The sequence below is a fragment of the Thamnophis sirtalis genome, unplaced genomic scaffold, assembly GCF_051295495.1.
Source record: "Thamnophis sirtalis isolate CommonGarterSnake01/CBP01778 unplaced genomic scaffold, rThaSir2_p1.2 scaffold_8, whole genome shotgun sequence".
NCBI lineage: Eukaryota > Metazoa > Chordata > Lepidosauria > Squamata > Natricidae > Thamnophis > Thamnophis sirtalis.
Window position 1 is genome coordinate 67,634,940 of NW_028261388.1, and position 215,389 is coordinate 67,850,328.

Here is a 215,389-nt window from a genome sequence, read left to right on the forward strand (position 1 = left end):
GGTCCGAATACAATGATTAATAACATGTTTGGTGGCTTCGCCCCTTTGGGGGGATGCCATAATGTAGCCTGAATACGTGTCAATGGAAACATGTAAATATTTCCAAGGGGCAAATGAAAAATATTGGGTAATATCCATTTGCCAGATTTGGCAACACTCTGTCCCCCTGGGGTTTACCCCCATAGGGAGAGAGTTTGCATGCTGGCTACAAGAAGGGCACTGCTGAATAATAGCAGAAGCCTCATTTGCAGTAATGCCAAATTGTTTCATGAGCGCTTTCTTGTTCTGATGAAAGTAAGAATGACTCTCCCATGGCGTGGGAGCTGTCAAAGTTAAAAGAGAAGAAGAGTTGGCAGCAGCCGCTGCCGCAGTGTCGGCCACATCATTGCCTTCCTGGAGAGGCCCAGGGAAGGGCTGATGGCTTCGAATGTGGGAAACATGAAAAAAGTGGGTGCGGGCAGAAATTAACTTCTGCAAAGATAAAAAGAGCGAGAGTAATTGTGGTTCCAATGAGGGAGAAAGATAGGCCTCATAAATTGATTTCACAATCTGAGTTACATAGAGGCTATCCAAAATCAAGTTAAAGGGTGTATTTGGAAAAGTTGAAAAAGCCAAAATAGAGGCAGCAAGCTCCGCACGCTGAGCAGAAGTCTGCGGGGGGGGGGGTGATTTTTGTGCACCACTGACCATTCTCCTGCCAGGCACAAGCACCATAGGTTTTGCTTCCGTCAGCAAAAATAGTCATGGCCTGAGGAAGCGGGAGGGGGGAATATGGAGTGTGCCATTGCAAGGGAACAGTTTTCAAAAGAGCCAATCTTGGGTCAGGGGGTGCATGGCAAGAAATCTCACCTGGCCAGTCAGCGAGTGCAAATTGAAGGTTTTCCGAATTAACAAATAAGGTCTCCCAAGTTGATAAAGAACAAGGGACAAAAATCGTGGAAGGTTCAATTCCAGCCAACAATTTTGTTCTGACACGGGCTTTTGTAATTAGAGCTGCAAAAAGTGCAGGTTTCTGAGAAATTGTGGATTTTGGGGTGTGAGACAAATGTACCCATTCAATAATTAATAATTTTGAAGTTTTTTGTACCACGGCTCCTGTTGGGAGCCCAAGAGTGTTACATATAATAAAAGCTAAGGGAGTGTCATCCTGAAAACGATCCACCCAAATTTGAGAAAGGGCCTCATTTACCTCTTTTAAAACTTGCTGATGTGTTTCATCTAATTTAATAACATCTGCAGGGTTTTTGCCCATTGTTAATGCAGAAAACAATGGAGCCAATTGAGGGGTTGTGAGCCCCATATATGGGCGTGCCCAATTAATGGAGCCCAAATATTGCTGTAACTGTACTAATGTGGGAGTGTGTGGCAAGTCCAATTTTGGCATTGCAGGTGCAGCATGAGAGGCCAAAAGCTTATGACCCAGATACGAAAAAGGTTGTGCTGTTTGAACCTTTTCTGGAGCTATGTGCAGGCCATTTTTATGGAGAAGATTAGTCAAAAAAGGTAATGTTGCTAAAACCGTGCCTGGGGGCCCACATGCTGCTACCAAGATGTCATCCATATAGTGGTAAATTAAAAAGTGAGGATGTGCCGTCCGATACGGCTGCAAAGTTTTGTCTACAAAATATTGACACATGGTGGGGCTGTTGAGCATTCTCTGAGGCAGGACTGTCCATTGAAAGCGAGAAGCAGGTTTGGAGTTGTTAAATTCTGGGACAGTAAAAGCAAACAGTTTGCGATCTTTTTCATGGAGTGATATAGAAAAAAAGGCATCTTTTAAATCAATAATCATGAGATTTACCAGATTTCTTTTTTATAACAAACACTGGGGTAATGTAAGGGCTGTGGGATATCTCTTTCCTCTTCCTCTCTTCTCTCTCTGTCTCTCTCATACTCTTTCTCTTTGTCTCTTTCAGTCTCTGTCACTCTTTTTTCTTTCTTCCTCTCTCCCACTCTTTTATCACTTTCTCTTCACTCTCTTTTCCATTCTTCAGTCACTTTCTCTGTTACTCTCTACTGCCCAACTTGTCCCCATAATTTATCTACTTTCCTAGTTTCCTTACTGGAGCCCTTGCTCCCTCAAACAAACACACACACACACACTCATGCACGCACAAAAGCATTTTTCTCCATTCCAATTCAGATCCTATAAATCAATTGCTCTTTGAAGCATCTGTGAAAAAGATTCAGGTGCTCAGGCATGAAAATATCATCAAAGCAACAGAAAAGAAATCAGAAGAGTCAGTAAGAAAGGGAGAACTCCTTGAGACATGAAATTACGATGAGGAAAGACCAAAAGAGGCATTGTAGGGGGTAATGGAAGAGAGGTAGCCAGGATGACCGGAAGAAAGTAAGAAGATTGAAATAAGAAGGAAGATAAGAAGCAGCCTTTTTTGTGAGGCTGGCTTAGTTTCCTGACTATGAGTCAGGTTGGAAAGCAGGCAGAAGCTTCCTCTAAAGGGATGTAATGCCGGGGAGCTTCAAAGGCTGAGGGTGACAAAGGCATGCATATAAGGGAAGAGAAAGCCTTGGATTCAAAGTGTGAATTTAGTGAAGAGGTTTCCAAATATGGCAGGGGGGGGGTCCGGTCCCCCCATCATGGCCTTTTCATGAACTTTTAAGCATTCCATGACGATCTGCCAAGTGGAGAGTATTTTCGCTGGTGCCCTTGGAGGCTGGTGAAAATACTTCCCTAATTTTTCCCAAATGGTTGTTCGAATTGAGCCCTTCTCAGGATAGGTGGGACAAATTTGATAAATGTACCTGAGAAAATTAAGATCTTTTTTTGAAGGGATGGGGAGAAAGTTCCCATTGTTTTTTAAGATTAATATTGAGGATTTGGACAATTCTCTAAGTTCGAAAAGGTGTGCAACCTGAGGCTTAGAGAATCCTGCCCCCATTACTCACGAGTCTGGGAGGATGCTCCGTCTGCGACGGCCGGTCCTGGTATGCAAGAGGCGTTCCTTCGCCGGTGAGCAAGAGGACTCCAAATTGGGACGGATGCAGCGACGTGCTTGATCAGCAAGATCACGTCGGAGGTCACCAGTTGCGGCTTTTACACGCTTCTGATGGGCCGCTCATGCTTGTAGTCGAATGAGAAGAAAAAACACCGGACAAATCCTTCTTGTGATAAGCTCTGGCCCCGAGCAATGCCCGGGAGGCTTTTTTATTAGTCCCAAACAAAGAAAAGGTGTATACAAAATTACATCAACAGGCACATGACTAAATAGTCCAATGATAATATGCAGCGTGGCAAAAAGCTTCGTCTCTGGGCAAAAGAGTGAGGTGAGTGGCAAGGGGGGCTGCTTCTTCCCTGGGCAGGAGAAGAGAGATAAGGAATAGGGAGGGGGGAGTGAGGAAAGTGAGCAGCTCGCATTCCTGCCTTTGAAATGCTAACTGCTAGATAGATGCTGGTACAGAAAGGCACACTAATTAATAGGAAGACTTACGTATTGCTAACAAGAATGTTTTTGTTAGCATCCATCTCTGGGCCTGTGTTTTCCAGACAGCCTTAGCCGTCCTATACACAGAAGTGGTAATGGATCTCAACATACAACTCTTTCTTAAAATTTACAATGGAAGACTCTGAAAGAGACTGTTAATTTGGGCCAAAAATTTGGGATATAACATTGAATTAGAACATTGGGAAAAATTATGGGAGTAAAATTATAAATTAACGATGTTGGCAGCCTATCAGGAAAACATGTACAAAATGTCTTATCATTGGCAAAATGATTGGCCAAAATGTTTCCAAATAGATCGGCAAACTGTTGAAGATGCAATCATGAACAAGGGACATTCTACCATATGTGGTGAACCTGCCCAAAAACTAAGAAATATTGGATGAAAATTAAAAAATGGTTAGAAGAAATTACGGAACAAAAAATAGAGATGAAACCAAAACTGTTTCTACTGGGGATTATAAAGGGAAACCTAAGCAAAGAAATTCAATATATCATACTCCATAACCGCAGCTAGAATTACTTTTGCTCAGAATTGGAAACAAGAAAACGTTCCTTCGAACACAATGATAATATAAAAGGTGCAGAAATAGAGAAATTAAACTTGGAATTAAAAGATAAAGAGGAAACAGAATACTATAAGATCTGGAATAGGTGGTATAATTGGCTAGAAACTAGATACAAAATTAATACATAAAGAATACCTAGGAACAATAGTAAAGTGAAAAACTATATATACCTGTAAACATAGCAAATAACGTTAAAAGTTAAAGGTGTGTGTGTGCGCGCGCGTACACACAGACATATGTAATGTATAATATGTAATGTATAAAAGACCAGAAAACTGAAAAAACTGTAAATAAAATGGATATCAATATTGGAACACTGCAAAGATTGGAAATGTTGTTTTAAAGTTTAAAAAAGTTGAATAAAAATATTTAAAACAATAATAATAAAAACAATGAGCTTTCTGCTAAAAAAAATAAGTCTGCCAAAGTCTTTCATGATAAGGCTGATAAGCACCCACCTTTATCTCCCTTGAAACACTGCCAAAGACCTAATTGCCAATTAGCTTTGCAAGGCCACATGGAGCACAGAGTCAAAACGGAGCTTCAGAATTAAATTAAATTGAACAGAACAAAGTTGCTTCCTGCAACAGTTCATATGCCTTTGCTCCTCCTTTATGTCTTATGGGATGGGCCAATCATCTCTAAGCCTTACTCCTGAGTTGCCCCTTTTGTCTTAACTGTTCTTGCCTTCTGGCAGCTCTGTGCATGCGCACATGGGGAATAGGCTCCCCCTTTTTCTCTTCTTCGCTAATGTCCAACTCTGGAGGCTCCAGTGGCAGCACATAATTCCCAGGTGGCCCTGGCCCCTTCTGCCTCTGATGCAGAGCCCTCGTCCAAACCTTCACCAATCTCCAGGACTGGCCCATGATCCTCCCCAACCTCCTCACTGTCCGACTCTGCTGCCAGGTCCTCAGGATGCCAGCGGACCACAACATAGAAAAGGTGGAAGAACTAAATATTTTAAGACAGAGCCTTGATAAGGTATGTGTAATAAAGTTAACTGCTGCCATTGGTTTTATTTAATTTTATTAAGGTGCATTTTCAGAGATAAACTGATAAGGATGAGACAAAGGAGGAAGTGACGTTTATGGACTATAGACTGTAAAACTCTTAAAAAGACCTCTTTTTGGATTGTCAGATGTCAAAACATAGTAAAAGTGTGGAAAGTGTCTGGCAAAGACCCAAAGTAGGCCTTAGACCTTCAGAGTTATTCCTGATTCAAGTGGAAAAAGCCTTAGAGATGGAAGCAAGGAAAAAAATCGCCTGAGAAATCACTGACAAATTTGATATTGTCTTACAAGAGTTAAGAGAAATGAAGAAAAATATAAAGGAGGATTTGAAGCAAATAAATGACAAAAAGGATAGTATGGATGTAAGATTTGGTGAAACTAAGTCAGGATATGATACAAAATATTATAGAAGTGAAGACTCAGATTGGAGAACATGATAGGTGTTAAAAAGCCAGATGACTATGATGTGTCAGGTGAAAAAGGATTTGACCAAGATATAGGACTGTCAACGCCACTCAAATTTACAGATATGTGGATATCTGGAGAAAAGTGAAGAAAATGAAGCAAAGTTGATCCAACAAGTATTGGACTGGGCTACCTTGATCCTCCCAGATGTCCCCTTTACAAGATATGATATTTGATGTAATACATAGAGTTGGCCCAAAAATAAGGTGACCAGATTTTAACATTGGTAAAGCGGGACACCTGGACTGGGGGGGGGGGGGGTCTTGTTTAAAAATTTAAAAAAAATTGGGACTTTTTAAAAACGCCGCAGGACACGGGACAAATTGTTAAAAATCGGGACTGTTCCACCAAAAGCAGGGCATCTGGTCATCTTACCCAAAAAGGTTGGGAAGAAAATTGCCAAGAGACATTGTGATATGATTCTGATCTTATGCAAGAAAAGAACAATTGATGCATAAATTGCAAAATATGACGTTGATAGTGTTTGGGGGGTCAGATACAAGTTTTTCCAGATTTAGGTAGCAAGACTTTACAATGGAGGAGAGAGATGCATATAAAAATATAATTGCTATATATGTATACTTTTTTCTTTCAAAAAAAGGAGGAGGAGGATATATGTTAAAATTAAAGATGTTTATTGAAATGAAATTATAAATACTATCAACATAAAATGGAGCCCACTCAAAGACTGAAATACACCTTGTAAATGAGATGAAGAATGTGAAAGAGAGGAGAGAGGGAAGAGAAAGAAGAGAGGGTTAGGAGAGAGGGAAGAGGGAGGAAGTGGAGGAGAGAAAGAAGGAGTGGAAAGAGGAGAAGGAGAGAGGAAGGGGATGTAAAGAAAAGAAGGATGACAGAGGGAAGAAAGGAGGTAGAGAGGAGGAGAGAGGGAGAAGAAAGTGATTGATAGGGTACAAATATGGTGTATGAAGAGCAGAAGAGCTAATAATAGTGTCAGTGTTCCAAGTATCATGTAGAATTAAATCAGAGTCCAAGGCAAAACGATCCTTAAAGTTCCAATTTAATAAATCAGACATTTTAGCACATCTGTGTAATCCCAATTCTAAAGAGCTTCCTGGGATTCACCCAGTTAAAAGTTCATGATCTTGTCCCCACGCCCACAAATCCATCACATGGTCCAATCTTCTTCTTCCATGCTGTCATCTCCACCCAGCTGCTTCCGGTCAGGTGTAAAAGTGCGGAGACAAAAGATGACCGTGGTCTTCTAGAAAAGAATGACAACAACACATTCCACAATCCTACTCCTGTCTATTCCCCCCTCCCATCAACTATACTAATGAAACAGCTGGCAACCCCCTCGTACCTGCAGACAGCTACAAAGCTTCCTAGGGTTTTCAAACTTCTATAGGCAATTCATCCCCTCCTTCGTGAAGATTGCCAAACCCATGACACACCTCTTAAAGACAGGGAACCCAGGAACAAAACCCTGCCTGGGACAACCTCTACAATGGGACCTAACATGCCAAAAGGCATTCAAGACACTAAAAGAAATGTTTGCAAAGGAACCGGTGCTGAAGCATCCTGACCCAGATCAACCGTTCGTGATCCAAGCAGATGCCAGTGACATAGCATTGGGAGCGGTGCTACTCCAAAGAAACAACCAAAGAAACTTACAACCCTGTGTCTACACCTCCCGCAAGCTCACAGACACAGAGAGATTATGGGCCGCATGGGAAAAGGAGGCTTTTGCAGTGAGATGGGGATTGCTAACCTGGAGACACCTGTTGGAAGGGAGCCAGAAACCGTTCAAAGTCTGGACTGACCACAAAAATCTGGAAGCTCTCAGGACCCCGTGAAAACTATCACCCAAACAAGTCAAGGGCTTAATATTTCAACTGCTTTGACTTCGTACTAAAGCACATTCCAGGGTAGAGGAACTTTCTAGCTGACACCCTCTTCCACATACCCCAGTGCAAATGTGAATGGGAACAGGTGGGGGATGCCATCATTCCCTCTACCCAAATAGCTGGCCAAATGACCACCAGACGACAACACTGTGACCGGCATGACCAACCAGCAGGCAACCTAATCACGAGACTCAAAACTGAACTGCTAGCAGTTCCGAAACAACCAACACATCTTGACAAAAAGAGATGACCTTGTATGGAAGAGGATGAAACTCTACATCCTGGAATCCCTACGCACCCTAATTTTCCAGAGGAGCTATCACACCAAATTGGCAGGCCACTTTGGATTCCTAAAGATGTTACACTTAGCCCGGAGGCCATTCTGGTGGCCTGAAATAAAGAAACATGTGGACAGTTATGTGAAAAATTGCACCATCTGCGCCACAATGAAGAGACGACTGGGAAACCTCCCTGGACTGCTGAAACCAGTAACAGAGCCAATGAGGCCATGGTAGGAAATCACAATGGACTTTATAGTAGAGTTGCCAAAAAGTGGGGGAAACACAATGATTTGGACTGTAATAGACCTGTTTTCCAAAGACTTCATACCCTGCAGTGGACTACTTTCAGCTCACAAGCCAGCCAAACTGTTCCTGAAGCACATCTACCTCCTGCATGGAGTACCTCAAAGAATTATCTTGGACAGAGGGGTCCAGTTCACAGCTAAGTTCTGGAGGGAGTTCCTGTGGTCCATTGGGTCATCCTAGGGCCTTAGCTTGGCTTTTCACCTGAGCACCAATGTGGGGGGCAGAGAGATTGAACGTTATGGTGCTATGTGAACTATCAGCAGCCAAATTGGGCAGACCCTCTCTTTTGCTGAGGTCGCGTACTATAATGCTGTTCACAGCAGCACAGGACTAACACCATTCAAGTTAGTGAGCGGCATAGACTTCATCCCAATGCCTGAGTATCCAAGGGATCCCCCTTCCTCAGTCAGCTTGACTGACTGGATGTCAATGCTAAAAGCAACCTAGGAGACTATAAAAAAAGTGCTAGCTAAAGCAGTGCAAACCTATAAGAAACAGGCAGCTAAACACTGAGCTCCACAATGACCATTCTTGGTGGGAGAGAAGGTTTACCTCTCCACGAAATATTTGAAGTTAAGACTCCTTAGCAAGAGACTTCCTGCAGTGACATCACTTTGGAGCGGGCGAAGGAATGGTGGCTCCACTAGCTTTGCTTGAGTTTCTGTGGTGAAGATCCTGAAAAAGGACAAAGTTGAACCTGGAGGGATCAACAGGAGAGAGGGGGAGCTCCGGTGACGGAGAGGAGGCAAACAACTTCCCTACCAGATGAGAGAAAACCGCTTGGAATCACTGGAGAAGAAATTGGTGTCCATGGCCGATTCTTGGTGGTGACAGCTGCATGTGAGGGAGAGAAACTAGCAACACAGCAGCATTGGTGTGAATATTTAAAACAACTAGAATTTGAGCTAGAATTTCAAAGCTTTGAATTGAGCTGGATACAGCTCAATATCGGCAGCTATAAGGAAGAAGGAAAAGCATGTGGTTTCCTGTAGCAATAGAATGGCTTGGAGTGACTTGAGAACATAACAGAATAAGGAGAGGAGGAGAGGACTGTTGGAGCAATTTGGGCAATAAACAGAAATTGGAGCCAGACAAGACAGTGACAACAGTGAAGAAAAAACAGCTAAATCTTTTTTCAATGACTCTACATCATGTTGGATGGCAATTAATTGTTCAAATATTGAAACCACCGTTTGCGCTGTGAGAAGGCATTGCTTTGCCATAAACTCGGTTGAATTTTCCCAGGGTAAACTCTCCATACTCTGAATTATCTGGTTGTTCTTTGCCTTTTTAGTCTTTAACTTAGACTCCATAAAGGAAGTTGTTGGTCTAGTTGTTTGTGATAAGAGCTGGCATTCATTTTGTTCCCCCTCCACCAGATCGGAGAAGTCTAGTAAATGCTGATTTGCCATATCTTTTTGCCGGTCCTGTTCTAATCTCTCCAGATTGTTGGAGATGGGGGGGTGGGTTAGTTTTACTTACAGATATCTTGCCAACAAAGAGCTCCTCAATTCTTGGCTGTTTTGCTGTCTTCACTGGAGGGAAAGATCCTGGGCTGGTGCCATGGCGTTTCTTTCTTTTTCCCATGCTTATTTAATTCTTCAGCAGCAATAAAAGTTTTTGTTTGTATTATGTTCTACGCTGTTATCTCCACCAAAAAATGTTAATTAAATAAAAAAGAATTGAGTAGGAGTATTAAAAATTGATAAAATAAAATAAAACCGGGAGGCACTACTGCAAATATGCTCCAGCTGCACCGGCTGCAGCTCCGCCCCCCTCCCCCCAAACAGTGAAGAAGAAGAGATAATTATTTTGGATCACTTGAGAGAAAGCTGGGGATAGAAAAGCAAACATCGGACTTCTGACGAGGGAAAAAAAGCCTATACGAAAGAAGAGTAACACTGCCATCTAGTGGAGAGAGAAATAAGAACTGAATAACAAAACTGGACAATCTGGTTGATGCAATTTATGAAAAATTGATAAAACAATTTTGTGGTCTCTGAAATCGGATTTAAAAAAATTAAAGGAGAACATTGAAAGAAGAAATATAAATGTAAACTGATCTGTGGTGAAATAAAATATTGTTGAATTGTATTGAACCATATTATATTTGGAAGAGAGAGTATAGAGGATATATGAACTATTGGTGATACTTTGAAATTATTAATGTTATAAATAGATGACATAATATTATATAAGAATTAAAATTAAAGATTTATTAGCCTAAACATATTGCATACCTTGAGAATATAAAGAAAAAAATAGTAATATAGTGTTTAAGTGGGGGTGATATTTTGTAGCTATTAAAGAGATGATATACTGAATCAAATCAAGAACGTGTTAGGTTAAATATATTGAATATTGCATGAATATTGTGTGGATTGACTTGCATACAAACTTGAATATATAGAAATTAAGTTGTTAGATTGTAGGATTGAATTTTGTTGAATTGAATTGAAATGTACATGGAACAGAGAAAGTTCAAAGATTGAAGGGGCTGGTAAGAGAGTGGAAACAAGTAGTGGCTAGAGAGAAGTATGTTATTGTGGGAAAAAATTGTAAGGAAATTAAAATAAAAAATGACAAGTACAACAACAACAATTAGTAAAATGAATAGGAAGGCAGCATCCAACCCAGCATCAGCAACATCTTCATCCTCAAACCAGCGCACAGTTGAGAGCACACTGGGTCTAGAAAGAGCAAGCTCAACAACAAACCCTCAATGTATGCAAAGACGCATTAGCAATGATAGAAGAAACAATGTTGAAAACACAAGAAACAATTACAAAAAATCATGAAGAAACTAGGAAAAATAATGAAGGAATTAAGCTAGAAATGGGAGAAATGAAGAGTGAGATTAGAAGAATAGATGACAGAATAGGGAAAATACAAAGTGAAATACCAAAAAATGAACAAAAAATTCAAAAAGTAGAAACAAGGGTAGAAAAAACGGAGAAGAGAATAGAGATGGTAGATGAGAAGCTGACTACACTAAACAGACAATTAGGGAGAAAATAGTATTTTTGGAATTAGAAAAATCTGGCTTCTTTCTGAGCTTTCAAAATATACTGGAAGAAAAGGAGGAGGATTTAGGGGAAACAGTTACAGAGATTGTTGTGAACATATTACAAAAAAAAAACAAGAAATGAGAAGGGACATAGTCGAGGTATACCGAATCCACACAAATTACGCCTGGAGACACAGAGTCCAAAAGAAATCCACATACACTTTACTAGAAAATTGGTAAGAGATGAAGTATATAAAAAGTGAGAGAAGAACAAATAACATATAAAGGAAGAGAGATACAAATTCTGAGACAAATTCTGAAAATAGTGAGAAATAGTAACAAAAGAAATAAGAAAAAAAGAATACTACCATTTACCTTTTTTGAAATGGTACAGGAACTGATCCTGAAAGATATATGGAGAGAAAGGAACAAAGGAAACAAACAATTTACATATTACTCAAATCCCCACAAATCATGGTCAAGGATAGATATGATTTGGTCAACCCAAGAATTCAGAAGAGATACAGAAGAGATTGAAATAATGATAAACACCTGGGCAGATCACAACCCAATAAAAATAATATAAATAATAGGACGAAAAAAGAAAAAGAAATGGAGAATGAATCAAAAAATATTGAAAGATAAAGAATATGTAAAAATGATAGAAAGGGAATTGAAACTTTTCTACAAGTAAATAAGAAAGAAGAAACATAGTTACAAAACCTAAAGGACACTACAAAAGTTTTTACTAGAGGGTTGACAATAGCATATTTGGCAAGGAAAAACAAAAAAAGAGACAAAAACAAGAAATATTAGAAAAAGAACTTAAAAAATTGGAAATTGACCTGTAAAAAAATCCGTAAGAAGCAAAAATAAAGAAGAAAAAGGAACTAATAAAACACAAATTAAATTTGATGACACAAGAAGAGATGGCCCAAAAAATCAAAATTTCAAAACAAAACTATTTTGAAAATGCGAATAAACTGGGAAGATGGTTAGTGCACAAATTGAAAAAAGAAAAAGAAAAAATAATAATACATCACTTACAAGATGAAAGAGAAAACAGAATACCAGAAAGAGGAAAAAAATATAGTACAGAAATTTTTCAAGAAACTACACAGCAACGAAAACATATTACAAGACAAAATCGAACAATACTTAAATAAAACGAATCTACATTGAAATTGAGGAAGAGAGAAGAGAAATGCTAAACAAAAAATTCACAGTGATGGAATTAAAGGAAGTATTGAAGAGACAAAAAAATAATAAAACACCGGGCCCAGATGGTATACCTGTAGAATTTTATAAAGCCACACAAGAGCAGACAGAAACAGTGATTTTAGACTTATTTAATGAAGCATTTATAGAAATGAAGCTACCAAAATCATGGAGGGAAGCATATATAACATTGATACCCAAAGAAGATTCGAACCATTGAGAAATAAAAAAATTATAGACCAATTTCTTTATTAAATGCAGACTATAAATTTTTTACATCAATAATGGCAGAGTGAATTAAAAAAATATTAAATGAAATCATTCACACAGATCAAAATGGCTTCTTACCAAAATGCCAGTTAAAAAACAACATGAGGATAATTATAAACACACTAGAATATTATGAAGAGAATCCAGGAAAGTAAGTTGCGCTGATCTTTTTAGACACCGAAAAGGCCTTTGATAATTTGAATTGGCATTTCATTATCACACAGTTAAAAATGATGAGATTTGGAGAAAAATTTATAAAAATGATAGAATCAATATATTTGGCTCAGACAGCAAAAGTAATAATAAATAGTGACACTACAGAAGAAATTAAAATATGGAAAGGAGTGAGACAAGGATGTCCATTATCACCTTTATTATTTATATTAACACTGGAAGTTCAATTAACAGAAATTAGAAACAATCAAGAAATAAAGGAATTTAAACCACAGGCATTTGTGGATGATATGGTATTCATATTAGAGGATTTATTAAAATCAGAAATTAAATTAATACAAAAAATAGAGGAATTCGGTAAGGTAGCGGGACTTAAAATTAATAAGAACAAAACAAAGATCATTACGAAGAATTTCACCAAAAAACAAGAGCAAGAATTAGAGGAAAACATGGGAGTGCAAATAGTAAAAAAAGTAAAATATTTAGGAATTTGGCTGACAGGGAAATGCTCAACAATTAAGGAAGATAATTATGATAAAATGATTCAGAAAATTAAGAAAGATTTGGAAAATTGGAGAAAACTACAAATATCACTAATGGGAAGAATAGCCATCGTTAAATGAATATACTACTAAATTTTTTATTTCTATTTAAAGTGGTACCGATTAGCCTAGCGAAAAACTTTTTCATAGATTTAAACAAATTAATTACACATTTTATTTGGTCAGGGAAAAACCCATGAATTAAATTAAAATTGTTACAGGATAGTAGAGAAAGAGGATTTGGACTTCCTGATTGGGAGCTTTATTATCAAGCAGCAGCTCTCACCTAGATAAGGGACTGGATGGATCTAAAAAACAACTGGGCTACTGCAATGCGCTCTACATGGGGCAGCCCTTGAAGAGCATTCGGAGACTTCAGTTCGTCCAGAATGCAGCCGCGCGAGCGATCGTGGGTGCACCTCGGTACACCCACGTTACACCTATCCTCCGCGAGCTGCACTGGTTACCGATTGGTCTTTCTTTTTGAGTCTTTCTGCCAATATTGAGGCAAATATTTTATAATCTGAATTTAGCAGGGAAATTGGTCTATAATTCTTAATTTGCTGTGGGTCAGTGTCCTCCTTTGGCACCAGTGTTATATAAGCTTCTGACCAAATTTTGGGTATCTTCATCTTTAACATGGCATCATTCATAACTTCTAACAATGGGAGATACAACGATTCCTGTAAAGTCTTATAAAATTCCACTGATAGTCCATCTGGACCTGGAACTTTTCCATTGTTTTGTTTTATAAGGACTTCAACTAATTCCATCATCGTTATATTACCTTCTAGCATCATTTCAGTTTCTTTAGTTATCTGGGGTAAATTTGCTTTTTGCACATATTGTTTAACTCTTTCCTCCTCTATCTTCTCTTGTTCATATAATTCTTGTATAATTTTTTCTTCTCTCTGTTTCCATAACACATTTTCCCTTGGTCATCTATTAGTTGCATTATTTTTTTGATTCTCTCTCTTTTTTCAATTTGTACGCTAGCCATATCCCTGGTTTATTTGTATTTTCAAAATAATTCTGTTTAGCATTTCTATTTTTTTGTGCTAATTCCTCCTTTTCCATTAGCCCCATTTTATGTTTAGTTGTGTCCATTCTTACTTTAATATCCTTTTTGTGTGGGGCCTTCTGTAGCTTTTTTTCAAGTCTCTTGTAGTCATCATCCAGTATTTTAAAAGCTTGTCTTTTCTTAATATTTCTTTTTCTTGTATAGTCTATTATCAAGCCTCTGGCATAGGCCTTCATTGTATCCCAGAGATTTTGCATTGATGTGTCCTCTTTTTTCTTTGAAGAAAAATGCCAATTCTTTCTCCATTTTCTGTACAAAATCTTTTCCTTTAATAAAGAGATCTAGATCTTCTCCTTTGTCCTTTCCACTTAATTGTCATTGGATTGTGATCTGCCCAGGTACTTGTTTCTATGTCAATTTCCTGTATATCCCAAATCAATTCCATTGAGATCCATATCATATCTAATCTGGACCATGATAAATGTCTATTTGAGTATAGAAGGTATATTGTCTATTTGTGGGGTTTCTTTCTCTCCATATATCTTTAGTCTATTTCATCAGTCATTTAAAAAAAGGATTTAGGAAGAGTCTTTCTATTTAGTTTTTTGTTTTTTGTGTTTTATTGTCCATATTCTGATCTACAATTCCATTAAAGTCTCCCATCATACAAATATTAACAGTCCAATTCAATTATTTCCATATGTAAATTTTTTTATAAAATTCCTCCTGGCTATCATTAGGAGCATAAATTGCTATTAAAAGTATTTTCTTGTTATTGTCCATAATTTCCACCATTAAGATTCTTCCATCGTCATCTGTGTAGATTTGCTCTGCTGAAATTGTATCCTTAATATACAGAACCACTCCTCTTTTTTTGCATTGTGGCAATGTAGTAAATATTTTCCCTAGTTTAGGTTGTATCAATAATTGTTCCTGTTGTTTTTTAATGTGTACTTCTTGAAGACAAATTATGTCCACTTTTAATTTCTCTAATTTATGAAATGTTTCCCTTCTTTTAATAGCTGAGTTAAGTCCATTTATATTTATTGAAATTAATTTTTTCTCCTCCATGTTTATGTTTTATAGGTAGGGTTTACTGCTCTAGTAGATCTCGGTTCCCATTGTTCTTTAGTATCCCCAGTGCCGCCTACTGCTCCTTCTTCTTTTCCAGTCACAGCCTGGCCATTATCTTGTAGTTCAATTAATGATTCTTCTTTTCCTGTCTCTCTCTCTCTTTCCCTCTAAAGTATTCTGCATAGAATAGTTTTGCTTTATCAATTGAATCTATTCTATGTCTTTGTCCTTGCCATAGAAACATCAAACCTTCTGGGATAAGCCATCTATAATTAACTCCTTTTTTCTGCAGAATTTTAGTCAAAAATTGATATTCTCTTCTTATCTCTCTGTCTTCTTGGTACTTGTTTCAGAATCACAATCTCTTTGTCTTTGTATTTTAATGTTTTGTCTCTTGCCATCTGTAGTATTTGTGTCCTAATTGTTTTCTTAGTAAATCTTATGTGGACTTCTCTTGGGAGCTTTCTCTTCTTCTATGTTTTGGAATCTGAGGTAGGATTCGGATCTGTCAATCTCCCTTCCTAATACTCCACTTTTCTCTTTTTTGACCACACTTAATCTATTATCAATATCACCAATTTTCTTGTCTCTTTGTTCATCTTTTTCTTCATTTTTCTGGAATCTATCTTCAAATTTCATCACATTTGGTGGATGTTCTCAGCTTTTTCATCTGTTTTTTCTGTTCGCTTTTCAATATTTTCTGTTCTTAATTCTATCTTTTGGATCCCTTGCAAAATCATTTGTAGTGTCCCTTCTTTGTCTTTTTCCTGCTGCAACATCGTCTGGATTGATCTTTGCCCTCCAGATGGTGAAGAAGAGGAAGTTGGTATTGACGGGCTGGCTGACAGGATTGGCACTCAATCCTGACAAGACCGAGTGGCTGGTGTGTTTCCCTCCCAAAAATTGGCCGTGTATTCCATCTCTCAGGCTGGGGGTGTGTGAAATTTTACACCCCTCAGACAGGGTTCACAATTTGGGAGTCCTCCTGGACCCACAGCTGACTTTAGAACATCATCTGTCGGCTGTGACCAGGGGGGCATTTGCCCAGGTTCGCCTGGTGCACCAATTGCATCCCTACCTGAACCAGGAGGCTCTCGCAACAGTCACTCATGCCCTTGTGACCTCAAGACTGGACTACTGCAATGCGTTGAAGAGCATTTGGAGACTCCATCTTGTCCAGAATGCAGCTGCGCGGGCGATTGTGGGTGCACCTCGGTACACCCACATTACTATCCTCCGCGAGCTGCACTGGCTGCCTATTGGTCTCCGGATACGCTTCAAGGTGCTAGTCGTCACTTATAAAGCCCTTCATGGTATTGGATCTGGGTACTTGAGAGACCGCCTGCTGCCAATCACCTCCCAAAGACCCATCAGATCCCACAGACTTGGCCTCCTCCGAATTCCATCTGCCGGCCAATGCCGGTTGTCGACCACCCGGAGGAGGGCCTTCTCTGTGGCTGCTCCGGCCCTTTGGAACGAGCTCCCCGCGGAGATCCGGACCCTCACCACCCTCCAGGCTTTCCGTAAAGCCGTTAAAACCTGGCTGTTCTGACAGGCCTAGGGTTGACGAGTTCCCTTCCCCGCTCGAATTGGGTGACTGTTGATCATTTTTAAACCCTCTCTGTATCTTGTCTGTTGGTTGCTTTGTGTTTTGTATTACTCCCTCCCTTGGGTTTGTTAGCCACCCTGAGTCCCTCCGGGGAATAGGGCGGCATATAAATGTAATAAACCTATAACCTATAACCTTTTACTCATTTCCACCAAGTTAATGGGCTTTATTGGCTGGGAAGTACAAAATCTTTGGGTTCTTCTATTCCTTAATCTGTTTATGTGGAGGGGTATTTGTAATCCAAAATGATCCTAAAATAAAAACACCCCCCCCCCAAATGGAGAGAAAAACAGAAATAGGAGAAAAAGGGGGGGAAAAACTTCAGGCTCTTATGAGCCCTAATCCAATTGGTTCCAGATGTTTGCAAAAAGAAAAAAAGAAAAAAGGGAGGGAGGCAAAATTTTTTAGCAGATCAGTCACAATAAAAATAGGAAGAGTAAGAGGGAAAAAAGGGCAGTTATGATCTTCAGATTCTTCTTTAACTTAATCCAATTCAGTATCGTATGAAAACAGAATCAAAAATCCAAAATGAAAAAGGAAGAAAAAAGAGAAAAGAAAAGGAGAGGGGAAAAAAGTTATATCTATCAAAAAGGAAAAAGGAAAGGAGAAGAAACATGGTTGCTGCAAGAAAAATAAAAGGATTGAGCTAAGAGAGAGAAGAAAGAAAAAAAGCAAAAAGCAAAAATACTCTAGGCTTCTGCTGTCAAAAGCCTCTAATTGGCTAAAAATAACTAGATCTGAGGGGGAAGCAATGAAGTGGGAAAAATAAAAAATAAAGGCAAATAGAAAAATCACAGCCATTACTGAGGTTCTCATGCTAAGTTCCAGACAAAGTTGTCAGTTCTCTTTTTCCAAGGTCACAACAAACTTATAGCTTTAAACTGCCAAGCTCCCTTTCAGTCCAGTCTCCATTCACTGATAATATCCCAGGAAAGCACCTGAATAAACAATCTTCACTGCTTTCCCCATTATCAGCTGGCTCAAGGACTTTTTCTCAAAACACACATGCAGAGAAAAGAAAACAATGCTTCAAAGCCTCTAGGTGGAAGTGTTACTTATTTTTAGCACTAGACGCTTCCTCTCCCCCCCCTAAAAAAATCCATAAAGAAAAGGAAAACAATAAAACATTAGAAAAGGAGAGAGAGAGAGAGAGAGAGAGAGAGAGAGAGAGAGAGAGAGAGAGAGAGAGAGAGAGAGAGAGAGAGAGAGGTCTTAGTCAATAAGAAAATGTTTATGCCAGCATTTAAAAGAAAAAAAAAGAAGAGGGAAAAAAAACCCAATTCAGTTTAAAAAATAACAGGCATTATAAAAATCAACAAAAATTCCCACTTTTAAAAGAAAGAAAATAAAAACAATTCGTTTGACTTTCTGGCCAAATCTCACCACTTATCCACTTCAACTTTAACTTTATTTTTAATCTTTTAGGGTGTTCTCTCAGAAGTTAATGAAAAAAAATTCTCACCAAAATGACACACTTCTCTTCTGTTTCTCCCCTGTTTGGGAACTGTCCTGATTTCAGCAGCTATATGGCTGCTTCGCTGTTGCCAGCAAGAAACGTCTACTCCTGGGACAAACAGGGACTTTGTGATATCCCTGAGATCAACAGGATATGCCCCTCTCTATCACCGTCTCTTCGGGACGGTTTAGGTTCAAAAGAACTGTCCAGCGGCAGAGATATCAACATCATGTTGTCTCTGGACGTCAGCTCTGCCCTCCTCTCTACATAACATTCTTAAATTCCCTCTTCCTCCTCTTATTTTACATTAAAATAGTTCCACATATAAAATCTTTTAAAGATATATTTGTATATTAATACTGTTCTATTTCTCCCTTTTTCCCCTCCTTCCTTTAACAGTGTGTCGTCTGGATTATTTAACCTGTGTTCTTTTATTCATATTCCTTTTCTAACCAATGTAAAGTCACCCCAAGTCTTGAAATACACCAATTCCTCTTTATCTTTTATTCTCAGTGTTAACCTATTGATTTCTGTACAGTCTAAAATTTTCTTTATTATCTCTCCTTCTGATGGGATTTTATCTGCTTTCCGGTTTTGTGCAAATATAATTCTAGCTGCTGTTATAACGTGTATAATCAAATATGCATCTTCTTTACCATATTTTTTCTGATAAGATACCCAATTGAAATAACTCTGGTCTCAATTCTATATGTCGGTGTAACATTTTCTCTAACCATGTTTGTATTTTAACCCAATAATTCTTAGCTTCCATGCATGTCCACTACATATGATAATATGATCTCGGTAAGTGATGACATTTCCAACATTTAACAGATTTATCTTTAAACATTTTCGCTAGCTTTTCAGGTGGCATGTGCCATCTGTACAACATTTTATACAAATTTTCCTTATATGCCGTTGCCATTGTTAATTTATAATTTCTTTCCCATAATTGTTGCCATTTTTCTAACTCAATTGTATAACAAAAATTCTTTGCCCATGCTATCATTGTTTCTTTTACTTCTTCATCCTCTAGTCTAATTCTTAGTAACTATATAATTTCTTAATCATTTTCTCATCTGTTCCCATGAGTATCTTATCCAATTCTGAACTTCCCAAGTTAAAACCATACTCTCTAAGATCTTTTTCATATCTTGATTGTGTAATTTGTGCATTTGTGTAAACAACCTATATCAATCCTTTTTTTTCTAGTTTTTTTTCTGTTGTAGTTCTCCCCTTTCTGAAAGAATATCTTTATATCTTATAATATTTCTCATGTTAATAATAGTTGGATGTTTCAAAGTTCCATTGTTGAAAGCCACATTGGAATTTCCAGGTAATGTTTTTCTTTTACCTTTTTCCACACTGTAAATAAACTATTTCTTACGTAATGTCTCTGAAAATAGCCATGTATCCTATTTTCCCCTACGATAAAAATGTGTGCCACCCTAGTTGTATATCATGTCCCTGCAAAGTCAATAACCTTATATTTCTTAATAAAACCCATTCTTTTATCCAAGTTAGCACTGTCACTTGGTAATACAGTTCCCAATTTGGTACTCTAAACCCCCCTCTACTTCTTGCATCTTGTAACATTTTTATATTGGTTCTTGCTTTTTTCCCTTTCCAAATATATTTCCATATTATTTTGTTCAAACTGTCAAAATACTTTTTTTCAAGTTTTATTGGTATTGTTTGGAATAGAAACAAAATTCTTGGTAATATGTTCATCTGAATTACCGCTATTCTTCCCATTAAAGATAACTGTAGATTTCTCCATTTCTCCATGTCTATTTCAATTTGCTTCCTCAATTTATATTAATCTTCCTTAATCATTACAAATCTTGATGTCAATTGTATCCCCTAATATTTCACTTTTTTCACTATCTGGATCTCCAATTTCCCTGTTATTTCCCTTTTCTGTTTTTCTGTTATATTTTTCACCAAGAGTTTTGTTTTATTTTTATTGATTTTTCAATCCTGCTACCTATCCATATTCCTCTATTTATTCCAATAGCTTTGGGCCCGTTTCTACCAGGTCTTCCATAATAAACACTAGGTCATCCACAAAGGCTTGTAAGTTATATTCTTTTTTTAAAATTCTCATTCCTTTTATTTCTTTGTTCTGTCTTATTTTTCTATTCAAAATCTCTAGTGTCAATATGAATAATAATGGGACCCTTGTCTAGTTCCCTTACTGATGGCCACTTTTTCTGTCATATCACCATTTACCATCACTTTTGCCAATTGATCATTGTGAATAGTTTTAACCATATTTGTGGACCCCTCCTCAAAGTCCATCATTTGTAATTGCATTACCATATATTTCCAATTCACATTATCAAAGGCCTTCTGTGCATCCAAAAATAACAATGCCATTTGCTTCCCTGGGTGTGCTTCATAATATTCTAACCGTTATTCTCAACACTCTATTTACCAAGTCTGTAAACATTGCTCAAGGTCATTCCATTCCATTCCTTATCTTCTTCTTTGTTCTTTGGCTTAATATATCTCCTCTAATGCCACTAGATGGCACTCTATGCTTCCATTAATCACACAAGCATTCCATTGACAAAAATCAGCAGTTCCAAAAGCAAATCTCAGAGTGTCAAAATTCAAAATAAAACCATATCAAAATTCAAAGAAAAATTGCTCTATCCAATCTGCTTTCTAATTATCTTCCAATCAATTCACAAATTCATCCAGCAATGCCAAAAATGTACTGGGATCTGGCAGGGGTTTTCATTGAGGAAGATTGTAAGTATCTCCCCTTCTCATCAGCCCTCCGACTGTGCAGCAGTAGAGTTTGTACCTGGAGCCACCCTACCGAAACCAAAAATATACTCCATGACTCCTAAAGAGATGGTAGAATTAAGGAAGTATATTTCCTTTAATTTGAAGCAGGGCTTTATCCAACCAGCTGCCAAAAATAGCGGGCCCCATGCTCTTCAAAGAGAAGAAAGATGTGGGGTGAGGTTAGGTATGACCTATGAGGGATAAACGGGATATGCGTAAAAAACACCTCACCCCTCCCCCTCATGAAGGATATGTTGAAACACGTGGCCAAAGGCAAGATGTTGACCAAACTAGACTTGAGAGAAGCATATTACCATATACATATCAGAGAGGGAGATGAATGGAAGATTGCCTTTAACTGCCCCCTTGGCAGTTTCCAATTCAGAGTCATGCCATTTGGGCTACAAGAGCCCCCTGCAGTCTTCATGCAATATATTAATGAGGTGCTACATGTGCACCTATACAAACAGGGGTTTGTTTACCTTGATGACATCCTCGTATTTTCTGAAACCCTAGAAGAGCATGTAAAGCTGGTACGACAGGTCTTGGAAAAAGTTCTTAGCCGCCAAGCTGTACGCTAAATTATCAAAGTGTGAATTCCACAAAACCTCACTAGATTTCCTTGGCTATTGTATTTCCAGTGAAGGGATACAGATGGACCCCAGGAAAGTGAAAGTGGTGTTAGACTGGCAACCTCCTCGAACCCGCAAACAGCTACAAAGCTTCCTTGAATGTGCTAACTTCTATAGACAATTCATCCCGGCTTTTGCAGAAGTTGCCCTGCCATTGAACAGTTAAAAACAGGGCCTTCCCTGACAAAGCCAAAAGCTAACCAACCCCTTGGGTGGACAATGGACTGTCAAAAAGCATTTGAAAGGTTAAAATGGCTCTTAGCCCAAGAGCCCATACTGCAACACCCTGACCCAGGACATGCAATTAATAATCCAGACAGATCCCAGTGATGTGGCTGTAGTGGCAGTGCTGTTGCAAAAGAACAAAGGAGGGCACCTCTTGCCATGTACTTATGTCTCTAAAAAAATTCACTGCTACTGAAAGAAAGTGGGCCATTTGGGAGAAAGAAACATATGCAGTCAGGTGGGTCCTACTCACTTGGAGACATTTTCCGGAAGGGTGGAATGTGCCATCGAGGTCTGGACTGACCATAAAAACCCCAAAGCCCTCAAAAGCCCCTAAAAACTGTTCCCAAAGCAAGTTTACTGGGCACAATACTTCCAAAGTTTCAAATTGAAGCACATCCCTGCAGGGAAGAATTTTCTGGCAGATGCCTTATCAAGATGTCTTATCAAGAAAATCACAACATGACAGTAAGAGGGAAGAAGTGGTTCACCCCATCCTTCCCCTTACCACCAAAAGGTGGCACAAGTCACCTCCAGAGACCAGAATAACTGGCCGCCTATCCTCAGCCAGGACCACAGCAAGGAAATCGGTGCTGCTGGCAGACCCCTGGCTCAATGACAACAAGGACATCCTGACGATGAAAGATGACTTAGTCTGGAAAGGATCCAAACTGTACATTCCCATGAACTTGAGGCTGGAAGTACTACAACGAAGCCACAACATGAAGTTAGGAGGCTACTTTGGATTCCTAAAAATGCTCCACTTCACCAGACTTCAATTTTGGTGGCCAAAAACGAAAGCTGAAGTAGAAAACTACATAAAAGCTGTGCCACTTGTGCAATCATGAAAATATGGCCAGGCAAGCCCCCTGGATTACTGCAATGGATGGCCAACCCTAGATGACCATGGGAAGAGATCGCAATGGACTTCATTGTCGAACTCCCAGACAGCGGCAGTAATAAAGTAATTTGGACAGTCATCGACTTATTTTCCAAGCAAGTCCATTTCATTGCTTGCTCAGGACTACCATCTGCAAAGAAGCTAGTGAAAATGTTTATTAAACACATTTACCGCCTGCAAGGAGCACCCAGGAGGATCATCTCAGACCACAGAGTTCAGTTCACATACTAAAAAGCAGAGACATCACCCTGCCAACAAAAGTCAAGGCTATGGTTTTCTCAATGTATGACCATAAGAAAGGCTGAGCACCAAAGAATTGAGGCCTTTGAACTATGGTGCTGGAGAAGACTCCTGCGAGTCCCTTGGATTGCAAGACTATCAAACAGGTCAGTCCTAGAGAAGATCAAACCTGACTGCTCTTTAGAAGGCAAGATCCAGAAGATGAAACTTAAATACTTTGGTCACCTAATGAGAAGGAAGGACTCACTGGAGAAGAGCCTAACGCTGGGAAAGATTGGGGGCAAAAGAAGAAAGGGACGACAAAGAATGAGGTGGCTGGATGGAGTCACCGAAGCAGTAGGCATGAGCTTAAATGGACTCCAGAGGATGATAGAGGACAGGAAGACCTGAAGGAACGTTGTCCATGGGTTCACGATGGGTCAGACACGACTTTGCAACTAACAACAAAGTGCTTTGAAAGGATTTTTTTTTCATCAAAAAGCAATTGGCCCACAAATTGGTGTATTTTATTTAAAATCTATTTTTCATTATTACTTGACCTTTGTAGAAACTAAAAAATTATGAAGTGTATATAAAATGTAAGTTGTGATGATATTACAAAACATACCGGTACTTCTCATATTTTTGTGTAGTCTTTACAGGTGGGAAAGCTTAGCAAAACATATTATTCTGATGCTTTGTATCTTGTCATTGTCCTGAATATTCCATGTAAATTCATAAGCATTATATCGTAAGTACTATATCTTCATAACATTCTTCTGCCTATTTTGAATAATTTTATATTTTGCAGTGGATTGTACAACATCTCTGCTGGCATAGCAGGTACTGCCATCCTGGTATTATCAGAAAATGCAACATTTTTAAAAAAGCATTTTATAATCAAGAAGAAAAAAGCTTTCAATCTAATCTCTTTTCTCTTATGTTCCCTTGTAGGTATTCCAGAGGTGATATTCAGCAGGTTCTGACCAGTTATAGAGAACCAGTAGCGGAAATTTTGAGTAGTTCGGAGAACTGGTAAATACCACCTCTGACTAGGGTGACCAGACGTACCGATTTCAGCGTGACAAGCACTCTTTATAACAATTTTCCCCGCGTCCCTCCGCCTTTTAAAAAAGTCCCGATTTTCTGGCTTCATGTTGAAAGCCCAGTGGATTTGCTTAAGAAATCCTAACCGGGGCAAGACAAAAGACACCCTGTCTAATTCCTCTCTCTGTCTCAGTACTTTCATTGAAGATATTAAAACGTTAAAGCAACAAAACGGACCTCCCCCCCCCCCCGTGCCGGTCAGGTTTATCTCATTTTATAAGAAAAAAAATGATCTAGTACCATAGAGCTGCAGGAAATGGCTAGAGAGGTCACCAGTATTACTTCCTGGATTTTCTGGAGGGGAGGGGCACGGAGGTTGGAGGACTCCAAAATGGTGGGAAAGTTTCTTTGAAAGATATTGACTTGGAGTTTCTGCCTGCTGGTAAGTGTGCTGGGTTTTTTTCTTTTATTTTTTAATGCATTTTAAAATAATGTAGGTTTTTAAAAATGTGCAGCTGCTGTTTTTTTATTCAAAACAATATGTGATGTGCCATGGAAAAATCATAAAAAAAAAAACCTGAAAGAACAAAAGGTTTTTTTTTAGGGTATTTTCCTGATCAAAACTATAATTGTTTCTGCATGACACCCTTAATCACAAATAGCCAACTACACTTCATTCTAAATAGTTTTATTTCCTTTATTGTATGTGATTACTCAAGTCCAAAAACTGAGTTAATTGGATAAACTCAGCTCCACAATTTACTAAATATACAGTTACAGGAATTTCATGTATAGTATGCTGTCTCTTAGGGTTTATTGAACATAGGAGAATAATATGAGAGGGATTTGATGTAAAATAAGCTCTTTTAATGAATTCAAAATCAACGCAGCAGACAAGACATGGGAGTGAACATAATACACACTTTAACAATTTTTTTTTCTTTTAGCCATCAAATACTGCAGCAAGTGTGTCAGTAATAATAGCAAGACAGGCACAGGATTTTCCAGCCAGGTTAATTTTACTTTTTTATGGTTTTGATGTTGTATTTAATTTTATCTGTATTAGAAACTTATGAAGGCTGTGCAACATTTTGAGGTGATATAGAGTATGTAAAGGCATGAATACAGTAGAACCTCTGGTCACAACCATAATTCGTTCCATAACATTGGTCACAAACTGATTTGGTCATGAATCAAACCTAATTTTGGAAATTTGGCGCTTACAAAAAAAATGGTGCAGAAGGGGAAATCAGCAGCGGGGGGGGGAGGGGGGAGAATATGAATATTTTGCTCATAAGCATTCATGACCAGAGGTTCTACTGTATAACATCTTCACTTAAGACTTAAGATTCACTTAAGATATAACATCTTCACTTAAGATTCACTTAAGAACTGTGGCAAGAAAGGTGTATAGTGACCAAATTTACAATGGCATTGAAAAAAGTGACTGATGACCATTTTTCACACTTAGCGACCATTTTCACACTTAGCGACCATTGCAGCATCCTCATGGTCACGCGATCAAAATTTTGATGTTTGGCAACAGATTCGTATTTATGATGGTTTCAGTGTCCTGGGGTCATATAATCACCTTTTGACAAAGTCAAATGGGGAAACCAGATTCACTTATGTTACTAACTTATCAGCTGCATTTATTCACTTAAGAACTGTGGCAAGAAAGGTGATATAGTGACCAAAGTTACAATGGCATTGAAAAAAGTGACTGATGACTATTTTTCACACTTAATGACCATTTTCACACTTAGCGACCATTGCAGCATCCTCATGGTGACGTGATCAAAATATGGATGTTTGGCAACAGTTACAATTTATATTTGTAAATTGTAGTTATGTTGAAATAAAAAAAACATTACAATACTATTTTTGCGTTGTATGAAAATTTTTGTTGCTCCGTATAAAATTTTTAATCAACACCCCCCCTCCCCCGGTCAAAGGTGTCCCTTTTTACCAATTTGAAAATCTGGTCATTTTACCTCTGACCCCCATCTATTCTCTGTCTCCTGAGTCCCAGTTGATCGGGAGGAAATGGGGTTTTTGCAATAACTTTCCCCTGGAGTGGGGAGGGAATGGAAATTTTACAGTATCCTTCCCCTGCCACATCACCAAACCATGCCCACCAAGCCATGCCATGCTATGCTGCCATGCCCACAAAACCAGTAGTAAAAAAATTTGAATCCTACCACTGAGTTATTCCCATTTCAAAGTAGTCCCTGCGGGAAGTTGTTTTTAACAATTTATAGTTCCATTTCCCACATTTTGTATCCAGCCTTTCTACCACTTCTTTAATCTTTAAACGTTTGAGTAGTTTCTAAAAAGACCATTCACTTCAGCTTCTTAATTTATCTAACAGTATTGCTGGAGGGTCTTATCATTCTGTTAACGTTTAGGGGAGCCAATGGCTATAATCATTCAGGGTGAGGGGGGGGGGGCCCACATACTGTATTCTCAAATGAAATTTTACTGTTCTTTTTTACATTTCACATTTGTGAAACTCAACGATTCTTTTGAAATGGAGTGCAGTGTAGTGGTTAAAGACACAAGGACTGAAACTGGGAGACTACTGAGTTCTAGTCCTGGCATAGGCAGAAAGCCATCTGGGTGACCTTGGGCCAGTAACTCTTTCTCAGCCCTAGGGAAAAGGCAATGACAAAAAGCTCTGCAAATCTTGGCGAGAAAGCTGCAGGAACTTCTCTATGCAATTGGCAGAAGTCAAGACTGACTCGATGGCACGAAGAAAAACCTCCCTTGATTTTAAATTTACACATATGTGAACCTAACAAATCTAGTTTTATGAAAACTTGTAGGATATGTTGTTGTCTTTCAAGTACTGTAACTAGTAATTATATTTAAAGGAGCAGGAGAACTACTAGTATGACATATCATTAACCTAGACCCCAATATCTGTGCTTTCAATATCAATCATGAATGCTATGCCCCATGAATATTGTAGGGCTGAACATGCACCCAAACAGAAGTCCAGCTTCCGTGGGGTCTTTATATATGTAGACTGTCCTATATCTGATGTCCATATCTGACATGAATGGCTTTTTATGTGAACACCATGTGGAAGAGGGTTTCAAAAGAGACCATATAAGAAAGGCTCACTAGAAAAATGAGAAATAAGAACACACATAAGTCTGGTGATTGGTTTTATAATGGAGATGATAAATTTATTTCTTAGCCCCATAGTTATCCATAGTGGTTCCTCTAGAAACCTTCCAGCTATTGCCCTCTCAGACCAGGGGAGTCTTTGTAGGCTTTTCTTGAGATATTGCTAAAACTTCAAAGATATTTCTTAGATGCTGGATGACTATTGCTATTCCTGCAAAAAAAAAAAAAACCTTGGTAGCCCCTGAGGTGGATATTGCTATTACTCTTCATCTTTGTGCCCATAATGAAATGGTGAGACTAAAAGGTGCTTAGAATAATATCTGGCAGCGCAAGATGCAGAGTTGCTAGGAGACAGATGAAGGTGGATAGATTTACCAAAGCAGAGTCCTTCAGGTATATCACAAGCTGCAGCATTCAGGGTACTGCACCTTAAAGCAGGAGTGCACAATACTGATGACAGAAGGGGGCAGTGCCTCATGGACAGGGGTATTCTGAGGGGAGAGGAGATTTTTGTGATGGGACATACCTCAGAAGGACAACGAAGCAGATGCAGAGATCAGTGCTGAGTCTGGCAGGCAGTTCTGGAAATAGGTAAATGGTGGGGCTGGTAGGGCTGTCGCAGTCTTAAAAAGTGACTTGTTTATATTCTGGCTTTTGCAGCCTTGCTGCAGTCCTATTGCTCGCCTTGGATTCCTACATTCGCAGCTGAACGCTGCCTTCTTTTTTGTGAGTACAGTACCTGGGATAGAGAATAATAAGAGACCGGGGTGGGGGGCATCAGCAGAGCCAGTGACGGGGGCAGTTTGCGTTTCCAATGTAGAAGCGTTGCAGCAAAGAGAAGCGCGAAAGCAGCCTACGCTCTGCCCTTGGGAAGAATCCGCGTCCCGGAAAAGGACAGGGCTGAAGCTAGAGGGAGGTCGCGCCAAGGAATCTAGATGAGAGGTATTAGTAAATATTAACCCCATCTACCCACCCACCATAGCTCTTGCTCCAAGTAGGAAAAGCGGTTGGGGTCCTCCGAGAGGCGATCACAACGCAGGAAATTATTACATATTGCAAACGCAGCAGCGACCTTGGGAAATGTCATTAAGGAAGAGGCAATGAGTGCGAAGGGGCGGCGGGAAAGTGCGCGGGCGCGCGAGCCAGCAAGCGATCTGGAATTGACTAGAAAAAGTAAATATGGGAATTGGAGGAAAGAAGGGTCGCAGTTTTCAAAATCTCTTAAATCGGAAAACCAAATACCTCGAGAGGAGGAGTTTTCTAAGTGTAGCTGAGAAGCAGGATGTTTTGGGAAGAGCCTTCTTTTCTCGTTTGTATATCTCACTTTCTGGATGGATAATCGCTCAATTAAGATCAAAATGTTGCTTTTAGGATATGTTTGTGAAGTGATGGATAGCAATAATAATAGTAGCAGTCACCACCACAATAATAGCTTCAGCAGGAACAACAAAAGTGAATCTCAAAGAACTCTGAGTCTTACCATCCGTTTTGTAGCTCCGGATGTCAGAGCACAGCAGCACCACAGATGGGGATGTGGACCCCCAACATGGCTTATATATGCTGGTCCTGCTGGTCTTGGTCTTCTTTGTCATGGGTCTTGTGGGCTTTTTCATTTGCCATGTCCTAAAGAAAAAGGGATACCGCTGTCGGACGTTCAGTGATGAATTTGACTCTGACAACAAGGAATCTCTGACACAACTCCAAGATGGTAAGTAACTGGAAGGTGGGGTGGGGAGAGAGAAACTAAATTTCTTGGCAGCATCTTGTGATGAGGAGTTCAGTCAAGCCAGAAACTGCTCCTTAATTCTGAAGTTGCAAACATGGTGCTTTAAAACAGTATATTCTATGGGGTAAATCAGACAGGATGATATGCAAGAAGGAATCAAGCTTATATAGTTGGATTAGTAGAGGGCTCAGAGATTTCAGATCAGCCATATCAAGTTTGGCATTTCCCACCCATCTACCCTTGTCTAGCACCTCTGTGAGTGGTATTATTTCTAAAATGTAGAAACACAGCTCCTAGTCTAATGCGTGTTGGGTTATAGCTGCTACCACTTTTGATAATTTGAGGTAAATTGACACAGAACTAAAGTAAACTTATATCAAAGCAGAATGTACATAGTTGTCTTTTCTGTTCTCCTGATTTTGCAGCTCATTTAGTTTTATTGTGCAAATATACTGACAATCACGTCTGAGAAATCTCCCCAACCAGATGGGTTTCAGAACCAAACTGTGGGAGGGGTAGGACTGGAGCAGTGAATATAGGCAATCCTATAAGAGCTGTTTCTATTAATGGAGATGATTCAAGCTGATGTGAGCTGCCAAAGGAGTTGTGGTATCAGCATAGGTAGTAATAACTGAAGAAGCCAAAATAGAGAGGCCTGTTAGGATGCAATTAATCTTCATATTTTAAATGGAAAACCTTTTAATGAGACTAACAATTGTCTAGATTTAGAGGTAAAAATAGTTTCCCCAAAATCACAAGTATTGTTTGCGCTACTTCCATTTTTCATTTTCTTTGAAGAAATGACTCCATTTGTCTTGAAATTGACTGATACGAAGATTTTAAAATGTGATCTTATTAACCTAGGTTTCAGTATTCATATTATGCATGCATCAACAATTTAATGACAGGAAATTGCGTTTCAATTTTTCTAATTTCTAACATGCATTTACAATTGTGTATAAAATGCTACTTTGTGCAATGACATGTGGTACATGTTGTAAGAGGCATACTTCTCTTGCTTCATAGGTACATTGTTTCTTGGAATAAGTCACCAGAGAAATAAACTGGCTATAAAACAGGGTTTTTCTTACTATCTTTCATGTACAAACATTTAGATTCATTTCTTTATATGATGATATCAGGTACTAAAATAAGGAGATTAAATTGCTTTGTACAGTTTTTCCCTGAAAATAAGATCTATCCAGAAAATAAGCCCTAGCTTGATTTTTACACATGTGTCCAATATAATCCCTACCTCCAAAATAAGCCCTACTTAAGACCCTGCCCACCTGGTTGCACAACATGAGGCAAGGTGCACAGGTAAAAATCAAGCTGGGGGGGGGTGGAGCTTCCACACATGCCCTGCAACCACTTACATTAGAACAGTTGCAGCCAGACCTCCCATATCCCGACACCTGCCTTGCCTTGCTGGCCCACTTCTGCGACCACTTGCTACTGCTTGCATGTGTTGCCCTCGGCTTCTGTTTCACCATCAGAGGCCTTCAGGAAAGGCCTCTGCAGCTGAGAAACGAACTCCGGATTGATATGTGTAGTGCCCCTGGCTTCTATTTCACCATCAGTGGTGGTGGAGGAGGGGATGGCCATGAGCTGGGTAACCAGCTGGGCCCCGAATAGTAGGACGATGGGGGATACACATGCCATCCAGGAGGAGGCTGAGGTTGCCCCAATGGACTTGCTACTGGTTGTTGCCTTGAGGGTGGGTGGGTGGGTGGGGGGGTCTACCTTCGGCCTGGACTCGCTGCCCTGGCTGGTTGGGGAGGCAGGCTGGCTGCTTGCGCCACTGAGGTTGGGCTCTGGCCCTGGTGGGTCAGCAGTGGCTGAGCTGGCCAGGCCACTGTCACCATGGACAACCCAATTCTGTGCATCAGTTCCACTTCTTGGATCTCCATGTGATTGACCCTCTCCCTCAGCAGTTCTACCGATGGGGTGTGAAGGGCAGTCAGGTTCTTCCATTCCCTGTGCTCATCCAACTTGGTGGTCCTCTTCGCTTTCCATCTTGGGATGAAAGCAACCAGCAATCGAGGGGATCTCAGGGAAAATTCTACTTCAGTGGCTTTTGGCACACACTTGTACCTGACACCCACCTCTGCTTGTTAAAAGTCCTCAGTGGCTGGAGCTTTCTTCCACGTCACTGGCTTCTTGGTCTTTTCCACATGGATTTGGCCTGGCCACCAGTGGGGGGGCTGCCTCACTGGAGCAACTTCCCCGCGGTGCAACCCCGACCAGGGCAGCACTAGGTTTAGTGGTCACTTCCCCTGTATTCTCTATCTCTGATCTTCCCTGAGTCTTTCCCACCCCTGCAGTATTGTCAGAAAGATGGTCAGGATTCAGGACCCCGGAGTAGGTTTATGAGATTTGGTTTAATGTCAAGGCTCCGACTAATGAACCCAAGCAAATTGGAACTCTGAGACTTGGCTCCTTCTCAAAGGTCTTCTTTAATGAGTACATCATATCAGCACAGCTTCAATGGAAAATCAAATCTAAATCTTTTCCTCAGTTTCAGTGTAATTAAACTAGGAAATAACTGTATCCCCAAGTGTCATAGGTCATATTGGCAAATTGGATTAATTGGCAGGCTCTTCAGGCACTCCTTTCCCACCCTTATCTGTTGCCAGTAGAGATGACCTTGGTTCTCATGAGAAATCTCTTTGTTGTGTGCATTCCAACCACCTTCTCCGCTTCACCCTCTATGTGGCAACTGAGGAATAGAAAGATGGCTGCGGCCAGGTTCAGCTCGAAGTTGACAGGAACCAGTGATATAGTACAGGTTCCATTTTACATTACTTAGCAGATCACAAGTTGAGCATGCAGTTGGAGAAGGAAGGGTGGGAGGAAGGAAGGAAGGAACGAAGGAAGGAAGGACGGACATCCTAAATTGGATCAAGAAAAGTAAAGTGTCAGGATTAACAAAAGTCATTCCTGCCATTTCTTCGTTAGAACCAGATTTTAAGACAGAGTTTTGTCACTGACAAATTAGAGTATGTGCAAAGAATAGGGAACATGGAACAAAAAAAATATGAGAAATTGGAGGCATTGGGTGTCTTTAAGCTGGAAAAAAAATGGTATTGAGACGCCAAAAATATCTTCCAAGTATTTGAAAAGCTGTTATGTATAAGACTAGGCAAAATTCTTTCAACTTATCTCAGAAGACAGGGGAAAAACAATGAATTTAAAATGGCAAGTAGCTATACATCAAGAAAAAAAATCTTAATGGTAAAATCAGTTTTAGAATTGAATGGTTCACCCTAGATGTTGGTTGGATACTCTTTCATTGAATACATCTAAACATAAACTGGATGGATAGATGTCAAAGCTGAAAGTGGCAAAGCAAATCTTTGATGGATATTATAATAAAATATTATAAGGGAATAGAAGGGGAACTCATCAAATTTGCAGCTGATACTAAATTGGCAGGAATAGCCACCACCCCAGAAGACAAGCTCAGAATCCAAAAAGATCTTGACAAAACTGAACAAAACTGAAGGATCAGGGGAGACATGATAGCAGTGTTCCAATATCTGAGGGGCTACCACAGAGAGGAAGGGGTCAAGCTATTTTCCAAGGCATCCGAAGGCTAGACAAGGAATAATGGATGGAAACTGATCAAGGAGAGATTCAACCTAGAAATAAGGACAGTGAAAACAATCAACCAATGGAACATCTTGCATTCGGAAGTTGTGGGAGCTTCATCACTGGAGGCTTTGAAGTAGAGATTGGACTGCCATTTGTCAGAAATGGTGTAGGGTCTCATACTTGGACAGAGGTTGGACTAGATGACCTACAAGATCTCTTCCAATTCTGTTAATCTGTAGCTGTATCTGTAAGTACAGATAAGGTCAGTGGTGAAATTCAATTTTTTAAAACTACCAGTTCTATGGGCATGACTTGGTGGTGGTGTCCTGTGACTGATTGGGCATGGCCAACTCAATGTCACTCATATCCATGCCCAGCCAGTCACATGCCCCCACCGCCACCCAGCCACACCCACAGAACCCGCTAGGAAAAATGTGTGTATGAGTCCATTCACGGTGGAGCTGCTGCTCCCTTTATGGTCCCCCCTGACCCCCTCCCTCCTTAAAGGGACAGGCTGCAGCAGCTCCTCTATGAACAGAGGGAAAACGTTTGGATTATCTCTGCTACATTTAACGTTGAAACCAAATGGTTTGTTAGGTAAGCTCCCCATTGGGAGAGCGAGTGCATTCAAAGAAGCGTTGTGAGAGTGGTGTTGGAGAATACACAAACCAGCACACAGAGACACTGCAGTTTAAATAGGCTTTTACTTTCATGGAAATAGAGGTATCAGAGTCCATTAAACAATCCAAGTCATACACGGTTAAGACAGTCAGTCATCAATGTCTTTCAGTTAAGGGATAATCCAAATAACATAGTCCATAATCATACAAACAGTCCGGTACAAAAAGTTTGCTAGCCGTTACAATAGCTCACGCTGATCACTATACGGCACTTCTAACAGCCAGCTTCCAAACACTGAGATTAGATCAGCATCTAACAGTGATTCTGGCTCCATCTTATGGCCGATTGAGGAAACAGCAACCAATCACATTTACACCATGATTTAAAGAAACAGGTTGCAGCTAATCCCTGGCCTTGCCTAGAGTGCAGGACTGCGTGGCACTCGGTGGCGAGAAGCTAGCTGCAGCACCCTGCACTCTAGGCAAGCCCGGGGATCGGCTGTGACCTTCGTTGCATCTGATCCCTGGCCTTGCCTAGAGCACAGGACTGCTTGGCACTCAGCTGGCAAGCTTGGCGCTCAGTGTGGGGAGGTAGGGGAGATTTGAGAAGCTAGCTGAAGCACCCTGTGCTGTAGGCAAGGCCAGGAATTGGCTGTGGCCTTAGTTGAAGCCGATCCCCGGCCTTGCCTAGAATGCAGGACCATGTGGCGCTCGGCTGGTGACTTTTGCGTGGGGGAGCAGGGGCAGAGGGAAGGTAGCTGCAGCACCCTGCACTCTAGGGAAGGTTGGTGATCGGCTGTGGCCTTAATTGCAGCCGATCCCTGGCCTTGCCTAGAGTGCAGGACCGCATGACGCTCAGTGGCGAGAAGCTACCTGCAGCACCCTGCATTCTAGGTAAGGTTGGGGATCAGCTGTGGCCTTTGTTGCAGCCAATCCCCGGGCTTGCCTAGAGCACAGGACTGAATGGCGCTCAGCCGGTGACTTTGTGGGGTGGTGGCAGGAAGCTAGCTGCAGCGCCTTGTATTCTAGGCAAGGCTGGGGATCGGCTGCAGCCTTTGTTGCAGCCAATCCCTGGTTTTGTGTAGAACGCAGGACCACTTGGAGCTCGGCTGGCAACTTCACGTTGGAGTGGCAGGGGTGGCGGGACGCTAGCTGCAGCACCCTATGCTCTAGACAAGGCTGAGGATTGGCTCCAACGAAGACCGCAGCTGATCCCCGGGCTTGCCTAGAGTGCAGGACCACGTGGCGCTCGGTGGCGAGAAGTTAGCTGCAGCACCCTGTGCTCTAGGTAAGGCCGGGGATTGGCTGTGGCCTTCATTGCAGCCAATCCCCGGCCTTGCCTAGAGCACAGGACTGCATGGTGCTCAGCCGGCAACTTTGTGGGGGGGAAGCTAGCTGCAGTGCCCTGTGCTCTAGGCAAGGCTGGGGATCGGCTGTGGCCTTCATTGCAGCCAATCCCCGGGCTTGCCTAGAACATAGGACTGCATGGCGCTCAGCCGGTGACTTTGTGGGGGGGGAAGCTAGCTGCAGTGCCCTGCGCTCTAGGCAAGGCTGGGGATCAGCTCTGGCCTTTGTTGCAGCCAATCCCCAGTCTTGCGTAGAACGCAGGACCGCTTGGTGCTCGGCCAGCAACTTTGCATGGGGGTAGCGGGGGTGGTGGGAAGCTAGCTGCAGCACCCTGTGCTCTAGGCAGGGCTGGAGATCTGTTGTAATGAAGGCCGCAGCTGATCTCCGGCCTTGCCTAGAGCACAGGACCGCTTGGCGCTTGGGTGGCGACTTCATGTGGGGGTGGCGGGAAGCTAGATGCAGCACCCTGTGCTCTAGGCAAGGCCGGGGTTCGACTGCCACCTTCATTTCAGCCGATCTCTGGCCTTGCTAGAGCACACAACTTCCTGGTGCTCAGCTGGTGACTTTTGCGTGGGGGGGGGGCAGATTAAAGCTAGCTGCAGTGCCCTGCACTCTAGGCAAGGCCAGGGATCGGCTGCGGCCTGCAACGAAGGCCGCAGCCAATCCTCAGCCTTGCCAGAGCACAGGACCATTTGGCACTCGGCCAGTGACTTCGTGTGTGTCTGGGGCAGGGATGGTGGGAAGCTAGCTGCAGCACCCTGCGCTCTAGTCATGCCCGGGGTTCGACTGCGGCCTTTGTTTCAGCTGATCTCTAGCCTTGCCTAGAGCACACAACCTCGTGGTGCTCAGCTGGTGACTTTTGCGTGGGGGAGTGGGGCAGATGGAAGCTAGCTGCAGCGCCCTGCGCTCTAGGCAAGGCCGGGGATTGGCTGCGGCCTGCAACGAAGGCCGCAGCCGATCCCCAGCCTTGCCAGAGCACAGGACCATTTGACGCTCAGCCAGTGACTTCGTGTATGTCTGGGGCAGGGACGGCAGGAAGCTAGCTGCAGCGCCCTGCGCTCTAGGCACGCCTGGGGATTGAAGGCTGCAACCGATCCCTGGCCTTGCCTAGAGCGCAGGACTGCTTGGCGCTCAGCCAGAAACTTTGCCTGGGGAGGGTTGGGGGCAGCAGGAAGCTAGCTGCAGCACCGTGTGCTCTAGGCAAAGCCAGGGTTTGGCTGTGGCCTTCGTTGCAGCTGATCCCTGGGCTTGCCTAGAGTGCAGGACCATGTGGTGATCGGCTGGTGACCGTCACGTGGTGGGGGAAGGGTGGAGGGAAGCTAGCTACAGCTCCCTGTTTTATGTGACTCTATAGCTGTTTTCATATGTTGAGTTGTGTGCTGCTTTGTGAGCTTCTGCAACTTTATGGGTTTTGATGGTTTCTGATTGCCCTGCTTTTGTTTTCCTGTTTTCCTGGGTTAATCTTGGTCCCAGCTCTTTTGTCTTTTCTATCCTGGGGGTTAGTTCTGACAGGAAACCGGAAAAGTGGAGTTCTAGGTGAGCTACTTTTAGTCATTGTCTTAATGGGTGTACTTAAAATTTACCTTTTCAGTGGTGTTTTTGTCTAGTGTTTTCTTCAAGGGAGAAACCACTGTTTTCTGTGGTTTCTGGTTCTGTGAGCTTTCTGGCACTGTTCTTCATATCTTCCCACAATACCTTGATGGTTTTTATTCCAGTGGCTTTGTCTTTCCTGTCCTTAGGGTTAGGGGGAAAACTGGTTTCATCTGTAGTCTTTTGGGGGGAAACCTATTCTTTTGGTGTTTTCCTGGTTTGTTTGGGTGTGTGTGTGTAATGTCCCGCAGCAGTTATCTACATATTAATAATGATCAAGTACTAATAATATTTCCTTATACATTTTAGTGACCTTTCCTTACATAATTGGTCTTTTCTTTCATGCTTTTAGATTTCTAACTTCTGTTTCTGTTAGTTAGCCATTGATAAAACAAATCCCACGTGAAAAAGTATTTAAGGCCTTCTTGATTTCAATTGTCAATTTATTCATTCCTGCACATTCTAATATTTATTCATTTTCATATCTTTGTTTTTCCACTGTTGTACAAGCACAATTCCAGCAGCTGTTAACATGTGTAAAATTAAATATGTATTGTATTCCCTTTCAAATACCCAACAAAATATTTCTGATTTTAAATCCACATCTTGCTTTACCATTACTTCTAACCATGACACCAGTAACTCTTGAACAGCTACTTGGACTGACCTAAGTACTGGACCTAATTCATATATTCCTGTTTTTTTGAACTGAGGAATAAATTTCAGAAAAAGACATCTGTATTACTCTGTGAATCTACCTATGACATTCATTCTATTTGATCTAACTTCTTAGATGAATTATATCTTTCCTGTTTGTTGGGGGACATCCTTCCTGAAAAGACTGTACATTGTTGGGTGAAAACAGAGGTCCCTTCTGTTAACTGTAGTCCTCAGCTTACAACCACAATCAAATCCAATATTGTTGTATTTTTTTGCAGTTAGTATTATTTAACAGGATGAAGAAGAGGCAACAGAATATGACCACTTTCTTCTCCACAAAAACAAGAGAGAAGCAATCAGCTGATCCACAACAGTTACCAGCACCAACATCACCAGCACCAACACCACCACCATCAGAACCAACACCACTTGAAGTTGGAGAAAGCAGCAAGTCCATCTCCTCCACTGAAGTTCCACAACTTCCTGACTGCTGGAATTTGCAGCAATATAGACACTTCAGAGATAAGTATGATGGACTGGCAGTATCCGACAAGAAGTTAGGTTGTGAGTACTGTGCAAAACCCATGTTCTCATTAGAGAAAGGTATTCATGTTTCTAGAGAGTGGAAACATTTCCAGGTTGTGCCAGCAGGGAAAACTAAGGAGACAGAACAAGCATTGCTCAGAAAAAAAATTAAAGGAACATTTTCAATCAAAAGCAAACTTTATTTGCTTGGAGAGCAGTAAACAACGGGAGCAGGATGTTTTAACCAAATCCATAGATAACTCAACTGACAAACATTTATCCAGTACTTGCAAAATATTTGTTACTGTTTACGATCGGGCACAAAGATGTAATTCATTCTCAGACATTGAAGCACAAGTAAATTTGCTAACTACAGTTGGAGTAGATGTGGGAGTTGGCTTGCATTCATGGAGATCCATGGTGAAAATAGTTGAATTCATTGCAAACGAAATTAAAACCACCATGTTTTCCAGGATTATTGCAAAGAATCTAAAGGCGTGCCTAATAATCGATGAAGCCTCAATGCTTTCAATGAAAACAGTTCTGATAGTTTTTTTTTTAGAGTTGAGGATCCAGAATGCCCAGCAATCATTTTCGTTGAGCTGTTGGAATTAGAGAAACAAGATACAGAGACCATATGTTCTGCAGCGATGGGAAGCTTACATAAAGTTGGGTTTACCACCAAATATCTGCAGAAGAATTTAATAGCTTTCTGCTCTGATGGTGCCAATGTTATGCTTGGGAGAAAATCTGGAGTCGCCACCAGAATAGCTCAAGATTTTCCAAACATCATAATCTGGCACTGCTTGAACCAGTGGATGATGCAATAAAAGAAATAAAACAACTCAATGACTTCAAGATCTTCCTTGATAAAATACACACCACTTTCCAGAAATCCTGCAAGAGCCAGAATGAGCTTTTCCAAATCTCTGAACAACTGCGCATTGAAATTGGAAGAGTTTTGGGATCAAGATGGGCTGCCTGTAGTTTAAGGGCAGCCATAGCTGTGTGGCGTGCTTATCCAGCGCTACATCCATTTTATCTGGGTGATGAAAGATTCCCAGGCATGGCTTCCCGTTTTGAAATTTTAAATTTTTTGAATGATTTGGCCCTCGTGATTGATATTCTAAATGAGATTTCTCTTCTGTCAAATGCCCTGCAGGGGAGAAACGCAGATATCATCAAGGCCGAAAAATTGGTATTGTGATCAATTAAAGCATTTGAAATGCTTAGACGGGGAAAGGGCCCATATGAAAAAAATGTTGATGGAATGCTAGCTTCAGAAGCCTTTAAAAACATAAAATTAGTTTCAAATCAATGATTAGTTGCCCTTCCTAGTGAAAACCTTTTGGCAAGCATCATTACCAATTTGAAGACAAGGCTGATGGATTGTGACCATCTAAAAACAGGTAGCCAATTGCCAAATGCAAACAAATTACAATTTCTCACATATTTGGAGCCAGATTACTGGAACATTGAAGATGTAGTCATCCCATGGGCAGAAGCACAGGCAGGATTGATTGAATTTGGCGAAATGTTTAATCATGAAATTGATTTGAACAACTACAGAGATTTTTTTGGGAAATGTGATCAAAGATCCAAACACCTACAAAATTCCTGACTATCAAAAAATCTAGAGAGCAAAGAACTTGCCTAACTGTTCCAAATATTAGTAATCAGATGACAATAAATGTTGTTGGCATGCCTGATAAGAGATGGGATCCAATTCCTATAGTCAAAAAGTGGCTCAGAGCACACTATCACACGGCTGATGATCCACGAGTGAAGACCAAGAAAAGTGCAACTGAGGAATCTGGGAGTCTTCCTTTCTGTGTCTCTTCTTTGTGCAGGTTATTGGAGCAAAGTAGTGAGGTGGTGGTGTAGAAAACCGGCAAGGACAGTCATCTTTTCTCTGTAAGTAGCTGTTTTATTGTTTTGTATGCTTGTTTCATCCTGATGCAGTGCATGCAATTGAAGAGTTCATTTCTGTGTCTCTTCTTTGTGCAGGCCATTCATTGGAGCAAGTGTGGTCAGTGATGTTGAAGACCAGCAAGGACAGTCATCTTTCCTCTGTAAGTAACTGTTTTATTGTTTTGTGTGCTGGTTTCATCCTAATGCAGTGCATGCAATTGAAGAGTTCATTTCTGTGTCTCTTGTTTGTGCAGGTCATTGGAGCAAGGTGGTCAGTGATATTGAAGACCGGCAGGGACAATCATCTTCCTTCTATAAGTAGCTCTTTTATTGTTTTGTGTACTTATTTTATTCTTATTTAAGTAGTAAGTGCACAAAATAATAAATTTCCTTTTTTTATATCTTCTTTTTGTAGGTCATTCATTGAGGCAAAGAATTCCATGACATTGACTTGGCCACTCCCACCCAGTCACATGACTGCCAAGCCACTCCCACTCAGTCACATGACTGTCGAGCCACTCCCACCTGGTCATATGACCATCGAGCCACTCCCACCTGGTCATATGACTGTCGAGCCACTCCCAGAAAACAGGCCACACCTACAGAATAGGTTCCAAAAAAATTTAAACCCACCACTGGGACAGATATAAACACCCTGCGGGGCTTGAGTTTGACACCTATGGCATAGGGAGTCACTTATCTGAAATGTTATGGGTTCTCCTTCTTGAGCAGGGGGCTGGACTAGAAGACCTCCAAAGTCCCTTCCAGCTCATTCTGTCCTGCCCTGTCCTAATTATTTTATAATAACAATGTATGATTAAATGTAGAAGAATATGATTCAGCATTTATATCATTCAATGGACAATGTAGAAGAAGCAATTTTCAGGAGAACTGAAATGTTATTGTTGTTGACCTATTGCATAGTCATTCTGCTTTCATGTTTTGTGTGTTTTTTCAAAATAAACTGCATTCATTAGCATAGAAATGAAAAATTACTATTGAAACCGTTCCCTGCCAGAGGTTTTTTCCATCTTTTTGGTTTGGTGTCCTTTATTAAATAGTTCCTTTGGTAAATCAGCCCTTACAACTGACTTTTTTTGCAAGAAAAATTAACCATTCATTCATTATTCATTCAATTTTTTGCTGCAAATAATCAACCAATTGTTCTCAAGTAATGATGGGAAAAAAATAAACAAATAATAAGCATCCGTAATTCAAAAGATTAAAGCATTACCTACAATTTTGAAACTGCACAAGGGAAATAACAAACAGAAGGGTTGAGGGGCTATATTGAAAGAAAAGGACAAAACAAAAATAATTAAGGGTTTGTAACTGGTCAGTAAAAGGGACATGGTGGCTCAGTGGCTAAGACGCTGAGCTTGTTCATCAGAACAGTGTTCCATGTGCCTTTGGCATTTAGTCACGACGGCCATATGACCATGGAGATGTCTTTGGACAGTGCTATCTCTTTGGCTTTGAAACAGAGATGAGCACCGCCCCCTAGAGTTGGGAATGACTAGCACATATATGTGAGGGAAACCTTTACCTTTTACCGGGGCAGTATTTGGGAGTTTTCAGGATTCTTCAAAGGTTGCACTAATTGCTGGATACAATTACTCTTTTTTCACTTCTATATTTCCTTTTGTTTCAGATGATGATGATGAGGATCTGAATGAGGATACTGTAGAAAAAATAGTGAAATGTATCATTCAAAATGAAGGTGGGCATAACTTTGTCTTAGTTAAGTAAAGCCATAGCACCCGGGGCCTTGTTTGATACATTTTTACTTTCTTCCCTTTTTAGCAAATGTAGAAGTTCTAAAAGAAATGCTGGGTGAAAGTGATGCTGATGTCCCACTGCCAGTGCCTGTACCCAGGTGAGGTTTGTCAGCATTCCGGAAAACCCAAACTCCAATGAAAAACTCAGAGACAGGCATTTCTCAAAGCTCCCATTTATTAGAGTAGATATATAGGCACATCTGGGAAAACCCGAATCTGAGATTTCTGGGCTTTCCCTCAGTAAGTCAAAAGTCCAAACACATCCCCTACACCCACCAGTCCATCACATGGTCTAATCCTAATTCAACCCAACTTGAGACATCACTTCAACCACTCCTCCTCCAGGTGCAGGAATACCATGACCTTGACTGAAAATGCTATTATATCTAACTACATTCCCTCTACTAAATCCCCCTTCCTAATTTCCTAAGGACAAAAATATGGCAGCGTGGAAGCTTACGTTGTTAATATGGCTTCCAAAGCATCCCGCCCCCGAAGAAAAAAGCATGTCCTGAAAAATGAAATAGACAAATCACAAAACAGGGGTTAATGTAATGTCTATCAAAACACTTAACCCCATATTCCCCCACCCCACCCAGGAGGACCTTTGTCAGAAAATTTATCATGGAATTGTTTCACTAGTCTATCAGCCTTCATATCCCAACTCTTTACCAGTTAGCTTCTGACAAAGCATATCTTTTCCAGAGTACTAAATACTGTAACCGACCCCAATGCAGTCTAAAGTCAAGAATCTTCTTAACTTCATAATGAGTTTCACCCTGCACTATCATAGGTTGGGGAGGGGCAGCTGGTATGGGTAGATTCTATCTCTGGTTTCAATAAGCTGCTGTGAAACACTGGCTGTATTTTCCCTAGTATCCAAGGGACGCTAAGTTGGACAGTCACAGGGTTTATCACTTTCACTATAGGAAAAGGACCAATGAATTTAGGTCTGAATTTCTTGCTTGGTAACCTCAATCTTAGGTATTTGGTTGGGCAGTGCCTTTCCTATCCGAAAAGGTGGTTGGAGAGACCTGTACTTGTCTGCCTGTTTTTTATATTTCTCAACTGCTTCCGCTAAAGCTTTTTTTGTATTCTCCCATCCTTTTTGTAATGAGACTATTCATTCTGTTAGAGACATGGAGATGGAGGGGGTTGTTTCTAAGCAATTCAGGCATAGGCACAAAATCCATGCCAGTAGTTATTTGAAAAGGAGTCAGCCCTGTACTACTATGTACTGCATTATTATAAGCCACTTCTGCGAATGATAATAAATCTGCCCAGTTTTTTGGTTGATAATTTACATAACATCTAATGTATTGTTCCACCATTGCTTTGGATTGTTCCACTGATCTGTTATTCGGGGGATGAAAAGCCGAGCTAAGCCCCTGGGACGATCCAATGGACCTCAGGAATTCCCTCCAGAAGTTAGCAGTAAGTTGGACTGGTATTACTCACTGTGGAACACCATGAAGCCTGTAAATGTGCTTCGCAAAAAGTTTTGCCAGCTTTTTGGCAGAAGGCAGTCCATGCAGGCTGTGAAGTGGGCTTGTTTGGAGAATAAATCAATGACAGTCCAATTTACCATATTTCCTCCACTTTCTGGAAGTTTGACAATAAAGTCCATTGCAATCTCCTCCCAGGGTTTTGTGGGAGGATCATTGGGGCATATTGGGCCCATAGTGATCCCGAAAAAGGTGGAGCAAATGGTGCTGGTGTCCACTGGCACTGGACCCACCCATGGCTGGGATAGAATCCCCAGCCTGGGGGGATACATTCCGCAGGGGGAAGCATGAAAGCAGGTTGGTAGCAGGGGGGAAACTGGCGGTTATATCATTCCTAATGCCACCTGCATCTGCTGTCTCCCTCCTGCTGCTTGACCCTGTTGGACCGAACTGATCCCTCGGTTATCTCTGGCTGAGTGGAAAGGTGTTGATGCCATGCTGGTTCCACCACCAGGTCCTGGATCAGGAAAAGTGAGCATGGGTTGCGTTAAACTCCATCTCACTTGAGGAGGTTGGGACTGCAGTGCATAACTTCCCACTTCAAGTCACTCAAAACACTCCAGGAGCCCTGTCAATGATTGACTTTGAGACGGAGGCAACAGATTCCAGTCCCAGGAGTTTTCAGATCCCAAAATTCTCACATTCCTCCATTCAGGCTCATGGGTTGTCTTCATTGGGCTGGAGTAGAAACAATATTCCAGTGGTCTTTCTTCTAGTCCCATCTCTAGAGTTGGATCGGACTGGCAACTTTTCCAGGAATCTGTCTCCTTGGGCCTAGCCTTCGTGTCATCTCTGCAGCTTCAAGCGTTCATACCACATCTTCAGAAGGAGAATACTGGGTCTTGATAAGTTCTCCGGTATCCATTCCCATGGCTCCTTCTGCGATCTCCTCTCTCCCCTTCATCTTTGCTGAGTCTTTGCACTGCCCAAGTTTTAGGTTGGTGCTGGGGCTCAGCACCCTGGACAGCACTCTTTCAGGGTGCTGTTTGACTACTTAGGGATTCAAGTTAATGTCAGCATTCCTTAAAACCCAAACTCCATTGAAAAACTCCGAGACAGGCATTTCTCAAAGCTCCCATTTATTAGAGTAGATATACAGGCACGTCTGGGAAAACCCATCCCCTGCACCCATTAGTCCATCACATGGTCCAATCCCAATCTGTCCCAACTCGAGACATCACTTCAACCACTCCTCCAGGTGCAGGAATACCATGACCTTGACCAAGAAGAAGAATGCTATTATGTCTAACTACATTCTGAAGGAGGGCACATCTATTAAACCCCCCTTCCTAATTTCTCAAGCACAAGAATGTGGCAGCATGGAAGCCTCCGTTGTTAATATGGCTTCCAAAGCTGACAAGGAGATTGTATAGGTTCAACTTGGTATCAATCACATCTTGAGAATGTCTCATGTTTTCCTTCTTCCTTCCCTCAGTCATGCTCAGGACTAAATCACATGATATAGTAGGGAGTGTACATAGGCATGTATGTGTATGATATACATTCTGCCTTATTATTCATTTTCAACATAACATGTGTAATGGAGATTACCAGCCATAGGTGGGGAAGTTTAAAAGATATTCTCAGCCATCTGTCTTGCAATCCCTCCACAATGCCACTAAGTGCTAATTGAGGATTTTCTTCCTGATTGTTTCAAATCCCAGAGGCAGGGAAAGAATGTGGTTGGAGAGAAAATATTTAGAGGTCTGCCCTAGCATAGCCTATGGAGTCTACAAGGATAGAGAAGAGTGGTAAGAACAGCTGCATATTGAATGCACGTGTGTACTTTTCACTCTATTTGAATGACTGTTAGATGTCTGTCATTCAGAGGGGCTAAAGAAGGTCAGGTTCAGATAGCCCTAGTTAATTGTTGATGCAGGATGTTAATTGTGTTGATGCAAGATGTTATATTGTTATGTAGCAATTGGGTAATGTTCTTGTACAGCTCCTATTTATTTGATTTGGGCCTCAGTAGATGTACTTTGTAGAAAATGGAGTTTCATGGATTATATCGTACTATCCCTGGGTTTGGAAATAGTCTGAGTGGAAGTCTGATTTTGCCTTCAAGTGCAGGTTTCTCTATGCTAGCTTTGTGTTATATGTGCTGATGGGGTTTGCTTTAGAATCCCATTTATCTAGCTGCTAATCTTTAAACATAATGGCCCAGCTGATTGCCTTTGTCTTTTCTTTTCTCCAGTGCTCTATGTCCACATCGCAGCAGCCAAGATGGTGGCATTCCTCATCACCACACAGTGCACTTAGTTTCAACACAAGCACCTTGCATTCATTGCAGCAAGAAAAAGAGACCTCCCTTACATCGTCAGGGCCGGTCAAAAGAGAGCAAAAGCAAGATGCACCCTGGGGAAACAACAGTTTTTTCAGTTGGCAGGTAGGTGTTAGTTTGCTTTATATAGAGGTATTTTGGATTAACTCACAATAAGTATCTAATGAAATACAAGCAGAGTAATAGGTTCTAAGGCATAAGAAAGCCCATTTGATGTACTAATTAATACTAGAAATTGGGAGAGTGTGAGTTCTAGTCCCAATTTAGCCACAAAGTCACTCTTTTTAGCCCTAGGAAGGAGCCGATGCAAACCATTCTTGAAATCTTATCAGAAAATTAAAGGAACTCAATGAGTGGAACTCCAACCTGGAGTGAAGGAGAAATTTCCTGACAGATTGTTTCCAAGGGTTGTGGATGCTCCCATCACTGGAGATTTTTTTAAAAATGGACAGCCATTTGTCTGGGATGGTATAAGGTCTCCTACCTTGGGCTGGAGTTTGGACTTGAAGATTTGTCCCTGGAGCACCGGGGATGTACCTGAGGATTTGAAAAGGTTCCCCTCTTCAAGAAAGGAACAAAAACAGACGCAGGAAACTACAGACCAATCAGTCTAACATCAGTACATGGGAAAATCCTAGAAAAGATAAAAAACCAGATCTGCAACCAACTAGAAGCAAATAAAGTTATAACTAGTAGCCAGCACAGGTTTGTTAAAACAGATCATGCCAAACCAATCTTATTTTATTCTTTAATAAATTGTGAGATTCAAACCCCCTCAGAGAAACATCAGGACACTCAATTGAATAATAAAAAGAGCTCTTGTTACCACTTGCAAAGAGATTCCTAAACCCTTCTACTGCATCTCAACACACATCACCATCATCCATTCAAGGAGTTAGACCACCCAGTGAGACACCCCTTAAGTACACTATACTTAATTACTCACCTGGGCGGATGCATCGGTGTTGCCTGATCTCTCTGCTTAGCCTGCTCCTTGTTCAGTTCTCCATCAGTTCATTTTGGTGAAGAGCAATCCTCTCCTGGAAAAGGAGGTACCCCTTCCCAAATGCCAAAATTGTGGCATGGCATCCTCAGGTATCTCCTCATCCAGCAGACGATTGTCTTCAAGTCTGTTCCGCACCATTTGTGAGATTCAAATCCCCTCAGAGAAGCATCAGGAGACTCAATTGAACAATAAAAAAGCTGTTTATTCTTATTTCTTTTGCAAAAGGGTTCTCCCCCACTCTATTACAAGAGACAGGAGAGAGCAAAGTATGAACATGAATACATGATTTAAGAACATTTTCAGCAAAGGAGGAAAACAACCAAATGGCCCTCATTCTCATTGGCCAGTTTGTGTTAGATAAAGTTTTGGCTATTTTGCAGCAGTTTCCAGGACAAGAAATCCCCCTAATAGTTGCTACATTTCTTCATAACATACTATCAATCTTAGCATGAGAGCTGCTTTTCTGCCAATGTTACCCTGACCTGACCTGGAATGTACTAATCAATTTATAGCTGTGTTTTTCCTAAGTTTCCTACACCTCCTTATCTTAATGTCTTTAAAATGGTTAGGTTATAATAGAGTTTAAATATGGAGTTTCTATGGCTCTTTTCTTTATAGACTCACTTGAAGGCACGTAAAATGCCATAGCAGCAATATTTTAAATAATAGAACATTTCCAATTTATCCAAATGTACAAGGGAATCCTTTGTACACATAAAACCATCAGTTTTTTTTAAAAAGTTGTTCTACAATGAATCAGAAGCCTTAAAGATGCATATAAGTGGTTGGGGGTCTAGGAGTCAATGCAAATACTGTTTCCCTGAAAATATGACCTATCCCACAAATAAGCCCCAGCCTGGTTTTTTTTACACATGCACCTAATATAAACCCTACTCCTAAAATAAGCCATAGTGAGGTGGGGTAGGCATGGTCAGCATAGGAGGCGTCTGGCAGCAGCTGTAGCTTGCACAGCACAGGGGAATTGAGTACCTATGTGCAAGCAGCACAGGGATGGGTTCTGGAAGTCACTACTGTTGGTTTGCTCATGGGCGCACGTACACACTTAACATGCTTGATGCGCACTGCGAGCACATGCACAATGCAATAAAAATTCCTACGCGCATGCGCAGAAGCAAAAAACAAGAAGGAAGCACCATAGGCACCGCCCAGAGAACCAGTTTGGGGGCATTGCAGGCCTGGGTTTCTGCCAGTTCCAGCGACCCAGTCACCAAACCACTACCGGTTCTGCTGAATCTGTCCAAACCGGTAGGAACCCACCACTGGAAGCAGCAGGTGGAAGGAAAGGTGGGGGAAGGCAAACAATCCAAATGTACAGGCTACAGGAAAGCCGAGCAGAAGTGAGCCGGAGTGGTGAGCAGCCACAGGAGGTTCGTCTTCATGTCTCTCAGCTTGTCTGCAGCCCACTTGGTGTGTTGGGATCACCTATCTTCTGCTCTGCGCCTTTTGCTCTGCGCAGCCCCAGAGTTCACTGATCAAGCGACTGCAGCTGCTGCCAGATACAATTGGTTCTTGTGCACTTGCCAGATCTTGTGCGTGTGCTGGGAGCTGGGGCACCTAGCCAGGCTGATCACCCTGAAATCATGTTTCCGCTAAAACAGATCCTTGTGTTTATTTCGGAGGTAAAAGTAAACAAGACTGGGTCTTATTTTTGGGAAAACATGGTATATAGAATATTCCATAGCATTTATATGCATGTGAATACATCATTGTTACCATTGAATGACGTACCTAAGTGGCATCATGGCATTCCTCATAATATAGAGTTATAGAGTTACCTACTTTATTATTTGATTATTTTGTACCATGTTTTCCCAAAAATAGCCTGATTTTCAGGCCTGCACCTAATATAGGCCTTATATCAAATAGCAACTCTAGTTAAGACCTTCCCACTTCGTCCCACCGCTTGGTTGCTTGGCACACTGGTGCTGCCATCATGAAGTCAGGTGAAGCAGGTGGCAGTAGATGGAACTGCACCCTGTATCTGTGCTCCTCAGGAGCCCTGCAGCCAAGGTACCCATACTCCAACTGTCAGCATTCCAAATATCATCCAGAATTAAATCAGAGTCCAAGGCAGAGCTTTCCTCAAAGTTCCAATTTAATACAAGAGACATGTTGCTACATCTGTGGGAAACCCGAATCTGAATGTTTCCTGGGTTTCCAACTCACTTGAAAGTTCATCCTCTTGCCCCACACCCACAAGTCCATCACATGGTCCAATCTTGAACTGCTACACTGGCATTTCTATCCATTTAGTTCCGGTCAGGTGCAGAGGTGTGGAGACAAAGAATGACCTTGGGCTTCTAGAAAGGAATGTTTTTTTTTTGACAACAACACATTCTACAATTCTACTCTTTACTATTCCCCCTCCCAATTACCCCACTAATGAAACAGCATAGTAAAGAAAGAGAGTGTGTGTGGCAGGCCAAAGATCCTAAAAGGAATATGACTGCAGGCCTGACACCAACACTTTTACCAAGCAGGAGGCCTCTGGCTTGGGGCCACAACTGAGCAGGAGGCATGCACACAAAGAGGTTGGATTGGATTGCTCTCTCTGTGTCTCTGTCTCTGTTTCTGTCTCTATCTCTTCCTCTCTGTATCTCTCCCTCTCTCTCTTTCTCTCTCTCCCTCCCTCTCTCTCACACACACGACATACATACAGAGGTTGGATCGGATCTCTCTCCCCCCTCCATCCCTCCCCTCTCTGTCTCTGGCAGTGGTGGTACTTTGGTGCCTGGCCCCACTTCTCACTCAGCCACTTTCCCTCTTCTCCCCACTCCTTCTCCTGTCCTTGCTCTGCTTTCCATCTCTCCATTGCATTGCAGCACCCAGGATCCACTTTGACAGTGGTGGGGTTTGGGGGATGGTCATTCCCCATTTGTAGTGTGGCCACAGACCACAGTGGCAGGAAAGGCAGAAGTCAATCCCACCCATCAGATCAGCCTGGCAGGGGTGGGATGGGGTGAGAAATTGAGCGGTGCTGAAAACAGCTGAAAGTGTGGTGTTCTGGAAGATTGTTTGAAAGGGGCAGCATTGCCTGCAATTCTTGTTACTGGGAGAGACTGTGCATTGTAGCACACACTTCCCACAATACTTCCCACAATATTTCAGGGCTTGATTACAGAGAGGCAATTTGCTCTGGAAGGGAAGCGGGGAAGAAGTTTGTCAGGAGAGATCCTGCCCAGCAGTCAAAATTTCAATACCACACAGGTTGCCCTGGGGTGATGGGGGTTAGGCTTGTATTAGGCATTGTGGGTTAGGGTTAGGGGTGGATGTTCTGATTGAGGGGGCCCTTAGGTAAGCCACGTGTGCAAGTGTGGCAACTCCACCCCCTCCCCACCTGCCTTGCCTCGTCTTCCACCCACCATCTGCCTCGCCTTGTCCTCCATTCCCTCCCCACCTCACCTCGTGGCCGCAGCACCAGCACATTATTCAGCCTCCTGCAGTGCTGCACCGATGCCGGAATAAGTGGGTCACCACCAAGAGGCAAGGCAATTGTCGGGATATGGATGGCCTGGCTGCATTACTTGACCTCCTGCTTTGGTGCTGTGACAGTGCCAGAAGAAGTGGGCTGCTGCATTTGGATGCTGATACAAGGCAATTGTTGGGGTGTGGAGTCATGGGGACCCTGAGCTAAGCCACTGTGCCCATTGGGTAGCTCCACCCACCTGTCTCGTGGTGGTGGTACTCAAAAGAAATAAGAAACCCACCAAAAAAAGCCCAAGTGCTTATTTCAAAGCCTAAAAGAAAATAAGACTGGGTCTTATTTTTGGGGAAACACAATATCTTTTTAATTGGTCACATTTACCACTTTCACAAAAAATCAACATCAAAGAAAATCAACATAACCAAAATATTAATTGCATTTATTATTTGAATTTAAGTACATTTATTGTTTGAGTTGTCAGTTGTAATAAATAAACACAGGGAATCAGATGTAATACTCAAGCTAAAGCATCACCACATTAATACCTAACCTGAATCTGAATATCAGTTCCCAAGAAATTTAAAATAATTTCTGTATATTTTCTCATTATTACTGATAATTTTAAAAATCTCCACAATGGAAACAATTCTTGATGTTTTCTGACTGGTCAAGGATAAAGAATATCAATATTCCTTCACTTAGATATATTGATATAAAAATTGCAAAGAAGGAAGACTATCGGAATTCAAATTACATAATAGCTGCTTTTAATCTGAGAAGGAACATAATTCTTAATTTGAAAGAAAAACTATATTTAATACATATTTTAGTTTTGATTTCATAGGCATATTCAGACACTGGATACTTTCACCTCTGTGACATGCTCTATGCCACTATGAAAACAGGCCTGGATCTTTGAACCATTTTTTTAAAAAAAATTGTTAAAAGCATTAAAAGTAAATAATAATACAAACTAAAAAGAAGAGAAAGAAAAAGGTACAAGAAAAAATTCCAAGAGAAAGAAAAAAAATTGAAGAAAGCAACTTCTCATCTCATTATGAGAAGTATAAACAATTTCATCCCATAACTCATCTGTTAACAAAATGACACAGCTGAAAAACCTTGGACGTCTTTTAGTCCAACCCCCTGCTCAATATGTAGTCCTCAACAGAATTACATCCACATGGAGGGAAGTAAGTAGTGGGATGCCCCAAGATTCAGTTTTAGGCCTAGTACTCTTCAATATCTTTATAAACAATATAGATGAGGGAATAGAAGAGGAACTCATCAAACTTGCAGATGACAATAAGCTGGCAGGAATACCCAATAATCCAGAAGATAGGCTCAAAATCCAAAAGAATATTGACAGACTTGAACACTTGGCTCTATCTAATAAAATGAAATTCAAGGTAAATATAATTAAGATTTTACACTTAGGTAAGAAAAACCAACTGTTCAGATGTCATGGTCAGCTCACTATGCAAACCTTGCTCACAACCAGACCTCAGCAATGGGAGGGAAGGCGTTGAAATGCAAGGTGGTATTGGGGAGGGTAAAGGAATACAAATGTGCCAACTTGAAGCCTGAGACAGATCCATCTCCTCAAGGTCACTGGCTGGGAAAGTCCAAGATGGAGAGAACGTTCCCAAACCAACATAAGTGTAACCAATTGGCTAGACAATGGACACTGGATGGACCAGGGGAAAGGGGACAGTTTTCCTATGCTGTTTGTGCATGAAAACGTTTCGCTTTTCCACTTCTGTATTGACATGGAATTTTCTGTGAAGTTATACTCTTGGTAAAAGATATCACAGGAGTCTCCTTTGCTCTCTCAACCAGTAGGTACAGACTACGTCAAACTTGGCTCAATGCCAGTAACTGTGAGAGGGATCTTGGAGTCCTAGTGGACAATCACTTAAATATGAGCCAACAGTGGATTCGACAGGAAGTTCTCCAGCTGGACAGACGTGAGGGATGTGAGCTCTGAAGAGCCTCACATGAACCCTGTCTGACAAATAAACTCTGTGGATCCTTTTTTGAATCAGAACCCCCCTGGAGTGGGGGTGAAGAAGGGGCACCTTCTCATCAGACCCAGGGGGAGGCAACAGGTCCCTTACAGGCAGGGGTGGGTTCCTCCCGGTTCGCACGAACCAGATCATCGGTGAACCCGGAAGTAATTAACTTCCGGAACGCCAGTACCACTCCTGGCCCCTGTCGCTGGGTGCCTGCAGGGTTTTTCTTTTTAAAAAACGCCTCTCCGGATGACCTTGAAAACCTGCAAGGTTGCTTTGGAAGGGGACAGATGGGTAGCATTTCCCCCTGCCCCCCTCCCTGGGTGCCTGCAGCCAAGGAGCCTGCAGCCTTAAAGCAAGCCTTTGCACAGTAAACAAAATCTCACGAGCGAGAGAAGTTTGGGTTTGTAAAACTCTGCACCCCCTGAAATGACAATTTTGGTGGCCATCCCTTAAAAAGGACATTGAAACAGTTATGTTGCTGGCTGCCCTGCCTGCACAGCAGAGAAGTGCAGGCAACAAAAAATTCCTTATTTCCTGCATCTGGTAGCCGATCCTTCAGTACCCTGGATAGAGATTTCTATAGATTTTATCCTAGAACTCCTAGAGAGCTCCAGAAACACAGTAATTTGGGTAGCATGGACCTTTTTTTCAAAACAGGTCCCCTTGGTCCCATGCCAGAAAATCCCAATGGCCAAAACTCTAGCAAAACTATTCTTACTTCATATCTACCACTTACATGGCACTCCATGCCAAATTATATCAGATTGGGGGAGGTCCAGTTTCTGGGTTCTCCAAATTCTGGAAAGTTTTTTTTGGACTTTCTGGGAAGCAGCTAGGGCCTCAGTTCTAATCACCAACCTCAAACAAATGGGGCGATGGAACGAGTTAACTTGGTTCTGGAACAATACCTCCAATGCTTTATTAACTACCAACAGGATGACTGGACCGACTGTTAACATTTGTGGAGGTAGCATACAACAATTCAGTGTGCACCAGCAAGGGTTTTACCCCATTCCAAATAGTCACAGGCCAAGAATTTAACCTGATGCCTGAACTACTCACTACTGAACCAACAATCCCCTCCCTAAAGGAGTGGATCAACCAGCTAAAGACCACCTGGCCCATTGTCTGCAAAGCCCAAGATGAAGCAAAAGCAGCCTATAAGGCTTAGGCAGAAAAACAGAGAGTGGATCCTAAACCATTTCAAGTTGGGGATCTGCACTAATCTTCCATTGCAGCCTATTAAAATCCAAAGTGACCTCAGTCTTATGACCCATGCCACGCACCCCCCCGCTTTACTACAACCCATTATGGTAGAGGGCAAACAACACTTTGAGGTTAAACAGATCCTTGATACGGCACCATGGGTCTACCCAGTATTTAGTGGCCTGGAAAGACCTCCCCACATCTCAAAATGAGTGGGTTCACAAAAAACACAGAGCCACTAGATTAATCAAGCACTTCCACCAACTCTACCCTGACAAACCTAACTAATTGTTCTTATTATTGTCTTCCCCTTTATTATTTTCTTTGTCTCCAGGTGGATGTCTTCTTTTCTTAGGGGGGCAGTATGTCAAATCCCATTGATCTCTATCAGGATCTTGTCTTTCCAGAGGGAGGGGGAGGATTCGGGCTACGCTTGCATGGGATTTTCCTTTGTTCTTGTTCTCTGCTTTGATGTCGCTTTGGGATGTTGGGGGGGGGGCAGAGAATATTCCTTGGGCCATCTGTTTTGTCTCACCACTGGAGGAGCAAGGTTGTAGTGCCTGGGAAGTGCCTGTTATCACCTTCTCAGCCTGAAGTTCTCACAACATCTTCACATTTTGGGATTGGCACAAAGATGAACTGGACATTGGGAGCGGCCCTGGAAGCAGCCGTTTAACCTAACACTCCAGTGCACGAAATTCAGATTCTGCCTGCACCCTCTCTGCTATCACTGTCTTCCAATAAAAGTTCCTTTTGAAATGCTATTCATTTCAAGAGTTCTGCTTTCTTGAGAAGGCTGGCAAGGCAGGACCTTACAATTCTGTTTCATTATTTCATTTTCACTCATTCCTCTAATATATTGATAACATACTGAATTTTATTTCTGTATTTTGGGATGTTATCTATCTCATCCAATATTGGGTAACCTACAAATTTGGCAGCATAATCACCCCTATTCTTCAAATTCATTCATAAGAATACTGAAAAAAGAGGACCCAAAACATTTCTTTGTGGAACCCCACACAGAATCTCTCTCCAATGTGATAAGGAACCACTGGCAAATACTGTTTATGCATTTTGAGACAGCTATGTATATATTTTAATTATCCTGTCATCCAGCCTGAATTGTATGTCATTAAGTTTTTTCCAGTTGATTTGCTGATGTCAATAAGTGTACAACAACACCCCCTAAACCTATTCAAGACATTATCCAATCAAAAAGTGAGGCAAGACTAGTCTAGCAAGATTGATTGGCAGATCTATGATGGTTTCTAATTTTAATCTTTGCCAAATTTCAGCATAAGATTTATCATCTGCAGTTTGTTTGGTCTTTCCTTTTATTTATTTTTACATACACACACAAACACAAACACACACACACACACACACACACCTCCATTAAGCTACAGTTAGATTCTGCTCCTTTAACCTGCCCTGCTAAAGTGCATACTTTTTTGTTAGAGAAAACTGAACCAAAATAGGAATTGAATAGCATACTATTTCTCTGTTAGCATTATGGTAATTTAGCAGCTGAAAATTAAGAATTCCAGCATTACATTCCCCTCAGTTGCTGTATTAGTCACTCCCTCAACTAAATTTTCCAATGGATGGAAATGAATGCATTTTGGATAGAACTATTAATAAAAGGTCAAGGTTTGAAATAAACGATAAGAGCAGATGTTTGAGAAGGTGCTATTGAAAAACAGCTTAGATAGACAAATGGGAATGAAGAAGCATCAGTAGTGAAGTTTAGCATACCAATGCAGCAAGAGTATTGAGATGTTCAGATTTCAGTGTTCCAATTGGCTAATTCTTTGGAAATTTAAAGAACAAGCTAAGAAATAAATAGAAGAGATAGATAGGAATTAGGTAAATTTCCACACAAGGCCCATTCCCTGACTTCTGCCCAAGTCAAAATAAATCAATCAAAAAACACATGAGGAAAATGTAATAATAATTCTTCTGCAAGTTAAGCAAAAGGGACTAACAAAACCCATCATATTTTGACACTTAGATTCTGCCTCTGGATCTTAAAATCTGATCTTCACTGACCAGGCAACAAAAATGATGTAGGTTTTTTCTGAATAATTTGCTGATGCTGAATGATCTATCTTTTTCCACCCCTAGATTTCATGTCACTCATATTGAGAAAAAAATCAACCAATCCCAGGAGGAATCTTTTCATGAGAAGATGCCGGACGTAGCTGATACAGACCAGGAGACTTATAGCAATGAGAAACTTCAATGGACTGGGTCACAGAATGGAATTGTTCATACAAACGGAGTACAGGAAAGAAAATTAGTTCAGCCAGATTCTGAAAGACCACCAAAGGAGACTACTGCAGATGACTTAATTCAATCAGAGTCTCGTTTAAATATAACAGCCAATGCAAATATAGCCATAAATGAAACAGAGGGAGGATACCCTAAGACACGTTCTTCACAAGAAGCAATAAACTCTGCTGTTAGTTATGCAACTGAGACTAACTCCACTTCAGGACCCAAAGACCTTTCATCACAAGAGCTAGAGGAGGATAAAAAAGCTGAAAAGGTGGGCCATCAGAGAGTAGCTTATGAAGTATTAGACCACAAACAAGGACAAGTTCTTTCAATAGGACCCAAACTGGAAATGGGCCCAGTAGAGCAAGTGGCATAAAGCATCAGGTAGTTACTTCTAATTTCTTTCTTGTTTTCTCCTATATGCATCTAGAAATTCATAATCTGAATTTTGTTCTTTCAGTATATAAAGCTGCTAGAAAAATATAAATCAAAGTTCTAAAGGTATAGAGTGTGCTGAGGCTATTGAAAGAGCTGGAATAGTGTTGCAAAAATTCCCTTGTGAAAATGGTGAAATAAGGGCAATATCTTTAGGGAAATTGAAATGCCAAATAAATATACATTTTTAAGAATTCCAAATACACAATTTTCAGTGAATGCTGGCTGTGTGTAATGATAATACTTTCCTGATATGGAACTCTCTTGTTGTCTTGTGACTGATGATTTCTTGAGATGAATGATACGACAAAAAGAGACTACTATAGGCAGGGAAGCCAAAAAGAGCACAGATGATATTCTTATCTGTATTTCTGATGGAAAGTCAACCACTGGCTCAAGGGTGGTGCCATAGAAAGAACTTTGGATTGGGGGGCCATGCTTTACAGTATCTGCAGAAAGGGCTTCTGGCAGGGGATGGACGACAACTAACAAGAGCTGGGAAGAATGTGTTTGGAATGTGTTTCTAGTTTTAGTTTAAAGCCCAATTAGCTTAGCTTATCCAAAGGCTTTAAACTAAAACTGGAAGGGAGGGGAAGGAGTGAAATCTTCAGGAAACATAAACCTCAAACATAAATCCCACAATAACCAATCAGACAACAAGGAGAGAAGCGACAAGAAGGAAGAGAAAATAGGAGAAATAAGAAGCAAATAAAAAATCAGCCATAAAGGACTCAGATGCCTATACACTATTGCTCAAAGTGTGGGGAACAGAGGGAACCTGAAGTCCTAGTACACGAGATCAGGTATGATATTGTTGCAATTACTGAAACCTATTTATATTTCAAATTTATGAAATGCCCATCTGTATGCAGATGATTTCGGCATAGAGAGGCGATCCGTCATTTGCTGCTTTCCCCTTGGGCCATTCCTCCATCTTTGCTGAGATTTTGCACTGCCCATGGTCAGGTCAGTGCTGGGAGTCAGCGCTCTACACAGCACCCCAATTTCAGGGGTATCTGGTGAAGTATTTTCAGAGAGATTCGGGTTAATGTCAGCATTCCAGATAGCATCCAAAACTAAATTACAGTTCAAGGCAACGTGCTGCTCAAAGTTCCAATTTATTAAGAGAGCCATGTTGGCACATCTGGGGAAAAACCCGAATCTGAAGCCTCTTCCATTCCCCCCCCCAAGTTAAACTTCATGATCTTGCCCCCACATCCACAAGTCCATCACATGGTCCATGGGCTTCCACTGCCATGCTGGCAGTCCCTCCTATCCAGTTCCTGTGAGGTGCAGAGGTGCCAAGGCAAAGGATGACCTTGGCAATCTAGGAAGGAATTTTATTTTGGCTACATAACATTCTACTCTGTGCCATCCTCCCTCCCATTTCCCCACTATAGAAACAGCATAATAGAATAGAAGTGTGGCAGACCAAAGATCCAAAAGGAACATGGCTACAGACCTGACATCTGGGAGTTAAGCTACCATAGCTGAATTCTACTTCATGACACCTTGGGAACTAGATGAGCTGCATATTTCATAGACAGACAATGCACACAATTTCATAGACAAAAACTTAGAATCTGGTTTGCCAGTTTGCCAGACCTAAAGTAATTCCGTTGGTACTGTTCTGGGAAAAGAAAGATGGCTCATTTCATTTATGCGTTGATTATAGAGGTCTAAATGCAGTATACATGGAAAATGTATGCCCCCTACCCCTCATGAAGGATATACTGGCCCACCTTTATTTATTTATTTATAATTAAATTTATATTGCCGCCTATTCGCCCATAGGTGACTCAAGGCAGCTTACAAACTATAAAACTCAATTTAAAACAGTAAAACTAATAAAAAGACTAAAATAAATTAATATAATAAAATCACCCCCCCTCATCTCCCACCCCAGTGACAGCAGATCACACGAGCCATTTAATGGGCTCCATCCCACTCTGGATTCCCCAGGCCTGCGGGCAGAACCAGATCTTCAACGCCTTCCGGAAGAGAATTGGGGTAGTGCCATTCCATCCAAGACCAAAGATGGCAATTCACCCTGAGCCAACGAATCCCAAACCCAGAGCCACTCGGTCTTACCAGGGTTTAGTTTCAACCCATTGCTCCCCATCCAACACTTAACAGCCTTCAGGCACTGTGAGAGGGAGGACATGGCATCACTTAACTCACCACAGGCTGAGACATACAGCTGAGAATCATCCGTATATTGATGATACCTCAGTCCATGGGGATAGATAATCTCACCTAGTGGCTTCATATAAATGTTGAACAGGAATGGAGAGAGTACTGATGCCTGTGGCACCCTGCAAAGCAGTGAATGAGGGCTGGATCTCTCCCCTCCTATCAACACTGATTGAGAGCGGATGCAGAGGAAGGACATGAACCAGGATAGCACAAGGCCTCCCACTCCCATCCCCCGAAGTCGCTCCAGGAGAATACCATGGTTGATGGTATCGAAAGCCACTGAGAGGTCAAGTAGAGCAAGAATGGATGCACTACCCCCACCCGCTCTCTCCAGAAATCATCCAAAAGTGTGACAAATGCTGTTTCTGCCCAAACCCAGGCCTGAATCCTGACTGGCAGGGGTTGAGATAATCCATTTCATCCAGGAACCTCTGGAGCTGCTGCACAACCACCTTCTCAACAACTTACCCACAAAAGGGGAGATTGGAGACAGGTCAAAAATTGGTTGCAGGCCAGCGTGCCACACCCATAATGCTATGGCGCATGCGCAACCAGCTTCCCCCTCTCCCTACTTTCCACATGTTTTTTTCACCCTTCCCAGGCTCCAGAGGCTTTCTAGGAGCCTGGGGAGGGCGAAAACAGATCCCCCCAATGCCCTCCGGATGCTTCATGAGCTTCCCTGAAGCCTCCGGAGGGCCAGAAATGGACCTGCGGGGAACCCGGAGGTTCGGGAGTGGTGACTTTCGGTTTGTCCGTGGGGCCGCTTTTCGACCTCCGGAGCCTTCAGAGAAGCCTCCTGAGGGCTCTGGAGGGTGAAAGGCGGTCCTGTGCGCAGGCCGGAAGTCACCGTTCCTGAGCTTCCGGTTTGCCCGTAGGGCCGGTTTTTCATGAAAAATGGGCTCAAAGGAAGGCCGAAGTCAGTTGACAGGGCAACGCCTCGCGTGCCCTAACAAACGGCTCCGTGTGCCACCTGTAGCATGCATGCCATAGGTTCGCCATCATGGGTATAGAATATGAAGGATGTGGGTTTTGTTTTGTTTTTATAGTTTTCTTATGTGTGGTGTACACTGAGGATGGCATCTAACTTCGCTTTATGAGGTGCAATGGCAATAAAGTAAACTTAAATGGCTGCAAATGTGGATGGAGTTAAGCAAAAAAAAATTGGTTGCAGGCAATAACAAAGTAGAATGGAAACCTGAAGTTTTTTTTTATTAGGAATAATATCTGCGAAATACAAAAAAGAAATCCAGTATTTAATACTATTATAATTACGGTGGTAAGGATTGCCTTTGCCCAGAAATGGAAAAACAAATTAACTCCAAGCGAAGATGAAATAATAAGAAAGGTTATGGATTATGCTGAAATGGACAAACTAACTAAAGAAATCCAGGGAAAAGAAGAATCAAAATTCTACCAGATATGGGATAAATGGTATAGGTGGATGGAGGAAAAAAACAAGAATCAATGAAGGAATATAACTATATATATTTGTGGATTTTCTGGAAGACAAAATCACTCAACTTCATTCCCAGTTAGGCGCCAGCAGGGTTGCTGGTCCAGCAGAAGCCCCTATTATTAAAAATAATAGTTATGAGTAAAATAAGAGGGTTAAGAATGGTGAAATCTGAATGAAATACAATAGAAGGGGAAATAATATAAGGTGAGCGGTATCGATTGATAATTGCTATTAGAAAGAACAGGAAGCCCCTGTTCATATTGTATTGTGTAAATGTGGTGTACATCTAAGTTTTGTGTGTGTGTATTTTACATGTTTGTAAATAAATAAATAAATAAATAAATAAATAAATAAATAAATAAATAAATAAGGAATTATCCAACTGAATAGAGTCCAGTGATGGTGTCTTAAGAAGAGGACGGACCACAGCCTCCTTAAAGTGCTGTGGCAATGCCCCCTCCTATAGAGAAGCATTAATTACCATCAGAGTTCACCCATCTGTCACCTGCTGGGAAGCTTTCACAAGCCAGGAGGGCCATGGGTCTAAGACACAGGTGCTTGCACGCATACTTCCTAGGATCCTGTCCACTTCCTTGGGAGCAACAGGGTCAAACTGCTTCCAGATAACAGGGCAAGAACCTGCTTCAGGGGCTTCTGCTGGACCAGGAAACCTGCTGGAGCCTAACTGGGAATGAAGTCGAGTGATTTTGTCTTCCAGAAAATCCACAAATTCCTCAGCGCATCCTTTCAGATGAACTTCAATCTCCTCCTTCCCCAGGAAGAGGTGGCTCACCTTAAAGAGGGTCGCTGGGCAATGATCTGCAAACACAATTAGTGTGGAGAAGTATTTATACTTTGCTGCATGAATCACCAAAAGGTAGACCTTAACAGCAGCTCTTGCCTGTGTTCGATCGAGTTCATGCCTTGTCTTCTGCCAGCGGTGCACTAGACGTCTCCTGATGCATTTCATCCCTCTCAGTTCCTCTGTACACATCAAGGTTGCATTTCCTGTGCCAGCCCCTCCCACCTCCCATATATCCCATTACCTGACACCACTGAGATAGGTCACCCTCCCCTGCCTTCCCTGAGAACCCTTTCATCCCCAAGTTCCAACACTCTTCCTTAAAAGGGGGAAAACCTCCTCCTACTGACACAGTCGGGGGCAAGGCAAGCCTTATAGGCCTTATAGTAATTGTTCTCAGTGCCCTCAAACTCATACCACTTCTTCCTCATTGCCGTAGAGGGATCACATCCAGCACCCCCTTATCTCCCAACACACTCAAAATGCACCCACTCAATGCACAAATGGCACCCTGCTAGGTCGCTCAATCCCACCAAGCAGGGAGCCATTCCTCCCCCCGCCCAACTCTCACCTGTGGAAGAGGGACCAACACAATTGCCTCACTCACTTTCCCTTCCAGCCCCAGGATTTCCCAAGCGGCCTTCCCAGGTCCAGTTACAGAACATTCAGAGGATTGCAGATACAAGATTGCAGAAGGTAGTCCAAAAAGAAGCCAAAAGGCCTGCTATGCTACACTGAAAATTTAGCAGCTGGGTAGTCCTGTAATGTCTCATGAAGTTCACAATTCCAAGTTCCCACTTGCCAGTTAGTCTCCAGAGATCCCAATGGCAGCCTGACACTCTCCACAGCATTGTCACCCACATGAGTAGGCCTGGCTCCCAACAAAGGCTAGTGAAGCTTGTCTCTTCAGCCAGTTCTGCCTCCATTAGATGACCCATGCCATTAATCAAGCTGCTGCTGACTCATGGATTCTCAGACTGGAGTTTAGCAACAGCCTGGGGAATCCAGGGGGAGTCCGGAGGAGACCAGGAAAACTAAACAATCATAAATCAGCCACCCCCTCTTCTCTGTCTCTCCATCTCACCTTCCAACTACCCCTTCCAACTCTTGGCGCTTCTGTTTTTTAAAATAATCTTTTATTTTTTATTCTCTTACATACCATTTTAAGAATACATTCACATAATTGTTATTCTTCTTTACATTTGTCATTCTTATTCATTTATTATTTCATTTAATAGGCTGTAATATACAGTTTGGGTTGCTTTATTTATCATCCCTTCTTCCCGTTGTAATACCACCTTATTTTCCCTTTCTTTCTCCCTCCCTCCCTTCTCTGCTTCCTTCCTTCCTCCTCTCCTTCCCCTTCCTTCTTCCCTTCCCTTTCTCCTACTCCTTCTCTTCCTCGCCCTTCCATCCTCCTCTCCCTATCTCTTTCTTTCCCCCCCATCTTCCTCTCATTTTCTCCTCCTATCTCCCTTTCTTTTTCTATTGTTGTAGGTGTCTCTTTCAAATCTCAGTTTATGTTTCCGTGGGATGGTATTTCCGCAAATCCAGATATAGTTTAGTATCATTTCTTATTCCCTTACCTTTGCTAATCTACCTTAGTTATGTCCTCCCCCTTTATATCTCGCTCTTGAATATATACATATATTTAATATTTTCTTTTCTGTTTTCCCCTTCTTCCCTCCTTTTTCATTCAATAGTGCGTAGTCTGGGTTCTTTATGTTCTCCCAACTTTCTTTTCTAGCTTCCTTTCACTAGCCAATCATAAAAATCTTCCCCATGTCTTGAAGTACTCCAATTCCTCTTTATCCTTTATTTTCATTGCCAACCTATTCATCTCTTGTCAGGGCTGCTTCCCTCAGTAACCAAGAAAGAAACACTCAACTCCATTTTGCAGAATTAAGAGTACTTTTACTGGTCATGAGTAGATAGTAGCTAGGCAAAGCAAGATCTGAGGCAAAAGCGTGCGTAATCAGAGATATCAATATGTGACCCAACACCCTCCCCCTTGGTAAACCCATCCCATAGTCCAATCCATGCACCCCACAGGTGTCATATGGGAGACATCTTCAAAAATCATCATCAGGTTGGTATGTCAGACAGTTGGCCTTGGCGGCAACTCCTCTATCAGCAGCATGCATAGTAGATGGCAAGAACAACTCCCTTTTCACAGTCACTCCAGCACTGACACTCCCCCACCCAAATACCATGCCCCCCTCCCCATTTCAATGGCAGCCGAAAGCAAGCAGCAAAACAGAGGCTGACATCCGGCGCTCCGTCAGGAAAGGAAATCATCCCTGCAGAAAAAGAACAAACAAACACACAAACAACATAAAACAGGAACAAGGAAAAGGTGGAAACGTCCAAGTCAATTTGGGTCATGGCTTGTCGGGGTAGGTAGAGTAGAATCTTCGTAAAAGTCGAGGAGCCCTCACATGGGACTTATCGACCCATTCAGCATGGGGGGGGGGGGAAATGTTTCCAGGATATCAGATACTGAATCCGATTTCTATGTTTCCGAGAGTCCAAAATCTCCTTAATCTCAAAATGTTGCTCTATCTCAATGAGGTACAGGTAGAGGAACTCACAGAGAGGAAGTGTGTTCCGGATTCAAAAGGTTGACATGAAACACTGGGTAAACACAGTTAAGGTATTTAGGCAGTTCCAGTCGCACCGACACAGGGTTAATAATCTTTACAATAGGAAATGGACCAATGTACTTAGGACCCAGTTTCTTAGACTTCTGGGTGGTTTGGAGAAACTTGGTAGACAAGGTTGGACCATCTCCAACCTTGTATTCTCTTTGTTTAGTTCTCTTCTTGTCAGCCTGTTTCTTGTGTGCTCGATGAGCAGCATCCAATGTCCTGTATGCCAAAGGCCAGATTTTGCAGAGCTGGTCACTCCAGTCGGAGAGGGACAGAACTTGAGGCTTTTCTTGTGGCACCTCTGGAATAGGCACAAAATCAAAATCAAACACTACTTTAAATGGGGTAAACCCCATGCTGCTGTGCACCGAGTTGTTGTAGGCCACATCAGCATGAGGTAACAACTCAACCGAATTATCTTGCTGATAATTAATGAAACATCGGAGGTACTGTTCCAAAACAGAATTAGTCCTTTCACAAACTCTGTTAGTTTGAGGATGGTGGGCGGAGATTAGCCCCTGGGTGGAGCCAATCAACTTCAAAAACTCCTTCCAAAATAAGGAGGTGAATTGGACCCCTCTATCGGAGATAATGCGGTCCGGTACACCATGTAGACAATATACATGTGTAATGAACAATTTAGCCAAGGATTTAGCTGATGGGGTTTTGGAACAAGGAACAAAATGAACCTGTTTGGAAAACAAATCCGTAACAACCCAAATCACAGTATTCCCTTGACTCTCTGGTAATTCAACAATGAAATCCATAGATATTTCCTTCCACGGAGCCTCCAGACGGGCCACGCCTTGGAGCAGGCCTTGGGGCTTCCCTGGTGGGCGTTTCGCAGCAGCACATGTGGGGCAACTGGCCACATAAGACTCAATGTCCTTCTTCAATGACGGCCACCAAAATTGCCTTTTAATGAGATGTAGAGTTTTCACAAATCCAAAATGGCCTGCCATGCGTGAATCGTGGGCCCGTTGTAGGACCAAGGTCCTAATGGTAGCAGGAACATACACTTTAGCTCCTATCCAAGGTAGACCATCTTTCATGGTACACTCATTTGAATGTTGTTTAAACCAGTCATCGGACTCAAGGCCTTCCTTGAGTTTGGAGATGAGGTCCTTTGTGACCTCAAAATTAGAGCTGCTCTGGCTTCTGGTGACCACCGGAGCAGCGAGACTCTTTGCTGGGATGACTGGGTGAACCACGCTAAGCTTTGAGCTGTTGTATTGAGGGAGTCTGGATAAAGCATCAGCCATAAAGTTCTTCCCCCCTGGGATATACTTTAAAGTGAAGTTGAACCTGTTGAAATGTTGTGCCCATCTCATCTGTTTAGGAGATAACTTCTGAGGGGTCTTTAACACCTCTAAATTCTTGTGATCAGTCCATATCTCAAAAGTGTGTTTAGCTCCCTCTAGGAAATGTCACCAGGTCATCAAAGCCCACCTGACTGCAAAAGCCTCCTTTTCCCATATAGCCCATCGTCTCTCTGTCTCAGTTAGCGGAAGGCACGTCGGCACTTTAAAGTGCATGCCACTGTGCCCCGCCATAGAGCGAAACACATCCTGCTTTATGGCCGGGAGGTGCGCTGCCACTTTAAAATGCATGCCGCCACCCTGGCCATACAATGGGACCCGCTGTATGGCGGCATGGCTTTAAAAAATAAAATGTGCCAGCCCGTGCGCCAGCAGAGGCGGGTAAAATACACATAAACACATAAAGAGCCGAGGTGGCGCAGTGGCTAAATGCAGCACTGCAGGCTACTTCAGCTGACTGCAGTTCAGCAGTTTGGCTGTTCAAATCCCACCAGGCTCAGGGTTGACTCAGCCTTCCATCCTTCCGAGGTGGGTAAAATGAGGACCCAGATTGTTATTGGGGGCAATATGCTGACTCTGTAAACCGCTTAGAGAGGGCTGAAAGCCCTATGAAGCGGTATATAAGCCTAACTATTGCTATTGCTATAAACACACACACAAACACACACAAATTACTGATAATAAAACAAATTACAATTACTTACAAATAATTTTGAATTCCTCCCCCCTGCCCCCATTTATCTCCAACATACATTAAAGAGGATGATAATGGGCATAAAAATCAAGGAGGGTGATTTTTGCTGATGACTTAGTTATATTCTTGCAAATCCCCAAACTGATATACAATACGATGAAGAAGCTAAATGGCTTTGGATCAGAGGTGGGTTCCTACCGGTTCAGACTGGTTCGACCAAACCGGGCATAGTTTGTTGGCCCGGGTTGCTGGAACCAGCAGTGACCCAGGCCTGCCTGCCTCCGAACCAGTTCCCCAGTTGGCGCAGCATGTTTTTTTCCCCATTTTTTAATGTAGATCTATTTATGGATAACTGCACCCGCACATGTGAGCAAAGCACACAAAATTGTGCGTGCACCGAACTAGCAGTAATGCTGGTAGCAACCCAACCCTGCTTTGGAGTTTTAGCAGCCTTTGGAATAAATAAAATGCTTGTTAAGAACATGACTTCTCAAAGTAATGAAATATTGATAAGAAAGTTAGCTTTTAAGGTGATGAAAGGAGTTAAATATCTTGGGGTTACATTGACAAATACAGATTCCAAACTCTTTCAAAAGAATTTTGTACCTATATGAAATGACAATAAAAAAGGTGAATTAAGAAAATTATTACAATTGTCTCAATTGGGTAGAATCTCTGCAATTAAGATGAATGACTTACCAAAGAAGTTATTTTTATTTCAGGCTTTACTAATATTGACAACCAACACCTCATTGAATCAATGGCAAAAGGATATTTCTAAATTCATATGGCAAGGGACAAAACCCCAAGAATTAGATGGAAATTACTGCAAGATGCCAAAGAAAGAGGATATTTAGGTCTACTAGATTTGTACTTTGATGCTTACTGCTTGGTGTGGATGAAAGAGTGGGTGACTCTCCAAAACAAGAGATAATTCAAACTAAAGGGCCATGAACTAAGATTCGGATTGCATACCTACATATGGCATGACAAGGTTAAGGTGAATGCTGACTGTTGAATAATAATTTTGTTAGAAGTGCTGCCCTAATGGAATAAATATACAATAAGATTCTCTATGAAGGTACATGCTGTCATGCCGATGGAGGAAAGGGGAGGAAGCAATCCAGGTTGCATTCTCCGCATGCTTTTGCTTTTGCTGTAACAGCATGGAATTTAAAGGGGGGTTATCTTGAAGACAGATGGGCTTCCTCCCAGCTGATTCCACCTCCTGCTTCAAATGTGGAATGCAGAACCAACCATCCAGTCAATAAAATAGATCAAGCGCCTTCATGGAAAACCTCAAAGTTGCATGAAAGAGATAGCACTGAAAGGAGTGGTGGTCATGGAGTTCACTCCCTCACCCGAAAAGATGGAGGGAGCCCCAACCCCACCAAAGGCTAACCGATACCAACTCTGACCCTTTGCTAAGTGGCCTGATCACCCCTGTGACTGTCCCCATAGAACTCCATTTCTCAGGGTCAGGATTGTCAACCTCAGAGCCTTATAGACTCAGGCTGCACCAGGTGCTTGGTGAACCTGGACTAGTGGAAAAGCTAGGCATTCGGCTGAGGAGGCTAAAAGTCCCAGTTGCTTTCTGCCAATTAGATGACTCAGTCGCAGGAGTTTTTAAAAAAAAATATTTTTAAAATTATTTTTCAATTACAAAAATAAACATTCCATCCTTCTTCATGCAGTTCATCGTCTGGGTACAAACATCTCTGTGCAATATCGTTCCTCTTTTGCCACATCTTTCACATTCATATGAACATTATTTCCCTAAGTTTAGTATTATAATATATTGAACATTTAAACTTTATAAAACTCTCCATTTTCTTTCTTAATATCTTCTAGTAATAATATCATATTAATATTAAACATCATTATTCTTGTCATACACATATTAACAGTTTTCATCTTATTTATATCTCTAAGTATATTGTCTACTTATTTTTTAGCTTTCTTCATTTCCAAACTCCTTTTTTATTCTCCAACCATTGGTAAAATACTTCCCAAATCATATAAGATTCAACTTGTTCTTTCTCCTTAATTGCTAATGTTAATCTGTTCATTTCTGCACATTCTAATATTTTCCTTATCACCTTCTCATCAATAGGAATCTGTACACTTTTCCAATGTTGTGCAAATGCAATTCTAGCTGCAGTTAATATATGAATGATTAAATATACATTCTCTTTATTATAAATTTCAGGTAGAATTCCTAGCAGAAATGTTTCTGGCTTCAGCTCAATACGTTGTTGTACCATCTCTTCCAACTATGTCTTATTTTTTGTCCAATACTTTTTTGCCTCTCCACATGTCCACCACATATGATAATAAGATCCAGGTATTTGGTGGCACTTCCAATATTTAGCTGAGTTGTCTTTAAACATCTTTGCCAACTCGCTGATGGTAGATGTCATCTGTAAAACATCTTATACAAATTCTCTTTATATGCAGTTGACATTGTTAATTTGTAATTCCTCTTGCACAATTTCTGCCATTTATCCAATTCTATTGTATAGCCAAAAATTTTCATCCATGCTATCATTGTCTCTTTTACTTGTTCTTCCTCCAATTTTATGCCCAATAAGTAATTACACATTTTCTTTATTAATCTTTCTTCTGTTCCTGTTAGAATTTTATCTAACTCCGTTAATTCTTTGTAAAAACCCTGTAATTTAGCATCTTTCTTATATCTAGACTGTATCCGCACATGCAAATATCACATTATATTGATCCCTTGCTCACTTATTTCTTCTTTCGTTTTAACTCTCCCTTCTTCATTTGAAGTATCTTTATATCTGACAATGTTCCCCATATTAATAATATTTGGGTGGATCTATGCTTCCATTGTTCAAAGCCAAACTGGTATCCTCAAATAATGTTGTTCTTTAATTTTCTCCCACACCAATAATAATGCATTCCTTATATAATGTCTCTGAAAATGTATCTTATTTTTCCCATACCATAAGAATGCACACCAGCTCAATTGCAAATCATGCCCTTCTAAAGTTAATAATCTTATATTCCTCAGTACAATCCACCCCACAGGAGGCATTCCTCTAATTTTTGTGACTGAACCCATAGAAATGTGAATGGGGACCCTTTCAGAAGTCTTGAGCAGCATAGTGGCACCAGGGATGGAGAGACCCTTTGTTTTAGGGCTTGCCTGGCTAAAAAAGTGAAATCCATATGTGAATTGGAGGAGGGGATTACTGAAACTCAAAATGGGCAGCCAGCCTCCAAGCCAAAGGGGAACCCTAGGGAACCCCTGCCCATGTTGTGAACTTGGTGTGGCAATGCAAGGAAGCCTCTTCCCACATTCCTAAGGAATACAGAGATCTGAAGGATGTGTTTAGCAAAAAGGGGTCAAACTTCCTCCCCACCAGCCCACAGACTGTGCCATTGAAATCTTGCTGGGAGCAAAGCTACCAAAAATGAAATTATGAGTGGTGGCCTTAGTTTTATTCAGGGAGAAAAAAGATGGGACTTTGCATCTCTGCATTGACTATTATGGCCTGAACCCAGTATGCATGGAAAATATGTAAACACTCCCTCTGATGAAGGACATGCTAGCCCATTTAACAAATGAGAATTTTTTTCACCAAGATGGGTTTGCAGGAAGTGTATTACCACATTAGAATTAGGAAGTGGGATTAATGGAAGACCACCTTCAATTGCCTGCTAAGTTTTTTCCAGTTCAAAGTGCTTCCTTTTGAATTATAAGGAGCCTCTGCAGTATTCATGCAACTCATTAATAAAGCACTGTATGAGCACTTATATAAAGGGGTCCTGGTCTATTTGAATGACATTTTAATTTACACTGAAACCCAAGTGGAACACTTGAGGTTGGTTCGAGTGTTCCTTAAGAAACTTCATGCCTCCAAACTTTATGCCAAACTTTCCAAGTGCAAATTCCACCAGGCAAGATTATTAAAATTACTTAGGCTACTAAATCTTCCACAGGGGATCAAAATGGACCCTGAAAATGTTAGGGTGGTAATAGACTGGTCTCTGCCTCATATGAGGAAGCAGTTACAAAGCTTCCTAGGGTTCATAAACTTTTACAGCCAATTTATCCCATGTTTTGCCCAAACAGCCCTGTGTATCACAAATTTGCTAAAAACGAAAGAGGGAAACAGCCTAAACCCAGCCAACCTTTGAAATGTCAATGGAATGTCAAGCCATGTTTGAAAAACTTAAGCAGTTTTTGTGGCCAAGCCAGTGGTGAAGCATTCAAATCCCGACAAACCTTTCATCACACAAGCTGATGCCAGTGATGTCACAGTGAGGGTGGTGCTAATGCAGGAGAATGAGAACAGGCAGTTACAACCATCTGCATATACCTCTAAGAAACTGTCAGAAACTGAGCAATGCTGGGCCGTCTGGGAGAAGAAGGCTTATACTGTAAAATGGGCACCCCTGGAAGCAAAATCACTTTTCAGGTATGGATTGATCACAAAAATCTGGAAGCACTGAAAACCCCTCATAAATTTTCCCCTAAACATTGGGCACAACATTTTTAGCAGTAAGATTTCACTTTGTGCTACATCCCAGGGAATTTCCTGCTTGATGCCCTATCACAAGTGCCACAGTATTGCTCCAAAGCAGAAATAATCAAACCAGTGCTCCCATTGCATCAGCTGGCAACCCAAGTGATGATCAGAACACAGCAGAAAGAAAAGCTGCTCACCACCCTGAAAAAGGCACTAACAGATGATGAATGGTTCTATAACCACAATAATGTGTGCTCCATCCAGGATGAACTGGCTTGGGTGGGAGCAAAACTGTACATGCCAACTGGCGAAAAAACTTCTGATTATAAAGGCATGCCATGATTTGAAAGCAGCAGGACACTTTAGATTTGTAAAGACATTGCATTTAATAAAATGACAATTCTGGTGGTGGTCTTAAAAAATGCATTGAAAGCGATGTATCCATTTGCCCTGTTGTGCATCTGCTAAGCAGAGACAGGATAGAACACCAGGACTATGGTGTTCTACCATAGTACCAGATTGTGGCATAGTCATTAGCACCCTGGAGAGAGCTGGACTTTATTGTAGAACTCCCTGAAAGATTGGGGAATAAAGTGATCGGGGTGTTGACAGACCTATTTTCAAAATAATAGGACTTCCAGTTGATGTCACAGCAATAACAGACACAGGGAACTGAATTCTCCCTGCCTTGTAGGGGCAGTGAAGCCAAGAGGGGTGCCCTGTGAGGTTGAGGAGAGTCACAGCTCTCCTGTCTGACTTGGGGTACTTTTTCCCTCTCAGCCACAGCAAGGAGAAGAGACAGCCTAAAGATGGCTGCAACAAAGCTGGGACAACCGAAGAACAACTAAGACTGGTGCTGGAGCAAAGATGGTGAACAGTGACTGGAACTGGGGGAGAGGATTCTTTTTTGCCTTAAACTTAACCCCAAGGAATAATTCAGAACTATTTGCTGAGAACTATTTGTTAAAGCAGTGTCTGAGCATTCTGAGAAAATACTTGATTTACAACCAAAATAATGATTGACTAGTGACAACACTAAAATTTAAGTCGAGTGCCATCTGCTGACAAAAGGGAAAATTACACATCTGGGAATACTTACACGAAGGACTGTGAAAATATCTACTGGATTATTCCCAACTACCCCATAATCACTGGAGTTTCAAATACGAAATAAGGAAGCTGTTCAATGAAAGGGACCTCTAAATGTTATGCTAAAAGATTGAACCTAAAGAGGATATAAAGAGGCTTTTGATAACATCTGGGACTATTTAAATGGAATTGATTGTTTACCTATGGAATACAAAGCACTGTGATCAGTGCACCCCTTGAAGGGCAACTTAAGAATTGAATAAATAGTTCTTGGACTGCTGGATGAAAGTTGAACTTTTGAAAATAAAATACGATACTTCATGAGGAAGAAATGAGCGGAAACTTGAAGGAGATGGCGTTAATCTTTCAAAACACAAAGGACATCATGGAGAAAGGATTTAAGGAGATTATGGAAAAAATGGAAACTACTCTACGAGGGATGGTAAGTAAAGACCAAGATGCCCAGGAAAGGGAGAAGCCAACAGTAGAAATGGAGGAAAAGACTGAGTCGAAGAACAACACAATAACAGTGACTGATGAATTAAATCAGGGGAAAAATATATTAAGAGAGTTGAAGAGAATTGGAAATACAGGAAGATACTTTCAAAAAGGAGACAGGGGTCTGGGCAAATTTTTTTGAAACTAGGCAGCGGAAGAGGGTAGAGACGGGGAAAATACCTAGATTGAATAGTGAAAAAATAGATGCAGACAGAGACAAAGGTCTAAGAGAGGAATATGGGAGGCAAGTCAAAAAAAGCATAGCAATTAAAGGTGGGCAAGAGACGGTAGATGGATGATTTCTTTTTATGGTTATTGTTCTGCTTTTCTTTTTCTCTCTCTCCTTTCCTTTTTTAGGTAGGTGACATGGTTAGAAGTTAGGTAGGACAGAAAGAAAATGTCTTTTAATAAAGGGTGATACAATTAAAAGTTAGAGTAAGACATAGAAATAAGAGAAAGGGGGAATATAAATGTATATAATTTTATATAATAAAATAAGAGCAATAACAAGAGAAAACATGGAATAATTGAATAATGATAGACTGCAACTTAATATAATTATGCATTACTATTAGAAATATATGTTGGTTGAATGTAATAATTATGATTAATTTTATTAGTTTTATTTGTATTAGAATGTATGACACCCAGGTGTCACACTGTTCACGCATTGATATGTTTGTTAAAAAAACATTTTTAAAAAGTGCATTTTGTCATGTGCCAAAAAATATGGTACAGGGACTTGCTAAACTGTTTTGCATGTACTAGCTACATGGAGCACTCCAGTGCATTATATCAGATAGGGGAGTTCAATTCACCTCTAAATTCTGGAGAGCCTTTTTGGATTTATTAAATATGACCAGGGTCTTCGTTCTAGTCACCATCTGTAAACGAACAGGGGGATGTGAATTAGTGAATTCAGTAAAAGTAAGGTACTGGAACAGTACCTTATGTGTTTCATCAACTATCAATAAGAGAACTGGACAGGCCATTTACCATTTGAGGAAGTGGCTTATAAGAATTCTATATGTAGCAGTATTGGTTTTACTCCTTTTCGAGTTGCAACTGGTCAAGATTTCAAGCCTATGTCTGAATTATACACCAAGGACCCAGTGATCCCTCACTGAAAGCCAGTTCAATGATTGGCCAATTAGAGAATACTTGGCTAGTTGTACATAAAGTACTCACTGAGGCTAGAGAGGCTTATAAATGTCAAGTGGACAAAAAAAAAAAAAATTGAGCCAAAGAAGATTAATGTAGGGGATCATGTGTACCTTTCCACGTGATACAGTCATTGCAACCTTTTAACAAGCTGATACTCAACCCAGACAAGACCGAGTGGCTGTTGTGTTTTCCTCCCAAAAATTTGACCAACGTACCATCACTCAGGCTGGGGGGACAAAATTTATACCCCTCAGACAGGGCCCGCAACTTGGGAGTCCTCCTGGATCCACAGCTGAGTTTCGACCACCATCTTTCAGCTGTGACCAGGGGGGCATTTGCCCAGGTTCGCCTGGTGTGCCAGTTGCGGCCCTACCTGAATCGGGAGGCCCTCACAACAGTCACTTGAGCCCTTGTGATCTCTAGGCTGGAATACTGCAACGTGCTCTACATGGGGCTGCCCTTGAAGAGCACCCGGAGACTTCAGCTAGTCCAGAATGCGGCCGCGCGAGTGATCGTGGGCGCACCACGGTTCGCCCACATAACACCGATCCTCCGTGAGCTGCGCTGGCTACCTGTCAATCTCCGGGTGCACTTCAAGGTCCTACTCACCACCCATAAAGCGCTCCATGGTAGTGGATCTGGCTATCTGAGAGACCGCCTTCTGCCAATTACCTCCCTGTGTCCCATCAGATCGCATAGAGCTGGCCTCCTCTGTATTCCATCCGCCAGTCAGTGCCGACTGGCGACTACTCGGAGGAGAGCCTTCTCTGTTGCGGCTCCGACGCTATGGAATAATCTCCCCGTGGAGATCCGCACCCTCACCACCATCCAGGCCTTCCGCACAGCCCTCAAGATCTGGCTAGCCCGTCAGGCCTGGGGATAAGTTTTTACTTTCGCCCCTCCCGAATGTCGAGTGAATGTTGTGTTTTATTGTTTAATTTATTCTTGCTCACATTTCTTTTTGTATTTGTCCTACACTCCCTTTCCCCTTTTATTGTAAGCCGCCCTGAGTCCCCTCAGGGAAAAGGGCGGCCTATAAATGCACAATAAATACAAATACAAATACAAATTAGGATGCAAATGTGTTGGATCTTTCCTGATTAAATGCATCATTAGCCCTGTTACAGTATACCGGTAGTTAGACCTACTCAAGTCCCTTTGTAATGTCCACCCCATTTTTCACTGTAGTCTGTTGAAACCTGAGGTGTCCTCTCCCTTGAGGCCAGCTCCTCTACCTGTTCCCGAAGGTGGAAGGTGAATAAAATTTTGAAGTTGATAATTTTGAACTCCCATAAACATTGAGGAACTCTCCAATATCTGGTGGCATGGGAAGATTTTTCCACTGCCCAAAACAAATGGGTTAACCATTGCCAGTTAGAGCCCCTAAATTAATCAAATGTATTCACAACGAATACCCTGATAAACCTAAATGAAACTAAATGTTTTCTTTTTCTTTCCTATTTATTATGTTATGTGCTACAGGTATAAGCCATCCTTTTGAGAGGCCAGCATGTCAGGTCCCCTCCTGGGACATGATGGAGGAGGGAGAAAGGCTATCAGGATTGCATTCTTTGCATGCTTTTGCTGTAACCATATGGGATTTAGGGAAGGAGGGATATCTTGAAGACAGATGGACTACCTCCCAGCCAGTTCCAACCTGACACTAAGGTCGCTGCACTCGGGGATGAACTGATATCAAGCTAACACCTCAGAGTTCTCAAAACACCTATGCAGAATTGTATTGGCTTTTGGTGAATTGGTGATTTGAATTGTATTGGCTATTGGTGAATGGAGTTTGAATTGGGAAGAATAGCTTAACACTTTGTACAGGAACTTCACATTCCACCTGACTCCTCTGCAATCACTTTCTTTCAGTAAAACTTCCTTTTGGTAACTAATTCTTTCAAGAGTCATGCTTTCCTGAGGGGATAGCAGAGGCAGGTCCTTACAACATCTTTAGATGTCACCTCAGAAAGCTTTTTTCAGAAAAGAAACATAATGGTAGATGTATGGCTAAATAATAACTTTCATTCAAAATGAATATACTCTTAAATCTAAAGACAAGTTGGAGTCAGAAGGATGTGTCTGTCACAGATTTACATATATACAATTGAAAGGTTTAAACTAGACAAAACAATTATGGGTCTGGGCTTGGAAAAAATGAATTTGAAATTGTATTGTGTGGTAATGATGAACATTGCTGAGGTTTATAAACTATTATTGAAATTGAATTTGGAGAATGAATATGTGAAACAAAACATGATTCAATGGACAAAGAATTTTGAGTGTAATATATAATGTTTGAACTATGGAACACATGTGAACAAAGGGTTTAAAATTTGCACTGAACTGGAAGATTTTTGAAAGATTTTTTTAAATAAAATGATATGCCATTAACACTGAATAAATTGTTAAGGTTTTTATAATTGTATAAAGGTCTTAGCAGATCCCAAATGGCAGAAAAGGCTACATAGGTATGTAATGCAGTGGAAATAGCTCTATAGGCTGAAATTCTAGAAAACAAAACTGAAATTGTCACTTTAGATTGAACATATGATGAGCAGTTTAATCTATTAAAGAAGCAAATGTGCAGTCTGCAAAATTTTAAATTGAACAAATAGCGTCCTTCCATCAGACACAGGTTCATGAACTTGAAAAATAGTGCTGTAAGGACCTGCCTCAGCTATCTTCTCAGGAAAGCATGACTCTTGAAATGGTAGCAGTTAAAAAGGAAACTTTTGCTGAGAGAAAGTGATTGCACAGAAGTCGGTGAATCTACAAAGCCTGCACAAAGCATCAAGCTATTTTTTCCTCTTCAAACCCCACCCAATTCCCAGTCCCCCAATAACCAATAATATGTCACAAAGGTGTTTTGAAAAACTCCGAGACATTAATTTGATAGTAGTTCATTCTCAGGGCATTGCGACCTTTCAAATGCGGCTTTGCATTCCATTGACCACTTTAATGATTGGCTAGGTTTAGGCTTGTCTGCTCCTTTAGTTTTTAAAGGATTAGTCATGGGGATCCAAGCAAATGAGGGGATGAATTGCAAGTAAAATCCCAGGAAGTTACCATAATTTTCGAAGTATAAGACACACCGGAGTATAAGCCGCACCAAGATTTTGAAGAGGCATTTTTTTAAAAAAGTAGGTAGGTAGATAGAGGGATAGAGAGGGAGAGAAAGAGAGAGAAATACAGTAGGTAGGTAGGGAGAGGGAGAGAGTAGTTAGTTAGGTAGGTAGGTAGATAAAGGGGGGGAGAGAGAGAGAGAAAGAGAGAGAGAGATACATTAGGTAGATAGGGAGAGAGAGTGTGTGTAGGTAGGTAGAGAGAGGGGTAGAGAGAGAGAAATAGAAAGAGAGAGAGAAATACAGTAGATAGGTAGGGAGAGAGAGAGTAGGTAAGTTCGTAGGTAGAGGGGGAGAGAGAAATAGAGATAGATAGAGAAATACAGTAGGTAGGGAGGGAGAGAGAGTAGGTAGGTTGGTAGGTAGAGGGATAGATAGAGAGAAATAGAGAGAGAGAGGGAGAGAAATACAGTAGATAGGTAGGGAGAAAGAGAGTAGGTAGGTTGGTAGGTAGATGTTTCCAGGTGTATTTATCCATGTGCTGAAGAAGGAAATAGCTGACAATCTGCAGCACCCAAGACTTTGTTTCTGCTGGCATAGCATTTGATCAATCTAATCAGGGGTGGGTTTCTCGCCCCGTTCCAACCGGATCGGTTGGAACGAGGCCGGCGGCGTCCTCACGCACGCACGCGGCACGCGCGTGCACGCACGCACGCGGCATGCGCGTGCACGCACGCACGCATGCGGCGTCCTCGTGCACGCACGTGGCGCGCGCGTGCATGCTAGCATCTGTGCGATGCTCCAGCTGCTCCTGGAGGATCGCGCAGGCATTCTGCGCATGCGTGGAAAGCGCAAAATTCGGAAAAACCGGGTAAGGAGCGGGCGCGGGTGTGCGGGCGCGCGCGGGCGCGGGGGGGGGGGCTTCGCCGTTCCCGGAAGTTACTTACTTCCGGGTTCGGCGACCAACCGGATCGCAGGGACTGGTGCGAACCGGTCGAAACCCAGCCCTGAATCTAATTCTCATCAATCAGTCTAAGTAAAGAGCTTTCCGAAAGGGGAAAAAAGTTTTTGCACTCTGCAAACCTCCCCAAAACGGCCCATTTTTCACAAAAATGGGCCAATTTTTTTTTGGAAAAAAGGCATGAATAGCCTTGGGGGGAGGGCTTGCAGAGTGCTCCTGGCAGGGTGGGGGACCAAAAACAAAAGCAAAAATGGCCCGTTTTTGTCAAAAAATGCATACATAGCCTTATGGAGGCTTATAGAGTGCTGCTGGGGGGGGGGGCAAAAACAGGCTTTTTTGCTCATTTCTGTCCTCCCCAGCTCCCAGGAGCTCTCTGAAAGCCTCCTAAAGGCTATGCACCCATTTGGTGAAGGGGCGGGGCTTTGGGAGTCAAAATATGCTATATTCGATGTATAAGACAGACTCAGATTTTCAGCCTCTTTTTTGAGGAAAAAAGGTGCGTCTTCTACTTTGAAAAATACAGTATGTAGTTGTTTTTTGCTCCTGTGAGGCAGAGCCCACTCTAACAGACTTTCTCTGGGTCCATTTCAAATGGGAAATCCGGTACCCCATGTAATTTATTTTATCTTGATAGAATTTGCATTTGGAAAGTTTGGCGTAAAGTTTAGCAACACAGAGTTTCTTCAGAACAGCCCTAACCAGCTTCACATGCCCCACCATCATTTCAGTGTAGATTAAGATGTCACCAAGTAGACAAGCACCCCTTTATACAAGTGTTCATGTAGCACTTCATTTATCAGCTGCATTAAGACTGCAGGTGCCACCTGTACTCCAAAGGGAAGCACTCTAAATTGAAAGCAACTGAGTGGGCAATTATAAATGATCTTCCTTTCATCCCCTTCCCTGATCCTGACATGATAGAACCTCACTCATAAATCCAGTTTAGTAAAAACAAAAACAAAAAAACAAAAAAAAACTCCTCCTTTGCCAAATGGGTCAGCATGTCCTTCATCAGAGGAAGGGGGTACACATTTTCCACACATACTGTGTTCGGACCACAATAATCCATGCAGAGATGAAGATACCCATTTTTTTCTCTCTGAATGGAACTGGGACCGCTCCCTGGGGTCATGCTGGTTGGATGAACTCCTGAGCCAGTTTTTTAAATCAATAAACAATCCCTGGGGTGTGTGTGTGTGTGTGTGTGTGATTGAATACAGTTTCGGTTTCAGTAACTTAGCCCCAGGCAAAATTTCAATGGCACAGTCCATGGGTCAGTGAGGGGGAAGCTTATCCGTCCCCTTCTTACTAAATACACCCTTCAGTCTCTGTACTGTAGGAATGACAGGATGGACTTTCCCTTGCATGGATGCTCTGAGCTCACAGCAGGGGAGATTTTGTCTATATATCTCTTTCCTTTTTGGGGCCGGCTGCCTTTACTGAATTTCTGCAGTCATTTCTGCCAATCCATGTATAGGTTCTATTTTTTGAGCCGGGTAGCCTCAACACGAGTGGTCTTTCCATCCCCAGGGCCATTATGAAGCTTAGGGTTTCTGAATGGGGCCCCATCTAAATCTCTAAGGGTTCAGTGGCAAAGGTTGCTGGGATGCCCCCTGTGATAAAACCATCCAGCTGACATACTGCAATTGAGACTTTTAATCATCTTAGCTAGAGGCCTAGCTTCTGGGTTTACTAGGCATCTGGTGCAACCCAAGACTAAGAGAGCCCTCAGGGTTGCTTTCTGCTCTGATCCTGAGGGGAGGTGTTCTATGGGAATGGTCACAGGGGTGAATTGGGCCACTTACCAAGGGGCCATCATCAGAATCAGTGTTGGTGAGACCCTGGTTAGAGTTCCTCTCTCTTGGGCAAGGGGACAAACTCTACGACCTGAACTCGTTTCAGTGCCATTTCTTTCATGCGACATGATGGCTTCATGGGTTCTCCCCTTGGCCTTGGCCTGCTGTCTTTGCTAGGTGGTTGGTACAGTACTCTGCATCTTGGTGACCTTCTCTACTGCACTTGAAACAGTGTGCTGGTGGGTTTGCATTTTGATTGTCTCTCTCTTCCTCTCTGGGGATGATTTCTTTCAAACTTTGCCTGAACAATACTGTTTTGGGTTGGGTCGATTTCCACTTCCTCAGCCAGCATACACCAGTTGTTAGAGGCGACCCGGCCCTCCCCATCATGACACATGTGGTGTACAGGTCATCATTAAGCCCATCTTTGAAATAGCTCACAAGGATGTTTTCTGGCCAGTCAAGATGGCACCCCAGGTCATGCAATTCCTCTTATATTCAGCCACCAGTCTGTTCCTTTACTGGACAGTCTTTATGTGGTCTCTGGCTTTGCAATTGACTAGGGGATCTTCAAATGCCATTGGAGCACTGTCATAAACCAATTGAAGTTTCTCAACTCAGAGGTATCTGAGTTGTGGAGAGTTACCATCCATTGGGCTGCAGTCCCTTCTAGTGCCAGCATGATAACTTTTATCTTGGCTCCCTCAGTAAGGACCTCGTGGCCATATTCCTGCATGTAGGTCAGGACATAGGCCAGGAAAAATCCCATTTGTTGAGAGTTCCCATCAACTTTCATGCCAAGAGGGGGGGGGAATCTCCATGGCCCTGCTGCCTCTCCCCTTTGAACATTGGGGTACCTGAAATCTCTTGGCTGAGTTCTCATAGCTGCAGCAGCTCCTTCTGGGATGGCCGTTACCACGGCTGTGGAAATCCCACTTCTGAAGAATGGAAAGCCTAAGCCAGTATTCCTTAACCTTTCCGGCTTTGTCAACCAGTATGGAAGGGAGGAGAGAGGATGGTTCTATGTATGTGTGTGCAACTCCATTTGCATGAGCGGCAGGCACCAGAGGTGGCTCCTACCAGTTCGCACTTATTTGGTAGAACCGGTTCATCAAATCTACCGAACCGGTTAGAAGAGGTTCCACCAGTGGACCTGGAAAGCAGGCCACACCTACAGAAGAGGTTCCAAAATTTTTTGAAACCCACCACTGGTCCTTGGATATGATTATTCTACACTATCATGCTCATATTTATAAAACTCAGTGCCTCTGTGAAAGGTAAGGATGACTACTGCGTTTGTGGTGCAATCAGAACATTGTGTGTGTTGAAGTTGTTTTAACGCAAACCAAAGATGCCTTTTAAAAAACAAGTTTACATCATATTCTTAAAGCTTCTAGCATTAACAATAGAAAAAGCAACTAACAAATTATTCTAGCTCATGGTAGTTGGCATTCATCTCTCGCACAAATGTTTCCCTAGCAGCTCTGTGTGGCATCTGAAGCAGCATGGTCTTGTTTCTTTCAAAAGGCAAACCATACCCTTCAGATCCCAAGAGCCATGTAGGGGAAATGAATATGATAAAAAGGTTCTGGGTTCTTTGCATATATATTGACTCAGATAAGACATAGCTAAATTATTTAGATTTGTGCCCATTTTAACTTTGAAACACACTGCCTCTGGGGTCTTTATTAAAGTGGTATTTGACTTGTAAATGCTGTATACCTAGGACCAATGGAGTTATATCTCACATTGCCAAGCATTGAACAAATCTTGCTACTGGGGAACTGCATTTTTTCATTGTGGTGTTCAGTGCAAACGGTCTGAACATGTACACATGACAGATAGCTTTGCTCAGTAAAAAACCTTGAAGGTTCACATTAAAATTCTGGATAGAATTTTGTTTCTAGGAACAAAGACTTGAATCTGAATTTTAGGATCAACTAAATCTTTTAGAACTTTCCTATCATGCTCTTCTGTAAATGTTAATTTAAAAAGTCATGATATAAATCCTACTTCATTTGTGAAATCAAAATAATACTAACACATTTAATTGCAGTAAATATGGAAAAATATAATGGTTCAACATCTATTGCTTTTCAAAAACAGAACACACAAACTGCTGCTCTGAAGAAAGCAGTAAAAGAATGAAAAAAAGAATGAGGATAGAAAAAAATGGACAGATGGCTATAAAATAAATTTGTTGGAATTTAATCTACAGAGACTCTCCTGCCATCTTGGGAAGCTCCTGGGCCCAATGCAGATTTTCTCACTAGGTTGGCAAGTTCAGTTTAAAAACAGTTGTTGACCGATGGATGGGTGTGCTATTCTGATTCATCTGCCAAGCACTAACACTGTAACTGTCACTAGGACAGCAATTCAAAGTTGCTTGCTTTGGAAAAGGAAACAAGACAGAAGGATTTGCCTTTCTCAAGAATCATATACTGTATGTAGTCTTTAAATAGCATACTTTCTGAATAAACCATTTAGCAACTGAGAAGGCACAATTTTCTGTAGGGCTAAACAATATGGGAGTGCACAGTGTGGCGCAAGGTAGCCAATAGGAGCTGAGCAGAAGCAGCCCCTGCTGGCATTATTACTTCAATCACCACTTCTGAGGTATTACAAATTATGCATACAGCAACACTTGTGTTTGGAGAAGGTGGGAAACACTTCCGGGTCAGCTCAGCTTAATATACAATTAAACACATGGCTATAGACTACAGATGAATTAAAATAAAGCATCTTGAGGTCATTTTAAGGAACAGCAATTCTTAGGGAGAATTGTTAGGGAGATCTGTGAGTGAGTGCTACATTCACAAGTTAAGGGAATTATTTTCTCCGAAATTATTTTCTTCATTTAATAAACTCACCACGATAGAACTGTGCACAGATTGGTCTTTTTCAAGTATGACAACTATTTACAGAAAAAATAGCACAATTTTTAATGGAAATCTGGAATATGAGTATATTGTATAAATTGGGGGGGGGGGGCGGACGCAAGCAAGCCCTCTCATCTAGTAGTTACACATTTTGAACCTGAAATGAGGCTATCATCTCTTCAACAGACCGCCAGTCTGTTGCATCTGGATACATTTTTTTATTATTTAGACCAATTTGGAAAGGGCAGTTGGGTTCATACATTTTACAAACCTCATTCAAAGCACATGAAACAATTTTAGGCCATCTGTAGCTTCTTCTGGGGTTACTCAGGTGTTCTGGAGGCAATCTGAAGTCTCTCCACAATACTATTACGCTAGCACAATAAAGGTTGTTCATATGATTATAAAAACAATTTTACAAATCTGTATTTTTGAAGAAAATATTTTAAAGAAACATTTTATTGATTTACACAAGCAAGGTTACAAACATTCCCCCCGCCGCCCCCAATTCTGGAAAATTTAGCTAGGATTAGAAATACATAATGTGCACTTGCTGTACAAGTATACCAAAACCAAAAATTGGACATTCTAATGCAAAAAAGAAGCTTGTGAAAAATGAAAGTATTACCTGTAATTATATATAATTATATTTGTTCATGAATCATACAAGAATGAATATATATATATATATATATATATATATATATATATATATATATATATATATATATATATATATATATATATATATATACACATACATACACACACACACACACACACACACACACACACATATAATTTTTCTGAGAAAAAATGTCATCATTGTGCTCAGGAAAAAAATTGGGGAAGGGCACCTTCACCTACCCTTTTCAAGACTTTCAGACTCATAGAAAGTCCTAGCAGAACACTTAAAGGAAGCTTTTCCAAGGGCCAAAAAAATATGTATTCCTATTATTTCCTCCACTGGATAAATACAAAATGTTCAAGGAATGAAGCAATAGAAGACTTTATAGGATACAAGTTTTGGCTATTGGCTTCTGCTGATTATAGTTTGCTGAATGGTATCACTGAAATTCCAAATATTTTAAATGAGATAAGATCAGTCCTTTCTTCTTCAGCTCATGAGTCTACTCCAATTAGAAAACATGAGGAGTGTTGTAAAAATAGTACGTATCATGTCACTTAAAATCAAAGACAATTTGTATTACTCTTACTTCTTACATTGAATGCAACAGATTCTCTTTAACTTCTTTAAAATGTGAGAAAATGACTTGGGATATGAACTTGATGAATCAGCTTTGAAGTGTGCATGATGTAACTATTAAACTGATTCTGAAATTTTATCAAGAATTAGTTACAAGCTATACTATAGCCTTCAAATATACTAAGCAAACATTTTTCTAAATTTGTTGGAGAAGATAATTAAATTAATACATATTCCCATCTGTTAGCAATGGCCATTTACCATATTTTTCAGAGTATACAACACACCTTTTTCCCTCAAAAGAGGCTGAAAATCTGGGTGCATCTTATACACTGAATGCAGCATTTTTTGCCTTCTGAAACCCTGCCCCTTCACCAAAATGGTGGCGCATAGCTTTTAGGAGACTTTCAGAGTGCTCCTGGGGGCTAGGGAGGGCAGAAATGAGGAAAAATGGGCTGTTTTTTGCTCACTTTTGCCCCCCCCCAGCCCTCAGGAGCACTCTACAAGCCTCCTAAAGGCTATTCATGCCCTTTTTTTGAAAAAAAAAACAGGCCGGTTTTATGGAAAAAGGGAGATTTGCAGAATGCAAAAACTTTTTTAAAAATTTGCCTCTTCAAAACCTTGGTGCATCTTATACTCTGGTGCATCTTATACTCAGAAAAATATGGTACTTGTTTATTTTGGTTGAAAAAAAATTTTTTTAAGGGAAAACATGCCACTACTATATTGGGCAATTAATGCTAATACAGTTTTATTGTCCAGTTTTGTCAAATTATGTGAAATAGGACAAAGAATGCCGTAGTGGCCTAGAAGTGAAGATCCTCACTCAGAAGGTTGAGAGTTCAATAGGCCGCAAAGAGAAAATGTCTTCTGCGAACTCCATTTAGGCATCAGGAAAGGCATCCACCCAGTAAACACTCAACTCCATTCAGTCCCCCTGATTCCATCCCAATAAAGAAATTACAGTGTCATTAAAAATAAAGTAAAATATAACAATAGAAGAAAATAATTTTTGTTTCTAGTGATGAGCAGTATTACTGGAAAACACTGGGAAATTGCATTGTTCTACTCTACAGTTACATTTGAAGGTATAGAAAATAATATTGGTTGACAAATTAAAGCAGCACCAAATACAATTGGACAGTTCTTTAATTAAAGATAATTTTAATTTCATTTGATCTCTATCTTTTAATTCATATTAGCAAACTTTTAATATAGGTAGTCCTTACATCTATTTGTTTAGTAAAGTTACAAGAGCATTGAAAAAAGTGACTTATGTGTGACTTTTTCACACTTAAAACCATTGCAGTATGTCATGTGATAAAAATTTGCAGGCTTGGCAACTGGCATGTATTTATGATGGTTGCCATGTCCCATGGTCATGTGATCAGCTTTTGCAACCTAACAAAGTCAATGGGAAAGCTAGATTAACTTAACAACTGTGTTACTAATTTAACAACTACATGTGATTCATTTAACAACTGTGATAAGAAAGACTGTAGCATGGGGTAAAACTCATTTAACAACTCTCTTGCTTAATAACAGGTTTTGGGATCAATCGGGTTGTAAGTCAAGGACTAACAATTGTGCTACATAAAACTTCTGGTCTAGATAGAAGAAAAATGAATTTTTTAAAATTGAATTTTTGGTTTTGTAAAATTTCTTTTACTTTGTTCTTTTATATTTTCTATTTGAACATTTTATATTTATATTTTAAAAACATTTTCAATTATTTTTAAATAAAATTTAATAGTAAAATAAAATAATAAAATAAAATGTTTCACTTCCCCTTTCCCACACTTGACTTCTAAAAGTTGTCCTGTTCTGTCTGAACTGCTGCCTACCTAGATGGTAGCTTCCATTTTGATCTTATCTTCCTTCTTTCTCCCCTTCCCTTACAAGCACAAAGTACAGAGATGATTGACAGTTTCTGAATGTAAGGGAAGAGTAGGATGCTTATCCTTTTGATTGTAATGGTATCTCATCAACAGAAGAAAATAATGTTCAGATGGGGATAGAGACTATAACAGTGAGCAGGAAGTTGTTCAGAGGAGAGAACAAAAAGGGAAAATAATGTAAAAATGGAAGCATAACCTCTCACCACATTATGAATTAAAACAGCTGTCTAAAAGCAAGAGAAAATGAGGATGAATTTCTAATACTGCATTTTTAGGAAGGACAATTTTACTTTACAAGCCTCATTCTCCAACACGAATTCTTGCTTTTCTAATGTGATATGAATCTGGTATTATTTTTTTTCTTTTGGAAGAGATATATTCAGGTCTTGTGACTCATGTTTGGAAGGTTTTCTTTGTTTCACTGATCCGAATCTCCACTTCAGTTGGATTTTCCCGATGGAGGGTTGGAAGTGCAGTGTGTTGGCTCTCTTCCTTGTCCAGTGCAAACAGTGCTTGAGGCAGCCCAGTCTGCTGCTCTATAGAAACAGTTGGAATTACTTTGTGTTCTGATATTCTGTTCGTGAGATTCTGTTTATTTGGTTCCACCTGAAAGGTCCTCTCAAAGCATGGTTTTGTTAAGTCAGTTCCAGATGCTCTGGGAACCCAACAAGGGGGCAGGACGCTGGATGTCACCTGATCTGAAAAACCGATTGATTTCTTAGCCTGATCCATAGGAGGCAGTAGGGAATGATTGGATTCCAGAACATCTATGCCTGTAAAGCTGCCCACCTCTTCATAGACAGGCTCTGACTCAGCTGGCTCCTGCTGTTCTGCATCTTGATGCATTTTCATTGGCTGTAAGGAGTCAAGATAGAAAGTGTGAAATTTGTTCTTTGGGCTTGAGGGGAAAAAGATTCTGTGTTCATGATAGGCTGCTTTGATTTTGGGCTTCAGTTGAGGATCTTATTGTCCAGAGTTAAGCCAAACAAACCACTCAGAGATCTAAAGCATAGGCTTGAGTTAGACAGTATGAACACTTGGGATCAACAAAAACTAATAAAAATGTTTGCCTGGCCTTGTGTTTTGGAGATCAACTAATAATTACTTTTTTTACTAAAGGCCTCAGTGCTTTTTGAAAGATTTTTGAGTTGAAGGCAAGTCAGAATGTTCTTGGGCAAGTGGGGAACTTCAAGTTAGTCTTGGTTTTTAGTGACTGCCTAGGGCAGTGGTTCCCAAACTTGGCAACTTTAAGACTTGTGGACTTCAACTCCCAGAATTCTCCAGCCAGCTGGAGAATTCTGGGAGTTGAAGTCCACAAGTCTTAAAGTTGCCAAGTTTGGGAACCACTGGCCTAGGGATATACCTGCAGATTTCTTGGCAAGTTTTCAGGAGTGGTTTGTTTGTGCAATTATTCTCCATTTAAATGTTTTCATCTTAAGTCATATTAAAAAAAATACAATTTTGTAGTCATTTTTTTAGATGCTCTAGGAATTGCAACCAAAATGTCTGCCTACAATTGTTTGCAGCTCAGGGAAATCCAGTTGTGCAGTTCTGCTTTAAGAGCTGCCTTCATAGCCCCAACATTTCATGTAAGAATTTATATGGAATTTCAAATATACTGAACTATGGCTTAACAAATCAACGATTACTTACAAAGAACATGGACAATATCCTTCGAGTGTGTAAGCGATGCTGAATGCAAAAGAAAAAAAAGTAGATGAAGCTGTAACAATTTATCCACAGAAAAGCAGGAAAATAAAAATTAGGACATAATCTGGAGAGTTTGTGCATATACTTCTTGCAAGAAAGATAGGTAATCTATCCTTTGTGAAGAAGTCAGCCAGCCATCTTGGCTAAAGATTAAAATCTACGTCACATCTATTGGTCAGAAAGGGCCTGCTTTAGGAATAAATTAAACGCTTATTATCAACTATAGGTTTTTGCTTCATGGGCAGTGGATGGTGAGTGTGCTGATGGATAAGGATTATTTATTATGTATTAAGGTGGAACATAAAAATGTAGTGTTCCTGCCAATGATTATTAGGACAACAGTTGCATACGGACTTAATATATGAATTTTGTATTATGTCGTTCAATAAAATGATGCTCCTCGAGGCCATATAAACTCAAAATGACTGCATGATATAAATAAAATGTGTGCCCTGTGTGCTTTTTAATTTGCTCTTGTTTCAAAAGTTTGGCTTCCAAATAGAACCTTACCAAGGTTTGATTAGCAGAGAGCATGACTGGATTACTGCTGTCTCCATGTAGGGAAATCAGGGGCATGGTGCCAAATTTAGTCTTAGTCAAGTCAGAAGAAGAGCGTCGACGTAGATGAACTGGGCGGATTCTGTCATGCTACATGAAAGGCAGGAAATAATTATTTCTTGTTAGTAACATTAACAGCATGACTTGTTTATCCATTTCCTCTTCTCATGCACATACAGTATTTATAGTGTTAGTGTATGGAGATTGCCCACTTGAGTTCAGGATTTTATAAATAATCCTTAAATCATTTTAAACATCAACCAATGTCATCCATCAATTCCGGGTGCAGTATCATCAGTATCACTATCAAATACATAATAACATACATTTGAAGTACAGTATACATTACATTTTTTCTTCAATCATAAAAAACCTGTTATAATATAATGTAATTTTGAATTAACTATGTATTTCTCAATAATCAATACGTTATATCAAAACAACTTCAGCAACTGCAACTGAAGGAAAAAGAAATTTACCACCATTGTATATTCTTACATTAACTATTAAAATGTGTGTGTGTGTGAGCGTGTCTATACATACTTGCACATTATATACGCACGTGTGCGCGCGCGCACACACACACACATACACAGAGTGGTACCTTGGTACTCATTGTTGATTGGTTCTGGGAGGCATGATGAACACCAAAAATAAGTATCAAACAATTTTTTCTCATAAGAAACAATGTAAATAAATGTAATGCATTCCTAAACCGAAAATGCACATTTTAAGGCAATAAGTAAAAAATAGGATTGTATATCATTACTTTACATGAGAAATAAGCCTAAAAATTAATAAACACTGTACTTAGCTTGAATAAAATAAAAACTTCATTTTATCTGTATTGAGAAGAGGCCATGTCCTAATGAGATTGTCCTGTTCCATTCCACATTCACAAACTCATGGGGAGGTTTATTAAGACATGTCACACTTGCACCAACTGCAAAGTACCCCTGAGTCCGAGTCTGCTCAGCCTAGGTGCAGGCTTATAAAGTCTACAGGCAAAGGCACAAATCTGCAAGTCCACACACACACAGGCATAATCCAGAGTCTACACATGATATATCCAAATCAAGGTACAAGTCCAAAGTCCGAAAGACAAATCCAAAGTCCAAATATGCAGCCAAATGAAGCACAGGTATGAAGTCACAAAAATTGGAGCCACAGAGTTGGAGCACATGCAAGGCAGAGAATACAGAAAATTGTTTAGACATCACATTGCTCCATGTGTTGGCTAAACAGGTGTGCACTAGGAAGGACAAGGCTGCTGCCTCATGAGTAGCCTTGCTGACTCCCTTGTGCCTCTTTCTGCTCAGCCTGTTCTAGGATCTGGGGGGGGGGAGGCAGTTCCTTCTCATCCCTGTTGACTTTCAACCCTGTGCTTCTGACTGGATCTTTGAGCTTTTAGTACAGTTGCATCTCTCCCCTATCCAGCCAGGCACTCATCTGGTCATACCTCTGATGGTTCCTCCAAGGTTCCTGGCCTCTCTTCTTCCTCTGACCCATTCACTCCCTGCTCAAAGTGAATATTCCCCCGAACTCTACTCTGAAGTCTCTGGAGTTGACATTTCATCTGGGGAAGCCATTACAGGGATGGTAGGAGAAGAGCTGTGAGGAGGAGAGGTTGCATGTAGGGTTGTTTGGAAGATGATTCCCCGTCCAATAGACTATTGGGCACTTGCACTTCAGGTATTCTTTCTCTTTTCTGCCTTTTTTCAACTTGCATCACAGGCTCTGACACACTCTTTGTCGCCTTAAAGCTTATCCAATGAGGCCTGTTTCTGTCTTCTTTTCAGAATTCCTCAAAAGTGTGAAATTGTTTGATCATTGAATAAATTCACATTTTTACTTGTCAGAGTTTTGTCCAGATGGTACTCTTCCATAGTTTTGAACTTTTGCCCATTTTCCACATACTTCTTAAATCAAGGAAATAGGAACATCCTCTCTTATCTCCTTCTCCCCTGTAGAAATTTCTTTAGCCACCTCTTGTTGCTTCTCCTGTAATTCCTGCAGATTCTCAGTGCTTCATGGATGAATTCATCAACAGCCTTTTTATTACTACTTGCTGCCTTGCCATGCCTCACAACACTATGGATGCCAGTTTTTTTTTTTAAATCAAACAACCATGCTTGGCTTTAAAAACTTCAACACTCACCACTCCATCGCCATTTGTTTTCAAAAGACTAACATACAACAGTTTTGCTTTTTCACATATCATGCCTTTTGACACACTATCTCTCATTCACCCAAATTAACATCACTTTTTCGATGTCCTTGAATGTTTGAGAATGCTCTTTTGATACTCCTTTAATTCCTTTACTAATATCAGCCTTTTTAATTGCTTCTTTATGGTTAATAATGGTGGAGACTGTTATTCTAGGAATACAGTATTCCCTAGCAAGATCACTAATGTGAATATCACTAATTATTTTGCCTATTATTAATTTTTTCTTTTTTTGCTCATTGGTGATGCAAAGTAATTTTTTATGCTCAGTGCTATCTGTGTCATTTTTTTAGGACCCATAATTAGAAAAAAAGCACAAAAATACACAAAATGATTAAAGAAGTTAAGATAAGATTGCTAGGGGATGTGCATAGGGCAAGAGCTGTTGTGTGATTAACATGTGACCCTTTGTTTCAGCTGGAAAGGGCAGTGAGTCGTGAGACAACGAATACCAACAAGTTCTAGCTTGTACATTGAGTACCAAATGACAAGTACCCAGTCAAATTTTTCATCTCAAAATGTATTACGTACCAAATTCAATGACTTTCAAAGCAGTTGAGTACCAAGATACCACTGTATATAATTAATTTTTTTCTATGCATTTTTTGTCTTTTTCTCTTCTTCATTCTGAGGATTTTTTTCTATACTAGCCATAATAGGCACTGAGAAGTAACATTTACTTTTAAATATTAATTCAGAATTAACTGCAAGGGTTTAATATCCTCCATAAACCCAAGCGTCATAAAAATAACTTATATTAATTAAACTTTTAAAATAAAAAGTTAGGTTTTAAATTTTAATTGTAATTTAATTATAATTGGCTAAATTTATAATTTAAAATTATAATATTTAAAATCTTGTTCCAGGTATATATTCATACCCACAGAAGATTCAAATTATATCTGTGCTAAATACAAACTAATTGAAACACTTGAGGAAAAAAATTAAGCACCTGGAAGAAAAAGTGAAGTGTCTAGAGATAAGTCTAAACACTTATCTCAACAACATCAAACAACAATTATATCAAACAACAAATGAGAAACTCCAACTAAAAGAAGATTGCAACCAAACTGAACATAGTAAGGAACAATTAACTAATAGAGAAAATGAACCTCTTTTCCTTCCATGTCACACATGGAAGGAAAAGGAATCTATTCCTGCTAGACCTAAACAATCAAACTTCATAATCTTCCCTTGGAAGAAAGAGGAAAGACATCAAGAGAAGGGATATCATCAAGGATACCAATGATAGGAAAAAGTATATCAATGGGAAGAAAATATGTTAGGAAAAAAGTAAATCAGATTTCCACAAGAAAAAAAGGCATGTATTAGTAATAGAAGGCTCACTGCTCAGGGAAACTAACCCAGCAATTTGTACACTGAACAATCTTCCTAGGGAGGTTTTCTGTCTCTCAGGAGCAAAAATCAAAGATGTAATTGAGAGGCTTACTAAAATAATTAACTAAATAGATTGTTACCCCCGTCCCTTTTTTCATATGTGGACAAAGATCCTGAAAACAATATCAAGAGATAATGAGCAACTAAGCATGAAATCCAAAGATATGGCAGAACAGGTGGTAATTTCTTCTGTACTCTCAATGAAAGGTAGGCAACCAATCAGGGAATGCAAAACTTTTGAAGCAAACTACTGGCTTAGGAAATGGGCTGTAAAGATTGGTGATATTTAGCAGTGACAAACAACCCAGGAAAGAGGAGATAGATTGCGAAGCTGGTGGAGCTGGTGAAGCGGAAAGAGAAAGACTCTTCAGAGAAGACTGCTTACAGTCTGAATCGGCGGCGAAGAAAGCGGTGCGAGCGGAAGCAAAGGGCGGAAAGTGACAGCGTGAGTAAATACAAGAAAAAGTGAAATGCATAAGGGAAACCCGACAGGAGATTGAAGAAAAACTGGACTGAGATAGTGCCTGGCAATGAGATTGGGAGATAGTGACTGCAGACAAGAATAGTTTGATTACAGCCAGGACTAATATTAACTGAAAATGTTAAGAAATTGGGATAAAGTGCTCTCTTGAGAACAGGGGGACACTGAACTGAGTAACAGTCACAAGCAACAAATATCGGTACAAATAACTTAATTTTTGGGACTAATTACATAATTATACAAATATTACTGGGGGTTGAATTGGCTTGGTGACATGTGGAACAGCACTTTTGGAATAATTTGAGAAATGTTTCATTTCTTATGTTGGATATACAGACAGTGATTTTGAGGAGAAGGTGCCATCTAGTGGATTATAATTTTGAATTTTAAAGGCTGATGCAAAAAGAATTGACACTGACATAAGGGGGAAAATTCTGGGGAAAAACAGAAGAAGAAGTAAAAGAAGAATCTTGGTCGACAAATATATAATTGAACTCTGAACAAAATTGGGATTATCATTATCATTAAAATTATATAATAGTGCATAAGAGCATATAAGAACAATACAGACAAAGGGGAAAAACTGAAATCATAAGTAAAAATAAAAAAGTATAACTAAATGAATGGTAGGAAGGAGTGAGATTTAGAAACTTGAAATTGGGAGTAATACATAGATAGTAATACAGCGAGAAAAACTACATAGAGTTAAATTAATAGAATTGTGTATTTATATAATTATATGTGTGTGTATGTATATGTATATGTATATATATTTAACACTTAAAAACAGTTAGACTTTGGATATTCTCTGGATATAAGTAACTATTGATATTAACTGACAGATAGAATTAAGGGTGAAGAACACAATGGGAAGGAGATAGGAGATAATCTAAAGAAAAGGAAATTTGGAAGTTAGGGAGGATTGGAGATTGAGCTTGAATAAGTGAACTATTGAATTATATGATACAGGGTAGCATTGTCTCTGAATTTGTGAATTTGTATGCAATTGTGGAGAAGTATTAATAGAGGGATAAGGATGGCGACCATTACTACCTTAACTAAAACAACATTAAAATCCCACATCAGCATTGTTGTCACCATCAAACCAAAGAACAATCAAGAGTGCACTGGGGTTGGAGAAAGGCGGAGCAACGGCAGGATCATCTGGCTTGGCCCAAATTATACAAAATATTCGAGGAATGCTACTGATGATTCAAGAGGCGATGACAAAGATGCAAGAAGCAATACCTACCAACCATGAAGAGGTGAGAAGGCACCATGAGGAAATAAAAAAAATGAAATGGGAGAATTAAAGGATGATATTAAAAATATGGATGGTAAATTTGAAAACATACAGTATGCTACAACAGTTAGCGAACAGAAAATAAAGACTATTGAAACAAAAATAGAACATATGGATCAGAAGATGGAAAAATTAGGCCTGAAATATATGCAAGCAAACAGAGAATTGGAAGAATTTATAATTTTTTGGGAGATGGAAAGAGCCTCATTTTACTTAAAATTTCAAAATATAACTGAAGAAAAGGAGGAAAATTTGAAAGGAAAAAATGATGGAAATCATCATGGAAATGTTACAGAGAAACAAGCAAGAGATAAGAGGAGATATCAATGAGGTATACCGGGTACACATTAACTATGTAAGAAGACATAGATTGCCTAAGGAAGTTCATGTAAGATTCGCAAAAAGAACAACCAGAGATGAGGTATATAAGAAAACCAGAGAGGGGATGATAACATACAAGGGAAAAGAGTTAATCACACTTAAACAGATACCATGGAGAGTCAGAGAACAACGAAGGCAATACCAATTTCTAACTAATCAATTAAACAAAAATAGAGTAATGTACAGATGGCTGGTACCGGAAGGGATACTTTTCACATGGCAAGAAAAAAAAATACAAAATTGACAACATAGAGAAAGCCCAATAATTCTTCGAAAAATATTTTGTTACGGAAGAAGAACAAGGAAGTAGAGAAGAGCTAGAAAACAGAAGCCAAGAAGAAGAGACAACCAAGGAAAAAGAAAGAAATAGAGAAGAGGAACATAAGCAAGAGAGAGAGAGAGAGTGGGAAAGGGAAGGCGTGAGAGGAAAAAAATCAGACACAAACTAGAAGTAACAATAAGCAACTCAACTAGCCATGGAACAGGAAGCAACAATCATTTTGATAAATATCAATGGACTTAATGCACCAAAGGAAAGAACACAGATTTTCACCAAACTCTGGAAATTGAAAGCAGATATAATATGCCTACAGGAAGTACACATTAAAAAGGAACATATTAACTTACTCGAAAATCCAAAACTAGGAAAATTATGTACATCATTAGCAAATAAGAAAAAAAGAGGAATAGCAACATATATCAAAGAAAGAATAAACTCCAAATTAATTTGCCGATGAAGAGGGTAGGATTCTAATGATCAATTTAGAAACAACACAAAAACTGATCCTGTTAATAGTAATATATGCACCAAACAGAACTAATATGAATTCTTCAGAAAAGTACATAACAAAATAAATGAATTAGATTATGAAGACATTTGTTTAATTTTGGGACTACAATGCAATAGTGGATGTAAAAAAGGACTATGAAAGCAATAAAAAAAATAAGACCAAGAAGAATATATTACCAAAGTCCTTCTTTGATATGACAACGGAGTATAAATTACATGATATATGGAGGGAACGCATGAATCATGAAAACAATATACATTTTATTTGAACCCCCACCAATCCTGGTCGAGAATAGATAAGGCTTGGACATCATTGGGCTTATTAAATGAATTAGAAGAAATCGAAACAGAAACTAATGAATGGGCAGATCACAATCCAATAAAATTAAAATGGAAAGGCCAAAAAAGGAAAAAGAGATGGATGATGAACCAAAATTTTGTAAAAGAGATAGAATAAACTCAAATGTTAGAAAAAGAATTAAAACTATTCTTTAGGGTGAGCAAAAAAGAAGACACATCGCTGCAAAATCTCTGAGACACCATGAAAGCGTACATAAGAGGACTCACAATTGCCTATGCAGCAAGAAAGAACAAAAAACAACAAGAACAACAAGAGAGCATGCAAAGGAAACTCAGCGAAGTGTAGTTAGAGCTACAGAAAGATCCAAAAAACAGATCCAAAAAAGAAAAAAGAGACAATAAAACATAAGTTCAACTTAATAACCCAAAAAGAATTAGCCCAGAAAATTAAAGCAGCCAAACAAAATTATTTTGAACATGCCAATAAACCCAGACAATGGCTTGCATATAGATTGAAAAATGAAAGAGAAAAAAGAATGATATATCAGTTAAAAGATAAAGAAGGAGTTATTCAACATAGATTGGAAGAAAAGAAGAAAATTATACAAAGCTACTTTACAAAACTATACTCGCAGGATGTCATAGCAGAAACTAAAATAAAACAGCACTTAAACCCAGGAAAGATGAATCCAATTTCAGAAGAACAGAGAGCCATGCTGGAACTTCTTCATCCTCCGCGACACTGGAAGAATCGATGGACTCTCTGAGAGGCATATGGGTTACAGTGTGCAAGGCACTTGGAAAAGCAAGGAAGGTCCAGAAAAAGCAAGCAGACTGAAAGAAAGCCCCTCAAAGAGAGTTCAAGGTGGGCGATAAAGTGTACCTGTCCACAAAGTAATGGGAGCTCACTCCATTACTTGGTACTAGGGATTTGAACCGCCGAACTGCCGAACTGCCGAACTGCCAACCTTTCTGATTGATAAGCTCAGCGCCTTAAGCCAGTTACAGTTACAGTTACAGTTACATGAGTTCTACAATGAATAAGAAGCAATCCTTCGTAATTAGAAGCTACTAAGAGAATGTCCTAATCCCTATTCTTTATTTCTGAACACAATTCCTAAGAACATACTGCTTTTCTTGTTACCCCCTTTTATTCGTTGCCTCTTCTTTCTGTTGAATTTTATTGGTAAACTGCTTTTGGCTCTCCCTATTTACTTAGTTAGTGAGCCAGCATAACTAGCACTATATTGTTATTTAAAGGAACAAACATAAATCTGACCTCTTGCAATTTTTCACACTCTTTGATTAATCTTCAAATTGGCCATTTTTTGATTAAAAAATGTCAAATGATGATTTCACTGCAAAACATCCAATTAGAATCCATAGAGAGATGCAGTTACATGCAACAATTTATATGTACAAGGACAAAAGTATATGTGTAAGGTGAAAGGGAAGTATTTATTTCTGAGCCTTTTATTTTCATACTTGAAATCTGTTGATGTATGACTACGATTCATTTTGTCCACGGATCTCCTTTTCTGCCAGCAATTAAAGTATATTTCATTTAAAAAAGTATAACAATAGTTGATGGAGTTGGCTGAAACAGCAAAATTGACAATCGATTAAAGTAAAGAACTTAAGTACTTTTGTTTCCACATGCAGACTGCTTCTGAACTTTGTGCTTGATGTGGAAAAGAATGAAACTCTGGCTTTGGGTTTTACCAATTAGATTAATAGATCTTTATAAAAATGGCTTGTTCATATTATTATGAAAAAGCAAAAATGTTGTTAATGCCTTATTTTACTATAAGAGAGAGTTGGACGTCAATGTTTCTGTTTCTTTTATCTTTCCTCTCTTCTCCTTTCTTTTCCTCCCCACCCCCCGATTTCTATTTACTTTGTATTTTGCATTTTATGATACTTTATAATTCAATAAAAATGTTGACTACGAAGAAAAGTGTAATAATAACCTTTATCCAGCAAATAAGGAGATGAACCAGCATATTCAAGCTATCACTATCATATTATCTTCATAATCAATTATGCATATCTTATTAATAGAGCATGACTAATGATGTATATTCCTTTTTTTCATTACTTACCTGAGCTTTCAGAATGCTGGTGACCCAGTCCCATAGCTCCGATTTCCCTGTGCATGTTAAATACCTACAGAATAAACACTTGACAATTACTGTCAGTTCTGGTGATCTTTGTCTCATCAACTTCTCTAACTCAACAAATACCGTAGTTTTGGAGTATAAGACACACTGAAATATAAGACACAACTTAGTTTTTTTGGGAGGAAAATAGGAAAAAAATTCTGCCTACCAGGTATCATCTGACTAGCATCCTTAATCTGGTCAGCTTCAGCACATACGTTTGCTGGTTTTGCGTGTGCATGCTTTTTATCCCTTGGACTATGTATTCCAAGAGAGGCCACACTGATTAACCCTACATGGTCGATGCTATTTCTACTCTGGAAACTTGGAGCAGTAATACTAGCAAATTATCTACTTCACAGAAAAGTTGAAGGGCATACTTAAATGAGAAAATTCAAAGAAGATAGCCACAATTTGCAAAAGAATGTGTTGCATTGGAGAGAAGTAGATTTTTGAGAAATTGTTTTTGAAGCACAGACTCCAATTTGTTTGTCTCTACTCTTCCAAGTATCACTTAGATGTACTGGTATCCAAAGGGATGAGTATGCTGCAGTAAAAATATTCGAAGTTTTCTTCAGCCCTAATGAGGCATTAATGTCGGAGGGAGCAGCAATGAGAAAATCAGGCAAAGCACGGAAGATCGCTTTACTCGTTAGTGTCTCAATAGGACTGAAAAAAAGCTTGGAAAAAGCTACATTCAGAGTATAAGATGCATCCAAATTTTCAGCCTCTTTTAGGGGGGAGGCGTCTTATACTCCGAAAAATACAGTAGTAAAGCAGCTAAAAAAGTCCGAGTTTTTCCAGAGAAAGAACTCACTAATGGAACATGAGAAGTGTCCAGCATTTTCTAAAAGCAGCTAAGAAAATAACTATTGTTATTGCTGATCTTTATGAACTCATGAATAGTATTCTATTTTTTTTGAACCTGTAGTTAAAACTTTTTTTTATTAAGAATTACAGGAAACTTACCCTTCAAAGCTGTCAAACTTCTTGATCCAAAGGTTTCTAATAGGTAAAACTAATTAATGAGCTATTTCCTTAAGTGATTAGAAGGAAGTTATGTGAACTTAGTGTCCTTTTAAAGCTGCAACTGTTGTTTGAACAAGATGGCTATTTCTATGTCTCCAAATCCACTAAAGCCTACTATTTTGCAGTCTGGAACACTTGTATAAAGGTATGTAGGAAAGATGCTGCCTACAGAATGGTCAGATAAGAGACAGCATAGTTCACAATTGGCTAATGGGTGGGGCAGGAAGCTTAAAAAGGATCCTTCCTAATTTCTCGGCTGTAAAGATGACAGCAAGAAATTGTAGTTTCAGACTTGCAAGATTCTATTCATGTAGCTTTACAATAAATTAGAATTAGTTTATCTGGTTGTATTTTTTGTCTGGACTACCTGGTAAGGTTGAAATCAATTTGCAGATCTCCTTTATAGCTTGAAAAACTAGGGAGGGTTCCTTCTGAGCCTTTACCCTGTCCATCATCCAGCTCAGGCTATGCTGTCCCTTCTCTGACTGTGACCTAGGCAGCATCTCTTTGCCCTCTCTCCCAAGGTCCTTCCCACATACCATTAAAACTTGTGGGAAATTAAACTTTGATTTTAGAAAATTACGGACAGACTAAGGGACATGATAAATTTGAAATAAGATTGTGGAATTAATTATTAAGAATCTTTCCTGTGGAAACATGTTTTTGTTTTGAATTTAAAAAAACATAAAATAAGATTTTAAAAATTGGACACTAGAGGGAACTAGAGGGTATTAAAGATTACAATTAATGGAACACCTGCACTTGATGTACAATTACAGAAAACAAAATATTCTAATATTGAAAGATATTTTTGAACAATTGATTCAGAAGTTAATAATGTCAACAGAGATATCTGCCTCTATGGCTATGAAGTTGATCTAGCTAATAAGATCCAGAATTGAACATAGATTTACAAATGACAGGCTGCAAGAATGATATGGGAAAAAATGTTACATTCGACAAAAAAAGTAATCAGCTGATGAGTTAATAATTAAAAGAGATATAGAAACAATAAGCCAAGGACCACAACCTGGGTAATTTTTCTATTTTGAAGGATCTTTTGAGAAGGGACAAAGAAAAATGAAAAATCAAATCAAATTGTACAAAAGTATTTGAACAAACTAAAGATTAAGATTGTTAGAAGTAAAAATAAGGAATATAACTCTGGTTTATTTGACCAAAGTTAAAATAAATATGTCATTATCTCTGGTAATTTTTAGAATAGAATAGAATTCTTTGTAGAATTGGTCAAGTGTGATTGGACACACAAGGAATTTGTCTCTGGTATAAAAACTCACAATGTACATATAAAGAGTAAGTAATAGGTCATAGATCATAAATCATAGTTACAATCATTAAAGTTGTAAACAACAATTGATAAATTATAAGAAACCAGTAGGAGGTGATAGCAGGCAAGATGAAAAAATGAGAAATGAGACAGTGCTGTGGCGAATTAACTGTTCTGCAGAATGATGGCACAGGGGAAAAATCTTTGTATGTAGTTGTTTGGCATGTAATGCTCTATTAGAAGTCTCCTAAGGGGAGAAATTGAAATAGATCATGTCCAGAATGTGAGGGATCCATAGTTATTTTCTCAGCCCTCTTTCTGATTCATGCAGTATATAGGTCCTCAATGGAAGGCAGGCTGGTTGCAATTTTGTTTTTTCTGAAGTCCTAACTTTCTGTTGAAATCTGTGTCTGTCCTGTTTCGTTGCTGTGCCAAACCAGACAGTTATTAAGATACAAATGGCAGACTCAATAATTCTTCTGTAGAACGGTATCAGCAGATCCTTGGGCAATCTGAGCTTTCTGAATTGATGCAGGAAGAACATTTTTTGTTGTACCTTTTTAATGATGATTCTAATATTAGGCCTCTATTTCAGGTTCTTGGAGATAATAGAATCTAGAACCTTGAAGGGCTCTACTGTTGATACTGTGATGCCTAATATTGTAAGAGAAGATAGAATAGGAGAACTTTTTCTAAAATCTACTATCATCTCTAAAGTTTTAAGAGTGTTCAATTCCAGATTGTTTTATTGTTTCACAGAAAATAAGTCCCGGTCTTATATTTTTCAGGCTCCAAAATAAGCACTAGGCCTTATTTTTTTACTGGGGGGTGGGGGAATCTTATTTTTTCCATGTACAGGAGGCAGTGAGTGTGGGGGTTGACAGGAGTGGGAGTGCTGGGGGAGGAGCCGAAGTCGCGACGACAAGACGTGCGATGTCAATATTCTGCAATCGCAGTCGACACTTTTGTCTCTGGGTGGTCCAAACGGACCTAAACCGACCCGTAGAGATGGTGAACCGGAAGAATACATCTTGCTGATCACAGGGACATCGCAAAGTCTCTGATTGATCCGAGAGAAGCTCTTCAAGCCAGTGTCAAAAAATCCAGCCAAATGGCTGATGAAGTCGGGGTGGCTCCAAAATGGAAGGATATGGAAAGAGAAAGTGTTTTCAGCTGGTGAGGAATTTTTACTGTTTAAAAAGTGACTGCCTATAAAAAAACCCTTAAAATTAATTTAAATTGGAGAACAGAAGAAATTAGCGGCAGAATTAAATTTGGATTGGTTTTGAACAGTGGGTTATCTTACTTTTGAAATGCTATTTTTACGGATGGAATTTATGCAAGCCTTTTAAAATGAACGGATTAACATTCCTTCTTCTATTTTTTTTCTTTGACTATTCTCCGTAATCTATGGACTAAAACTCACCTCTTTCATTACTGTGGGTGTTTTTCTAACTCATTTAAGAATTGGACCTTTTTTTAAAAACTTGAAATACAAAAAGATGCAAAGAGAAACAAAGAAATGGTAACTTTGTAACATTGTAACGCTGCTACTCGGAAGCTAGATGTTTGTGTATTGGAAACGAAATATTTTTTTTCACTGATTATCCTGGCTTGGCATTTCAAGGACTCACAGCTTGTTTATAGAGAGTGATAAGAAGAAGAAGAAAAACACACAGATGTTCCTTTGAAGTAGATTCTTAACCAGAGAAAGGTGAAATGTTATTGTGATGCTTAATTCTGCTAAAACCGTCAAAGCTCGAGTAGCAGTGTTTGTCAGCTGGAAATCATGGTGCAATTTCAGCACCAGAAAGAAGTTTTAAATCTGCAAAAGATATTCTCAGAAATACAGAAATTATCAAATACAAGTGAGATGATAGAGAAGAAGTTGGATTACTTAGTGCATCTAACAGTAAAATATGATGGAGAAGTTGGAGATGTTCATCAAATGGAAAAAGTGGCAGTTAAAATCCAAAAAATCGAAGAGGAAAATGAATATAAAGAAATTAAAATTGCTGATATTTATGGTGATTGATTTGTTTCTGAAAATGGAAGGAGTGGAATACTGAAAGAGGAATTAAATGGAGGGGAAACTTACCCCAGATAGGAAGATACAGAAGAGGAAAAAATAAAAGAATTTATGGACTTAGAGCTTATTTTGGGGGTAGGTGCATACTTAAAAACCAAGCTATGGTTTATTTTCAGGATAGGTCTTATTTTGGGGAAACATGGTAGCTGCACCACACGGCCAGTTTATCTACCTCTCGTCTATATGCAGATTCATCATCATTTCAAATGAAATCAATGACTGTTTTATTATCTGCAAACTTCAGTATTTTAACAGAGGGATCCTTTGGGATGCAGTCATTGGTATATATAGAGAAGAATAATGGAGGGAACACATAGTTCTAGGAGTCTTCTATGCTAATTGAACAGATATTCGATGTGATTTTCCCTAGCTTCACCTGCTGTTTCTATTCATGCTGTTTCTAAGCTTCTTAAAAAGCTTATAATCCATCTATGTGTGATCAAGCACAGCTAGCTAAGACAGGTTAGAGTGAAGGATTTCAGGAATGGTGGTGTTGAATGTCAAGCTGAAGTCTACATAAATGACCCTTACATAGTTCTTTGGGGATTCAAGATGTTGTAAAATGTAGTGCAGTGCCATATTGACAACATCATCTGCCGATCTATTTGCACTGTAGGCAAATTGCAATGGGTCTAGCAGCAGATCTGTGATGGCTTTCAGGAGGGCCAATACTAACATTTTGAAGGTTTTCATAACTACGGATATCAAAGCCACTGGTCTATAGTCATTCAACTCCTTGGGAACCAGAATGGTAGTAGAACATTTGAAGCAAGAAGAGATATAGCACATTTCCACTTATTTATTTAAAATGTGGGTGAAGATGGTGTCCAATCAAGGAAGGGGGAATTACTGTGTCTGGTCCTGGTGCTTTTCCATCTTTTCGTCTGTGAAATAGACATTGCACATCTTTTTCTCTGATAACCAGAGAGAGAGGGTCCAGAGGGATGGAGTCGGATGTAGGAGCTGTTGTTGGTGTACCTGAGATGGAGAGGGTAGTGATAGTTGACAGTGGTCTCCTCTTAAACCTATAGTAAAAAACATTCAGGTAATCTGCCAGTTGCTGATTCTCTTCTACATGAGAGGGAGGTTTGTAGTGATATTTTTCAGGCTTTTTCACACATTTGCTGGTTCATTGTGGAGAATTGATTCCTCAGTTTTTCAGAATTGCCTATCTTTGCTGCCCTGATCTCCTCCATTAATACATTTTTCGCCTGATTGTACAGTATTCTAGCCTCTTTCCTATAGGCTTACTCTTTGGCACAGCGTAGATGTTTGAGCTTAGCTGTGAACCAAGGTTTATTATTACTGTAGATGCGTAAAGTTTTGGTCAACACCCATAAGTTTCCACAAAAGTTAACATATGTTACAATGTCAGTGACTTCATCCAAAACTCACTGAGGCAGCTTTAAAAACGTTCCAGTCTGTGCAGCTGAGGCAAGCCTGTAGTTTTAACTTTACCTCTTCAGTCCAAGACTTCACTGTTTTACCTATTTGTTTTATGATTTTAAGCCTTTTTCTATAAACAGGTAGAAGGTGAATCATACAGTGATGAGAGTGTTCAACAGCATTTCTTGGCAGAGAGCGATTTGCATCTTTTATTTTAGTGGTCTATAATATTCTTGTCTCTAGTGAGATAGTTGACATGCTGAATGTATCTTGATAGCTCTTGGTTTAGGTTAGTACTATTAAAATCTAATACAATGAGTAGGGAGTCTGAAGATCTCTGTTCAGCCCACAGGATTTGGTCAATTAAGGTTTGCAATGCCTTGTTTATGCAAGTTTGGGGTGGTATGTAGACCCCAAATAGGATGAATGGAGAAAACTCTTGGGAGGAATAACAGGGTATGCAATTGATGAATAGTGTCTCTAAGTTCACATCACAAAATTTATTTCGCATAGTGATATTTTTACACCATCAGTTCTTAATATAAAAACAGATAACTTATACCCTTCTTGTTATGGGATGTTTCTGCAATTCTATCTGCTCTTCGAATCTGAAATCCTAAGATTTGCAAGCAGCTATCATTAACTGAATCATCCAGCCAGGTTTCAATGAAACAGAGAGCTGCTGAGTTGGAAAGGTCTGAGTTGTTCTTATTTAAAAGGAGCAGTTCATCTATCTTATTTACGAGTGAGCGAAGATTAGTTAAATAAAATCGTAAATTGCATTAACAGAGGGATTGAATTAAAGTCATGTGAAGTACTAGTACCGCTCTATAAAACTTTAGTAAGACCACACCTAGAATACTGCATCCAGTTTTGGTCACCACACTATGAAAAAGATGTTGAGACTCTAGAAAGAGCGCAGAGAAGAGCAACAAAGATGATTAGGCAACTGGAGGCTAAAACATATAGCGAATGGTTGCAAGAACTGGGCATGGCTAGTCTAGTGAAGAAGGAACAGGGCTGACATGATAGCAGTGTTCCAAAATTTGAAGAGCTGTCACAGAGAGGAAGGGGACGATCTATTTTCCAAAGCACCTGAAGGCCAGACAAGGTATAATGGATGGATATTGATCAAGGAGAGATTCAAACTAGAAATAATAAAAAGAAATTATCTGACAGTGAGAATAATCAATCAATGGAACTGCTTGCCTTCAGAAGTTGTGGGTACTTCATCACTGGAGGCCTTCAAGAAGAGACTGGAAAACCATTTGTCAAATTCAGCGAGGGGAAGGGAGATTTTCTTACCCAATGATTCCTGAGTCTCTGAAAAATGCTTGCTTCTCCTTTTTCTCTTGCTTCTCCTCTGCCCTTTTCTAACTGCCATGTTGAGAGAGATAACTGCTATTCCCTCAGTCAGAATTTCCTCCACATTTGAAAAGAAGGGAGGAATAAACCCAGAAAGCTGCTCGTTATTAAAAGTCCACTATCTGATAGTCAAAAGTTCATCTCTTGAGTATGAAATTTGCAAAAGTCACAGAAAGTAATAGAAAAAAATTAGTACTACTACTGATAGATTTTTGCTGATGTCAGGATTGAAATAAATATGCTTTATGGATTTGTTTATAGATAAAAAAATGGGATTAGGAAGAAGCATCTGTTATTTTAAGAAAAGGTGATGTTACTAAAATTGTTTATACATGTAGGTAGGAAACCACTTCTTTATATATTACTTATCTTTTTATTATATTTTTACTTTTCTTTCTTTTCGAATTGTATTTGTCCCTGTTTCTTTCTTTTCTATACATTATTTTAAAATTTGTATTAGTTTTTATTGTTGTTTTTATTTATTTGAATTCTATAGCCACCCATCTCAACAAGTGACTAGGTGGCATACATCATAAAAATGAAAACAAAATGAAAATAATATAAAATAAATATATGAACATAAATATGAATATTGCATCTGATAATTTTATACATTATAATATTTAGTATTTTTTTTAAAAAAAGCAAGTAATGAATGGTCATCATCCTGGAGATGTTGCAGTTCTCCAACATTTAGCTTATCAAAGAAACTACGTATTTAAACTCTTTAAACTCTTCTATCACAGAATAATAAACTACATCTCTGAAAGTAGAAAATAGTATACCGTCATTGTTTCCATCTCTAAGTTGAATATTTACTATTTATACTGCCTACATCTCCAGCATAACCAGGAGCATTACTTCACCAAGGTTTTTCATCAATAATAGAAACTGTGCATTAAATTTTGAATGGTGACATTTGTAGATTGAAATGCAGCCAATCTAAATATTTTTAGGACATTATCTACAATTGTATAAATGATATGAAACAATATTTGTGAGTTCTACCGTCATTCCTTCCTCAACTTCTCTGTGCTTGATATTAGAAAAGCACTAAGAAGAAAGAACAAACTGAATGGTAGAAATAAGCATGGTCAGTGCTTGAGTAGGAGATTGGACTAGAAGACCTCCAAAATCACTTCCAATTCTGTTATTCTGTATTCTTATAATGGACAATCTTGGATATGCATTGTATGATTCAAGTGCCAAACTACCCAATCTTAGAATTTTTTCCAGATAATATTGTAGCTAATATGCACTGTATTTTATGTTTATGTATATGTTTCATTTTAGATGCAGAATTATATAACTTTAGATTTTTATTCACTTCACTGATCATATTTTTGTGAAAGATACTCACAATTGTTGTTTTTGAAGAATTAGAGTAAAGCCCCATCTGTAATAGTGAAAAATAGGACATGATTATAATTTAAACAAACTAACGAGCTGAAACTGGGGCTACTCTGTAGGCACTTAAACCACATCCCTAAAACCTGTAGTCCCTAAGTTCTTTATAGAAAACTTTGTTAATAGTAATGCTTTTCTTTCTTTTTTGCGGATGGAAAGGTTGGAGCTATAAAAGGTACCCTGAGCCTTGCAGGTAATTAAGACAATTCACTCCTTAAAACTTCTCTCTGTTCCCAAATCAGGTTGCTTTTTCCTGTTTTGGACATACTTTAAGGTGCTTAATCATCTTCTGTACCACATATAAAGCACAAAGGCAAAGGATGATTCTAGGGAACAGAAAAAGTTGCCCAAACACAAAGAAGCTAAGAATGTATCTTCACAGAGAAATGCAAAAACTTTCCACATGTCTTGTCCCTTCATTATTATTATTTTTTTGCTGTTGTTTCATTTCATTTATTAAATTATGGCAAATGGGTGGAGAGAAGAGAATAGGAGAGAAATTTAGTTCCTGAGAGACTAAGAGAAAATGGTTGAAAGGAGGAAAGAAATAAAAGGATTTATTAGTAGAACACAATGAAATTTAGTAAATATAGCTAATGGTATATATTCAGTAAAATGTGTGGGATATAGATTAAAATTAATACTTGTGGATAATTAATTAAATAAAACATTTACTATATAAAATTAAATTTGAGGATATGTATTATTAATAGTAAAAAAGAATAATAGATGGAAATGATATGTTAAATTTGATTAACTTTGAGAGGCAAAATGATATTGTTCATATATTAAGAAAAAAATAAATTAAGTGGGATAATATGGAATAAAAATAAGATGACTGAAATGTAAAATGGGAATATGATGTAAAATGTAATATGCATAATAGAAGATGTAAAATGGGGGGGGGGGGGACCAGGACAACACTTTGTTCATAAAAGAAGTCAAAATATGTAACAAAAAATAAATGAATAAAACTTTGTTAAAAAAAAAATGTGAAAAGAAAGGTCATAAAATGGGACAATATTCACTTAACAACAGAAATTTTGGGTTCAATTGTGGTTATAAATTGAGGACCACCTGTATAAAGAATAGTAATCAGTTTTGACATTTAGATATCTACCAAGCTGAAAAAATTGCATCTGATAGTCACTTGCCGTGAAGGTGGTTTCAGTTTTTTTCGGATCCCCAGGTAAACCTTGGCCATATCCAGTAGCCATTCTCTCTCTGGCTTGACACTCTAGAGGTGTACAATAGAAAGACAATCCTCAATTCACAGATATAAAGAAAGTGTTACAGTGTAAATCAGGATTATTTTGTCCATCTTTATTTAACTACATCCAGGACATTTGACTAGACAATTACTATTAAAGCTTAATGAAGTGGAAATAGGTTTTCTCTGTATAAGCATACTTGAAATAGATTTAGTCACTTGCATATGTAAACTATTATGCCAATTCAGCAAAAACCCAAGACTACTTCCTGGGTTCTTGAGAAAGACAACATTCAACTTAGGGACTTAACTTTTCTATTTCCTTACTTTTATTGAAAATGCTCTTGTTCAATTACTTAAGACTGCTTTTTGTCATAGGATTCATTTCCATAGGATGCTTCAGCCAAGACTTGTGAATTAAATTTGTAGTGCCATATAAAAGAAGAGACCCCAGACTATCTTGCACTATCTTGCAGCACTGTAGCCAGGAGTTGCAACAGCCTGCCAATTAAGCCCCACACAGGTGTACAGGTGAAACTTGAAAAATTAGAATATTGTGCAAAAGTTCATTTATTTCAGTAATGCAACTTAAAAGGTGAAACTAATATATGAGATAGACTCATTACATGCAAAGCAAGATAGTTCAAGCTGTGATTTGTCACAATTGTGATGATTATGGCTTACAGCTCATGAAAACCCCAAATCCACAATCTCAGAAAATTAGAATATTGTGAAAAGGTGTAATATTCTAGGCTCAAAGTGCCCCACTCTAATCAGCTAATTAAGCCATAACACCTGCAAAGGGTTCCTGAGCCTTTAAATGGTCTCTCAGTCTGGTTCAGTAGGAATCACAATCATAGGAAAGACTGCTGACCTGACAGTTGTGCAGAAAACCATCATTGACACCCTCCAGAAGGAGGGAAAGCCTCAAAAGGTAATTGCAAAAGAAGTTGGATGTTCCCAAAGTGCTGTATCAAAGCACATTAATAGAAAGTTATGTGGAAGGAAAAAGTGTGGAAGAAAAAGGTGCACAAGCAGCAGGGATGACCGCAGCCTGGAGAGGATTGTCAGGAAAAGGCCATTCAAAAGTGTTGGGGACTTTCACAAGGATTGGACTGAGGCTGGAGTCAGTGCATCAAGAGCCACCACATACAGACGAATCCTGGACATGGGCTTCAAATGTCGTATTTCTGTTGTCAAGCCACTCCTGAACAACAAACAATGTCAGAAGTGTCTTACCTGGGCTAAAGAAAAACAGACCTGGTCTGTTGCTCAGTGATCCAAAGTCCTCTTTTCTGATGAGAGCAACTTTTGCATCTCATTTGGAAACCAAGGACCCAGAGTATGGAGGAAGAATGGAGAGGCACACACTGCAAGATGCTTGAAGTCCAGTGTGAAGTTTCCATAGTCTGTGTTGATTTGGGGAGTCATGTCATCAGCTGGTGTTGGTCCACTGTGCTTCATTAAGTCCAGGGTCAACGCAGCCATCTACCAGGAGATTTTGGAGCACTTCATGCTTCCTTCCACAGACGAGCTTTATGGGGATGCTGACTTCATTTTCCAGCAGGACTTGGCACCTGCCCATACTGCCAAAAGCACCAAAACCTGGTTCAATGACCGTGGGATTACTGTGCTTGATTGGCCAGCAAACTCATCTGACCTGAACCCCATAGAGAATCTATGGGGCATTGCCAAGAGAAAGATGAGAGACATGAGACCGAACAATGCAGAAGAGCTGAAGGCCACTATTGAAGCATCCTGGTCTTCCATAACACCTCAGCAGTGCCACAAGCTGATAGCTTCGATGCCACGCCGCATTGAGGCAGTAATTGCTGTAAAAGGGACCTAAACCAAGTACTGAGTACATATGCATACACATGCTTATACTTTTCAGAGGTCTGATATTGTTCTAAGTATAATCCTTGTTTTATTGAATGCATGTAATATTCTAATTTTCTGAGATTGTGGATTTGGGGTTTTCATGAGCTGTAAACCATAATCATCACAATTATGACAAATCATGGCTTGAACTATCTTGTTTTGCATGTAATGAGTCTATCTCATATATTAGTATCACATTTTAAGTTGCATTACTGAAATAATTGAACTTTTCCATGATATTCTAAATTTTCGAGTTTCACCTGTAGGTCTGAGTGAAACTGGACTCCCCATTCATGGGAAATCCCATGAATACCTATACCACTGTCTTTTTGACCAATAGGGAACAACTGGGATGACTTCAGATACATGTTCAGTAGAAAGACATAGAGGAGCTCTTGGGACAATTCATTTTTAGGGCAGTCTCATCTGAGACTTTGTCTGTGGGGACCTAGGATATGTATTGACCCAGGTTATGGTTGGCAACAATGTATAGCTGCCTATTGGAAAGTGACAAATCTTGCAGTGATTTTGTAAGTTCACAGCAAACAGGTGGGGACAAAGCTGGACTGCAAATTCCATCAAAAAGGAGCCCATTGATTGGGGAAATCGCTGGATCGTCCTATCTTTCTCTTTGGGCTCCTAGTAAACGTTAAATAATGACAGTGTAACAGGCAAGAGAAAATAACTTCTGAGACTGAGACCTCACAGAACAAGGAATTCCCCCCCCCCAAAATAAAAGCAACTAGCAGGAAATGGGCTCCCCTGATTTCTGCAAACCAATTTCTTGCAGCTCTCATTGTTTCCAGCAGTTCTTTGCTCAGTCATGCGTAAGCTGATGCTATACATGTATAACCAGATCTGTACTATGTGTCCTCGGATTGTTTCTGACTTCTTCTTATATTTCTTCATCTTCATCTTAGTTAGCCTCTTTTCATGTAATTCTGTTTGACTGATATTTTATCTGGCTCTTTAAGAGGTTCATTACTACGGGGATCAGAGAAAAGTGCTTGTCAATGACTACTTATTTGATTCAGTGAATGCTCTAGATTGAGAATGGACTATGTCAGTGATGGCTAACCTTTTCTGGCTCCCATGCCAAAAGCGAGAGGAGCACGGGAGGTGGTGCTCATGTGCGGGCATGCCACACCCAAAATGCTATGCGCTCGTGACACCACACACACACACACACACATGTTCGTGCGACCAGTGCCCCCCACTTTTGGCATGGTTTTTCTGCCCTCCCCAGGGTCCAGAGGCTTTCTTTTTATCTCTGATTATGGAGTGCAATTCACCTCTCAATTCTGGCAAGTGTTCTTGAAATTACTAGGGACTACCCAAGGTCTTAGCTCCTCCCGTCATCTTCAGAGTAACCGTGCCTATGAATATGCCAATGGTGTATTGATACAGTACTTGACGTGTTATGTCAATTATCAGCAGGATAATTGGGCAGACTTGCTCTCATTTGCAGAGGTGGCATATGCAGTACATAGCAGCACTGGCTTTGTCCCTTTCCGAGTTGCAAATGACAGAGACTTTGTTGCCATGCCAGAACTCCCAGTGGAGGCACCTAAGTGCAGAGTACTGAACAGAGTAGGAGAAACAATTGCAAATTACATAACCAGTGATTTGCCAGGCATTGGCTGAGGTCGGAGAAATATGTTGAAAACAAAAACAACAGAAAAAAATTGAAGTAGGGAATGGAATTTATTTGTCTACTAAGTATTGGCAGTCTGTTCTGACCGCCTTCACAGAAGCAAGAAACAGACTCCCCACAAAGAAAAAAATTCTCTCTAATTGCACATTGGGAACTAACTGCATTCACCAACAGAAAGTCCAGGAAAGAGTCTGACAAAGAGTTAACTAAAGCTCATCAGAGTTAACCTTATCAGCTCATTAAGATAAATGCAAGGTTATAAGCTCCCAGCTGGAAGGCTGCAAATTAAGTCAACAAAATAGACAAATCTCTGTTCTGGCAAGGTAGTCTCGGTCGCAAGAAACACACATGAAGCAAACTTTCTAGAAATGCAAACTGTTTTCTGCTACAACAACTCCTCCATTTTCCTCCTGTTTATTCCCCAGTCAGGGAGAGGCCATTCAGCATCCCCATTTGTTTTGCTTTCTGAGCTGACTCATTGTACTCCATTGTTCACCTCCCATATCTGCTCTGTACATCTGGAACAGGCCCCAGCTGTTCCTCCTCCACACTCATCTCTGACTCCAAAGGCAGCTGCTTCTCTGGTGGCTGGGAAATGCCAGATGGCCCTGACTCTATCTCTCTATCCAATACTGAGCATCCATCAGAGCCTTCCCCAGGCTCCAGAACCAGCCCAAGTTCTTCTCCAACCTCCTCATCATCCAAGTCTGCTGCCAGCTCTGCTCGCAACTGGTGGGCCACAACACAATCTAGAGAACCTTTCTAAAACCTTGGATCAAAATGTATAGGTCCTTTCCCCATTGTAAAAATTATTAACCCAGTGACTGTTGAACTTAAATTACCAAATTACCAGCTATTTGTTTGAAAAGGTGTAGGGCAGTGGTGGTCAACCTGGTCCCTACCGCCCACTAGTGGGTGTTCCAGCTTTCCTGGTGGGCGATAGGGGTTTTGTCTGATACTGAAACAGTTTCCCTTTTTTATTTAATTGACTTAAAAAAAAAATCATAGCATTATTTAAAAACATTTTCATTAGGTTTTCATAAAATACCCTATGACAATTTAAATTTCTAAAAATATACTATTTGTATCGTCCACGCATAAGTTTAGCTCATGTTACGTAAGTTAAACTAAATGGCGCTATAGTGTGACTGCAAACAAAAGAGCCTCATCCCAGAATAGCTCGCACATCTCCCCCCACACCACCCAGCTGTAACAGACAAGCAGAGCTGGTAGCCAGCGCTCCCCCCCCCCCAAACCCAATCCACGATGCATGAGAGACATGCGCAGACGATGATACATGCCACAGGCTCTTTTGTTTGCAGTCGTACTGGTCAGTACACAGTTAGATTTGTGAGAGTGAGCACATGCCTACAGCTTCAAACAAAATATTGTGAAATATTGTGAGCCCATGTCTCAAAAAAAGAAATATGCTCGTGGCTATTTGCCAGAGTATTTGAAGATGGGTTTCAAAGAATCTGTTGTAAATAAACAACATCCAATGTGTTTATTGTGTCGTAAAACATTATCCAATGAGGCAATGAAGCCAAGTCGATTGCGAGAACATCTTTCTATTGTAGGAAGTTATCACCCAGCCTTCTCCCAGAAAAATGAAATATCCTAGGAAATATGGAAAAGGCACAATATTTTTTGTCTGGATGTGAAAAGGAAGAAACATGTTTTAAAAGACAGAATAGCTTCCTGCCCATCCCCATTTGTCAATGAGCTAGTCCACTTTACATAATAAAGAGTTCTCCCCTTCAGCTCCAGAGTGATGGGATTAAGGCATAACTAGCCTTCACCCACTCACCACATGGCATCTGAGAACTCAACCAAACCTAGATTCAAAACACAGCCTAGAGAATTTCCCCTGCATGGCCCCATGGGAGTCTGACAACCAATCAGAATACAAGATCAAGATCAAAGGCCAGAGAGGGCATAAGACCAGGGACTCAGCATCTCAGTCTTCCCTTCTCTTTTTCTCCACCAACATTGAAGCATGTGATCACCTTTTCTGTTCAGGACTCAAGCCATGTGGTCTTGTCCACCATTAAAACCATCTTTTCAAGCAGCCTCCATGTCTCCAGTGCCTTTTTCCCTACTTGGAGCCGAACCCAGAAGGACATTTCTTTCAACAATTGGCGACCCAGATGGGACTGGCTAGCCTAACCAATGGATATGGCCCAGGTAAGCCTCCCATGCCGGCACATTGTCTGCCTTCTGAAATAATGTTTGGATTTCCACACTTGGACAGAATGGAGGAAATTCCACAACATAAAACTAAAGATATGTCTGTAAAGGACTGTATACTTGGCCTCTTTTTTTACCTCAGAAACAAAGGACTGCTAGCTCAAACCATAACTCTCAAATTGGCTGCTGGTGATTGTGTCCTGATAAAACCTGACATGAGAAAAAACTTAGCCAAGCCTGGGACAGACTCTACCAAGCCTGACTGACCACTCTTGCCAGCAAGCTAAGCCTAGTACCATCCACAAGATATGAAAGAAAGGACCCTGAGATGGACAAGTAAAGACCTAAAGACTCTCTTCTATCCCCAGAAGACAACTGTAAAGACTATGGGGTGGGGGTGGGAGTGGAAATGGATTGTAAAGTTTTCTTTCTTTGCTTCCTTCACAGAAATTCATTGTAAGGTTCAAGCCATGTGGTCCTGCCCACCATTAAAACCATCTTTCCAAGCAGCCTCCATGTCTCAAGTGACTTTTTCCCCACTTGGAGCCGAACCCAGAAGGACATTTCTTTCAACACTACAAAGCATCCAAATGATAAGGACAAGCCCACTGAATATTTTCAGGAAATATATAAAAAAATTCAAAATCGTTCAACAATCGTTGCATCATTTAAAAAACAACATGCAGCGAACAAAGATAGATTAATTGCCGCTTATCACATTTCACAATTAATTGCAAATAGTGGTAAAAGCTATAATATTGGAGAAACTGTAATAATACCCTCTATAAAAGAATTTATCTCAACAGTAATGCATCAGGATATACTTGAAATTTTAAAAATGTTGCCCCTAAGCGATAGCACAGTAAAGTGACGAACTGAAGAAATGGCAGTTAATGTTGAAAAAAATCTTATAAGTATTCTCCAAAACTCTTCATTTTCCATGCAATTGGACAAGTCTACCATTGCAGATAATAATGCTTTATTGATGGCATATGTACGTTATTTTGATGAAAACAATACATTACGAGAAGAAATGCTATTCACAATAAATCTCATTACAAATACAAGAGGATTATCTATATTTAATACTGTGAAATCATACTTTACAAAAAATAATATTCCTTTGAATAATATTGTTGCATGCGCTACTGATGGAGCACCATCAATGATACGCCGCTATCGTGGATTTGTTGCTTATTTGAAGGAAGAAGTGCCAAATGTTTTATGTATTCATTGTGTGGTACACAGACATCTTGTAGGAAAACATCTAAGTACAAGTCTCCATTCATCATTAACTATAATAATTTGAGCCGTAAACAAGATCAAATTCAATGCAAAAAATGATAGAATGTTTCGACAGTTTTGCCAGGACAATAATGAAGATTTTATTACATTACTTTTGCATACAGAGGTTTGGTGGCTGTCAAAGGGTACATCTTTGGCTCATTTTGTAGCATTATATGATAGTGTCATACAATTTTTTGAAAGTAATAATGAGACCAATCTGTGTCAACAGTTAAAAACAGTAAAGAATTTTATTTGGCAGATATTTTCAAGAGATTTAATGATGTCAATTTGCAGCGTCAAGGAGCTAATAAAACTCTCATAGATTGCCAAAGTATTGTGTCATTATTTATTGACAAACTTGAACTACTTCGTTATAATCTATTGAAGAAAGAATTTCATCAGTTTCCTGAATTATCATCTATAAAAGATGATGTAACTCCAGAGGATATTGACAGGTTCAGTAGCCACCTCAACGAATTTAAATTGGACATGGAAAAAGGATTTGAAGATATTTTGAAATTGAAGGTGTATGACTGGATAAAAAATCCTTTTACCACAAATATTGAAGAGGCTGATACAACTTGCCAAGAAGAACTGTTAGAAATTAGATATGATGAAGAAAGTAAACATAAATTTGATAGTGGTGGATATGACAACTTATGGCAAAATAAAAACATACCTATCTTATATCCAAATATGTGGAAAATGATATTCAGTTTATTGATACCTTTCCCTACCTCATATCTTGTGGAATCAGGCTTTAGTGCTGTTAATCATATTATGACCAAAGAAAGAAACTGCCTGAATATTTCCGAAAGAGGAGATCTTCGTTTATTACTTACAAAAATTGAGCCAGATAACCAGTATTTAGTTTCGCAGCATCAGCCTCATGGATCTCATTAATAATTTAATTAATTAAATGTAATTTCATCGGACTTCATGCTTCTATGTATGCAAAGTATAAATAAAAAGATTTAACTACAGTAAGTTGTTTTATAAAGATTTATTCTGCCAAACTTAGCGAAAGTCCAACATAAAGTATTTGGTAAGTAATTATTATTATATGCTTTAACTTGCTGTTTATAAATTTTATAAAGTAAAGTTACTTCCCTACTTTATAAATCACCTTTACTATGGAACCGGTGGGTGGTTAGAAAATTTTACTACTAACAGAGATACAAAAGTGGGCAGTAGGTATAAAAAGGTTGACTACCCCTGGTGTAGGGCCTCCTCCTTGAGAGAGGCGGGGTGGGAGTGGACTAGAAAACCTCCAAGATCCCTTCCAACTTTGTTATTCTCTAATCTTGCATTAATTTGTCAGATTACTATACCTGTTTCTCTTTGAGTAGAAGCAACTTTTGATCCTTGATGACAAAATAACGTTCCTGAAATTTGTTCCCCAGAAGCTTGGCCAATTCCTCGCGGCATTTCAAAAGACCATATTTTGGGCTCTCACGTTTAGTATCTACAGCAAAACAGAGACATTGGAAATAAGTTTTACAAAGAGAAGTTATATTTCAAATACATATACCAGCAAAATAGTTATTGAATAATTCTTTAGTAGTTATGTGAGAGACATGTGACATCTTTTTAATTTAATAATTCTTTGCTGAATCTGAATATCTTTTTCTAAGAAAAGATGGCAATGGGAATAGACACATCCTGTGGCACTCCTGAAGATGGCTGTTAAAGGATTTGCATGCCTGCTTGTTGCTATCTGCTATAGGGCTTCTTTCCTAGACCAGAGGAGTGATTGGCCAGCCATGGAGTTCTGCTGTTAAACGATTACACCCTGGTGAAACACTGAAGGGTCACCCAGTGCCAAGTGATTTTAATCACAATATGCAAAGAAATATAAACCAAATTGTATGAAAGAAATCCCGCAGCCTCCAATCTTGGTGCCTCTTCTCCATTTCAGGAGCAATGCAAAGCAAAATGTTTTGAAATGGAAGCTTATCAAAGAGAGATCCAATCTAGAATTGAGGAGATTTCCTGTCAGAACAATTAATTAATGGAACAGCTTGTCTCTCTGAGTTGTGGGTGCTCCATTGCTGGAGATTTCAAAAAAAGATGGGACTATCATTTGTCTGGAATGGAATAGCTTCTCCTGCTTGATCAAGGGGTTGGACTAGAAGACTTCAAAGTCCGTTCCACTCTGTTCTTCTGTTATTGTGTCAATTCTGGTGTAAATACAATCATCAACATCAAAAGCATTTAAAGGGATGGGGCTGGCGTCGCGATGGTATGACACATGATCTTGAAGCTCTAAGATTGCTGTCGATATCTCTGCTGCTGGATGGTCCTTTTGGACCTAAACCGTCCTGTAGAGATGGTGATAGAGAAGGGCACATCCTGCTGATCCCAGGGACACTGCAAAGTCCCCGGTAGATCAAGGAAAAGCCCTTTTTTCCGGTGGCAGAGAGGCAGCCATTAAAGCTGCTGAAGTTGGGACAGCTCCGAAATGGAAGAAAAGCTGGAGAGAACAGTTTGTCGATCTGGTGAGATAATTTTTATTCATTATTATTTGAGAGAATACCCTAAAAGACTAAAAGTAAAATTAAATTTGAAGTCAGAAGAGGTCAAGCGGCAAGATTAAGCCTGAGTCAAACAGTGTTTTTTTTAAAAAAACTCTTTTTATTGCTGGAACTATTATAAATGCTTTTTTAATTTTTAAACTGGATTGGGTTTTTTTTTCTCTTCCTTCCTTTTTTAAATACTCACATAATAATTTTTATTGTTTAAGACTTTCTTTCTTTTTCTTTTTTAATGCCCATTTATATCTTTTTTTAAGTTCCCTTTAAAAAAATTTCTTATTTTGAATACAAGGAGGGAAGTGAAGGTAGAGGAAAATAAGTAACACTGCCACCCAGAGGCTTGGAAACATTGTTTTCTTTTTCTCGCTTGAGTGTTTGATAACTTGGAGAGAAGCAAGAGCTGGTGTTTTATCTTAAGGACTCTAAGCCTGTTTATCGATAACAATAGTGGGATGAGCATGAAAGATTGTTTATATAGATGCTCCTCTGGGATACTATCAGTGGTTGGAGTCTGGAGTTGAAAGAAAGCTTGGAGTTGAAAGAAAGAAGATAGCAGTGACCTTGGAAAGAGAATTGTTAATTTTGTTTGGAATTTAACAAAAGAGCCTTGGATTCTACAGTGGCAGTTTCTTTTTTCTTTTCTTTTTTTGACAGAAAGCTTGTTTTTTTACTCTTGTTTTTTCTTTGATGTTACTTCTCTACTTTCCCCTCAATTAGCTATTCCTAGCTGAACTGAGGCTTTTTGGAGAAGAAGTCTCTTTTTTCTCTTTCTTCTCTTTCTTTAAGAAAGGTGTATTTATTTTCTGTTGGATGCATTAACAGATATATACTTTTTTCTTTTTTTTCTACTGGAGCTTGTTATTCCATTCTACTTAATTGGATTAAAGCATATAAGAGCCTTTTTTTCTTTTTTTCTTTTTATGATTATTTGGGATTATATTTGCCCCCCGTATAAGCGGATTAAGGTATAGAAGAACCTGAAGACCTTGTATCACTGAACTATCATATAGTATATCAATTGTTTGGAAATGAGTAAAAAGATAATGGCCATTGGCAACTTCTTCCTCTTCACCATCAGGAGGGCAAAGATCAATACAGATGATGTTGCAGCAGGAAAAAGAAAAGGAAGTGACATTGCAGATGATTATGCAAGGAATTCAAAAAATACAAGTAAGAACAAAGAATATTGAAAAGAGAACAGAGAATATGGAACAAAGAACAGAAAAACAGATGAAAAAATGGAGAATATTCACCAAATGATGAAATATGAGGATAGATTTTAAAAAAAATGAAGAAAAAGATGAACAAAGAGACAAGAAAATTGGAGATATTGACAGCAGATTGAGCATGGTTGAAAAAGATAAGAGTGGAATATTGAGATGGGAGATCGACAGATCAGAATTTTATCTCAGATTTCAAAATATAGAAGAGGAAAAGGGAGAAAATTTGCCAGAAATAATGATAGAAATTCTGGCAGAAGCATTGAAGATAACCAAAGAGAAGATGATGAATGGAATAGACAAGGTGTTTCAAGTTTTCACAAGATATACAGTGAGAAATAAGCTGTCAAGAGAAGTTCATATAAGATTTACTAAGAAAGCAATCAAAACACAAATACTACAGATGGCAAAAGATAAAACATTGAAATATAAAGATAAGGAGATTATGGTTCTGAAACAAGTACCAAGAAGAGTGAGAGCGATAAGAAGAAAATATCAATTTCTGACTAAAATTTTACTTTAAAAATACATTAATTACAGACAGCTGATAGCAGAAGGTCTCATGTTTGTATGGCAAGGACAAAGACACAGAATAGATTCAATTGAGAAAGAAGAACTATTTTATGCAGAATATTTTAGAGGGAAAGAGGAGGAAACAGGAAAAGAAGAATCATTAATTGAATTTCAAGAGGAATGTCTATTAGTGACTGAAAAAGAAGAAGGCGTGGTAGGCGGCATTGTGGAGCCTAGAGAACAATGAAAACTGAGCTCTATTAGAGCAGCAAATTCTTCTTATAAAGTATAAATATGGAAGAGAAAAATTGATTACAATTAATATAAATGGACTTAATTCAGCTATCAAAAGAAGAAAAACATTTCATAAATTAGAGAAATTAAATTTTGATATCATCTGCCTACAAGAAGTACATATTAAAAAGCAACATGAACATTGATACAGCCAAAATTAGAGAAAATATTTACTGCATTGACACAATGTAAGAAAAGAGGAGTGGTTTTATATATTCCAGCAGAACAAATTTATACAGATGATGATGGAAGAATCTTGGTGGTGGAAATTATGGACAATAATATGAAAACACTCTTAATAGCAATTTACACTCCAAATGACAATCAAGAAGAATTTTATAGAAAATTACACATGAAAATAATTGATTGGACTATGTTAATATCTGCATGACGGGAGATTTCAATGGAATAGTAGATGAGAAATTGGACTATAAAACACAAAAAACAATAAAACAAAGTAGACTCTTCCAAAATCCTTTTTTAAAATGACAGATCAAATAGATTTAAAAGATGCATGGAGAGAAAAAAAATGCTAAAAATAGACAATATACTTTCTACTCAAAAAGACATTCATCATGGTCTAGAGTAGATATGATATGGATGTCAATGGAATTGATTCTCAACATACAGGAAATTGATATACAAATAAATACTTGGGCAGACCACAATCCAATGACAATTAAATGGAAAGGACAAAGGAGAAGATCTAGATGGACTTTAAACAGTATCATATTAAAAGAAAAGGATAGAAAATGGAGAAAGAATGGCTTTCTTTTTTAAAGAAAACAGAAAAGAGGACATCAATGCAGAAACTTTGGGATACGATGAAGGCCTATAATAGACTATACAAAGCAAAGAAATACTAAGAAAAGACAAGCTTTTAAAACATTAGAGGATGATTACAAGAGTCTTGAAAAAGAGCTACAGAAACTTCCACAAAAAAGGACATTAAAATAAAAATGGATACAATTAAACATAAAATGCGGCTAATGGAAAAGGAAGAACTAGCATAAAAACTTAGAGGTCCTAAACAGAATTATTTTGAAAATGCAAATAAACCAGGTAGATGGTTAGTGTATAAACTGAAAAAAGAGAGAGAATCAAGAAAAATAATGCAATTAATAGACAAGGGCAAATTTGCAATGGAAATAGAGAGAAGAAAAAAATTATACAAGATTACTATGGAAAATTGTATGAACAAGAGAACATAGAGGAGGGAAGAGTTAAACAATACCTGCAGAAAGCAAATCTACCCCAGATATCTAAAGAAACTGAAACGATGCTAGAAGGGAATATAACGATGATGGAGTTAACTGAAGCACTTAAAAAACAAAATAATGGAAAGGCTCAAAGTTCGGATGGACTGCCAGTGGAATTTTATAAGACATTACAGGAATCATTGAATCTTCCACTGCTAGAAGTTATGAATGAAGTCATGTTTAAGATGAGGATACCCAAATCGTGGTCAGAAGCATATATTACACTTGTGCCAAAGTGTAACCCACACTTAATTTGTTGTGGGTTGTGCTGACCTACAACAAATTAAGAACTATAGACCTATCTCCCTGCTAAATTCAGACTGTAAAATCTTCGCTTCAATATTGGCAGAAAGACTTAAAAGATATCTAAATTATTTTATCCACCCTGATCAAAATGGGTTTCTGCCAAAGAGACAAATTAAAGATAACGTGAGAATAATTCTGGACACTTTGGAATATTATGAGGCACACCGTGAAAAACAAATGGCCTTGATATTTTTAGATGCACAGAAAGCCTTCGACAACATGAATTGGCGATTTATGTTATTACAGTTGGAGCAGATGGGCTTTGGTAAGAAATTCATTCAAGCCATAGAAGCTATATATTATAAACCAACAGCAAAGATAATGATAAATGGAGAATTGACAAATTCTATTGATATAAGGAAAGGGACAAGACAAGGTTGCCCAGTGTCACCTCTGTTGTTTGTGTTAATATTAGAAGTTTTAAATAGAAATATTAGAGAAGAAAAAGATATAAAAAAAATGAAAGTTAAAAAGGAAGAATACAAACTGCAAGCATTCACAGATGATCCTATTTTCATCTTAGAGGACCCATTAGAAACAGCACTTAAATTGATAGAAAAGATAGAGGAATATGGAATAGTAGAAGGTCTGAAAATAAATAAAGATAAAACAAAGATTTTGACGAAGAATATGTTAGTAAGACAAAAGGAAGAACGGCGGAAGCTTTGAAGATACAGATCACGGATAAGGTTAAGTATTTGGGGATATATTTGACAGCAAGATGCAGTTCATTTAAAGAGAATAACTTTAAAAACAGATAAGTGACAGATCTGGCAAAATGGCAAAATTTACAACTATCACTAATAGAGAGAATTTCAACAATTAAGATTAATATACTACCTAGGATTTTATATTTGTTCCAGACAATTCCAATTAGATTAGGGAAAGATTATTTTGAAGCTCTAAATAAAATAGTGTTGCGATATATTTGGCAGAGAAAGAAAGCGAGAATAAAATTAAAAGTTTTGAAAGATGCTAGAACAAGAGGAGGATTTGGTTTGCCTAACTGGGAGTTATACTACCAGGCAACAAGCTTGATGTGGGCTAAGGAATTGATAATGCTAAGAAATTCTAGATTACTTACATTAGAAGGACATCATTTGTTGTTGGGATGGCACGCTTTCTTATGGTACAAGGGAATTAAAACACAAGGGTATTTCAGAAGACATTATATATGCGAGGCTTTTTTATTAAACTGGGAGAAGATTAAAAAGCATCATTATTTAAAAATTTCAGTATGGTTATCAACGATTGAAGCATTTTCATATCCAATAACATATAAAAAGGAACAAACAGTTAGATATGGTGAAATACTAAATACAAAGGATGAACTTAAATCTATGCAAGAACTGGAAGAACAAGGTATAAGGATGAATTGGTTTTCATATGTGCAAATACATTCTAGATATGATAAAGATTTTAAAATAGAAGGCTTTTATGACAAATGGACTTATTTAGATAAAATTCTGACAGGTACTGATGAAAAGGTGATTAAAAAACTATATGGATATTTATTAGAAGTTAAACTAGAAGAAGAACAGGTTAAAGAAACAATGATTGCTTGGGGGGGCGGAATTTTGGATATGGGCTTGATTTAAAGAAATGTATTGTGATCTCAAAATTACAAAATGACAATGTCAACAGCATATAAAGAAAATTTGTATAGGATGTTTTACAGGTGGCACTTACCCCCAATGAGAATAGCAAGAATGATTAAGAATAAACCCAAAAAATGTTGGAAATGTCATCAGATACCGGGTTCATATTGCCATATGTGGTGGACGTGTGCAGAAGCTAAAAAATACTGGACTAAAATCCACACATGGTTGGAAAAAAATGATAGAAAAACATATTGACTTTAAACCAGAGATATTTTTATTGGGGATTTTACCGGAAACATGTAGTAGAGAATTGAAATATTTGATTGTAAATGTGTTAACAGTGTCTAGAATTGTATTTGCTAAAAACTGGAAAAATGAGAAAATACCAACGCAGGAGGAAGTTAGTCATAAAATAATGGAATGTGCTGAAATGAGTAAATTGACATTTGAAACTAGAGAACAATAAGATAAAACAGTTTTATAAGATATGGGATTTATTTTACCAATGGTTAGACAAAAATAAATATGGAAATGAAATATGACTGAGAATTTTACAAGGACAATGGAATGACACAGAATATAATATAAAGATGTACTATTATTGGATGGATTTAGGAGGATGTAATGAATTATTATAATATAAATTAATTCAAAATTTAGAATATCTCGTATAAAATGAAGGAATAATAGTTATAGTTAAATAACAGATTAATAATGATAATAATGTATGTGTGTCTGTGTGTACAAGATATACAAGATATTCTAAATTAGATTGATAATATGAGACTTTATATAAACTGTATGGAGAGGATGCACAAAAGTTTTGTAACCAACCGACATGCTAGATGTAACTGGAAGATGTTTTTATGTTTTATATTTTGTTTGTGTAAGTTTATTTAAAAAAAATAAAATACAAATTATTAAAAAAACATCAAAAGGATTTCCCATTGCTGTTTTAGTGGGAGATGATAGATACTGGAAAACATGCATTGTACTACTTATTCCTCCTCCATAAGATACTTTTGAACATACTCTTTTATATTATCAGGCCAGCTAAGCAAATACTATTTTCATTATAGCATCTTTCTAGATTTTTAGGCAGAAATCATCTTGGCCTTATATGCAAGGAATAAAGTTCAAATCTATTTCTGTACAGACAATAATGCTATAGAAAAATATTTTGATGGTTTTAAAAACAGTAACAAGTATATTTGTCTCTTAAATAATAGCCTCACTCACCTGTGAAAAGGCAGCTTCCTTCCTCGATTGACAACTTTTTCACAAGTAAATATGCAGAGCTGGGTTTTGGTAACTTGCACCACTGTAGGGCCTGCTCTAGAACTTTCTCCTTGGGATGCAAAGGACGCTCTGAAAAATGATATTCAAAAAAAGAAGTTTAGTTTATGCGGGTATCAGGTGGCATCCAGGAAACTAAACATCAGAAGTATGTTAAGGGTATGGTGTATTATATACACTGCTCAAAAAAATAAAGGGAACACAAAAATAAGACATACTAGATCTGAATGAATGAAATATTCTTATTAAATACTTTGTTCATTACATAGTTGAATGTGCTGACAACAAAATCACAGAAAAATTATCAATGGAAATCAAATTTAGCAACCCATGGAGGTCTGGATTTGGAGTTACACTCAAAATTAAAGTGAAAAAACAACAACAACAAGCTGATCCAACTTTGATGTAATGTCCTTAAAACAAGTCAAAATGAGGCTCAGTAGTGTGTGTGGCCACCATGTGCCTGTATGACCTCCATGTGCCTGTATGACCTCCCTACAACACCTGGGCATGCTTCTGATGAGGTGGCGGATGGTCTCCTAAACGATCTCCTCCCACACCTGGACTAAAGCATCCTCCAACTCCTGGACAGTCTGTGGTGCAATTGGCGTTGGTGGATGGAGCGAGACATGATGTCCCAGATGTACTCAATTGGATTCAGGTCTGGGGAATGACCGGGCGGGTCCATAGCATCAATGCCTTCGTCTTGCAGGAACTGCTGACACATTCCAGCCACATGAGGTCTAGCATTGTCTTGCATTAGGAGGAACCAGGGCCAACCGCACCAGCATATGGTCTCACAAGGGGTCTGAGGATCTCATCTCGGTACCTAATGGCAGTCAGACTACCTCTGGCGAGCACATGGAGGGCTGTGCAACTAATTGCAAAGATGCTGCAGTGTGCCCACCCACCTAGTTCCTGCCCATTCTGCCCTGCCAGATCCCCACAGGCACAGGGCCTGCTTTTCCACCTGGCAGGGTTCCACAGGCCTCTTCCCACAACCCCCTCACAATTGCATACTTACCTTCCAAAGATTTCCACAGCCTAAGAGGTGGGGGAAGAGAAGGAGAACAAGCTATTCTGTTGCTAGGCCACATGGCTCAATCCCACAAGCTGCATCTTTTTCTGAGCTGCAAATTGCTTCAACCCAGCCACCTGTGCAGTCTAGCAATGAAGCAGTTTGCAGCTGAATAGGTTTGGAAAATAATGGCCGCTTGTGGAATCCAAGCAATGGACACCTGTACTTTGTGAAGAAAAGCTTAATTCACCAGCAAAGGGAGCTCATTTTCTTCCTTGCTGGTAACCTTAGCTCAGATTTCAAACCAGCAGAGCTACTTCCCCTCCCTCAGTGCTAGCTAGCCTGGTGCAGGGTGGAAAGGGAAAAGGGCTGCCTTTAAAATAAAATATGGGATAATCATACAGCCTTGATTTTATACAGAGGAAAAAGAAACAAAGTATTTTTACTCACCTAGCTCTCCATTTTCTAAAATTTCAAAGGTCAGCCAAAGATCTCGACTAGCTGTTACATTTCTCATCTTAAGCACTTGATTTGTTAGTTCTTCTGCTCTCATCTTGGGAGAAACCTGTAGGGTAGTTAAGAAATAGAATTCTAATTTTCAGTCAATCCATTGTACAGTGTATATGTTAATACCCTTTTATCATAAAAATAAGTGATGCCTTAGTGATATTGTGAACCTCTTTTCTTCATCCAAAAATACCCCTGGGCAATTTACACAAAGATACTCTATTGCTTACCTTGAGAGTAACACAATAGTCAGGATTCTTCTGCTCCAGATATACTTCCAAGATGATATCACCAGCCTGTGAGAGCTGTAGAGAGAAAACTGAAGTTTGTGTGCCAATGCCATGCGGATGCTACCGGGTCCCAGAGAGAGAGAGAGGACAACCAGATCAGAAACCACCCGGCTGTTGGGATGCCTCAGTAACCCAACTGGCCCCAAGACCAAGCCTCCCCCAAGCCAGTTGAAATGCTACATGCGGAGGGAGTTGCATCAGCTTGTGCAACTCCATCTCTGAAACCCAGGCCATAGCCACCCTCTAGAGTGTGACCTGAACGAGACCCCAGGCATGCCACTAACAAGTCCCCAAAAGCCTCCAGACTGTAGAGGTCCCTCCCTAACCAGCCAAAGGGGGGGGACTCCAGCTGATGACCAATCACTGGAATCCTATGACAGTGAGGACGAGGGGGAAAATGACCCAATGGTGAGTGAACCTATCCACCCGTTTGTCTCACATCTCACAGCCCCCAAAACTGACCCAGGGCCCTTTTGAAGTCCTAAAAGACTCAGGCTACACTAGATGTTTGATTAACTTACCCATGGTCCTGAAGGTATCAGAGCAAAAAAATTGTCCCACCCAATTAAATTTGAGGAGGTCAACGGGTCCCTATTGGGATGCCACTCACCTGACCAAACCAGTGAGGCTAGAGCTAGCGGACCACTGGGAATCAATTTGATTCATAATAACTCCAAAAATGACAGAGACTGTCATACTGGGGCTCTCTTGGCTAGACAAGTGGGGACCATCTGGTGGCAAGGGGCAACTGGAGGCTGAGCAATAGACTTATATACCGCTTCATAGGGCTTTCAGCCCTCTCTAAGCGGTTTACAGAGTCAGCATATTGCCCCCAACAATCCGGGTCCTCATTTTACCCACCTCGGAAGGATGGAAGGCTGAGTCAACCTTGAGCTGGTGAGATTTGAACAGCCAAACTTCAGAACTGCAGTCAGCTGAAGTAGCCTGCAATGCTGCATTTAACCACTGCGCCACCTCGGCTGAGGTTAGCAAGAGGCCACAAACCCCTTCACTCCAGCAAATAGAGTAATGGCTCTATTTGGTTAGCAAGAGGCCACAAACCCCTTCACTCCAGCAAATAGAGTAATGGCCCCTTCACAGATCTGACACCTGGCTAAAGACATGGAACCTGAGGGTGGATTGGACCAAGGGGACCCTCTGATTCCCTAATGGTGAACTGGCCCAGAGGGAGGAGCCTTACAAGGCAGGAATGTCACACTGCAAGGATATAGCTGCTGCCACAACAAACGGACCCCTACTGGGCATTCCCAGGGAGTACCAAGACTTAGCAGATATGTTTAGTGAAGCAGCTTTGGAAGAACTCCCCCCTTATAGACTCACAGACTGCCATTGAGATTCTACTGGAGGCTAAATTACCCAAGCCAAAAATGTACTCAATGACACTTCAGGAGCTGGATGAATTGCACCAATTCATAGACAAAGATCTCAAACGCGGCTTCATCAAACCTGCCAGACCCAAGGTGGCTGCCCCAGTACTGTTCCAAGGAAAAAGGACAGCTCATTATGTCTATGTGTGGACTATAGAAATTTGAATGCTATTTGCAAGGAAAATGTGTACCCCTACCCCAATGGAGGACATGCTGGCCCATTTGGCAAAGGGCAGGATTTTTTCCAAATTATATTTAAGGGACGATTATTACCAGATCTGAATTTGGGAGAGGCTTGAATGGAAAACAGCATTTAACTTCCTGTTATGGTGTTTTCAGTTCAAAGTTTTGCTGTTTGGACGCCAGGGTGCTCCAGGGTGCTCTGTTTTCATGCAACTGATTAACAAAGCGCTACATGAGCTCTTGTACAAGGGTTTTTTGATTTTTCTTTATGACATATTGATTTACATTGAAACTAAGGCTGAACATGTTCAATTAGTATGGGAGGTCTTAAAGCTAAAATCAGCTAAGTTGTTTGCCAAATTAGCCAAGTGTGAATTCCACCAAGAACAAAATAGATTACTTGGGATATTGACTCCCCCACAAAGGAGTGGAAATGGATCTTGCAAAAGTCAGAGCAATGCTGGAGTGGGAGTTGCAGAGCTTCCTGGACTTTACAAACTTCTATCGACAATTCATCTTCTCTTTTGCCCTGATAGCGCTTCCAGTTACTAATATATTGAAAACCAAAGGGAGAGATAAGCTGAAACCCAGCCAGCTACTAAAATGGTCTATGGAATGCCAAGCAGCATTCAAAAAACTGAAAAGACTTTTTTTGTCCAAATCGGAGTTAAAACACCGGATCTGGAGCTTGTAATTCAAGCCAATGCCAGTGACATGGAGTTGGAGCAGTCCTACACCAAGAAAATGAAGAAGGCAAATTGCAACCATGCATGTACACCTCTAAAAAAATAACTGAAACTGAACAAAGGTGGATGATATGGGAGAAAGAGGCTTTTGCAGTCAGGCACTCCTGATTTAGAGACATTTCCTGGAGGAGAATAAAATATCCTTCCAGGTGTGGACCCACCATAAAAACTTAGAAGGTCTCAAAATCCCAAGGAAAATGTCCCCAAAACAGGTCCATGGGCACAGTATTCCCAACTATTTGATTTTACTTTAAGGTATCTACCAGGGGGGGAAACTTTCTGGCTGATGCCTTGTCCAGACTACCCCAATACAGCAGTGCTAAAGCAGAAGTAATTAAAACTATGCTTCTAGCTTCCCAGCTGGCAGCCAAAGTTGTCACACACACCCAGGCAAAAAAAGACCCCTCCTCCTTAGACAATGCCATTATCATGGAGTTCAAAAAAGGATTGGAAACAGACGAGTGGTTTTGCGCCCATAAACAGCAGAATAAAGGATGGGTTAGCTTGGGTGGGATACAAACTGGCAAAGGAAAGATTGAAAGCTATGCAAGCCTGTCACGAGTCTGGATTAGCTGGTCACTTTGGTTTGTGAAGTCTTTACCTTACTAAAGTGGCAACTCTGATGGCCTTCATTGAAGAAGGATGTAGAAATCTATGTACCAAGCTGTCCCATTTGCACTGCTGCTAAATGCAGAAAGGGAAAGACCCCTGGTCTACTCCAGCGAGCAGATGCGACTTAGAGGAAAGCAGCAGCTCACAGCTGCTAAATTGCACAAGAGATGCTCTCTCTCAGCAGCGGAGAGAAGCAGCTGCTGACCCAGAGACCATATGGAGCATCTCTGTGAGCAACTGAGCTTCGGCAAGGGATGGCTGCAAGATCTTCGCTGCAGTGGTTTAGGTAAGAAGAACTGTCCGGTAGTTTGAGGCCCGGGGTGGTGGTGTAAGCATTGCGGCAGAGGCCTGGGGCAAGCCTGGAGCCAGGGAATGGTGCATTCCCTGACCTGGCCAAGGCAGGCGGTGAGCAGGTGGAGCTTCTGGGACAAGGCTGGAGCCAGGGAATGGTGTGTCCCTAGGCCAGTGATGGCTAAACTTTTTCATATCTCATGCCAAAAGTGGGGGGAGCATGGGGGGGCGTGCACAGGCATGCCCACACCCATAATGCTATGCGTGCAACTCCCTGTGTGCATGTGTGTGTGACCCCCGCTCTCCCCCCGCTTTTGGCATGCGATGGACCGTTTTTTGCCCCCCCCCCCCCAGGCTCCAGAGGCTTTCTAGGAGCTTGGGAAGGGTGAAAACAGCCTCCTTGCCCCCTGGAGGCCCTCAGGAGCCCTTCAGAGCCTCCAGACTGCAAAAAGCCATTGGCCATTAGGGCCATTTTTCACCCTCTGGAGGCTTCGGGAGGCTTCCCTGAAGGCTCTGGAGGGCAAAAAAACGGCAAAAAAAAAAAAAAAGAGGCCGAAGTTAGCTGGCCAGCGCGTGCATGCCTGCTGGAGCTGACAGGGCAATGCCTCGCATGCCATAACAAATGGCTCCGCATGCCACCGCGTGCCTCTGCGTGCCACCGCGTGCCTCCGCGTGCTTCCATGTGCCACCGCATACCACGCATGCCATAGGTTCATCATCATGGCCCTAGGCCCTGACCCGAGCCAAAGAGTGAGCAGGGGGCATTCTTACCTTTGGTGAGCAGAGCAGGTGAGGAGATTAGCTGGACCTTGTGGCAAAGGAAAGATAATATAAAGGGCAGGGTGGACAGGGGCAGGCTAGGCGGGGTGGGTGGTCTATCCGGTGGTAGATTTTACTGGTTCTCTGAACTGTGCAAAATCATAACAGATTCACCTGAGCTGGTCTGAACTGGTTGAATCCCACCCCTGCTACAAGGTCCTTTCCATCTCTGTTAATCTATTACTCTGATGTTGTCAACATATCTGCTAAGCAATACACAAAAGGGAAGGATAGTAGGCACTAGAGTACCTTCACATCCTGCCAGGTAGTAATCAAACTGTTCTCCAAGTCCATCTGTAACAACTGGTCTTCATCAATCTAGAGTAAAAGAAAAGCTACAGTAAAATACACATAAAACAAATGTTTAATGATACAGGGGGAAGGAGACCCAGACTCACATTAAAAATATGAACATAGTTGTCAATCAAATCTTCTATCACCTTGACTTCTTGTTCCCCTTTTCCATTTGTCTGGAAGAGACTGGGAGCAAATAGTAAAGCTAGGTTCTTGGTGCTCATGTGATTGAGGTTGACACATTTCTGTACCCTACAGTGGAGAGCAAAAGAGACCCAATTAAAAGTTGTGTCCAATGAGGGAGGCAGTGATGAGAGGGAAAACTGCAGGGTCTGGCACACTTGCAAATAGAAGTCTAGGTATAACTATCAACAAGAAAGGATGGAGAGTCAGTTTATATGGTGCTCTTGAATAAGTAGGCTATCTACATTCATTTCAGTCTGGATTCAGTATCAATCATGGGATGGAAACATGCTTTTTTTTGAGACCTGGATGGGAGGATACATCTTTATAGTCCTTTTAGACTTCTCAGGAGTGTTTGATAACACAATATCATTCAGCATCAACTGAAAGAGTTTGATCTTAGAATGAAACAGAAGCACTGAAGCAAAAGTATCTCTAAGCCGATGGTATCAGTAATTAGTAATGAGGAAGGATAGATCAGTCAGTAACCTCATATTTGTGGGGTCTCATGGAGCTCAATGCTTTCCCCCTTGCTGTTTTAACATTACATAAAACATCTGTATGTGTTAATCAATCTGTTTGGGTTGAGCTGATGATAGGCAGCTTTATATTCTCAACTTGGGCCAAGCCAGAAATATTTTGAACAACTTTTTAGAGACGGTTGAGGCCTGGAAGTTGAATACTAGCAAGATGAAGTAATTATCTATACAAATCTTCATCTGCTTCAGACATAATTCTGAAGCATTGGACTTGCTCTTGAAAGAGGAGTTATGTGATATGGAGGTTTCCTTAAATTTACAGCTCCTGATAGATTAGAAGATGAAAGCTTTAGCAGGGGGCACTTTCTTCATCTCTATGTATCTTCCCTATGACAGGAGACACTTACTACCATATGGTTGGATTAGTTCAATGTGATATACTGTATATTGGGCTGCCTTTGAGGATTACTTGAATATGGCATTTGGTCCAAAAAGTCATAGTTTTGGCAAATGTAACTACTGTTATCATATATCTTACAATTGCTACACTGGCTAACAGTAAGTGTCAAGATACAATTCAAAGTGGTGGTTTTAACCAATAAAGTCCTATAGCTCTCCTTTCAAGTAATGGTAGCATTACTGTTGGCCTTCTGGAAATGTTTGAAAACTGGAAGCGTTTGGGAGTAAGACCTGTCACCACTGTACATATTGCCATTAGATATTGTAGATTTGATTATTTTAATCTGGTTGAATTTATTTATGACTGCTAACAATTCAATTGTTGATTGCAGCAGCGGAGGGGGGGGGAAATCTTTTAGAAACAAACATGAAGGGCTTTGGGAAACAGATTTGGGTCTTAGAAAATAAAAATGGACCTGGGAAACAGATTCAAATCTAAGGTTCAAAAGACCAAGCATAGCAACAACTACACTATAAAAGTATTAGTTTTTTGTTTTTGCTGTTTATTGTCCTTGATTTCTTTCTTTTTACAGAGCTCAAATTTCACATTCTGAGGTCTTAGTCTTTGAAACAAATGTATCAGTATATCTAAGGGGCACTTTAAAAAAGAATATGCCATGAGAGTTCTGACAGGAACAAGTGAGGGAAAACAGACTAACCGATACAAGTGGCTAATCAAAGCAGCCAAAGTTCTGCGGTTGAGATGGGGCAAGCAGTTCATTAGCTCCTTGTATCTCTCCAGGCGCTGGGGCTTCTGGGAAATTTCTAAGAAAGAGAAACATAGAATTAAATTTTAGTGAATATAGTTTGCATAAAATCAAAACATGTCCTACATTGATCAGAAATTTGAGGTACGTTCACCATATAGTTTGTGTTTTTTCTCTTTCTGCAAGATATATTGGTTCAAGTGTAGTGACCAAGAGACAAATAAAATGGGTTTCAGAAAACAAGGTTTCTATGTGTGCATTGTTTAGAAGTGGACTGTGGAAGACACATACAGTTCCCCAGAATTTTCTTCTGTGTTATCTGTTGATGATTCAGGTTACTTCTTAAGACAAAGTATACACAGTAGTTCTATTTTTTCTTTCTTTCCTATTTCTCTTTTGTCAGTGAATAATCTTGCCCACCTAGCCCTCACTTTTTTATTGAAGATTTTATTGAAGATTTATAAGCCCTCAAGATATTTTACTTAAAGCAAGCATTGGCAACTTTAATTAAGACTGTGTACATATTTTTTTCCCTGACAGGGAAGATAGAATAATAAGGTTGGGCGGGACTTTGGAGATCTTCAAACCCCTACTCCAGCAGGAAACCATATACCATTCTGAACAAATGGCTGTCTGATCTCTTCTTGGAAACCTTCAGTGATAGAACATGAACAACTTCCAGAGGAAAGCCATTCCACAATTAATTATTCTGTCAGAAAATTTATCCTTAGTTTTAGGTTGGACCTCTGTTTGATAATTTTTCCACCCATTACTTTTTGTCCTGCCTCAGGTGCTAAGTTTACTCCCTCTTCTCTGTGACAACCCCTCAAATACTGGAAGACTGCAGAATGAAGGGGTGGAGCCTCTCATCATCTCCAGTCACAGAGAATGGTCATCTCCATTCCTGTGCTGATTTTCTCCTGTTGTGGGCTCCAAGGGAGCCAAAAAGCCGCTCTGTAGGATCGGTGAAGCTAAGGAGTAATGCTCTGTGAGATTGAAGGAGAGATTGCAGTCTCCTGATGAACACCAAAGCTGTTTCTCTATGCCATGACAGGAAGAAGAGACAGTCTAAGATGGCTGACACAAAGATGAGACAGAGAATGACCGTTTAAGCACGGTGCTGGAGTGAAGTTGATGGAAAGCGTGGGACTGGGTGAGAAGAACTTTATTTATTTGAATTCTCAAATCCAAAAAAGAATTTGGAAAAGGGCCCACAATTATTTAATACAGCAGTGGCCAGGCACTTTGAAAAAATACTAATATTAAAATTGAAGGGGGAAAAAAGAAGATAACAAAATTTGCTAAAAATATTGAAAATTGGACTTTTAAACTGAACAGGCATTTTATTGGAATGGCACTTTGAAATGCTGTAATTATTTACTCAAAAATTAACACTATTGGAAGGAGGAGCCAACATCACAACAACACATCGTGCGGTCTCAACAGTCAGAGACTGCCATTAACACTTTTGCCACTGGACGGTCCAGCAGGACCTAAACCGTCCCGTAGAGACGGTGAACAGGAAGACAAAGCCTTGCTGGTCTCAGGGACATCGCAAAGTCCCTGATCGACCCAAGGGAAGCGCTTCAAGCTGGCAGCAAACAGGCAGCCTCCAGGCTGATGAAGTCGGAGACTATCGACTAAAGACACTATCTTTGCATCATGGAAAATTTGAAAAACCAGCTTAATATTGAAATTTAATTAAGGTGTGCTACCTACTGATGGAAAGAAGAACAACACATTTCCAAAATTTTGTTTGTTAGAGGGATTTAAGGAGGTGCTGGAAGATCTAAGGGACACTCCAGAGGAACAGGCAGATTAAGCTTGGAATATAAAGAAACAAGAACATTGAATATTTTGAGAAGTGTTTGTAAGCTCGAACATATGGTCTTTGGATTATTGGACAAACAAAAGAATTCAATAAAACCTAATGAGATGCTTCATCAAGAAGAAAGGAGTGGAACTTGGGAATAGGTGGTGTTGGCATTTCAAAGTATAAAGGAGACACTGACAAGACATGGAAGATCATGGAAAAAATTGAGAGCATAGATGAAATGCTGAGAAATATAAAATAAGAGACAGTGAGTATTCAAGAGACCCAGGAAGAGGAGGAGCCAACTGGAAGAGGGGACAGAAAAAGGAGACAGACAAAACAAATGGAACGGGGGGGGGGGAAGAGATAATAGTAAAACAATATGGATTGATGACATAAGCCAAGAGGAGAGTGCTCTAAGGAAATTAAAACAATGGGGAAACAGAAACATAGAAAGATAGGGGCAAGAGTAGATATTTTGGAAACTAGACAATGGAAAAAGATAGAAAAGGGAAGAAAGTTTAAAATAAGTAGGCAAGATGAGGAAACAGATAAAAATAAATATCCAAGAGCAGAATATGGAAGACAAGCTAAGAAAAGAATAATCAAAGTTTTAAGGCAGGTAAGAGATGATGATTAGGAAAGGGAATATGTTTAATATAGTAGTGGCATAACAAAATAGAACAAAAAAATTGGAGGGGATTTGAAGAAAGGGGGATTAATAAAATACACATTTTTACATAATAAGGAGAAGCTATAAATAAGGGGAAATTAGAATTTGAAGGATGGTATTACTAAATTATAATTTAATATGAATGTCGGTAGGTTTGTTAAATGTAATAAATATGATTAACAATACTTTATTTGTATTAAAACCTATGATATGCAGATGAAGATTGAGACAAAAATAAAATACTGAAATATTGAATAATTAAAAATGAAGGATTATAAATTGAATAAGCAAATAATAAAAGAGCTTAATTTAAATATATACGTTTATTAAGTGTAATAAATATGATGGACAATATTTTATGAAAGATGATATTAATATGTGTATTTAAATAACACGGAGACTGGCATTAAAACCAAACATAGAATTACTGACTAAATAAAAAATTAAGAATGAAAATTCATTATGAATATGCATATATATGCTAAATTTAATATATGATTAATAATATTTTAGTTGTATTATGATAGAATATCTTTTTGTATCATGGTGACCAGAACTGGACACAGTATTCCAAGTGTGGCCTCATCAGTTCATTATAAAGCAGTACTATCAATTTACATGATCTTGAAACTATCTTCTCTTGATGCAACCCAGGACTGCACTGACTTTCTTGACAACCATTGAATCACATACAACCTATTCTATATTTGTGCATTTGGTTTTTCTTGTTAAGTGTAGGGCCACCACTGAGTTGTGTTTTGTTGGATAAGGCCCAGTATTTGCCATTGAATTTCAGTGATATCATCTAGGATGGTCTGGAGGAACTGTAGGAAAAATTCTGGATGGGTTGCATGTGCACTGCAAAGCATAGCTGACCTCTCCTGTTTTGAAATATAGATAAAAATATGTTAGTTAAGTTTAAAAATAGTTTCCCAGGGATTTACATGGATGGTGGGAGATGGGCATTTCAAAAATGCAAAAAATAAAAGAAATAAAGAATTGGGATAATATATAGAATATTAACTGAATTACAAGAGCAGGCAAAAGGTTTAAAATTAATTTGGGAATCAGATTTGGGAGAAATAAATGATAATGATTGGAAACATATTTGGAATAGAAGAGTATATAAGAATATGTCAGTTAGAGTTAAGGAAAATGGCTATAAAATGATATTTAGGTGGTACCTAATACCACGTATATTAAATCAAATAGATGGCAAATATACAAATATTTGATGGAGGTGCAAGAAATAGGTTGGAATATATAAACATATGTGATGGGATTGTGATAGTGCACAAAAAATATGGGACATGGTATTTAGAGAAATTAAAGCACTTTTGAATGTAAATCTAGAGATGTCACTGAGGATTGTATTATTGTTGCTGGTGGAAAAACGGGATACAAATGAAACAAAAAAGGAATTGATTGTAAATTTGATAATGGCAGTTAGATTAGTGATAGCTAAATATTGGTAAAGAAATTGGGATATTCAAAGAAATGAGTGGTATAATGAAATTTGGAGTATGGCAACAAATGATAAATTAACAACAGAACTAAATTTAAAAGAGCAAAAGCAAATAATTATAATGAAATATTGGGGGAATTTATAAAATCAGTGTTGGTGGAAGCAAAGGGAATAAACCTAGTCAAGAATATATGTTGTTTTGGAGGGGATAAGGGCACAATTGGAATATATTGTATATCTTTTAGATGTTATAGATGAAGAAATATAAGGGGGTGAAAGGTCTCTGTGGGGGAGTGCACTGTAATATTTTTTCCTTTTTCTTTCTTTCATTTACTATGTTTGTATTATTTGTATTTAAAATATTTTTTTTAAATGCAAAAAATAAATAAAATGATAAATTGTATAATTTTTGGAGGCTCAAGACAATGATTCAAGAGAATGGCAGTTTCACAATGAACTAAGTAATACAGTCAATCAAATAAGAGATCCAAAAGGCTTGATAAAGTAGGGCAGTATAAGAAAGAAGGATGAAACCTGTGGCTCTATTCCACTGCGGATGTAAAGATGTAGTGAAGATAGTATCCTCAAGCTCCCGAAAAAATCTCTTCAACACATCTGTCACATCTTCAACGAAATTGTTACTGATATGCAATTTGACATTTCTTGCATCTCGTCGGAACTCCTCCATCAAAATGTGGATACGAGATTTTGCTCCATTCTTCCGATAAATACCTTCATGCTGTAACCCTGATGGAGAAGAAAGGGAAACAGGCTTTATAATAATATGAAATGTATGTAGATTTCTCAGTCAACCAGGTCGTGATTGTCCCAAAAGTGCTTTTTGGAGTTTTTTTCTAGCTGAAGATGTTTCTTGGATGAGAAGCAAATGTCTTCAAAGAAAAAAACAAAGTCCAGTTGCCTTTTGAAAATGCACTTTTGGGACAATATGAAATGTAATATTTAATATTATATCTTAATATACATATAATATAATACCTTAATTAATCTTCACCAGTGTAGAAAAAACAAACAAACGAGAGTCGGTCTGAAGTTCTCAAGCTGGACAGATGAGGGGGATGTGAGCTCTGAAGAGTCTCACATGAATCCTGTCTGACAAACTGTCTCTGAAACTATTTTTGGATCAGAAAAACCCCCCTGTGGGGGCGGGGGGAAGAAGGGGCAGTATCTCATCAAACCCAGAGGGAGTACAACAGGTCCTTCATAGGTCAGAAGGTCTGAATCGGAGCTGGGGCGGCAGCATGGCAACATGGTTGCACAAGAGCTGGCTCCAGGTCAAAGCAGCTGAATAGGAGCATGCAGAGGCGAGATGAAAGACTAGTAAGATCTATTAACCCACAGTTATAAACCAGAATTTGGAAAAGGCAAAGAATCTTGAGCACATAAATAATATTGATGAACAGATCAGGATTTTTGCAAAAAGAAAGAAAATGGAGGAAAAATGGAGGGTTGAATGACTACCTCCAAAGAGAGCCATTTGCTTGAAATAATTTGGACAGAAAGGAGAAAGAAGAGAAGTGACAAATCCACTTAAACACAACCCACTTAAACACAAACTCTAAATTTGGTTTTGGACTTGAAAAGATTGTGTGTGTGTTTTTGCCAGAACATTTTTTTTATTCTCTTAGATACCATTTTAAGTATACATTCACAAAATTATTTTTCTTCTTTACATTTATCATTCTTATACATTTGTTATTCCATTTTATAGGTTATAATATAGGTATACAGTTTGGGTTGCTTTGTTTACCATCCCTTTCTCCTGCTGTAACACCATCTTATTTTCCCTTTCTTTTCTCCCTCCCTCCCTTGTCTACTTTCCTCCTTCCTCCTCTCCTCTCCCTTCCTCCTTCCCTTCTTCCTTCCCTTCCCTTTCTCCTATTCCTACTCTTTCTCTTCCCCTAACTATCATCTCTCCTTCTCTTCCTCTCCCTACCATCCTCCTCTCCCTACCTCTTTCTTCTTTCCCCATCTTCCTTTCATTGTCTCCTCCTCTTTCTTTTCTATTATTATAGGTGTCTCTTTTGGGTCTCAGTTTATATTTCTTTGGGATGGTATTTCGGCAAACCCAAATATAATTGGTATCTTTTCTTGTTTCCTTACCTTCACTAATCTATCCTAATTATATTTCCCCCCCTTTTTGTATTTCTCTATTATATATACTTATATTTAATCTTTTCTTTTCTGTTTTCCCCTTCTCCCCCCCTTTTTCCATAACAGTGCATCAATTGAGTTCTATATCTTCTTCCTACTTTCTTTTCTAGTTTGTTTTCTCTAGCCAATCATAAAATCTTCCCCAGGTTTTGAAGTACTCCGATCCCTCTTTATCCTTTATTTTCATTGTCAGCCTGTTCATCTCTGCACAATCTAATATCTTTTTTACTATCTCTTCATTTGTTCGTAGTTTATTTAATTTCCAATGTTGGGCAAATACAATTCTTGCTGCTGTAGTTACACGTATAATCAAATAGGTATCCTCTTTCTTAAATTTCTCTGGGATAATACCTAGTAAAAATATATCTGGTCTAAATTCTATTTCTTGTTGTAACATTTTCTTTAGCCATACTCTTATCTTAGTCCAGTATTTCCTTGCTTCTGCACATGCAGAAGCACCACATATGATAATAGGAACCTATTGCTTGTTGACACTTCCAACATTTCACTGATTTATCTTTAAACATCTTTGTTAGTTTTTCCGGTGACATGTGCCATCTATAAAACATTTTGTATAAGTTTTCTTTGTAAGCTGTTGACATGGTTAATTTATAGTTCTTTTCCTATAGCTATTGCCACTTTTCTAACTCAATCGTGTAACCAAAATTCCTTGCCCAGGTTACCATTGTCTCTTCAACCACTTGTTCTTCTAACCTAGTTCTTAGTAGGTAGCTATATAGTTTCTTAATTATTTTTTCTTCCATTCCCATAAGTATCTTATCCAACTCAGAACTTCCTAAGTTAAAACTGTATTCCCTTTTATCTTTTTCATATCTTGATTGTATTTGCAATTGTGCAAATCATCCTATACATCCCTTGTTTTTCTAATTCTTTAATCTTATTGTAGTTCATCCATTGGGGCAAAGAATTCAGTGACATCGCCTTGGCCACTCCCACCAGGTCACATGGATGGCAGGCGACTCCCATCCGGTCATCCATTGGGGCAAAGAATTCAGTGACATCATCTTGGCCACTCCCACCAGATCACAAGGATGGCAGGCCGCTCCCATCTGGTCACATGGGTGGCAAGCCACTCCCACAAAGGAGGCCACACCCACAGAGTAGGTTCCAACAATTTTTGAAACCCACCACTGGACCATACACATGAGTGGTGTCGACATAAATAGTTGTGTTTCTTTTTTCTGTATTGATCAGATTACACCTAAAAGATTGTGTCCAGGTTTGAGAACACATAGTGGAGCTTGTCCAGAGAAGAGGAAGCAAGGTGAGATATAGCTGGAAGGAAAAACTGAAAAAGAACACCCGAAGGTGCTGAGGATAATTTGCCCGAAGACGGCTGTGGTCGCACATGATAGCAATCTTCAAGTACATGAAAGCCATTGTTCATATTTGTTTGCAGAAGATAGAAGAAGCGGATAAAGAAATAGATTTCAGTGGAGCATCACACACACAAAATCCAAATGATAAGACCCATTTAACAAATGAATCAAATATTCAGAGGTAGTTGACTTTTCAGTGGCATAAATGGCATTTGTCAGGGATACTGAAATAGTGGATTCCTGTCCCACACAAAAGTTTGGACTAAATGATCTCCAAGGTCACTTCCAATTCTTACATTCTACGGTTCTATCAGTTTATTGAAAGTGCTGGTTAAGAAACTGGCTCAGTTTTCCAACAATGCATACACTGATAAAGAATTACTGTAGAAAAGTTATTAAGATATTATAAAAGAACTCTAGCAACTGTTGTATATCAAATACAGGCCTTCTTATAGTGAAATCAAGGTTCACATTCTTATGCTTTATTTTCTTGCCCATGCAGGATAATTGTTGGATCCCTAAATGCGATACTGCGATATTCAATTGGGAGGAGGGGGGCCTTGGAGTCAATTTATTGGCAATGCCTGGGACAACTGATATTTTACAACTGGTTTCCTGCTGCCGAAAGGCCGGAGATCCCACCACCTTTTGGGGAATGTTTATGATGGCTGTGTGGGGTGTTTTACTTTAATGCCTAATGGAAGATAGCCATGGGAATGTATGTTTATTCGGCTCTCAGGGCAGTTGATAAAGGAAACATCTTCACACTTGTGTATTGGTTATAATTTGTATGGGAGGGGTCACTACTGCTTTAATTCTACCTGCATTGCTAATGGTTTCCATTCTTCTTAATTAAAGGTTCCTTTTGAAATAATCCATTTCAAGAGTCTTTACTTTCTTCAATTAGGGGAGGAGCCCTTACATAAAGCAACATCTGCAAAACGGTCAACCAGGAAAGACAACATTTGCTCTACCGAGGGGACCCTGCAAACCATGTCTGAGCACAACAGCAAACAAGGGGAAGCTGACTTCAGGTGGGAGGGATGGTTTGGTTTGCTTTGCTTTAATCACAATAAGGTATAAATTATTTTTGGTTGATTGAAGGAACCTCTGAGTAACTTACCATATTGAGTGATAAATGAAATACAACTGCACACAATAATGGGGATGCCATTTTTGCTGAGCTGCTGGTCTTGCAAGGCATTCCCTTGACTTCCTGCTGAACTCTGAATAGCTGTGCACCATGAAGAAAAATCTAGTTGTGATGATCCTTGAAGACAGAATGTCCTAAAATGGAAGCATGAATAAATGTGATTACAGCAGTCAGAAATCATGTGTTACTTTTTGTTTCCTGGAGTATTGGCCTTATTCTTTTACCATAACATTACCCTCTTAATCTAGGATGTCCTCTCCTTTCCCAAGCATTCCACTATCTTGTCATAGTCAACATTAACTGCTCCCTGTGATTCTGTATTTCCAGCAGTCATTCCGCCCCAATAATCAGTATGTCTTTAATATGGCCTTCTGCAATAGTATGTTCTACATTTTACATTCTGCAATTTGTATGTTCTGCATATAAATTATTCTCTAAAGTTATATCTGTTTTTACACAATGAATAAATGCATAGTGCTTTCAGTTACATTAACAGGTCACATTGTACTTGTTAATGTAACTGAAAGCACTATGCAGGTTTATATATTATGTAAAAACAGGTAAATTGTTGGAAGTCAAATAAAGTCTGTGTGGGCAAAATATAACATTTACCTGTTGTGAGAGGATAACCAATCTTTAGCACCTTTAGAACATAAACCTCAACAACCAATCAAACAAGGAGGTAGAAAGTGATTAGAAGGAAGAAAAACTCAGATACAAACTAGATGTAGGAAGCATAACTAGATGTAGGAAGCATACCTAGAGTCAGCCATAAAGGACTCAAATACCTATAGGCTAATGCTGAAAAATTACGGAACAGGGAGAACTTGAAGTAGTAGTACATGAAGGCAAGTATGATATGCTTTAGATTACTGAATCTATAGTTTAGATATAGATTACTGAAACCTGATGGGATGAAATTCATGACTGGAAACTACTGATGGAAGGATATAAACTGTTCAAAAGAAACAGAGCTAACAAAAGAGGAGGTGGGATTGCATTATATAAGAGATCATGAAATCTCTACAAAAATGCATAAAAACAAGGATGAAAGCCTTCTTGAATGCATAGGTCAATATAAAAGGAAAAAAGAGTAACTGTCAGCATTTTGAGTAATGCGCCCATTGAAAGTAGAACTCAGAGGCAGGTAGATTCCTCAAAGAACAGGTTTATTGGATACATCGTATTGGTACAACTGGTGAAAATTGACTTTAAAAGTTCCCACAGTTTTCATCTAATTAAAAGTGAAAGTTCTTCCCTTCTCCAGGTCATCAATCACATGGTCCAATGAGGTGCTGGCTGGTCACTTGGTTACTCCACTCCTCCTCTTTCAGTCACCTGTTGTAATGACCTTGGATCCCACAGGAAACTTTTTGTTTTAATGGCCAAGCCAGGCTATCTACTTCCCCCTCTTTTTCCCCCTTCTGTCTTGTGGCAACCATGAAGCAGTAAAGGATGGCTCCAGCTAGGTTCGCTTCAGGGTTGACAGCGACATTGCCGTAGATATATACTACAGGCCATCCAACCAAGCAGAAGAAATAGATGAGCTTTTTGCTAATCAGTTAACTAATATATGTAGGAAACACAATGCAATAGTATTGGGTGACTTTAACTCCCCTGACATCAACTGGGGAATACACTATGCATCAGGTGGGAGATCAAACAGATTCCCGACCAACTTAACAGATAACTTTGTCATCCAAAAGGTAGAGAAAGAAACTAGAGATATAATTATACTGGACCTAATTCTTACTAATAGAGAAGAAATGATAGAGGGGGTTAAAATTGCAGGAACTTTGGGGAAAGTGACCATGTTACATTAGATTTCAACAAAATGCAGACACGAGCAATATAACATAATCAAACCATTGTCTTAGACTTTAAAAGAGCTGATTTTGACAAACTTAGAAAGAGTTTGAGAAGGATGAAAATCTCAAAGGAGAAAACAACTCAAGAAGCTTTGGAAAGTCTGAAAAATATGATTATAAAAGTACAGTACAGTACAACATTGTTGAAAAAGAAAACTAAGAAATACCAGATGGTTGCTCAAAGACGTCTCTGATAAACTGAAAGACAAAAAAGGTAAGTATAAAAAAATGGAAAGGGGAAATATAACAAAGGCAGAATATTAACATATAGCCCAAGTCTGTAAAGTTGAAATCATGAAAACTATAGCTCAGAATGAAATAAGACAAATGTCAAAAATAATTAAAAATTGTTGCTTTAATATATAAAAGTAAGAAAAAGTCAAAGAAGCAATCAGTTCACTAATGGGAGAATATGACAAGGAAGTGAAGGGCAGCAGGAAAAAAGCAGAGCTGTTTAATTCCTTCTTTGCATCTGTCTTAACCAGTGGTGGGTTACTAATGGTTTACTACCAGTTCGCTCATGCTTGTTCATGCCCAGAAGCATCCAGGTGGGTGGGCGGAGCCTCCCGCTGCCATCACTACCAGTTTGGCCAAACTGGGTCAAACTGGGAGCAACCCACCTCTGGTTTTTACACAAAAAGAAGCCCAAGCTACCAAAGACAGAACTGTAAAAATCCAACTAGAAATTCAAATTAAGATAGGCAAGAAAATGGTAAGAGAATATCTGTCTGATCTTGATCGGTGCAAATCACCAGAATGAAATGGATTACATCCGAGAGTACAGAAGGAGCTGGGAGACATGATCATGGAAGCATTGAACCATATCTTTCAAAGAATCCTGGAGCACTGAGGAAGGTGTAGGACCTTTAAAACCTCTTGCCCTTCAAGAAGTTCAAGATGGCGGCAGTGGAGGAAGCATGTTTACATCATGGGCAGAAAAGTTACTACTAAAATAAAATAGGAGGAGGAGAGGTGGAGAGGAAAATATAAATCATAGAAAAAGAAAAAAGATTGGAGAAAGGAAAAAGAGAAGAAGATTGGAGAAATTAAAAGAGAAAAGCCAGAGACTTCCTGGGTGACGTCTCTTTGGAGCAGTTGCAGGGGAGCAAGTCTCTGTTCTCTGTATCTGATTTTTCATGTCTGGAGGCTGTCAGCAGCTGAGCTTTGGAGAGGATAGTGATAGTGAGGGGAATATTCAGTGGTGACGAGGAGAAGAGCGATCTCCCTGTTGTGAAGGGTAGAATCCTTGAAATCCGACACGGAAGAAACCAGCTGTTATGGCCTGGTCCTGTGACAGCCTGATTAATGATGGAGATAGTAAAAAAAGTGAGAAGCGGCAGAAGTACCGCTTCTGAAAGGAGAACACTACCAAATGCATTCTTTGAAATGGCCCAAGAATTAAATCTAAAAGATGTCTGGAGAGAAATCAACCCACAGAAGAGTCAATACACATTCTTTTCAAACCCCCATAATTCATGGTCCAGACATGGTGTGGATGGACCCGGAAATGGAGAAGGATGTAGAGGAAGTAGAAATAACACCAAACATGTGGGCAGTCCATAACCCATTAACAATCAAATGGAAAGGAGAGACAAAAAGAAAAAAGAGATGGAGCATGAATCAGAGGGTTGTGAAAGAAAAGAACTATGTTCAATATGTGGAATAAGAGTTAGCATTTTTCCTAAAGGAACAAACAACCATCCAAAACCTATGGGATACAACCAAAGCCTATGTGTGTGGCATTACGATAGCAAATACAATAAGTAGAAACAAAGATAAAAAGAAACGATATACAGAGCTCCAGGAGAAACTGAGGAAATTAGAACTTCAAAACCAGGAAGTTATAGAAGAAAAATAAATAATTAAACATAGATTAAATTTAATTACACAAGAAGTAGTGGCCCAGAAAATTAGATCAAGCAGACAAAATTATTTTGAAAATGCCAACAAACCAGGGAGATGGCTAGCCTATAAGCTAAAAAAAGAAAAAGAAAAGAAATTAATACAGCAACTAGAGGATGGAGAAGGGGTGATAAACTACCAAAAGGAAGAAAAAAAAGCATAGCAGTAAGATACTTTCAAACACTGTATAGTCGAGAGAAAATAGAAGAGGAGGATATTAAAAGATACCTACAGAAGAGAAATCTTCCAACCTTACCGGAAGCCACAAAGGAAACACTAAATGAGGGAATAACGAGGCTAGAATTAAAAAGGGCAATCCAAAAACAAAAAAATAACAAAACCCCGGGCCCGGATGGAATTCCAGCAGAATTTTATTTAAAAAATTGCAAAAATCATTAGAGAACATATTATTATTAGTTCCCTCATATTATTAGAAATGTATTAGAAATGTATAATGAACAAAATCCTGGATGGAGGCACTAATAACATCAATTCCCAAAGACAACACTAAAAAACAAAAGATCCAAAATTACAGACCAATCTCGCTGCTAAATGCTGATGTTTATAATAATGGCGGAAAGAATTAAAAATGTTCTAAACGGAATCATACACCCAGACCAAAATGGATTTCTACCCAACAGACATATAAAAAACAATATACGGACAATAATGGACATATTAGAATATTATGAGATACGCTCAGGAAAACAAGCAGCATTGATATTTATTGATGCACAAAAAGCATTTGATAACCTGAAATGGGATTTTCTTATAAATCAACTAGCAGTAATGAACTTTGGAGAGAAATTTATTGGGATGATTAGAATAATATATTTTAGTCAGAGGGCAAAAATAATACTAAATGGGGAAGCAACAGAAGGTTTTAGCATAACCAAAGGGGTAAGACAGGGATGCCCTCTATCCACCCTGTTATTTATCCTCTCAATAGAGACATTGATGTTACAAATTAGACAGAACAAGGACATAAAGGGATTGAAAATGCAAAGAGCAGGCCTTTGCAGATGATCTAGCATTTATCAGAGGAACCCCTAGAATAAGGTGACCAGACGTCCTGCTTTTGGCGGGACACCCCCGCTTTTTGATACATTTTCCCACGTCCCGCCCGCTTTTTCAAAAGGCACGCTTTTTTTGGCGCTGGCAGCTCCCGCCCATCAGCTGCTGGGCTGGCTCATCGTTCTGTTCTATGCTACCTACAAATTTAAGCCAGCCCAGCCTGCCGCTCACTGATTTAATTGGCCTGGACTCCAGCCAATCAGTGAGCTGGCCAACCAGCTCACTGATTGGCTGGAGTCCACTTAGCTTAGCACGCCTGCGCGAGTCTCCATTTCATTTCGTCTTTTGGTTGCAGCTGCACTTACTCACTGGTGAGTAATCATGTTATAGATTGGTACCAGTGGGAATCGGGAGGCGCTATGGGGAGGAGACAGGCCTCCTCTCTTCCTTCTCCCCGTTTGCGGAGTTCATTTCATCTCCTCGCGTCACAGCCAGCCCCTGTGCGCTGCACCGCCACGGGCGGCAGAAGCTCTGGAACTGAGCGGTTCTCTGCGCGAGCCGCTGCCGCCCTCCCCCACCCATCAGCTGCTAGCTCGCTGGGCTGGCTACTGTAGCATGTGAGCGGGCAGATGAGTGGGGAACGAATGAGCCGCCCATTCGTTCCCCTGTCCAGACACTGCTGGCTTCCATGGGCTGGCTACTGTAGCGTGTGAGCGGGCAGATGAGTGGGGAACGAATGAGCCGCCCATTCGTTCCCCTGTCCAGACGCTGCTGGCTTGCATGGGCTGGCTACTGTAGCGTGTGAGCGGGCAGATGAGTGGGGAACGAATGAGCCGCCCATTCGTTCCCCTGTCCATACGCTGCTGGCTTGCACGGGCTGGCTACTGTAGCGTGTGAGCAGGCAGATGAGTGCAGAACGAATGAGCCGCCCATTCGTTCCCCTGTCCATACGCTGCTGGCTTGCACGGGCTGGCTACTGTAGCGTGTGAGCAGGCAGATGAGTGGGGAACGAATGAGCCGCCCATTCGTTCCCCTGTCCATACGCTGCTGGCTTCCATGGGCTGGCTACTGTAGCGTGTGAGCAGGCAGATGAGTGGGGAACGAATGAGCCGCCCATTCGTTCCCCTGTCCATACGCTGCTGGCTTGCATGGGCTGGCTACTGTAGCGTGTGAGCGGGCAGATGAGTGGGGAACGAATGAGCCGGCCATTCGTTCCCCTGTCCAGACGCTGCTGGCTTGCACGGGCTGGCTATTGTAGCGTGTGAGCGGGCAGATGAGTGGGGAACGAATGGGCTCATTCGTTCCCCTGTCCATACGCTGCTGGCTTCCATGGGCTGGGTAACCTAGTTAGAACTTATTTGGAGTCTGGCAGCGCGTGGCTGTATCGTAAAAGGTCTGAGGGAGAGCTCATTGTCCATGGGAAAAACGTCGGGGCAAATTCTGTTTACGCGGTGGTTTCGAGATGCGCAGAAGTAGGGAAGGGAGGGAGGTCAGCGCTAATGGATGTTCTTTCTCCGTCGCGATCTCCTCTTTTGATCTGTGACCACGAGCCGTTCCTATTGGCCGTTTCCGTATCTAAGTTAAGAGAGACCGGAGATCGCGGGGTTTCTTATATGCTGCTAGGAGAGGCAGAAGCCAAGAAGAGCCGGGCCTGCCTTCTCGCTATCCCCGCTCTGCCCTGGTCATCGGTGATGGGGACAGCCCTCCGCTAGACTTGTTGCCAAACTGGACGGGGAAAGGGGAAAGCTGTTCCCACCAGCCGAAGTCAGAAACATTTTCTAAAAATCCCATTGAATCCAGAGGAGGGGAGAGAGAAAGAAAGAGGAGTGTGTGCACAGGAGTGTGGATTTTCTAAAAATCCCATTGAATCCAGAGGAGGGGAGAGAGAAAGAAAGAGGAGTGTGTGCACAGGAGTGTGGATTTTCTAAAAATCCCATTGAATCCAGAGGAGGAGAGAGAGAAAGAAAGAGGAGTGTGTGCACAGGAGTGTGGATTTTCTAAAAATCCCATTGAATCCAGAGGAGGAGAGAGAGAAAGAAAGAGGAGTGTGTGCACAGGAGTGTGGATTTTCTAAAAATCCCATTGAATCCAGAGGAGGGGAGAGAGAAAGAAAGAGGGAGTCTGTGAGGTGGGGGGATTTCCTAAACCCCATTGAATCCAGAGGAGGAGTGTGTGTGTATTTGTGTGTGTGTGTGTGTGTGTGTATGTGTGTGTGTGTGTGTGTGTGTGTGTGTGTGTGTGTGTGTGTGTGAGAGAGAGAGAGAGAGAGAGAGAGAGAGACTATCACTGTGTTGTAGCTTATGATTCTTGATGAATGTATTGTATTTTATTTTATTTATGTACACCGAAGACAAATTCCTTGTGCGTCCAATCACACTTGGGTAATAAACTATTGTACTCTACTCTACTCTACTCTACTCTACTCTACTCATTTCTATTTCAATTCTAATAAGGAGTTTAGCTTCTCTCTCTTGAAAATGTAAGCTAGCATAATGCAAGCTAGCTTTAGCTTTCAAACAGTTCATTTAGTGACCAAAGTTACAACGCCCATGACCATTTTTCACACAGTGACCATTTTTCACACTTAGCGACCGTTGAAGCATCCTCATGGTCACGTGATCCAAATTTTGATGTTTGGCAACAGATTCATATTTATGATGCTTTCAGTATCCTGGGGTCATATAATCGCCTTGTGTGACCTTTTGACAAAATATAAAATTTTTAATCACCCCCCCCCCCCGTCAATGGTGTCCCTCTTTACCAATCTGAAAATCTGGTCACCTTACCCTAGAAACTGGACTAATATTATTACAAGACATAAAACAATTCGGTAAAGTGGCAGGGTTTAAAATAAATAAAGAGAAAACCAAAATATTAACTAAGAATTTAACCAAAGACAAAATGAAGAACTGGAGGAAAACCTGGGAAATTTGAGGGCCAAGAAAATTAAATATTTGGGAATATGGTTATCGGCATAATGTATTATAATAAAAGACAATAAAATAAGACTATATTAGAAGAAGAATGTAAAAGATTGGAATTAGAATTACAGCGAGAACCACAAAAAAAAAAAGGAATTGAAAAACCGAATAGACATAATAAAACATAAAATGAATTTACTGGAAAAAGAACTGGCACACAAAATTAAAAGTGTAAAACAATTTTTTTTTGAAAATGCTAATAAGCCTGGAAGATGGTTGATATATATGTTGAAAAAAGAGACGAGAAAAAAACTGATACATCGACTAATCAATGAGAAAGGGATCTTCATTAACAGAAGAAGAAAAAAAGCTTTTATAAAAGAGTACTATGATAAACTATATTATAAGGAGGAAACTATATTATAAGGAGGAAATTTTGGAAAATAAAGTAGAACAATACTTGGAATAATCTAAACTTCCTAAAGTACTTGATATAGTTAAGGACATCTTGAATGAATGGATAACCATTATGGAAGTGACGGAAGTGATCAATAGACAAAAAAAAAAACAACAAGAAAACACCAGGGATGGGCTACTGGCAGAATTCTATAAATAACTAGAAGAGGTATTAACCCCAGTGATAGTGGAAGTTTACAATGAAGTATTATTAGAAGCAGAAGTACCAAACTCATGGATGGAAGCAAATATTACTCTCATATCGAAAGATGATTCAGACTTAACACACATAGGCATACATATTGAATGCAGATTACAAAATATATGCTTCAATAACAGAAGAGAGATTAAAAAGATACTTGAAAGAATTTATGCATCCAGATTAGAATGGATTTTTGCTAAAGAGACAGATCAAAACAAACATGAGAATGATTCTAAATACACTGGAGTACTATGAGATACATCCTGGAAAACAAATGGCAATGATGTTTTTAGATGCACAAAAAGCATTTGACAACGTTAAATGGCAATTTTAGGTTAGCACAACTAAAATACATGGATTTTGGGAAGAGATTTATTAATATGATTAAAGCAATATATTGTAAATAATCAGTTAAGGTGATAGTAAAGGGAGACATGACAGAGAACTTTGATATCGAAAGGCACTAGACAGGGATGACCACTGTCTCCAGTGCTATTTATATTGACTTTGGAAGTTTTAACTAGGAATATTTGGCAAGATAAAGAAATAAAAAGAATGGAAATAAACGAAAGAAATACAAATTACAGGCATTTGCCGATGATCTGATCTTCATACTAGAAGATCCCCTAGAAACTGGAAGCTAATCAGAAAAATAGAAAAATATGGGGAAGTAGAATGATTGAAAATAAATAGGGATAAGATAAAGATTTTAGTTAAGAATCTTACAGATGCACAAAAAAGAATGTTAATGAAATAATTAATATACAGATAGTTAAAAAGTGAAGTATTTAGGTATTCAACTAACAGCGAAATGTGCAATAATTAAAGAGGATAGGGTGTTTGTCCACCACTTTTTTACCGCTTTAGAGAGTCTATCTTTTCCAAGTTTCTTTTCTTTGGGGTTTAATCTCTAGTATAGAAGTTAAAAATCACCTCACCCAGTTCCAGTCCACTGTTCACACAACGCTGCAGCACATTTCTTTCTTTGGTTATCCAAGCTTCACGGCAGCCATAATGGCCGCCTCTCCTCTACGTTGTTGGATGGGAGGGTAAGCCTTAGATCAAGCAGGAGAGTTGCCACTCTCTGTGACCTGCAAGGTGCCCCTCCTTTCTTTGTCACTCCTTCAGGGTAACTCTAGCCCTTTAAGGGGCCTCCAACAGGAGGTCCCCCAGCCTAGTTTTATGGAGCCCCTCTCCCTATGACTGCCCTGTAGCAGCGCCAAACCAGAAGTCAAGACAAGTAATGTAAGAATTACTGCACCTCTACATAAATATACAAAAAATGTAGTCCTCAACTTACAATAGTTCATTTAGTGACTGGTCAACAGCAGTGCCTCAGGGTCATGTGATCACCTTTCAGTGATGTGTGGTTAGGTTTTTGGCTGGTGAGGCAGTCCTCTCCCCCCGACACCCCACTGACTAAAGCACTTTCTTTCACCTCCCTGTGCTTGCGGCAACCCACCTGAGCTCTGCCGCGGGCACAGGCAGGCAAAAGAAAGTAACTTTCGCTCGCCTGAGCTGGCAGGCTGCTGCAGATACAGGCAGGCAAAAGAAAGGAGGATTAAATTTGAATTCCTCCCCCTCCCTGTGACCCACCTGTACCTTTTCCAGCTATTTCAGAGTGGATTTCAACTCTGCCATCATGAAAAGAAAAAAAATGTAAAAGGAAAAAAGCAAGAGCTGAGGTCAGTCTGGGATAGTTGCTGCCAGAGTCACCATGTGGATGACTCTGATTAACTGTTTAAAAAAGCCTCTAAAAACGCCCTCTACAGAAGGAGACAGGAGAACCACGTGCCTCATCTACCTCAGGAATTTTTCGGCTTTTAACCCTTGCTTAACTCTGCTCGAGTAATCATAAAGTCAGACTAGATGAGGTACGTGGTTCTCCTGCCTCTTCCTGTAGAGGGCACTTTTTAGAGGCTTTTTTAAACAGTTAAGCACTAAGCAGAGTCATCCACTGTGACTCTGACAACAACTAGCTCAGCCTTTTTCCTTTTACATTTTTTTTTCTTTTCATGATGACAGTGGTGAGGCCCTGCCTCCCCTGCCTCCCCTGACTGCACGTCCCTGTCACCTTTTGTGACCATCTGACAAGCTAAGTCAATGGGGAAGCCAGATCCACTTAACAACTATGTTACTAACTTAACAACTGCAGTGATTCATTTAACAAATGTGGAAGAAAAGTAATAAAATGGGGCAGATAAATAAATTTAACAAATTTTTCACTTAGCAACATAAATTTTGAGCTCAATAGTGTTTGTAAGTCAAGGACTACCTGTACCAAGGATGAAAGCCTTCTTGAAAGTATTTGGGTGAAAAAAATGACATTACTATGGGTATGGACTACAGGCCACACAATCAAGCAAGCATATAGATGAACTATATCCTATAGATTTGCTAATCAGTCAGCTGAGGTGTGCAGGAAAAATACCACTATGATAATGGCAGACTTTAACTACCCTGATATCAACTGGGGAACAAACACTGCATCAAGTATATACCATCCTAATGGCGGTAAGGTATGAAGGTCATCCAAGCTGCCAGCTAAACAATCAAGCTGGAGCAATATAGGAAGTTCCTGAAGATGAATGATCACATTAGCAACAACAAGGGAATCATTTCATACTAAATATAACTCCTCATAGAATAGTAGAAACTTTGCTGCTCTTCTCTGCACATTTTCCAGGGCATCAGCATCTTTTTTGTATCATGGTAACAAGAACTGGAAAAAGTATTCCAAGTGTGACCTCACTAGTGTAGTATGACGTGGCACTATCATTTCCCACAACTCACCACATCCAATATGCCACAGCTAACTCACCACAGCCAACTCATTGTGGTCAAATCACCGCGGGACTTCATCATTTCATTAAGTTACTTTTATTATTGGTGATCATGTTTTCATCAAAATTATTGTAATTCTTGTATTTCTGGATTGACTTTCTTTACTTTATTATTATTGACTATGGTTCTGTTGAAATTAACTTTTGTATTTGTTGAAGTGTCCTGCAGCGAGTCGTCTTGAGGCTATGGCAAGTTCTCCCATGGTGAGTTGGCTGTGGTGAATTGGATATGGTGAGTTTTCCCATTACATCATCAAGAGAGGGATGACTATGGTAAACAATAGTGTCACTCCACGCTGCACTAGTGAGGCCACAATTGGAATACCACTTCCAGTTCTGGTTAGCATGGTTCAAAAAAGATACTGATGCCCTGGAAAAAGTGCAGAGAAAGAGCAGCAAAGATTCTACTATTCTATCAGGAGTAATATTAGTTTACTACACATAGTATGAAATGATTCATTTACTGTTGTCGCTAAGCAATAATCCATCTTCAGAATCTTCCTATATTGCTCGAGCTTGCCTGGTTAGCTGGCAGCTTGATGACCTTTATACCTTGTTGCCATTAGGATGCTATATATGTTCAGCATTCTTTGCTCATTATCACCCATCATGATGAGATAGCATCATAGATTGGAGGGGACTTGCCATCCTAATTACTAACAAATCTTTAAAGTTTTGCTACTGCTACAATCAGATAGTTTTTAAGTGCTGGATTTGTAGAGTGATCAAGATTCCATAGTTTAGGAAATACTGCACCTTAGGGAACTGTAGGATAATCAGTGGAGTTATATTAAAATCCAATGGAACTTAAGAATGCAAAAAGATGCAGGTTTGTTTATTTAAAGACCCTCCTGCTTACATAGCTCACCTGCCCATTTCTACCAAGACCAGCATCTGTTTTTTCTCTGGATCCTCCGCAAGAGGAACAATACCTATGGTAGGAAGCAGTACATGGAAAAAGAAGGAAACACAGGAATGTGTGAAGCATTCATTTTTAGCCAAGTCAAAATGAGACTGTATTAAGAGGCAGCTTTTTCTTAAGTTTGTAATGTACAATCTGTAATTTCAATCATCAGTAAAAGTACAAAATAAACCTTTGACATAGATTCCAGTAGAACGTATAGTGCAACACAACTCGCTACATTGTTTCAATGTATACTCATTTAATGGGCTTTTAGAATCTCTACTCTGCAAAAGTACAGACGGGAGGACGGTATGGTACTATGAGAGTAATGGAATGTTTAATGCCTGAAAGAAACGGCTTAACATAAAACTAATCTGTTTTACCAGAATAATAGCATGGGAGAGACAAAATATTACCCTTATGGAAACTCAATCAAACTTGCAATATGCTATATAACTGCTGAACCAAGAAAATGTCTATTAATGTATGCATTTTTAAGTTTTTCTGATAAGACTCTTATGGATACTAAGTCAAAGACAATCAATCAACTAAAAACAATGATTAATATCTAGTATTTCTAGGTATAGGTGGTTGGTGCTGTCCTTTTTTCATTTGTCAGAGAAAGACCTGGACTCACTGAGTTCTTGAAGCTGCCTGAGATTGATGCTGTCCTCAATTGCTCCCTCTTCTTCTGGACAAATGAAGAGGTGAAACTTCTGGAGGATGAAGAAACCTTGCAACCACTGATTGGGTTTTATCATTGATTTGTAGCAGAGTTTACCTACCCTTTGGAATTCATAGCCCAGCAGACAGTGACAACTGAGAGGGGTGAACCACTGCAAAAGAAGATGATACCAGTTCTGAAAAGTTTATGTTGAACAAAACATGCAAACTGATTACGACTACTTATTTATATATGGATAATTTATTATTTATTATCACGTCATCCTATCAGTTGTAGACAAAGTCAAAACAAGCTAATTCTCACAAAAAATTAAAATACAAATACAATTTAATGTGAGTGTGTGTGTGATAGCACACACATGCCACCACTCATAATGCAAAGTGCTCCGCCCGCATGTGCATGCGTGCACAACCCCCCCAACTCCTCCCTGCACGCCACACTGAGCTGAGATGGTATTTCCTCCAGGGGGCCAGGAGAGGCCATTTTTGCCCTCCCCAGTCTCCAAGAAAGCCTCTGGAGCCTGGGGAGGGCAGAAAATGGGCCCAATGGGGGTCCACTGAAAGTTGAGAAATGATACTTTTCCAGCTTTCAGAGGGCCTCCGAGGGGCCAGGGAAGGCTGTTTTCACCCTCCCCAGGCTCCAGGAAAGCCTCTGGAACCTGGGGAGGGTGAAAACAGGCCCAGCGAACTTTCCCCAGTCTTTCCAAAGGCTGAAAATCAGCTGGCCGGCACGTGCTGAAGCTGACAGCTTGCATGCTGGCAGGTATGGCTCCATGTTCCACCTGTGGCACGTGTACCATAGGTTCGCCATCATGGGCATAGTAAGTCAACCATCCAATTTAAAAACAGAGGCAGCAGCATTGTAAGATCCCTTATGTGATACTGCCATTCAATTGGGAGGAGGGGGGCCTTGGAGTTAAATTACTAGCAGTACCTGTAAAAACTGAGATTTACAACTGGTTTCCTGTCGCCAGAAAGCTGGAGGTCCCAACACCTCTGGAGGGATGTTTATGATGGCCATGTGGGATATCTTACTTTAATGTCAAACTAGAGATAGCCATGGGAACGTGTGTTTTATTCGACTCTCAGGGCAGAAGAGTTAAGGAAACATCTTCACACTTGTGTATTGGCCAGAATCTGCATTCTGATAAAGGGGAGGGGTCATTATCAGTTTAATCCCACTTGCATTGCCTAAAGGATTTCAGATGCTGCTTTGCCTCTAATGGTTTCCATTCTGCTTGATTAAAGGTTCCTTTTGAAATAATCCGTTTCATCCTTTACTTTCTTAAGTTAGGAGAGGAGCCATTACATAAAGCAGCATCTGCAAATTGGTCAACCAGGAGAGATGACATTTGCTCTACCGAGGGGACCCTGCAAACCATGTCTGAGCACAACAGCAAAAAAGGAGAAGCTGATTGCTGGAGGGAGATGACAACCCCTTCCCAACCAGAGATCTGTTCTATATACCCTGTCCGAGAGGATGAGGTGAGCCTAGAGGACCACAAAAAAACCTGCTAGTCAATCAGCATTGGGACAAAAGATCGCTGAGATGGGAGATCCAGGGAAGTCATTCTTACCCGAGGGAACCAAAACCCAGGGTGGAAAGTGGAGCTAGAATCCCCCTCTGACCATAGGGAATAAAATGAAGCCTCACTGAGAGAGGATCGTCTGAAGAGACATGTAACCCAGTTGGTGATGGAGATTTTGGAAAATCTCAACATCCGGGCGAGCCATAACGGCAACCAAGAGGTGTGGAAAGGTCAGCAACTGTGGAGGAGGCCAGGGGAGCTAACCCCCATCTGGGTCCTACTGATCAAGCAGATGACACTACAGCAACAGCTAGTAACCCAGTGAACCCTCCCTCCAGGTGGCGCATGGATTGGGGGGCATCCCCCAACGAACCCCAAAACCTGCAATTAGAAAGGAAAACTCCTTCCCTTGGGGTGAAGTTTGATGGAAACCCGAAAAAATTGGGATTCTTTGTGGCATACATGCTCACCTACATGCAAGAATACGGACGGGATTTTCGAACCCAAAGATCCTGAGTAAGAGTAATTACCCTAGCCCTGGAAGGAGCCACTGCCCGATGGATGGTGACACTACACGATGCCAATACGCCAGAACTGTGGGACTTTGACAGTTTCATGATGGCACTGCGATGTTTCAAAGACCCCCTCACAGACCGCAAAGCACGTGACTGCATTAAAGTTGTGAAGCAGAGACGCCGACCAGTGGCAGAGTTTACCGAAGAATTCCGAGACTTGACGTGTCGTGTGAACTGGCCAGAAGATATCCTGATAAGCTGGTTCAAAGATGGGCTGAGTGATGACCTCTACAATGCCTGCGTGGCCCAAGGGGTACCGAACCACCTACAGGAGTGGTATCTCACTGCTGAAGAGGCAGAGATCGACATGGTCAGGAACCAGTACCAATCGGGGCAAATGTGAAAGAAATCCCGACCCCAATGGAAGCAACACCCTTCCCTCATGCAAATGGCATTTTCTCTGAAACCCTCAGCCTGTTTCAAGTGTGGAAAAGAGGGGCACTGAGCTGCAGAATTCTATTCTCAAGCACTGGCTAGGAAACCAGAGCACCCATTAGGAGGGGAAATCTACAAAACCAGGCCAATGTGGAAAGGAAATGGCCCTGAAGAGCAGGGAGATCGTAAAATCTCCACCCCCTCCCCTCTTTGAGGAGGATACCCTGGCCTCTCGGGAAGAGGAACTATACTCATCCGGGAGCAATCCAGAGGATGAACAACTGATAAGCAAACCAATTAAACTGTTTACACTCCCCTAAGACTGTTTATCCCCAACTGGGAGAGGGAGATAAAAAATCTCTGCTTTAGTGGACTCAGGGTGCACCCCTTGTTTGATCACCCCAACCCTGGTAAGGGAGTTTAGGATTAATGTAAGGAAGCTGAAGAGCCCCATAGCTTTTTGCCAACTAGATGGGTCAATAGCAGGGGGGGGGGAACCAGCTTCATTTGCCATTGAGTCCCTACAGATTGGCATTGGAAGCGACAAAGAAATACTTACATTTATAATGGCACCAGGCATGGAATGGCCACTAGTATCAGGCAGTTATATCCCTTTTAGGATCTTTGGCTTGCCACACTCTCTCTTATTTCATTATGCTGTTTCATTAGTGTAGTAGTTGGGAGGGGGGAATAGAAAGGAGTAGAATTGTGGAATGTGTTGTTGTCATTCTTTTCTAGAAGCCCAAGGTCATCTTTTGTCCAGACCAGAAGCAGCTGGGTGAAGATGCCAGCATGGGCGAAGAAGATTGGCCCATGTGATGGATTTATGGGTGTGGGGATAAGATCATGAACTTTCAACTTGGTGGAATCCCAGGAAGCTTTTAGATTTGGGATTCCAGTTTGTGCCAACATGTCTGTCTTATTAAATTGGAACTTTAAGGATAGCTCTGCCTTGGATTCTGATTTAATTCTGCATGATATTTGGAACACTGACATTATCCCAAATCTCTCTTCAAAATAAATCACCAGCACCCCAGAACGGGGGCTGGTGAGGGGTGCTGATTCCCAATGCTGACTGACCCGGTCAGCGTAAAATATCAACGAAGAAAATGAGCTGGACAAGATGCTTTTCTGCAAAACTTCAGAGTGCAAAGGAAATTCCGTTTGAAGCTTCTTTGTGAAGCCTTGGAGTGCATAGGAGTTTCTGTTTGAAGATTTATAGCATCTGGAGGAATGCAGTGGGGGAAAGATTCTGCACACAGCTGGAAGCAACAAGATGTTTGAAAGTCCCAGATCAACTTGAGCAACTAAACATGAGTGCATGATCCCCCTCCTTCCCCCCAGCCAAGGCTTGGGGGAAAAAACTGGAGTGGAGATTTTGACTCCTTCCAAACAGCGATAAATGAAATGACCCATTACCCTGCAACTGAGTTGAAGACAGATTGCCTATCAAAATGGGAAATTCCATCCAGCCAACAAGAAGGGATTTGGCTAGCATCTTTCACTTGCCAGCCACCGGAAATTGGGCTGCAGCTTGTGAATGAAGCACCACCAAATTGGGCTTTCTTTCCAGAGTATGGGCACCTGCTTTGCCATCAACATGGGAAAATCCTCCAAGCCAGCAGATGAGGCCTTGGCCCATAACTCCTCCAAGCCAGCAGAGGGGGCCTTGGCCCATAACACCCCCTAGCCAGCCATCGTTGGTTGAACTGTAACCTGTGAATTAGGCAACCCCGGGATGGATCTTAACCCCAGGTCATTGATGGAAGGGATGCCAGTGGGCACCGGCTCTCCCTCAGCAGATGGCACCGTGGCAGATAACTGGGCAGTGGTCAACCCAGGGATTGACCTCCCCACCGATTTCAGTCTCCCCTGCAGTGCCCCAACAGGTTCTTACTCCACCTTCCTACAGAGAAGAGTTCTCAACAATGGAAGAAGGGATTACCAAGGGTGAAGCTACAGGATGGATAGCGGAACAATGTGGATGAGGCAGTTATTAAGTTTAGAGATGTAACTAGGTTCCTTTCCTTGTGGGGGCCAATAAAATGCCACCGTTGCTGTCAACTTGGCCACAGAGCATCAGAGTGCTTGGCTCCAGCCCCAATGCCACAAACGTGTGCACCAACCACCACGGCAATAAATAGAAGGCACCAGATGCCACCACAGAAGAGTCATCTGGGCCAACAACCTCTGGAAGAGGATCCCCAACTTAAGGTGATGAAGAGTCCTACCAAGGAGGAGGCCTCGGAGGAGGAAAAGGGGAAACAACCTCTGGAAGAGGATCCCCAACCTATGGTGACGAAGTATCCTACCAATGGGGAGGCCTCGGAGGAGGAAAATGCTGAAGATGACCCAATGGTGAATGCACCCATCTGCCCTTTTGCCTTCCAAGTCAACCTCCAAGTATCTGAGACTGGGGTAGAAGGGGAAATTGAAGCAGTTGTGGACACTGGTTGCACTCGATGCTTAATCAGCATGTCGATTGTCAAGCAACTAGGCATACACACAAGACCTCTAGTCTGTCCCATTCGGGTTGAGCACGTAGATTGGACACTAATTGGAGGGGCCCCAGCCACACTAATAACTGAACTGGTGAAGTTACAAGTGGCCACCACTATGAGCTTCTCAGATTCATTGTGGCTCCAGAGATGCTGGAAAAATTAATCTTGGGGCTTGCATGGCTTGACAAGTGGAAGCCTACGATAAAGTGGGAAGATGATGGTAAGAAATTTATGATTGTGGTTGAGCCGCTACTACCGGTGGAGGAAAAGGGCCAGCCAGGGATGATTGAATCCAAGAGCCCAGAACCTGCAGCACTTGCAGCAGAGAAAAAAACTCTAGGGGTCCAACAAGTACCCAAAAAAAACCTTGTTGGGGGATGCTTTGTCGAGCAAAACGCAGTATGACAGTAATGGAAGCCAGTATAAGCTGGTGACAGCTATGAAATTGGCGCTCCCAACAGATCAGTGGCTCAACAATAACCAGGAAATCCTAAAGATGGAAAATGGATTAGTCTGCAAGGGATCAAAACTGAACATCCCCGTGGGGTTGAGGCTGGAAGTTCTACAGCAAAGCCATGAGGCAGAACTAGGAGGCCACTTTGGATTCCTAAAAATGCTCCACCTTGCCAGGCGTCAATTTTGGTGGCCAAAGATGGAATCGGAGGTGGAAGATTACGTAAAAAGCTGTGCTACTTGCACAACGATGAAACCACTTCCGGATAAGTCCCCTGGACTACTACAATGAGTGGCCAGCCCTAACCGACCATAAGAAGAGATTGCAATGGACTTCATCATGGAACTCCCAGACAGCAGTGGGAACAGAGAAATCTGGATAGTTATTGACTTGGTTTCCAAGCAGGCGCACTTCATCGCTTGCTCAGGGTTGCCATCTGCAAAGAAATTATCGAAAATGTTTGTGAAACACATTTAGTGCCTGCACAGATTGCCCAAGAGGATCATTTTAGACTGCGGAGTCCAGTTCACAGCCAAATTCTGGAGAGAGGTCCTGAGATCCATTGGGTCCATACAAGAACTAGCTCAGAGGTTCATCCAAGCATGAACTGCGCAGCAGAGAGAACCAATGTGGTGGTGGAAGAATACATCCGGTGTTAGGTGGACTATCAGCAAGACAACTGGTCAGACTTGCTACCCTTAGCTGAAGGGGCGTACAAAGATGCGGACTACAGCACCATGGGATTAATGGTTTTCCAGATTACCAGTGGCATGGAATTTGTTGCCATGCCTGAGTTGCCTAGAGAACCTCCCTCCTCCATGACTTTGAATGAAGGGATGGACACACTAAAGAAATGATGGAAGAATACAAAGAAGGCTCTAGCAGATGCAGCAGAAGCCTACAAGAAGCAAGACGATAAACATCGCTCGCTCCAAAACCCCTTCCGTGTGGGGGACAAAGTTTTTGTCTACCAAATACATAAGATTAAGAATGCCTAGCAAGGCATTTGGTCCAAAATCTCTAGGTCCATTCCCAATAGTGAAGATAGTTAACCCAGTTACAGTTCAATTCAGTTTACTCAGAAGTCTAAGGAAAATTGGCCCATAATTTCATTGTAGCTTGTTGAAACCAGTAATTGGGTCTAGCATAAGACCATCCACCCAAGCTTTCTTTCCTCCTGTAGTGATAGAAGGAGAAACACAATCTGAGGTGGAAAAGATTGTTGACTCCAGGCTGAATAGGAGTCGCTTACAGTATTTAGTGCAATGGAAGGGTTACCCTTTGTCTGAAGTCACTTGGGTGAAAAGCTGGAACTTAAAAGTGGAGAAGTTAGTAGAACAATTCCACTAAAAGTTTCCTGATAAGCCAAAGATATGTTAACTTTTATGTTATTCTCTTTTCAGGAAACATTTTTCTTCTGAGGAAAGGCCGCCTGTCAGGCCTGCAGTTATATCCCTTTTAGGATCTTTGGCTTGCCACACTCTCTCTTATTTCATTATGCTGTTTCATTAGTGTAGTAGTTGGGAGGGGGGAATAGAAAGGAGTAGAATTGTGGAATGTGTTGTTGTCATTCTTTTCTAGAAGCCCAGGGTCATTTTTTGTCTCCCCACCTCTGCACCTGACCAGAAGCAGCTGGATGGAGATGCCAGCGTGGGCGAAGAAGATTGGACCATGTGATGGATTTATGGGTGTGGGGATAAGATCATGAACTTTCAACTGGGTAGAATCCCAGGAAGTTTCAGATTTGGGATTCCACAGCCGTTGTCAACATGCCTGTCTTATTAAATTTGAACTTTAAGAATAGCTCTGCCTTGGACTCTGATTTAATTCTGCATGATGTTTGCAATGCTGACAACTAGCTTTGGGTCTTGCATGGTTGAAAAAATGGAACCCCAAAATTAATTGGAAGCAAGACACCATAAGAGTGTAGATGCATGTAACCTCTGCTGAGAATCCAAAACAAGAAACTGAGGGGGCAGAGCACCAAGAAACAGCAATGCCCATTTACACTATGCCAACCCAGGGCATACCCAAAGAATACAAGGACTTGGCTGAGGTTTTAGCAAAAAAGCCTCTGACAATCCCGCCCCCCGCTCCACTGATTGTGCGATAGAAATTCTACCCGGGGCCAAACTCCCTAAACCCAAGATGTACAGCATGTCTCCAAGGGAGCTGGAAGAACTGAGGACATTCATTGAGAAAAACCTAGCAAGGGGTTTCATTGAACCAGCCCAGCTGAAAATTGCAGCCCCAGTGTTGTTTAAAAGATGGCTCCAAACGCCTCTGCATTGATTTTAGAAACCTAAATTCTATCAGTGTGGAGAATATATATCCGCTCCCTCTCATGAAGGATATGCCAACATACCTCGCGAAAGGGAGAATTTTTACAAAGCTGGATTTAAAGGAGGCTTGCTACCGTATCAGAATTAAGGAGGGAGATGAATGGAAAACGGCATTTAACACCTCTCTGGGATGCTATCAATTCAAAGTGCTACCATTTGGACTACAAGGGGCCCCTGCAGTGTTTATGCAATTAATAAATGAAGTGTTGCAGGAACATTTATATAAGGGCTGCATAGTCTACATTGATGACATCTTGCTTTTATTCTGATACCAAGGCAGAACATGTAAAATTAGTCCAGGCAGTTCTGAACAAACTTCGCTCTGCCAAACTTTATGCTAAACTCTCCAAATGTGAATTCAACCAAGAAAAAATCGATTACTTAGGATACCGCATTTCACACCAGGGCATAGAAATGGATCCTTTGAAGGTACAGGCAGTACTTGACTAAGACCCACCCAGAACACATAAACAGCAACAAAGCTTCTTCGGATTTGCCAACTTTTACCGCCAGTTTATCCCCACTTTCGCTAGTAATTTAACTCCGAGGCCCCCCTCCTCCCAATTGAATGGCAATATCACGTAAGGGATCTGGCAAGCATGCTTTATGTCATACTAAGTATTCCAAGTGTTGCCTGTACTGAAAATACAGTACTGACAAAAATAACACTTGCACAAGCTGTGATTTTATTAGGAATGGCAAATAAATGCAGCTATGTAGGAAGATGGTTTTAATGTAAAGCCATGTGGAACTTACATTTATAGTGAACCTTGCTTGGAAGGATTTTCCACAAAAGAAACTTGGGAATATTTGAGGATAAAGAAAAATGACCTCACCTATTGATTGCTGAGTTTATAATGCACTGATAGCTAATGGAATGATCTGATAAAGTAGAAGAGGGGGTACACTCTCCCCTGAATTTCTAGTGAACATTATTTCTCACCATTACCTTGCCAATAGCACTGGCCCAAGACTGTAGATTACTGGAATCATCACCTACCCACTGCTGCATTCGTTCATTGCTCAGATACAGTTCTAGCATGAAGCAAAACCTGTTTGTAGCAAACAAAATATCATTATTAATAGATATCCAGTAAAATAATTTGTTCATTTAGATATTAAAAGGATTTTTAAAAAACCATCACATAATGGGGCAATTAATCTATTAATCTTAATTTTGAAATTTATTTTATGTATTATAATGGACTGTCATCAATGATTTGTCTTAATGCTGCTTATTATTATGATTTGTCACACAATCAGCCAGATGTTCAGACTGGATTTGACATTTTGTCTACCTATCAAGTCCTTTCCAAGAATCTGGGATAAGCAGATGTGGATGTTTGATGGTGTTACAGATATTGTTGCAGGGTATAAGCTGTTCTTTTTTAAACAGTTTTTAAAATATATTTTCACATTACATACATAAGTGCTTAGTGAACAGTGTATTGTCTGGATCAATTTATTTTAATACAATCATACTCCTAATTTCTACCTCTATTTTCCAACCATTCATAAAACAAGTCCCATGTCTGAAAATACTCTGCATCTTCTTTTTCTTTTAATGTCAATCTATCCATTTCTACACAATCTATTTTTTTTAATTACACCATCCTCTATGGATGTTTCCTCATTTTTCCAGTACTGTGCATATACAATTCTTGTTGCTGTCAAGACATGTAATATTAAAATATAGATTCCCTTTGTCATACTTTGCAGATATTATGCCTAGCAAGAATATTTCTGGCTTATAATGTATGTGTTGTTTTAACATTTTCTCCAACCATGTATGTATTTTGTCCAATATTTCTTTGCTTTTACAAATGTCCACCACATATGATATACGTCCCCAGTATCTGGTTACATTTCCAACATTTGGCAGACATACTTTTAAACTTCTTTGCTAATCTTGCCAGTGGTAAATGCCATCTATAGTTGTATAGTCCTAGTTGTTCTTATTGTCTCTCTTCTTTTGCCCTTGCTCCTTCTTGTTCTGCTCTATTTTTTTCTTTTTCTTGTTGTGTTCTCTTTTTTCCTGTTGTTTCTTCTTGTCCTTGGTAGTCTAACTCTCCTCTTATTTCTTGTCCCTCATTTGCAACCAAGTAAGTTTCATAGAATTCTAATGCTTAATCTATTGAACCTAGTGTCAGCCTCTCCTTTACTTGCTTGCTATCAGCTGCCATAGTAACGGGGAGGATGGGGACTCGTGGTATTTGGGGGGAATTGCTACATGCTGGAGAAATTATCATGAAGGGAGTTTTGTTCTCACCATCTTCTGTGCATGCTGATGGCTCGTGTTTGGCCTTGATCAAGGTCAACTGTCTTTACATACCAGCTGAATGAGGCCACTTGAAGATGCACCCCACATGACACCTTTGGGAGTTGCAGTTAGGACATTGGTTTGGGATAACTGGGGGGAGGGTCCTGGGTAAACGTTTGATATGTACATGTTTGTGCTTTTTTGCTTCAGTTCTTGCTTTACTTTAGCTGTTTTCATTTCATGTCCAGTAAGGAGGCCTGACAGTACCTTTATCTTTATTCAAATGGAGTTGGGGGTTTTCTTTCTTGGATACTGAATGAGGCACGCCTGACATCTAGTCTGTATCTTTTCCCCTCCCAGTTTACTAGTATTCCTTCTGGTACCAACCATCTAAAGTTTGCCTCTCTTTTGTTCAGCTTTACAGTCAGGAATTGAAACTGCTTATGTTATGTCCCTTACCCTCCTAGGAATCTGCTTCAAAACCACAATTTCTTTCCCTCTGTAGTTTAATGAATCCTTTCTTTTTAGTATTTCAGCTCTTATTGATTTTTTAACAAATCTCACATGTACTTCCCTTGGGACCTTGTGTCACCTTGCATAACATATTTATTCTAAATATTTCAACAATTTCTCCTTCCAGCTCTTTCTTGTCTATCCTTAGAGCATTTGCCAATAGCTCTGTCATCACTTTAGGGAGGTCTTCTTCTTCGGCCTTCTCTATGTTTTGGAATCTTAGGAAATGGGCTGCCTTCTCCATTCCTAAAATGATAACTGTCTCCTCTTATTTACTTGTGTCAGTTCCTCCATTCTTTTTTCTGTTTCGTCTGATTTATCCTTTATTTTCTGGATCCTTTGTTCGGTTTTTGTAATTATTTGTTGAAAATTTTCTAATCTCCCATCCATATCCTGAATCTGTTCTTTCATTTCTCCCAAGTCACCTTTCACCTTACTATGGTTCATCCTTATTTCTTCTTTCTGTGCAGCAATAGTTTCTTGAATAGATAGGAACATTGTCTGTACTTCTTTTTGGAAGGTATTCATTTTCTCTTGTTGCATCATTATATCTATTGAGCTCTGATTTGATGGGCTGGCTGTTGCAGATGTCAGGGTAAAAGATGCTTTCTTTCCAGTTTTAGTTAGATTTGGAGCACTCATTTTTTCTCTGTTCCCCTCACTTTCTTTTTTGTCTACAATACCAATCTAAACCTAATTACTCCATCAAAACCTTTTTACAATAAATTTTGCAATAAATTCAGTGTATATCAATACCAATACTAATATACTGAGTCTATTAGGGGGAGAAAGTTGAGGTTTATGGTCCAATTTTCCCTGTCAGCCTCTTGTCCAAGTCTATATCTATTGTTTCACTTTTTTCTTTCACCTTCCACAATGTCCATCAAATGATGTTTGTAATCCAAAAAGACCCACCAAATTCCCCACTGTCTCAATAAACCAAATAAGCCATGAAAGCCAAGAAAAGCCTCTTCATTCCAACTCCAGCTAAATTCAAAACAGTTCCATAAGGTCAATAATATTTATAATTCACAAAAATTTCAAAGAGTTTGCTGTCTATCCCCAAACCACCATTAATCTTACAGTTCTTCTTCTTCTTTATCTGTTTCAAAACATTCCAAGATTCAAGGCTATTTTCAAGGCTGTTTATTTTTCAGTGTAATGTCCTTTTCCACCAGTAGATGCCATCCCAGTTCTATTTTTCAGCTTCCAGCAAAAGCATAATTTCATTTATTGGGAATTTCATTTTCCCTTATATTCCAGTAGGAGAAAGGGTATTTCCAATTTCTAATTTCAGGTTGCTTTTCAGTTTATTTTAACTCCTAGTCTAGTCCTTTGTTTGTAATTTACTTTAAAAGTGTCCCATTAATTCTAATTCTTTTCTGGTTTTCCTTCTGTCTTTTTAAATAGCAGCTTGCTGCTTCTTTTAAAGGTGGGGGGTTACATTTATATTTGGATGGGCTTTTTCTAGTTCTATGATTGGTTAAGGCCCTGTGGGCCTAGAATATAAATCACAAGCATTTGCCTGCAGTTCCTCAGTTCCATTTTTGAGTCAATAAATGCTGTTGCAGCTTTGCTGCACACAATAGTGATGATGAAGGTGGGATGCTGCAGGGGAGAGAGCTGCTGCTAACCAAGAGACTGAAGTCACTGGGTGATAGGCCAGATAACAAAGCCCCAGTAGGACTAGTCCTCACCCCCGCCTGCCAGTAAGCCACACTGGAGGCACACTGAAATCACTGGGTGTCAGACAAGGTAAAAAGCCCTGGTGGGATCACGTTCCCCACCCTGCCTGCCAGGACACAGTGGAGACACAGACGCACCTGAGGGATCTGTCCTTGGGATTCCTAAGTGCAGCCCAGTTCCACCCACAGTAGGACAGGCATTAACCAGCACCACAGGGGCCTTCTCAAAATGGCTAAACTGGGAAGACTCAATGAATTCAACATTACTCACCCGGAATAATGGAGCACATGCATGTGCCGAGTAGATATCTATTTCCAGGCTAACCAGATCACGGATAATGGCCTGAAGGCAGCAACCCTGATATGTGTCTGTGGACAAGCCACATTTGATATAGCTGAAAATTTGGTAGCATAGGCAAGCATAGACCTCAAGAAAAAATTAAAGGAACATTTTGAGCCTAGACTCTTGGTCATCGCCTGATGCCATGCATTCAAGCAATGAGAACATACATGCCTATTCACCATGGAGAAACTGAGTTTCCAAAATGTGTTGAAGGAAGTCATGGCAGATGAAGCTGCCAGAGGGGCCATGAAGACTCTCTGGCCACCATAAATCACACATCAGTCCCTCAGTGATCCACCAAGAGACTACAGAAGGCTTGCAGGAGGTCAGTGAGTGTGACAAAATCAATTGCTTACATAGAGAGCCACCCAGATGGCCACACTCCACAGAGCAAGCAACTCCCACACAGAGCTGCACAAGCTGTGGGTACAACATGAAAGGGCAGAGTGCAGGTTCTGCACAGCTGTATGCCGTGTCTGTGGAAAACAAGGGGACATTGCCAGAGTTTGCAGAGGTCATCAGTGGGAAACTAAACCTGTGACACAGCAGCACAAGTGGCCCCCAGGACAGAACTGAGGTGAATACTGCTCGGGAAGGCATAGCATCAAACGTACAGGAGCCCAACGCTCCATCAAAGAAAAAATAAGACTCCAACTAAATCTTCAAGGGGTCCCATGCTTTAGGGAGCTTGATACTGGATCAGCCCTGTCCATTATATTGTCTGTGATGTTCGACCACATTTGGAAACCTAGCCGATGTCAAGTCCTGCTCAAACCATCAAGTTTAGTGCTAATGGACTTCCAGAGTCACCGTGTTCTTGTAATGGCAAAACTACCATTAGGGTACAATTTAGAGAGTTCAAGGGTGCCCTCAGCATGGTGGCTGCACACCAACCTCATAGGACTGGACTGGTTCAAGGCCCTGGGCATCAGAGTAATGGGTGTTCATTGAACCCAAATAACTGATCTAGAAGAGGTATACCAACAATACATTGACGTATTCAGCACTGAGCTGGGACAATACAAAGGGGCACCCATTTCACTCAACCTCTATCCAGCAGTAACTCCAATCTGATTAAAACCATGCAGGGTTCATTTTGCATCACAGCCTAAAATTGATGCGGAACTAGACACATTGGTATGGGAGGGGGCGCTCCAACCTGTGGACTGTAGCCATAGTGACTGCAGTTAAGCTTAATGGGGATGTCCGCATCTGCACAGACTACAAATGCACCGTAAACAAGGCATTACAGCAGCATGCTTAACCACTTCCTGTGGTGATGTCACTTCCATGAGGGCGAAGGAATGGTAGCTCTACTAGCTTTGCTCGAGTTTCTGTTTTGAAAATCCTTAAAAGGACTAGTTGAACCTGGGGGGGATCAAGAAGAGAGAGAGGAAGCCCGGGTGCCAAAGGAGGATGCAAGCAACTTCCCTATCGGATGAGGGAAAACCTCTTGAAATCACCGGAGAAGAAATCGGCGTCCATGGCCGATTTTAGGTGGTGACTACTGCAGTTAAGCCTAATGGGGATGTTCGCATCTGCATAGACTACAAATGCACCATAAACAAGGCACTACAGCAGCATGCTTAACCTGTACCAGTGGTAAGCCCCATCCTCATCTCACTCCAGGGAGGCTGAATCTTCACTAAGCTAGACCTCACCCAGGTTTACCAGCAGTTGCCAGTGGATGATACTACTGCAGAGGCACAGACAATAGTCATACACAGAGGTGCATTCCAAGTGCACCACTTGCAGTTTGGGATAAGCATAGCGCCAGGGTTATTCCAAAGTATTATGGAACGAACACTGAAGAATATTCCCAACATCTGCCCATACTTTGATGATGTCCTAGTCATGGGGGAATCAGCAGCAGTCCTGGGGTAACGTTTCCATGAGGCAGGCCAAAAACTCAAGACGGAAAAGTTTTAGTCTCCAATCCCCTAATCATCCTGTTTGCTCTTCTCTTCACTTTTTCTAGAGTCTCAACATCATTTTTATAGTGTGATGACCAAAACGTGATGCAATATTCTAGGTGTGGTCTTACTAGGGCTTTATAGAGTGGTATTAGCACCTCACTTGATCTTGATTGTATCCCTCTGTTAATGCAATTTAGGATTGCATTGTCTTTTTTTGGCTGCTGCTGCACACTGCTGGCTCTTATTTAGTTGGTTGTCCACTAAGATTCCAAGATCCCTCTCACAGTCACTGCTATTAAACCTGGTTTCACCCAGTTTATATGTGTACTTTTGGTTTTTCTTACCTAAGTGTAGGACTTTACTTTTCTCTACATTGAATTTCATTTTGTTAGATAGGGCCCGGTGTACAAGTCTGAAGCCTGGGGAGGGTGAAAAACAAGTCCATCGCATGTCAAAAGCAGGGGGGCGAGGGTCACACGTGCATGCACATGGGGGGTGTCATGTACATAGTATTATGGGTGTGGTCACACCCGCAGATGACTCCCCTGCACTCCCCCACTTTGGCATGCGATGGGAAAAAGATTAGCCATCACTGTTCTAGGGTGTTAGCTATTCCTGCCAGCTTAGTATCATCTGCAAATTTGGTAAGTTCCCCTTCTATTCCCTCATCTAAGTTGTTTATAAAGATATTGAAGAGTACTGGGCCTAAGACGGAACCTTGTGGTACCCCACTGCTTAGTTCTTCCATGTAGATTTAGACCCATTAAGGACTACTCATTGAGTATGGTTTGTCAGCCAGTTGCAAATCCATCTGGTGGTGAGGCTACTTTTTTCTAGCTTACGAAGAAATAGGTATGGTCTACTTTGTCAAATGTCTTGCTGAAATCTAAGTATATTATATCCACAGTATTTCACTGGTCTACTAATTTAGTCACTATGTTGAAGAATGAAATAAGTTTGGTTTGGCATGATCTGTTTTAACAAACTGTGCTAGCTGCTAATTATTACTTTACTCATTTCTAGGTGTTGGCTGATCTGTTTTGTATTATCTTTTCCAATATCTTCCCGGGTATTGATGTTAGGCTGTTTGGTCTGTAGTTTCCTGGGTCTGTTTTTTCCCCTTTTTTGAAGATGGGAACCACATCAGCTCTTTTCCAATCTTTTGGTAGTTCCCCCAGTGTTCCAGAATTTTTGAACGATGTGGTGCAGTGGTTCTGATATGACATCTGCCAGCTCCTTTAGACCTCCAGAATGTAATCCATCAGGTCCTGGTGATTTGTATTCATCATGATTAGACAGGTGTTCCCTTAGGTTGTTGTTTTTTTTTGTTGCTTATTTTAACTTTTATTTCCAGTCTGTTATTTATAGTTATGTTTCTGGTAGGTTGGGCTATAGTTTCAAGTATAGAGCAACTAAAAGAAACTATGATATCATGGGCTAAAAATTTGGGTATTCTATAGAATTGGACAAATGGCAAAAATTGTAGGGCAGACATTATAAATTGATAACATCCAATGCATATATAAAGAATGTTTTATAGATGGCACTTCCTCCAGCAAGATTTGCTAGAATGTTTAAGAATATGTCTGCCAAGTGTTGGAGATGCAACCAAATCCTGGGCTTGTATTATCACATGTGATGGACATGTCTGAAAGCAAAAAAAAAAAAAATACTGGACCAAAATACATACCTGGCTAGAAAAAATGATAAAAATGATAGATTTAAATCTGGGGACATTTCTGTTGGGCATCATACCAGATAAATACAGTAAAAGAAAAGCATACTTAATAATACATGTGTTAACAGCGGCCAGAATCGTGTTCGTACAACATTGGAAGGGTGAAGAGATCCCCACAGAAGAAAAGATAACAAAAATTTTAGAATGTGCACAAATGAATAAAGTAACATTTGAAATTAAAGAAAAGGAAGACACTATATTTTGAGATATGGGATCTGTTTTATCGATGGTTAAATAAGAGAAACAGGAGTTAGAACTTCAAGAATTATAAGAGGAAGATTAATTTTATTATTAGGTAGTTTACTGTAACTTATTAATTTTGATTAGTATTAACAATGAATATATATTAGCTTTTGGCTGTGCTTCCAGTGGGGTTGGAGGCAAGGACTGTGAGTTCTGTGGCCCCACCCTGAGTTCTCTCCATTGGAGGACTCTGAAAAGAGCCATAGCCACCCTGGAGGAGTGGTGAAGTAAAGGAGGGCGCCTTGCAGGTAGAAGAGAGTCATATCTTTCCCCCCCCCCCCGACTTGGAAAATCCCCCTCATCTGAAAACAAGGAGCAGCAGCAGTCAACATGGCTGCCACGAAGCTGGGGACAGCCAGAACACCTAATAAAGTGCATCTGAGGTGAGTGGCTGGGAGCGGCAAGGGGTGTAGCCTGGTGTGGTGCTATTCAGCCAGTTCGCCAAACTGCTCAAAAAGTTAGCTGCTGGTGCAGCCGAACTGGTGCAAACCAGCTGAATCCCACCACTGATTTTAATTTAACATAGGGTGTTGGAGATGGCAGCAACATGCTACAGACCTTGTACTATGACAAATGGTAATACTGGGGAGTGATGAATAGGGACAGATGAATGCTTCTATTGAAGCCCCAAACAGATCCTTAACCTCAAACATAACAATCTGCTCTTTTTGACAGATATCAATCCAATGTTACTTCATTGTTTGTTTGGTACCATAGTGAAGCACATGAACATAGTTAGCAGAACTAAGAAGTAGAAAAACTGAATGAATCAACTTCCCACAAACCTGTCTGTGTAGCTAGGAATATCCAACATGTCTGTTTTGTTCACTGCTAAGGAAATCATATCTGCCACTTCAATCTTTCCTGTTGGTTCAGGATTTCTTTCAGTCTCATAGAAGAGGAAACATTTTTCCAGTGAGCACCAGATGCTCTGAAACTCTACATAAGCAAAACAGTTAGTGAAAGGCACTTTTCAAATAGCCATTAGTTATGGATTCCTCCATACTCAGACTTACCATCTCTGCTTCTCTTGATTGCTTTGCTGGTGGTTGGGACTTTGTATAAGTAGCCACAATGGACAACTGGTTGTATGATCTCATTGTAGATTCCTTCTACAGACAAGGAAGGAATATACAGAAACAGATAAATGGTTTAAAAATAAATTGCCTTTGTTCAAAGCCACCAAACACTTAAGCTTCATTTTATGTTTTTAAAAGATAATTTTTCATAGTAGTATAGAACATGTAACTTTGATGTAAAATTGTGAATAAAATTTAAATCATATATGATTATTTGGCATTTAAAGAATGAATTGCCAAGCCTGACCAGTAATAGGAAGATAATACATAGTTTGGTCAAGGAAAAACTACAATTATTTTTATAAGAAATTGAAAACAATTTATAGACTTTTTGGAGAAAAGTAAATTGCTGATTTCAGGAAAGTGATTATTATGTTTGTAACTGCTGCAAACAATATCATAAGTTGCTTTGTTAGATATCTTTTTTTTCTTGTTTTTTGTTATTTACCTTTTTTACCCTTTTATATTTTTCCTTTTCTATGTCTTCTTCTATGTTTCTATAGTTTTTAACATCATTGCAAAAATCTTATTTTAATAAAAATCTGTTTTTAAAGAAGATAATAATACATATCATTTAGTGAAGAAAAATTGGCTTTAATTATATGCCCAATCAAATAGATTGTATCCTGTTTTCTACATATAGGGAATCCTTGACATGAAAATTGGGATTGGAAGCTCTGTTGCTAAGCAGTGTGGTCATTAAGTGAATTTGCCTGATGTTATGTCCTTTTTTTGCAGTAGTTGTTAAGCAAATCTGCCTTCTCCCATTTACATTGTTTGTTGGAAATCCCTGGCAAGATCACAAATGATCTCAGAATGGCTACAACTGTTGCAATATTGTGATAATGGCAATGTCAACTTGCCATGACTACTATCAAGTGGCATAGAGAAGGGAGGAGAATTCCATGCATACTTTTGGCTAGAGTCAGGTCTTATTTTCTTGTAACTAGCATGTGAATGTGCATGTCCATAACCTGCCGTAGCATCTTGTTGGTGAATGTGAGTTATGACCAAGGCAGAGGGGAGGGGACACAGGGGTAAAGTTCAGACACCATTAAGTGTAAATCAGTTTTGGCTCTGCAGGAGTACATGCCAGAATGTTGATCCTAATAAATGAATGGATTTCTTTTGAACTTTGTCTCGAGGCTCGTAAATTAATTAGATCATCTTCTGGGAACTTCACAGACAAGTTCTGTTGTAATAGATGCCAGTTATCAAGTGCCTCAATTTTGATCACATGAACACAGGAACATTGCAAAGTTGCAAGTGTGAGTCACTTTTTTCAGTGCCATTTAACAGTTATTAAACAAATGGTCATAAGTTGAGGACTACTTGTATAGCATAGAATAAGATGGTTACCTGAATGATGAGTATGCACACTGCTGGACCAGGGCTCAGTTTTCCAAATAACACAGCTACCTCCCATTTCAACTTCCATGGTACTTGCAAAAAAATTCACCATTTTTTTAAGTAATCCTGGCCCAGACACAGCTGCACATAGAGCCTATGAAAAGAAAAGAAAATCAAATAATTACTCAAAATAATCAAGTTCCTATAAGAATATCACAAATTGCAAATCAAAACTGTAAGGAAAGATATTTCATAACTGTTCAGGTAATAATGGCAACATGATTGATCACTGCATTAGAATTTGTACATGTGAATTTAGTTAATATTATTTAGCTAACACTGTGACATTACCAGAGGTGTATACTACAGACCCCACAAACCAAACAGTGGAAACAGATTAACTTTTTGTTAATCAGTTATCTAAGGTGTGCAGGAACCACACTACAATAGTAATGGGGGACTCAATGGCCTTGATATAAACTGGGAAACAAACTCTGCACCTTGTTGGAGATGTTATAACCAGTGGTGGGATTCAATTTTTTTTACCATTGGTTCTGTGGGCGTGGCTTGGTGGGCATGGCTTGGTGGGCATGGCTGGGTGGTCATGTGAATGGGTGGGCATGGCCAACTCAATGTCACTCCTAACCAGTCACATGATCCCCTCCCCAGCCACACCTACCCAGGTTTTGTGGCTCCCTGTGTTTTCTGTGAGAAATGGGTTGTGTGACTGTGTGGGCATGGCCAACTTGATTAGTCTCACCATTAGGAAATTTCTCCTTAGTCCAACTCACAATAAAATAGCACAATAAAATAGCACTGTTCCAATATTTAGAATAGAACAGAATAACAGAGTTGGAAAGGACCATGGAGGTCATCTAGTCCAACCCCCTGCTTAGGCAAGAAACCCTACACCACTTCAGACAAATGATTGTCCAATCACTTCTTTAAAACTTCCAGTGTTGGAGCCTTTACAACTTCTGTAGGCAAGTTGTTCCACTGACTAATTGTTGTCAGGAAATTTGAGGGGCTCCTACAAAAATGAGGGAGTCAATCTATTTTCCAAAGCACCAAAAGGCACAACAAGATACAATGGATGGAAATTAACCAAAGAGAGAAGCAACCTAGGACTAAGGAGAAATTTCTTAAAGGTGAGATCAATCAACCAATGGAACAGCTGGCCTTCAGAAGTGTGGGTACTCCATAACTAGAGACTTTCAAAAAGAGTGAGGGAAGTACACCCCAAAAGGACAGTGTCAGGCACCACTAAAACAATGCAGAAAACTTAAAACAGCCATTCCCCCTTTAAAAAAAGTCAACCCCAAAGCAAACTCAGCAGCTGAAAGGAAAAGAGCAGCTGCTCAAGCTGATTGAAAGCCTGGGGGTGCTGCCAAAAACCATTAACCCTTCCAACTCTATTATTCTATGTTCTCTATGTTCTAAATTGGGGGTTTCACAGCAGAAGCAATACAGCTGGCTGGACCACCCATGCATTAAATTCACAGCCTGTATGATCAAGCTGCATCATTGTCCCCTCCTGTATCTTTCCCCCCAGGAAGAAACAAAAAGTAGCCAACATTGCAGCAGCTATAAAAGGTATTGGGAAACTCGGGGAGTATCATCTGATCACAGAAGTGTTACTTAATACTCTTTGTAATGAAAATTATGGGAAGAGGTTAATCCCATTCCTAGATGGGTGATTGATGGGTTTCCCTGCCCTAATCCTGTCAGTTTCTATTGTTTATTGACTTGATTCAGCATGTATTGGCTGCATTCCAGTTGCAACTGTTAAATGGATCTATTAACTGAAGTAAGAGAGAGGACCCCCCCCCCCTTGCACTTTATTTTTAACCAGTTCTCTGAACTCATAAGCAATTACTAACGGTTTGGGCAAACCAGTAAGAACTGGTTGAATCCCATCTCCACCTGTGGTTATGACCCAGTTCACCACAGAGGCAGGCATAATAGAATCTTTTATTGTTCTGTTAAATGCCACAACAAATGGCCTTACAATGCCTGGTAAGCCTGCACTCCACACTTCCCTGAAGGTAGCCACCTTCAGTTCCACAAACAAAAGCCAGGAAATGACAAAATCAATTCACAAAGATAGAGAGGAAGTCCAAGGAGAAAGCTCCCAGGGTCAGGGTGCAAAGGGCAAGGGAAGTCCACAGGGTAAAGCAAGTCCATGAGGCAAAAGGCAAATTCACGAAGCAAAAGGCAGGTTTACAAGGCAAAAGGCAGTCCACAAGACAAAGGCAAAGCACAGGCAGAAACATAAGTCAAGACTAAGTTTTTCCAAACCCAGGAGAGCATAAATCAAAGCAAACAATTGTTCCTGACAAAGACAAATCCCCCCCAACTTCTCCTTAAATCAGAGGGGTGGACCGACCTTCTCCTGAGCAGTCTTGCAGACCTACTTTGAGTTTGCCTCTGTTCCACTCTCCATGTCTTTGAATCAAGTGGTGGAGGCATCTGTTCTTCATCAGAACAGATCTACTGCCTCTTAGCACCACTGCCTGTGGGCAGCCAATCCTTCCCTGTGTCTGTGAGGGAAGGCAAGTCTCTGTCCAGTCAACCACCTCCCCCCAATACCATTGGCCTCAGCTCTGGGACTCTCCAGACATTCCAGGGGAGCCATGCCATTCCCATCAGATGGTCTTGGATCCTCCTCCTCCTCCTCCTCCAAACTGGGATCCAATGGGGCCATGACAGGAGATCAAAAAAGTCCCTGATGAACCTAGAAGACAACTTTGTCACCCCAAAGATAGAGAAGGGAACTAGTGGTTCAGTTACACTGGACTTAATTCTCATTAACATAGATGAAATTACACAGGGGGTTGAAGCTCCAGGAACCTTGGGGAAGAGTGGTCATGTCATACTGTAATTCAATATAATGCAGGCATATGCAATAGAGCAGCGATGGCGAAACTTTTTTGGCTCGCATGCCATAATGGGGGGGAGCGCAGATGGGTCGTGCGTGGGTGTGTCACACTCATAATGCAATGTGTGGCATCCCCCCAGTACGCATGCGCGCATGAGAGGCACTCTCCCCCATTTTTTGCATGTTTTTTTGCCCTCCCGAGGCTCCAGAGGCTTTATAAGAGCCTGGGGAGGGTGACAACAGCCTCCCCCGCCCCCCAGAGGCCCTCTGGAAGCTTCAGGGACCTTCAGGAGGCTTCCCTGAAGCCTTCAGAGGGCAAAAAAGGACCCTACAAGCAAACCAGATGTCACTTCCGGTTTGCTCATGGGGTCGTTTTTAGTCCTCCAGAGGCTTCAGGAGCCTTCGGAGGGCTTAAACTGACCCTATGAGCAAATCGGAAGTCCATTCCCAAACTTCCGGTTTCCCTATAGGGCCAGGTTTTTGCGCTCTGGAGACTTCAGGGAAGCTCACTGTTAAAGTGAATAAACTGGAAGATGTGAAAATAACAAAAGAAATGGTGCAAAGATAGTCAAGAAAAGTGAAGAACTGTAATGTACCTGGACCAGATGAGCTACATGGCTTCTGGTTAAAGGCACTTACAAGTGTGCACAAAAGATTAGCAACCCAAATGAACCAGATATTAAAAACACCTGAAAATGATGAATGGATGACAACTGGAAGGACATATTTGATCCAAAAAGATAAAGAAAGAGGCCAATCACCTACTTGCCAACAACATACAAGCTCATTACTGGCATCATTGCAAATCAAATTTATGGATATTTGAAAAGAAATGACAGAAAGGATGCTGTAAAAATTCAAGTGGAACAAAGGGCCAACTGCTGATTGACAAACTAATATTAAAGAATCTAAAGAAAAGACGAACCAACCTGTTCATGGCTTGGATTGACTATAAGAAAGTGTTTGATTCAGTTTCCCACAGCTGGATCAAGAAATGCATGAAAATCATTGGCATCAGCAGCAACATACAAAAATTAATGGAAACTTCAATGAACCTCTGGAAAACGAAGCTTATGGCTAATGGAGAAGAACTGGGTGAAGTTGAAATTAAGGTATTTTTCAGGGTGATTCTCTTTCACCCCTACTTTTTATACTGTCAATGCTACCACTGACAACCATTTTGAAGAAGGTGAACTATGGATATGAACTTGCAAAAAAAGGACTGAAAATTTCGCACTTGGTGTACATGGATGATTTGAAGCTGTTTGGCAAAACAAAAGCTGAACTGAATTTATTAATTGAAAGCACAAAAGTATTTAGCCAAGACATTGGTATGCAGTTTGGAATTGACAAATGTCCAATAATGGCAACCAAAGCAGGCAAGGTCATAGAAGATGATGGAATAGAACTTGAGAATGAAGAAATGATAAAGGCAGTAAAACCAGAAGAAGGCTACAATTTCTTGGGGATTTTAGAGGCCTATGACTTAATGCATAATAAAGTCAAGGAATTAAATTCAGCCAAGTACATTCGATGAATTTGCAAGATATAAAAGTCCAAATTGAGTGGAGGAAACATCATAAAAGCCATAAATACCTGGACTATACCTGTAATTCGATCCTCTGCAGGAATAATTGGCTAGACCCAGATGGAGTTGGACAATTTGGACAGAAAAACAAGGAAGCTTATGACAATGAATCATGCTTTGCACCCTAAAAGTGATGTTGACCGATTATATCTACCAAGAACAGAGGGTGGTCAAGGACTCCCACAAGAAAAACAGACTGTGGAAGAAGAAAAACACAGCTTGAATGATTACATCCAGAAAAGTGAAGAACCAGTGATTAAGGAAGTAAATAAAGGAGGCTTTTTAAAGACAACTAAGTCAAAAGCTGGATATAAGAAAGAGGTAATTGAGAAGCGAGCTGAAAATTGGAAAAACAAAGCTAGGCATAGCCAATACTTGAAAAATATTGAAGGCAAAGCTGACCAAAAGCTAACTTGAAACTGGTTATGATTAGGAGCACTGAAAAAAGAAACAGAAGGCTTTATTTTGGCAGCTCAAGAACAAGCCTTAGCCACAAACTGCATGAAGGCAAAAATTCAACATGTTACCACCAACAGCAAATGTTGCCTCTGTAATGAGAAAGACGAGACAGTCGACCCGTTGATCAGCGGGTGCAGCAAAATTTCACAAACTGACTACCTACAACACCATGACCGCGTTGCTAAGATCATTCACTGGAAATTGTGCCAAAAGTTTGGATTTGAGTACAGCAAAAACCACTGGGACCAACAGGTTGAGAAGGTTCTAGAGAATGAATACCTCAAGATCTTGTGGGATTTCAGAATTCAGATCACCTGACTCACCTGACATGTGCTCCACTCCCACTCATGTGTACACGACCTCTATGCATGCATGCACATCTCCCACATGCCCCTCTGTGCATGTGTGGCAGAGGCCCCAAAATCAGCTGGTTGACAGGAAGCACATGTGCATATGCGGCAGAACTGAGCTGGGGTGATGGCTCGCATACCCGTAGAGACGGCCATAGGTTCGCCATCACGGGTATAGGGTCTCCTGCCTGAGCAGGAGGTTGGACAAAAAGAGCTTCAAGGTTCCTTCCAAATCTGTTATTTTGTTATTCTGTAATAATTTCTAATTCCATCAGATGTTGGAGAAAGATGCATAAATACATACCTGCAGAATGCTTTCTTGACTGTTATATTGAGGGTGCGGCATGCGGAAGTATCCATAGCAATATTTATACATGATGAAATCTCGTCTTTGTTCAGTGTTAGAATCAGGATACAAGGCTTCAGAAGCTGGGAGGTGTGCAGCCCAAAATTTGTTTGCTTGCCTATTGCCTAGCATGATGAACAGCTTTAGAAGAGAGCAATAAAATTTCACTAGAGGACTATGACACTGGATGAACAAAAGCATTCTATTTTCAGGGATATTAAAGAAATATATCTAATCCTAGATCAGAGATCCCCAACCTGTGGACCATGGCCCATTACTGGGCCATGGCCTATTTGCAACTGGGCCATGTGAGTGGAGGGCCAGTGTGCACATGCATGTATGCAAAGACTGACTCATGCAAATGGCAAATACCAACACTCACAACACTACTCACATTAGAACAGGCGCCAGTGCCTGCTATTCACACAAATGAAGTTGGTATGCATGCACGTATCTGCCCTTCACACAAAACCACTGCCACCACTCCCATGCACCAGGCCACCAACCCAGAATGATTGGGGGAACTCTTCCTGGATAAATCCCAGTGTATATCTTTTCAATCCAACTTATCCACACCTGGGCAATTCTAAAATATCAGATTGATTGTACCACTTCCCAATGCTAGATCTTTGGAAAAACTTCATACCTGGACCATCTCATTGCTCCAAATACTCGTGTCCAGCTTCAGACTTTGCACCTTAGAAATCCTAGAACCCAGGCTCCGATGCAAACCTGTAAATATAATGAAAGAGACATATGAATTTCCAAAGGGCATGCATACATCTCATTGCAATTTTCATCAGATTCAAATTCAGATTCAGACCAAAAGGAAGTTCTTATAAATCTCCTTCTACATGAACTTATATATCATCTTACTATGTGGGAATATCACTTTTGTAAATGGGTTTTTTTATAATCATGTTCTGGACAAATACAAGTCCCAAAATAATAAAGTATGAGATGCAGATGCAATTGTTTTTCTTCTGTAGATAATTTAAAGCCGAGGTGGCGCAGTGGTTAAATGCAGCACTGCAGGCTACTTCAGCTGACTGCAGTTCAGCAGTTCGGCTGTTCAAATCCCACTAGGCTCAAGGTTGACTCAGCCTTCCATCCTTCCGAGGTGGGTAAAATGAGGACCCAGATTGTTGTTGGGGGCAATATATGCTGACTCTGTAAACCGCTTAGAGAGGGCTGAAAGCCCTATGAAGCGGTATATAAGTCTAACTATTGCTATTGCTATTAAATGGGTTTCCCACAGAATAGAATAATTTATTGGCCAAGTGTGATTGGATACAAAGGGAATTTGGCTCTGGTGCATAAGCTCTCAGTGTACATACAAAAAACAACGTATACAATGATAAGATACCAATGGAGAAGATAGTAGAAAAGATGAGAAGGTTAACAGTAATACAGCCATACTACATGAGTGAATAGAATAGAATAGAATAGAATAGAATAGAATAGAAAATACAACACATTCATCAAGAATCATAAGATACAACACTTAGTGATAGTCATAGGTTATTAATAAGCAACCAAATTATACTAGGAAACAAAACAATATAAATTTTAAAGATACAAGCAACATGATTATAGTCATATGTGGAAAGAGATAGATACTAGGAAGGAAGAGAAGAATAATAGTAATAGTCTTAATAGGTAATATGACAGTGTTGTGGGAATTGCCATCTTTTTCGGAGTATAAAACACCCCCCCCTAAAAGAGGCTGAAAATTTGGGTGCATCTTATACTCCAAATGTAGCTTTATGGAAGCTTTTTTTCAGCCCTAATGGGATATTAACGAGTGAAGCGATCTTCCATTTCAGGCAAAGCATGGGAAAGCAGAATATTGCGTCACTTGTTAACATCTCATTAGGGCTGAAAAAAAGCTTAGAATATTTTTACTGCAGCATACTGCTGGAAAAATTTCCCGGTTCGTTCTAGCTGGGAGAAGTTGACAATGAAAGATTTGAAGACTGCCTTAAGAGGTACTTCTTTTGTACAGTTTCTGTTTTTGGGAGATAATCCTCCTAAGGTCAAGGCAGAGAGTTCCTGTCACTATGTGATTTCTATTATTTTGGGGATAATCCCTTTAAGGGCAAGGCAGGGATTTTTTTGTATCAGCGCTGGGCTGGCTTTCTTGACTCAGCTGTGTCAGCCAGGGAGCAACAGTTGCCTCACAGGCAGTATGGAATAAAGAGTGCAAGATCGTTGTTCCACAGGTAGAGTTCCTCAGCTACCTTATTGATGTCTCTGAGTTACACCCTACACAAGGAAAGGTCTAAAACATCCAGGAAGCTCTCACATCCAAGAACAAGACCAAACTCCAGGCATTCTTGGGACTTCTAAACTTCTACAGCATCTTCTTGCCACACAAAGCTTCCGTAGCTGAACCTCTCCATTCTCTTGCTTGACAAGATGATGTCTTGGTCCTGGATAGTGGTGAAATCTAATTTTTTTTACTATGGGTTCTGTGGGGGTGGCTTGATGGGCATGGCTTGGTGGGCATGGCTTGGTGGGGACATGTGACTATGTAGTCATGTAACTGGGGGATCAAAAGATAGAAACTCACTTTAACAATGTCCTGCTGGAGCAGGGTTGGACTAGATAGCAATAGCAATAGCAGTAGACTTATATACCGCTTCATAGGCCTTTCAGGCCTCTCTAAGCGGTTTACAGAGAGTCAGCATATTGCCCCCAACAATCTGGGTCCTCATTTTACCCACCTCGGAAGGATGGAAGGCTGAGTCAACCCTGAGCCGGTGGGATTTGAACCGCTGAACTGCTGATCTAGCAGTAGCCTGCAGTGCTGCATTTAACCACTGCGCCACCTTGGCTCAGATGACCTCCAGGTGGTTCCACCACAAAACCGCGGAGTACAAAATCGTGCTCGACGAAAGCGCGCATTTGACGTCATCACAGCGCAACGAAAACATCGCGCTGTGATCGAAAAATGTAAAAATAAAGCGAAAACCTTACCCTAACCCCCCCAAACCTAACCCTAAACCTAACCCTAAACCTAACCCTTAACCTAACCCTAAATCTAATCCTAAACCTAACCGTTAACGTAACGCTAAACCTAACGCTAACCCTTAACCTAACGCTAAACGTAACCCTAACGCTCTAAACCTAACCCTTAACCTAACCCTAACCCTAACCCTAACCCTAACCCTAACCCTTACCTTTATGTGAATCGGCTTGGTTTAATTTTAATTTTATTTCAATTTTTAATTTTTTTCGTCGCGCTGTGATGACGTCACATGCGCGCTTTCGTCAAGCGCGATTTTGTCCTCCGTGCTTTTGACGGGTCACGCTTTCTACAGCATATAAAGAAGGATGTTGCATTTGTTTTAAATAAAAAATAAAAAAAATTATTTAAAAAAAACCTCTGAATGGACTCTGCCAGAGACAATCCCGGATAAGGACACGCCAGCTTAACCACCACAAACAACAGTACTGACAAGGGACTGTGGTGATTCATAGATGCTTGCTGACTCGGTTTCTCTGGTGATAGAAGCACCAGTTACTGACCCCTTGCTGCTACCGCAAGCTGCACCTGAAATAGCATCCTCCACTTCACCTAGTTAAGGGCCTGGAGCTTCTGGTCTTGAGATGGAACCTTGTAGATCAGGATGGACACATCGCCATCCTGCCTACCTAAAAGACTACATATATTAAATTGTTATTTTGATCACCATAATGCTCTGTCTTGTTGGGGATATATATCTATATATGTATTGTATATAGTTATCAGTTGAAGTTCTCAGTCTGGTCCTCTGTTGCAGCGGGAAAATACTCTCTCCTGATTGGTTGTGGGCTGACCAGCTTCCCTATAAAAGGAGCTTTGTCAGCTAGAGAGCAACAGTTACCTCATAGGCAGTATTGGATAAAGAGCTCTTAGAAATCACTCTGGCCTCACCCACATTCTTCACCCAGAACATAACAATACCTGTCCTGTTTTGTTGCTGTACCAAATCAGACATTTAGAGAAGCACAAATGGCAGACTCAATAATTCTTCTGTAGAACTACCATATTTTTCAGAGTATAAGACGCACCAGAGTATAAGACACACCTTAATTTTTTGGGGAGGAAAACAGGAAAAAAAGTTTCTGTCTACCAGCATCCATCAGTATTAATTTGACCAGTGTCCTTGCAGCAAACAGTCTGGTCAGCTTCAGCAAGTTATTGCAGCCTGATTCAGCAGGAGCAGCTGATTGGCGGGTGGAATGCCCTCAATCAGCTGTTCCAGGCTGCGAGGATTGCCACAGACCATTGCTGCCTCTGTGTCTCACATTTTCAGGTGGTTCCAGGCAGCGGGGATCCTCACTTCCACTCAGATTTTGAGAACAAATTTTTTATCCAATGAAAACAAACCCTATCTCGATATGCATATTTAACTGGAGGGGGTGAGATGGGGTATGATTTTCATGGAGGCAGAAGAGGGACTTGGCACTGAAGGCTTCACTCCCGAGACACCATGTCTTCCTACCTATAATCATAGGCATTGAAAGCCTGACTTTCTCACAGCAAGACCCGATAGAGACACAGCACTTCAGTCCTTCTGCGTGCTGTCATCTCATAAACACATTGACAGACTGAAGCAGCAAAGGCTCAGATGTTGCCAGACTGAAGCAGCAAAGTCTCAGAAGGCTTGCTGGGAACAGCAAGCCCACTGAGCCTTTGCTGCTTCAGTCAGAGCCTGATTCCCGAAGCAGCCCTGGGAAGTGCAAGGGTTGGGACTCTGTTGGCGAAGTGGGCACTGTGCAGGAGGTGTAAGGCAGTTGCCATAATCTCTGTCACCTGGAACGCCTTCATTTCAGATCCGCCACCTTCCACATGCCTGGTTGAAGACCCTCCACCCTCTTCACTACATATTCATACAACAGGACAGCTTTATCATGACAGCCATTCGAATGGACAGTGAATTGCCTCAGCTTCCAATCGTGCTCCACCTGGATGGGGAAGCCGCTACCGCCAGGCTTCAGTAGGTTGAGTGGAGCCATCTGTGCCATGGAGGAACCCCCCACCTCATGCCTTCCACCCCCTCTTCGCCGCCACCAGCTGCTTCGCCTTTGTCCACTTGTGGTGGGGAAGGGCTCGGAGGGGACCCTGGGTAGGGGGAAAGAGAGCATGGAATATGGGGGTCCATCACCCCCAATCTTGATCAAGCAGTCGTTGCAGGCCAGCTGCCAGGAGAGCGATCTGTTCAGTTATCCAGCCAGGAAACTTCATAATGGGAAGAGTAGAGTGGGAAACCCTTGCAGCTGTGAAGTTCGCACTCAGCGACAGGAGCCAAAGCAACCTTCCACACACCAGATTTTTGGAATTTGGAAAGAAAGCATTTTTGGGTGGCAGTGCCACAATTCCCTCCCCTTCGTTTCAGAGCCGCTGCCTTCTGCACGCCCCATTTTTAAAATCGGGGAGGGAATCACTGCTCAGCCTCCCGCTTCTCCAGATGACCCAGATGGAGGTTGGTCAGCTTCTGCTCCTGGCCTGACGGATCTGGCCAGGAGGAAAGAGAAGAAGGAGCTTTTTTCCCTTTCCATTCCAAAAATGTGGCATGCAGAATCAGCCTCCGACTGAGGCAGCAAAGGTGCAGGGGCTTGCTGGGAACGGGAGATGGATCTGGCCAGGAGGAACGCATACCCTGTTTTTGCAATTGAGGAGGAAAAAGAGTGTTTCAAGCGACAGGCGGTTCCAGGCTGTAGGGATTGCGGTGCAGCCTGGAACAGCCCACTGCCTGAAACACTCTTTTTCCTCCCAGATTGCAAAAATGGGCCATGTGTTCCTCCTGGCCAGAGCCATCTCTTGGGTCAGGAGAAGAAGCCGACTGCCCTCTGCCTGGGTCATCTGGAGGAGTGGCAGGTGAAGCAGATGCTGTGTGAAAGGTTTAAGGCAAGGCGGCTCGCCGTTCTGCCTACCCCTTCTCCAGATGAATCTTCTGCTCCTTCTCTAGATGATGCTTCTGCTCCTGGCCCAGGAGATGGATCTGTGATCTTCACAGCTTGGAACCACCCATCTTCTGAAACTCTTTTTCCTCCAACTGCCCTTCATCTCGGTCATCTGGAAAAGGGGCAGATGAAGCAGGTGCTGCACAGGAGGCATAAGGCCCACCACTTGGCCTTCCACTTCTCCAGACAACCCAGGCGGAGGGCAGTCAGCTTCTGCTCCTGGCCTGGGAGACAGATTTGTCCAGGAGGAACACACGCCCCATTTTTGCATTCAGAGTATAAGACACGGTTGTACCACAAAACCGCGGACGACAAAATCGCGGTCGACGAAAGCGCGTATGTGACGTCATCACAGCGCGACGAAAAAGATCGAAAAATGTAAAAATAAAGCGAAAACCTTACCCTAACCCCCCCAAACCTAACCCTAAACCTAAACCTAACCCTAAACCTAACCCTTAACCTAACCCTAAACCTAACCCTAAACCTAACCCTTAACCTAACGAAAAACCTAACGCTAACCCTTAACCTAACGCTAAACGTAACGCTAACGCTCTAAACGTAACCCTAACCCTTAACCTAACCCTAACCCTAAACCTAAACCTAACCCTTACCTTTATGTGAATCGGCTTGCTGTAATTTAATTTTTATTTCAATTTTTCGATCTTTTTCGTCGCGTTGTGATGACGTCACATACACGATTTCGTCGACCGCGCTTTTGTGGAACGCGGTTTTGACGGGTCACGTAAGACACACCCAGATTTTCACCCTCTTTTTTGGGGGGAAAGGTGTATCTTATGCTCTGAAAAATATGGTACATCACCAGCTCCTTTCTGAGTTAACGCAAGAAGAACATTTTTGTTTTGCCCTTTTAATGATGATTCTAATGGCCCTTTTCAAATCCTGGGAGATTATAAAACCCAGAAACTTGAAGGTCCCTACTGTTGATACTGTGTTGTTTAATACTGTAAGAGTTAGAAAACTGCAACCTGCTACCTTTATTTTCTGCACTTCTCTCAAAACATTGCATGCTATCTATTCTGATGTTTGCCTTTTTTTTTCAGAACATGATATTCAGCATCCATAATTTTTAGGGGGTACATAGGCATTCTTGGGAACAAATATGTTGGCAATTGCTTATTTTCCATGCTGAGTAAAACATGGGATGGGGGAGAGAAAAATTACAAAGGGGTATCTTCAAAAATAACCCACCAATTTGCAATTATCCTTAAATGTACAACCTCCACTAATATGGAGGTTATGTAATTTTCAATTGCCATTGTAACATCTTGTAGGAAGGATTAGCATTTCTCCTTCAAAGTAGCAATTGCTGATCATAAATGTTCTGTTAAATAACTGGGGAGAAGTATTGACATTTTGCCACCAAAAGTGCCACATACACAAATATACTTACCTGCACAGTGCTTGCAGATCACCACACACAAATTGATGGAAGCCCAGTCAGGGTTTAGTGCATGGCAGTCAGCACAGAATCTGTTAGCTTTGTTAGACCAGATCTTCTCGGCTACCTCATAATCATACAAAGTCTCAGCAATAGAGTTCTGAAGCACTTCCATCCATTCTTGCTTCTCTTGGTCAGACTTGGCTCCAAAACTAAGGAAATGCATGAAATTATGTAAGGCCTAATCAAAAAGCAAGACTATTATAAATACTCTTCTTGCAGCATCACAAAACATTTCAAGGTTGATACTGGTGATGTAATAATTTAACAAATTGTCCATTAGTATACAAAGAAACTACCTTTGTATTTGTGTTTACACGCTAAATGTCTGAAATGCTTTGTCATTCCAACCAAGGTGATGAATTTCTACAATGTGCATTAATTCCCTGTCTCAGGTTGGAGAGAATAAAACCCAATTCAGACAGAGAGCATTCAGCTCTCCTGATGCCATTCAAATGGTGTTAGATATACCTAAACATATGCATCTGCAGGAAGAAAATATGGAAACCAACACAAGTACTGTATGAATCTATGCATGAAGATGTTCCTCCTGGATGCAGTTGCACAGAACATGAAGATGTTCGCATGAATCTGACTATATATATATATATATATATATATATATATATATATATATATATGTATGTATGTATGTATGTATGTATGTATGTATGTATGTATGATGTATGTACGTACGTACGCACACATACATATATATATACACACACACACACACATTCACACACATACACATACATACATACATTACATACATGCATACATACATACATGCATACATATTCATATAAAGCAAAAAATAGACTACAGCCTACTTCTTGATAAAATAGAACAATGTGCAATAGACAGTACCACCATCAGATGGATTTGCTGTTGACTGACCAACCATACTCAGTGGATAGTCTTCAATATAACTACATCTACATGGAGGGAATCATGAAGTAGGGTACCTCAGGGCTCTGCAATGGGGGCAATGCTCTTCAACATCTTCATTAATGATGTAGATGAGGAGATAGAAGGGAAGCTCGTCAAATTTACAGATGACACCAAGTTGGGGAGAATAGTTACCACTTTGAATGATAGACTCAAGATTCAAAAGAATATTGACAGACTCCAGCATTTGGCCCTATCCAATTAAATGCAGCTCAGTGATGAGAAAAGCTTCTGCATTTAGGCAAAAAAACGAAATGAAGAGATATAGAATAGGCAATACCTGGCTCAACAATAGAAACTGTGACAAGGATCTAGTTATGCTGCAGCTGCCAAAAAAAGTATTGTTGTTGTAGGTTGCATCAACAGAGGAATAGTTTTAAGATCACAAGAAATGATAGTATCACTTTAAACTGCACTAGTGTAGCCACACTTAGAATACTGCATCCAGTTCTGGTCAACATGATATACAAAAGAAGGTGAGACTCTAAAAAGTGTGACAAGAAGAGCAGTAAAGAAGACATGGAGTCCAGACCCTAAACTGTATGTTGAACAGTTAAGGGAACTAGATTGTCTAGCTGTGCTCCCCTGCTCCCCACACATACATATAGCAAGACTTCTACAGGTGGTTTATTCAACCCCCACCTCCAAACAGGTCCTCAGAAAGCACATCTGTTGTGCAAGTCCAGATTCCAAGCTCAGTACTGCAAGAATCACTGAGTAGCAGAGTCCAAGGGACACACACAAAGTCCAAGAAAACAGTCCAGGAGTCAAACAGGCTAGGATACAAAGTGCCAGGATACAAGGCACCAGGACACAAGGCGCCAGGACTGGGCACATTGCTTCAGCAACACTCAAGTCCTCAGGTGGGGTTAAGTAGGCAATGCCGGTGCAGCCCTTCATAAGGCAAGGTTGCCTCCTCATTAGTAGTCTAGCTGACCAACATTGTGCCCACCTCCTTTCTGTTCTTTGTGTCCTTGGATCAGGAGGAGGTGTACATTCCACTTCTTTCTCATTGCTAAGCTGCAGCAGTTGCTCCCAGTCCTTGGCTGGAGGCTCCTAGCCAACTTGCTGCAGCTGTGGCTCACTTCACTCAGCCTCAGCCTGTTGCTAGTCCAATTGACTCATCTGAGGCTGCTTTATCAGACTAACATTTTCTGAGCCCCAATCCTGATCAATACTCGCTCTGTGCTTTCCTATGCAGACTCAAACTTACCCTTCTCCACTGAATTTGCATCTGGAGTGGAGTCTGGGGATAGATCCATGACACTAGCTTTTCAAAAAGAAGGATTAGGGGTGGCATGATAGGGGGTCAACAAATAGCAATAAATTTAGGAATAGTATTTATAGACTTACATACCACCCCATAGTGCTTTACAGCACTCTCAAGTTTTAACATTTTTATTGAGTTATAAAATACAATAAGATACAAAATACGAAAGTAAATAGGAAAACATTGGGGAGGAATTGGGAGAAGAAAAACGAGTAAGGATTAGGAAAAGGAAAAAGAAACATTGACTTCCATCTCTCTCTGTTGCAATAAAATAAGGTATTAACATCAAATCACAGCCTTTTGTTTTTTCATAATAATATGAGCTAGCCATTTCTATAAGGATCTATCAGTCTAATTAGTAAAACCCAAAATTAAAGTTTTAATCTGTTCCACTTCAAGCACAAAATTCAGAAGCAGTCTCCATGTGGAAACATAGGTACACATATTCTTTTCTTTAATCAAAATAGTCAATTTTGCCATTTCAGTCAACTCCATCAGCTTCTGCAACCAGTCGTCCATGTTAAGAATTGAAGCATCCTTTCATGTTTGTGTGTACAATAGTTTTGCTGCTGTCAACATATCTATAACAAAGTTCCAAAAAAAATTTCCAAGTCTTTTTCCCTTAGGTCCAAATGGAAAATTTCTGGTTTCATCTTTATCTCCATTTTCAATATTTTCTGTATTAAAATATGAATGATACTCTGAAATTTCTTTGCTTTATCACACTACAGCTCTCTCTGAGCAGTTTGCAAAATCAGCATATTGTCTCCAACAATCTTGGTCCTCATTTTACTAACCTCAGAAGGATGGAAGGCTGAATTAATCTCAAACCCATCAGGATTGAACCCTTCTGTAGGCAGAATAAATCTACAATACTGCATTCTAACCACTGTACCATCATGGCTCCAAAACCCCTGAGGGCAGGACAAGATGCAACAGAAGAAAGCTTGTTAAAGAGAAAACCAACTTAGAATTAAAGAGTCATTTCCTGGTGAAAATGATTAATCAATGGAATAGCTTGCCTCCAGAGTTTTGAATGCTCCATCACTGTAGCTCCTTGCCTGGAGCAGGAGGTTGGAGTAAAAGACCTCCAAGGTCCCTCTCAGCCTTATGATTCCATGACTTTTATTCTGCAGAACCACTGACTATCAAAGCAGAAACAGTTTTGGAGATTTGCTTTTTGCAGGAAGTGTAGATCAAAATCACTGGAGAGCTTCAAGAAAAGATTGGGGAGCCATTTTTCCAGGATGGAATAAGATCTCAGAACTGCCCAGGTTTTGGTCATGGTAGCACCTCCACAGTAAACTGAACAAAATTTGTGTCCTTGGCAATCTCCTTGTCAACCAACCACAGGTACACTTCACTAGTCCTCCCATACATCTTCTTCCATCCTGCCCCGCTGGTTCCCTGCAGACTCCCTTACAGTATGGGGTTCCCATGGCACTGTGTTAGAACTGGGTGCTATTTCAAAGTAGCGCCAATGAATTGTGGTTTCTCCCAATGTGATGCCTGCTTCCAGGAAGGCATCATACAATCTCTATAGAGAAAGGCTGTGCAGTGGATCAGGTGCTCCCTGAAGGAGATCTACAAAGAAGGTAAATAGATTGAGCTGTAATAGGGGTTATGGAGAAGGGCATGGGACCAGTAGGGTGGGAAGCAGGCCCAAGACTTGGGAGATTCTGTGCAGGAGAGAAGTGGAGCATGGGATGCTTCAGGGGGTAAGAAGGTATTGGGAGGCCCAGAGCAGCATGTTGAGGAATTGCTATACTGCAGGCCTAGGGCTAGGGCTCCCAGGTTCACTTCTGAGATAGCCATGCTCCATTTAATGATCACAGCAGGGAGAACAGGGATTGTGGTCATGAAGCAAGGTGATCACATGGCTCCTTGCTTAATGATCACTATGACGTATGACCATAATAGGCAGGGTCTATCACAATCGTAAGTCAAGGACTTCCTGTACATTGCTATTCTTCTTTTCTATTTCTTTTTCCTTCTTAATTTCTTTCCATTTCTCTTTCTTCCCCATCCCCTGTCAAATAAACAATTCTGCCAGAGGGAACAGCCCATGGAATTATATTCTCTTAAGGATTTTCCTATGATGAGGCAAGGAATTTGGAGCAAGCTTTTTTCCCTCTTGAGGAAAAATATGTAGAATGAATAAGGCAATAATTCTACTGGTTCCTAGAAGATAAGAACATTGTTGATTTATCCTTTTGAGAATCACCAAAGAATTTCCCTACTGGCTTCTGAAATGACCTAATAGTCTCTGGAACAATACCTCATTTCTCACTGAGATAGGTATATGGATCAGAATCTCTGCATTTCAAAAAAAAATATCTAGAGGCTTGCAGCTCTTTTCTCTTCAAATAATATCTCTATTCACTGTCCAAGAAACCATTATATCAGTGCAAGGCTTCTAGAGGTATTTCACTTTAAAAAAATAGAGAAAGGCCTAACCGGAGCACATCTCTCAAAGCACCCAAAGAAGCACAAAAATTGATGTGCTTTCTGCTCATGTGATGTTAGTGAGAGTACACTTGACTTACAACCATTTTGTTTAGTGACTGTTCAAAGTTACAAAGACAATGAAAAAAGTGACTTGTGACCATTTCTCATATATCTCACATGATATTGCAGCATCATGTGATCAAAATTCAGTGGCTTGGCAACTAATTCATGTGATCATCTTATGTGACCTGACACACAAAGTCAATAGGGAAGCCAGGCTCCTTTAACAACCATTTGACTAACTTAACAACTGCAGTGATTCACTTAACAACTGGGGCAAGAAAGGTCATAAAAAGGGGAAAAATCACTTAAATGTTTCACTTAACAACAGAAAATTGGGGATCAGTTATGGTAGTAAGTTGAGGACTAGCTGTAATAGTCTACTGTTTAATAGAAGATGGGTACTTCATTTTTTAAATTTCTGTTGTTGGTAAGCAATATAAAAGATGGGGTCCCGAGTGAAATTCTTGGGTGGATAGAGGGTTTCCCTAATGCCCAGTTATACCAACCCTCAATGATAGCCCTGCTATAGCAGTTGAATGTTCTTTTTTGCAGGACCAGTTTGTGTTACCTGAAAATCTTGCATGGAGTGATGAGTTCAAAATTACGGCCTTTAGCATCTCGGATAGAAGAGTGGTGCATGTCAATCAGACAGATGGCAACGCCCATTTTAAAGAACTGTGGATAAAATATGGACAGGAACTGCTTTATATGTATAGCAGAAGAATGTGATCTGAAATTTACAAGATTAATTTTAAAAATGCCCTCTCTTTTTGATGAAGAAAATAACAATAGAATAAATATTGATATTGTGAACTGTGATCCTGCAACTTTTACTACCAACAGCTTCAACTGTTCATAGAGACTATTTTTGTCCTAGTCTGACATTATTGCTTGGTCCCACTTAAAGAAACATTCATCTGTCAATGTAGGGGGAAAAACTACAATATATGAAATGTATTTATAAAGAAATCATTAAAATCATTAAAAAAAAAACTTCAATCAGTTTCCTAAAACTGAAAGCCTTAGATGCTTACTTCCTCTCTTTTGTACAGCCACATCTCACTCAGGATGAGAATTACAAACAGTTTGGATTTATAGCCTTTGAGTTCTAAATAACCACGCTTTTGGAGATGTGTGCTGCTGCATGTTGGGGAACAAAGATTTTGCTTGTCGATGACTTTCTGCTGAAGAGTGCTGCACCATTCATTCCGCTGGGCTATAGAAATTATAACAAAAGATAAGAAGATTACAAGTATTTCTCAGAATGACTTCTGATATGCAAACCTTCAGGAAAAAATCAGGTCTTTCTACATTTTCTCATTTCCAATGAAGATGGAAAAATAAAAAGGAGTAATGAGAAACAAAAGTGCTGCCTGAAAAAAGAGAATAGTGATCAAGAAGTAGCAAGAAGAGAAGAAAGGCACTTTGGGATCAGGATGAGATTTCTCACCTTCACTTTCAGCTCGGAAGACAAAAATTCTGTGTTTAGTGATGACTTGGAATTTGTTGTCCTTAGTGGAGCGCACCATGTCAATAATATAGAGAGGAATCAATCCTTTCGGATACGGTTCCTGCAACAGCCCAGGTGGTTAGTGATTTCTACTTTCACATTCTCCTCATAGAACTTTCTTCCTACTCAAAGTTAACCCAGTTTTTAAAAATATTTTTTCAATGAATATTTTAACATTATATATATTTCAAGACATGACTTTAGATATTGAAGCATATTGTCACAATCCAACTTAATATCCATTCCATACTTGGTAAATAGAATGAGTAATAAAAAGAGGAAGACTTCAGAAAAGAAGCACACATCTAAGAAAATATGACATGTTGTAAAAGATAGCAGAACTGTAACTCACAACCTTGATTTAGATCAACTTTCCACTATAATTTCTCCAATCTACATAAGTTAGGATCAATCTTCTTTTTTCAGTAACCAGAATCTAATTATCTCCCACCTGCTCCATGGAACACATGTAGTGGCTTAATATTAATTTATGTTATACTGTTCGCACCTTCTCATTGTTAAAATACATGAGGTTTTTTCCATCAAATCTGACAAAACGTCGTTGGAAGACATAATTCCTATGGAGAATGAAAGGAAAATGCCTTAAAAGCAGAACTGTTCACTAGGGACATGACAATGTTTATTAAAGGGCTGATGGGGAGCTCAGCTATAAAGGTAGTCCTTGACTTACAACCTTAATTGAACCCAAAATATCTGTTGCTATGTGATACATTTGTTAAGTGAGTTTTGCCCAGTTTTGATTACCTTTCTTGTCATAGTTGTTAATGAGTCACTGCCGTTGTTAAGTTAATCACATGGTTGTTAAGTGAATCTGACTTGCCCATTGATTTTGCTTGTCAGAAGGTCACAAAAGGGGGGTCACATGACTCCGGGGCACTGCAACCATCATAAATATCAACCAGTTGTTAAGTGTTCAAATTTTGATAATGTGACCATGAGGATGTTGCAATGGTCGTAAGTGTGAAAAACTAAGTCATTTTTTTCAGTGCTTTTGTAACTTTGAATGGTCACTAAATGAACTGTTGTAAGTCAAGGACTGCCTGTATTTGCTTTTAAAACTATAGGTGAAGAAGGTCTACAAATAGTATTTGTTTAATCACATGCAAATATATTAGTTTATTAAAAAGAATGTTATTAATATCTCTGTTTTTTTAATAAACCTTACAATGATATCTTTATTACCCTTAGATCAGAATTACTAACTTTATAATATGATGTATAATGTACACATAGCAATGGCTAATTTTCTTACAAAAAGCAAATTTAGGTGGGACTAACTGAAAATAAGAAGTTGGGAAGAAATAAAAGATAGGGTCCCTTCAGTCAGTCACCTACCCCTGTGGAGAGAGCTTGTCCAGCCAGCCACTGATAACAAACAGCGGCTGCTCTGACAAAGAGGTGTAGCTGGCATAGGGAGAGATGGTCAAATCATCATAATTTTCAACAGAACATATAGGATCAGAGAGCCTGAATGGGGAACTGTTGAAGCTTTTGAAGTCTGTTGAAGCTTCCACGGTAGAGTCTCCCTCAGTCTCATTCTGAGCAATGCAGCTGATGATACCAGCTTCCCTCTTAGCAGATGGACTCTTATCTTCTCTCCTGGGATTTCTGTCACTGAAAGATGAATGTCAGATTTATTTAATCATCAGAAACTGGTAGAAACAGGAATCCCTCTCCTGTTGTAACTTGAGGCCAGTAAAAGCACTCCCAGCAAAAAAGGTAATTCCTAACTCTGAAGATACATACTTCTTAGAGTAGAAATGAGAAAAATGAGAACCATTAGAAGTATACTAACTCCTTAGTGAATTGATGCTTTCCGTAAATTGACAGTTACAGCTGAGGGATAAGCTTTCATACTGTATGGAAGTTGATAAATGAAAAGCTTTGTAAGATTAAGTGGCTCTAAAATCTGTGTATGTCTTTTCTCTACTTCCCCTTTCACTGCTGCAGCAACCTCCATTCCCCTGCAGCCATTGTTCTCCATACCACATTCTGCTATTGCTCCTCCCTTGCTTCTTTAGCTATGATTTTACAAAATATTAAGCTTCTCTGCTAATATAACTATGGTCTGCTATTTTAAGGATTATTCCTTCCTCAATGGAAGAGGGAGATTAAACTGGGCAGAGCAGCTTTCCTCAAACTGGGCCCCTTCACAGCAGTGACGTGTGGTGAGGTTTATGGCTGGTGAGGCAAAAAGAAAGAAAGCGGCTTTTGCCCGCGCCACCGCTATGTCCAACATAGAGGCATCCCGCCTCTATGTCGGACATAGCGGCGGCGCGGGCAAAAGCCGCTTTCTTGAAAGCCCCGCTGCTATGTCCGACATAGACAAAGCGGGCAAAAGCCACTTTTAAAAGCCGCTTTCATTCTTTTAAAAGAAAGAGGCTTTTGCGGCTATGTCCAACATAGAGGCAGGATGCCGGCAAAAGCCGCTTTCTTTTAAAAGAAAGATGTCAGATATAGCGGTGGCCCGCCCCACCGCTATATCTGACATAGAGGCGGGACGTAGAGGCAAAAGCCACTTTCTTAAATGCCGCTTTCTTTCTATTAAAAGAAAGTGGCTTTTGCAGCTAGGTCTGACATAGAGGTGGGACGCGGGCAAAAGCTGCTTTCTTTTAAAAGAAAGAAAGCAGCTTTTGCCTGCCCCGCTGCTATGTCCGACATAGAGGTGAGACATAGAGACAAAAGCCGCTTTCTTAAAAGCCGCTTTCTTTCTTTTAAAAGAAAGCGGCTTTTGCAGCTATGTCTGACATAGAGGTGGGACGTAGGCAAAAGCCACTTTCTTTTAAAAGAAAGAAAGCAGCTTTTGCCCACCCCGTCACTATGTCCAACATAGAGGCGGGACATAGAGGCAAAAGCCGCTTTGTTAAAAACCACTTTCTTTCTTTTAAAAGAAAGCGGCTTTTGCCCATGTCCCACCTCTATGTCGGACATAGTGGCGGGGCGGGCAAAAGTCACTTTCTTTCTTTTAAGAAAGAAAGTGGCTTTTGCCCGCCCTGCCACTATGTCCGACATAGAGGCGTCCCTCTATGATGGTCTGCAGCCCAGGGTTCTGAACAAACTGACAGGTACAAACTCAGAGCCACTGAATATAAAAGCTCCTTTAGCACAGGGTAACTACTAGATGACTGGAAAAGAGCTTATGTAATACCAACATACAAAAAAGGAAAAATGAATCCAGGAAATTATAGGCTAATCAGTTTGACATCAATACCTGGGGAAATTGTGGAAAAAATAATCAGGCAAAGGATTTGTGAGCACCAAGAAATAAACAAGTGACAACTGACTCACATTTATGGTGGCTGCAGTGTCCTGGGGTTATGTGATCACCTTTTGTGACCTTTTGACAAGCAAAGTCAATGGGGAAGTCAGATTCACTTAACAACTATGTAAGTAATTTAACAACTGCAGTGATTCACTTAACAAACATGTCAAGAAAGGTCATGAAATGGGGCAAGATTCACTGAATAGATTTCTCACTTAGCAACATAAATTTTGGGCTCAATTGTAGACATAGGTCGAGGGGTTTCTATAGTTATTATATGGCACATCTGTTTATTGTGTACATCTTTTGCAATTCCAGTGCAAAATATAATTGCTAATTATAAATCAGAAGTTAGATATAATTTTCTAAAATATTTAACTGATCTCTTTTCTAGAACAAGATTCAATGGGTATAGAACTTAGTCCCTTTTCATTTAGAATCCTCAAAACCTGTGCTACTGATAATTGCATTTCTGATTTAGTCCTTTCTTCCTAGGTTTAAAGGAAAAATGGATGAAGTATGGTTTATAAAACTTGGTGTCATTCCCGAAACAGCCAACCACAGCTAGCTGTTCCAGGGCTGCCGTTCGGGGAGAGGAGGACCCACCATTGCAGAGTGAGGCATCAGGAGGCATCAGCTGAGAGGTGGAACAGCTGAGCACAGGGTGAACATTTAGCTGAACGTTTAACGTTTGGCTGAGCACCAGGTGGACGCCAGGCCACTGCTCCATTGGTCTGGGTGCTTTTGGGAATGCCTCTGGACCTGCAGTCAGCTGGGAAGCGGATAGCTGGCAATAAGCTGGGAAGCAGAGACTGGCAGAAACAGCTGAGTGTTGGCAACCAGAAGCCATGGGGTGGGGCAGACACCAGGGGGTAGGGATGCCAGAGGGTGATATAAACACACATACTTAAGGATGAAGGGATAGACTGCAGTTAGCACTGACTTTATTTTGCTTCTTGCCTTGTTGGTAATTTTATGTTGGATTTCACACTTTCAAAGATGAATGCTTCAAACTGAACTGTGATGTCGGTGGTTTCTTGATGCTGAACTACGGAACTTGGATTATGATATCTGGATGATCTATAAAGTTTGCATTGCATACTAAACAATTGTATTGCATATTAACATAGCATGTTAAATGGCATAACATTCTGCACAACATGTATAGGCAGAAAAGAAGACACACCACTTACATTGGGTCCTGGCTCTGGTTTGTTACATATTTTCGCACATCTTCATAGTCTTGGCATTCAGAAGTTGCTGAATTCTAGAATAGTAAATAATAGTTCAGTAGAAACAGCAATGACCAATTTTTCTTAGTCGGATACACAATTCTGACTCTTTTTCTTTGTACATAAATTGATGCCAATGGAACTTTCTTACTGGAGTGTAAATTTTCTTTATATTTCCATTTAAGAAATTAAAAAACAACCTTGGGCCTGAAGACACAGCCATTCCTTTTTAAAAAATCAGGATTTTAAAAATTATATTTATTTTCAAATATACAAAGTTCAAACAGCTTGTTCAATTACATTTTGAAAAAAAATATTTTAAAAATCACTTCCAATTTACAAACCAATGTTGGTCAGGCAGAAAAATCTCAGAACATTAATGAAGTGTTTCCCATCCAGCATCTAATCAAAGTCAGCATACATGATATCCTTGATGTATATTTTTGTCACTTTCAATTTGTTTTATTATTCCCTTTCTCATTTTCCTTCTTTTTTAAGGTTTTATTGGATTTTTATTTTTAAATACATCAATATCAATACATGAACAGTGTGGCCTCTGGGGTATAATTCATTTTGATTCAAACAGCAATGATAATAATAATAATAGCTGTTATAATAATCAGACTTATATAATCCTAGTATTGATATACACGATTGTTTTAGAGTAGTTATTCAATATTTCAATGTTCCATTTTAATGCGAATGGTATTATTAAGCATACATAGTAATACCATCTTTCAATCTCTAATTTTTTCCATCTAATTAATTACTTATTACTTATATTCTATTATATTAAATATATATCTGTTAATATTCCCCCTATTTCTTATTTCTATCTCTATTCTAACTTCTAGTCAGGCCACCATTACTAATCCTAGTGTTAATACACTTGTTTATATTAAGACTTAGTCCTTCATTATTTAGTTGTTCAAAGTCACAATATGCCATTCAAGTACCAGTCATCCTATTTTTTAAACATACCTAATAATACCATCTTTCAACCTCCAATCTTTCCATCTAACCATTGCTTTATATAAAAGTGTGTATTCTTATTTCTAGTTCTAGCTTTATTCTAGTTTTTAATCAGGTCATCCTTACATTAGAAAAAAGAAAAAAAGTAGTAACAATTCCTTTCTATCCATCATCTCTTGCCCATTTTAATGCTTCAATTCTTGTTTGTTTTTTGGCTTGCCTCCGATACTCCTCTCTTGGATCTTTGTCTCTATCAGCACCTGTGTCTTCACCATTCAGTCTGAATATTTCTCCCATCTCTTTCCTTCTAAGCTGCCAGGTCTCCAGAGTGTCCACCCAAATCCCTATGTCCCTTTCAAAAGTATCTTCCAGGTTATCCGATTCCATTTTTAAAACTCTTTAAGTCCTTTTTCCTTGGTTTATTTCATCAGTCATTATTATCTTTATTGTCTTCTCATCTTCTTGCTTTGTTTGCTGGTTTGTGTGTTCTATCTTTTCCTCCATTCTTTCTGCTGTCTCTTCTCTTTCCTATGCTCTTTTATCTTAATTCATTATCAGTTGTAGCATATTTTCTGTTTTCCCATTTATGTCTTGCATAAGGTTCTTTATCTCTCTGTCATTCTTTGTTATAATACACCTAATGCTTTGAAACATCAATGCCATTTCTCTTGAAATCTCACTCATTTCCCTCTGATGGAGCATCTTATTTTAATAAGTCCTGCTCTTACTCAAGTCCAAAAACAATATGTTCAAGTCCAATGTTGCTCCTCGGAAAGTTCAATAATCATAGTTCTTTACATCTCAGGATTATTAATCAGTTCCATTTAAGTAGTCCAGGCAGCTTGCACAAATCAAGAGTCACTTTGCTTTACTTAAAAGAGTCTTCCTTATTCTCACCATAGAGTATTCAGTATTCATAAAGTAGATAATTCTAGAACAGTAAGTATCACCACAGTCCACCAGATAAATGTTGCTTATTTCTCTTATCAAAAAATTTCCTAGTCTTGTAGGGGTATGGTTTATTTTCCATTCACCAGAAGATGGTACCCTGAGCTTAGGTTTCAGTGTTGTTGCAGATCTGATAAATTGATTAATCCAAATTTAGTTCAATTTATGGAAGCAAAGTCAGTTATTCAAGTAGATTCATGTAGATAGTTCCAGCATTTTATAATGCCTTTCCAAAACAACACCCACCTAGTTTAAAAATCCAATTTTCTATGTTTTAAAAGGTCTTTAGTTTTTCTCCCTTTAGTTACTTTCTTTTGGGTCAAGGATTTTTCTCTCTATGGTTGTTCTCTGCTTTAAAAAATAGTTCTAAGCATCTCTTTTCCTGGATTTTTCCTTTTTTTTTCTTTTAAGGTTAGGGTCTAAATAAAAAAGGAAACTTCTCACCTAGCTCCAGTCACTGTTCATCTACACCATTCCTGTAAATTTCTTTGTTGCCTTGGCTGTCCCAGCTTCATGGCAGCCATGATGGCTGCCTCTTCTCATCATGGATAAGAGGGAAGACGCCATGGGTCAAGCAGAAGAGTTGCCGCTCTCCGCGACCTGCAGGGTGCCCCTCTTTTCTTCACCACCCCTACAGAGCTAGCTCCTTTCAGAGCCCTCCAATGGGGAGAACTCAGTGCAGGAGTGGAGACCCACTCCTCATGTCTGATCTTGCTGTGAAGTCAGCTGGAAGTGGACACAGCCATTCCTATTACGGTAGTTGTATCTAATGACATAGATGTCATAGAACATACTGATCTTTACTTTTTTGACTCCTAATAATTACAAGTATTAAATTTCCATTACTGTATGAGAAATCTCAAGGGACATTTTCTTTGAGTATCCATTAAATTCCAGCTTATTACCTGGCACTCACAGTCTATCCCAATCTTATCAATTTATATAAACTTAAGCATCTGCTTTTTTCACTTCTTCCTCTTCCCAATTCACACTCAAACGCTGGGATAGGCAAATGTCTGGAAGAACACAGAAAAAGAGTGTAAGATATCCATACCTGTCCCTGGGTGGGCCACCAATGTCCAAACAGACTCTCACAATAGGGACTGATGAAGTCGTCAACAGCATCTGATGGTTAAACAAAGTTGGAAAAGCAATCATGACTTCAAAAATAAAAAGTTAACAACTTCAGTGAAGTTAGCTTGAGTCTGATTTAGGTAGGAAAAAAATGGAAAATGTGCCTGTCTCTTATGTACTTCTTGTTAGCAAAGAAAACTTTGTGAAATGGATTGCTATAGGTACACATGAAGGCAGGAAGTTTTGTTTTAGCAATTAGAACAATGTCCTTGCTGAATCGACTGGAAGTTCCTCAGCTGGACAGACGTGGGAGGTGTGAGCTCTGAAGAGCCTCACATGAACTCTGTCTGAAAAACCAATGCCAAGATCCTTTTGGATCAGAACTTCACGGGGGGGGGGGGTGAAGAAGGGGCAGCATCTCATCAGACCCAGAAGGAGTGCAACAGGTACCTCATAGGTCAGAGATTTGCCCTTTGAATCAGCATCGGGGGAGGCAGCATGGCAACATGGCTGCACAAGAAGCTGGCTTCTGGCCAAAGTATCTGAGCAGGTGTATGTAGGAGACAGGATGAAAAGCCTGGTAAGAAGATTTAATTAACCAACAGACATAAATCAGAATTTGGAAAAGGCAAAGAACCTTGAGAGTATAAATAATATCAATAGACAGATCGGGATTTTGGCAGAAAGAAAGAAAGAAGGAGAAAAATGGAGGGTTAACTCACAAGCCCAAAAAGAACTACTTGCTTTAAATAACTTGGACACAGAAAGGAGAAAGCAGAGAAGTGACAAACCCATTCAAACACAAACTTTGCATTTGGATTTGGATTTGAAAAGACTGTGTCTTTAAAAGAGATTAGGAGGGTGAAACAGAACTAAAAGAGATTTGCTTCATTCGTGTTTCTTCTAACTAACATATCTTAAGCAACTCTAATTAATGAGAGGTGGAATGTAACAAGGGGGGAAATCAAGAAAAAAACACTATTTTGTCACTTATAACCTAATCATGTCTGTGCAATGAATGGAAAGTGAAACCTTGAGCAGGAAGTTTTAATTAACCAATTGTCATAAATCAGAATTTGGAAAAAGCAGGAGGTGAAGAGAAACATACCAAGGAGACTTGCTGTTTTGGAGTTGTTCTAATTAATATATTTTGAGCAACTCTAACCAATGGGAGGTGGAAGGTAACAAGGAGAAAAAAATAAAATCAAGAGCTGGGAAAATACGAAGTTTTTTGCCAGAGGAAGAACAAAGGATCAAGATGGCTCCCACTTCTCTTCCTCTTCACAGTAGCTGAATTAGCTAAATTTAAGGTGGACCAGAACTCTGAAACAAGAACTGTATAACTGTGATTTTGGAACTGGACATTATGGAAAGGTGGGAATTTGAAGAACTATGTAAAATTATAAAAAAAAATATGGATAATTCATTAAAATCAAGTCTAAAAAGAATTTTGAAGTTAGATATTGAGGAGAAGCAGGAAGTGAAGAAAGAAGTGAAGGAAGAAGAAAGGGGGATAATGAAGTGGTAGAAATGGTGGAAAATAAAAAGCAGACAAAAAAACTTCATTGGGTATAGGGAAAATTGAAAAGGGGGGATGTGTCCCAACAAAAGGAAATAAAAACCAGACAAAAGATCTCACTGAGTTTGACAGTGGCATAGGGAAAACTGAAGAGAGGGGTTATGCTCCAACAAAGGGAAATACAAAAGATTTCACTGGGTTTGACAGTGGCTTGGGGAAAATTGAAGAGGATGGACATGTCAAAGCAAAGAAAAGAGAGAAGACAGGAATAGAGAAGCGAAACAAAAGACTTACTAGGAAAAAATCAGATAATTAGAAAGTGTTATATGGGAAATATAAAGTTGAGACTCCTGTATATGATAATTAAACTGAGTTGCCAACTGACTGAATATGATAATAGAAAGATAATTAAATAAAGGTTAAAATATATGTAATATGGACAAATATGAAACTGTTATATGGAGAATGCAAAGAAGAGGTATGTGATTCACTTTTATACATGATAATTAAACTGAGTTGCTAATTGATTAAATATGACAATGGAAGGACAATTAAGTATAGGTTAAAATATATGAAATATGGACACATATAGAATTCTTAAGATGATGATCAAAGTGATGTGTGTGCCGCTTGTTTTTCTACATAGTAGATTAATGGGCTTATAATGAACATTGAACAGTGAGGATTGTTATTTAAAGACAATTAAGGGTAAGCTAAGTCAAGATATGGAAAAATGGAGGGGAAACATGAAATATACTTATAATGGAAAATATTGAGATTATAAAGACAGAACTACAAATTTAGGGCGTATAAGGATGTATAACTATATAAATATAATGATGAGAATAGCTGGGAATCATAACCAGGTCTACATCCCAGCCAAAAATATGTTCGTGGTTTTTTTAAAATAAATATAACTACTATATATGTATACTTCTTTTTCCTTTCAAAAAAGGAGGAAGATATATGTTAAAATTAAAGATGTATATTGAAATGGAATTATAAATAACATTAACATAAAATGGGGCTCGCTGTGAGGCTGAAATACACCAATTAAATGAGATGACGAGCACAGAGTAGAGGAAAGAGGTAAGGGAAGAAGAGAGGGATAGGAGAGAGGGCAAGAGGGGAAGAGGAGGAGAAAGAAGGAGTGGAAAGGAGAGAGAGAGGAGGAGGAGAGAAGAAGGGGAAGTAGAGAAGAGAAGGACGACAGAGGGAAGAAAGGAAGTAGGGAGGAGGAGGAGAGAGGGAGAAGAAAGTGATAGATAGGGTATAAATACAGTGTATGGAGAGCAGAAGAGCCAATAATCATTTTGGGGGGTTGATGGTGAGACGAATTGATGTAAACATTTAACATTTAATATAATGTTGTTTGTGTAATAGTATACATGTGGTTATTTGTTATGAAAATGAAAAAATAAAAAACTTTTTTTTAAAAAAAATGTCCTTGCTTCTAGTGATGTTTCAAAAAAGAGCTATTGCTCTTTTCCCCCAAGAAAAATAAATAAGGTATTTTGAGCACCATATATATTATATAATTTTCTCATAAAGTTCTTTGAGGAAGGGAAAAATGGAAAAAAGAACATAGAAAATTACATTGATAGGAAAGATTTCGTTCATAGGACCATGGTCTGAATTTCCTGGATGATGAAATGAGATGAATTGCATCTCAAAACAAAAGCGTCTGCAGATTATATCAGAATGCCAGCATATTTTCAACGTGATCCTAAGTTTGTTACACTGTGACATCTGAGATAAATAGATGATGTTGTGGATTTTGCAGCATAATGTAATGATGCAGATTTTATTATTTGCCTACTTTTATTACATTGGAGAATAATGAGAACTGCTAAAATGCATTCAGACAAAGCATAGCAAACTTGAACTGCAGAACTAACAAGGGGATCCATTGTCCATGGAGAACCCAGCTCATGGTTGTCCCAAAGGTGCTTTTTCAAGAGGCAACTGGACTTTCTGGGTTTTCTTTGAAGACATTTCACTTCTCATCCAAGAAGCTTCTTCAGCTCTGAGTGGTTGGTGGGGAATGGAAGGATTTCATCATCATAAGACTGTAGTTGCCTAGAGGTGGAGCTCTTGCCTCACAATCAGGAGGTTGTGAGTTCAATCCTAGGTAGAGGTAGAGTCTCCTGATTGGACTAGATGACCTGCAAGGTCCCTTCCAACTCTGTTAATCTTATTTACAGGTGAAACTTAAAAAAAATAGAATATCGTGCAAAGTTCATTTAGTTCAGTAATGCAACTTAAAAGGTGAAATTAATATATGAGATAGACTCATTACATGCAAAGCAAGATAGTTCAAGCCGTGATTTGTCATAATTGTGATGATTATGGCTTACAGCTCCCCAAATCCACAATCTCAGAAAATTAGAATATTACATGCAATCAATAAAACAAGGATTGCATATGGAACAATATTGGACCTCTGAAAAGTATAAACATGAATATGTACTCAGTACTCGGTTTGGGCCCCTTTTGCAGCAATTACTGCCTCAATGTGGCATGGCATGGAAGCTATCAGCCTGTGGCACTGCTGAGGTGTTATGGAAGACCAGGATGTTTCAATAGCGGTCTTTAGCATTTCTGCATTGTTCGGTCTCATGTCTCTCATATTTCTCTTGGCAATGCCCCATAGACTCTCTATGGGGTTCAGGTCAGGCGAGTTTGCTGGCCAATCAAGCACAGTAATCCCACGGTCATTGAACCAGGTTTTGGTTCTTTTGACAGTGTGGGCAGGTGCCACGTCCTGCTGGAAAATGAAGTCAGCATCCCCATAAAGCTCATCTGCAGAAGGAAGCATGAAGTGCTCCAAAATCTCCTGGTAGATGGCTGCATTGGCCCTAGACTTAATGAAGCACAATGGACCAACACCAGCAGATGACATGGCTCCTCAAATCAACACAGACTGTGGAAACTTCACACTGGACTTCAAGCATCTTGCAGTGTGTGCCTCTCCATTCTTCCTTCATACTTTGGGTCCTTGGTTTCCAAATGAAATGCAAAAGTTGCTCTCATCAGAAAAGAGGACTTTGGACCACTGAGCAACAGACCAGGTCTGTTTTTCTTTAGCCCAAGTAAGAAGCTTCTGACGTTGTTTGTTGTTCAGGAGCGGCTTGACAAGAGGAATACGACATTGACCTGACAATGACCAGGCTGCGGTCATCCCTGCTGCTTGTGCACATTTTTCTTCCACACTTTTGCCTTCCACATAAATTTCTATTAATGTGCTTTGATACAGCACTTTGGGAACATCCAACTTCTTTAGGCTTTCCCTCCTTATGGAGGGTGTCAATGGTGGTTTTCTGCACAACTGTCAGGTCAGCAGTCTTTCCCATGATTGTGATTCCTACTGAACCAGACTGAGAGACCATTTAAAAGCTCAGAAACTTTTTGCAGGTGTTATGGCTTAATTAGCTGATTAGAGTGGGGCACTTTGAGCCTAGAATATTGCACCTTTTCACAATATTCTAATTTTCTGAGATTGTGGATTTGGGGTTTTCATGAGCTGTAAGCCATAATCATCACAATTATGACAAATCACAGCTTGAACTATCTTGCTTTGCATGTAATGAGTCTATCCTATATATTAGTTTCACCTTTTAAGTGCATTACTGAAATAAATGAACGATATTCTAATTTTTTGAGTTTCACCTGTATACTCCTTGCAGAAAGCTGGTCATTTGCATTCTTTTATCAGGTCATTAAGGTTACCTGGAGGTTTGTCTGAATCCTCTGGGTCACCTGAGTGGTGCAAACTGGTGTGGAACCTTCTTGGAACTGTTGAAAGGACTGTGTTGTAGATTGGAGATACAGTAGATGATGTCGTATCCCTCCCCCTCTATTGAGAGAGGACTGCTCAATTTTGACATAGATGGCTCCTTTAACCCTCTTTCATGAGGATGAAGATGAGGATTGAGAAGCAAAATATTTTCAAAGAAAAGTCAGAAAGTTCAGTTGTCTTTTGAAAAAGCACCTTTGAGACAAGGGTACCCATTGAACCAATGAAAATATAGAAAGAACATTGGCTCTAAAATTAACGGCCTTCATTTTCTGTATACTAACAGAATAGAAAAATACACTATAGGAGCTTGAAGTCTCTGAAAGTCTGAAAGATAAACATGATTTAACAGTTATGTTGAAGACATGGTAAAATGACTCCAATAATTGGAATATAGCAAATGAAAGATATAATTTATTCAAAAACACCTGAAACAATAGAAGACTTGGGGACTGCATCAGTCCTGGAGAGAAGTTAACAGCCTGAGATCAGATTGCTTTTTACCTAAAGCAAGACACAGGTAGCTATTGCTCCTCCTACCTAAAGGCATGAGACTCTCAGCCCATTGAAACGCCCAGGGAGCCCCTCTCATCCATGTCACTAATTGAATGGATGGAATTTCTAAAGAAGGGGTGGGAAAATACTAAACAAACTTTACTAGAAGTGGAAAAAATCCATAAAATGCAAGCTGCCCCCAAGTGCCATTCCGAGTCAGGAACAAGGTCTACCTCTCAACGAAGTACCTAAAGTTAAAACTCCCTTGCAAAAAACTAGGAACAAAATTTATAGAGCTTTTCCCTATAGTGAAAGTAATCAATCCTTTTACAGTACAGCTTAAACTCCCCCACTTATTAGGGAAAGTGCACCCGGTCTTTCACAGCGGCTTGTTAAAGTCAGTGGAAGGTTCCCAGATCAAACCGGTAGATTGGGAGCCCCAAAATCAATAATTGTGCAAGGGAAGATGCATTATGAGGTAAAGAAGATTTTAGATTCATGGCTGCATTGGGGCCTGTTGCAGTACCTTGTACATTGGAAGGGATACCCACCCTCTGAAGCCACCTGGGTCAATGAGCTGGGATGTAAAGGCAGACAGATTGATTAAACAGTTTCATGATGAATTCCCTCAGAAGTCTAAAGGGCCTCCGGGGGAGGGGGAGGAAGAGGGGATTGAGGTGAACCTTGAATAATTTCCTCTGTATGTTTTGGGGCTACTGATCTACTGGTCTGATCTGGGAGCCTACAACCGGCTTTAACAAGCTGCTGTGAAAGACTGAATACAGACCAGGAGTACAAATTAAAATAGCCATGGAAATAGTAACAGACCACCTATCCATCCTAGACAAGTTCAAATAAACATGAGGAAATGTTTATCCCAGAATACTGAAGGAGCTGGCAAATGTGATAGTGAAACCATTGAACCATATCTTTCAAAGATTCTGGAGCACCAGGGAGATACAAAAGGACTGGAGAAAAGCTGATGTGGTTCCCTTTTATTTATTTTTTTAAAAGGAAAAAAAGGATTCAGGAAATTACAGAACTATAACCCTGACATCTATTCCTGGAAAGATTCTGGAAAAGATAAGCAATGAATCTGCAAACATCTAGAGGCAAACAAAGTCATAAACACAAGTCAACATGAGTTTGAGATCATGCCAGTCAAATCTTATTTCATTCTTTGATAAAATGACAACATTGGTGGACCAGTGAAATGCTGTGGATTTTATTTACTTGGACTTCAGTAAGGCATCTGATAAAGTTTACCACAACCTACTACTGACAATATTGAAAAATGTGTGTAACTGGCTGACCAACTGCAGTCAATGTGTAGTCCTTAATGGAACTGCATCTACACTGAGAGAACTATGCAGTTAGGTAACCCAAAGCTCTATCTTAGGTCCAGTACTCTTCAATATCTTCATAAATGATTAAGATGAGGGAATTGAAGGGAAACTCATCAAATTTGCAGATGACACCAAGCTGGCAGAAACAGCCAAAACTTTAGAAGAGATGGTCAAAATCCAGATGGATCTCGACAGAGCTGAACACTAGGCCCCATTTAACAAAATAAAATTCAATGGTGAGAAAAGTAAGGCTTTACACTTAGGCAAAAAAAAAACCCAACCAAATATACAGGTATGGAATAGGTGGAACCTAGCTCAATAACAGTAACTGAAAGAGGGATTTTGCAGTCTCAGTGGACAACCACTTAAATATGAGTCAGCAGTGTACTGCAGCCACCAAAAAAGCCAAGGCAATCCTAGGCTAAACCACACTTGGAATATTGCATCTAGGTTTGGTCATCATAATATTAAAAAGATGCTAAGACTCTGGAAAGAGTACAGAGAAAAGCAATAAAGATGAACAAGGGCAGAGGTGGTATTCAGCCACTTCTGACCGGTTCTGGCAAACCGGTAGTGAAAATTTTGAGTAGTTTGGAGAATCAGCAAATACCACCTCTGGCTGGCCCCACCCCCATCTATTCGCTGCCTCCTGAGTCCCAAGTAATCAGCTGGGTCTTCATTTGTTGCCGTGCACAGGAGAAAAGAGCTGGAAAGCAGATTAGTGGGGTGGGGAGGGAATGGGGATTTTGCAGTATCCTTCCTCTGCCACACCCACCAAGCTATGCCCACAGAACCAGTAGTAAAAAAATGTTGAATCCCACCACTGGTCAGGGGGCTGGAGACTGAAGTATATGAATAACTGTTGCAGGAATTGAGTATGTATAGTCTAGTGAAAAGAAGGACTGGGGTGACATGATAGCAGTGTTCCAATATTTAAGGGTGTCAGGCCTGCTGTTATATTTCTTTTTAAGATCTTTGACCTGCCACACTCTCTATTATTTCATTATACTGTTTCATTAGTGTAGTAATTGGGAGGGGGAATAGTAAGGATTAGAATTGTAGAATGTATTGTTGTCATTCCTTTCTAGAAATCAAGGTCATCTTTTGTCTCTGCACCTCTGCACCTGACCGGACTAGATGGGTGGAAATGCCAGTGTGGCTGAAGAAGATTGGACCTTGTAATAGATTTATGGGTGTGGGGATAAGATCATGACCTTTCAAATGGAATCCCAGGAAGCTTTTAGATTTGGGATTCCACATTTTGTTGCCAACATGTCTGACTTATTAAATTGGAACTTTAAGAATAGCTCTGCCTTGGACTCTGATTTAATTCTGCATGATATTTGGAATGCTGTCATTATCCCAAATCTCCTTTTAAAATAAATCATCAGCACCCCGGCAAGGGGGCTGGTGAGAGGGATGCTGATTTCCCAACGCTGACTGGGTCAGTGTAAAATATCAGCGAACAATTAAGAGAAAGCTTTTTGAGATAAGAAGCTGAGATGAGACACTTCTCTACATCTTTCCCAAGCAGCAAAGGAATTTGTGGGAGAGGAAATTTTCAGATAAATAGGAAGATGCAGCCGGATAAATAAATGTGATGGATTTATGGGTGTGAGGATAAGATCATGACCTTTCAAATGGGTGGAATCCCAGGAAGCTTTTAGATTTGGGATTCCACAGTTTGTTGCCAACATGTCTGACTTATTAAATTGGAACTTTAAGGATAGCTCTGCCTTGGACTCTGATTTTATTCTGCATGATATTTGGAACGCTGACAGAGGGACTGCCACAAAGAAGAAAGCGTCAATTTATACTCCAAACTATCAGAAGGCATAGAAGACCTCCAAGGTTTCTTCCAACCAGAGGTGGGCATCACATACTGTAACAACTGGTTTGCCCAGAACTGAAAATGTGAGTGCGCAATATTGAAAAACGACGATTATATAGGACAAGATAGCACCAGGGTGGGTCATGGGCCCAACAGCTGGTCAGAACTACAGGTTTGCCTGAACCGGTCTGAACCAGCAGCAGCCCACCTCTGCTTCCAACTATTGTTCTGTTCTGTTCTGTTCTGTTCTGTACACAAGATTGATATAAGATGTGTGTGTAATCAGAGGCAGATCCCGTTTAAAGCACCATGCTTAGTTCTGGCATCACACTTTAAGAAAATTCAGAAAATAGCAATGACAACAGTCAGGGATTTGAAACTAATTTGTATAAGAGATAGTGAAGAACTGGGAATGATTAGCTCTAAGAGGAATAGAGTGATATTATAGTGCATGTTAAATACAGAATCACACAGAAGGTCAAGACCTATCCTCCATTCCATCATCATCATCATCATCATCATCATCATCATCATCATCATCATCATCATCATAGAAAATATAAAATACAAGAAAAGGAAATAAGAAATTAAGGGTGGGAAAGGGAACGGGAAAAGGGGGTGTGGAATACAAGGAGGAAGAGAAAAAGAAAGAAAAGGGGGGCATTAATTTCCAACTCTTCCTAGCTCAGTACAAGATAAATACATTCCAGCCTAAACTTTTTGCTTTTGCACATTAATATATAATTAGCCATTTCTATAACACCAAATCTTTCTAATCAACAAAACCAAGATCAAAATTTCATTTTTTTTCATCTCAAGCACAAATTCCAGAAGAACATATTTTTCACTTTAAGTAAAGTAATCAAGTTAACCATTCCTGCTTTATCTTCCTTGCTATGGAAATAACATGTATTTCTATTTGCACCTGGTAATATTTATAAACTGTCACCATTTTTATTTACAAAGTTTGTTATATTCTTTCAAATTCTTTGGCCTCAAAAAGGGGTGTGTCTCTCTTTTCCTCTTTCACACTCCTTTTTTCCTTCAAGGTACTAAACTTTTTAAAATAAAAAGGCACTTTTTTTCTTTTAAGTCAAAACTTTCTAATACATCTTATTCTTTAACTTTAACATACAAGCTTTAAACTTCAAAATTGCATTTAGCTCCCTTCCTCCTTATAGAATAATTATTTTTCTTTTATAAACATCCTTTTTAACATATAGTGTTTTTCTTTAAACTGATATATCATTTTCTTTTACTTTCTCTTAATACAGTTACTTTCAAATACATTTTCAATAACTTTTGCCTACTTTAAGAGTTGCTTAAGCATTATATATATGTAAAAAAAATACATTTGCAAATTTTGGGTTAAACCTTTCTTTCAGTTGCACATATCAAGCAGAGAAAAATACATCATGATTCCAGTTTACTCCTTAAGTTAAGTCATTCCTTCCAGCTTATATTTATGGAGTAAACTCTTTTTCTTCTCTGGAAGTATCAAAGACTTGCAATCTTTTCTTTTTATCACAAGATCCTCAACCTTGTTAATGTCCTTAAAGAAAAAGTCCCAAATTTGTCTATTTTCTCTAAGCTCTTCCTGGTCAGCTTCAGCATGCTATCACAGCCCTAGCATGTGGCTCATCAGGGCTCCACTGCATTGCGCCCACCACTGGTCAACTGAGCTGAGCTGCTGCTGCTGCTGCTGCTGCTGGGGAACACTGGAGCTGCCAAGCAGCTGATTGGCGGTTGGATTGGCCTCCCAGAAAACCACTGATCAGCTGTTCTAGGTGGCAGGGATCATCACTGCTGCTGTCAATCACCACCGATCGCCACTGATCACCATTCACCATCGCCACCGATCACAGCCTCTGCCATTCGGTGACAGCAATCGGGGGGGGGGGGGTGGTGGTGGTGTCAACAGCAGTTGCAGCAGAAATTCTGCTGCCTAGAACAGCTGGTCAATGGTATTCCGGGAGGCCAATCCAACTGCTGATCAGCTGCTCGATAGGGAAGGCTCCAGTGTTCCCCAGGTGTCAAGTGGCAGGTGTGGTGACAGGCAGCAGTGGAAAATGCCTCTGCCACCCCAACCTTCCTCCCCCCCCACCGCAATATTTGTTCTATAAGATGCACAGATTTTTCCACCCACAAAGATAATGCAAAATCCTCACTTCCACCCCATTCCAGAACAACCACCATTCCCTCACTAAACTGCTTCCCAACTCTATTCTCCTGCATGCAGGGCAACAAAAGAAGACCATGTGACTGCCAATGTTTAAAAAGATCAGATAGATCTTCCAACTTCGGGGGGGGGGGAGATCTCATGAAGTTGGAAGGTCTGACTGAACTGACTGATTAGCCTCCCAGCTGATCGGCAGTGCCGGTCCATGGCTGCCTCCCAGATTATCTGTGTGGGTCCCAGTCATGCCCCTGCAGCCTCCCTACCCTGAATGGCAACCCTGGTGGGCGGGATGGGCCCAGTCCAGTGGTGGAAATAACCAGTTCGCTGAACTGCACAAAAAACTAACAAGCGGTTCGGCCGAACCAGCTGAATCCCACCAATGAAATCACGTCTTCAATCTTTATCTTTCTCAGTCAGCTTTTTTTTTAAAAAAAAAATCCTCTTGGCCCGACTTCTTTATGTGGCTTGTCTTAGCAGCCTTCTTCCTTGTTTTTAAGACAAAAATAAATCCCTAAAATGGCACAAGCCTTCAAAAAGGTATAGTAAGCTGTTGCTAGAAAGGGCCTCTTTTAAATTGACAAGACAGAATAATAGTATTTGAAGATGATTAAGATAAGGAAAGCATAACTTACTGTCAGTTTCAACTTCTCTTCAACCCTAAAACAGACTGCAGTCATAAAAACTGATGGGCTATCAGTCTCTTCAGTTAAAAGGCAGAAGAGCCACACTTCAGGGAGAAATCCTTCAGAGATCTCTCCCTATGCATGTATTCAGTTAGCCATGTTCCCAGGAAGACCCACTGTCCTCCATTCCATTTGATGATATAAAATAATGGACTGATTACAAATTGCAACTCAACTTTATGGGGGAAATTCCTAAGAGTAAAATTATGTACAAGTAGTCCTTGATTTAGAATCATAATGGAATTACTAATTATGGTTGTACATCATGTCAGTGCAAAGTGGGTTATCACAATATCGACCTGATTTTATTACTTTTTTGCAACAGTCATTAAGTGAACACCATGGTTGTTAAGGAAGCCAAAACTGGAACTAATGGCTAGTTTTCAGAAAAAAATGTCATAAATGACAATCACATGATTGCAGAATGCTGCAAATGGCCATAAATGCAGTCATGCAGTCACATGACCATGAGGGAGCATGACTGTCAAACTTTGGAACTGGGCCATTAGTACTTTTTAGGGGTAACTGCCACTAGTTGCTAAGTGACTAGTCAAACATTGAGGGCTATCTGTAACCAAGTAATCAAAGAAGTGGTTAGATTCCTCTTTGCTATATACGTATGGTCTTCAAATTATGGCCACTCATTCTGCAACCATTCAAACTTGCTGCTTTGCTGAACTAGGCACTTATGATTGATCCTCAGAGTTCTAATCATCACAACATCCCTGCAATCATATGATCATAATCTGAATGCTTGATACCAAGTTTGCAAATATTGTTGCAAATGATTGTGGTGGTTAATTGATTTTAATTTCCAATGCCCCCTGCTGGCTTCTATAACTGAAGTCAATAAGGAAATCAGAAGTTATGGTTACATGATGTTCTTGCTTAATGACATATGCATTTCTAGCTTAATAATGATACTACTCAATAATGTTACTTAATGGTACATACTTAATAGTGATACTACCAGAATTGCCATTGCTAACCAATGTAGTTATGTCACATTGCACTTTACCACAGGAAGCTTAGGGACAATTCTATTCACAACTAGTAATCTGAGGATTATTAGTAGACTTGTATGCTCAAGCAAAAGCTAGATAATTCTTCTCTGGGATGATTTCATATGCATTCTTGCACTGAGCTGTGGATTGAACTTAATAAACTATTTCTTTTAAAGAAATTTTCTGTATTTTTTGTATTTTTTTGTCGTTTTATGATATGGCTTACAAGGAGAATCTAGTTTTAGAACACTTACACGCCATCCTTTTCTATCCCATTATTTTAGCTATTTTTGTGTTATATTAGCTAAGAAAAATAAGCACAGAGTTTTAAATATTACATGAAAAACTACCTTATCCTGCCCCTTCCCATTACTATCCAAGACAACTACTATCTTCACTCACTTGAATTGCTGTGAGGTCCTTCAGATGAATGTTGCGAACACAAGCACAATTGTCCCAGGGAGCTATGAAAAGAGTGAGAAGATTTCATTTTAGGTTTATAGTCCTTCTCTGCTATTGGAATTATACAGGTATTCCTTGACTTACAACAATTGATTTAGTGATTGTACAAAATTACAATGGCACTGAAAAAAGTGACATGACTGTTTTTCACATTTACGACCAGTGGTGGGATTCAGCCAGTTCGCAGCGGTTTGCTAGAACTGGTAGCTAACTGTTTGCTCAGTTCGGTGAACCGGCTGAAGCCTCACCCCTCCCATTTCCAGCCACTTAGGCTTACAAATTCATGTGAGCTCATTCAGACAGCAACAAATCATATATTCCCAATAGTCCTTGTTTAGCACAATTGGTACAGGTAGCTTGGTTAATAAATGAAGCAATTGCTAAGTGAAATATAATTTTACTTCAGCTCAGAAGATCATAAATGCAAGCATTGGTTGCAAAGTTACTTTTCCATCACTTTTGCAATTATAAATGGTCATTAAACAAGGTAACTATAAATGGTCATTAAACAAGTTCAATTGCCTTGTTTAATGACCATTTATAGTTGCAATGGTGATGAAAAAGTAACTGTAATGATTATTACATCTGTAATCAATCAGGAAAAGGAAGCAACTAAAATCAGGCTAAGAACAAAGTGTAAACAGAGAGTTCAACGTTAATGTAATTAATATTACTTGAATCAAATTAATTGGATTATTTCCTCCTCTGTCACAATAAAAATGGCAGTAAACATTTGGGGAACTCTGAGACCAGGGTTAAGGCTTTGTAGAATTACATTATGAATCTCTGCCTTAAATGTATGGAATTCTGAAGAAGCCCAGTTAACTGTAAGATACCCAATTAATAATTCTAAAGAAGGTAGGATGCAATAGTAAAAAAAAAAAACACCTTGAAATTATCAGCTCCATTCCTATTCTATTATTACTACTAATAGTTGGCATATACACCTGTACATACATATGTACACATATATATAGAATAGTTTTCACAGTCTTCCTACTCTCGCTGAGGCTTTTCTAATTGAAGGGCTAAACTACACTGCTAGGAAGAGCATATGTACTTACTCAGTCTTCTTCATGTTAAAATTTTCATTTTGTAGCATTATTTCAGAATGTTGTGTGCTAGTCCCACCTCTCGGACTCTCCTTCATTTCTACTCCTTTAACTGGCAAAGGAAAAGTAACATCTGGTACCATCTCTTTCTTATTCTCCAGGGAGGCTGACTGGATGAGGTCAGAAGGAACTAATACAGTCTCTGCCTGCATCTTCTTAGCAGTTGAAACGGATGTGGTTGTACTGATGTCCATAGACTGGCCATTACACAGACTGGAAAATTTGGGAATAGAAAAAATGGACAAAGTTTTAGACAAATGGTTTCCTTCAGTACTCATTTCATCGATGTGAACAAAGGTTCGAATATCAGTTCCAGAATTATCTTCTGTTGCTTCTTTCTGAGAAGCTGGAGTATGGACTTGGTCTTTAGAGGTTGTATCAAAAGTCCGAACACTTGTGGTACATTTTTCTTGGTCAAATCTCTCTTGAATATTATGTTGTGCTCCTTGTACAGAACAAAAAGTGGGTTTATGAACAGGTAACAATGTTGACAATGAGACTGGCTGTAGTTTGGCTGTTCCATGATCACGTGGGGATACAGTTCTGGGCTTAGGTACTGGCTTTCCTATAGGATGAGACTCTTTATTAAGAAGTGAATATTGGAGCTGGCTGGCTGAATCATGATCAACCTCAGAATCAGAAATAGTTTTTGCCAACATTTCTTCATTTTTTATCACAGGTTTGTCTGGAAAATATGTACATTCAGCTGAATGGGAATCTTCTGCCATATGCCCAGTTTTGTTGTCCACAAACAGATGAGTTTGCTGTACTAAATTCAGAATCCTTTTACGGTGGCCTGTAGCAGTGATGCCAAGTTTCCATAGGTCCTCCTTACAGAGAGAGGTCACATCTCTCACTAAGACATATCCATGTTGTTTGAAAGTATCTTGATAGCTTTCCAGATGAATGATGGCAAGCCAGTCTGCAATATCAGAATCCATGTGACACAAAGGATGCATGTTACTTCAGCAAGGAAGTAGACTTCTCAGTCTACAATCTATGAAACATCAAAGAAAGAGTGAAAACTTCAGAACTTAAAATTTTTCAACAGCAATGTAATCTATACTAAATCTGGTATCAGTGAAAAAAGAATAAATATACTAGGTTTTCTAGTCTGAATTCTTAGTTTCAGTTAGGCTTCAGTTGGCTAGCAAAAATAAATAGATGCTCAGTTCAAATAAAGAGTTCAAATTGCTGTTCCCTGAACTCAATATAGTTATGGCTAATATTCTGTTTATGACAAAAACACCTTATTTTAACAATAGGGACCTTCCTTTTCCAAGAAAAGAGGGCTAACTAACTATTATAGAGCACTTTCAGCCATTCAGTCTTCAGTGAATCTAAGAAAGAATCTCTTATTTTTGTACAAAACCTGAACCTATTAGGAATTTGGCATGGACGTTCTTTACAAACAGGTTGTGTTTCATCATAAATAGGTTTCTTTTATATTAAACAGATTTTAATGAAGATAACCCAGAATTTGTGTAACTATTTCTACATCTTTATCACCTGATAAACAATGACAATCCATTCTGTTGAAAAACTAAAGTTTTGTATATATTTTCTCTCGGTAGCCTCTGGGAGTTTAATGTTCACCTATTTATTTTTTATTGAATTTATGCTACACATATCTATTTATTCCAGTGGTCAATATAACTTACATCAATACAAATACAGTTTATGAGACATACAATTAATGCAACAAAAATCTAAACAAAAATTAGAATCATTAAAATAATTAACAATTTCATTCTTGGCAAAAGAAATTTGCTTTATCAACTTTCTAAATATTTTTCAAGCCTTGCAATTGTTCTCGTCATAATTATCTATGGAGTAACCCAGAAGAGATAAAATTAATTTTGTAGTTGATAGCTTGCTGGCCATTAGTCATATTTACTATCTGAACTGGCAGACAATTCAAACAATTAAAGTGTTACATTATGGAATAATAGTAACAACAAGATTTGAAGCAGGATTATTTATTTATTTATTTAAAATATTTATATAACTACCCATTTTATACCAAATTGGGCAGCCCCCAAACAATTTTAACAATTTCTTAACCATGACATTTTATGAGGATTCTTTGTCACTTCTTTCCTGCTATTTTGGAAACCTCCATCATTTTTTCTCTTTGCAAAAATATTGGATCTTGACTATACTGATATGATATATTGATAAGAAACACTTACCTTTTATCCCACTCTTCACGAATAGTCACTACAGTTGGTTATGCAAGACACGAGATGTAAGATATCCTTCAAATTCCTGTTTGGAGAACAGTTCAGATGTAAATACCTTCCCACAAATGAAGCAGCTCCTGCTACTACTTGGCTGTTGTTCCCCCTCACCCTAACTCAATTCTTCCATTTCCTCCCATTGTTCAAGAGAAGTTTCCTTCCTGTTGCTTTCTCCCACCCTGCAAACAGAAATTATTCACTTTACTGTGAATGTGGCAATGATCCTCTACATCAGAATATTTTATACATATTACATGTATATGTATACATCATTTTGAATATAAGAATTTAAATGGGAACATTGAATAATATTGATATTGAATATTTATATTGATCTATATCTTTTTTGGAACAAGAAACTCTTGTTAAGAATTGGCCCCAAATTTGTAGACTTATTTGGCTTATTTTCAAGCACTATGCCTGTACACTCCACCGCCATCAATGTTATAGCTAAGCTAGAAAAATAAAACTCATAAAGATTTATTTTAGTCCTACAAACCTTTTCATTATCCTGCCAGTTAAGATTGTTACATGTAATAGAATCTTCATATGTAAGGTCTCTAAATACATACTGAGGAAATGTCAACTTCTGATTAATGTAGATTACTAATCTATGGCAATTCAAATATGCATATACGTCCAGATACATCCCTGCTTTGGGAGGGCATTTCTCTCCATTTCTCCCCTTCGCCCATCCCTCCCCTGTGAAAGCAAGCCTCCTGGATGGGTTGCCGAATTTTGGGTCACTTCTTGTTTAAATCTTGCAGAATAAAGACACTGTTTCCTTGGCTACCCCCCCCCCCAAATCTATGGCGATTCTCTCAGACCTGGGGATTGTACAAATTTGCTGTTGACCAGTTTATCCTTGGCCATCACCTTTTTTGATTTATTTTTGTTTTATTATATTATTGATATTTTTATTGTGTTGGTTGTCCAGAGTTGTTTTGATAGATGGTCAGTCATAAACTGAACCAGTTACCAGTACCTGACCACACATGTAAGTGAATCATAAGCTTTCCAACAGACAGGAAGCAGCAAGTAAAGCTGGGCAGAATAAGATCAGATACCTGTACAACAATGGTGGGTTTCAAATTTTTTTAGAACCTCTTCTGTAGGTGTGGCTTGCTTTGTGGGAGTGGCTTGCTGGCCATGTGACTGGGTGGGAGTGGCTTGGAAGTCATGTGACTGGGTGGGAGTGGCTTGGCAGCCATGTGACCAGGAGGGAGTGGCTTGGCAGTCATGTGACCGGGAGGGAGTGGTCAATACGATGTCAGCATTCCCAGTCAAGATAGAGGTACAAATTAGAAAAGAAAGAGGCATTCATATATCTGAATTTAACTTCAAAGCAGTTGAAACAACTTAAATTCATTAAATAATAATGTTTGTTAAGGCTATGCACTGTTTTTGAATATAGGAATATAAAGCCCACAGCATCTACTTGGTACTTTTTAAAGCAGCGGCACCTTTTTCCTGGATTCATGAAGTATCTACTTTAAAGAGTTGTGAGTGGGTACTATATTTACAGTCTTGTATTCTCTTCAGTATTTTGTTTGGAACAGAACCCAAAGTACCATGCAGTCCTAGCATTTGTACTAAAGCTAAAGTTATTTTACAGGGCTCTGAGCACTCCTCCAGATCTGGTCAATGAAGCAGATGTTCCAAAGTACTCCCACAACTTTCCAATGCTTTGAAATCCCACCCAATGATTTATACAGGCCTATTTCATACTTTCTTCTATATGGCGATCAGGGTGGTTTTACATATGGTTCACAGGTGGTCTATTTTCCAAGTACTTAGAGGGCCAAGAACTGCCTTTCCTAGATTGCAGCTTTAGCTTCCTTGAATGTTAACACACCTTCAGGCCATTCAAATATAGACTAGCTCTGATCCTGGAACCATATCACAAGCTTTATATATTAATATCATATTCAATGTAACCATTATTGCTAAAAAAAAACAACAGGCAGCAGTTAGAGTAGTTTGTAACAAAACATAGGCAAGAAACAAGAAGTTGATCCACCACCACCACCCCTATTTTAGCTTGTTTCTGTTTTATATGCATTACTAATATTTTCCTGCAATTCTTCCATAATCCAGACTACTAAAAATAGTTCTACATAATGAGACCACTTTGTAGAGTATAATATACAATATACTGTGTATGTAGAGGGAAAACTACTTGGATTGGCCACCCTCTTAAGATCTCGGGCTTGGAATTATGTGCACCAGAAACAAAACCTATTTGTTTCAGAGTATTTTCAGATTGACAGGCTGAACTACTTGTTCTTTGTTTTGTGTACACAAACATAAAGTACAATTGGTGCAACTGTTAACTCTTTATACTGTATATAATCCCTGAAAATGTAAAAGAGAGAAAACATAGGACTCCCCAGTCTGTCCCAACCGTATTTCTGTAGAAACTGTAGAAATGATAGTAAATTTTAGGAGAAGTCTCTTATGCTACAATCACTCATAATACTAGACAACACAATAGCAACAGTAGAGACCTTCAAGTTTCTAAGTTCTGTTATATATAGACTTAAAATAGACACCTAACATTAAAAAAGCTCAACAAAGAATGTTCTCCCTGCACCTGATACAGTTCTACAGAGGAATTATTGAGTCTATCATCTGCATCTCTATAACTGTCTGGGTTGGCACTGCAACTAATCAAGAAAAACACAGACTTCAACAGATAATTAGAACTGCAAAAAAATCACCCCAATTACCAATTTCATTGTATTTAAGTACAATGACAATAAAGATCATACTTATATTACCAATCTGCTTTCTATTGAGGACCTGTATACTGCACGAGTCAGAAAGAGGGCTGTGAAAGTAGCTACAGCCCCTCGCATCCTGGACATAAACAGTTTCAACTTCTATCTTAAAAACAATGCTAGAGGGCACTACATGTCAGAACAACTAGACACAAGGACAGTTCCCCACCCCCAATGCCATCACTCTGCTAAACAACTAATTCCTACAACACTGTCAAACACTGTCAAATAGGGAAAATTCATCTTCTTATGAATATAACTTGGTTGCTTATCACTATTTTTGTATGTACATTGAGAGCTTGTGCACCAGAAACAAATTCCTTGTGTATCTAATCACACGGCCAATACAGAATTCTATTCTGTTTTATTCTATTAT

The 215,389-nt window shown here is 40.0% G+C and overlaps 2 protein-coding genes across 2 annotated transcripts; one reads left to right on the top strand and one right to left on the bottom strand.

Moving 5' to 3' along the window:
- Positions 1–28,425: 28,425 nt before the first annotated feature.
- On the top strand, positions 28,426–55,472 carry RELL2 (RELT like 2). The gene is made up of 5 exons (XM_087721841.1): positions 28,426–28,991; positions 40,908–40,976; positions 41,060–41,132; positions 44,737–44,928; positions 54,623–55,472. Exons 1-5 carry the CDS (start codon positions 28,784–28,786, stop codon positions 55,149–55,151), a joined length of 1,071 nt encoding a protein of 356 aa, XP_087577967.1. The 5' UTR covers positions 28,426–28,783; the 3' UTR covers positions 55,152–55,472.
- A 25,652-nt stretch (positions 55,473–81,124) lies between these two features.
- On the bottom strand, positions 81,125–212,279 carry ARAP3 (ArfGAP with RhoGAP domain, ankyrin repeat and PH domain 3). The gene is made up of 34 exons (XM_087721843.1): positions 212,186–212,279; positions 209,946–210,990; positions 208,822–208,883; positions 195,547–195,617; positions 192,534–192,607; positions 189,414–189,692; positions 188,566–188,635; positions 187,998–188,118; positions 187,582–187,763; positions 187,116–187,222; positions 181,768–181,967; positions 175,051–175,136; positions 174,363–174,545; positions 168,793–168,937; positions 167,371–167,466; positions 167,140–167,293; positions 158,606–158,708; positions 149,834–150,032; positions 149,161–149,224; positions 137,057–137,220; positions 132,956–133,168; positions 128,423–128,528; positions 126,747–126,894; positions 126,598–126,666; positions 122,250–122,324; positions 121,963–122,077; positions 120,438–120,566; positions 112,803–112,936; positions 104,407–104,489; positions 103,206–103,241; positions 94,632–94,695; positions 85,602–85,739; positions 85,035–85,073; positions 81,125–84,236 (listed from the first exon to the last, which is right to left on the bottom strand). The coding sequence occupies exons 2-34, from the start codon at positions 210,950–210,952 to the stop codon at positions 83,775–83,777; spliced, it is 5,178 nt and encodes a 1,725-aa protein (XP_087577969.1). The 5' UTR covers positions 210,953–210,990; positions 212,186–212,279; the 3' UTR covers positions 81,125–83,774.
- Positions 212,280–215,389: the final 3,110 nt, after the last annotated feature.

What these genes read in the sequence shown, in the direction of transcription:
- ARAP3 (XM_087721843.1), bottom strand. Translation starts at nt 210,952, where the DNA reads ATGCATCCTTTGTGTCACATGGATTCTGATATTGCAGACTGGCTTGCC. An exon ending in GATCTGCAAGCACTGTGCAG is followed by an intron (nt 175,137 to 181,767) that starts GTAAGTATATTT and finishes TTATATTTACAG; the next exon opens with GTTTGCATCGGAGCCTGGGT. An exon ending in TGTGCATACTCATCATTCAG is followed by an intron (nt 167,467 to 168,792) that starts GTAACCATCTTA and finishes CCTTGTCTGTAG; the next exon opens with AAGGAATCTACAATGAGATC.
- RELL2 (XM_087721841.1), top strand. Translation starts at nt 28,784, where the DNA reads ATGTCAGAGCACAGCAGCACCACAGATGGGGATGTGGACCCCCAACAT. An exon ending in CTGCCAGTGCCTGTACCCAG is followed by an intron (nt 41,133 to 44,736) that starts GTGAGGTTTGTC and finishes TCTTTTCTCCAG; the next exon opens with TGCTCTATGTCCACATCGCA. An exon ending in ACAGTTTTTTCAGTTGGCAG is followed by an intron (nt 44,929 to 54,622) that starts GTAGGTGTTAGT and finishes TTCCACCCCTAG; the next exon opens with ATTTCATGTCACTCATATTG.